The 288358-nt window shown below is 39.4% G+C and overlaps 2 protein-coding genes across 15 annotated transcripts in view; one reads left to right on the top strand and one right to left on the bottom strand.

Annotated features, from left to right (window-relative positions):
• The first annotated feature begins 59534 nt into the window (after positions 1 to 59534).
• Positions 59535 to 258046, top strand: KIF13B (kinesin family member 13B). The gene is made up of 40 exons (XM_055346192.1): positions 59535 to 59671; positions 76372 to 76465; positions 122903 to 122915; positions 130940 to 131000; positions 132852 to 132944; positions 134066 to 134246; positions 137695 to 137782; positions 140145 to 140279; positions 142410 to 142522; positions 143747 to 143858; positions 148746 to 148958; positions 151350 to 151460; positions 155228 to 155362; positions 164803 to 164933; positions 169060 to 169146; positions 170943 to 171133; positions 171788 to 171998; positions 172864 to 173026; positions 176551 to 176697; positions 177902 to 178051; positions 178344 to 178472; positions 183906 to 184079; positions 186154 to 186311; positions 187692 to 187824; positions 192658 to 192804; positions 193444 to 193473; positions 195005 to 195104; positions 195680 to 195806; positions 196561 to 196616; positions 198318 to 198442; positions 199944 to 200120; positions 202874 to 202966; positions 206512 to 206664; positions 207765 to 207842; positions 209374 to 209427; positions 222012 to 222123; positions 229311 to 229444; positions 247630 to 247692; positions 251340 to 252252; positions 254964 to 258046. Exons 1-40 carry the CDS (start codon positions 59617 to 59619, stop codon positions 255251 to 255253), a joined length of 5730 nt encoding a protein of 1909 aa, XP_055202167.1. The 5' UTR covers positions 59535 to 59616; the 3' UTR covers positions 255254 to 258046.
• A 2086-nt stretch (positions 258047 to 260132) lies between these two features.
• The window catches only part of HMBOX1 (homeobox containing 1), a 189620-nt gene continuing 161394 nt past the window's right edge, over positions 260133 to 288358 (bottom strand). Inside the window, exons 7-11 of one of the 14 annotated variants that reach the window (XM_055345998.1) lie at positions 278731 to 278813; positions 277074 to 277169; positions 276171 to 276265; positions 264360 to 264469; positions 260963 to 261072 (exon numbers count right to left, since the gene is read on the bottom strand). In XM_055345998.1, the coding sequence (XP_055201973.1) occupies positions 264404 to 264469; positions 276171 to 276265; positions 277074 to 277169; positions 278731 to 278813 (340 nt within the window). In that variant the 3' untranslated portion in view covers positions 260963 to 261072; positions 264360 to 264403. Of the gene's footprint in view, positions 261073 to 262070; positions 264470 to 269255; positions 275931 to 276170; positions 276266 to 277073; positions 277170 to 278730; positions 278814 to 288358 lie in introns of those variants that run through there. The other 13 variants (XM_055345996.1, XM_055345985.1, XM_055345986.1 and 10 more) reach the window with 13 other exon arrangements.

The following is a 288358-nucleotide window of genomic DNA, read 5'->3' as shown; positions in this document are numbered from 1 at the left end:
GGGTCAGCACACACATTGGCACATGAACTTACTGTTGCTGAATAGACATCTGCTGAGATGGACATGCTAATGTATTTGTGTGGACACATGTCAGCAAGGCTCTGAAGATGTGGCACAGTGATGGAGATACAGGCCACCAAAAAAGCCCTGCAACTTGTCCCCATATCCTTTACTCCATCCAGTGTTGACTTTCTGCACCCAACAAAATCCACTTTCTCTTTTGTGTTCTCATAAGGCCAAGGAATTGTCATTCAAAAGGCATCTTTGGCACAGAAAACAAGAGGAAAGAAACCCACCCCCATGCAGCCATCTGGGATTAGACAGGCTTTAGCATGCAGCCCCCATATATACCGAGGCAGGATTTCTCAAAGCATCTCCAAATGTCAAGTGAAGGAATGAACTACAGTTCATCAATAGATGCTTTTTTCATTGAAGAGACATTTTAGGCAGCAGAAAAGGTCACTGCCTGCCCCTATCCTTCCCTTCTCACTCTTTTTTCTAATGGACCTTATTTTTTAGAGCACTTTTAGGTTCATGGCAAAATTAAGGGGAAGGTACAGAGACTTCCCATAAACCCGTTACCCCACACATGCATGGTGCCTTAAGATTCTTCTTCTTGCAGAAATGTTTCTCCTTTCATTTAGCATTTTGGTTTTGGAGCTTTTAGCCCCTTGTCCTTAGCATGGAATCTCTGAGGCTTCTTCCTTAGATCTTCACTCCAACAACTAAGTTTTCTCTACCAAAAGTTTCCCTCATTATTCTCTGAGTTAACAATGCATTTTCTTCTTATTGTATTTTATTTTATTTTTTATTATAAGAGTAATAACATGGACCCAGGATATCCTGGTATTTAGCTATGACCAGATCCTCCATCCACCCAACCCACTTCCACTAACTACCCCCACCAATCATACACATTCACAAATATTTACCAGATTCCTCCTAGGTACTAGGGACCACACTAGGAATTGCATAAGACAAGAAGTAATGAGTTCAATTTGGAGCAGATAGGGGTTTTATTAAATATAATTGATGTAATAACTATTTATGGCTTAACCAATGTTTTTACAGGCAGCGCCCCGTTTACTTTGTCTGACAACCCTGTAAAGGGGCCCAGAACTACAAAGCCAATACCTACATGTGCCAGACACCTGCTCTTTGCCCCTCCACATCCACTTTTTCCACCCTGTCAGTGTCACAGCTGAATTTAATGTGACCAGCAGGGTTCTGTGCCCTGTGACTTTCATTGATTTTGGCCAGTGGGGAGTTTGGCAAGGGATCAGAAGAAGGCAAGGGACTGAGGTCAGGATATTTATTCCCCTGGTTTCTCTCCTTAAGAAGTTACCTCAGAGGGCTATGAATCTGGACCAAAGGTCATTGCTCTTTTCAAGGCAACCTTTCTACATAACTTTCCTTCCCAGTTCTGGTAACTTCTTCCCTTCAAGCTTAGAAGTGGTAACACCTCTAAATGCTACTAGCCTCATGTTCCTGAAACATTCTTGTGGTTCCTCTTTACCCAACCACACTTTTTAAATGAGTTCCTCTGTAAATAAAGCCTCTTAGATTGTTTTAATTTGATAGAAAGAGTGTAGATGTATCCAAAGGTGCTGAATGTTAGCAGGTGATGGGTTTATGGGTATCTCTTATACTATTCTTTCACTTTTAAATTATCTAAATTATTTGAAATATCTTTTTTAAGATTTATTTTTTATTTAAATAATCTCTACAGCCAATGTGGGGCTCAAACTCAACCCCAAAATCAAGTGTCTCATACTTTATTGACTGAGCCAGCCAAGCACCCCTTAGTTTTCTGAATTATCTTTTTTTTTAATATTCATTCATTCATGAGAGACATAGAGAGAGAGACAGAGACACAGGCAGAGGGAGAAGCAGGCTCCATGCAGGTAGCCGGACATGGGACTGGATCCCAGGTCCCCAGGATCACACCCTGGGCTGAAGGCAGCGCTAAACCGCTGAGCCACCAGGACTGCCCTTCTGAATTCTCTTAATTTGAGTGGTATAATTTGTTTATGTTGATCCCTGACTGATGTAGTAGCCAAGCCAGAATCCAAATCAGGAACTTTGTAACCAGACATAGGGTGACCAACTGTCCTGGTTTGCTGGGACTATCCCAGTGTTATCTCCCAAAATCCTGCATCCTGGGAAATCCCCCAATTCCAAGCACACTTTTCCACAACATCATGCATTTCTCCAAAAAAGAATCAAACTGATTGTGGTGCGGGAAAAGTCTAGACAAAATCCTGACAATCTCTTTCTGGTTAAATAATGAGCCTCCAGCCTAACTTCCCAGCCTGGACTGGAATGCGAAGAGAATAATTATTTACAAAATTCTTAGGTTGTTTTGATTGTATGTTAATAATACTAACTCAACCCTGAAAAAAATTATTGAACTATTAGAGACTTATGATTTCAAATTTAACATTTCACATTATACACACCGTTTTATAATAGTCAAGTAGGATAAGATAATCAACAAAGAACCTGCAAACATTAAAAAAAAGTCACATTAGGACAAAATTCTGTGCAGGAAGTTTAGGACAATTATAAATTCCAAGGAGAAATTGAATTATGCAAAACTTTCAACTATTAAAGAAATGTTTTAGTTTTAGGGTGCCAGTCAGTTAAGTGTCTGCTTTCAACTCAGATCATGATCCTAGACTCCCTGCTGAACCGGGAGTCTGCTTCTCCCTCACCCTCTGCTCCTCCCCTGCTCATGCTCTCTCTCTCACTCATTTTCTCAAATAAATAAATAAAACCTTTTTTTTAAAGAATGAAGTAAAATGTGTCAGAAAGAACATAGTTTTTTAAAAAATGCTTAAGAGCTACATAAGCAAGAACATTTGTATAGCCTGATGAAAATGTGATAATCAGAAGAATGACTTTTTGATCATCTGCTGCACATCAGACACAAATTTAAAATTTCAAAAATTTCCTTTTTCTCCCAACATTTTTTTAAATTTTTTTTAATTTATTTATGACAGTCACAGAGAGAGAGAGAGAGGCAGAGACACAGGCAGAGGGAGAAGGAGGCTCCATGCACCGGGAGCCCGACGTGGGATTCAATCCCGGGTCTCCAGGATCGCGCCCCGGGCCAAAGACCGGCGCTAAACCACTGCGCCACCCAGGGATCCCAACATTTTATTTTGAAATTTTCAAACATTCAAAAAAGTGGTAGACTAATACAAGAAACTCCACAAACCCTTCACCAGTTGATATTTGATTTGCCATTTTGCTCATTCTTTCCATATTGTGATATTTCTTCCCTAAATATTTCAATAATGCATTGCTTAAGAAAAGGACATCTTCTGTATAACCACAATAGCATTATCACATTTAAAAATTATCAATAATTTTACATCATCCAATATACGGTCCATATTCAAATTTCTCCAGTTGACCAAGAATACCTATGGTTGTGCTATTGTTGTTCTATTTTCATCCAAGTTTCAATTAAATGTCATGCATTGCATTTGTTATAATGATCTACTACTCTCTTAAGTTAAAACAGTATTATTGCCTTTTTAATATATTATATTAATTTATATTAATTTTTGACAAGTCTAGACGAGTTATCCAGTCGTCTTAGAGAATGCTTCATATTTTAGATTTGTCTTATTGCTTCCTCATAACTCAGTTTCAAGTCAGACATTTTTGGCAAGTGTACATCATAGACGATGTTGTGTACCCCTTGTTGCATCACATCAGAAGGTGCAGAATGTCAGGGTGTCCCATTATTAGTGATGCTAAATTTCATTTCTGAACTCAAGTGATGACCCACAGTTCTCTCCACTCTAAAGGTACATGTTGCCCTTGGTAATTAGTAAGATTCTGAGGGGCAATACTTGGAGACCATAGAAATATGTTATTCTTCAACAATTGTATTCATCCATTCATAATCCTTACCCAAATCAAGATTAAATATAATTGCTATCTATCATTTCTTCTATCATTAATTTTATTTTTATCTTCATTCTAGTTATTAGTATAGACTCATGGAAATTTAAAAAATCAATGTGTTACCTAAACATAAAACCCAAAATGATAAAACTATGAGAAGAAGCACAGATAATCACAAATACTTGTGATATTAGATTTGGTAATAATTTCTTGGATATAGCATCAAAAGGACAAACAAAAATAGACAAATAGGACTATATCAAACTTTACAACTTTTGTGCATCAAAAAATACAGTCAATAGAGTAAAGAGGAAACTTACAGAATGGAAGAAGATATTCTCAATCATGTATCTGATAAGGGATTAATACTCAGAATTCGCAGAGAACACCTATAACTAACAAAAAATTTCAAATTACCAATTAAAAATAAGGCAGAAGACTTAAATAGACATTTCTCCAAAGATAATTCTACAAATGGCCAACAAGTGCATGAAAAGATGCTCAGTGTTGCTAATCATCATAGAAATGTAAACCAGACTACAATGAGCTATCATCCTACACCCATTAGGATAACTACTATAAAAAGAGAGAGAGAGAGAGGTAGCCTGGTTTTCTCAGCCAGTAGAGCATGAGGCTCTTGATCTCAGGGTTGTGAGTTCAAGCCCTGCATTGGGCATGGAATCTGCTGAAAGAAAGAAAGAAAGAAAGAAAGAAAGAAAGAAAGAAAGAAAATAATAAGTATTGGCAAGAATTTGGAGAAATTGGAACCCTTGTGCACTGTTGATAGACTTATAAAATGGTGCAACTACTATGAAAAATAGTATGATACTTCCTCAAAATTTAAAAATAGAATTACCATAGGATCCAACAATTCCATTTCTGGTTATATATCCAAAAGAATTGAAAGCAAGGTCTCAAAGAGATATTTTCACATCTGTGTCCACAGCAGCATTGTTCACAACAGCCAAGAGGTAGAAGCAACAAAAATATCTATCAACAAATGAATGGATAAACAAAATGTAGTATATATATATAATGGAATATTGTTCAGCCTATAAAAAGAGAAATTTACTCATCTTTACACTATATTTTATACAAATAGATTGTTGTATATATCTAATTACCATGTGGCACAACAACAAACATACACTTCCCTAAGAGGGGTAGACCAACCTTATTGTGGATTTTATTCTCAAATTCTGCATGTATGCATTCAATCTTCATTGCTCAAATAGCGTTGCTGCCTATTCATAATTTAAAATACTTAGGAAGGGGCAGCCCTGGTGGCTCAGCGGTTTAGGGCTGCCTTCAGCCCAAGGTGTGATCCTGGAGACCTGGGATTGAGTCCCACATCGGGCTCCCTGTATGGAGCCTGCTTCTCCCTCTGCCTGTGTCTCTGCCTCTCTCTCTCACTGTATCTCTCATGAATAAATAAATAAATAAAATTTTAAAAATACCTAGGAAGAGTTTTGCTAATGAAGATCTAAAGTCCTACCCCCTACAATTTTATAACATAAATAACAATAACTATATGTATAAATATAGCAAATAACAATTAAGGATAATATGTATTGAGCATAAATATGTGTCAAACACTGTGCTAAGCTCCCTACACATCTTTGATCATTTAATTGCCATAAAAGCCTGATTCACAGGTGTTATTACCATGCCCATTTCACAGATAAGGAAAGTGAGGTATAGAGCAGTTGGGTCACTTACTCAAGATCGTAAGTGGCAAAGTCAGACAGTATGACTCCACAGTTCCACAGTGGCAATGTTGCATGATGAAAGTATTTTGATGGTGTTTGTTAAAAATGTTGCATGGCAGAGATTGCCAATAAAAGTGCATTAAACCAATAGTCAATAGAAGCCAATATTATTTTTCTTATCAACAAGATTGTAACCCTCTTTGGGGATAGGGACCATATTGTACATTTCTTGCATCCCAACACTTAGCATAGTCTGTATGCATAACGGCTTCTGCTGCTCTGAAAATAATACCAAATTCAGTTGATGTCTCTAACCCAGTGATGTGGAAATAACCCCCTTCCTCACCGCCTAGCCCCACCCACATCCCATGAATCACCTAAGTTGAGTCAATTCCACTACTGAAACAATTGGAATCCTTCATCTCCATCCTCCATCCTCATTGCTACTGCCCTAGACTGGATCTTGATCATCACTTGCCTGGCTCAGGGCAACATTCTCTTCACTGCCTGGGACACCCTTACAGATTCTTCAACATCCAGGTCTTCCTTGACTCTCTAGACAGTGTTAGTCACTCTTTACAAGCAGGGCTTACTCTGTTGTCCTATAATTACCTGTAAATACTTTTGTGGTCTGCAGTTAGACTGAGTTCTTCCAGCAAAGGTTTTATGCCTTTTCATGTCTCATCTCTTCTGCCTAGCACAGAGTCTGGAAGACAACAAATGTCAGTGTTTGCTGAATTAATGATCTTCTGAAGGACTTTATTAAAATGTTTTTTTTTACTATAATGTTTTAAAATAAAAATCATGCAAAATGTAAAATTTTCAAGAAATATAGAAACTGCAAAATAAAGATAAATAAATCTTCCTCCTCAATCCCAGTTCTTCCCAAAGATTTTTTTAATAAATTTATTTTTTATTGGTGTTCAATTTGTCAACATACAGAATAACACCCAGTGCTCATCCCGTCAAGTGCCCACCTCAGTGCCCGCCACCCAGTCACCCCCACCCCCCACAGTTAAGATTTTGTTTACACACACACACACACACAATGGAATTACCCTGTATGTATGTATATATAAGCTTGCTTTTGTTGCATACATCTGGGAGATGTTTTCTATAGAATTTATCTCACTGTTTTCAACCACTGCATAGTATTCCACCATATGTATATTTACTTAACCAGCCCCCTGCTGGTGGATATTTGGGCAATTTTCAATTCTTTGCTATAATCCTGTTCCATTGAACTTGTCTCGAGGTCCCGCGTTTAAGTCTTATTTTTTTTAAAAAAACAATAACACATTCACATGGTTCAAAATCCAAATGTACAAGAGAGTATAAAGTAAAAAGTCTCTTTTTCTTTCCTGTAATCCCCATTCCACACCCTTCCTGCACAACCACCAGGTCTCAGTTCCCCCTCCATAGAGGCAATTACTGTTACCACTTTCCTACCTATGTCTGCATTGGTCATACATTTAAGAGACTATCCAAGAGTTAACTTCCAACTACCCAAATTGTTGGGTCAAACAGTATGTGATTTTGTTAGGCTTTTCATTGGTACTGCCAACTTGTTCTTCAAAAATTTGTGCTTATATAATTTGTAAATATTAGTGATGAGTAAATATCAATCTGAGAATTAGTAATACTAATTAGGACTCAGTAAATACTAATTTACATTTCTGCCAGCAGCAAACAATATTTATTTCCCTACATCCTCACCAACACCAGCTATTTTCAAACCAGTAAATATTGGCCAATCTGATAGGTGATAAGGAATAGCTTTAGTATACAGTTCTTTAATTATGAGTGAAGATGAGGAGCTTTTCATATGCTTATTGCTGTTTGAATTTCTTTTCCTGTGAACTTCCTACTTGAGTCCTTTGCACATTTTTCTATTGGGTTGTTATATTTTTCTTAACAATTTGTACATTTTTCTGGCATAGTATCTATGTACAAATATTTTCCCTCTTAAACATTTATAATTAAAGCCATATAACTCAAAATTTAAGGTTTCTATTCAGGTGTCCATTTTGTCTTCCCAGTTAGATTGTAAATTCTTTGAAAACAAGGACCAAGAATCTCCTCTAGTCCTAGATTGTATGGAAAACGCTAGTTGATCAGCTGCAACCTTCATTCTGGGCACCTGACACAGGCTGAGATCCTCTGGGGAAGAATTGTATCTTCTGTAGTTACAGAAGAAGATGAGATTTGCCTTCCCGGGTCAGCCCCTCCATCGATCCAGTCTAGCTTTCTATCTGACAACAGCAACAAGAAACATGTTGAAGGGAATCCAATTACCCTCTTTGACATCTGCTTCAAAAGGTTAGGAATTTATCCTATGTATCACCATTTGAGATCTCTCTTTCATCAATTCATCTAAACCCTTCCTGAACCTCAGCATATAGTCACATTCCAGGTGCTACAGGCAATGAGTTCTTTTGTTTATAATGCAATATATCAACTTCTGGGTCAGGAGGGCTGTATTATATGTAAGCACATATCATTCTCCCACTTCACTCCAAATACCTATAAATAATAAATAAAAACAAGTGTAAAATATTAACACGATGCTCCCTGTATTCATTCCAAAACTTTCTTCAAACTTTTCTTTGACTCTTTTTTGTATTACTCTTACACACAAATAATACTCTTTGTGTATTATTGCATACAGAAAAAGACAAAAATATATAAATACACAGTTTAATGAACAATGTTAAAGGGAATAGTTATGTACTCAAACCAGGTCAAGGAAGAACATTACCAGCATCTCCAAATCCCCTATGTGTCTGTCCCTTCCCTCCAAAGGGAAACACTATCTGGACTTGAGATCATCACTATCTTGCATTTCTTTATGTTCTATCATCAATGGATATACTCCTATATGCTAAACTTCAGTTTGGGCTGGTTTTGAACTTTATGTAAGTGGACTCTCTGTTTTATTGTGCTTTTCATCAACATTAGGTTTTTTAGGATTTATCCATGTTTGCTAAGAACAGTTTTATTTTTATTGTATTTTATTTTTAAAATTTTTATTCTGAGAACAGTTTTAGATCATTTCTTTTCTTTCTTGATAGTCTTCCATTATATGACTAGACCTTAATTACACATTCTACTAATGATGGACATCTGGGTTGTTTATTACAAGCAATGCTGATTCTTGTAAATGTATCCTGGAACATGTGTGTACAAGTTTCCCTAGGGGTATACTCAGCAGTAAAATTGCTGAGTCATAGGGATGCATATCTTCAACTACATTGCCAAACATCTTTCCAAAGAGGTTATACTAATTGGCACCCCCAGCAACAGCACCTAAGAGTTCTCATTGCTCAATATGCTCCTAATACTTGGTATTGTCAGAGTTTTTATTTTTTTATTTTTATTTTTATCTTTTTTGTCAGAGTTTTTTTAAAAACAACTTTGTTAAGATATAATTCACATAACACAATTCACCCTTTCAAAATGTAATTTGATCAGTTTTAATATATTCACAAAAAGTTGTGCTTCCAATATCGCAATCAATTTTTGGAGCATTCTCTCTTTGTTTTAAAGACTTTATTTATTCATGAGAGACACACAGAGAGAGGCAGAGATATAGACAGAGGGAGAAGCAGATTCCCTGCAGGGAGCCCCATGTGAGACTCCATCCCAGGATCCCTGGATCATGACCTGAGTCAAAGGCAGACACTCAACCACTGAGCCATCCAGGCATCCCTGGAACATTTTCTAATGCATATGTCAAATCATTGAAATGTACTTTAAATATCTTACAATTTTATTTATCAGTTATAAAATAGCTCTCAACAAAACTGTAAAAAGAGAATCAATATTTTTTTATTTCTTTAATTTTTAAAAAAGATTTTATTTATTTATTCATGAGAGACACAGAGAGGCAGAGACATAGGCAGAGAGATGCAAACTTCATGCAGGGAGCCCGATGTGGGACTCGATCCCGGGACTCCAGGATCACGCCCTGGGCGAAGGCAGGTGTTAAACCGCTGAGCCACCCAGGAATCCCCAACCACAAGTGTTTTAAATGTAATGGCAAGTTTGCCTATATTTTCTGTATACTGTTTATGATTTTTTGTGTTGTACTTAAGAAACCATTCGGCCTAATCCAAGCCCATGAAGTTTTACTTCTAAATTTTCTTCTAAAATTTTTATAGTTTCAGCTCTTCCATTTAGATTTTTTATCTATTTTGAATTAATTTTTATATATGGTGTGAGATATTAGTCTAATTTTATTCCATGTGTATATCTATTTACATGTAGATATCCAGTTGTTCTAATACCACCACTTAAAATAATTCTTTTCCCATTGAGATGTCTTGACACTTGAGTCAAAAACAATTAACTGAAAATGTGAGAGCTTATTTGTAGAGTACTCTCAATTTGTTCCGTTAATCTATATGTCTATCCTTATATCAATATCACACTGTCTTAATTGCTTCAGCTTTGTAGTAAATTTTGTACTGGGAAGTATGAGTCCTCCAACTTTGTCCTTCTTATTCAAAATTGTTTTGGCTATCATGGATCTTTTGCATTTTCATATGAATTTTAGGATCAGCTTGCCAATCTCTGCAATGTCAACTGGAATTTTGATGGTGATTGCATTGACTATGTATATCAATTTGGGGAATAGTGCCATCTTAACAATACCAAATCTTTCCCATCATGAACATAGACTGTCTTCTCATTTATTTGGGTCTTTAATTTTTTTCAATAATTCTCTGTAATTTTTAGTTTACACATCTTGCACTGCATTTGTTAATTTAGTCTTAAGTATTTGTTCTTTTTTATTCTTTTGAAAATAGAATTGCTTTCTAAATTTCATTTTGTGTTTATTGCTGCCATATAGAAACATAAATAACCATTGTACATTGATCTTGTATCCTACAACATTGTAGAATGAATTTATTGGTGGATTCCCTAGGATTTTCTATATATGATCATATCATCTGCAAAAAATGATAGCTTTACTTCTTCCTTTCCAATCATATGCCTTTTACTTCATTTTCTTGCCTAATGTCCCTAGATAGAATCTCCCATTCAATGTTGAACGAAGTAGTGAGAGGAGACATCCTTGTTTTGTTCCTGATCTTAGGGGAAAAGCTTTTACATTAAATATGTTAGTGTGGGTTTTTATAGATGGCCTATACCATATTGAGGAAGTTCCCTTCTATTCTTGGTTTGTTGAGTGCTTTTATCATGATTGAATACTGCTTCTTCATGTATTCAGATGATTGTGTGTTTATTGACCTATGTTCTAATTATGCTGTGTATTGCACTAATTTTTTGCATGTTGCACTGATTTTTAAATGCTAAGCCAGGGATCCCTGGGTGGCGCAGCGGTTTGGCGCCTGCCTTTGGCCCAGGGCGCGATCCTGGAGACTCGGGATCGAATCCCACGTCGGGCTCCCGGTGCATGGAACCTGCTTCTCTCTCTCCCTCTGCCTGTGTCTCTGCCTCTCTCTCTCTCTCTCTCTCTCTCTGTGACTATCATAAATAAATAAAAAATTAAAAATAAATAAATAAATAAATAAATGCTAAGCCAATCTTGCATTCCTGGGATAAATCCCACTTGGTCACAAAGTAAAATCTTTCCATATATTGCTAGATTCAATTTCCTAAATTTTAGAAGATTTATTTACTTATTTAAGAGAGAGAGAGAATGAGTGGTAGGGGCAGAGACAGAGGGAAAGAGAATCTCAAGCAGACTCTGTGCTAAGCGTGGAGCCCAACACAGGGCTAGATTTCATGACCCTAACATTACTACCTGAGCCAAAACAAGAGTTGGTTATTCAATTGACTGTGCCACCCAGGCACCCCATAATTTCCTAATTTTTTGTTGAGGATTTTTGTGTCTACAGTTGACCCATGAATGATGTGGGGCCACTGACCCCACATGTGGTCCATGGAAGCCTTGCCAATAACATAAACAATTAACACATATTTGGCGTATGTATTATATTCTCTATATAAACAAAGTATAATAAATAATAAAACATTATTAGGAAAATCATAAAGAAAAGGGAATATGTTTATAGTATTATACTGTAAAAATCCACATATAGGCTGACCCGCAGTTCAAACCCATATTATTCAAGAGTCACCTGTATATTCATAAGAGATATTGATCTGTAGTTTTCTTTTCTTGAGATGTCTTTGCCTGGTTTTTGTATCAGGTTAATACTGACCTCATAAAATGAAGTGGTCCTTTCTTTTCTGTTTTTTGAAAGAGTTTGTGAAGAATTGGTATTAGTTTTTCTTTAAATGGTTGATAGTTGTCAGGTTTTTTTTTTTTTTAATTTCTCCTAGCTGGTGAATGTATATTGGTATGTCACCGTTATTTAAATTTCCAGGGAGGCCTGGGTGGCTCAGTGGTTGAGCGTCTGCCTTTGGCTCAGGGCGTGATCCTGGAGTCCTGGGATTGAGTCCCACATCAGGCTTTCTGCATGGAGCCTGCTTCTCCCTCTGCCTATGTCTCTGTCTCTCTCCCCCTGTGTCTCTCATGAATAAATAAATGTATTTTTTAAAATTTCCATTTTTCTGATTACCTAACATTAAATACTTTTTAATATATTCATTGGGCTTTTGAATTTCCTTTTATTTAAGTGTTTTGATCATTGGAGAAGGCTGTTTGTCTTTTTCTTACTGATTTACAGAGGTTCTTTTTATTTTCTAGATACCTATCCCCTGTAAAATGTATGTGCTGCAATAAATACCTGCTTTTCTGTCTTTTATTTTATTTTATTTTATTTTATTTTATTTTACCTTTATTTATTTATTTGAGAGAGACAGAGCATGAGCAGGAGGCGAGGGGCAGAGGAAGAGGGAGAAGCAGGCTCCCTGCTCAGCAGGGAGCCAGATAAAAGACTTGATCCCGGGACCCCGGGATCACAACCCAAGCTGAAGGCAAGAGTTTGACTAAGTCACCCAGGCACCCCCCCCCCGCCTTTTTTAAAGACTCTTTATAAAGTCTTGATAAATAGACATGTTTAATGTTTATGTAATCAAATATATGGTTTTTTCCTCACCATAAGGTCAAGAAATTTGTATGTCCTATGTAAAAAATCCGTTCCTACTCCCAGATTATTAAAATATTCGCCTACAGTATCTCCTAATTTTTTCCTTTCACTTTAAAAACTCTTTTCCACTTGGAATGTTTTATTGTAAATGACGTTAGATAGGAATCCACCTTATTTTTTCCCCAAATGGGTATGTATTCACCCCAATACTCTTTACCAAATACACCATTCTTCCTCCACTACTCTGCAGAGCCAACTCTAGAACACATAAAGTATCCTTCAATGTTTCTTAATATATATTCAGTTAATGATCCATCTGCCTATTTCTATTCCAATACTACACTGTTTTCATTATTACAGCTTTACAATTATTCTCAATAATTTGTAAAATAAATGCTTCATATTTCTTTTCATGAGCCCCTTGACTCTTCTTGGCTCTTGTATTAACATAGACATCGTGGAATTGGCTTATCAAGTTCTACTAACAATTTGTTTGGATTGCATTGAAGCTACCGATGAACTTGAGGAGAAATGACATTTTATAATATTGAGTTTTCCAAACTACAAGTATAGGATATTTCTCCACTTATTTAGGTATGCTTTAATATCTCACGCTAAAGATTTTTATTTTGGTAAAAGGATTGTTTAGATATTTTTATGTTCTTCATATTTTTTGATATTATAAAATTATTCTTAAATCTTTTTCGTTTTCTGTGTGACAAGCAGTATAAAAACATAACTGATTTTTGCATCCAGTCAACTGACTAAACATTCATTGATTCTAATCTTTGTTTTTTTTTTTTTTGCTCTTGTGTTTTTATTTATTTATTTTTTTATTCTAATCTTTGAACTGTAAATTCCTATGGAATTTTTATGTGCACAATCAGATCATGTAAAATGATGGAAATTTTGTTTCAACTAAATAAGTTGAAATAATAAGTTGAAAATAAATAATTTTGCTTTTCTTGAACTACTGTGCTGATTCAGACTTCTAGTATAATGTTGAATAAAGCAATGATAGTGGATTCTAGTTTCATTAAGTGTGTAGCTTGCTGAGGATTTGTTTTTTATTTGTTTATTTTGCTCCATTACTTTTGTTTTGTAGGTAGCTTTTTACAAAATTAAAAAAGATATATCCTTCTATTCCTATTTGGCTGTGAATTTTTTTTAAGATTTTATTATTTATTAATGAGAGAAGCAGAAAGAGACGTAGAGAGTTAGGCAGAGGGAGAAGCAGACTCTCTGCAGAGAGCCTGATGTGGGACTCCATCCCAGGACCCTGGAATCACGACCTGAGCCAAAGGTGACCACTCAACCACTGAGCCACCCAGGTGCCACTTTGACTATGGTTCTTATCATGAATGGACACTAAATTTAATAAAATGCCTTTTCTCCATCTCTTAAAATGATTACAAATGTTTCTCCTTTAATCTGTTCTTGTAGTAATTTACATTGTTTCTCTGATATTTCTCCAACCCTAGATTCCCAGAATAAAGCAATCTAGTGCTAATATATTATCCTTTTTGTACACTGCTAGATTCTATTAACATTTTGTTTAGAATTTTTGTACCTGTGTAAGATTGGCCTATAATTTTCTTTTTGCATACTTATCAGATTTTGATATTGAGATTATGACAGCTTCAGAAATGAATTAGAAGGAAACTCTTTTTCTGTTTTCTAAAAAGTTTGTGTAAGATTTCAATCATTTATTTTTTGAATATTGGATTGAACTTTCCAGTGAAGCCAGCAGGGCCTGGGATTATGCTTGTAGGAAGATTTTTAACTACTAATTCAATTGTTCCAGTCGTTTATACAAATTTTCAGGTTTGCTTTCTCTTCCAGAGTTAATGTTCATATTGAACATTATTGAGATATAGTTTACGTAGCATCAAATTCAAGCATCTTAAGTTTACAATTTAATAGTTTAGTACATTTGAGGAGTTGTGCAACTATAACCACAATCTTGTTTTAGAACCCAAACTCAGTTTTGGTAAAGCGTCTTTTTCCTAAGAATTCGTCCATTTGACCCAAGTGTTTTGGCATAAGGTTGTTCACGGTACCTTATTATATTGCTAGTTTTTATACTGTTATATCTCCTTTCTACTTCTGCGTTTTTTACTATGTTTCTTTATTCCTCAATCAGTCTCACCAAAGGTTTGTCAAATTTATTAATCTTTTTGGGGGGAACAGTAGTATCTGGGCTTATCAAACCTCTCTGCTGTGGATTCATTTTTCATTACACTAATCTTTACTTTCGTCATAATTAATTTGTTTTTTACCCTCTAAAGTTCATTTTATTATTATATTCTAATAGCTAAGATAGACGCTTAGCTCATTTATTTTCAGTCTTTTTTCTTTTATAGTGTAACTAACAAGTGTTGTAGGGGAGCCTGGCTGGCTCAGTTGGTGGAACATGCAACTCTTGATATCAGAGTTGTGAGTTCCAGCTCCAAGTTGGGGTAGAGATTATTTAAAAATAAAATCTACCAAAAAAAGAGTTGCAAAAAAAAAAAAAAAGAGTTGCAAATGTCCACTAAGTACAATTTTAGCTGTAACAATGAACTTCTAAATGTACTATTTTTATTACTGTTCAATTAAAAATATTTCAAAATTTCTGTTATGATTTCTTTTTATTTTTTTTTATTTTTTTTTTAAATTTGCATTTGAACCTTTTTTTTTTTTAAATCTTTTTTATTTTATTTATGATAGTCATACAGAGAGAGAGAGAGGCAGAGACACAGGCAGAGGGAGAAGCAGGCTCCACGCACCGGGAGCCCGATGTGGGACTCGATCCCGGGTCTCCAGGATCGCGCCCCGGGCCAAAGGCAGGCGCCAAACCACTGTGCCACCCAGGGATCCCTATGATTTCTTTTTAAATTCATGGTTATTTAATGGGACATTTCTTAATTTCCAAGTTTATGGAGATTATTTTGTTATATTTCTATTATTTCTTCCTAGCTTACTCATATTTTATTCAAATAATAAGAATTTCATATTCAGTACTTCAAAATTTTTTCACTTGTGGCCCAGAACATTGTCAACTCTAAAAGTATGTGCACTCAAAATATTTTTTTATTCTGAAGTTACCAGAAACATTGTTCTAAATATTTACATTAGTTCTCTTTCATTAATCATGATGTTCTAATCTTTATCATTAGTGATTCTTCTGCTGCTGCTTCTATAAATTATTGAGAGATAGGGTTTTTTTTTAACCATCCAGGATAATTGTAGGTTGATTATTTCTCTTATGATTCTGTCAAATGATCTTTCATTAAGTTTTATGAATGGTTATTAGGTAAATACAAATTTAGAAATTAATCAACCTTTCTGATAAATTGACCTTTTATCATTTTTTTAAATTTATTTATGATAGTCACAGAGAGAGAGAGAGAGAGAGGCAGAGACACAGGTAGAGGGAGAAGCAGGCTCCATGCACCGGGAGCCCGACGTGGGATTCGATCCCGGATCTCCAGGATCGCGCCCTGGGCCAAAGGCAGGCGCCAAACCGCTGCGCCACCCAGGGATCCCGACCTTTTATCATTTTGATGTGACCCTCTTTATGTCTAATATTCCGTTTTGCCTTAAAGTCCTTTTATAATTTATTTTTATTTTACAAATATTATTTTACAAATATTCTTTTTTGGTACACTTCTATGAATTTTGACAAATGCATGGGGTTGTGTAACCACCACCACAATTGAGGTATGAAACAATTCTTTCAGCCTCCAAAATGACTTTGTGCTGTTCCTCTGTATACACCTCCACTACTGATTCCTGGTAAAAAGATTTGTTTTCCATCACTATAGTTTTGCCTTTTTCAAAATATCACGTAAAAAGAACTGTGACGTATACAGCCTTTTATATCTGGCTTCTTTCAATGAGCATGCATTCAGTATCCATCCATATTATTGCATATATAAATAATTTATTTATTTTGTTGCTAGGTGGTATTCCATTGTATGCGTTTTTATTATTATTAAAGATTTTATTTATTTATTTATTTGTTTGTTTGTTTGTTTATGAGAGACACAGAGAGAAAGGCAGAGACCCATGAAGAGAGAGAAGCAGTCTCCCTATGGGGAGCCTGATGCGGTACTTGATCCCAGGGCCCCGGGATCACAACCTGAGCCAAAGGTAGACGCTCAACCACTGAGCCACCCAGGTACCCCTCCATTGTATACTTGTAGTGAAGTTTGTTTATCCAATCACCAATTGATAAACACCAGGGTTTATTACAGTTTTATTGATGGTTAAAAACAAAAAGGTATAAACATTCACATACAAATTTTCATGAAAACAAAATTTTTTCTTCCTCTAGGGGATGGACTTGCTAGGTGATATGGTACGTGTACATTGAACTCTGTAAGAAGCTGTCAAACTATTTTCCAAAGTGGCTGCACCTTTTTGCATTGCCACCAGCAATGAATGAGAGCTCTGATTGCTGTGTATTGTTGCCAGCTCTTGTATTATCAGGCTTTTGTTTGTTTTGTTTTAACCATTTTATTAAGTATGTAGTAGTATCTCATTGGGCTTTTAATTCAAATTTCTCTAATGATTAGTGCTGCTGAACAACTTTGCATGTGTGTCTACTTTGCATTATAAATATATATAATATATTTCATCTTTGGTGAAAGTGTTCAAACCTTTCCTCATTTAAAATTTTTGGTTAGTGTTTGTTGTTAGGTTTTCAGAGTTCCATGTATAGGTCTTTTGCCATATAAGGTTATTTGCAAGTATCTTCCACTTTGTGACTTGTCTTTTCATTCCTTTAACAATGTCTTTCACAGATCAATAGTTTTTAATTTTATTGAAGTCTCTTTCCTTTCTTTTTTTAAAGATTTTATTTATTTATTCATGAAAGACACAGAGAGAGAGGCAGAGACACAGGCAGAGGGAGAAGCAGGCTCCATTCCATGCAGGGAGCCTGATGCAGAACTCCATCCCAAGTCTCCAGGACCACACCCTGGGCTGAAGGCGGCGCTAAACCGCTGAGCCCCCTGGGCTGCCCTTTTTTTATCTTATAGATCATGCTTTTGGTGCCATGTCCTAAACTCTCTCAAACTCAAAGACACAAATTTTTTCTCATATGTTTTCTTTGGGAAGTTTTATAGTTTTATGCCTTACACTTAAGTCTATAATATATTTTGAATCAATTTTTATATAGTATCTAAGATATGGGCCAAGGGTTTTGGGGAGTTTGTTTGTTTGGGGCACAGGTTGCATATAACTGTCCAATTGCTCCAGTATCATTTGTTGAAAAGATTAGTCTTTCTTCCTTGAACTGCCTTTAACTTTGTTAAAAATCAATTGACTGTATTTGTGTGAGTCTATTTCATGAATGTATGGATACATAGTTTATTCTTTCACCTATACCATATTGTCTTCATTACTGTAGCTTTATAGTAATTTTTGAAGTCAAGCAATACAAATCCTCCAACTTGTTCTTCCTTTTCAAAATTGTTTTGACTATCCTATTTCCTACACTTTTCTATGTAAATTTTAGATCCAATTCGTCTATCTACAAAAACTCCAGCTAAGATTTTGATTGGGGTTGCACTGAATGTACAAATCAAACTGGGGGAAATCTTAATGAATTTAAGTCCTCCAATATATTTTTTAAGATTTTATTCATTTGAGGGATCCCTGGGTGGCGCAGCGGTTGGGCGCCTGCCTTTGGCCCAGGGCGCGATCCTGGAGACCCGGGATCGAGTCCCACGTCGGGCTCCCGGTGCATGGAGCCTGCTTCTCCCTCTGCCTGTGTCTCTGCCTCTCTCTCTCTCTCTCTCTCTGTGACTATCATAAATAAATAATAAAAAAAAATTTAAAAAAAAAAAAAAGATTTTATTCATTTGAGAGAAAGAGCATACAAGCATATGGGAGAGGAGGAGCAGACTCCCCACGGAGCAGGGAGCCCGATGTGGGCTCCATCCCAGGACCTCTGAATCATGACCCAAACTGAAGGTAGATGTTTAATTGACTGAAATAGAAAAGTAATACCCTGCCCCTTCTCTCATACTTTTATTATTTTATGCTTAGTCTCTTGTAAACACATATGATTTAATTTTGCTTAGTTTGACAATCTTTGTTTTGTAACTGGAGCATACAGTCCACTTATATTTAATGCAATTGCTTGTATACATTTGTGTTTTAATACACTACCTTATGCTATGCTTTCTAATTATGCCATTTATTCTCTATTTCTCTTTTTTTCCCATCTATTTTCTTTTTTCTTTAATTTTTTTTAAATTTTTATTCATTTATGATAGTCACACAGAGAGAGAGAGAGGCAGAGACACAGGCAGAGGGAGAAGCAGGCTCCATGCACCGGGAGCCCGACGTGGGATTCAATCCCGGGTCTCCAGGATCGCGCCCTGGGCCAAAGGCAGGCGCCAAACCGCTGCGCCACCCAGGGATCCCCCCCCCATCTATTTTCTTTTCCCTTTCCTTGCCTCTTTTCACTTGATTATGTTTTATCATTCTCTCTTTCCCTCTGTGGATTGTTATGTTATATATTCTGATTCTATTATTTTAATGAATACCTAAAAATTAAAACATACATAATTAACTTCCCAATGCTAAAATTAGTCAATATGTATTCTTTCTCTGGACAAAAAGCCTTTAGAACACTTTAACTCATTTATCCCTGTCCAACACATTTGTTCTTATTGTCATGTATTTTAATTTTATCTTAAATTTCACAAGGCATTATTATTGTTCTATCTTATTTGTGTTAATTAAGATTTTACCTAGATATTTACCACTTTTTCACTTATTCATTTCTTAATTTGGTATCACACTATTTCTGTTGAAAATGCATCTTTTGGAATTTGCTTTATTGAGCTTCTGACACAGCAAACTCTCTCACTTTGTGTTTTTCTCTATGAAAAACCTTTATTTCACCCTCATTCTTTTTTATTAAAGATTTTTTATTTATTTATTTGAGACAGAGAATGAGTAGGTAGAGGGGCAGAGAGAAAGAGAGAAGCAGACCCCTTGCTGAGCAGTGAGCCCAACACAGGGCTTGATCCCAGCACCCTTAATCATGACTTGAGCTTAACTGACTAAGCCATGCAGGCGCCCCTCATCCTCATTCTTGAAATATATCTTTATTGTATATAAAGTGGGAGTTTTCTTTTAATGACTCGACAATATCATTCCATCATCTTTTGGATTCCATTGTTACTATTGAGAAATTAGCTGTAAGTCTTGCTGTCATACTTTTGAAGATCCTTTTCTTGGGTTGTTTTTCAGATCTTTCTTAGTTTTTGGTCTTCTAATCTCAATATGAACTTTAAAAAAAGATTTAGTGATTTATTTTAGAGAGAGAGAGAGCACACGAGCAAGTAGGGGAAGGGGCAGTGGGAGAGGAAAAAAGAATTCCAAGCACACTCCCTGACAAGCATGGAGCTCATGTGAGGCTCAATCCCACTACTCTGAGACCATAACCTGAGCTGAAACCAAGAGTCGGCCACTTAACCAACCACTTAACCTAAGCATGTAGGTACCCCTAAACATGGACTTTTAAAAAAATTGAACCAGCTTGTGATTCTTAAGGCTTTACATCTCTGGGTTGCTATCTCTAAATCATTTCTAAAAATTTCTTTTTTTTTAAGATTTTATTTATTTATTCGTGAGAGACACACACAGAGAGAGAGAGAGAGAGAGGCAGAGACACAGGCAGAGGGAGAAGCGAGTTCCACACAGGGAGCCCCATGCAGAACTCGATCCCAGGATTCCAGGACCACACCCTGGGCCGAATGCAGATGGTAAACCACTGAGCCACCCAGGGATCCCCAATTTCTACAAATTTGTAGAAAATTCTTAGCCCTTCTCTCATCAAATATTGCTGTGGCTCTCTTTTCTCTTCTTCTGGAATTTTGATTAAATATATGTTAGACTTTTTTTACTCTTATCTTTTTTCTTCTTTTTAAAGATTTTATTTATTTGTTCATAAGAGACACACAGAGAGAGGCAGAGACATAGGCAGAGAGAGAAGCAGGCTCCTTACAGGGAGCCTAATGCAGGACTCAATCCCTGAAGTTGGGATCACACTTTGACCCAAAGGCAGACACTCAACTGCTGAGCCACCCAGGCATCCCTTAATATTTGTTTTTCTGTGTTTTTTATCCTTTTGTTTCTCTGTGCTACCTTTTGGAAAATTTATCAGACCTTTCTTCAAGATGATTTATTCTCTCTTCAGCTATGTGTAATCTGGTGGTGAAACCATCCACTGAACTTTTAATTTCAGTTATTATATATTTTACTTCCAGATGCTCTATTTTGTTTTTTTTTATCAAATTATCTTTGTTGTTGGCGTTTATTTTCATTTCCCTATATCTTTTATCAATTTAAATATAATAAGTACAGTTGTTCAATTGTGCTTGACAATTTCAATAGCTTATGCCTTTGTGAGGTTTGTCCTGTTGTTTCCTCTGGTTCTCAGTCACAGTTTTATTCTCCTTTTGCATTTGTTATCTATGTATGCTACTACTGTACTAGAAATAATTATTTATAAGAAGTATTTGAGGCCTCAGGTGAAGCTTCTTTTTCCAGAGAGGATTTGCATTTGCTCCTCTCTGGTGTAGAGACACTACCAGTTCCAACACTGCCCAAAGTTTCCTAAACCCCCCAGATGGTATGAACCTGAAGGGTAAATCCCTTTGAGGGTCAGATCACCCTTACCCTAAAGATATGGCACTTTGAATTTGAGATTATGACCATCATTCAAAATATCCTTCAGTAGGAACTTTTCTTCTTAAAGTACCAGACATGTCAGTATTCCATGTGGATAAATGTCTAGAAATGTCTAGCTTTAAACAAGGATTAAACAGTAATGTCTTTTTTTTTTAAATAACATTCCCTGTGATATTAAGAAGCTTGTCCCTCGAAGTCAAAGCAACATGTTATGTCAGTTTCCTTGGGAAACAGTTTATATATATATATATATATATATATATATATATATATATATATATATATATAAAAGCATATAAGTCAAGAGATATTTATTAAGTGTCTGCCATGAATCAGATGTTGTGGTGGTAGGAATACAATTGTGAGAAATACAGAAACCAGCCTTCTAATGACTACTTAATTTCTTTCCTGGATATAACTGGCAGGTTAAAGATTATTTTATTATTTTGATTGATAACTTTAAGATAAAATAAATCATTGTGTTTCCACTATTTTCCATTTGCTACTATTCCTCAGAGGCCTCAAAGTCTATGTGTGGAGAAAACACGAAAAAGTCTGTGTAATTCAATTCTTTTTTTTTTTTAAATTTTATTTAATTCAGTAATCTCTACATTCAATGTGGGGCTTGAACTCATGACCCTAAGATCAAAAATTGGATGCTCTTCCAACTGAGCCAACCAGGTGCCCCCTGAGTAATTCAATTCTACAGTTATTTATATGGAAATTATTCTACCAGGAATACATAGGAACTAATGGTCATTGAGATCTTAATTGCTAGGTGCCCAGTACTCTCCATTTATTTTTTCCCTCAAACCTATGAGACAGGCATTATTATCCCCACTTTACAACTGAAGAAACTGAAGTAGGAAGACATTCACTTTCCTGAAGTCACATTGTATAATAGGCAACTTCTAAAATGCTCCCAAAGATCCCTGCCTCCTGGTATCTGCACCATACTATGTATTATCCCCTCTCCTTGAAAGCAGGCTGAAACTAGTGACTCACTTTAATCAACAGAATAAAGCAAAAATGGGAGGATGTCCCTTCTGAGATTAGGTTATGAAAGATTAAACTTTCAACTCACTGTCTGTATTTCCCTCTAGCTCTTCTCACTTTTCAATCTAATGAAGAAAGCTACCATGTCATGAGTTCTCCTATGGAGAGGCCCATGTAAAGAAACAGGCCTTCAGTGCAACAGCCCATGAGGAACTGAGGTCTGCCAACAACAATGAACATGAGCCTAAGAGCAAGTCCTCCCCCAATCATGCTTTCAGATGAGATTGTAGTCCCAGCTGTCACCTTGAGTGCAGTGTCCTGAGAGACCCTGAGCCAGAAAGTCCAACGACATCATGGCCAGATTCCCGACCCATGGAAACTGCAAGATAATAAGTGTTGTTGTTTGGAGCCACTAAGCCTTGGAGTAAAGTGTTACACAATAGATAACAAATATATACTGTGAATAGGAGGCAGTCTGATATTTAATAGGTCTATCTGAGACCACACTGTCTTCCTGGGCATGTTTATATACTAACAGATAAATCAATTCTCAGAGGATTTGAAGAGAAATTTCAAGAGGAGGCCAGACAAAAGTAAAACTGAAGCTACAAAAGTAGAACTAAACTCTTTCTTAAAGTTCATTGAATTCAATGCTCTCATTTTACAGTTAAGGAAACTGAGGGACTGAGACTTGCCCAGTGCCCCATGGACATTTATGTAGGGCTGGAGCTAGAACCTAGTTCATTTCCTCATCCAAAAGACTTTACAGTACTTTATCTTCACTTCCCTTGCTATTTGAGGTAGGAAAAATGCCTTCTTGGGTTTTGCTCACTAATGTGTTTTGTATAAATTGCCTATATATGTTATGAAGTAATGGATACTTGCTGCAAGAGTATAAGACCAACAGCAATTGGCTGATCGCAATGAAAAGAAATTGCTTGAGTCCCCTTATTCCCTTTGTTTTCCATCTTTTGCCCAAGCAGAAAGAAATGGACATTGACTCTTCAACAAATGTTGGGCAAATTGGACAGCCACATGCAGAAGAATGAAACTGGACCAGGGTCTTACACTATACACACAAAAAAGCCTCAAATTGGATGAAAGATCTAAATGTGAGACAAGAATCCATCAAAATCGGGCAGCCCCGGTGGCGCAGCTGTTTAGCGCCGCCTGCAGCTCAGGGCATGATCCTGGAGACCCTGGATCAAGTCCCACGTCGGGCTCTCTGCATGGAGCCTGCTTCTCCCTCTGCCTGTGTCTCTGCCTCTCATTCTCTCTCTGTGTCTCTATGAAAAAATAAATAAAAAATCTTAAAAAGGAATCTATCAAAATCCTAGAGACGAATGCAGGCAGTAACCTCTTTGACCTCAGCCACAGCAACTTCTTGCTAGACATGTCTCTAAAGGAAAAAGAAACAAAAACAAATATGAACTATTAGGACTTCATCAAGATAACAAGCTTTTGCACAGCAAGGGAAACAGTCAATAAAGTTAAAAGGCAACCTACAGAATGAGAGAAGATATTTACAAATGTCTTATCAGATAAAGGGCTAGTATCCAAAATCTATAAAGAACTTTTCAAACTTAACACATTAAAAAAATTAAAAACCCAGTCAAGAAATGAGCAGAAGACATGAACAGACATTTCTCCAAAGAAGACATACAAATCGCCAACAGACATATGAAAAGATGCTCAACATCATCAGGGAAATATAAATCAAAATCACAATGAGATACCACCTCACACCGGTTAGAATGGCTAAAATGAACAACACAAGAAACAACAGATGTTGGTGAGGCTGCAGAGAAAGGGGAACCCTCTTACATTGTTGGAAGGAATGCAAACTGGTGCGGCCACTCTGGAAAACAGTGTGGAGGTTCCTCAAGAAGTTAAAAATAGAGCTACCCTACCACTCAGCAATTACACTATGAGGTATTTATCCAAAGGATACAAACACAGTGATTTAAAGGAGCTCATGCACCCCAACGTTTATAGCAGCAATGTCCACACAATAGCCAAACCATAGAAAGAGCCCAAATGTCCATCAACAGATGAATGGATAAAGAGATACACACACACACACACACACACACACACAATGGGATATTAGTCATCAACAAGAATGAAATCTTGCCACTTGCAACCACATGGATGGAACTAAAGGATATTATGCTGAGTGAAATAAGTCAGTCAGAGAAAGACAAACACCATGCGATTTCAGTTATATGTGAAATTTAAGAAATAAAACAAATGAGCATATGAGAAGGGAAGGAAAAATAAAATAAGATAAAAATAGAGTGGGAAGCAAACCATAAGACACACTGAACTCTAGGAAACAAACTGAGGATTGCTGGAAGGAAAGTGGGGGGATAGGGTAAGTGGGTGATGGGCATAAAGGAGGGCACTAAGAGGTGTTATATGCAACTGATGAATCACTAAACTCTACACTGGTAACTAATTATATAGTGTATGTTAACTAAATTGAATTTAAATAAACATTTTTTTTATTTTTTTTAATTTATTTATTTATGATAGTCACAGAGAGAGAGAGAGAGGCGGAGACATAGGCAGAGGGAGAAGCAGGCTCCATGCACCGGGAGCCCGATATGGGATTCGATCCCGGGTCTCCAGGATCGCGCCCTGAGCCAAAGGCAGGCGCCAAACCGCTGCGCCACCCAGGGATCCCTAAATAAACAATTTTTAAAAAGAAATGACATTGGATGGAATTAGGAGGAGCCCTGGATAATGGGTTATCTGGATGCTTTATGAATAAGAAAATTGTGATCAAGCCACACAGGCAAGAAGCAAGTTACTAGTTATAAGAGCTAGATGATTATGTAGCTTATCAGCCAGAGAATTGCAGATATTTTGTGTCTCCTGGGATGTGGAAGATAGTTCAGAAGATAAAGAACTTTTCAGAGTATCAAGGAACCCTCAAAAGAAGAAAACAGAGCACTCTGCAAAATGCATTCAATAGCCGCTTGTCAAGCAACTTCTTTCCTGCCCAGGAAAGAGCCTCGTTCATAGGCTGTAATGCTACATAGGTCCACTAGAGGTCAGCACTCACCCCTTTCTTAAAAGGAGAATTTCTACCTTTCTCCTCTAAACACTAACCACCCTGAGGTATTTTGTCTGCCAAACAGTTTATAAAGAAATAATCAACTTGGGTTTTGAATTTTTATTTATCAGAGATCCAAATAATAACCATTATACATTTCAGATCACTCTGAGATAACTGGTGTTATAAAATTCCACCCCTTCCCCCCAATTTTTTAGTTAGCTTTCTCATGGGGAAATGTACAACATCCAGTGAAGCTTTGAAATGCTTAAAACTAAAAATAAAGACAGAAGAAAGAGAGAGAAGAAGGAGTAGAGGATGGGAGGGAGAGAGAGATGAAATCTGAGACACATAGGACTTCCCAATTTCCTTGGAATCCAGAAACCCTGGTTTTGGGAAACACCAGTTTTAGCCAGAGAAATCCAACTATCTCCTCAGGTTAGGATACTTCTATTTTCCTTTTCAATGTAGGACAGGCACGTGTCCTTGGATAGAACTTCCTTGGGTTAGAGAAGAACTAAACATGCGTTGAGGAAATCTTCCAGCTCAAACAAACCCCTAATCATATATTCTTGGCCAATGATGAATGTTTAGGAGCTGAGTGGTGGTATGTGGAATCAGCTGAATTTCAGTACAAGCTTGCAGGGATTGAAGTCAGAGACTTATGATGTCATGTTATATGTCATGTTTTCTCCAATATCACTACAGAGCTTGGTATACAGTGTAAATGGGTTGATGATAACATATTAAATACCAAGAAGTGCTAATAAGCCACTCAATGAATAAATAGCATCAATTCTCCAGAGTCTACAACTTTCAAGGTACGTGTGGAAATGGGTAATATATTGTACTTCCATGGTTTGGATATGCGATCCATCCTAACTGCTCAAGTTAAGACTTCAACCATTGAGGGGGGCCTGGGTGGCTCAGTGGTTGAGGGCTGCCTTCAGCTCAGGGTCGTGATCCTGGAGTCCTGGGATCAAGTCCCAAATCCGGGGCCTTGAGAGGAGCCTCCTTCTCCCTCTGTCTATGTCCCTGCCTCTCCCCTTGTCTTTCATGAAAAAATAAATAAAATCTAAAAAAAAAAAGAAAAAGACTTCATCCGTTCACAAAACTCAGAGCATTTGAAAAGAAATACGGTATATATTCCTCAGGATCCAGAAGGTCTACTGCTGGGGCACTTGGCTGCAGTAAAAAATATTGGTCACAAGGTGGCAATGTTGCCTTAGCGTCATTCTCAGCCTCGGTCCTTGCTGGCACCCTCAGTGTCTCAACCCAGCCTGCTAACTGGCCTTCACAGTCCTTTAAATTACTAAATCTGGAAAAGTGGGGGGCGGGTGGGAACGATGGGCAGAACAATAAAACCACAGCCGGACTCTTCACCTTTTGGTCCATCTGAGACTCACCTTGATTTTATCAGAGGAGGAAAAGAGGGAAACAAATTTTGTAGAAGCTCATTTCCTACGTCTCACAGGGTTACTCAGCTAGGAGTCCTGGGCTGGAGTCTCCCTCTGTCTCTATTCTAGGGGGTCATTCAGTAAGACACTGCCAGGTCTTATTCCTTGTGGAGGAAAGAAGTGTGTACAGGAGGATGGAGGGAGCTTTCCAGAGGTGAGGTGAAAGGTCTTTCACTTGACCTTGACCCTGTTTCAATAACACAAAGGAGAGAAGGTTATCAAACACTTTTTTAAAAGATTTTTTAAATTTTTATTTAGTTGTGAGAGAGAGCGAGCACAGGAGTAGTGGGGGGTGGCGGCAGAGGGGGAAGGAGAAGCAGACACCCCTCCACCTCCTCCACCCCACCCCATGCTAAGCAGGAAGCCGGATGTGGGGCTCCACCTCAGGACCCCAGGATGAAGGCAGATGCTACCCAAGCGCCTCCATATACTTTTAATCACAACTCAGAACAACCAAAATAGGCAGTAACAATTAGCTAGATCTAAGAGGTGAAGCTGAACTGCAATAAATGTAAAAAGTCTCAAATTGGGGCATCTGGGTGGCTCTGTGGTTGAGCGTCTGCCTTTGGCTCAGGGCATGATCCTGGGGTCCTGGGATCGAGTCCTGCATCAGGCTCCCCACAGGGAGCCTGCTTCTTCCTCTGCCTAGGTCTCTGCCTCTCTCTGAGTGTCTCTCATGAATAAATAAACAAAATCTTTTTTAAAAAAATTTCAAATGTGAAAGCGAATAAATGAATGGCTCAATTCAGCCGAATGCCCCACCTGCCCACTGCTCTCCGAACACATTGAGTTCATTTCTATCTATTCTGGGCCATTCTTTCTTTAATCTTCATGAAGTCCTATGGGAAGGTATGATTAGCCCCATTTTTATGGAGGGAAAACTGAAGTTAACTATCTTGGCTGAAGGCGCTCTGCTGGTGGTGGCTCTGGAATTTGAATCCATCTTCCTCCCCGAATACTCATTCTGCTTTGCCTGTACAGCCTCTCCCACAGGTTTCAGTGAAGAAAGTGGGGTTGATGGGCCCTTCACTGGAAGGGGGGCTCTTGGTGAGAACCAGTGAAGGGGGGCAGCCCAGGTGGCTCAGTGGTTTAGTGCCGCCTTCAGCCCAGGGTGTGATCTTGGAGACCCGGGATCGAGTCCCATGTCGGGCTCCCTGTATGGAGCCTGCTTCTCCCTCTGCCTGTGTCTGTGTCTCTCATGAATAAATAAATAAAATCTTAAAAAAAAAAAAAAAAGAACCAGTGAAGGGTCTCCATAGTAATATGCTCATGGTTGGGATTTTTACTATAAGTTATTGGGATGCTAAGGCAGCAGGACACAGTGGTTAAAGAACACTCATCTCCACCTGGGGGCTGCCTGGTTTGAGGCTCAACTCTGTTACTCAGCCATATAAACTGGAACAAGTTACTTAACCTCTCTGTGCCTCAGTTTCCTCATAAGAGTTTTGGGGCACCTGGGTCATTTAGTCAGTTAAGCTTAAGACTCTTGGTTTTGGCTCAGGTCATGATCTCAGGGTCATCTGATTGAGCCCTGCCTCCAGCTCTGAGCTCAGTTTGGAGTCAGCTTGAGCTTCTCTCTTCTGCTCCTGCCCCCACTCTCTCTCCCTCTCTCAAATAAATAAATAAATCTTGAAGAAGAAGAAGGAGGAGGAGGAGGAGGAGGAAGGGAAGAGTGCCCACCATAGAGTTGTGTAAGAACTAAGGGAATTAAATATAGGTAAAGCACCTTACGTTACACGTTGTAAAAACTGTATTTTTGCTATTGTTTGGAAAGAAAAAAATTCCTGCATTGTTTTTATTACTGTAGTTAGACGGGTCACAGTAATCAAATTCCTAAGCAAAAAATGGAAGTCTGAAAAAGCTTTAAATCAGCCGAACATTCTTTTTTTAAATTTGGTCTCTCTGGTTTTCTCTGAACAAATCAAGGCTACTCTATCCTGTAAACCAGAGAGCCTAGGCTTTGATGTGACTTTCATGAAGATTGTTGGATTCCATCAATGAGACAGTGCGTACTTTGAGCTCCCACTGTGTACTAGGCTCTAGCTAGCTACCAAGGGACTCACAGATGAAGCCACTGGCTGCTGCCAGGCAGGTTTCCCAGCCCTGCAGGAGAGACAGGGAGAACAATGTGCTGGTGTGTGACATACATTAGATGAAGGCCCTTCAAAGGTGAAGGAAAGAGAAAGCACTTAATTCTGCCCAAAGCTGTCAGGGAAGGCTTCCCAGAGGAGGGGACATTTAGTAGAGTTCCCCGGTAAACAAGAAAGGGAAAATAATTTAGACCAGAGGGAACTCAAGAGCAGGTGTGCACGCTGAACAGTGAGCGAGTGTGGCAAACTGGCAGGACCCCAAGCTGGAAGCAAAGAAAAGCCCTTGAATGGACTTCTGACCCAATCTCCTGAGTATGGATTTCACCCTGTTCAAGATGAGCATCCTCTAAGAATGGAGCTCCTCAAACTTTAATTTGCAAATAGATCTCCCGGGGATGGCATTAAAATGCAGGACAGAGGAGAGCCCCACTTTAGCATCTTGAGCAAGTTGCCACTCTCACTTCCTGCACTGCTGGTCTTGGACCTCAGTGTACAATGGTCCCTAGCTTGGACAGCAGGTTGTCAGCAGGAGGGATTTCAAAATTTCCTTAATGCCCAGAGCACATCCTGAGCCAATTAAATCTGAATGTCTGAGATGAGACCCAGACATGAGTGCCTTTCACAGCTCCCCAGTGATTCCAGCATGCCACTGATAATCTACAGAAGAGATGGTAGGAATGTGGGAAGGGTGCACATATAAGGAATTTTAAGCAGTGCATAGCCCTGTAACACTGAAGGGATAGAAGAAGGTAGACTGAGGAAAGAATTCACCACATCATGAAGAATTAACTTGCTTTTGAAAAGCCTTTCCAGGGACACCTGGGTGACTCAGTGGGTAACCTGTCTGCCCTTAGCTCAAGGTCATGATCCCAGGGTCTTGGCTCCCTGTTCAGTGGAGAGTCTGCTTCTCCCTCTCCCTCAGCTGTTCCCCTGCTTGTGCTCTCTCTCTGCCAAATAAATAAAATCTTTAAAAAAAAGAAGAAGAAGAAAGAAAAGAAAAGCCTTTCCTGGCAGCCTTGGGCAGAATTAAGTGCTTCCTCCCTCCCACAACCACCCAAAGGGCCTGGATCACATGCCTGTTCCACACTAACACACTGATCTTGTTTTTAACTTGCCTGCCTCTCTCTCTCACTTTCTCAAACTGTGATAAAAGGGCACCTGGGTGGCTCAGCAGTTGAGCATCTGCCTTTGGCTCAGGTCCTGGGATCAATTCCCACATCGGGCTTCCCACAAGGAGCCTGCTTTTCCCTCTGCCTATGTCTCTGCCTCTCTCTGTGTGTCTCTCATGAATAAATTAATAAAATCTTTAAACATATTTTTTAAAATAATAAAACTGTGATAAAAAATAAGACAAAATTTACTCTTTTAGCCATTTTTAAGCATATAGTTCAGTAACATTAAGTACATTCACATTTTTGTGCAACCATCAGCACCACAGAAAATTTTCACTTCCCCAAATTGAAATTCTGTACCCATTTTTTAAGTAGACTACACACCCAGTATGGGGCTCGACCTCTGGACCCTAAGATCCAGAGTCAGATGCTCAGGGTGCCTGGGTATCTCAGTCGGTTAGGTGTCCAACTTTTGCTTTTGGCTAAGGTCATGATCTCAAGGTCGTGAGGAGGAGCCCCAGGTAGGGTTCCGCGCTCAGGAGAGACTCTGCTTCTCTCTCTCTCCCTCTGCCCCTACCCTTCCCTAAAATAAATAAATAAAAATCAATCAATCGATCGATCTTTAAAAAAAAAAAAAAAGTCTCATGCTCTACTGCCTGAGCCAGTCAGGTGCCTTGAAACCGTACCCATTAAGCAATGATTCCCCATTCCCCTCTTCCCTCACCCAGGTTTCCTACAATCACCATTCTACTCTCTGCCTCTAAATGGGGTCATTCAGTATTTGTCCTTTTGACAATGGCTTATTCCACTTAACATGATGGCCCTTGAGTTCCATCCATGCTGTAGCCTGTGACAGAATTTCCTTCTTAAGGCTGAATAATAAGCCACTGAACGTGTACAGCAGCGTTTTGTTTATCCATTCATCTCTCCGTGGACCTAGGTTGTTTCTTCCTTTTGACTATTGTGAATAATGCTGCTATGAACACGGGTATACAAATATCTGTTTGAGACCTTGCTTTCACTTCCTTTGGGTATATGCCCAGAAGTGGGATTGCTGGATCCCAGGGTAATTTTGCTTCATTTTATGAGGGGCCTTCCCTATCATTCTCAAAGTACTAGCAGAGCCCACAAGGCAGGGTCCAGTGGCTTCATCGGAGGACATTTCTACAGCTAGTCATTATCAGGATCCTTTCTGGCCTGTTTGTCTGGACCGGTGGGAATATGTGAAAAATTGAGTCACAGAAAGCAGACCATTCATGGAGTCATTTCTAGCAATTTTCACTTAGTGCTATAACCAGTAGGGACAACAACCAAAAAAACTGTAGTCAATACAGCCCACAGGATCATCAGGTAAAGGTGAGAGGTTAATAGGCAAGTAAGTCTCAACTGCAGAGGCCACAAGCAGGACGGCTACATGTATGAGAGAAGCCCCAGTGTGACATATATATGAGGAGGAGACATAGATATAGATCACGTGCCCATTAACAGACCTTCTTTAACATCCCCCCCCCCAAAAAAAACAAAAGCAAAAGCAAAAATATCAGAGTATTTTATGACATCAATTTCTGAGCTCTAGAATGAAGGGAAAAAATTAGGAGTGCTCTTCCCATCAGAAGACACAACTAATGTGGCTACAGAGGAGTCAGTAGAATCTATAGTGAAAAATGAGGGGTGGCAAAGGAAACACTTGTTTGAGTGGTTATTGCAGTGAAAGAAAGACAGTCTCTGAGTGTGTGCACTGGGCGCCTCTGAACCTGATGTGTGTGGAGTCCAAGACTTTCCTGATAACTTCCAGCAAGAGAAGGAGCAAACAAGAAAGAAGCAAAGAAGGAGAGAGAACACGGGGAGCCATGAGCCTGTCCCAACAGAAGGGGTGGGGGAAGGTATAAATAAACCTTTGAATACAGAAAAGCATTTAAAAAGACTCATAATACCATCACCCCAAAATATTAACCAAAAATAAAATAAAATATATGTATGTAGTTAAAAAAAGTACCTACAAGGGCATCTGGGTGGCTCAGTCAGTTAAATGTCTGACTCTTGGTTTTGGTTCAGGTCATGATCTCAGGGTCCTGGGATTGAGCCCTGCATCAGGCTCCCTGCTCAGTGGGGAGTCTGCTTCTTCCTCTCCCTCTGCCCGTTCTTTTGCTTGTGCTCTCTCTCTTTCTCTCTCAAATAAATAAAAAATAAATCTTTAAACAAACAAGAACCATACAAAAAAAACTATAAAATAAAAGCAAGAGTTTTTTCTCTGCCAAGCTCCTTCTGGCATACCTTTCTAGAAAACAGCATTTATGCATGCCAGTTTATGCACATGTATTATTTTTTATACTTGTATAGAAGTATTACTATACACACTGTTTTTATTTCATTTTGTTTTTTAACTCAAAAGAGGAAAGATTGCCAGCAAAGACTAAAAAATTAATGTCAGGAAAGGGCAGAGAGGTCCATCCCTACAAATACTTTTCATATGAATCTACTAAACTTTTTAAAAAGATTTTATTTATTTATTTGAAAGAGAGAGTGTGTGTACAGTCTAGAAGAGCACAAGCAGGGGAAGCGGCAGAAGGAGAGAGCGAAGCAGGCTTCTGGCTGAGCAGGGAGCCCCGTGCCAGACTCTATCTCAGGATCCTGGGATCCTGGGATCATGACCTGAGCAGAAGGCAGAGGTTAACCAACTGGGTCACCCAGGCATCCCACTAAAATTTTTTAATCTATTTTTCCCCAAAACATCCTTTGAGCAATTAAAAATGTCAGCACCTGTATTTGGAGTTGAAATGGCACAGATTAAGATCGCCACTGACTTCAACTTTCTCATTAACACATTCAACTTCACAGCAATATCAGAAATAACACATGTCTCATCCATTACACAGGATAAGAAAAGAGAAACTACTTGTTTAATGTACTTAAATGGGCCACTTGCCATGGTTCCCACTCTCTCCTGACTGTAAATGAAAGAAGAAAGTATCTTGGACCATTTTAATCATATCTTCATTGGCAATGTTTCTGGAAGAAAATTTTCACCCGTGCATTCACTTTTTTGTCCTTTGAAGCTCCCTGCAAGCAGCAGCAAATATTTCAATGAGGCCTTCATCAAGGCATCCCATCTTTTCACAGAGTAACATTGCTGACACAGAAGTTCTCTCAAAGTGGGAATGGAAACATTTATAGAAGAAAACCCTATAGAAAATTTATAGATCAAGTTTCCAGGCGTTTGCTTGAAGTGCCTCTCTGAGTCTATATTTTGTTTGTGTTTTATTTTTAAGATTTTATGTATTTATTCATGAGGGACACAGAGAGTGAGAGAGACATAGGCAGAGGGAGAAGCAGGTGAGGGAGATGCAGGGAGGCTGATGCGGGACTCCATCCAGGGACTCTGGGATCACGACCTGAGCCAAAGGCAGACACCCAACCACTGAGCCATCCAGGCAACCAACCCCATAGTTTTCTCTCTATTCTTATCTCCCTTCTCTATTCTTACCAAAAGTTTATAATTCTATTTTTATTCCTACTTTTTAGATCCGCACATTCAGGACCATATTTTTCTACTCAATTATAAAGGCTTAAAATATAATGAACAACTACATTTCTTTCAGTCTGGAGCACCTACCCTGTGCCTGGCATTCAGAACTACAGGGATGAGGTATCAGTCTCTGCCCTCAAGGAGGCGCTCACCGCCAAATGAGTAGAAAGATGTCTCCAAGTTGCCAAGCCGGAAACCCGGGAGAGCTACAAGGATAAACCATGAAGACATTATGCTGAGTGAAATAATCCGGTCCCAGAAGGACAAATCCTGTACGATTCCACTTGGTTTTTTAAAATATTTTATTTGTTCATGAGAGAGACACACAGAGAAATGCAGAGACATAAGCAGAGGGAGAAGCAGGCTCCCTGCAGGGAGAAGATGGGGGCCTCAATCCTAGGTCCCCAGGATCACCACCTGAGCCAAAGGAAGACGCTCAACCACTAAGCCACCCGGGTGCCCTTGTATGATTCCACTTATATCAGGTATCTAGGGGAGTCCGATTCATTGAGATGGAAAGTAGAATGGTGGTTACCAGGGACAGGGCGCTGTGGGAGAATGGTAAGTCATTGTTTAAAGGGTAGAGTTTCGGTTCACAAAGATGAAAAGAGTTCTGGAGACGGATGGTGGTGATGATTGCATGACAATGTGGATGTTCTTAAAGCCACTGAACTGTACACTTAAAGTTAGTAAAATGGTAAATTTATTACGCTTAACCCAATTAAAAAAATTTCTAAACAAGAACAGGATTCAACTTTGAAGTCTGTTTCTCTTTCATCCTCCATCTAATTCATCAAGTCCCGTTGACTTTCAGAATAGATAAAGAAGGCAACTACCTCCACCACAGCCCCCATCAGCCTCCAAGGCCAGGCACACCGTCTCTCACCTGGGTACCTGGGCTCTTGCACTGGTCTCCTAAATGGGCTCCCTGCTTCCTCCCATGGCCTCGGCTGGCCTCTCTTCCATATAGTAGAGGCAGACACCCTTCATAAGCAGCAATGACCACATTTCCCAATACTCTTGCCACCATGGCCTCTTGGCTGTTCCCTGAACATCCCAAGAACATTCTCTCTGGAGCGTCTGCATTTGCTCTTCTTTCTGCCTAGCATCCAGATGCCCCAGGTTTGTGCTGGCTCATTCCTTCACCTCATCCACATCCGTATTCCCAGGTCATCTCCCCTGAGTGGCCTATGCTGTCTACCACCTCTGGAAAGCACATCCCTCTCAGGCTATCCATGTACCTTGCTTTACTTATCTTCATACAGACATTACATTGTAAGTTGATTTGTTCATGGCCATATGTTCTTGTCCATAACATCAGCTCCAGGAAAGAACACACTGCTATATCCCCAGTATTTAAATAAAGCCTGGCACATAATAGGCACATTCAATATAGGATGGCTATTTGAGCAAGTGAATGAGACAGACTGCCTAATTTTCTAGCTATGAAGTCTTGGCTTTAAATGAGTAGCCCATATCACATTTGTGTAAGCCAAATAAGGCAGCTGGGCATTTTGTTGGTTAACAGGTCACTGTGAGTCCAAGTGAAGCACACTCTGGTCCTAAGAGCAAGAGGTAAATAGACAGTGGCTCTGGTCAAGGCCTTGCATAATTTTCCCTCAAAGAGAAAAATCACAGTTTTGAAAGGAGACGCATACCCTCTCTAGAGCTCTCAAATGACATCCTGCTTTTCCTCCCAAAATTCACATTTACAAAGTTCCAATTACCACAAGTGCTAAGATTATGGATCTAGGGTTTTCCCTCATTCTCATCCCCTGTAAAATGAGATCATCTGCCCTCCCAGCTTTAAAAAGCCATAAAAGGTAAGAGATTCTGGAAAGTAGCTTGCTTCCTTTGAGGAGTGTTGAAGACATTTCCAACTTAACATTACAGAGTTGAAAGGGAGTTGTGGATGAGTGACTTTTAAGGGGTAAAAACAAGCCGATTCATCTAGAACTGGCAGCCAGGTGACTGCTAACAAAGGAGCTCCATAACGAAGTGTTTCTGGAACTGGTGGAGATGTGTATGTAGACTAAAGGCTGAGGGAGAAACTAGTGCTAAGGGAATGAAGGGTGCTTTGGAAGTCAACATCACAGCTGAAAATGTAAGGAAGAGCGAGGGAACAACACCCAAGAAGAGTGGTACCTACGCTCATTCCTCTGAGATCTACAAAGCCTTGGGGAACTGCTGGAGGCACCAGTGCTCACAGCAAGGGCAGGGTAGAAGGACAGATGCATTATTTATTATTTAAAGAGAAAAAAAGAGGAAAAAAGGGAGAAAAAAGAAAAACAAAAAACCAAGAACAACAAAAAAAGAGAAGGAAAAGAAAAAAAAAGGAGAGAGGAAAAAATGAAGAGAAGAGACAGGGCGCCTGGGTGGCTCAATTGTTTGAGCATCTGCCTTCGGCTCAGGTCATGATCCTGGAGTTCTGAGATCAAGTCTCACACCTGGCTCCCCGCTCGATGGAGAGTCTGTTTCTCTTTCTGCCCCTCTGCTGCTCATGCTCTTTCTCAAATAAATCAATAAAATCTTTAAAACAAAATAAAAAGGAAAAGAGAGACTGAGGAGAGTAGATAAATGTCAGCAGATGAACCTGGAGTTGCTTTCGAACTAAGAATCTCTGAGAAGAGAGGTGGGGTAAGAACTGCAGATAGGTGATGACAAGGAAAGAGTGGGGAGAGCAAGGATTTTTTTCTGGAACCTTTATTGTGGGCCAGACACCTTGCAAGGTGTTATGCGGGTACACCTTATTGAACTCTCATACCAATATAATAGTTGGGTGTTATTTCCACTTGGCAGATGAGGAAACTAACGTTCAGTTTGTGTAACTTGCCCGAGATCGTGCAGCAAGCCAGAGGAGCAAGTAGGACTCAAACTCAGGACCAGCTGATTCCCAAGGAACACTCTAACTCTGACAAATGGATAACAAATTGTGGAACACTGTGTTTCTCCTTCTTAGCCTTATTCTGATCCCTAGTCCTCTTTGAGGACAGGGGACCCACAAACCTCCCCAAACTATGTATTTTTCTGAAGAGAAGATTCATAGCTTTTGTTCAGTTCTTTAAGGGTCTCTCCCCGCTCAAAGGATTTTGACTGTTGTTTTAGGAGGTACATGAACTCTTGTGACAGCGAGAGGAGTGGGGCAACAAAAATTCTTTTCTCAAGAAACAGGTTTGGACTATGCAAATGACAAATGAGAAATGGGATGCCAGATAAATTGATAAGGTCCACAGGGACATCATCTACCTAAATGTGATCAGCACCCCCACCATACTGGATGTTTGTGACATTTGTGGCCATCCAGCATCTTTTTAACACCTTTCCAATATCCTAGGAGTTTCTCGTGTTGTGAAATGCCTCCTTTTCCCATTGTCCCTTGCTACTGGGGCACAGACATATGACCAGCTCTGCCAGTCAGATGACCCTCTCCTAGTCTGGGGCGCAGACAGCCCTGAACCAAGAAGGGAGGGAAGAGGACTTGCTTTGTCTTGAGGTGGGGGGGGGGGGGGCAGCAGGAATATTGAGAAGGCAGCAGATACGATATAGTGTTTGGGGCCCAGAAATGGCAGTGGTACCAACTGTAGAGTCTGGTCATGGTGACCCCAGCAGGGGTTTCCTCATCAGACTAGTTCTGTAGTACAGTTTTGACTTTGCTTCTGGAGGCTGAGCCCCAGCTGGGTCCTCCAGCACCGCTCTCCATGAAGCTGCCCAATATGTTTGCAATAAACTTACTTTCTGCTGAATCATCTCAAGTCAGTGTCTACTTCTTATAATTAAGACCCCTAAGTGATATACCCGCATTTATGGAGTATGAAGAAAAATTTTAAATTACAAAGAGTCTGAGGCATGGACTCATACATGCAAACAACTGGGCACCCATTCATAAGAGACTAAGACTTATTTGAGGAAAAAAAGTGTCAGGAAGAAAACAAATGCAATCTTTTTTTTTCTTCTTCCAGATTTCATTTAATTTCTCATTAGTTAACATATATATATAGTGCAATATTGGTTTCAGTAGTTGAATTCAGTGGTTCATCACTTCATACAACACCTAGTGCTCCTCCTATCAAGTGCCCTCTTAAATCCCCACCATCTTTTTGGTCCATCCCTCACCCAGCTCTCTGCAGCAACCCTTAGTTTGTTCTCCATAGTTAAGAGTCTCTTATGGTTTGTTTCCCTCCTTCTTTTTCCTCCCTCCCATATATTCATCTGTTTTGTTTCTTAAATTCCACATATGAGTGAGATCATATGATATTTGTCTTTCTCTGACAGACTTATTTCACCTAGCTTAATACTCTCTAGCCCCATCCATGTCATTGCAAATGGCAAGATTTCATTATTTTTGATAGCTGAGTAATATTCCTATGCATATACCACATATTTAATCAATGGACAAAGAAGTGCAATCTATGCCTACCCATTGCTTACAATCTAATGCTATGATTGATATACATTATAGTTGTGTGTTTTAAAGAGATCAATGAAGGGAAAAAGGAAAATAGAGGTCAGTCCAGCAATTCATTTTTAATCAACATTCTGCAGGAAACGGTGATGTCTTTTAAATTGAAATACTCTGTGTCATGTCATCAGGGGAATTTAAAGTAAAACTATAATAAAGGACACCTGGGTGGCTCAGTGGTTGAGCATCTGCCTTTGGCTGAGGTCATGATCCCAGGGTCCTAGGATTGAGTCCTGCATTGGACTCCATGCAGGGAGCCTGCTTCTCCTTCTGCCTGAGTCTCTGCCTCCCTCTCTCTCTCTGTGTGTCTCTCATGAATAAATAAATAATATCTAAAAAAAAAACTATAATGAGATACTACTACACACCTATTAGAATGGCCAAAATCTAAACACTGATGACACAAGATGCTGATAATGATATTGAGAAGCAGAAAATCTCATTCATTGCTGGTAGGAATGCAGAACAGTTAACATCAGTTTGGAGGACAGTTTGTCAGTTTCTTACAAAACTAAATATACCATAAGATGCAGCAATCATCTTGTCCTTGGTGTTTATCCTAAGGAGTTAAAAGCTTATGTCTATTCAAAAACCTGCACACAGATGTTTATAGCAGCTTTATTTATCATTACCAAAACCGAGAAGCTACCAAGATGTCCTCAGAGATGAATGGATAAATAAACCGCAATAAATAAGCTGATGGAATATTATTCAGCAGTAAAAAGAAATGAACTGTCAAGAACAAGAAGACATGGAGGGAATGTTACTGCATATTACTCAGTGAAAGAAGGTAATCTGAAAGACTATGTACTGTAGGATTCCAACTATAGCACATTCTGGAAAAGACAAACTATGGAAAGAGTAAAGAGATCAGTGGTTGCCAGGGTTAGGGAGAGAAGAAATTAATCTGCAGAGCTCAGAGGATTTTGAGGGCAGTGAAAATACTCTGTGTGATACTGTGATGATGGATACATGTCATTCTACTGTTGTCCAAACCCGAGGGGGTGTAAAACATCAAAAGTGAACCCAAAGGGAGATTCCTGGGTGGCTGGTGCAGGGAGCCTGCTTCTCCCTCTGCCTGTGTCCCTGCCTCTGTGTGTCTCTCATGAATAAATAAAATCTTTAAAAAAAAAGTGAACCCAAAGGTAAATTATGGACTTTGGTAATTACAATGTGTTAATGTAGGTTCATCCTTAGTAAAAAATGTACCATTCTGGGGAGGGATGTTGATTGTGGGGGAAGCTATGCATAATAGGTGGCAGCACAGAGTATATGGACAATCTCTGTCCCTTCTCAATTTTGTGGCAGACCTAAAAGTGCTCTACAAAAAAATGAAGTCTTAAAAAGAAAACAAAACCGCAAAATAAAAAAAAATAAAAAATTATTTCATGAAAAATATTGGAATCATTTTAGAAAAACAATAAAACTGACGGTTGTTTCTGATAGTTGCTTTCTGTTAGGTTATGTATAGCTACAAGCAATAATATATATGATCCTGAAAATAAACAAAAAGACACAATTTTTAAAAATCTGTTTGGAATAACACCACCAACAAGAGTCATTCTGAGTGGTGTCCTCAATGCTTTTCAAAGTGCTTTCACATATATCATCCCATTTGATTTTTAACAATAGCCACTAGGCTGGCATAGCCTAAAACAGCCACAAAAGTGCCACTAGAAATGATAAAAGAGGAACCATTTTATAACTCAGCATTCTATTTTAGTCACAAAAACAAAGAAAACAGACATAGGGCATTCTTCTAAAATTCCTGCCTAGATAGAAATAAAAGTTTCAGATATCAGGAGGAGGCAACTTTCAAAAAGGGTATCTTGAAGAATGATTGGAAAATGATCAGAATGGCTAATTTCATTAGAGGAAGAGAAGTAAACGGTAGGTATGTTATATTCTTTAAAAATCACGGAGGGGTTTCTGGATGGCTTGGTAGGTTAAGTGTCTGACTCTTCTTTTCAGCTCAGTGCATGATTTCAGGGTTGTGAGATTGAGCCCCATGATGGGCTCTGCGCTAAGAGTGGAGTGTGCTTGAGATTCTCTCTCTCCTTCTCTGTCTGCCCCTCCCCCCCATTCTCTCTGTCTCTAAAAACAAATAAATCAAGAAATCAATAAATACAATTATTGACTAGTAATTAAGGACCAGATAAGAACCACATAATTTAAGTGGTTGTATGCGATGTGAAAATGGGGGCAGCCTCACCAACAAATACTACAGATACATGGGAATGTTATAGACCCTGTTATTGGTCCAAGTCATGGGTTATGGTTTCTTCTGCACTGGCCCAGAGAGTGGCTGACTCACAGACACAGAAGCTATGATGGTGAGTGGGGGTCTTTCCACCCCCACCTAGTCCATCCGTGTCATGGACTGACCTTCACCCCAACCCCCAATTTAGCACAAATATACCTGGAGAGCAGTGGCTCTCCCCTCAGCCAAATACAGAAAAAATTTAGAGAAAGAAGGTCAGTCAGGTCAACCCTGGAAAAGCTGGATTTCCTCTAACTAATCCTTGTTCTTTAGGGCCCAGGTCATGAGGGTGGAGCCCTTGTAAATGGGATTAGTGCCCTTAGAAAGAGACCCCAGAGAACTTCTTCTCGTCTGCCATGTGAGGACACAATGAGAAGGTGGCCAGCTATGAACCAGGAAGCAGTCTCTTGCCAGACGCTGAATCTGTAGTTACCATGATCTTGGGCCTCCAGCCTCCAGAACTGGGAGAAATAAATTTTTGTTGTTTATACATCATCCAGTCTATAGTATTTTTATTATTGCAGCCTGAAAGAACTAGGACGCTCGCCTTAGTTCCCCCTGTTGATCCCTCCTTCCCAACCCTAAAGCCACAATCCCAGCTCCTAAACTGATTATTGCAATGACTTTCCCAATTCCACTCTTTCTCTTCTTTAAGATCAAAGAAATGTCTGCTGTTGCTTTCTTCCAGCATCATTTCCCTAGGCAGACTTAATTGTGCCTTGTTTGTGTTCTCAGAACACCACTACTAGACACTTATCACCCAGCGTTGTGGTTATTTCTTGACATGTCTGCTCCTCTCTTGAAGGCAAGACATCCATCTTTGTGTCCCCAAAGAATACACGGGCACAGTCATTCATGGAACAGGAAGCCATGCAGCAAAGTGGTTATGAATGGAGTTTCGGAGTCTGACTGCCTAGATTCAAATCCTGACTCTGCTCTTCACTCATCCGTGACTTTGGGCAAGTCATCTCATCTTTCTAATCCTTTGATTCTCTATCTATAAAATGAGGCAACCAAAGTACCCACCTCGTGGGACTGTTGGCAGGATTAAGACTGTCTCAGAGTTTGTCTCAATAAACACTAGCTACCAATATGAACAAATGCTCATTGAACTAAACTGGCTCTACCCTATACATTAATGTCCAGTTACTCTCTCTACATTGTCACTTTTGTCATATCACTCTCCTGACAAAAATCCTCCAGGGGCTTTCTCAATTTGGATGAAGCCCCAACTTCTTAGCTTCAGTAGGTATTGATTTTTGGTTTAGACTTAAATAAACATGTTTATTATTGTTTATCTTTTTTAAAAAATTTTTATTTATTTATGATAGTCACACAGAGAGAGAGAGAGAGAGAGAGAGGCAGAGATACAGGCAGAGGGAGAAGCAGGCTCCATGCACCAGGAGCCCGACGTGGGATTTGATCCCGGGTCTCCAGGATCGTGCCCTGGGCCAAAGGCAGGCGCCAAACTGCTGCGCCACCCAGGGATCCCTATTGTTTAATTTTTTTAAAAGAATTTATTTATTTGAGAAAGAGGGAGACCACACATGAGAGAGACTAATCAGGGGGAGGGGCAGAAGGAGAGGGAGAAGCATATTCCCTGCTGAGCAGGGAGCCTGATGTGGGGCTCAATTCTAGGACTCTGGGATCATGACCTGAGCCCAAGGTAGACCAGATGCTTAACCAACTGAGCCACCCAGGTGCCCCGTTTAAATTTTGGGTTTTTTTTTTTTTTAACACTATTTTTGCAAAATTTGTTTTGTAATTAAGGCTGATCACAAGAAATCAATCTATCAGAATTAACCTTTCAGGGAGGCATTCTGAGAACCTACCTGTAACTCAGTGGTTCCCACCCTCAGGTGCACATTAAAATTGCTTAGGGAGCTTTTTAAAGCATACCAAAACATACCCAACCCCCAGAAATTCCAATCTAATTGGTGTGGGGTGTGGCTGGACCTTGAGATTTTTTTCAAGCTCCCAAGTGAGCCTAATATGTGGCCAGTGTTGAGTGGCACCCTTGTCACCTGTGCTTTATCATACCTGGTAGAACCATCGTGCCAACTCACCTGCAACCACATGGTTCTGTGGTTCTTGCTTTTTAGCTGGCTGTTCCTGTCCCAGTTGCCTGGTATAGGCCCAAGACACACCAGTTCCTACCCTGAAGGATTCATAAAGAAGTACCTTCTGAGGCTAACGAGACTTGTCTTCAATTCAGGCTGCAAATAATCTTGACTCACCCTCATAACTTCCTGGACTCTTGATCCAGTTTACACTTTACTGATAACATCCTGGCTGGAGAACCAGTTTCTGACCTGCAGTGACCTACTCACCCCTTGGCTGGGCCTGGAATCTCATGTTCTCTGAGCTCCTTCCTGGTCTCAAACTAGCAGAAGTTGATTACTGGTTTGGCTTGTAAGACTTTTTTGGATAGCCCTCAGCCTTCTGAGATTTTTCAAACCTTAGCTCCCATTTTACAGTTCTAATCCCATGCTAGCCCCCAGTCCCAGCCATGGGTGCATTTGGGGTCACCATATTCCACTTACTTTTCTAAAAGAGAACTGGGTGGTGTGCTGACCTTTGAACAGCAAGGAAAAGAGAGATCTGGGATAAGTTAATTCAGAGAGGGGGCCCAGGGGCCAGTTTTGGGGGTGGCCCAGCAATTTCCATTTGTGTGTGTCAGGAACCTTGAGAGTAGGCAACACATAGGATATTCCAGTGGACTGTGCAAAAATCACAAGCCTTCCTATCTAAACAGCATGCTTTCCACCCCTTGTATATTCCAGTATTGCTTTCCTCCCTTTTATCACACACAACACATGGCCCTAAGTAAGATCTCCAAATTTCTTTTAGAGTGCAGAGCAAAATCAGATTTCAGAATCAAATCGACCCACTGCAAAGTGGCCAAGAAAGTGACAGGTGATATTCATACAGGTCCTTCCTGGACTGTCTGTATTGTTAACCTGGAAGGGCCCTGCTCTTTAATTAAAGCCTGTGCAGTAGACTTGAGATCGTCATCTCTAACCTCCTCGCCTTGTGGTGTGCAGACCTAAGCCATAAGTCCCGTTTTAGGAGAAGGGGTGCTGCGTCTCTCATCAGCTCACTTCTGGCACCTGCATTCCTTCTGCAGTTGTCAGCTGAGGGTAACCTCGCTCACAAATCCATCTGAGATGACACCTCCAGGTTCTTTAGCTTAAGACTTGATAGGCACCTGGAAGATTTATTAAGAATAAGGGAATCCACACTATGGAATGAGAACTGTGTACAGTTTACTCTATAGTTGGCTTAAATGTAACTATTTAAATAATAACCATAAATAATATGGAGTAGTGTTTTGGTATTAATTTCTTCCCTAAATCTTGGTGAAAGCTCAGACAAATTTCCTCTCAGTCTCCTACTTTTTTTTATGGTTTACTTCATTATCAGAATCCCGTATTAGCCTGTAAAGAAAAAAGTCATTTCCTTCCATTATGACTCTTATGACCTATTTCAGAAAACTCACATTCATGGTTGGCAATTTTTCAGCCTTAAGACAGTATTAAAATGTTTTATCTGATTTTTGTTTTTAAATCATCAGGCAAATCTACAAGAGAGGGTCTGAAGGATAATCACATTAATTGTCTACCTCTTCTATGAAAGAAACAATGGTTCTGAACCTGAGGGGAAGCGTATGTGAATGAAGATCAGCTTGAATTTTATGCAAAATGTATCCCAAGTAGCTGAATGAAGTTACCTGATGGATAGGATATTGGTGTTATTCATTCACTCCTTGGATGATATCTATCAAAATTCTATTTTAACCTTTTCATCTTGAGAGTGGCTAATCAAGAAATCTGGTCATGCTTTGAACTGCTCTAGTTTCATTATAGTATGGAGAAGTTTGGTTTCTTATTTATTTTTTCTTTTAGAGAAAGAAAGAGAGAGAGCATGAGTTGGGGGGTCAGAGGGAGAGGAAAGAGAATCCTAAGCAGGCCCCATGCCTCGTGTGGAGCCCAACTCAGGGCTTGATCCCACAACCCCAAGATCATGACCTGAGCCAAAATCAAGAGTAGGGTAATTAACTGAGCCACCCAAGCACCCCTGTTTTCTTATTTTTATAGCACTTTATCATTAAAATATGTAATTAAAAATATGAAATAGTTGTGTTACAAAAGCAAAAAAGTCAAGAAAAATTTATTGATTACAGAAACTTGGGAAAATATGAGGGGCACCTACATGGCTCAGTGGTTGAGCATCTGCCTTTGGCTCAGGTCATGATCCCGGGGTCCTGGGATCGAGTCCCGTATCAGGCTCCCTAGAGGGAGCCTGCTTCTCCCTCTGCCTATGTCTCCACCTGTCCCATAAATAAATAAACAAAACCTTTAAAAAAAAAAAAGAAACTTGGGAAAATATGAAAAGTATAATAACCAGTTAAAATTAGCCATAATCCTTCCAACTAAAAACTAACATTCTGGGGTATATCTAGTTTTTCTTTTTCTTTTAATGTATAGGTATGTTTGTGGGTATAAATTCATATTTTAGGTAAAAATGGGATCATACTGTAAACTGCTTTTAAAAATTATTGTTTGAATGTCTTTCCATGCCATTAAACATTTCCCCAAAATGTGAATTTTAATGATTGCTTGTAATGACTGTATCCCATTGTGAAAAACACATCAGAGTTTATCTATCTTCCTACTGTTGAAAGTTTAAACTGTTTTCAGTTTTTGAATATTATGAATAAAATCCAGCTGATTATCCATAATCATAAATGTTTTTTATAACCTCTTCTAATTATTTCCTTAAGATAAACTTCCTAGAAGTAGAACAACCAGTTCAAAGGTATAAACATGTTTAAGACTCTTGAAATTCACATCTAAGTTGCTCTCCAGAAAAGTTGTGCCAGTGTACACTTTCCACCAGAAATATCTGAAAGTACTGTTTTCACAGGGACTACCACCTGTGGTTTTAACATTGAAAGTTCCACATTCCAGGAAACCCCTCTAAAGGTCCTAATTTTCAGATGGGTGTGGAAGGCTGGGGGAAATTTACAAAATGCATATGGTCGCTAAAACATAGGGTTTGAAAACAACACTCCCTTTAGTGTCAAATGGATATGGCATAGATTAGCTCTCCTCCATGGTCACCAATTGCAGATTTGGGGCGCCATGACTTTCAGTTCCTTGCCATCACCAGCATGATTCAATTTAAGTGTGTGACGCAGCATTCCTGTTAACCACAAAGCTTAACACTCTGCCTTTGTTTTTGTCCGTGGATCAACTGTTGTGCTTTGTTTGTACTGAGAATTTGTATTGACTGCTAGTTTAATTTTAATTTTTAACATTGTGAATGTCGTGATCATGTTTTCTAAGAACTCAGATTGTAATACCAACACCAGTATGACCCAGAAGTCACTGAAAACAAAGGCAAAACATTGGTGTCAGTTTACTAACAGGTGAAAGGTCACAAGGACGTGATTGGGGAGGTAAGTAACTAAAACAGAGCATGCTATGCAGGAGCTGAAAGCAATTTGGGATCAGGCATGGTGGAGAAGATGTAAAAGTATGAATCTCAAAAGTCTGGGATGAGATGGGCAAGTTCTAAATCAATCAACAGTCTGCTTGTTTGTTTCTCCAAAAGGCACCAATGCTTAGTGAATAGGAGTGGCCACTGAATTCCTGTGAACATACCACACTAAGGAACACGCATTTCCATATCATTTCTTTGATTGCTCTGTGTCCTTGTGAAGTCACATTTCCTGATTCAGAGGTTAAAACTAAAGTATCCCGGGGCACCTTGCTGGCTCAGTTGGTGGAGCATGCTACTCTTGATCTTGGGGTTGCAAGTTCAAGCCCCACATTGGGTGTAGAGTTTACTTGAATAAATTAATTAATTAAAAATAAAATGTCCTGTGGGAGAAGGAGAGAATGAAAGAGGAATTTTTAAAATTCATTTTATTGCATTTATCCTTGCTTTTATTTATTTATTATTTTACCCTTTTTTTAAATTTATTTTTTATTGGTGTTCAATTTGCCAACATATAGAATAACACCCAATGCTCATCCCATCAAGTGCCTCCCTCAGTGCCCTTCACCCAGTCACCCCTACCCCCCGCCCACCTCCCCTTCCACCACCCCTAGTTCATTTCCCAGAGTTAGGAGTCTCTCATGTTCTGTCTCCCTTTCTGATATTTCCCACTCATTTTTTCTGAAAGAGGAAATTTTGATAACAAATGTATTGGCCTCTTGCAATGTAGAGCTGATGCTGGCAGAGCTCGCCAGCCTTTATGCTCTCTACAGCATATCCAGTGATGAGTTAAATCATAGCAATAACAGTGGTAATAAAGGGGATAAGGATATGCCACTCCAACATATGCCATCTTGGCATATCATTTTGGGCTGAAGTCACTTGAGAAACAGCAGAGGCAAAAAATGCTCTTTGCCCTCTCCCATCTGCCTCAAAGCACTGTATAAGTTTTCCTTGGAGAAAGTTGTTCCCCCTCCCCTGAACCTCACCCGTTGCACCAGGAAGAGAAGAGCACTTGTCTCATCAGAAATAGTGTGTTGACCCTGAGATGGGTTTGCATAAACAAACCTTACTAAAATAACCATTATCTTCCATTAGTTCCCCTATATATTTCCTAGCTACTTCCCTATGATATTTCATCCCTTAAAACCCAAACCTCCTTTCCTTTTTTAAAATGGTATATAAGCTCACAAGTATAACTGCTTCTTTGAGGTTCACTTCTTTTCTATGAACTTCTGTGCACACAAATATGAAATAAAAATTGTGCCTTTTTCCTTATTAATTGGTCTTTTGTCTGTTTAATTTACAGCCCCCAGCTACTGAACTAAGAGGATATAGGAAAACTTTTCCTCCCTGAACAAAAAATGTTCTACTTCGGGGCACCTGGGTGTCTCAGTTGGTTAAGTGTCTGATCTGTGTTGGGCTTAAGCCGTGTATCAAGCTCCCTGTTCAGTGGAGCTCCCTTTGCTTGTGCAAACCCCTCTCTCTCTCTGTCAAGTAAATAAATAAGTATCTTTAAAAAAATAAAGAAAAAAGAAAAAATGTTCTACTTCTTAGGTACTTTGATAGGAAAAAAATGGAATTCCAATCCATCTTCTCGATTTCTATGAGACTTTAATGAACCTATAGAAAATATAAAAGAAAAGATTGTTAATGTATTATCCAACTGTAAACTGGACCACGCTTATCTATCTACATATTTGGCAGACAGTCCAAAATGTACATTTTGGCAAATTCCATTCAGCCCATACATTTCTTACCAAAGACAATGAAAAAAGATCTTTCTTGCTAAATGTTTTGCATACCTGATACACCACATTGTTAAAGAGGAATGTGATTTGTTCACCTATGAAATTAAGATTTTCGTTACAAAAGCTTTGGTTATATTTCAGTCTTCTGACAACTGCAGAATAACTTAATGAGAAATTTGACTTTATAAAAAATCTTCTTTTTATAGCCTTCTGAGACATGGGCCTGTAGAATGGTTTGCTTTGGTGTGTTTACAAATCATGAGCATTTTATTTATTTATTTTTAAGATTTTATTCACTTATTTGAGAGAGAGCGAGCGCACTTGCGCATGAAAGAGAGACAGCAAAAGCAGAGGAGGGGCAGGGGGAGAAGCAGCCTGCCCGCTGAGCAGGGAGCCCAATTCGATTTGGGGCTCGATCCCAGAACCCTGGGATCATGACCTAAGCCCAAGGCAGATGCTCAACCAACTGAGCCGACCAGGTGCCTCATAAGTGATGAGCACTTTATATGAATGTACAGCCCCAAAGGACATTATTGACAAATGGCTGTCTGACAAAACAAGCCTATAGATACAAAGGGGATGAACATTTTTGGAGAGCTGGATACAAATTCCTACATGTCTAAAACCCTATCTCCATAACATTGAGCTGACACCAGAAATTAGTCTAATGTGGGCTTGATAAGGGCAACTCTGTAAATCAAACTGATTTTTACGTTTGAATACATTCATTCTACTAGTACTTAGAGTCTCTAAGTTATTGTAAAAGGAAACAGAAAGGGTAAAAATATCCTATGGTACTATGGGAGTGAAAGAAACATCTGTGTTCTTTTTTTATTAAATACAGGTTAAGATTTATTTAATTAGTCCTATTGTATTTACACTCCCCTTTAGAAAAGTATTACATTTGTGTATCTTAAGCATACACAATAATATAGCATCCAAGATGTAAACAGCCAATAAAGAGTTTAAAAAGCTTAAAGTAAGTTGCTGTATCAAAGAATCAAAAGAAACATGATAAAAATACCATATTTTGGGGGGGTGCCTGGCTGGCTCAGTCGTTGGAGCGTGCAACTCTCAGTAACGGGATTGTGGGTTCAAGGTCCATGTTGGGTGTAGAGCTTACTTAAAAATAAAAAATCTTTAGGGGCACCTGGATAGCTCAGTCATTTGAGTACCTGACTCTTGATTTCGGCTCAGTGATCTCAGGATCACTGGGTCATGCCCCACGCTCAGCAGGGAGTCTACTTGTCTCCCTCTCTCTCTCCCTCTCCATATGCCCCCTCAATCATGCTCTATCTCAAAAATAAATAAACAATTTAAAAATATTTTAAAAAATCATATTTTTCTTGCACATCATTTTTTATTTTGTCTTGTTACTACTTATACAAGTTGCCATTGCTAACTACTCTCATTGTGGTTGTGTTTAAATAGCATTTATGTAACAGATAAGTAAACAATACAGAATAATACACAGCTTTAGATTAACACCTATTTTCATATTTTTATGTTAAAATAACCACATGCACGTCTAGTTATCCTTTTGTTAATTTTTTGTCTGGTATGATTGTGTCCTAGATTGGTTTTCTAAAAAGATGGTCACTTTACCAACCTTATGTCAACAAAAACTAGGCATTAACTTTTCGTTAGAATTTTGACAATTTGTTAGAAAGAAAAATGTCATGTCTTTGTCAAATGTGCATTTCTTTAATATGAAGAAGACTGAACATTTTTCACATGTTCATTATCTACATTTTTTCTCCTTTGGAAACTGCCTATTTCTTTTGTCAAAATGTCTATTGGTCTTAAATTTTTTTTTAAATTTCTATTGGAAAAAAAAATTTCTATTGGTCTCTTTCTGTCTTTTTCGTTTTGATTTATGAGACTCCTTTAGGACTATAATTCTATGTCTATAAAAATTGCCACACTTCCCAATTTGTGGCTCGGTGTTTCCATTTTTTGGAGAAGTTTTTGGGCATACTTTAGAAACCTTTGTTTCTTGAAATACTTGTTTTTCTTTTTCCTCACAGAAGCAGGTTTTTTTTAGAGGTTAAGAGTTAGGGATCTGGCATTGCACAGACCCACGTTTGAGTGCTGCCTCCACCTATAAAGACCTGGAACAAGTTTCTTGGTACTTGTACTATTATTGATGACTTCCTCGCTTGAGATCAACTAAATATTCACTTTCACTTTTCTCTATTTTTTCATACTTTTACACGTAAGCCTTTGATCTATATGGAATTTATATTGGTGAGTGATGGCTATATCGTTCTACATTTTGAAGGAGGTTTTGCTTTCCTCCCATAGATGGTGTGCCAGGGAGAGAAGACTGCAGCTGTCCCCGCTCTGTTCTGGGGCTTGTTCAGCTGCCTCTGAGTCATACTGTGGCACTGGGCGGGTTTGTAGCTCCTGACTTTCTAGTGGGTAGAATAGCTTCCAGATTGGGTCCCAGCTGAAAAAAGTCTCCCTTGGTGACAGAAAAATGAACTCTATGATACTTCCTATTACAGAGCCCCCAGGCAACAGCTGTCTTGGGTTTCTCTTTAACCACTTCATGCCTGCTGTGTGGAAGATTAAAACCGCATGTGGCATCCATGGAGCCTGGGACATTTCCCCCTGCTCTTGCCTTCCCTCTAGTATCAGGATTTGGGTGCCCCACCCTCATGCTTCCTGCCTGGGTGACACCTTCTAGATCTAAATCTCGGGTGACTCAGAATGGTCCTCTCTCCCCAGCAACACTTAGGCTTCCACCCCACCCACTCGCAGCTGCAATATGTGACAACCTCCCTGGGAAAACAGGATCTTAATTACCTGGCCAGTATCAAAGGTGGAAGCCTATGGATATTTCTTTCCATTGTAACAGCATATTTATCTCCAAACAAATTATAACCTTCTGGAAATATAGAGCATGTCATACTCATTTTTTGCTTTCTTATCAGGCAAGAACTTGATTATATATGCAATCAAATATTGGTTAGATTGAATTATATTTGATCAAAAAATATCAAGAATGAGTAAAGGGAGGAGTGTCTTTGATGGCAAAGATTCATCCCAAGATATATTCCTAGGAGATGAATTTTCTTCCAGCTTTATCCAGGATTTCCCAGAGATTTTTGCTCTTTCTCCAGATAGCCCTTTTTGTGAAATAAAAGTCAGTTGCTTCCCTTAGGCAAGGAGCCCAGGGCCAAAAAGTTTACCTACAGCTTGCCCTAAGCTTTCTTCTGTTGTTTCAAAAAATCCCTTTAAATTCTAAATCAGATTTGTTGATGAGCTGTGGAAACCTCTGAGTTTAAGAGAGCAGACCACTGCAACCGTGGATCTGACTAATCCCTTAGGCAGTACAGTGGGTCCCCCCAAGCAGTCAGGGCCTTTGTACTGCAGCCTATGAATATTTTATAGGTGTCCTTTTGTGCTCACTTATGGGGCCTGATCTGTACAATCTGCCTTGAATAATTTCAAAAGAATACCCTCTCCTGACCCCTGTTCCTAAATGATTTATGGAGATGAACTAGGCCTATCAGAGATTCATTATTGATGTCCTTAAGATATGCTTTTCAACAAAGGAAGAAGTAAGTTTATGTTTGTACACATAGCGAACACTTTGGGGGAGTTTAGCATAAAACCTGTATGTTTTGGAAGGGCATTTACGTCTGGATCTTCAGAGATCGGGAGGAATTGAAATGTCCTCAATAAATGAGGTTGCCTCAGTCAGTTAAGCATTTGCTTTCAGCTCAGGTCATGATCCCAGGGTCCTGGGATAGAGCCCCTAACCCTAACCCTAATGCTGAGCAGGGAGCCTGCTTCTCCCTCTCCCTCTGTCTTCAGCTCCCTTTGCTTATGCTTTCTCTCTGTGTGTCAAATAAATAAATAAATAAATAAGATCTTTAAAAAAGGGTCAAGTGATGTTCTAAAGATCTTCTATCCCCAAGTTTATTCACTCTAGAATATCAATCAAAATAATTAACATAGAGCCCTTCTCTTGTCTCGTGGCTCTCCACTTCTGTGCCTTTTAATTGGAACAATTCAGTTGCCTCGTATATGTTGTGTTGGCTGTGTGCTCCTGGCTTTGAGCAATACCAAGGAGGAGAGGACATCATTCCTGTTCTAAGTTCTCAATCTAATTGGAGAAGATAAGGCCTATATCCATTATTGACTTGGCTGGTAATCCGATGCTAATATACAGTGCTAGAGAAGTTTCCAAAAGGGAAATTGTAATGTGTGTAGGATTTAGTGAAGGATGACTTTATGGAGAAAACGGGACTTGAATGGTTAGAGTTCAACTGGGAGAGGGAGGGGATCATTGAGTGAGAGTAACCAAAGCAAGCGTGTGGGATAATAGAAACTGTACCAACCAGGAAGAGAGTAGTGAGCAGTGAGGGGAGATGAGGAATGCCACCTTACATGAAAAAAAGTAAAACCCAGGGCTGTGAGGCTAGCACAAAGAGAGGACTCTCCTGGAGCAGACCCCTGTGATCTCAAGTCTATACTTCTGATTTGACTCTTGTGGTCTTTTCCCAATTCCCATTGCTCTTACCACATTGGTCTCAGAGGTAGACTTCTTCCCTTTTAAAGATCTCTCAAAAAGCCCCTTCCTTTGCTTCCCCTTAGCATAGGTCAAATAAACACAGTTTGAGAAAAGTTTACTAAATGCAAAGAGAGAACAGAAAGGAAACTGGTACACAAATAGTTGAGTTTACAAGGTATACTTTGCTCTCTGGGTTCATAAATCATACATATCTCGTTCCAAATGAGATTCCAGGGAAAGAGGGCCTTTCCTGGGGCCACCCTACCTAGCACATTTCAGAAGACATCTTTAACTGCCAACACTCAAGAGGACCCTTCTAATCATCTAAATCTCTTGAAAGCCAAGCCAATTGCATTCAGCCTCCTAAGACCCAAGGTTGGGACTTTATCCTTTTAGGAGAAATTCAATTCTATGACCCAAAGAGATTCCCAAACATAGAATGGAGGGATACTTGCTGCCCAGGGGTATCTTTTGGGGAGTTGTCATACAGAGGCTTTGAAAGTAAGAACTGTCAAAGGCCTAGAATAGGAAAGTGGTAATAGGGAAAGAACTAACAGAGGCCAGAGCCATGGCTTTGATGTCAAGGAACCCACATAACCTTTTTTTTTTTTTTTTTAAAGATTTTATTTACTTATTCATGAGAGACAGAGAGAGAGAGGCAGAGACACAGGCAGAGAAGAAGCAGTCTCTATGCAGGGAGCCCTATGTGGGACTCTATCCCAGGACTTCAGGATCACGCCTTGAGCCCAAGGCAAATGCTCAACTGCTGAGCCACCCAGGCATCCCCCACATAAACATTTTGCAAGTTATGTCCTTGAGGTACTCTTTGATGCAGACCTGTTTCTTTTCTTTGTCTTCTTTCTTTCATGCCTACTTTCTCTACCTCTTAGCTGCCCATTCCATCTCTTGGCTTTTCCCACCACTCCCAAACCCTGGAACTGGCTGGGCTATCCTTAGGTTTGCCTTCTGTGTGATCTCCTAGGCCTGGCATACTGAACCTACCCCTTTTTGAGGACATTGTCTTTAAAGGGGGTTCCCACATGGCATTGAGAAGCAAAGGAAAGAGGCAGCAAAAGAAGTTGAAGAAGTTACAAATTTTCCAGAAAGCTAAGCAAAACTTTTAGTTTTTAAGAACAGTTACCATGTCTTTCTTATCCTTGTGTACCAGGCACCCCATAAAGTAGTGCCAAGTACATGGTGGGGAAATTTGTTGACTAGGACAATAAATTATTATTATAATTTTAAAAGATTTTATTTATTTTGTCATGAGAGACAGAGACGCAGAGACATAGGCAGAGAGAGAAGCAGGCTCCATGCAGGAAGCCCAACGTGGGACTCGATCCCGGGACTCCAGGATCATACCCTGGGCCGAAGGCAGATGCTCAACCACTGAGGCGTCCCATAGGACAATAAATTAATTAAAACAAGGAGAGCACAGTGATATCATAGAAAGCGAGGGAATCAAAGGCTTTGAGAAGAGGAACGGTGAATAACATCAAATATCACAGAGAAACCAAGTAAAATGAGGACCAAAAGACAGCCTACTGGATTTGCAATCGGAAAGGTGATAGTATACTTTGCCATGATGGTTTTATTAGAGGGGTGAGGGTGGGTGAAAGCATGATTAAATTAATAGTTGGTTGAGTAATGATAGGTAAGGAAAAACAGTGAGTGTAGATTATTATTTGAGGGGAGCTTGGCTATGAGGCAGAGACTGGTGACTACAAGTAGGCTAAGGGTTGATAGAAAGTTATCCTTGTTTTTTTAACCTTTTTGTTTTGGTTTTCACATGGGAAGTTTCCCATGCGAAGGGGAAGGGGCTAATGGAGAAGGGAAGGTTGATCTAGTTAGAGAATGACTAACCAAATAACTATGCCATGGAGGTAGGATGAAAGGTCATGGGACAGAGGCCTTAGCCTGGAGCTGAAGGCACACATCTACCTCTGTGACTGGAGGGGAAAAGTTGGTGCTAATGCAGTCATAGATGAAGTTGTGGGCATAGGAAATTTAGGGAATTTTTACCTGAGAGCCTTGAGTTTTTGCAGCAATGTACTCCCATGATTTGGGAGTGGCCCTGCTGGCCTTGGTAGCCATGTTGGGTTGGGGGCCTGAAGAAAGTGATGATGATGGTAATGGCCTCTGGAGGAACAGGAGAGGGGGGCTGAGGAGGAGAAAGGTTTTCCAGTGCTACTGAAGGCCACACTGAGATCAAAGACCACAGATTTGTGAGGGCACAGTGGTGCATGGATGTGTGATTTCCCGGCTGGGTTCCTGGGTACATGAGATAGAGGAAATTGATTACATAAGTTTAGGGATTCACAAGTCATGAGCGTTGTTGATGATATAGTCAAGAGGGAGATTTAGGTTAAGGCTGTAAGAAAACAAACCCCTGAAAGAGTTTGAGTATGAGAAAAGGCATAAATTGAGGGATTAGAGGCTTAAGAACAGTGTACTTGGTCCTTGGGAGTAGGAGAGGGAGTCAGGTTCGATGAGGTTGGGGTTATAGATGGGAGGTATTGAATTTCACAGGTGATACGGTCTTAGATCATGGCAAGATTCAGGTGTGGTCCTCTTAGTGGGTGGTTGATGAGGAGTGTCAGTAAACACTGGTAGACCCAGCAGAGCACCAGATACTACATGAAGAGACAGGGCAGGGGAGTGGTGATGGTTTGGCAGTTTAGGCAATGGCACACAGTGTTTGGGGACACCTAGGATTTGCATTCAGGAATTTCTTTCTCAGGCCACTGGGCAAGTTAATTTCCCTTATTAAGTCTCAGTTGCCCATGTGCCAAAGTCTATCATTCACAGGATTGTTGTGAAAGGTAAATGATATCACATAGGGGGAGTGCTGAGCACAATGCCTGGCACATAGCCACTCACAGATAACAGCTATGGCATGATAACTGCTGTCATTGAAACCAAGGCTCCCACTAAGGATTCACATGGTAGAAAAGGTGCTAACATGAGAATTGCATGAAAGGACATATGGGGATGGCTTCTTTGTGACAACAGCTTAGATATTTGGAATCAAACAAATTTATGTTTGCATTCCAACTTTGCCACTTAGTACCTATGTGACTTGAGGCATGTCATCTAATCTGTCTGAGGTTAATTGTGATGCTGTGTTGCTTATGTCTCCATTCCCCAAAATGTATTAGGTGCCTGCCTTCTATGTTCCAGGCATGATCCTACGTGTTGGAGACAAACAGATTTGCAGAAGACTCTCTCCTTGTGTTCACAGTATAGCTGGGGTGACAGCAAGGGATGACTCTAACTGGGAAGATTAAGTTCTGGCAAAGCTAAGTCTGAGACCGGAGTCCAGGTCAATTCTGATTTATTCTGGAAAGAAATCTTTTGCCTTGATTAACTTATTCCCTCCTTTTTAAAGGCAAAAATAGAACTTAAGACACAGTTCCCATTTTTTTCACAGTAATGGAGTTTTAGGAACTATTTTGGAAAGCAGAAATGGTGAAAACTGGATCTTTTCTAATTCCCACGAGCTGAGCAATCTGCCTATGACTCTCCCCATTGTGAAAGACTATAGAGTGGGAGGTCAGAACACAGTAGCAATGCAGGGGCTCCTTCAATAATTTGCTCAGGTCCTCAGTTTCCACATCTGTAATGTTGGGATAATACAGTAAGTACTTCAGAGAGTTAGTGTGGGTATTAAATGAATTAATTCATGTAAAACGCTTAGGACAGTGTCTGGCACATAGTGAGCATTCAATGTATGTTAGCCATTATTATTTTGTAAGTGATGAGCTTACAAAGACAAGGCAAAATGTATTCCTCAGTCTAGGTACGGACCACCAGAAACTGTTGAATGGGTGATTCAAAGCAACAAAAAGTAAACTAGAAGTCAGGTTTAGAACAAGTAGATTTGCAAAATGTTGGGGCAAAAAATGAGAAATTATTGACACAGTTAAAATTCAACATTAAACAGACCTATCACAATGCCTTGAATTTTTTTTTAATTTTTATTTATTTATGATAGTCACACACAGAGAGAGAGAGAGGCAGAGACATAGGCAGAGGGAGAGGCAGGCTCCATGCACCGGGAACCTGACGTGGGATTTGATCCCGGGTCTCCAGGATCGCGCCCTGGGCCAAAGGCAGGCACCAAACCGCTGTGCCACCCAGGGATCCCACAATGCCTTGAAATGTTGTATCTACCCCGTAGATGTCGGTTGACTTAAAAAAGTTTTTTAAATTTATTTTTAAATTATTTTTATTTTTAAAGATTCTATTTATTTATTCATGAGAGACACAGAGACATAGGCAGAGGGAGAAGCAGGCTTCCTGTGGGGAGCCCGATGTGGGACTCAGACTTGGAGACTTGATCCCAGACCCCAGGGATCATGACCTGAGCCAAAGGCCGATGTTCAACCACTGAGCCACCCAGGTGGCTCAATATTGGTTCATTTCTTAAGTACTTGCTTTACAAAACAAAGGTCCAAGGAAGTGCTTTATTAGCTAAGTTCTTTTCCTCTCTTTCCTCTGAGGATTTGAAAAGACAGAGAGCCCAGTGACTTTCCCTGTCTCCTGTTGGAGCTTGAGCCCACACCCCCCAGGTGGTGGTGAGGCAGCACGCCAGTTTCACCTGGTGAAACCCCTGAGCTCCTGGGCTGCAGGTTGTAACCTGCAGCTTAGTCCTTTCTCTCCGGCCTATCTTAGGAACACTTTCCACGGGAAGATGAAGGCATTTCTGGTCTTAGGTTTTCTGCTCTAAGAATCCTCTCTTCTTGTGTTTTTTGCAGAAGTCAAAAGAGAGAAGTTAGTGTGAATAGAAGTCAGAAGGGAGAATGGCCCACGAGGGGTTTTCTCTAGAGTCCCTTGGGAAGCTACTACCGAACAATCAAATGTTTCCAGGACAATTTGAATAATTTTGGAACTTTAGAGAAAGTCCTCACCTCTTCCCTGTTAATCTCTTCCCCCACCTCCACTTCAACTCCTTAGGGGCTTTCTTCTCTCTGAAATTTGAGCTTAAATTTAAACACAGTGTTCCCACAGAAACTGTTCAGCCTTCTCTTTTTTCTGCCTGTCTGGCCTCTGTTTAAAAAGCCAGATTCAAGCTATCATCACTCTGTGCCTTTTAAAACCAACAGTTGCCAGGTTATAAAAGAGATATAAAGGGAAGAATGGCTGCCTAGGACTTTGACACGTTGCATACCCTGATTTGTTATAATCTGACTATGGCAAGATGGTTATTAGAGTCAAGGGGACATGACAAAAGTTTTTTCAATGCTAAAAAAAAGCAAAAGGATGGTAGTGAGGTTTTTCACCAAGCAAACAATTTCGGTATAAAATATATCTTTGGAGACCTTTTTCTTTTGGTCTCAAAAGAATGATAGTGACTAGATAGTAATTGTGCGCATTTGTTTTTAAGAAATTTACTTGGCAAAAAGAAAATAAAAAAGCTGGAAATCCTAAGTTAATACTTTTATTTGTTTACTTTATTGGGCTGTGAAAATCAAAAGACTTATTGTACTAATATCTACTGCTTCTGCAGCTGAGAAAGCCCACTGAAACCTCAGAGAAAGTGCCCCTGTGAAATAAATTCCCTTCTTTTAAAGAGGGCATTCTGGCATAGCTCTATTTTTAACCTTTTTAAAAAAATTGTGGTAAAATATACATACCATAAATTTCCCATTTAAACCACTTTTAAGTGTACAGTGGCATCAAGTACATTCACACTGTTGTGCAACCATCACCACTATCCACCTCCAGAACTTTTTTTATCTTCCCAAACAGAAACTCTGTACCCATTAAACACTAACGCCCCATTTCCCCCTCCCCCCAGTCCCTGGCAACTACCATTCTACTTTATGTCTCTATGAATTTCATTATCCTAGGTATTGCATATACATGAAACAAGTGCTTTTTGCGTGTGATTTCTGGCTTATTTCAAAAAGTGCGATGTCTTCAATGTTCATTTATATGTGGTATGAGAATGACATTCCTCTTAACGTGCTTTCAACCTTTTTGACAATTCTACTTGGGTTGAAGCTCTGTCAACTAATAGGATGGTTGGTAAAACGGTGAGTCTTGCTGGCTTCGTGTATTTACTCATCTGTAAAATAGTTCTAAGTTTTGTGCTATCATTTAAACATATCCAAGTAGGCATCCCAAACCTATGGGATTCAGACACAGGAGTGGTAAAGCAGAGTGGAAGGAGGCGATGGTGAAATGGACAACCCTGCCTCTCATGAAGGTGGCCACAGGGACCCAGTTCCAATCCATTATTCCTAATATGTAATGTAGACCCAGAACTGAATGGGCAAGTCTCCTAATTTTCATGCGTTGGCCAGTACTGTTGTGCCAAATGGAACAGAGTTGCAAGCCAGATCTTGCCCTCAGGCCACCAGTTCACAGTCTCTGCTTGGGGTTAGTAAGGCGCTAATTTTAGTGCGGCCTCATTCACGCATTTATTCATTTATGCAATAAATGTTTACTAAGTGTCTAATACAGGCAAGGCTACACATACAAGACATGGCTTAAAAAATACATGATCCGAGGGATGCCTGGGTCAGTGGTTGGGTGGCTGCCTTGGCTCAGGGGATGATCCCAGGGTCCTGGGATGGAGTCCTGCATCAAGCTCCCCACAAATCAAGGAGCCCGCTTCTCCCTCTGACCATGTCTCTGCCTCTGTGTCTCTCATGAATAAATAAAATCTTTAAAAAAATGACATGATCCAAGAGCAAATAATGGCAGGATAAATGCTAAAACAAAGATCATTATGACTTACGTTTATCGAGCACTTCCAACGTGCCAGAGGTTTGTTTTTTTTTTAAGAACTTTACATGTATTAACTCATTTAAGCCTTGAAACAATCCTATGAAATAGGCATAAATGTTTTCATTTTAATTATGAAAAGACAAGCCTTAAGCGGTCAAATCACTTGTCCGTGGTCACACCGCTGGGAACTGCTGACGCAGGATTTGAATTCAGATTGGTTGCAGAGCCCAAGGTCTCAACTGGAAGGGGCTGAGGGCGGGGTCGTCTAGGCTTAACAAGTGGATCTATGAAGACTTCCAGAAGAGGTTAACTTTCGCTTTGTCTTGAAGGATGACTTCCAGCAAACAAGGCCAGGAGTGCAATCCCGGCCGAAGAAGTCGAGCCAGGGATCATGCTTCAAGGTTGGCAGGAAATGAGAGTCCTCATGAGGTCACTCTCAGGGTCTGCGATGCCGTCTATTCCACTCTTTGTCTTCAGGTGCGGTATCGGCTCATCGAGGGCTTCTGTTTCAGTGCTAGCTGTCAGAGCAGAACGGCGTAGAGGCAGAGGGGGCATGCACACGTTCCAGACAGCGCAGAGCCGAGTTCCTCCGCCGCTGTCAAGCCCTCGTCCACCTTCAGGAACTACAAGTCCCATCATGCCCCGCGGACGCGCGCCGGGCGCCCCGCGACCGGCCCCGCCCCGCCCCGGCTCCGCCCCCGCCCCGCCCCTCCCGCCCGCAGCCCCCTCCCGCCCGGCCAGTCCCGAAGAGTTGCCCGGTGGCCGCGGCAGACGGAAGCCGAGGGAGATCCTCGGCGGCAGCAGGATGGGGGACTCCAAAGTGAAAGTGGCCGTGCGGATCCGGCCCATGAACCGGAGAGGTGAGAGCCGAGCCTGCCGGGGCCGCCGCGGTGGAGGCGGCAGGTGCCTGGCGCGCCCTTCCCTCAGCCGCGGCCGCCGTGTGGGGTCCGGCCGGCCCCGCCCCTGCAGTCCGCGCGTCCAGGCGAGAGAGCGGCCAGCGCGTCCCGAAATCTCGTCCTGCGCGGGGACGCCCCTCCCCTCGCCCGCACCGCGTCCCGGGCGCCGCGGGGCCCACGTCCCGCTCCGCTGCCCCTTCCGCCGGCGCGCCCGGCCCGCCCCGCCCCGGCGCCCTTTCGCCCTCTCGCCTCCCCTGCCCTTGCGGGAGGGCGCTCTGGTCCCTCGCCCCGGGCTCGCTTCCTCCTCCCCCTCCCCACCCCTGCCCCTCGCTCGTGCCCCGCCGCGCCCCCCTCCCCCGCTTTCTCCCTGCCAGCTGTCAGAGGGTCCTCACCCCTCCAGCCTGGCCGGAGCAGCCGGGGACCCCGAGGCCCCCACGGGCCACCCCAAACCCTACACTTTTGTGTCCGCGGCAGGAAAAAAAAATGGCAGGGAATTTAGTTTACTCCCGAGAAAGCACTCAAGTGCAAAAAAATGCCTCTTTTTTTTTTTTTTTGAACTTTCTGTACATTTATCCTGGACGGTCATCAAGAATTGCAAGGACTTTAAAGTTGGGTAAAAGAGATGCCCTTCCACCTCCCTGCTTTTTTGCTTTTTTTTTTTTTTTTTGACTTGTTGAGATAGTTTTGTTTTTGCTTGCAGTCATATTCGTCATCTCTCCAACAATAAATAGTTTAAGTGCCAAGATTCTTGTGAAATTGTATCTTTCAGACATTCTCTCAATTCTGCAGGGAGGGTAGAGAAAGCAGATAAACCGAGTACATTTTAAATCATCTTTAGTCAAATGGAGGAAGAGAACCCCCCCCCGCCCCCCCAACGCCAAGTACCAAGAGGAGGTGGGCTGGGTCATGGCTTTCCTTACTTAAGTAGCAGCGTTGGTTGGGCAAGTAACTTTAAATGAGATAATGTATTTTTGCAGGCCCTTTCTATACGGTGGTGTGTTATTGAGGTCACTGTTAAAATCCCAGGAGATGACGCTTCAGTTGATAAGATTCTGAGCTAATCAAAATCTTGTGTCAGAGTCACTTCTAAGACGTTTTTGCAATTTCTTTGTTCATAATCAAGCGTTAAGTCTCTAGAAATTACGAGTTGTTTTCAGCTTTTCCTTTTCCTTGCTGTCTTTTGTATATATTGAGATACACAGATCAACCAGTTGACAGCATGTTTTGTTGGGTTGCCCTTTTGAAAGTTGGTTTATCTCTTGGAGTCGTATCTTCTATTAGAGTGGGTGATTCCTGGGGTGCCTGCTAGGTCTGTTTAAGGCTGTCACGTGACAGAAGCGTCCTTCCCCAGCACCCCCCCCCCCATACTTAAACTAGTGCAGTTTCGGGTTTTCAGGTCTTTCCTTTGACAAAATTAAAGGATATTAGATGAACTTCAAAATTTTCAGAAGCTTCTGTTCTTACGTGCGCAGGCATCTTTACTCAAGTTTATTACCGTCCTAATGATTAAGAAAAAACGAAGAAGCAAGCCACAAGAAACAACTTTATTTGGGTTTTGATTCTGAAAGGGTGATTTGAGCAAACTCTTAAAATTGCCTTTTCAGAAAAAACTGGGAAATGTCAGTGCTAAAAAGTTGCAGCTAACCAACCATCACAAAAGACCTATATCTCACATAATTAGAATCCTTCCCTCTCCCCGACCCCTCCCCCGCCGTGAATTTCATTTTTTGAGGGGAAGTACTGTTGTTATAAATTGTCATTAGATTGTGATAATTGGCAGTATCAGAGTTTCAGAGGACACACAGAATAATAATTTTAGCTGTGGATTGGATGTTCCTTTGAATTCATTTTCAAATGAAGATTTATACATGGATCCATTACTCTATAAATGGAAGTGCCTTATTGTGGCAAATTGCTTCCCCCTTCATTTAGTGCCATCTCTACCTAGCCTTGTATTTCCTGAATGCACATGGACTTCTTTTTGCTGTGATTACCACAGATAATTAAAGTTGATTCTATTTCTGTTTTGTCATGAAGTCGTCATTTACATATATCTCGAATGCAATGGAATACGTTGTAGTGGAATTCTAAAGCCAGTGGTTTTTTTTCTTTTCTTTCTTTTTCTTTCTTTTTTTTTTTTTAAGATTTCATTTTTCAGTAATCTCCACACCCAACGTGGAGTTTGAATTTACAACCCTGAGATTAAGAGTTGCATGCTCCACTGACTGAGCCAGCCAGGCTCCCCTAAAGCCAGTGATTTTTAAACTGCTATCTGGAATTTATTTAAAAAGACTAAAACAGAAGTACATTTCTTTCCAGTAATTTTGGAAAGAATCATATTACTTTGACTAATCATTACTTCTGGGAAAAATAGTGTAATAAGTAAGTAGTAGTGTATACTTACCACAAATAGTAAACTTCTAGTCAGGATTTTTTCTCGTATCAGTTCAGGATGCAAACTCAGAAATCACTCTTCACAAATAAGAATGAGTAGAGAATGGGTTATCAGGATGAGGAAGTTTTGGCGTATAGATTCTGATGTTTGGAATCATATTGGCTGCTCTTTGAGGTAATCTGAAATTTGCAATAAACTTCTAGTGTACCATTAAGTTCTTCATCTGATTCAGTTTCTCTGCTAAGGTATTAAGGTAGTTAGTTGGTTTATTATTTAACATTGATCATGGAAGTAAGAGTTTTGGTCTTTTATGCTAAATTATATGTGGTTTGGGAAACATAGTTGTTTTAACAACATTAAGCAGTATGCTCTAGTTCAATAATAGCAAGAATTATAATGGCTAATGAATATGCTTTTCTTTTCTTTTTTTTAATGTATTTTTTTAATTTTTATTTATTTATGATAGTCACAGAGAGAGAAAGAGAGAGAGAAAGAGACATAGGCAGAGGGAGAAGCAGGCTCCATGCACCGGGAGCCCGACGTGGGGTTCGATCCCGGGTCTCCAGGATCGCGCCCTGGGCCAAAGGCAGGCGCCAAACCGCTGCGCCACCCAGGGATCCCGAATATGCTTTTCTTAATAGTATTTTTCTTGTTATATATTTTAACATTGCACTAACGAAACATAAAAGGGAAAAAGTCTATGACATCCTTCCATTCTAACAATTCACACTGTCATTTTCTAATTTCCATTCTGGTTTGTATTCACATGCATGTAATTTTACCTACTTCTAATATTGCAACTTTTGTTTTTGCTTTTCTTCATTTGAAATAAGTACTTAAGCTGAAGAACAGCTGTAAAATTGTTTTGTCATGAGATCTTGAAGTTCTGCTTGCAGATATCGTTTGGTTTATCATGTTATTTTTCAGACTTGGACAACTCATCAGGTAACTCCGGTTGTGTTCTTCTATATACTGTAAGGAACACCCATTCATACATTATTAACCAGTCTAATTATTAAATGAACTGAAAGGCTTACAAGCATAATTGATAGTACTGGCTAGATCAGTGACACTCTCCTGTTTAGGAATTTGATGTTTTGTAACTCGGGTGGTTTAAAAAACATTTAATATTTACCGAATACCTGCCAGGTGTCTAGTTTATATTAGATATGATGGGATCTTATTGCCTTTCTGCCGGGGGCCTCCCATGTTTAAATGTGTATAAGATCAACTACCAAAATAAATACATTTACATCAAAAGTGTTTGGAAAATCTGTTTCTTACCTATCTAGCTTAAGGTAGTGAAACCAAAAATTACATTAGATATTTAGCTGGATAGTGAAAGGGGTTAATTCAGTTGTTAGGGAAGATGGATAATAAATATATTTCAACAGGCATTTCTCAAGGGTTTACTTTACATTTTATAGTACTTGATGCAGTGAAAGGCACAAAGAGACAGAAGAATGTGACTGTCTGATAAAAGTCAATGCTTAAGTAAATTGTAGCCTAGAATCTCAGTGCAAAGATTGCTATGGAGATATTAAAAATGTTGAAAATCAACATTATTTTAAAAAGAAGACAGTTTTCTATGTTAGCAGAAAAAGCAGAATGTAAAACAGTATGTGCATTATGATGATTATTACTCTGTAAAAATGTAAACAGGAATGGCAAGGGCTAGAAAGAAACATGAAAAAATGAAATTGCTTGTTCTTGTCGAGAGACCCTTAAGTCCTGAAAACTCTCTCTTCGTGTTGACTTCTCTTATAGTACTCAGCTTTTTAAAGTTGTGCTTTATGGTTCATGGTCATGAGGAAGTGGCTCACACATGAAAAGATAAAAGGTAAACAAACATCTATCGCAGATTGCCAGGTGAGTGATTGGCAAATACAGGAATTCAGAGGAGTGCAAGATCCCTGGAGGCCTGGTGATCAGGGAAGGCTTCTGTGGGGAGGAAGAACCTTGATTAGACGTGGAGGGAGGAATCTAATGATCGGAATGGGGTTCATGGTAGCAGGTGAAGAGAGAGCATTGGTTCTTTGGGGAGGAAGTATGGCCCAAGAGCAAAGGCACAGAGACAGGAATGAGCCAGGCAAGTTTAGATGGCAGAGGCAGGCTAAACCTGCCAGAAAGGAGGATTCTGTGAGCTTGAGTGGAGAAGGATGAGATTAGAAAGGTAGGGTGGGGGATCCCTGGATGGCTCAGCCGTTTAGCGACTGCCTTCAGCCCAGGGCGTGATCCCGGAGACCCGGGATCGGGTTCCACATCGGGCTCCCTGCATGGAGCCTGCTTTGCCCTCTGCCTGTGTCTCTGTCTCTCTCTCTCTCCTCTCTCTCTCTCTCTCTCTCTCTCTCTCTCTCTCTCTGTGTGTGTGTGTGTCTCTCATGAATAAAGAAAGTCTAAAAAAAAAAAAAGAAAGAAAGGTAGGGTGGAATTGCAGGGAGCCCTGAGTGCTAGCTAAGCCCAGAAGCCTGGGTTAGGGTGGCTAGTTCATGTGGTCTATTTAGCCCTGTAGAACTTCCATGGATCTTGGACACAAGGATGAAGGAGAAAGATTGCCAGGTCTCAGGGCAGGATGGAAAACCTGGGTAGATGCCTGATTCAGGGCATAGCTGGGTAACATTTAAGAGCAGGGTGGTGAAAATGAAGCCCTGTGAATAGGAAGAATCAGGAGGCTGATCAAAACTTAGGTAAACCATTGTGACTCAGAAGACAGGTGAAACTGAGGAAGCAAGAAGCTGAGAGAACACTCTGGCAGTCTGTAAAGACACCACAGGTGATCCTTAGGAAATGAAGGGGCTAGGTAGTGAGATTCTGAAACAGGAAGGTGGTTTTGACCTTGAGGCCATTGCTGGTCCCACAGAATAACTGGTAATGGAGTTGAGGTTGTCTATGGATGGAAATTTCTTACATACTTTCTAAAACAGAAGATCCTTGTTTTCTAGCATCTGCTTGATATGCTAATGGAGAATGAGACACACATCTATTACAACATTGTTTTGTTTCTGTTGTCCACTCAATGACTGAAATTGGGATTTATACATACAGGGTCAGAGCTTTTGGAGAAGAAAGTACAAATTTATATGATAAAATAAAAATTTGTTTGAGTTGGCATTTACTTTTACCCCCCTTACCTCCATAAAGCAATGACGAATATCTAACTTTTCCAATCCTTAAGATCTGAAGATGAAGGAAACCACTGACAAAACTATTCATTAAGCTGATGAATGGAGATGTTTATTGAGTAGAAATGGATTATTATTGATCTCTCAGCTTGCTGATCGTGTTCCCCTTGTGTTCAACAGAGCACATTAAAAAAAAAAACTTGGCAGAGATGAGCAGTGTAATTTATAGGGAAATGTGTGACACTCACTGGCCTCTGGGACACAAAACCATGACTTAATTGGTAACTGGGCTTGAGCTTTCAGGTGCTGTAGATATCTTTAAAAGGTGATATTAGCCCATTCAATATGTGTTGATTGAAGGAAAGAATAGCTACTTGTTTGTGAGAGTTTTCTGTTTGTGAGCTACAGAGCTCAGGACTTTTTTTTTTTTCTTAGATTTATTTATTTGAGAGAGAGAAAAAGAGCATAAGTGGGGTGAGGGACAGAAGGAGAAGCAGACTCCCTGCTGAGCAGAGAGCCCCATGTGGGGCTTGATCCCAGGACTCCAGGATCATGACCTGAGCCAAAGGCAGATGCTAACTGACTGAGCCACTCAGGTGCCCCAGAGTTTGGTACTTTTTAAGCGATACTCTTCAAACAAAACTTTGAAATGGAGTAATCATTTAACAGAATCTCAGAGAGGGGGCAAGTAAACTTCCCCAGAATTACAAGACAAATATTTTCAGCCTGAATTTCACCTACTGTGCCATTAAACCCTGTGCTTTCGCTACTGTTTTGGACATGATAATCTTTAAAGGGACCTTGCATTTTTGAGTTTACATAATTTTCAAAGATGTATAAGATACGTGAGAAGCATAAGTCGTGATCTTTGACTAAAGGAGCTCACTGTCTTCTTGGTAATAGAGATGCACAGGTGAGTCAATTATAAGAATATATGTACACAGTGATGCTAATGCATTATGAATTAAAGGAATGGGAGTGAGACTTGAGAGTGGTAAGGACTGTGTTGGAGACCATGGGCAGGTAGATGGGGTACACAAGTCGTTGGAATTAATCTGTTTTTACCCTGCTAAGCTTATAAGTTAGCTAGTTAACTGTTTCATGGTTGTTGGTAGGAGACATGGGACTTCTGGGCCAGAGGACTTACTCATGGCATGGCAAGCAATGTGAGCAGCTCCCCTTGCTTGCCAATCCCACAAGGGTGTGGAAAGTCCAGATAGATGCTGTGCAAGCAGTGAGTTTGTGCTGCATCTGAGGAACACTGGGCTTGGGGAATCCATTGTTTTAAGTGGTAAGCAAGCCTGCTCTTTGTCCAGAAGGAAGACTTTGTCCCTGAGGGTTGCTGGCTACAAACACAGTCCTGAGTGAGGGGTTGGATAAAGAACATCTATGGCCTAGCATTTTAGGTATACCCAGCAAGAATGTGTCAAGGTGACATGGAAGCAACTGAAATTTAGGAAATACAGGAAGACTGCAAAGTTTCTGGTTTAGATGATTTAGATGACTAAGTAAATAAATGTTGGGGTCATTGACATCAGAAATATAGGAGAAGCAGGTTTTAAGGTGGAGGTATAGGAAATGATGAGTTTTATTCTGGACATTCAACAATATTTAGTCAGTCCTTATCACAGGCTATATGCTACACCTACAAATATAAATAAGATATCGTGTATACTTGGAAGAAACTAAACAGACTTGTTGAGTTTTAGACGTCTGAAGTCTAGTCAAGTGGGTGGATCCAGTATGCTGTTGCATATGAGTCTGAACCTAAGGGACTGGAGATGTGTGTAGAGTCATACATTTGGGAGTCATTACTGTAGGTAGAAGATAGAGTACCAAATTAAGGTGTGTGTGAAGGAGGAGGTCATAGAGCCAAGAAGAGAGACATACGAGGAGAGGCAAGTTAAAGTAATATGAAAGCCCAGGAGGCCCCTGGGTGGCACAGTTGGCTAAGAGACCAACTCTTGGTTTCGGCTTAGATTGTGATCTCAGGGTTGTGAGATCAAGCTCCATGTCGAGCCCCATGTTGGGCTCTGTGCTCAGTGCAGAGTCTGCTTGGGATTCTCTCTCCCCCTCTGCCCCTCCCAATTGTTCACTCTCTCTCTCTCTCAAATAAATAAGCAAATAAGTCTTAAAAAAAAAAAAGTAATAGGGAAGCCCAGAGAGAAAATATGTCAAAGAATGAATAGTTGGTAGCCAGATAACACAGGAATGGCACGTAATAATTGTGTTCAGTAGATTTGGCATAATGGCAATCAGTGGTAATTTTCAGAATAATTTTGACTGGATAAATGAATTAGTGTTTGTTAATAATAGTGGGCTGATAAATAAGTGGGTTGCCAGTATGGTGGCAGTGAATACACAATTTTTTATTTTCAAAAAACTTCATTTAGAAGGGAAGGGTAAAGAGTCGTATCTGGAGTTGTATTAGGAACAGACCTTTTTTTATGAGATGTTCAAACTTCATTATGGACAGAAAGAGCCAATAGGGAAATTTTTGAAATACGGGAAGAAGAGGATAATTATGTAATGAGAAGGCCTGGAGAGCATAATTTGCTTGATGAGGTAGATTGTGAGATTATTTGAGAGTGAGAAGAATTGGTTTGACTGGGATCTTGAGAGTAGTGAGTGTTTAGAAATTGAAGAACTCTAACCATATTTTATATCTATTGAGGGTTGTGAGATCATTCTTTCTAATTTTTTTGAGATATAATTCATCAAAACTGTACAATTCAGTGGTTTTGGTGTATTTGCAGAGTTGTGCAACCATCACCAATATCTGGTTGCAGAACATGTTCATCATTCCAAGGAGAGACTCTGTCCCCACTCGCAGTCACTGTCTACTCCCCCACCCCAAACACACCCATCCTTCTTCCTTGCCCCTGGCAACCATTGCTCTACTTCTTGTCTCTATGGATTTGCCTATTCTGGGCATTTCATATAAATGGAATCATGCAGTATGTGGACTTTTGTATCTGACTTTTTCCCCGCTTGGTATAATGTATTCAGGGTTTATCTGTGTTGTAGCATGAGTCAGTACTCATTTCTTTTTAAAGTTGAATAATATTACGTGATAACAGATATGCTGCATTTGTTTACTCATTGATTACTTGATGGGCATTTGGCTTGTTTACACTTTTTGGCTATTATGAATGCTTCTGTGAACATTTGTGTATAACTTTTTGTGTAGATGTATATTTTTATTTCTTTTGGTTGTATATATACATAGAAGTGGAATTGCTGGGTCATCCAGTAACTCTAACTTTTGAGGAACTGCTATATTGTTTTCCAAAGTGACTGCACCATTTTATATTCTCACCAACAACATATGAAAGTTCTGATTTTTCCATGTCCTTACCAACACTTGATTTTTTTTTTAAAGATTTTATTTATTTATTCATGAGAGATACACAGAGAGGCAGGCAGAGGGAGAAGCAGGCTTCCTGTAGGGAGCCTGATGTGGGACTCAATCCCGAGACTCCAGGATCATACCCTGGGCCGAAGGCAGGTGCCAAACCACTGGGCCACCCAGGGATCCCCATGTTTTGTCTGTCTTTTTGATTATTGCCATCCTAGTGTATGTGAAGTAGTATCTCCTTGTGGTTTTGATTTTCATTTCTCCAGTGTCTAATGATGTTGAACATCTTTTCATATATTTATTGGCTATTTGTAGATCTTTGGAGAGATTTCTATTCAAATTATTGTTTTATTTTCTTTTTATTTTTATTTTAAGTAGACTCCAGACCCAGCGTGGAGCCCAACATAGGGCTTGAGCTCCTGACCCTGAAATCAAGACCTGAGTTGAGGGGCACCTGGGTGGCTCAGTTGGTTAAACATCCAACTCTTGATTTCAGTTCAGATCTCATGGTCCTGGGATCAAGCCCCACGTTGGGCTCCGTGCTCAACTCAGCTGGGAGTCCGCTTGAGGATTCTCTTTATCTCTCTCTCTCTCTCTCTCTCTCTCTCCTTCTGTCCCTCCCCTTGTTCTCTCTTTCTCTCTCAAGTAAATAAATAAATCTTAAAAAAAAAAGGCCTGAGCTGAGATAAAAAAGTTGGATGCTCAGCTGACATAGCCACCCAGGCACCCCCTCAAACTATCATTTTAAAAATTGTTTTGTCTTTTTATTATTGAGCTAGTAGAATTATTTATGTATTTTGAATGCTATTCCCTTAGCAGATAAATGACATCATATAAGGAATCATGACCTAGTTCAAGGTCATGTGGATTTATGCCTGTATTTTCTTCTAAGAGTTTTATAGTTTTAGACTTTATATTTATGTCTTCGATCCATTTGGAGTTAATTTTTGAATGTGATGTGAGGTAGAAGTTGAAATTCATCCTATTCCATGTGGATATCTAGTTGTCCCAGCACGATTTGTTGAAGTGACAGTACTTTTCCCATTGGATTGTCTTGGCACTCTTGTCGAAAATCAATTGACTTGAATTTAAGAGTAAGTTACAATTAGGTTTTTAGGAACATGACTGGTAGGAGGTAAAGGGAGGTACATTTATATTTCTGAGTAGTATATTTTGTTTGAAAATTATTATTTTCTGGAGAATTAGAAAACAGATTACTAAGTGGGCAATTCAGACTTACTTTATCCTCACTGAGAAAGATGCATTTCCTCAGATGGAGCATGAGTTATATAAAGGGAGTATCCCAGACCCCGCCCATCTTTCACTATGATGTCATTGAGGAATGAGCCATAGCTGATTTATACATTGAAGGAAGACTTGTTTCAAATTATTGTTCACTTTTACAGGGTGACTAATTTGCTGGCTGAGTAAGCTGAATTATCAGCTGTTAATATTTTAATACTCATCTTGAGGAACTTGACCTAGAAAAGGATCGTGTTTGGGAAATAATATGGGATCTTTAGTATTAGCGAAGGAAATTTCTTTCTTTTTTCTAAGGACTCATGCTTACATTGAAGCATTCGTGGTTCTAAGTACAGTAGAGCTTCAAAAGTCATGACGTAAACTTATAGTATTACTTAACTTTAAGATCACTCTGGTTTTTTATTGGTTTTTAGACATAGTACTAATTAAATCCCAATCTCATTATTACAGGATTACTAGGAATAAACTGTTGTGCATGTGTTACTTATTATAATAATGGTGAGCATTTAGTGCTATTTTTTTTATTGTGGTAAGGTATGTGTGTATATATATATATATATATATACACATATATACATATATAACATAAAATTTACCGTCTTAAACCATTTTTTACTTGTAAAGATTTTATTTATTCATGAGAGAGACAGACAGAGAAGCAGAGACATAGGCAGAGGGAGAAGCAGGCTCTCCACAGGAGCCCGAAGTGGAACTCCATCTGGGATCCCAGGATCATACCCTGAGCCACAGGCAGACGCTCAACCACTGAGCCACCCAGGTGTCCCATCTTAAACCATTTTTAAGTGTACAGCTTAGTGGCATTAAGTTGTTATGTAACCATCACCACTCTCTGTGTCTAGAACATTTTTAACTTCTAAAACTGAAACTCTGTATTTGTTGCCCCTTAAGCCCAGCCCCTGGCATCTACCATCTTACTTTCTATCTCTATGAATTTGACCACTCTAGGTACCTGATATAAGTGGAATCATATAGTATTTGTCTAGCTTATCTCACTTGGCATAATATCAAGGTTTATCTATGTTTTTTAGCAGAATTTCATTCCTTTTTAAGGTTGAATAACATTCCATTGAATTATACCATATTTTGTTTTTCTATTGATTCATCAATGGACACTTGGATTGTTTCCACCTTTTGGTTGTTGTGAATGCTACTATGAACCTGGAACTGCTTTAATGCTGTTTTTGCAAAGGCGCTTGTAGCAGCTAGGTCCTTATCTTTTTAATCTAAGAATTGTTCCAAACTAAGGAACCTATTTATCTTTTGGATTTTCAGTAAGCATTTAAAAACATTTTCTTTTTAGTTTTTAAAATTCAGATTAAATTTAAAGCCTAAGTTTGTTATTGTTAATTACTGCTTGCTTTCTCAACAGTGTAGAGCAAGAAGTTTTTTTTTTTAAAAAGGTTTTTTATTTATTAATGAGAGAGAGAGAGAGAGAGGCAGAGACACAGGCAGAGGGAGAAGTAGGCTCCATGCAGGGAGCCTGATGTGGGACTCGATCCAGGGTCTCCAGGATCACACTCCGGGCTGAAGGCGGCGCTAAACTGCTAAGCCACCCAGGCTGCCCTAGAGCAAGAAGTTTTAAATGGAGAAAGTTTCGTACTTAGAATCTTGTTGCAATGTAATTTTTTTTTTAAGATTTTATTTTTATGATATCTCTACACCCAGCGTGGGGCTTGAACTCACAATCCAGAGATCAAGAGTTGCATGCTCTATTGACTGAGCCAGCCAGGTGCCCCTTTTACTATAATTGAATTCAACCAACTAGTAACATGTGATGGTATTTTACCTATAACATTTATAATAAATGTTTTTCATTTCTGACCCTTAAACTCTCTTCAAATTTCACTGCTTTTATTTGCTTGGGTGTGTGTCCTACATGTTCCACCCATATTATAAGCAGCCTTGTCTTAATATCTATCCATCACTCAATAGAATCAGAGTGGGAATTTTGTTTGGTTAAAAATTGAGCTAATAAAGTGAAGATAGTGTTTATATCTTAAAGGCCACTTTTCATGGGTGTTAGATGTAGGGACATTTGTAACTGTTGCAGTCTTTAGGACAAAATGAATTTGGGTTGGGTATATTAGTTATAAGGTGATTCTATGTATTGTATAGGGTTTTCCAGGGATTGGTTCATCATGGCATTTAATGTTTCCAAATTATTAGTTCTATTTAATGAAGTCATGAGGCAGAGAATGGAGGAGCTGTGAGGAGGATAGGGGAAAAGCATACAAATATATTGAAGGAAAATGTTTGGATTCCCTCTCAATTCAAGATCATTTGAAATGAAGGCAGAGCAGTTAGAAAATATTTGAGTTACAGTTTTTCAGTCATGCATTCTAACTGCATGCAGAACTATACATGCAACGCCCTTGCTCAGGCCAAACATTCTTGCAAGACACTAATAACTAACTTTGTGGTGGGTGGTGAGATAGTAAGTAGATTCTGAGTCATACAGTATAATTTCCGGAGATTTGGTAATACATTTGTGTATGATATGGATTTGACTGTCAGGGACCAGCCAATACAATATGGTCAGAAACCATTAAGGAGGAGTATTAAGAAAGTGTGATGATCACAAACTTTCTTGAACTCTGGGCCTATAGACCTTAGTGCTAGTTAACCACAGTGGAACATTTATTTGCAGCTTTGGGATTAGTCTTCCACACCTAGGTAAAACCTAGTTCTGTAGTTTTTGTTTCAGTTTTCTTTGCCTGAAAGATGTGCTGGCTAAAAGAAAGACCACTACATTTTTTGTACTTCTAGAATGTATCTTTGAGAACAAATGCAGAAAAACCAATATAAGAAACATTGTGGCAGGTACAGGGAGGGAGATTTTTGTTTTTGCTTTTTTGTATTTACATAACTCAGTTATGTAAATTAAAATGAAAGAAATGACCTTCTCTAGCCGTGGAAATGCTCTTAAGTTATAATGAGTATGACATTGACATTTGGCCAAGGTTCTTTGGGAAATACAAAATAGCACTAATGTAGTGCAGCTCTTTTCCTTAGAGCTTATTTTTTGGTAATGGAGATAAGGCAAACAGTTTCATACTTTGCGTCAGAAAAATATAAGAATATAAAAATATGAGGGGCGCCTGGGTGGTTCAATTGGTTGAGTGTCCAACTGTTGATTTTGGCTTAGGTCATCATCTCAGGGTCATGAGCTCAAGACTTATGTCATTGGGCCCTGTGCTTAGCGTGGAGCCTGCTTGAGTGTTTCTTTTTTCCTCTCCCTCTGCCCTTCCCTCTGCTTATGTTCACTCTCTCTCTCAAGTAAAAAGTAAGTCTTAAAAAAAAGATTATAAAAATATGAGAACATAAACATGCCATGGCCATACTTAAAAAAATAGCTTTATTGGGAAAAAAAAGGAAAAATAGCTTTATTGAGATGTAATTCACATATCATACAATTCAACCATCTCAGTGGTTTTTATCATGCTCAAATAATTATGCAGTTATCAGCATAATCAATTTTAGTACATTGTCTTACCCTCAATAGAAAACTATACCCATGTAACCGCATGGTGACTATAGTTAGTGATACTGTATTGCATATTTGAAGGTTGCTAAGAGAATAGATGTTAAAAGTTCTCATAATGAAAATATTTTTTGTAATTATGTATGGTGACATGTTAATTATTAATCAGACTTGTGTCGTGAGAATTTTGCAATGTATACAAATAGGGAATCATGTTGTACACCCGAAACTAATATAATGTTATATGTCAATTATACCTCAATTAAAAATAAGCAAAACACCATACCTATTAGCAGTCACTCCCTAGCTGTAGGCAATAACTAGTCTATTTTCTGTCTCTATTTGCCTATTCTGGACATTTCAAAATGGGTAGAATCATATAACGTGGTATTTTGTAACTGGCTTCTTTCACTTTGCACAACCTTCATTCATGTTGTAATATGTATCAGTACCTTATTCCTTTTAATTGCCAAATAATGTTCCATTTTATAGATATACTAAATTTATCCATTCATTAGTTGATGGACATTTGGATTATTCCCCTTTCTGGCTGTTATGAATAGCCAAATACTAGTGTTATTTATGGATAAGCTTTTGTGTAGACCTAGGTTATAATTTCTATAATATCATATCATATCATATCATATCTCTTAGATAATATATACCTAGAAGTGGAATTGATGGGTCATAATATCAACTTTCTGTTTAACCTTTTGAAGAACTGCCAGACTGTTTTCCAAAGTAACTGCACCATTTTACATTCCCATCAGTAATGTGTGAGGGTTCCATTTTTCCGTATCATCACTAAACACTTGTTATTATCTGTCTTTTTTACTGTAATTATGTTAGTGAGTGTGAGTGGTATCTTATTGTATTTTTGATGTACATTTCCCAATGTGTAATGATTTTGGGCATCTTGTCTTCTGCTTATTGGCCAGTTTTGTATCCATTTTTTTTTAGAGATGTCTATTCAGTTTGATTGCCATTTAAAAATTGGATTATTTGCCTTTTTATTATTGAGTTGTAAGAATTCTTTATGTTTTATGATGCACCTTATGAGATATATAATTTACAAATTATTTACAAATTTGTTCGATTCTTTGGGTTGTCTTTTTACCCTCTTGACAGCATCCTTTGAAGTACAAAAGTTTTTTAAAAAATATTTTATTTATTCATGAAAGGGGTGGGGAGAGAGAGAGAGAGAGGGAGAGAGGGAGAGAGAGGCAGAGACACGGGCAGAGGGAGAAGCAGGCTCTATGCTGGGAGCCTGACGTGGGACTGGATCCCGGGTCTCCAGGATCATGCCCTGGGCTGAAGGCGGCACTAAACTGCTGAGCCACCTGGGCTGCCCTGAAGTACAAGAGTTTTTCATTTTAATGCTCTCCAAGTTACCTACTTTTCCTTTTATTGCTTGTGCTTTTAGTGTCTAAGAAACCTTTACCTAACCCAACATCATGTGAGTTTACCCTTATGTTTTCTTCTAAGAGTTTTTTAGTTTTAGCTTTTACACATTTATGTCTGATCTTTTGGAATTAATTTTTGTGTACGGTGTTCATTCTTTTCGCATGTGGATATCCAGTTGTCCCACCACTGTTTTCTGAAAAGACTGTAGTTTCCTCACTGGATTGTCTTGTTAAAGTCGCTGGTCACAAATATGACAGTATATTTCAGGACTGTCTGTTCCATTGATCTGTATGTCTGTCCTTCTGCCCTTATAGTAGTCCCTACCATCTTGATTACTGTAGCTTCTTAGTTAAATTTGACATTAGTGAGTGCAGTCTTTCTACTTTGTCCTTTTTCAAGAATATTTGGCTATTCTGGGTCTCACACATTTCTATATAGATTTAGGATGAGCTTGGCTTAAAAAAAAAAAAAACTAGCTGGGATTTTGATAGGGATTACCTTGAATTTTGTAGACCAATTTGGGGTGTATTGCCATCTTAATAATATTAAGTCTTTCAATTCATGAGTGTAAAATAACTTCCCATTTATTTCAGTCTTGAATTTCAATGTTTTGGAATTTTCATTGTATAAGTTTTGTACTTTTTTTTTTTAAGATTTTATTTATTTATTCATGAGACACACACACACACAGAGGCAGAGACACAGGCAGAGGGAGAAGCAGCCTCCATGCAGGGAGCCTGATGTGGGACTCAAACCCAGGACTCCAGGATCATGCCCTGGGCCAAGGGCGGGTGCTAAACTGCTGAGCCACCCAGGTGTCCCAAGTTTTATACTTCTTTTAAATTTATTCCTAAGTAGTTAAGTCTTTTTGATGCTATTATAAATTGTTTTCTTAACTCTGCTTCTGGGTTTTATATTGCTGGTATATAGAAACACAACTGATTTGGGTATGTTGATCATGTATCCTACGACTTTGCAAGACTTGTTTATTCTAATAGTTTTTAAATGGATTCCTTTGAGGGCAGCCCGGGTGGCTTAGCAGTTTAGCCCCGCCTTCAGCCCAGGCGTGATCCTGGAGACCCGGGATCCTGTTCCGCGTCTGGCTCCCTGCATGGAGCCTGCTTCTCCCTCTGCCCGTGTCTCTGCCTATCTCTCTCTCTCTCTCTCTCTCTCCTCTCTGTGTAGTCTCATGACTAAATAAATAAAATCTTTACAAAAGAATAAATGGATTTCTTTGAATTTTCTATGTACAAGATGACATCATTGCAAATAGAGATAATTTTACTTCTTTTTTTCAATCTGTATCCCTTTTATTTATCTTGCCTAACTGCCCTGACCAGAACTTCTAGAACAGTGTTGAGTAGAAGTTACTGTCATAGAACTTCCTTGTCTTATTCCTGATGTTTGAGGGTAAGCCATTCAGTCTCACCACTAAGCATGATGTTAGCTGCAGATTTTAGTAGATGTTCTTTATCAGGTTGAGAAGTTCTCTTCTATTCCTAGTTTGAGTGTTTTTATCATGAAAGAGTGTTGGATTTTTGTCAAATGATTTTTCTGGAATAATATTACTTTGAAAATGACTATTTTCTTTTTTTTTCTCTCTCTCTTTTTTATCTGCAGAAATTGACTTGCATACCAAATGTGTGGTGGATGTAGATGCAAACAAAGTTATACTTAGTCCTGTAAATACTAATCTTTCCAAAGGAGATGTCCGGTAAGTTAAGACACAATGTTCTGTTCGGTGGATTTTTTTAAATGACTGAGTGTGATGATGGCTCCTGAGCTGATTTCAGCTTAGCAAATAGCAAATGCTTAATTACAGTGTGACGACATAAAGCTGTCAGGTCTAAGAGTGAGGTCTATAGTATGGAATGACCAAGTGCTAGAATGAGTGTTGTAGATAGCAATTGTACCAGAAGCTCAGAAAAGAGGGCTTTAAGTCAGAAGGTGAAGTAACTGAGGAAGCCTTCTTGAAGGAGATGGTGGCAGCCAGAGGATCAGCAAGATGTAAATGGGAAGAAGTAGGGGTAGAACAGAAGGCCTTTACGTTGTTCCTCAGCTTAGGTTGCTTTAAATTCTGCTACTGTCAGAGCCCATTTCAAGTGCTCCTTCTTCCCCCAGGCTTTCCTGCATCTGCAGTGATTCCTCTCCTCCAAATCCCTGTAAGCTATCATTTGTACTACCCGACTGAATTATTATTATATGTTTTGGATTGCTGCTTGTAACTTAGAAAGTTAATTTAATCAAATAAGGTAGGGTCAGATTACAGAAGACCTTGAAAGACAGTAAGGGAATTTGGCCTGTATTTTGTTGGGTAAGATGTCATCTTTGACAGTTTTTTCATATTGTATTTAAAGAGGTGGATATGGAAAAAGTTGTCTGTTGGCCATGTAGAGAATGGTTGCCAAGTGGAGGAAGACTGGCTTCTCATAGAGATCAACTTGATTTCAGAGATGTTTTTCTAATAACCCTGGAAGTGAATGGCACAAATTAGACAGTGCCTTCCATGGTGCTTTGCATGAAGTAGATTAAACTTAAACTTCAGAGACAATGTTGTATATGGAAATACAGGAGGCACTCCATAAATGTTCTTTCAGGTTGAGTCATTGAGTTGAAAGGGCATTAGACTTGAAGTCAGAAAATCTTAAGTTGAACCCGTACTTAACTATGTTGTTTTTAACTAGTAGCTTCTAAACTAGTAGTTATTTTTAACTTTTTTGAGACATGATACACCATACATGTATGGTATTTGCTTTCCTTATAGCATAGAAGTGGTTTCTGAAGATGAAATTAATGATTGTTAAAGTGCTTTTTAAAGTGCTCTGTAATTGTGGGTGCCTCTGAACATAATTGAGGGCAGTATTTTACATAAAAAGAGGGTAGGCTTTATCTGTAGGCTGACTTGGATTCAGATTTTGGCTTTGCCACTTGGTAGCTTGGTTACCTACCTGTGTTCCTTATTTATAAAGTGTTTTAGTTTTCTATTGCTGCATGACCTACTATCTTAAAAAGCTTAGTGGCCGAAGGCAACAGTAATCATTTATTATCTGATGGTTTCTGTGGGTCAGGAATTCAGACAGGGCATGACAGGGATCGTTTGTCTTTGCCCCATGCTGTCTGAGGCATAGCTGGAAGACTTGAAAGGTTGGGATTGGGATCATTGGAGAAGGTTGTCACCCACATTTGGTGGTTTATGATGCCCATTGGCTGGAGATGTAGCTGGGGCAGTAGGCAGAACACAGAACACCTACTCATGATCTGGTGGTAGGTTCCAAGGACATGTGTCCTGAGAGAGCAAGACAGCCAGGTGGAAGGAGTATTGCTTTTTATGTCCTGATCTTGGGAGTCACACAGTATCTTTTTCACATTTTTTTACTCATGGCTGATATAAAGCTCTAAACAATTTCCAGAAGAGGAGTTCAGACTCATCTTTTATTGGAGGAACATCAATATCACATAAAAGCCTTTGGGATGGGACATGTATTACTGTGGCTATCTTTGGAAAACACAGTCTGCCCCAAGTATATAATAGTATCTACCCGATAAAGTTGTTGTGAGAATAAAATGATGACATAAAAGCTGAGAAAATATATTTTCTTTCCTTTTGAGATCTTTAAATCTCAGGGGCTTGTGAAAGAATTTAATAGCTCTTCTTGGTTCCATAGAGTATCTTTTTTTCCATATGCTGCATATACAAATTTAATATCACACAGTACTACAGAGGATTGTTTGATTAAAAAAAAACTTTAAAAAGTGATAACTTCCAGTAAGGTTGGTATGTAATGGTCTTTGATGAAGTAAAGTTAAGCACAGATTTTTAAAAAACAGCTTTCAGTCAATGTATGTAATACACAAAGAGTGAAGTATACATAGCTTGTTGAATTTCCATAAGTTGAACATAATTCCTATAACACCCAGGTAAAAACCAAGAACATTGCTAGAGCAGTTGCCTGGCTCATTTGGAAGAGCATGTGACTCTTCATCTCCAGGTCGTGAGTTCAAGCCTCATGTTTAGTGTAGAGATTACTAAAGAATATAAATAAACTTAAAAGAAAACAAAACAAAACCAACAAGAACCTTGTTAGTACAATAAAAGATTGCCTTTTGAGAAGTACTTTTTCTTTTAATATACTATCATGGAGAAAATAGAAATTTTGGAATGTAGCAGCCCAGTGGTACACGTTGACTTCATTAAATGTGAAGAAAAATTGGAAGAAAACATAAATTAAAAGCTATTTTATGTGATATGAAGTTAATTACATTCTAGTTTGTAGAATGACTAATCCATAAAACAAGTTATGGTTTTATAGGAGCTATATTTATAACTAGAGAGTTAGGAATTTGAAGTTAACATGTAAATGATTTGAGTCAGTTTAAATTAGTAGTGAGAAAAGCTCAAATTAGTATTTTTTCTTTAAAAGCTATAAAATCTGTGCTTTTAGGGTAGTATCCAATTCTATTAATCTAAAAATCATGACTAATTTTATATGTATACTTAACTCAAGTTAGTATACTTTGAAAGTGGACATATATACATTTTATAATGATTTGTATATTTTTCTGATTAACTTTGTATTAACTTCTGACAGCTTCATGATTTGCTGTTTGTGGTTATTAAAACTAATAGAAGCCATGGTTAAATGAATAGGTAAACCATTTCTACTTTAATAGCTTAATCATGGGGATTTGGGAAACATTTCTTGCTGTGCGATATGTGGAATTTCGAAACTGTTCTGAAAAATAAGATGCTTAAAATTCAGAAAACTGATAACACAGGCTAAGAGATTGAGAATGCTGACTTTGAAGCCAGAAATCCTGGATTGAATATCACCTTCACCACTTAGCATGTGTGCTGTGGAGCAGGCTACTTAATTACCCTTTGCCTCACTTTATTCATCTGTAAAGTGGAGATTATAATAGTACCTTCCTGTAGGTTGTTAGGACAATTAAAGCAAATTAAAATATGTAAGATAACAGTGCCTGGTATAAAATAAACCTTATATAAATGTTTAAATATTACTGTTATTAAGGGCTACATTTATGATCTGTTTGGTGAGCTAGAACTTCATCAAGGAAGTAAAATTTTTTAAACCAAAATGTATTAAGTTCAGGACTAGAGTATACATGCTAATCAAGAAATTATCTAGTTCTAGGGGCTCCTAAGTGGTTCAGTGGGTTGGGTGTCTAACTCTTGATTTCTTCAGCTCTGGTGGTGGTCTCAGGATTGGGCTTTTACACTGAGTGTGGAACCTGCTTAAGATTCTCTCCCTCTCCCCCTACCCCTTCCTCCCAATCCCCTCCCCCACTCATGCTCTCAAAAATAAAAAAAATTTAAAAATTAAAAAAATTATCTAGTTCTAGAAAGATTTCAGCTTTGCAAAGTCAGAAACTTAATTTGCCCCAAGTTGATGGGATTCTTAGGGAATAACCTGCCATCTGTTAGAGAGCTATGATCCCTGATTTGATGTTTACAGTGAATAAAACATCAACTAACTTGGGAAACCAGATCAAAACTTTGCCTCAAAACATTGGCTTAGCATAGGGTAAGGACAAAGGGACATTTTATCGAATATGGAAAAGATTAAGGACAAACTGTTTCTGTTTTACAACACTCTACTGAAATGCTAGAGACTGATGTACTTGCATCCACCAGATGTGGTACTCCACTCCTTACATGTGGAGTACCAGATACACACTCCGAGATTTGCCCTATGTATTTTCTCAGTGCAGCACCACACTGCTTAGACTACTAGTACAATTAAATGCCTTTTTAGAATTACTATTTTTGCCTTGAATCAGTTTAGTTTTCCAGATTGGTCCTTGGGATTTTTCGAATCTTCATCAGTGTCATGTTTCTAAATCATCTTTTAGGGCTAATAAGTGACCAATTCATGATCTATTTTTAGTAGATTTTTACAAGCATAATTCTCAATGTTTGAATCTTCGGATTTAAGAGCACTTTAAGTCCCTTCTGTAACTAGTTACAAATAATACCAAGGTGTACAACAGTCCCCATTTATTTTTTTAAGTTTATATATATAGTAATCTCTACCCCCAACATGGAACTTGAACTCATAACCTGGAGATCAAGAGTCCCACATTTGTCCCACTGAGCTAGCTAGGTGCCCCTGGAACAGTCCCCTTTTAAATAACTAAATAAATCTTTAAGCCTTATTTTGTTTGAATTAAAACAAAACTTAAACTCTTAAAACTTATTAAGCTTTTATCCTATAATAAGTGTTAATGCTAGTTAGCCTGTCACCATGATAGGGCATAAGTGTTTCTTAGGCTAAGGTTTATCTTCTGCCTTTTGCCTTATTCCCTCCATTCTCTACCCACCAAACAGGCCTTTCTCGCTAACTCTGGCCAAAGTTAATTGAAATACTAATATTGGGTTTTGGGTTTTGTGTGTTTTTTTTTTTTTTTTGTAATAATAATGTTTTAAAAAGGAGTAAGGTGTGATTTCCCGTGGAGAGTGCAGCATCCACTTTATGAAACAGTTGTGTTATAAAAGTTATGAAATGCGAATACATTTTCCCATAGGAATTGATAGTTGTTTTTGGTAAAAATGCTGTTCTATTAAAAAAGTGACTAGTTTGGCCCACGACTCATAGAATCACACATTTTATATTTTGGTATGCAGCAGAAGTGCTTCATAGCTACTTGCCATTTTGTCACATGTGGTTTTATTTATTTATTTTTTAGAAAGGTTTTATTTATTTTTAGAGAGAGCGAGAGGGAATGAGGGAGAGAGAGAATCCCAAGCAGACTCTGTGCTGAGAGCTAGAAGCCCATCATGAGGCTCAACCTCAGGACCCTGAAACTATGGCCTGAGCTGAAACCAAGAGTTGAATGCTTAACCAACTGAGCCATCCAGGCACCCCTGTCACATGTAATTTTAAAAAAGATGTGTACTCAGGAGTTGAGATTGAATAAAATTCATTTTTCCTCCTGATTCAGGAACATCCTGAAGTGAGAAAAGATTTTTTTTTTTTTTTTTTTTTTTTTTTTTTTTTTTTTTGGCTCTGGGTGTGTGGCAATGAAGAATGGAATGCTACCAGTAAGTAGTATATTTTGGTGTCACTGGGCCAAAAGTGCCAACCCTTTTACACGCCATTGTTTTTTTGCATCATGAGTACTAGGACAGTACAGTGAAAAAGGCAAATACTGGTATTATCTGAAAATAGTTCTTACCTCATGTGTTGTCTTACCACATGACAATTTAATAATCAAACTTAGGCATTAATTCATAAGCTCTAAACACTGGATGGGGGCAGCCTGAGTGGCTCAGCAGTTTAGCGCTGCCTTCAGCCAAAGGTGTGATCCTGGAGACCCGGAATCCGGTCCCACATCAGGCTCCCTGCATGGAGCCTGCTTCTCCCTCCGCCTGTGCCTCTGCCTCTCTCTCTCTCTGTGTCTCTCGTGATTAAATAAATAAAATCTTAAAAAAAAAAAAAACTGGATGGATGTCTTTGGTTTATTTATTTTTAAACTACTTTATTGAAATGTAATAAATATACCATATAATTCACTCCTTCAAAGTGAACAGTTCTATGGTTTTATATTATATTGAGTTGTGCAGCCAGCAGCATGATCCAATTTTATGACATTTTATCATTCTATCACTTTGCTTTCTGTCTCTATAGATTTGAGTTTTGCCAATTTTGTACATTTCACGTAAATGAAATAATACAGTCTTCTGTGATTGGCTCCTTTTAACTTAGCATGATGTTTGAGGTTTATCCAAGTAGCACTTATCAGTACTTCATTCCTTTTATGGTAGAATAATATTTCATTGTATTGTTTGGTTTATCCATTCATCAGTTGATGGATATTTAGATTTTTTTTTTCCACTTTTTGGCTATTATGAGTAATGCCGCTGTGAACATTTGCATATTAGTCTTTGTGTGGAGATATGTTTTCATTTCTCTTAGGTAGATCTCTCGAAGTGAAATTGCTGGGTCCTTAACATTTTGAGGAGCTGCCATACTTTCCCAAAGTGGCAGCACCATTTAACATTCCCACCAGCAGTAGGAATGAGGATTACAATTTCTTAAGCTTTTAAAGAACTCTCATTTACTGAAAGGAAAATGGTGGTGACTCCAGCTAATTGGAGAGTGCATACCCTGCCCGAAGGCATTCAAATTACAGTTAAAAAGCAAAACAAAACATTGTGCTGTCCAAACAAAACAGGTCTTGGCCAGATTCAGCCCTTGGCTGCTGATTTGGAATCCCAGATTCTAGTATACTTTTCTACTGAGCCATATTTCTTGACAGGTTTTTAAAAATTGAACAAATTTGAAGAAGTAACAGTATGCACGGAGGTTTCAAGAATAAAACACTTCTATGTTTTTTTGTTTTTTGTTTTTTTTTTTTTAAAAACCCTTGTTTTAACTTAAACACTTATGTTAACTGATTGGGTTATTTACCAATGCAATTTAAGCCTTCTGTGAACTTCAGTTTTAATCCCTTTCCTCTCTACCACCATTAACCACTTCCGGAAGTTGTCTTTTTTTAAAAAATCTTTCCCTTGTATTTCTTTATATTTTCAATATATATATTTGTAAATTGTTTGCGTACTATTATGTATATGTAAATGACTTTTTAAGTAGAAGTTCAGATATGTGACTCAAAGATTGACTATATAGTGCCTGATTGATGGTTGATTGATTTATAGCATGAGGCAAGACTCACAGAAAGAGCTGGCTAATGCCTGATTTTTAAAAGCAAAAAAAAAAAAAAAAAAAAAAAAAAAAGTTAATAGGAGCTAAGAAAAAATCATAAGTTCATTTTTTATCGAATACCCTATTCCTCCTTTATTCCTTCTGAAAAAAAACAAAACAAAAGCTTTTCCCTCTTCATCTGTTATTTGCAGGGACTTGAAAGCAAGAGTAGCAGTGAAATTGTTTTAGTGTACTTCCAGCTCTTTGAGGAGACTGGATCATTGAACTGTGCCTGTCAGAGGTGCTGCTCTAAACACCAGAACTGAAACCTAAGAGGGAAGGAAATTCTCAGGAAAAATTGCATTGTTCAGTACCTAGGTCCGTTAATCTGCTTTCCTCTTTAGCCCTGTGTTTTCTGGCCTGTGTGTGTGTGTGTGTGTAACACTACAAGAGTTAATACATCATTAACTTGGGAGTTTCTCTTACAATTCTTCTTTACCCTGCCCCATCAACTATAAGATTTTAAAATGAGAATTTTCTGAAGTAGAAAACATTTGTTAGACTTCAAGACCTTAATGAATCTGAACACTGATTTCTGTGGTATTTTGTGAGATGACCTGTTCTTTAATACATGTAGGAAAGTCTCTTCAACGTGGATGGAATTGGCCATAAATGGCATAGATATGCAGTTTTTCTGTTTTATAGTAAAGCTATGGTAGTTCCTTTTTCCCCCATTTGGTTATGTTTAACCTAAAGTTTAATTAATATGTGTGAAAGTGATAACTGTTACTCTATTGAGAATAATATCTTAGCTGTTGATCTCAACCAGTACTGGCCAGTAAGGTCATTAAAAATCTCTTTATTCCTTCTGATTTTATACTAGACATTAGTTTAGTTAAGTCATTATTGCTTAACATGAGCAAAGCACACTCAGTCCTTCTTTGGAGGTTTGTAGTACTCTGATCCTAGTAGAAGAATGACTATATGCATATATATTCAAATATATGCAGAAGCTAGTGAGGCTGACACGTGCACATACGTTTCTCTTGCAAATGTACTGGGTAATGCTGCCTCGGGGAGGTTTAATGCTGATAATTGCTTTGAAATATCAGAAGCCATTTTCAGAGTAATTCCTTGTTAGTGGAAGGCATCATTAGGTCATATTAGATAATGACTTTTAAAATTTCTCTACTGCTACATGGATACTAATTTAAAGCAAAGATTTTAATTGAAGGAAGTCATGCAAAATGTAATTATGGTATGTACAATAGACCTGTTTGTTCTCTCTGCTGTGAAATGACTTGAGTGAGGCTAATAATTCTGCCCAAATAGAATTTACTCCTCTGGAGAACAGTATGTGGTATGTTTTAATTTCATAAAGAGGCTCTTCCTTGGGGTGCCTGTCCACCCTGATTATGTCAGAGTATAGTGGGGAGAGCATTGTTTGGTATACTCAAATTTTAGATAATTTTTCCCTTTCTAAAAAAAAATACTATGACCATTGAGTGTACAAATCATGTGCTATTTTTGAATATAGTTGTGAAAATGGATCAGAGACACTCTTAAAAGCTAAAAAGATATTAAAAGATTGCATTCATATCTTTTCACAATTAATAGTAATAAATAGTAAATTACAACAAATGTAGATTTTTTGAAGTTTACCAGCAAAGGTTAGTAGATTGCCAAGATGAACTGACAGTAAACCTGTCTGAACAAAAATTAGACTATCATAGTAGAATTGGTGATATTTTAGCATTGTCCTTGGCTACATAAATATTATCTCATTTTTTTTGGTACAGCAATAAGAAATAAACTTAAAAAAAATAAGAACAGAGAATATCTATCACTGAGCCTGAAATACTACTTGTATTTACTTGTATGTGCATGATTAGTTACTAGATTAAGTTGTGGTTGATAGGAGGGGCACCTAGATGGCTCAGTCAGTTAAGTGTCTACCTTGGGCTCATATCATGATCCCAGGGGCCTGAGATAGACCCCCATATCTGGCTTCCTGCTTAGCAGGGAGTCTGCTCCCCTTCTCCTCCTGCTGGCACTCTCCCTCTCTCTCTTCTCTCTCTCAGATAAATAAATAAAATATTTTTTTTTTAAAAAGTTATGGTTCATAGGAATTAAATGTTTTGAAATTACTCAGAAAAGCATAAAATTATGAGATAATATATGGTATATTAGATAACTAATTACAAATAAAGTTTAGATAAAACTGTCAAGTTCCATTATTGAGGTTTTTAAAATTGTCTTTGTTCTTTGTTTGGCAGTGCTTTTTTTTTTTTTTAAGAGTTCTTTGTCTCAATCTCTAGTGTATAGTGTAGGAATTGTTGCTAATATAAACTAGATATAAGAATCTAGACTTATTTTTTAAAGATGGAAGTAGCAGTACTCCATGAAGAAGTGTTACATGAGAAACCAATATAACCCCAAAAATTGCTTATCATAGTACCTTAAGAATCTTTATGATCTCTTCAGCAGTTGAACATCAGCTCTTTGCCAAGTATCAGGCTGAGAGTTAGGATAATCTTTATTAATCCTTAGTTCCATTAAATTGTAGTCAAATCATTTTTAGCACAGAATGTCTATAAACATACTAGTAGAACAAAAAACAAAGCAAAACAGAAAACTGAGGAGTAGAGAAGTTGAATTTGTCTCTTGTGGACTTTGTAAGGTTAGAGTTTTGCAGAGTCAGATTTGAAGTGATTCTTTTGTTTAATTTTGAGCATTATGCATTTTTTTATGAGAGTGATATTTAGCTAACATGAAAAATGATTTTTTTTGAAAATTAGTAGTTTATGGTTCTGGAGCCCTTCTTCATAAGTTTGTTAAAGAAGTCTCTTGTATGATGGTGAATTTTACTTTTGCTTTCCTTTAATCAAATCTCATTTATATGTGTTTATAATGAAATAAAAACCTCTATAAAATAGATCACAATTAAGAGCAATAATGAGTTTTTGTCTTCCGGTTTTGACTCATATATGAAACAAGTCAGTAATCCTTTTGTTCTACTTTTAGGAAAACAGAAGTAGAATTTACAAAAGATCATTGGGTAGGTAAAAGTTGTATTTGACATTTAATTTTTTAAAAACTTTTGTTATGGAGATTTTAAAAGATACACCAAAGTAGACAGGATAGTCTAGTGAACCCCTATGTGCCTGTCACTCAGCCTCCAAAACCATTCATCCATGGCTAATAAAGTCCTAACCAATCTTCAACTCTTTCTTCTTTCCTATATTATTTTGAAGTAAATCCCATTTTAACCACAAATATTTTAATGTCTTTTATTATTTTTTATCTATTTATTTATTAAACATTTTTATTTATTTGAGAAAGAGAGAGCATGAGCAGAGGAGGAGAAAAGGGGAAGCGAGGGAGAAGCAGACTCTCCACTGAGCAGGGAGCCAGACGTGGGGCTCCATCCCAGGACCCTGAGATCATGACCTGAGCTGAAGGCAGATGCTTAACTGAATGAACAACCTAGGCATCCCATCTTTTATTATTTTTAATGTAACCTCAACACCATTAGTGATGTAATAGCACAATAGATATGTAATAGCATCAAATTTTCAGTGTTTACCTGTCTAATTATTTGATCAAATTTTTTTCCTGTACTTTGTTTTGAATAGCATGTAAATATGGTCTGTACATTGTGATTGGACTATTTATAGGTTTTGATTTATTGCTCCCTCAGTTGTTGAAGAAATTGGGTCACTTGTTCTCTAGATAGAGTAGGTGAGTTTATTACAGATGATGTGTTATCCTTAGTCAGATGCCAAATCATGCTGATTTTTCTGGTGAGTATTTTTATCCCAACATTCCTTTCCTCTCTCTAATATTACCCTAGTTAAGTACCGTGATTGCCTTATCTTTAGATTACAACATAGTTTTTAACTGATTTCTGGAACCCACTGATACCAGACTGATTTTCCTTCAAGATTGCTTCTCCATCCTGTAATCTAGAATCTTTTGAATTTAGAGCATTTATTATTTCTAGTAGTTAAGAAATGTCACTGTTTAGGTGACATCTTTTATGTTTGTCCTGCCCTATTTTCCAGTGCTTGTATTGTTTAGCCTTTTCTTGTGTGTTTTGAGTCTTCCTCCCCGTTTAGACTGGTAGTTTGAAAGCTGAAACCACTTCTTTTCTTTGTGCCACTTACAGGGCTTTCCAAGCAGAAGGTGCTCAGTGAGTGGCTCTTGATTGAGTATAGCTGTTGTATTAATGCTTGTTCTTGAAAGTCCCCCGCTCTGATACTACCCCCAATTAGTAGTTGGAAGGGTGTTTTGTAAGTGTAGGAGTTAGATTTTTTTGAAGAGTATTCTTCAAGACAATGGTAGAGCCTGATGAGCCATCTCCATCCACTCTACCATATGGATGGTGGTTTTCTAGCATGTTTGCCGACTAGATATAGTCACTTGTTTACTTCCATTGCACCATGGCTTTTGTTTCAGTTTTGTCATTTTGACAACAACCTTTTGTTTCAATTCTGTTTCATTATATTTGTTTACTCTCTCCTAGTGATCTAATATTAGGATCATACTGTAGGATAAATCTCCTTTGGGAAGAATTTCCTAAAGATTAAATAATTCTGTTTATAATAAATAGATTTTGCAAATTGGGGTGCCATGGGTTACATTTACCCATAGATGTGTTTTGTTTGATTTGCAGTTTCAGTATTCAAATAATCAGAAAGTTTCATATAGAAATTCAGATTTGCAGTTTTTCTTAAAACAGCCTGAAAATCTGGCGACATTGGACTTATTGCCTCCTTTGACAAGGTCACAAGCTCTCAGGCTCCCAAGCTGGTCAACCCCCTCACTTATGTTTTTTATCTGGCTCCTGTGGACCTTTCCATTACAACTCTTGGTGGAGATTCTTATTGGCTTCAGTCATAAAACACGTTCTTTCCTGATCTTGGCCCAGGGTTTTGGGGCTCACATTACTTTTGGAGACCATCAGTTTCTGTATTCTGAATATGTTTTTTTTTTTTGTTTTTGTATTCTGAATATGTTATGTTCTCAATTTTTCTTTAGTTTATTAAGTTTTGCCATGTGAATTCCATAATTGTTGACAGGACTTTATAAATTATTAAATGTTCAACTTAATACATTACATTAACTTGTAAAAATATGAAACAATACTATTTACTAAATATATATTTGCATATATATATTTTTGTTTTGAAGAAAAGTATTTTTCTTAAAAATATTAACATGTAATCTATTTTTAAATGAATTAATATTTTAGAAGTGTCTCAGCTTTAATTTGTCATTCAAAAATTTTTCCATGGGGTATAATTCATATAAAAAAACACTCTTCAGGATCCTCAGTAATATTTAAGAGTATAAAGGAGTTCTGATACCAAAAAGTTTGAGAGTCTCTGATCCTAAAGGATAATATGTTAGCCCAGGTAAATTAAAATTGTCTGAGGTTCTCACCAAACTTTTAGAACATTAAGCAATGTTGTGTAAATGGATAAATCTAGGTCCCCGCAAGAGCCTATTTAATAACCCATGGTATTTCTGAAGTGTATGGTACTTTTTAAGACATTTTAAGCAAATAATTCTTTGATTCAGAGTTCCAAGTTAAGAATGCCAAGAAGTCTAACCCTCTCTTGGGTTAAGGGGTCAGGGATTACCTGGTTATAAGCCTCTGATTGTTCTCTTGCCCTTGATAGAGTTTTCTGGTAAACAGCAGGAAGAGGATTTGAAGAACTGAGATGTAATATTTTGTGACGTGAGATTTTTTTGGGAGGGCTTTCAAATGAGATTCAGATGCTTAGAGAGGTAAGAGAATGGACAATTGTGGAGAAGAAAACTGGGGTTTCTTAAAAACTAGAGGGATTTGAGATACACCTACCTCCTTCCCTTTGAGGAATGAGCAGCCTGGAAAAAAAGGCGTGATGCCATGACTTCCCCACGTTTCTCCTTCTCCCTCTTCTTTCTATCAGTTCATCCATTACTTGTTCTCAGCAGAGGATCAAGGAGGGAATAATTTTTTTTTTCTCCTCTCTCTACTTTGGTATACTCTTTTCCATCAATATAGAGTCCTTGCCTTAAATTACTGGAGTACTAGAACCATTAAAGCAAGATATGGGTGTAGAAAAGGAATTCCTTTGCTTCTGCTATAGGGAGATAGACAGGAAAGTAGGCAGTACAGAGAGACCTTCCCACGACTGTTGGAGTGCAGGGGAATTCCCAGATCAGTTCAGTTGGGCAGCTGTCAAAGTAGAAGGACAGTATGTATACTCCTGACACAAGCATGTTTTTATTGTCTAGTTGCAAACCCTTATCTTGTCTGTCCAACTATGTTTTTAGATTCCTTTGGGTTAAGGATTGAAACTTATCCAATTGCCTTACAGTTCAAAGGATTTATAGGTATAGAGTTTCTCTATGTGTTAGTATCTAGCATAGGGCTGGGCACACAGATGCTGAAGCAATACTTTTGGATTGAAAAAAATGATGTGTATTGTCCTCTTACCCTAAGAGGAAAATGGAAAGTCCTCAGCCTAATCTCTTACAATCGCCTTCATGGGATGGGATTGGGTAGGCTCTAAAAGTCTTATGAGAGTAAATGTGGAGAAGACAAGCTTATATATATTTTAACTGTAGTGCTGATTATTGGAGGGACTTTGGCCTGCAGTTCTCGGTGCCGAAGGAGGGCTAGTTCTGATGACTCTCTTGATCTCTGTTGAACCTTTCAAGATGGAGCTCTACTGGGTATGAGAGATTCCCAGAGTAGGCCTGTTCTTCATGGTGAGTGATGGGAAGTTCTATGTCTACCAAAATATTAAGGAGGACAGAGAAGGCAAGAAAGGAGTGTATATCAAAAATGATCTAAGAAAGCAAGAAACCTTTGACAAAAATTCTGCTTATTTTCAGCATGATAGATTTGCTTATAAATTTATATGCTTAAAAATTTGTAGTAATTTAACAAAAAAACCTTAAAAATATTCCTAACTAGAAAGATTGATAACTGTAAATATTTCAGATGTCAGCAGAATGTAGTCACTGTGAGGGAGAAAAGGGTTTTTGTTTTTAGTTGGAAATATAGTAATTCAAGTTTCAGGATATGATATTGGTTAGCTTTTTGTTTTGTTTTTGTTTTTGAGAGGGAGGGGAGAAGGGTGGTGTGGCAGTGGGAGAGGGAGAAAGAGAATCTTAATCAGGCTTCATGTCCAGGCTGGAGCTGTTGCAGGGCTTGATCTCACAACCCAGAGATCATGACCTGAGCTGAAGTCAAGCATCAGACGTTTAACCAACTGATCCACCCAGGTGCCCCTTGGTTAGTTTTTATGTAGCTGGAACCTTACAGATTTTTTGGAAGTTGAATTTGTAATGCGTAAGCACTTTTTTTTAAATTTTTATTTATTTATGATAGCCACAGAGAGAGAGAGAGAGAAAGGCAGAGACACAGGCAGAGGGAGAAGCAGGCTCCATGCACCGGGAGTCCGATGTGGGATTCGATCCTGGGTCTACAGGATCGCGCCCTGGGCCAAAGGCAGGTGCCAAACCGCTGCGCCACCCAGGGATCCCCTGCGTAAGCACTTTTGATGGGAGTTCTTTCTTTTGCAGCATATGACTTTTATAGCAATTTTATGCAGTATTAGTTGTATATCTAAATCTCCAATAAGGCAAACCTTTCCTTTTTATTTTTTAGATGTTATAAACTTTAAAAAAATTATCAAGTGTTTTAAAAAAGTTTTGCCCTATGAAATGAAAACCACCATAAGAATCTGGAGTAGAGGGATGCCTGGGTGGCTCAGTGGTTGAGCATCTGCCTCGGCTTGGGGCGTGATCCTAGAGTCCCGGGATCGAGTCCCACATCAGGCTCCCTGCATGGAGCCTGCTTCTCCCTCTGCCTGTGTCTCTGCCTCTCTCTCTCTTTCTCTGTGTCTTTCATGAATAAATAAATAAAATATTTTTTAAAAAAGAATCTGGAGTAGAGACATCTGGGTGGCTTAGTGGTTGAGTGTCTGTCTTTGGCTCAGGTCGTGATCCTGGCGTTCTGGGATTGAGTCCTACATCAGGGACTCAATCAGTCTCACAGGGATCCTGCTTCTCCCTCTGCCTATGTCTCTGCCTCTCTCATGAATAAATAAATACAATCTTAAAAAAAAAAGAAAGTGAAAGAAAAGAAGAAGAATCTGCAGAATAGCTACTGTTCTTATACTTTGTAATTTTGTTTTACTTACATATTCTTCAGTGTAGAAAATTGGGTAACTTGATCTTTTGGTCATATGTCACAAACTTCCTTGCTCAGCTTTAGTCTCATCAGATATTACCACAACAGAAACCCTGTGTGGAAGCAGAATCTTTGCCTGCTCAGTTATTGTTCCCAGTTAGTCACTTGGCCACTTATGGCTACCCCTTGCAGTCTGCTCTCCTCTTTGGGGGATTGGAAACTGCAACAAGATGGAAGGAACCAGAGACCTGTCTACTCATCTGGTGCTATTTCACATTAGTCATTCTAATTAAGTTATGTAAGTAGTACAGGAAAACCCTATTGTGTGAAAATCCTTTCCCTGAAAGCTTGATTTATTAGGACTGAATCTATATGCTAGTCTTTATCCACTGGCATCTGGAAGGATGCCTAAAAGTAGCATACTGGGACAGAGCCTGGTTCAAGATTAGGTCATACCTTGGCCCTGAACTAAGGCCTTGTCATTTCCATGAGTTGAAGCTCTGAAGAGGTTTTCTGACTCCACTTTCTCCTTCGTCCTCTGTATCAGGCACCTCTGTGTACTGCTTCAGAACTTCCTGGCCTCGCTCTCCCCGGAGCCTTTGATCACATTGTAGCCCTGGCCGTTGCCAAGTCAAACTGGACCCTGACCAACTTCTGTGGACATAATCTGACACTTCATGCCTCCCTCTCCTTCCCTCTCTTCCTTGGGGCTGTGCTCTATGATAAGCCTTAGGTTTTGCTCCTGAGGGACCTCCACTGAGAACATTCTTTTTGTATGCCCTTGCTCTACGTACTAACAGGTTCTCTTGATCTCTTGATTATATATTAAAGTGACTGTCAGTTGGTCTGATGTATTTTGGCCTGACCTGGCACTAATAATAAAGACCTGAACTTAAAAGTTAGGAAGAGGATAAGTTTATTCTTTATAGAGTGGATTCATTTTGAAATTTATTAAGATGGTGAGAATTAGCAATGATCTAGGATTGAGGTGCTGCTGATAGAGTTTAACCATCATCATTGCCTACAAGGATAGGAGAAGGCAAGAGTTGTTTGAAGAGCATTTGAGAAGTGTGACTCAGACTATGGTTTGAGTTCTGTGTCTACCATGTGTAGTAGTGTGTTCTGTGTATGCTATGTATATTTGGAAGTTTCCTTCACCTCCCTTTTCTGTAAAATGGAGGTGGTAACACGATAACATGGATCTTTTAAGATTGCTGTAGGCATAAATGAGTTATTTATATAAAATGCCTAGCACAACAGCACCTGGGTGGCTCAGTTAGTTAAGCATCTGCCTTCGGCTCAGGTCATGATCCCTGGGGTCCTGGGATCGAGCCATACCTCGGGCTCCTGCTCAATGGGGAGTCTTTCCTTCTGTCCCCTCCTTTCCACTTGTGCTCTCTCAAATAAATAAAGAAAATCTTAAAAAAATAAAATAAAATAAAATGCCTGGCACATAGTAGGTTAGTAGATGGTAGTTGCTATTGTTATTCTTTGATTTGTTTTGATCAACTTTATAAAATATTTATTTATTGAAATATGTCATATCTTAAGTGATTTTTTTTCAAACACTGGCATATGCTAGATACTCAGTAGATATTTATTGGCTGGGTTAGACATGTAGTAAACTATCATATCATGTTCCTAATAACAAATAATGCACTTTTGCTTTTAATTGGCAATAATCAAATAATAATAATAATAATTGGCAATAATCTTAGGTGATTTAAGCTCCAGTTTTTAGTTTCTTAACCTTCCAAATAGCAACTACAGATGTTTATTTCAGGGATTGTGGGTTTCCTCTGAAGTGTAATTGATTTGCATACTATTTCTCAGAGTTGGTTTTCTTGTTTTGGGCAAAGAGCTATTATTATCATAGTAAGAGGAACTCAGTGGTCAAGGTCTTTGAACACATAGAACTCTTAGCGAGTACAGAGTTCTTGGAAATACAAGGAGTGAATAAAATTTAGTTTTTGAATCTTCTGATTGATGATACATAGTACTTACTTAGAGGCATTATTACTTATAGTGTGTTAAATCCTTTGCAAGTACCTGAAAGTACAACAAAGTACCTACAACAAAAGATACAGACACCATCTTTTCTCATAATTTTCAGGAGGGTAATGAGGCAGTAGGACTTTCCAAGATCACACAATTAGTAAGTGGCAGAGCTAGAATTTGAACTGAAGTCTGCCTGAGCTCATTTTTCCAAGGTCAGATGAGCTCACTGCTCCTCACTGCCTTCTAAGATTTTACAGAAGACTTTCTTCTTGATTTGTAAATATTTGAAAAAATTATAATTGGTTAATTCAGATTAGAGCAAAACTATAGACATTCAGCAATTATTGATTTAATATTTAACATATGCAACTCTGGCAAGGTGCCATATAAGAGAAAGATAAATATGACATGCTCATTTTATTAAATTAGTTCATTAATTTTTTTCTTTTCTTTCTTTTCTTTTTTTTTTTTTTTTTTAAGTAGGCTCTGTACCTAGCATGGAGCCCAGCACAGGTCTTGAACTCATGACCCAGAGAGCAAGACCTGAGCTGAAATCAAGAGTCGGATGCTTAACCAACTGAGCCACCTAGGTGCCCTGACCATGTTCTTTTTTTAAAAAAAGTTTTTTTTTTAAATAAACCTTTAATTTTAGAATAGTTTTATACTTACAGAAAAATTGCCAAGCTATTACGGAGAGTTCCTCTATGTACCCCTTACCCAATTTCTTTTATTGTTTATTTTTTATTTATTTATTTTTAAATTATTTATTTATGATAGTCATACAGAGAGAGAGAGGCAGAGACAAGGCAGAGGGAGAAGCAGGCTCCATGCACCGGAAGCCCGATGTGGGACTCGATCCCGGGTCTCCAGGATCGCGCCCTGGGCCAAAGGCAGGCGCCAAACCGCTGCGCCACCCAGGGATCCCTATTGTTTATTTTTTAAAATTTATTCAGCAAATATTTATTGAATGCCTACTATGGCCAAACATTGTTGTGTGCTAGGGATATACAGTGAATAAAACAAAGTACCCTGGTCTTGAAATTTACATTTTTGAGGATTGAATTCATTTGAGACTGAGGATTGGAATAACAAGGCACAAAAGAAAGACTTGTCTAAGATACAACCGGAACATACATACATACATACATACATTTATTTTATTTTATTATTTTTTTAAAAGATTCCAAGTATTTATTCATGAGACACACACACACACACACACACACACACAATGAGAGGCAAAGACACAGGCAGAGGGAGAAGCAGGCTCCACGCAGGGAGCCCGATGTAGAACTCGATCCTGGGACCCTAGAAACCCGCCCTGGACTGAAGGCAGGCACTAAACCGCTGAGCCCCCCAGGCATCCCCATACTGAACTTTTAATTTCAATGTTTAGGTAATCTGAGATTTGTTGAAAAATGTTTTACTCTATATCTGGCTTTAAGTTTTCTCTTTTTAAAGGGAATATTCTTAGTCTTTTATTTAGTTATTCCTTTGATAATCTAAAGAGCCTTTTTGCTTTTATTTTTTCAAATTTTATTATTTTTTGAAATATAGTTGACACACAACATTACATTAGTTTCAGATGTACAGCATAGTGATTCAGCAACTCTATAGGTTATGCTGTGCTCACCACAAGGGTAGCTGCCATCTGTCACCATGCAACACTGTTACAATACCGTTGATTGTATTCCCTATGCTGTACCTTTTATCTCTGTGATGTATTCATTCCATAACCAGAAGAAGCCTGTATCTTCCACTCCCTTTCACCCATCTTGTTCATTTCCCCACCCCTTACCATGTGGCAACCATCAGTATGTTCCCTGTATTTATGGGTCTGTTTCTGCTTTTTGTTTGTTTGTTCATTTGTTTTCTAGATTCCACATATAGTAAAATCATATCTTTCTCTGACATGCTCTTTTTTTTTGGAACTCACAGTTTGGAGTTAGGGAAACCCATTCACAGCTAAGAATATCACATTCATTAATTCATTCAGCAGCTATTTGTTGAGTGCCTTCTGTGTGTGTCAGGATGGTATTGACACTAAGAAAATAATGATGAACAAAAGAAGATTTAGTTCTAGATTTATGGAGCTTTTTAGTCTAGCAAGGGTATTATGAAATGCCATTTTGATTATTTATAATCAGATTATATATAAATTAGATATAATCACCTAGGATTAGAGCTAGGTGATTGCTTATAGGCATTCTCCCTGGCCGTCCGCCCCCACTACCAGGGGGTTTGTTACCAAGAAGTCCTGACTAAATTCTGCTACATATTTGCTAATAGGTAGGTACAACATTAGTCAGACAGACTGCTCCTATACACCTAGTGAAGTCACAGCTTTCAGATAAGCCATCTTGTTAGAAAATTTTCCCTGAGACAAATGTTACAGGATTTGGCACCCCTAGTTAGAATTATGTGACAGAATCTGAATTCAGGTTAGGCTAGAACCCTAGGCCAAGAACACATCTCACTGGCACAGGAGCTAGGTTTGTGAGAGTCCTATACTTTGTTCTCTTAAGAATGGAGGTACCTATATCATATTTCTAGTCAGTCTACATAGGTTTTTTTTTATTTTTTTATTTTTATTTTTTTATTTATTTATGATAGTCACACAGAAAGAAAGAGAGAGAGAGAGGCAGAGACATAGGCAGAGGGAGAAGCAGGCTCCATGCACCGGGAGCCTGACGTGGGATCCGATCCCGGGTCTCCAGAATCATGCCCTGGGCCAAAGGCAGGCGCCAAACCGCTGCACCACCCAGGGATCCCAGTCTACATAGTTTTGACACAGTGAAAACTGTATCAGATAAAACTGATAGTTTTATCAGTGAAAAATTATTTCTGATGTTACTTGTGTTGATTGACAAACCCTCCCATGCTGATCACAGAAAAAGTAGCTGAAGGCATGTTAAATCTGCCTCTAGAGCAGAAATTCTTAACCCTTCGTTGCCATAAACCCCTTTGGCAGCCTGACAAAGTCTGTGGGCTCTTCCCAGAATAATCTTTTTTTTTCCCTCAAAGATTTTATTTATTTATTTGAGAGAGAGAGAGAGAGAGAGAACTCAAGTGCACAAGTTGGGGGGGGCAGGGGAAAGAGAGAGAGGGAGAAGCAGACTTCCTTCCCTGAGCAGGAAGCTGAATGCAAGGCTCGGTCCCAGGACCCTGGGATCATGACCTGAGCTGAAGGCAGATGCTTAGCCATCTGAGCCACCCAGGTGCCTCTGAATAATCTTTCAAAAGCATAAAATGCAAAGATTACCAAAGAAACCAAATATGATGAGATATAGTTATTAGAAACTATTTTAAAATATATAAAATATATGTGATATAGTAACCTGTGCTCATTTATTACTGTATTTTAACTACCAAGATCTTGTATTGGGAGTAATTGCTGCTTTTAATTACACAGTTGTGACAAATATAAATGCAAGATATTTGTAACAATTGAAACGTGGCTGGTTCAGTCAGTGGAGCATGCAACTCTTGGTCTCGAGGTTTTGAGTTCGAGACCCACATTGGATATAGAGATTATTAAAAAAAAAAAAAAACCTTAAAAAAAGTTTTCATGTGACATGAAAATAGGTATGGTTTTTATTGGTGACAAAGTCACTGCTAATACTATAATTTATTATATCTACATTAAAAATTGAGGGTAATCACTACACTTCAGTTAGAAGCTCATCTGTTTTCATAGAAGCTCATTCATTCTATCCAGTTTAAGATTCCTTGCTCTAGGGTGTGCATTCTTGATTAGAATCTCTCATATGGGGCAGCTCCAGTGACTCAGCCAGGCTGAGTGCCCCCTTCAGCCAAGGGCCTGATCCTGGAGACCCGGGATTGAGTCCCATGTTGGGCTCCCTGCATGGAGCCTACTTCTCCCTCTGCCTGTGTCTCTGCCTATCTCTCTCTCTCTCTCTCTGTCTGTCTCTCATGAATAAATAAATAAATAAAATCTTAAAAAAAATCTCTCATATGCTACCTAGTCAACCCTGGAGTATATATTCATGATTAGGATATCCAATGTTAAATAATTATCCCTCCATGTGGATTAAAACTAACACTTGCATTTATCACTACTTTCCTTTTTTTGGGTATAATTCAGAAGGAATGATGCCATTGTACAAATAACGAAAACAGACTGTGTGATGAGAAAGCTGTGAAGTGCTATGGGATTGTGCTGAGTGTTTGAAGATAGATTGTTTAAAATAATTATTGTCCAAAATAGAGGCACTATGATAACATGATCTAGATAAACATGAATATAGTGATGTATGCTATGGATGTTGGAAAAAATATGACAGAATGAAAGTTGTAATCACTGCAGTTCTTTTTTTGAGGTTGAAAAAGACATCACAGAAAAATATATGATTAAAAAGTTTTGTTCTGTCTGGTTCAGAAGTGAAGGTATTTCAGATACAGAGAAGGGAATGATGGTGCAAGTGGAAGCTAGAAAGGCAGAATGGAGCCACACATGAAGTGGCGGGGGCACAGAAGATTCTTTTGCATGTCAGTGACAGTTATCCAGGCATAGCCATAAGCACTTTACATGTGTTAAATTATTTAATCCTCACAGCAGTCTTATTATTATTTGCATATTTTGGATGGAGAAGCAGGCATGGAGAGATTAAGTATCTTGCCCAGAGATAAAAACTAGGCCTATCTGGCTCTGCTGGACTCAGAACAACACAATACAAGATGACACTGATGACAGTGTGGAGTATAGGGTAGGCAGGAGTATGATTGGAGGTAGAAAAATTAGCTCAGAGACTGTTAAGGTGATACTGGCAAGAGGTCATAAATGTGGCTTGAACACTGAGCAGGGAGAGCAGGTGAAAAGAATTTTCCAGCTTGGAAATCTATATGTTTATGTTTTCAAGTTAGACAACATCCGCAAAATAGGAAATGAAAGTCCAGGGTTCTGAGTAGAGATTTTTACCAGCCTGTTTTAAAATACTTACTTGGTTGGATTAATTCTTATTTACAAGTATCTGTCTTACTAACTGAAGAATGTTCATCATGGGCAGGATTTTATTGTAATTACCAGTTAGTGTTTACAGTAAGCATCCCCTTAGCCATATGTCTAGATAGGAAACCAGTGGAAAGCTTTCCAGGTATTATATTGTATGGTGACTAAGCCCACAGTTGTAAGATATACATAACTAGGCCTTGTCACAGCAAAGGGAACATTCAAGATCTAGCTTACTTGCTAACAGTTGTTTTGAGAAAACTCTAGAGAAGTAGGAGGAAAGTCAAGGGCAAGGGGCAGACTAACAGTATATTCTGGATCTGGAGCAGGATTGGTTCATGCTTGATGTAAAATGAGGCAGATTCCTCAGTAAGTCCTCAGTAAGTCCTGATTTCCTAAGCCCAGGCAAAGTTCCTGGCAGTATAGTGAGTTCTCTAATAGATTCAAAAGGGCTCAAAAATGTGAACTTGCATGGCTGCCTGGGAGATAAATCACTAAGGTTCATGGTTCTCCACATTATAGATGATTGGCACTAACTGGAAGTTCATAGAACATATCTAATCCACATCCTGCATTTACAGGAATTAAGTAAATTGGTTCCTGATCATAAAGCTTTCTATTAGTTGACCCAGATTCAGTTCCAGGCCTCATTGGATGGACATTTCTTAGGACCCTGTGGCAGCGGGGTGGGGTGGGGTGGGTGGGCAGGAAGACCCATGGATGTCTTTTGCCAGCACGCTCACCCACATAGTCCTTTTAGCTCTTCCTTTTATCTCAGACTCCCTGATATCTCTCCTCAGAAGTATGGTAGTTTTGTTATTAATCCATCATAAAGCAATGAGGATTTTCAGGTCAGTCAATACTAAATGCTAATATTTTCACCCTCATAGTCATCCAAATAATGTTCTCCTCTGTACTCCCATTTTTACTTCCAGATTTTTATTTTTCACTTTGTGCTGACAGACTAATGGTCTTATTTAAATCATGGTTTCTTAATAAATTGCCTTTTTTCCTTTTTTTTAGATCTAGTTGTTAATTACCAAATTGTAGATTTCTAGGGTGGAAAATAGAAGTAAATCTTTTCTATTCTTAATATTCATCCTTGGGACAAACTGTTAATTGGAAGGCAAAGTACTTTCAGCTAAAGCAGGAAGACTGGAATTATTCCCTTAGGAATGCATTGGCTAAACGTCCAGATAAAATTTTTATACCTTCTCTTTCAGGTTTTCGATGTACCTTATTTAATAAGGATTCAGTAAGGTAGTTAAAAAGTACTTTTATTAAATCACATCATGAAGTATTTATTTCAATTATAGTCAGTCCTCATCTCATTTCAAGCTATAAAATATTTAATGTTTTCTGCTACCTGTTAACAAAAAACATTTTATGCCAACTGCTAGAGTAGTTTACAGCTCTATATACTCTTTCATTAAATATGTAGGAAAAGTCTACTGTCAATGTTTAATAAAGTTAACAGACTTCTTTCTCATTCCCATTTAATTATTTTCAAGAACTCAATATATTAGAGTTTGATATCCATGTTAACCCAAGGAATACTATATCTTTATCATACTCCTTGTTCTGTAAATAGCTTCTACTTTTAGTTATACATTAAATTTTATTGTTATAAATCAAATAATGAGAAACAACATATTGACATATTTAGGTCCCTATCTGATTATTTTTAGTAATCTATTTTACAAAATGGATTACATAATATAGTTCTTGAAATGAGTGTTAAAACTTATTTGAATTTAAATAAGAGGTCAGGTTATATTGTGTAGAAAAGATGTTTTATTTACCTGGTTAGTTTTGATAATAAGATAATCAAGATTTGATAAGATGCATAAGATAAAGATTTGCTAATGAAGCCACATTCCCATCAGATTATAAGACAAACTTTTCCATAAATTGAATCAGCTAAAAATGCAGCTTCAGTGTTTTGAGGAAGATATATTTAAAGCATGTCATAAGATGACATCTTTTCAAGTAGTAGTATTTTGTCAAAGGTGTAATGAAGTTAAAGTTTGATTTTTTTTTTCTGAGTTTCAGAGGTTAAGCAGAGTTCTACTAAGTAAAACTATAGCAAGTGTGATTAACTTGTTATGATGAAGTCTTTGGCATGTATCCAAGAAATTAAGAAAATGAGTACTTAGTGACCTGAGTAAAACTCCTCTTGCAAGTCAGATAGTTTCCAGTCCTTTCAGGAGGTTAATTGATTAGCTTATAGATTATTAAAAATAACATTTGATGTTAGATCACTATGTTATTTTTTTTGGACATGTACCATGGAAGACGTGCAAGGATTTGAGTGATGCTGCTATAACAAAACTCCTTCTAGTCTCGTACCTTATATATTTGAGCAAAGTTTTCAGTGCTTTGCTTCAGTACAGAAGAAAACAGGAATAGAATTAATGCTGAGTGAGCAAAGAAACTGAATCAATAATAAAAAAAAAAAAACAACCCAATAAACAAAGTTTAGGGCCATTTGGCTCCATAGGCAAATTCTACCATATATTTAAGGAAGAGTTAATACTTACTCTTCTCAAACTATTCCAAAAAATAGAAAAGGAAGGAAAAATTCCAGACTCATTCTATAAGGCCAGCAATACCCTGATGCTAAAAGCAGATAAAGATTCCCCTAGAAAAGAGAACTACAGGCCAATATCCCTGATGAACATGGATGCAGAAATTCTCAATAAAATATGAGCGAATAGAATCCAGCTATATGTAAAATCTTGCACCGTAATCAAGAAGGATTTACTCCTGGGTTTCAAGGGTGTTTCAATATTTTCAAGTCAATCAACGTGATACACCACATTAATAAAAGAAAGGATAAGAACCATGGATGTCCATGATCATTTCAATAGATGCAGAAAAAGCATTTGACAAAAGTACAATATCCATTTATAATAAAAACCCTCAACAAGTAGATTTAGAGGGAATATACCTCAACATAATAAAGGCTATATATGAAAAACCTACAGTTGATCTCATCCTCAAAGGGGAAAAATTGAGAACTTTTCCTTCACAGTCAGGAACAAGGCAGGGATATCCACTTTCATCACTGTTATTTTAGCAGTTAGACAACAGAAAGAAATAAAGGGGTCTCATTGGCAAGAAAGAAGTAAAACTTTCACTATTTGCAGATGACATGATATTCTATGTAGAAAACCTTAAAGGCTCCACCAAAAAATTGCTAGAACTGATACATAAATTTAGTAAAGTCACAGGATACAAAATCAATGTACAGAAATCTTGCATTTCTATACACCAATAATGAAGCAACAGAAAGAGAAATTAAGGAATCGATCCCATTTACAATTAATTACTCCAAAAACAGATACCTAGGAGTAAACTTTACCAAAGAGGTAAAAGACCTATACTCTGAAAACTATAAAGCACTGATGAAAGAAGTTGAAGATGACACAAAGAAATGGAAAGACATTCCACACTCATGGATTGGAAGAACAAATGTTACAGTGTCTATACTACCCAAAGCAATCTACACATTCAATGCAATTCCTATCAAAATACCACCAGCATTTTTCACAGAACTAGAACAAACAATCTGAAAATTGTATGGAACTACAAAAGACCCCAAATAGCCAAAGCAACCTTGACAAAGAAGAGGAAAGCCAGAGGCATCACAATTCTGGACTTCCAAAGCTGTAGTGATCAAAACACTATGGTACTGGGACGAAAAAGACACATAGATAAATGGAACAGAATAGAAAACCCAGAAATGGACTCACAACTATGTGGTCATCTATCTTGGACAAAGCAGGAAAGAATATTCAATGGGAAGAAGACAGTCTCTTGAACAAATGTGTTCACAAAAACTACACCACTTTTTTCTTTTTCTTTTTTGATAAATTTATTTTTTATTGGTGTTCAATTTGCCAACATATAGAATAACACCCAGTGCTCATCCCATCAACTGCCCCCCCTCAGTGCCCGTCACCCAGTCACCCCCACCCCCCACCCACCTCCCCTTCTACCACCCCTAGTTCGTTTCCCAGAGTTAGGAATCTCTTATGTTCTGTCTCCCTCCCTGATATTTCCCATTCATTTTTTCTCCTTTCCCCTTTATGCCCTTTCACTATTTTTTATATCCCCCAAATGAATGAGACCATATAATGTTTGTCCTTCTCCGATTGACTTATTTCACTCAGCATAATACCCTCCAATTCCATCCACGTCGAAGCAAATGGTGGGTATTTGTCGTTTCTAATGGCTGAGTAATATTCCATTGTATACATAAACCACATCTTCTTTATCCATTCATCTTTCCATGGACACCGAGGCTCCTTCCACAGTTTGGCTATTGTGGACATTGCTGCTATAAACATCAGGGTGCAGGTTAGACTACTTTTTTACACCATACACAAAAATAAATTCAAAATGGATTAAAGACCTAAATATGAAAACAAACCATAAAAATCCTAGAGAACACAACCAGTAACTGCTGTGACATCAGCTATAGCAACTTCTTTCTAGATATGTCTTTTGAAGCAAGGGAAACAAAAGCAAAAATAAATTACTGAAACTTCATCAAAATAAAAAGCTTCTGCACAGCAAGGAAAACCACACAACTAAAAGACAGCCTTTGGAATGGGAGAAGATATTTGCAAATGACATATCTGATAAAGTGTTAATATACAAAACATATAAAGAGCTTATAAAATTCAGTGCCCCCCAAATAAATAATCCAGTTAAAAAAGGAGAAGACACAAATACACATTTTTCCAAGGAAGAGCTACAGATGGTCAACAGACTCCTGAAAAGATGCTCAAAATCACTCATCATCAGGAAAATACAAATCATTACTACAATGAAATACCACCTCATACCTGTTAGAATGGCTCAAATCAACAATGCAAGAAACAGCAGGTGTTGGCAAAGATGCAGAGGAAGGGAAAACTTTTGCACTATTGATGGGAATGCAAACTGTTTCAGCCACTATGGAAGACAGTATGGAGGCCCCTCAAAAAGTTAAAAGTAGAATTAGCCTACAACCCAGCAATTGTACTACTGGGTATTTACTGAAAAAATGCAAAAATGCTAACTCATAGGAATATAAGCATCCTAATGTTTATAGCAGCATTATCTACAATAGCCAAATTAGGGAGAGAGCCCAAGTGTTCGTCAACTGATGGATAAAGAAGATATATACATCTATCTATCTATCTATCTATCTATCTATCCATCTATCTATCTATATATAATATCTGTATCTATCTATTTGTATATATGTATAGACACACACACACACCACACACACACACTGTACTGGAACCCTGAGATCACAACCTGAGCTGAAACCAAGAGTCTGACGCTCAACCAGCTGTGCCACCCAGGTGCACTACTTCTTTATCAAGCTAAGGACTCTGTCCTTCTCCCGTCTATCCCTTTCACAACCTACTTGCTTTATTTGTAAGTTGACATTATTTTATATGATGTGTGTATGTATCCATCTATCTACTTACCCACCTGCCAGCTTGCCTGCCCGCCTGTCCGTCTGTCCATCCATCCATCCATCCATTTATCTCTCAGTGCTTGTTTGTCACTGGGTTCAGTATCACAACCCATAGGTTGGTTATTTGATGGAGATTGTTCTAGCATAAAGTGTAACTAGTTCTCTCTTCTTAAATTCCATCAGTTATATTAGATTGTACCACATTTTTGTTTGCTTTGTATTTGGACCATGACTTATTTGAATAGCTTTTTATTCTTCCTGCAGTTTAAAAAATTTTTATTGTCTTTAGTATATTCTTAAATTTTTCCTTCCAAATTGTTAGCTGTACCATTTACTAATGTCCTCCAAAGATTTTTGCCTCAGAGCCTTCTGTCCTTGGTTGCTCTCTAGACCTGTTCCTATATAATTCCTTATCTGGAATTTAGTGAGGAATAATTAACATTTTGTGTCTCTTTTTAATTTTTAGATCATGGTTTCTTAAGGAAATTAGTAGTTTGGAGTCTAATGTGTAACAATTCAGGAAGGACAAGATGTTGACAAAGAATATACATAGGAAAAGTGGTGGCTGAAGATTTGAGGAGAGACTTACAGGGAAAGATTTTTTTTTAGACAGGGTGTAGTCATGGTTAACCTAACTCTTAGCTTCTCATTTCAATGAACATTCACTGCTGCCTACAATTTGGGAGGGACTGGGCTAAATTTAGGTGCTGAGATATAAGATGAAGGAGCTGGTATGGAAGCAGCAGGCTGCAGAAGCACCTGTAAGTAGTTATAAAGTAATCCATGTTATAAGGAAACATATTCAAGGAATTCTGGGAACTTTATAGTATTTTAATCCTTTACTGGTGTAACTCTTTTATCTTATCCAATAAGCATGATATAATTATGCTTATAATATCCGAAGACACAGTGGATGTTTCAGATAAGAAACAGGTTTAAGGGGTGCCTGGGTGGCGAAGTCGGTTAGGCGTCAGATTCTTGGTTTCAGCTCTGGTAGTGATCTTGGAGTTGTGAGATCACTTCACACAGTTTGCTTGGGTTTCTATTTTCCTCGCTCTCTGCCCTTCCCCTCTGTGTGCACTCATTCTCTATCAAATGAATAAGCAAATCTTAAAAAAAACACAACAAGTTTAAGAAGTTCCATTGATATTCAATTCATAAAAGAGAGAGAAGGGGTAGCTGGTATTAGGAAAAGTCACCCTACTTTAGTATTTACTATTAGTGAGTTATCCAATTAATACAGCAAAGCATTAATGGTCTTCAACAGTGTGCCCGGATAGCCCTCTGCCCTGGAAAAGACTATATTATTGCAAATGAATTTCCAGGTGGTGGAATATGACTGGGGAGATTTTAAACTAGGCACTTTAGTGCTTTGCCTCCTCTGGCCCAGCTCTTATTCTGGAGTTTCCTCCAAACTAGTTCACCAGAGAGTAAATGAAGACATTTACATTATCTTGTCATTGTAACTAAAAGACCTTCCTCAGCTCTTACTTTCTTTTCTTTCTTTTTTTTTTTTTAAATAGGCTCCATGCGCAATTTGGGGCTCGAACTTACAACCTTGAGATCAAGAGTCGCGTGCTCTGCTGACTGAGCCAGCCAGGCGCCCATCCCATCTTACTTTTGAAAGAGATTCTTTCTCTGTTGAGATTTTTCTCCACCCCAACTCTGAACTGAGGTAGTCATGGGGATTAGTAAGATAGAGGAAATATACAAACCAAAAATAAAAACATACACGTGGTGGTTCTTATGTGCCAGACACTGTTCTAATCTTCATAGCAATCCTATGAAATAGGTTCCCTTATTATCTGCATTTTACAGATTAGGGAAGCTGGAGCATGGAAAGTTTAGATTAGCTGCCCAAGGTCACATAGTAGGAGGCGGAACTGGGATTCAAAATCAGGCAAGTTGATTCTAGAGCCTGATCTCTTTACCACTATTTTCTGCATTTCATTTCACATCAGTTACTCATAGAGCTGATGGAGAAAATGGCTTTTGGACTGTTGGCCAAGTGGGATTCCTGATTCCTTACTCCTGAGTTGCAGACTTTCCCAGGCACAGGCAAACTTGACACCTGCAGGCCTCCCTTGTGGTGTGGAGGAACGATCTTGTATACACTTTTCCTTCTCTTGAAAACCATTCTCTCTCTTGAACACAATGATTTGATAATTCACCCTTCCTTTCCTTAGGAGGACAGAGTGAGGGGGCTTAGAGGCATCAGGAGTGTTACTTCCAGTTCTTCTGCATGGAAACATGAGGAATGAGGAATTAAATATCCTCTCCTTAGTACTCTTGTTTCATTAAAGGCCAGAGTTATACTAACTCTTTGGGGAGTTAGTATAGGTGGGTAAGAACTGGAGAAAGGGCAGTCTTCCCCCACAAACAAGACTTAAACTAAGCAACTGTAGCTCACATAACTTTAGTTTTGTGTCACTGTACATTCTTAACCATATAGCTTTCCCCAGTCTATAGCCCACTTTATTATGCAGCCCATTTCCATTTGAAGGCAAGAGAAAAAAAAAAAAAAACAACAAACTGATTAACTCCAAAGCAGGTCATTTTAAATAAACATCCTTCCCTAAGTTTCCTGAAACAAGCAAAGCTGTTTGTAACCTGTTCTCCCACATCATAGGCCGTAAAGAGAGAGAGGCAAGATGCTTAAGTGGAAAGAGCATAGTTTTAGAATGAAAAACTTAGGTTTGAATCCCATTTTGCCTCTAAGCAAATTATTTAATCTCTCTGTATTGTTCTTTCCTTATTACCCTATAAAATAGAGAGCCCAAGACCTACCATGCAGGGTTGGTGTGAGGATCAGAGCTAAAGTATGCCAGGTATTTGCCACACAGTAACAAAAGGTAGCTTCTTCTGTTAATAAAGATATGAAAAATACAGACTTAAACTTGTTGAATGCTTAAAAAATAATTTCATCTGTTTTACACAAGCAAGTTCCTTAGGCAGGTCTCCTTTCAACACTGCAGGGACAGGGGAATACTGATTAATATTTGGGTAATTTGTCTGGTTGTCTGTAGGCACACTTGTATCTGAAGGTGAGCGTGCGAAACTAATTTGCCAGTAAGCCTCCTCTGTGTAGTACTGGTTATCTCTATGTTGTACGCAAAATGAGCTTTAAATTTAAGAATTCATATCCTCATTTATTTTTTATTTCTAAGAGTCTAAATTTGCATTCAGAAACTCCCAGTGCTTTTTTGTCCTTCAAGCTAATGCATTCAAAGATTGCTGCTGCTTTCTCCAAAACATTTTAGCCCAGTTGAAGAATGCCATAAAATCTGAAGGCATGACTATTTAAGAGTTTGTTCGTTTTATCTTGGGTCTTACAATAAACAAAGGATGTAGGTGCTTTTTTTCTTTCCTAGGATATTTCCCTTGTTCTCTCTCCCCTGCCCCCAGCTCCCACTGCTGTGTTGCACAAAAAATGATGTATTTTGCTTTTTGTTAGGTAGGCTTGACAAATCTTTTGCACCTGTATCTCCCCCCCCCCCCCTCCACTCGCCATTCCCCACATATCACTTAGTCGGCTTGGGGGCTGGAACCTATTTCCTCAAGGTTTGTTTCCTCTTCAGGAAACCAGATTTTATGAGGGAGGGAAGGAGGACCAAAGCAAAACCATGAAAAACTAATGCAGGGAAGGAAGAGCCACTGCACAAAATTGCCTTTTTCAACCTGGTCCTGGAAAGAAAATGCAATGTTTATGATCTCACAAGACCTGTATGGTTTTGATTTTTATTCCTCCAGCTGAGTACTGCTGCTTTCTCCATCTGAATCCCCAGTCTGGTGTTTAATTGTTGACTTTGAGCAAGTTACTTAATCTTTCTAAGCCTTGGTTTCCTCACTTATAAAATGAAGACAATAATAGGATTTATCCTTTAGGGTTGTAGTGAGGATGAAAGAAAATAATACATGGAATGCACTTACAATAATGCTTGGGCTCAGGAAGATCACAAACCTTTATTGGATCTAGATTTGAACCCAAGTCTGCTTAGTTGCAAGCAGAGTTCTTTCTGCCACGCACACACACACACACACACACACACACACACGACATTGCACAGTAGTGTGAAGCTGGTTATGTAGGGAGTAGTGGTTCCATCAGATTACTGAAGTAGTAGAGAAGTTCGATGAGGTTAAGTGACCACTAGGATCATAAAGCTAGTGAAAGGCAGAAACAACCTGTAGAAGGGTATCTATTTAGTGCCTGTGTAGAGTACTTTTTCTTCCAGCAACATGCCATGAAGACAGTGTCTTTGATGTCTAACGTATTGTTATTTTATCCACTATCTTGTGCTACTTGAAGACTTAAGTGCATGGTACCATCTGATCATAGATGCTTAAATAGAAATTGGAGAGAAAGCAATAAAGACTTGTTCTAGCATAATGATTTAGTATATGTGTTGAGTCATCGTGTGGACATGAGAAATTAAATACAGTTTATTAAAATTAATGTATATATGTTGAGCTTGGTCCAAAAAAGGTTGGTCTAAATTTTGAGTGGGGAGTTGTGCACATATGGACCATAAAAAAGTATTAAAGGTGAAGTTAAATATATGCTGACGATGTGACCTAGCTATCCAAGGGAAATAAAAATGTCTACACAAAGACTGTGAAGTGGCTCAGAAGTGGTTTAAGAGAGAGAAGAAATGAATGAAATAATAGAAATAGTACAGAGAAATAAGTATGAAAGAGAATAAAGAAAAAAATGTGGATTTGACCAGCAGTTTGTCAATCCTTATAGTAGTCTTAAAGTAAGGATAGAAACTCAATTATGAGAATTTTTCTGTTCTCTACAGTGAAACATAAACACTTCTTAAAAGACTCAACCTCATTGGTCATTATGGAGATGTAAATTAAAACCTCAGTGAGAGGCCACTCTATGCCCCTTGAATGGCTATATATGAGACAGATAATACTCGGTGATGGTGAGGATGTAGAGCAGCAGTAACTCTCAATTGTTGCTGGCAGGAATGTAAAGCAGTACAAATACTTTGGAAAACAGTTTGATTGTCTCCTGGAAAGGTAGATACACACTCCCCTGTGACCTGACATTTCTTCTCTTAGGCATCTCTTCGAGAGAGATAAAAATAAGTGTCTACACAAAGACTCATTCTTGAATGTTCACAGCAGCACTATTCATAATAGCCCCAAGCCACAAACAATCCAAATTCTTATCAACTGATGAACAGATAAACAAAATACTATTCAGCAGCAATAAAAGGGAAATGAGAATCAATGACATGCTGCAACACGGATGAACCTCAAAAACATAGTAAGTGAAAGACACCAGATACAAAAGACCACACATTGTAGGCTTCCATTTATTTGAAATGTCTAGAAAAGATGAAAGACAAAAAGCAGATGAGCGGTTGCCTGGGGCTGGGAGTAGGTCCTGGAATTGGCTGCAGTCAGTCATGAGGGAACTTTTTGGAGTGACGGGAATGTTCTCAAAGCATGGATAATCTACTTGTGGATCAGCTGGATCTTGGCCTGTTTTTAAGCTCTGTTAGATTGGGGCTAGAGCAGCCTTTATTCTAGGGCAAGTTTAGCTGTACACCTAAATTGTGGCCTTTTTCGGCTATCAAATGCTCCTCTAGTGTTCAAAGAGATCTGTCCACTGTGGCTGGTTGGAACACATGTCTCTGAGTCCTGTGTGAACTCTGCAAATTGTTCAGTGTATACCTAATTCTCCAGCAGTAGTTCTTTACCATAGTTTTATGGCCTGTTGGCATCTCCCCTTCTGTGTATGCAATTTAGTGTTCAGTCAGAGACAGTGTTGGGCCCCCTGCACATTCCTGGAGTTCTTCCTCTGGACTGTTCCTTCTCTCTGGCCAGCAAATTCCAGCTGCCTCAGACGTACCCTCTCTGCCCAGGCCAACCTGTTCCTGGCTTGGCTCCCTCCCTCTTCCTGTACAAAGTATCTCTAGGTAGAAAGCCCGGGCAGTTGTAGGGTCCCCATTCACTTGTTTGCCTTCTCCCCAAGATCATAATCCCACACTGCCTGTTACCCATTTTATGAAAACATTGTTTCATATCTTTTGTGTAGTTTTCTTGTTTGTGATAGAGCTAGATAGAACCAGTTATTCTAAGTCTTGGCTAGAATTTCAAGATTTATATTAGCTTACCTTGTTGAATATCGAGGAGACACATTTCCTGTAGCTCCCATGGCAGACAATTATTGGAAGTCAGAGTACCCTGCAGGGCTTTCATAGCAAATAGTGCTTCTGTGCAAATTAAGAGAAGATAGCCCCTCTGACCAGGCCAGTAAGGAACAGGCATCCCTTCTGAGCTGTCTTAGCCTTAGGAAAAGCAAATAGTGCCTTTGTCTTTGAGCCCCTTGCTTTGCTATGACCTGTTTACTGCTTGGTCCTTATAGCAGGATCTGTGTTTTAGCTCCCACTGAACCTCTGGGCCAGCTGCCTTTGTGAAGTACGCAGACATGCAACTGTGTGGCATGGCCAGTAGTCTAGCTTCATGTGACATAAGTCTTCCTCAGCCTCTTCTTTCAGCTGCAGGTAGGATGTAAATTGCTGGAGCAAATGAAAATAATGGTGTTATTCTGAAACATTTGTACTCCAGTTGTACCTCATATGTTGATGAAGACTTGGTGGAAATTTTTTTATATCCCCCATTCAAAAAGGGGTCAAATAAATTTAATAAGAAAGGAAAAAGGCCCTTCATGTTATTTTGAATCACCATGGTAGGAAGTTGTCTCAGGAACTTGTATTAGTAAATATCTTAAGACCAGATATTTCCTTTGGGTTCTCATTATTTTGTTGAAACAAATGTTGTCTGCCACACACGTTTTGTTTCTGTCAAACTAAACAAAATAAATTTTCCTATAAATTTGGGGGGAATGAGGTGTTTCCTGGGGGTATTATCTTGGGCAGTGAGGCTAGCAGTGGTATTGAGTGTGTTTGGGTATGACCTCACCTGGAAAGGATCAGAAAAAACTCCTGTGTTGGTGTTCCTTACAGAAACATTTAGCCACACAGCCTTCTGTGTAGGGGGGATGGCTTATAGGACTGGCTTTGTGCTCTGAAAAGGTACCTGGAATTCATGCTTTTTGGCAATCAAAAAAAGGTATAATGAATAATATTTCTAAAAATTTTTATTTTAGAGCCCAGAAGGCTCTTTTTTTTAAGATATAACTGACATATATCAGTTTTATGTGTACAACATGATTTCATATTTGTATGTATTACTAACTTCACCACAATAAGTCTAGTTAACATCTATCATCAGTTATAATTTTTTTCCTCGTGATGAGAACTTTCAAGATCTAGCAAACTTTCAAATAAAACAATACTTTGTGTTTTAATTATACTTCTCATTCATTCCTTGATCCACTGTAGTCTGACTACCGATTCCACAGCTTCATGGCTCTCAGGGCTCACCATCTAGGTACTTGCCCAAAGCTTGTGCCACATCTTGGTGACTAGCTATAAAAGAAGAGAAGCAACATAAGTATCTTGCAGTTATATCCTACCTGGGGAGGAGACTCTGGGTGGGAAGTTGTCTCACAGAATCACAGGGGAAATGAGCTCTAGGAGTGTAATTAAAGCAGCTCTTTGGTCTTTAAAGTGGACTTTGAGAGTCCCAGTCCTGCTGTGTTAACCTGCCCCTTTGCAAGCCTTTGTGACATTTAACTAATGCCAATCTGGGATGCACCACAAGATGGGTGGAGCTTTTTCTTGAATTTCTGAGGCTTTGGTAGGTTGGTCCACTGTAAGCCACAGAAAATAAATGAGGAGTGGCTGAGTCCGCATCAAAATTGGGAGACAGGGGCATGTGGGTGGCTCAATCAGTTAAGTGTCTGCCTTTGGCTCAGGTCTGATCCCAGGGTCCTGGGATTGAGCCCCACAGGGCTCTCTGCTCAATGGAGAGCCTGCTTCTCTCTCTCCCTCTGCCTGCTGCTCCCCCTGCTTGTGCTCTTTCTTTCAAATAAATAAACAAGACCTTTAAAGAAAACAACTGGGAGACAGACCAAAAGGAGCCTTCTGCCCCTCCCTTCTTAATTTGCTTGCTCTCTCGATAGTGTTGGATACTGCTTATGCTCCTTCCTTCTTGAAACTTTCTTTTTCCTGTGATGCCTCTCTCACCTGGTTTTCCTCCTTCTATGGTCATTCCTTTTTGGTTTCTTTTCAGAGTATCTTATTACAGATAAATTTGCAAGGTAGTGTTATTGTTCTGGTGCCTTTCATTTATATTTGGACCTTTCTTATTTCTTATTTAAAATGTTAGCTAATCTGTGGATATTAAACTAAGACCATGCAAATGAGAACAAATAGAGGCTATTTGTTCAATGTTTACCATAGCAAGGGAGTCTGCTACTGTCACTTGGTTTTGGCAGAGACTCAAAGGCAGGCAGAGGAGCACAAAAGCTTTATACTAAAAAAAAGAAAAAGGAAAACAAAAAGGAGGACTTCAGGTGTGCTTCTGATGGAGCTTGCTGGCATGAGGAAGCCAGCGACAGGTTAACTAGAAGCAGGTGTCATATGTGTTTGGTTTGGGAGTATATTTGGCTTTTTTCTGGATGGTCCTGAGTTGCAATCAGGGGCAAAAAACAGGGGGGGAGGAGGGGAAGCTGGCAGTCATTGACCAATTCCTGACTGTTCTGGGTCAATTGCCACAGAAGTTGTGGGTTTTAGTATCATCCATTTGTATATTCCGTCTTTCAAGCCAGACATGGGTTAGGACATGCAGCTCCATAGCTTTTAGGGAAACAGTGCTCCTTCTTAACCTTTTTTGGGTTATAGACTATTTAGAGAATCTGAAAGTTACAGCTCCTCTGCCCAGAAAAACAATTTCAGGAATTGAGACCTACTGAGACCTACTAAGGCCCGTCCATGGACCAAAGATCTCAATTATTTTCATGCATATTTAACAATTTCCTTATTTTGTTACTATAATACAATATTTTGTTCCTGTGAATTTTTTACTATTACATTCTTCCTTATACTGTAGGAGTCACTGTTAACAAGTATATATGCAAATGTGTTTAAACACATAAATATGTTACCATTATTATGCAGTATCATGGGAGGTGATATGCTAGATGAGTCAACATTCTGTAATACTGAGGAATAAGCTCATTCAATAGCAAAAAAGATTGAACTTTTTATCATTTCAAAAGTTTTTTTTACAAAGCTTTCTAAAACACATCTTATTTCCCTAATAGGGTAAAAATCGTTGGAGGATAATAATGGCTTACAATGTTTTTCATGATGAACATGAAGAGCTTCTCAAGGGGAAAGACTTCTTCCTTATTTAATTTATTTTTTATTTTTAAAGACTTTATTTATTTGAGATAGAGAGAGTGTGTGCATGAGCAGGGGTGGGGAGGGGCAGGGGGAGAAGCAGGCTCCCCACTGAGCAGGGATCCTGATGCAGGGCTCCATTGCAGTACTCTGGGATCATGACCAGACCCGAAGGTAGATGCTCAACTGACTGAGCCACCCAGGTGCTTTCCGCCCCCACTCCCCGCCTGCTTTTTTTTAAAGGCATGGAGCCCAACACAGGGCTTGAACTCGCGACCCTGAGATCATGACCTGAACTGAGATTGAGAGTTGGGTATTTAACTGACTGAGCCACCCAGGTGGCCTAGTCCTGGTTTCCTCTATAGAGAAAAGTGTGGCATCTTTTTTTTTTTTTTTTTCCTGTTTCTGGAGGCATGTTTTGTTTCTGATTCAAATATATTTTGAATAGTTGATAAATGGTATTCTGATCTGGCTAAAAATTACTATATGTATCTAATAGCAATTTTTTTTGGTTGTGTATTGGGACACTAGAATAATTGTAGAGACCCTGGGGTTAGTGTAAATTGGGAGTTAATTTGAGACCTGAAAAATTTATACAAGCTCATCATCTCATGGTAGATTCCAGAAAGCATTGTTGAGTGCCTACCAAATGTCAGGCACTAGGAAAACGAAGGATGAAACGCTGCCCTGTGCTCTCAAGGAGCTCATAGTCAAGGGGAGGAAATACAGCTATAATACACTTTCTTAGGAAAGAAGAGCTCCCAAAAATGGATGGAGAAGATACTTTTTTGGTTTTCTGGACATGGAGGCCGTCACCAGGCGAGAAGTGGGAGAAGTACACAGGTCACTGAAAGTATAGAAGTAACCAAACCTGAAGGATGTGACATGTCCAAGTATGTGTAAAGTACAAGAGTACTGGGGTGGGGGGGGAGCAGTAGGAGACTGAGGCTTGGGAGGTAGGAAGAGGTTAAACCCTAAGTTAACATTGCATCCTGAATCAAATCACAATAATGATGATATTTAACATTTATGGAGTGGGCACAAATGTGCATCAGAGCCTTTTCTGCTTGAGGAGTGGATTTTATCTTCTAGGGGATAGGGAGCGAATGAAGGGTTTTGGGCAGAATTATGACCTGCTGAGACATGTAGTTTATCTACATAGTGGATGAGTAGAGTTGCAGAGAAGAGATAGGAGGCAGCATGAACACAGTTAGGAAGCTATGTAATAGGTAGACCTAGAGGTGGATGAAAAAGTAGGGCGTCGCTGTGTCTGCTGCCTCTCCATATGCTTTCTTACTTCCCACAGGCCTCTGTGCAAACACCACTCCACAAAGCCTCTCCTGACCATCCTGTTTAAAATGTCAACCCCAAGGATGCCTGGGTGGCTCAGTGGTTGAGCATCTGCCTTTGGCTCAGGGTGTGATCCTGGGTCTAGGGATTGAGTCCCGTATTGAGCTCCCATAGAGGAGCCTGCTTCTCCTTCTGTGTCTCTGCCTCTCTCACTGTCTCTCATGAATAAATAAATAAAATCTTTAAAAAAAAAACCACACCAACCTCAGCTTCACTCCATACTCCTCTTACCTGCTTTATTTTGTTTCTCGTAGCACTTACTGTGTTACATATTCCTCCTTCATTTATTCATTCATTATTCATTCATTCAATTGTAGTAGAATTTAAGCTCTTTAGAGAGCTGGGATTTTTGTCTGATTTGTTCAGTGCAGTTTGCCAGTACTGAGATTAGGACCTGGCTTATCGTAGATATTCAGTAAATGTTGCTGAAGGAAAGAGTGAATGTGACAAGGGAAGAGGGGATGAGTTTGAGAGAGATTTCAAAGATTAAAATCCTGTCTCAGGAGAAGGATAAACACAGCAATCTTCAGTTAGTTAGCTAAGCAGTTTTTACTCTTGTAAGCAGTGAAGTATTTAGTTGGGGAATGCTTGTAAATTGAGTTTCTACTTAAGGAAGCTAAGGAGATCTTTGCTAAGCAATGGATTTGGAGAGTAATTATAGTAATGAGCTAGAAATTACAGTTTTTCTCAACCTGCTTGCTGACATAAACCAAGTTAAGATTGCTTCATGAGTCAAAATTGAGCATGCAGGAATATATGGATACCAGGCATGATACATGTGTTCTTTTTTCCCTTGAAGCCCACAGCCTTTCCACTTCAAGTCTGAATTCTAGGCCTGTTCCTGCTCATAGTGAGATAAGCTTTAGTTTTAAATATTTTTTTAACTCTGATTTTCTTTATTTTTTTAAAATTTCACTCTATTTGAGAGAGGGAGAGTACAAAGGGAGAGGGAGGGGAAGAAGCAGACTCCCTGGTGAGCAGAGAGCCCGATGTGGGGCTGGATCCTAAGACCCTGAGATCATGACCTGAGTGGAAGGTAGATGCTTAACCAGCTGAGCCACTGAAGATTGTAAGCCATTTAATTCTTTTTTATAGCTACTAAACCTAATGACATGTGACATTTGAGTTTGGGATTCCTTGATAGCCAGGATTGTGTGTGGAGATATCAAAATCTTATTTAGTTGGGTGGGGAGAATCTGATAGAATTGTGAAGGCCCTCTGCTTTAGGTTCTTGGGATTGGATTTAGAAACATTCTCTTTATTTTTGTGAATTTGCAAGCCTTCATTTTCTTTGAGTACAAATAAAACCCTGTTCGACTTTCTTTCTGAATAGTAGGAATTTAAAACTGCTGCTACCTGGCAGATAGATACATGTGGAAGATGGCAGTAGTTGAGATGTAGCCACTGTTTATGTGTGGGAGTTCGGGCCTCGTGTTTCCAGATCCTCCGAATTTTAAGAGAATTCTTAATGTGGAATCTTAGCTATGGGCTGTATTTTGGCCTATGGAACCTTCAGTGTGTACTTCTGGTTTAGAGACTGAAGTCTGGATCTGCATAGAGAGAGTAAGGGGACAGGAGAGTTAATTTCATATTCAGCTAAAACTTTTTCCTGCTAAATCCAGTCCAATCAAGGAGAAATCCAACACAGTAAAACTGGAGAAATATGGGTTCATAAAATTAGAAATCAAAGATAATCACAAAAACTGAGAGAAGTAATTCTAAGAATTTTCCTTGCTTGGAGTCTAAGGTTAGTCTTTCAGTAATCTCTCCTAATCTATTGTGTACCTTGAAGTTATTTTAACATGTAATTATTAAAATGAATATGTATTATTTTATTAACATAGATATGAAATATATTTCACAACCCCCCATCCCCAGGTACATCTATATTCATTTAATTCTTTGGCCAGATTTAAAGTTTCTTAGAGCTCAAGTGGACAGTAGATTAAAACTTATTGTGTTTGTATGTTTGACAGACAGAAAGAAGTAGGTGATTTGCAAATGACTGAGTTAATAGTGAATATATTTTTTGAATTACACTATCCCAGTATTGGTAATGAAAGTGTGGAATTTATAAACAAGGATTTTCATACTTCTAAAGTTTTGTGATTGTGAAATATGCCAGTTGTGGTTCATTGGCCATATGTTTTGGATGTTCCTCTATTCTCAACCAGTTGTAGTTTGCGTGGGTGGAAGATTCTAATAGAAGGTAATCAAACTGTCTTTTCTCTTGATTTAAAGCAAGGACTGCATATCAGAGATAGTGACCCAAAAGCTCTTCTGTTTTTTAAGGGCCCCTCCCCGCTCAACTTCTGGGATACTCAGCGCTGCCAATTCTGATCTTCTTTTACATTCATTTCTGTCTTCATGTAATGTATTTCATTATAATTATCTCCTCACTTGATTGGAGTCTGTATTCGTTCTTTGCTTTATTGTTTGGGGGACGATTTTACAGAGCAGAGGTGGTGATGGGAATGGTTTTATTCTATCAGGAATAAGTGCGATTGAGAATAACATAAGGGATCTAATATAGATTGGATGCTTAAGAAAGATAGAGGTAGGGAAATAATAATTAAGCTGAGAAATGACGTATGGATAGGAGTTAGCCTCTTAAGATTTCAAGGCAGAAAGAAAATCTAGGAAACTGGGCACCTTGGGCCAATTAGAGGTGGTCAGTGTGGCCAAAAGGCAGACAGTGCCAGATTGCAGATAAAACAGAAGCAGGGGCCAGGCTATAGGAAGAGCTTAAAACAGTACTTGCTGAATAACAAAGAGCCTTGTGTTGGATACTGATATAGGCAGAGAGGTATACTATGTATACCTCTTATAGTCTAACTGAGGAGATGACCCATGTATTAAAAATGTGACCATGTGACCAAATGATAGGTGGTATGTGAGCACTAGAGATAGTTTTGACTCGAAGGAATTAGGGGAGGAAAAAACTCACTTTTTTCTGGGGTTTCTTGTGGAAGGTTTCTTAAAGGGAGCTAGAGTTTGATCTGAGTTTTTCTCATAGGGGGTAAGGCTTGGATAAACAGAGTTGTCAGAGGGAGTGGCATTATGAGTGTAGGTCTGTGGAATACAGAAAGTACATTAGCTTGCTGGAGAGGAGGGATCTTCTTGGGCTGTGATGTGGGAGATGATGCTTGACCAGTAACTTGGTTTACCTCTGATGTACCAGGGGTCCGCAAGTGTCAGTGCTAAAAATAACCAGAAATAGAACTTGCTGAATACTTGGTGTTCGTGTTCTTATTCTAGATGAAAAGAGTTCTACGAGTGGTCTGGTGTATAACTTCTCACTCCTTCTGCAACATCCTCATCAGCTACTTTTCTCTTGTTATATAGTTCCACTCATGGGGAGCTGGCTGTTTAACATAGTGCTAATTATTCTTGTATTAGAGAGATATTCCTCTTCTTTTAGCCTTCTCCAGTGGGTTCTATCAAATTCAGCCTCTCAGTTGACCTAGAATACTTCTCCTCCTGCTCCCAAGTGTGTGAGCCCCCTCCAATCTGAAGATGACATCATGTCTTCCTTGAGTCTTCCCTGCACCAGGCTACATATTTCCAGCTCTTTAATCTACCCTTTCAGTGGTAGTGTTTTCAAACCCTTCTACATCCTCAGTGCTGTTCTGCAAAATATTCTACTTTATCAATAATGCTTTTAAAATTTAATCTTCAAAAATGAACAGAGTACTCCAAGTGTCAAAATAATTAACAGGGCTTTTGGTGGTGTTTGTACTTATTAAAGCTGGTGAGATAAGCAAAGATTGACTCTTGTGAGTCTCTAGTCATTGCTGAAATTTGTAGTCTAGATTAGCTTTATTCCTTTTACAGAAAGCACATCGGGGATGGGTGACCAAGAAAAAATGATCATCAGACAGATTGTTGTTTGGTTGCTGGTACTGCCAGCTAAGTCTGAAACAGAAACAATATCAGTACGTAGTATGGCTGTATCAGAATAAGCTCTTTGTGATGTATACATCCGTTATGGAGTGGGTTGAAGAGAGAGCCTATTAAAACAGAGATTCCAAATATTTCTAATTTGAAGGTTTCAGAAACTTAAAGAAATCTTTAAAATTAAAGGAGGTGTTGATATTTAGATAGGATGTTCAATTTTGGTAGTTGGACAGCAGGAATTGATTTGTAACTTGTTGTTCTACTGATACTGCTTTGTGTTTTACACGTACAGAATACTGTGTGGTTTATTTTGGACCCAATATTGATTTTATTTTTGTATGGTCAAAAGTATCAATACAAATTTCCAGAGATCAGTAACTTATATAAAATCATCATTAGGGGTGCTTGGGTGGCTCAGTGGTTGAATGTCTGCTTTCATCTCAGCTTGTGATCCCAGGGTCCTGGGATTGAGTCCCACATCATGCATGGATGCTTCTCCCTCTGCCTGTGTCTCTGCCTCTCTCTCTCTCTCTGTGTGTCTTTCATGAATAAATAAATAAAATCTTTTTAAAAAAGAAACCTCTTTAAAAAATAATCATTAAATTCCTTCTTCATATTGTGGCATTTAAAAAATCAAAAGTGTAACTGGACTTAATTTTATGGTATAATGTATTATTTAAATGAGAAGTGAGCTGTACTCCTAAGCCAGGTCAGTAAAAAGAAGATGAGTAGCTCCTTCATAGATAACTGTTCTGCTCAAACTATGCAGCTAAATCATTTGTTTCTCAGGTTGACCTCTTCCTAAAAACCACATCTGTCCATGTCGGTCCACCTGCACTGTTAATATTTCCAGTAACTAAACGTTTCCAGTAACTAAACTAAACCATTTGGGAACAGTAATTGTTGTAGGGAAGATTTATCAATGGATGCTCAAATTCGTGAGTGAAAGTATGATAAGAAATGATATTTATATAGTTTCAAGGTCTCCCCCAACAAGAAAAGTGTATGAAGGGAAACTAGTAATATTACAGCAGAGAAACCTAGTAGATGAAGCCATAAGCAAGTGATCACAGAGTTACCATCATCAGTTTTGAGACATGGATGGACACTGTCATGTGCCTTCTGGTATGAGGCATTGAGAAGGGTGCAACATTACCTGTAGTGTTGTGCTTGTCAAAATGCATAACCTGAATTTAGTTACGAGGAAGCATTAGAGAAACCCACATTGAAAGACACTTACTCTTCAAGCATCAAGGTCATGGGAGAGAGATTGTCCCAGATGGGAGGAAACAGACAACTGCATGCAAGGTGTGATCCTGGACCAGAAAAGGGACATCAGTGGAAAACAATGGGCAAAATGTTTATATAAGTTTGGCTCTAGATTATTTAATAAGTTTTGTGTTGATGATAGTTTCCTGGTTTTGATTGTAATGACTGGTTATGTAAGACATCACATTTGGGGAAGCTGGGTGAAGGGTACACAGAAATTCTTTGTACTATTTTTGGAATGTTTTGTGAGCCTGAAGGTATTTAAAATGAAATTAAGCAACAACAACAAAAAGTAATTCAACTCAGCTGAGAGAAACTAAGACTTTCATGGTTTTACTTTGTGATGGCTCTCTTGATTGGTCAGGGGCTGCTCTTTGCTTCCTAAATCTCCACTGTGAGCTGAATAGCTGAGGTTTCTAAATAAGGGATTTGGGGAGAAGTTAGCCATTACCATATATTGGATTGCAACTATACTTTGGAAGGTTTTGTTTAATTAATTAATTTACGTATTTATTTTTGTACGGAGCTGTAATTACATCTTTGGGTTTCCAGTGGCTCTGTAGGTTATTTGAGCTTAACTGCTGTAGTCACTAGAATCCCTAGCTGGAAACTTAGCTCTGTAATTAATTTACTGGTTTGTTTTGTTTTTATTATTAGGTTCTGCATTCAGATTAGTCTCATGGATTCTTCTGTGATGTGTCCTGTATTACTGAATTTTGTATTTGTTGATTGTCTCTTAGGAAGAGCTGATTTTTGTATAAGATATTTTATTTAAGCTGGAAATATCATACTAAATATATTATTTTTTCTTCAGAAAAAGACCAGTCTGGAGTTTTGTAAATATGATGAATATGTAAACTTATACTGGCATAAGCACCAGGTGGTAACCTTTGATTGGTAATAATTAGAATGGAGGAAATTAATACATTGGGAAAGGTTTCTGTTAGCAAGAACAGTTGTTAATGTATGACTCATAGATTAAGTCTAGAAGAAACTTGATGAGGCTGTTTTGATCAGTGTGGATGGAAGAGGGAGGAACATGGACTTGGGAGTCAGAAGACCTAGTTTTCTATCCCATCACTGCTTATTATTGTGTCTTGGACAGGTCATTTAACTTTTCTGAGCCTTGAGTTTCTCCTCTGTAAAACTGGAAGTCAGACTGAAAAAGACAAATACCATATGATTTCACTCATATGTGGAATCTAAAAAAAACAAATTAAATGAATAAATAAACAAAAAGCAGAATCAGAGCTATAAATATAGAAAACAAATTGATGGTTGCCAAAGGGAAGGGGGGTGGTTGGGCAAAACGGGTGAAGGGAGATACAGGCTTCTTGTTACCAAATGAGTAAGTCATGGGGATGAAAGGCACAGCATAGGGGATATAGATAGTGTGGTGACAGATGGTAGGCACACTTGTGCAGAGCACGACTAGTGTATATATACACTTGCGCAGTCACTAGGTGTACACCTGAAATTAACGTAACATTGTGTTACATTAATTAACATTGTGCGTATTCAACAACACAACTGACAAAACTTGGAAAAACAAAAAAGAAAAGCACAAAGATGACAGCATATATCAGTGACCTGGAACAGCATCTTACAGGACCTTTTTGTTGGACAGTTTTTCTGTATCTTTTACTCCAGAGAAATTACTTGCTTTTATATGTCAGCCACATTGGCCATCACCTCAGGATCTATTAGGCAAGTGTCGTTTTTTGGTAGACTTTCTTTGGTGCTTTAGTGTTCTTATCTGAAATCATTCGATGCAAATATGTGCTAAATTTTTTTTAGAAGAAAATGTATTAGGAGACAGAGGGACAGGAAGTTGTATGGACAATTAGAAGGAAGCACTTCTGTGTTCAGTTTACTTTCAAGTTTTAGGTTTGAGTTGGCCTTTTGATCCTCGGGGAGAGAGCAGTGATTCCTAAAGCTTCAGTTATTGTTTTTGTCTCAAGTCCTTTCTTTTATTCTTAAATTTTCTGATTTTGACATTGTACCATGGTTACAAGAGTGAACATAATTGTTTTGAGGAATTAGACACTGAAGTGTTTAGCTCTAAGGGACATGTCTACAGCTTACTCTCAAATGATTAGGAGAAAACTAATATGTATGTGTACATATCTGTATATGGAGGAGGGGAGAATGATATAGTTGCTGTGGTGATGTTAACACTTGGTGAATTTGGGTGAAGGGAGTTCTTTGTGATTTTCTTGAAACTTTTCTCTAAGTTTAAAACTATCTCAAAAGTATACTGGGTTTAGTTATATCTCTGTACCCTGAGGAAGTTTGAGTCACAGTTTTGGGGTGAGGGAGGTTAGAAGCACCTGGATAAGCATAGATCAATAAGTGATAAGTGAGTAATTCAGTAAGTAGTAATTCACTGGCAAAAAATTAGTTGTTTCTTTAACTGTTTTTCCTTAGCCAGAGCAGAATTCGTTTTTTTTTTTTTTAAGATTCTATTCATTTATTCATGAGAGATGAGAGAGAGAGAGAGAGAGAGAGAGAGAGAGAGAGTCAGAGACACAGGCAGAGAGAAAAGCAGGCTCCATGCAGGGAGCCCAACGTGGGACTTGATCCCGGGTCTCCAGGATCAGGTCCTGGGGTGAAGGCAGCGCTAAACCGCTGAGCCACCCAGGCTGCCCAGAATTCATTTTTTTATAGAAGGGCCTATCTAGTGAGCTGCTGCTATATCAAAGGAGAGAAGACTACTTGGAAGTGAAATCAGATGATTTAAAAAGTAAAGACTTTAAATTGTGTATTTATAAGACTGATACAAGAATAAGCAGAATGCAGAAGGCAGAAATATTAGGACTTTAAAAATTATCCAGTGCTTAGATAATATTTCTTCTTCCTGAGAGGTACAAGTTTTCTATAATTAAGGACTTTACCCTACTAGTTAGTAGATATTAATTTTTCCTTTATTTTAAATTACTATTTGATTTCAAAGTTAATAAAAATTTACAAGATATTTATTATCATTTTAGCCTTAAAAATTGTTTTCTAACCAAAATTAACTCTCCCTCTTCTTTCATATCCACAATGACATCTCTTTTGGAAATGCAGAAGCCAGCCAAAGGTAAGAGATTTGGTTTATTATGCAATGCTTCTAAGGGTCTTATGTGCATATTTTTGAAATACTGGTAATTTTCTTCTCAAAAATATTTTCTCTCTGTCACTTTTGTAAAAGTAATGCAAAGTGTCAGCTTGTTCATAAATCAGAAATCACTTATTGGCATAGGAGGGACTGGAGGTTTATGGAAAAGCTGTATTTGTACTTTGACCAATTCTGGCTAGTTTCTTGGCAACTACAACACAGATTCCTTTTGTGCTCTGCTGTTCACCATGGATTGGCTTGAAACTGGTCGTTCCAGACTGTGGTCAGAACCGTGCTAGGCAGATTCATCCATGTTGTTCCCCAGGCAGCTGGGGACACATTCTTAGGCCAACAGAAAGCTGCCCTGGCCCACAGTTTCGTCAGACAAATGTGCTTTCATCTTAGATTTAAGCTCAGATTCTAAAGAAACTTCAGTGGAATCCATCAGTTCTTGTATCTCTTAAGGAATTTAGAGGTGTGCCAGAATGGGCACAAGGTCTGTATTTTTGAATTGACCATTTGCTGCCATTACTTGGAACTTGTCAGGAAATTCAGATTTTTATCTACATTCTTAGAATTTTGCTTTTGAGTCTATGGTTGAATTATAATTCCATTCTCTATTGCTAAAATATGTATAGACACAGCTCTTTGGGACTGAATAATTTTTTAAATAAATATGGCACTGGATTTCTTTATATATGTCAAATTAACTTTATTAGTTTTATCTCTTCCGTGAAAAGGTATTGGATTATTTCAGTTTTCTGATTTTTTTGTTGGAGCCAGAGACCAGAGATTGCAGTAAAGATGTGAGGAAATATTACATGACCATTTAAAAACTATTCATGTTTTATTTAATTCAGTTGTGTTTTGATATTTAGAGAAAATGTTGACTTGACATAAAAATTATGGAAGGACCAACACCAGATTACTAGCATAGTAGTTATTTCTAGGAAGAGGTATGCTTGGTGAATGGGAGATCTTTATTTTTTCCTTTTGTTTCTGTGTTGTTTGACTTTGTGCAATGAATATCTATTTCTTTACTGTTACTTGAAAAAAAATTTTTAATTTTAAAGGGATAATATTTAGAAAGAAAAGGGCTTATCTGCTTTAGGAAATCCTTGGCTGATGATTCCTAGAACAGTTTAAAGGTTCCTATAATTGCAAAATTACTAAAACTTAAAGAGGATCATTCAGCATTGTGAGAACTGAGTGTTCATTAGTTCCTAACTTTGTACCAGGTTGTGGTGCTTTCATATAATTTGGGGGAATGGAGCCAATCCAGCCTAGTGATGGAGAGCCTGGTGATAAACAGATCCCTGGTGGAAAGGCTGGTTTCTAATCCCAGCTTCCCCACCTGCCAGCCATCAGGGTCTCCACTTGTTGGTACCTCAGTGTTCTATGAACAGGGCCTAGCACCTGTACCGGCTATTCTGATGGTTATTTTAATGGTAGCTTCTCTACTGGAATTGAGAATTAGAAATGCAGTTGTTAAGGAAATTCCTAAATTTAAAAAAAGAAAAGAAAAACCCCATAATAATTGAGAGAGGAGTGCCACTTAGAGCCCACTCTCTGATAACTACACACCATGTGGTGATGGCACCTTTGAAGTGAGAGCTAAGCTTACAGAAAAAAAGAAGTAATATAGTGTCTACTTAACCTTGTTAAAAACAGAATTAAATAAAAGTTTAAGATATGAGAATTGAAAGCTAGAACAGGGGGCCACCTGGGTGTCTCAGTTGGTTAAGCATCTGCCTTTGGTTCAAGTCATAACCCTAGGGCCCTGGGATCGAGTCCTGAGTTGGGCTCCCTGCTCAGCAGGCGATATTATTTCTCCCTCTGCCCCTGCTCATGTGCTGTCTCTTACTCTGTCCCTCAAATAAATGAAAAAAATCTTAAAAAAAAAAAAAAAACGGAACAGAAGAAACTTAATTTGAGCTTTACATTTTATTTATCCTAACCATGGAGTAATGATTCTCACTATGGCTGACAAATTTTAGCTTGAAAAGCAGCCCCTACCGGGAATTGTGATCCACAGTCCTTTGGGACCACCTTCCATCTTCCTTTTTCTTTTCGTCCTAACCCTGTTGGAGTATTGCTAACACAGTGAGCCACCACTCTTTTTTTTTTTTTAATAAATTAATTTTATTGGTGTTCAATTTACCAACATACAGAATAACACCCAGTGCTCATCCCGTCAAGTGTACCCCTCAGTGCCCGTCACCCATTCACCCCCACCCCCCGCCCTCCTCCCCCTCCACCACCCCTAGTTCATTTCCCAGAGTTAGAAGTCTTTATGTTCTGTCTCCCTTTCTGATATTTCTCACACATTTCTTCTCCCTTCCCTTATATTCCCTTTCACTATTATTCATATTCCCCAAATGAATGAGAACATACACTGTTTGTCCTTCTCTGGTTACTGTGACCAAGTTCAAAAAGGGTGTTGCCTGAGTCCTCCTCTGGGATTTTGATGGAATCTTGTCTCACATTTAGATCTTTCATCTATTTTGAGTTTATCTTTGTGTATGGTGCAAGAGAGTGGTCCAGTTTCATTCTTCTGCATGTGGATGTCCAATTTTCCCAGCACCATTTATTGAAGAGACTGTCTTTCTTCCAGTGGATCGTCTTTCCTCCTTTATCGTATATTAGTTGACCATAAAGTTCAGGGTCCACTTCTGGGTTCTCTGTTCTGTTCCATTGATCTATATGTCTGTTTTTGTGCCAGTACCACACTGTCTTGATGAACACAGCTTTGTAGTACAACCTGAAATCTGGCATTGTGATGCCCCCAGATACGGTTTTCTTTTTTAAAATTCCCCTGGCTGTTCGGGGTCTTTTCTGATTCCACACAAATCTTAAAATAATTTGTTCTAAGTCTCTGAAGAAAGTCCATGGTATTTTGATAGGGATTGCATTATACGTGTAAATTGCCCTGGGTAACATTGACATTTTCACAATATTAATTCTGCCAATCCATGAGCATGGAATATTTTTCCATCTCTTTGTGTCTTCCTCAATTTCTTTCAGAAGTGTTCTATAGTTTTTAGGGTATATTTTGAGAACCATTTGAATGGTAAATGGTTCTCCAACCTTTTATTTTCAGGTTGTAGGTGTCCTTCTGTCTAAAATGAGTCTCTTGTAGACAGCAAATAGATGGGTCCTGCTTTTTTATCCAGTCTGAAACCCTGCGCCTTTTGATGGGGTCATTAAGCCCGTTCACGTTCAGAGTTACTATTGACAGATATGAGTTTAGTGTCATCATGATATCTATTTAGTCCTTGTTTTTGTGGATTGTTCCACTGAACTTCTTCTTAAAGGGGAGTTTTAAGAGTCCCCCTTAAAATTTCTTGCAGAGCTGGTTTGGAGGTCACATATTCTTTCAGTTCCTGCCTGTCTTGAAAGCTCTTTATCTCTCCTTCCATTTTGAATGAGAGCCTTGCTGGATAAAGTATTCTTGGTTGCATGTTCTTCTCATTTAGGACCCTGAATATATCCTGCCAGCCCTTTCTGGCCTGCCAGGTCTCTGTGGAGAGGTCTGCTGTTACCCTAATATTCCTCCCCATGAAAGTCAGGGACTTCTTGTCTCTTGCTGCTTTAAGGATCTTCTCTTTATCTTTGGAATTTGCAAACTTCACTATTAAATGTCGAGGTGTTGAACGGTTTTTATTGATTTTAGGGGGGATCTCTCTATCTCCTGGATCTGAATGCCTGTTTCCCTTCCCAGATTGGGAAAGTTTTCAGCTAGGATTTGTTCAAATACATATTCTGGCCCTCTGTCCCTTTCGGCGCCCTCGGGAACCCCAATTAAACGTAGGTTTTTCTTCCTTAGACTGTCATTTATTTCCCTTAATCTGTCTTCATGGTTCTTTAATTGTTTATCTCTTTTTTCCTCAGTTTCCCTCTTTGCCATTAACTTGTCTTCTATGTCACTCACTCGTTCTTCCACCTCGTTAACCCTCGTCGTTAGGACTTCTAGTTTGGATTGCATCTCATTCAATTGATTTTTAATTTCTGCCTGATTGGATCTAAATTCTGCAGTCATGAAGTCTCGTGAGTCCTTAATGCTTTTTTCTAGAGCCACCAGTAGCTGTAGAATAGTGCTTCTGAATTGGCTTTCTGACATTGAAGTGTAATCCAGATTTTGTAACTCTGTGGGAGAGAGGGCTGTTTCTGATTCTTTCTTTTGAGGTGAGGTTTTCCTTCTAGTCATTTTGCTCAGTGCAGAGTGGCCAGAAACAAGTTGTATTGGAACACGGGGGAGTATCACTGGTCCGTCTAGCTGGTCTTCTGGGGGAGGGGCCTGCTGTGCTGATTTTCAGGTGTTAGCACTTGGGGGAGCTGCTCTGCCCCTGCCTGCAGGGCTCAGCGGGGGTTGTTTACCCCGTGGGGCCCCAGGAGGAACAGCCGCAGTTGCTATGGCAACTCTGGAAGCCTGGATTCAGCCTCCGCAGGAACTACGGGGCTCTCCGTCCGCAGGGCCTGGAGGCTCCGGGGCGGGGCCGCTGATCTGCTCAGCTCCGGGCAGGAGCGTCTTCGCTGTCTCGGGCCCTCCCGGCCTCTGCCTGTCCCGGGGGAGGCCGGATCCTGGGCTGTGTCCCGGCGCCCTGTGCTCCGGGGCCTGCGCTGGTGGATTCGCGCTCCCGCCCCGCAGCCCCCTCCGCGGAGCCGCCGCCCGAGCCCCTCCGAGCTGCTCCGGTCGGTCCCCGCCGTGCGCGCTGCAGCCCTTAGGGGGCTCGGCGCACTCTCCTGGGGCGCAGGTGTCTGTTAGTGTCCCCGGGAGCCCGAGGGCATCCCCGCCCTCCTGGGTCCTGCTCCACCTCCCTGCGAGCCCCTTTCCGCCCGCCCGGGAAGGTTGGTGCAGCTCCTGCTCCTCCGGGACGGGGCTCTCCTGTCCTGGGGACACTCGCCCCGGCCTCAGCCCGGCTCCTCGCGGGGCCCCTCCCCCTCGGAGGCCTTTTGTTCCTTTATTTCTTTTTCCCCGTCTTCCTACCTTGATAGAAGCGCGGACTCTTCTCACTGTAGCGTTCCAGCTGGTCTCTCTTTACATCTCAGGCCGAATTCGTAGATTTTCAGGATGGTTTGAAGGTTGTCTAGGTAATTTGGTGGGGACAGGTGATTTGGGGACCCTGCTCTTCCGCCATCTTGCCCCTCCCCTGAGCCACCACTCTTGACAGCTATGTATTTCGCTTTGGAATCCGGTGGAGGATTAGTAATGGACAACATAGTGCTTTAGCCTGTGATAGCTTCTGGGCTCCAGGGCTCCTGCCCCTTCCTACATCTTGTCAACCATTGGCCTTCTCCTTGCCTCTTAGGCCCAGCTTTCTCATCACTGCCCCCTTCCAGGGAACAAATGCCTTCCTTGCTTGCTGCTTTGTGCACAGATATGAATGTTTTGACCATTTCCTGCCTTGAAGGCCTTTTTAACCAGTCATCCTGGGGGTTCCCCCCCGCCCGCCCCCTGCAGTCTTTATGTTGCTCATTTAGTTGTTCTTTGTGTGCCTTCCAGAACAGGTCTTACCTTTGCAGCCATCTTTTTCTGCAGTGTTTTGGCCTGTGGTATCCATGTGGCCCCTACTCCATCCTTCCTATCCCCCCCCCCCTTAGTCTCATTGTAACTATTTTTCAGGGAGTCTCAATTTCTTATCTAAATACAAGCAAGCAATCTAGCTTTCAAAAACTTAATTCTCCTTTTCTTTCTTCTTTCCACCTTTGGCCCTTTGCCTTCCTATATCCCTCCATCATTTTGAGTTAATTTCAGGCAGGAGATGGATATAAGTATGCGTACTTAATTTACCACCTTAATCCAATTTCCTTTCTTTAAAAAATTAACTTTTAGACTTTTGGTCCAGGTAACATTGTGAGTTCAGACAGGTGCAATCTCCTGCCAACTTCAAACTCACGGCAGCGACAGAGAAAATATTTTAAAATATTAAACTCATGTCATCATATTAAAAAACAACATAATGTAACTTCCGGGACCAGTAGCAAGCTGGGGCTGAAGCAGCATATTTACTGGGCCTTGGGATCAGAGGCCGATTCTCAGAAGTGATAGAAGTTCACCTCTTGCAGATTAGAGGGGGCCTGATGTATCGGGGAGGACCGGGGAACTCACCATGTGAAAACTGATTTGAGTGAGGCTCCAACATGAATGAAGGCTAAAGGAAAGGGTTTTGGCCAGCAACATTGAGCTGTGCAAATTGCAGGGTGTGGAGACATTGGACTTTGGGAAGACCAAAATCTGGGCTTCAATAGCTGGGAGTGGCAGTGTGACTAGTCATGTAAAGATGGCCAGAAGGAGAGGAAAAAAACAAGCAACCACGTAACCATGAAACAAACTCCCAATTCAGATGCACTTGCAAACTAACATATAAAGGCCCAAGAGGAAAACTGTCATCAGGAAGTAAGGCAACAGCAAATTGAACACCAATAAAAAATAAATTTATTAAAAAAAAAATGGAAGTAAGGCAACAGTGCCTGGCTGGCTCAGTCGGTTAAGTGTCTGCCTTCAGCTCAGGTCATGATCTTAAGGTCCTGGGATTAAGCCCCGTATTGGGCTCCCTGCTCAGTGGGGAGTCTGCTTCTCCCTCTCCCTCTGATCCTCATCCCTGCATGTGCTCTCTCTCTCTCTGTCTCAAGTAAATAAATAAAATCTTAAAAAAGAGAGAGAGGTAACAGACTCCAAAAATTATAGAGTTTGAACTACAAGCTGAAATGATTTTAAAAACAGTTACACTTGGGGCACCTGAGTAGCTCAGTTGGTTAAGCATCTAACTTCGGCTTAGGTCATGATCTCAGGGTCCTGGAATCAAGCACTGCCTTGGGCTCCACAGTCAGCGGGAAATCTGCTTACCCCTCCCCTGTCCTTCCCCCCACTTGTGCTCATTCTTGCTCTCAAATTAAAAAAAAAAATCTTTAAAAACAATTACACTTAAAATCCTTAGAGACTTGATTATAAAATATGAAATCCAAAAAAAAAAAAAGAAAATTCAACGAAAAAGCCTAAAGGATTTTTAAAAATCCCACAAAAAACCACCAAAAATGCATATTTTGGAAAGTAATAAATGTAAAAGATCCAAACAGAGATGATCTGTGATGTTCCACCAGGTGGCATTAACCACCATCCATATTCCAAGGTGTAGTCTTAGTACTTTTTATCTATATAGATTTTGGTTCAAACATGGGATCATGGTCCAGACTTTCATTACTTCCACATTAATACATGAACATTTTCTTTCTTTTTTCATTTTTCATTTTATTATTTTTTTATTGTTTTTAATACATTTATTTTTTATTGGTGTTCAATTTGCCAACATACAGAATAACATCCAGTGCTCATCCCGTCAAGTGCCCACCTCAGTGCCCGCCACCCAGTCACTCCCACTCCCTGACAACCTCCCCTTCCACCATCCCTAGTTCGTTTCCCAGAGTTAAGAGTCTTTCATGTTCTGTCTCCCTTACATGAACATTTTCTTATCAGTATTCTATAGTTTTGAGACTATGCAATATTGCACATGAGTGTTATGATTTTTTTGAATCTGCTGTTTTATAACTACTTTCAACATGCTGTAGTTATCTTTACATTTTATTCTTTTAAAAATATCTTTATTTTCTCTAAGAAAAGTAAAAATGAGAATACATCAAAACATAAAGAAGACAAAGATCACTAATCTTATGCAGAAATAAACTTTATATGTGTAACTGTGTGTGCATATATATGTATATATGATAGTCATCATATTATAAATATTGTTTTGTAACTTCTCCTTTTTTCACTTAACATTGTGAAGGATTTTCCATGTGAAATAAAGGTCTATATCATTTATAGGATGTTTAATTGCTCATTGTAAAACTGTGCCATAAATAATTTAACCAACTTCATTTTTTAAAGCAGGAAGGTACTTTTATTTCACTACTATGAACAGTATTATCTGTGTTGTAACACTGTTATAACATTATAAGTGAGTTAAGGTTTTGTACTTAGTATATACTGTATGTTTATTTTTCAACAGGTGTTTGCATATGATCACTGTTTCTGGTCTATGGATGAATCAGTCAGAGAAAAGTATGCAGGTAAGTACAGCATCCTGTTAACTACTATAGGAAAGGTGTTTTAATTTTTTTCCCATAAGTATTACCACATTATTTTGTATAACTTTAAAAACTATATAGAGAATTTCTTCCCATCTTTCCTGTTTTTACATTGATTGGGAAATAGGAAATTGACAATGTGCTGTTCATGTTATGAGACAGTAAAGGTAGATGAATAGGGTACACAGTTGAGATTATCGCACACATTCCCAGACTTTACATGGTACTTGCAGCACAAAGTAGCCACTCAGACTCCTTTAGATGTCTGTGATGTGGTCTAGAGAGCTTGGTACAGGAGAGTTGAGCAAGGAAAAAGGAAACCTGTAGTTTAGTTTCGGCTTTGCTTCTGCCTGCTGCTGTGACTAAGCAAATCACTTAAGTTTTCATTGTTTCATTTCTCTCTTTAATAGAGAGATTTTCTGGGGATCCCTGGGTGGCTCAGCAGTTTAGTGCCTGCCTTTGGCCCAGGGTGTGATCCTTGATCCTGGAGTTCTGGGATCGAGTCCCACATCAGGCTCCCTGCATGGAGTCTGCTCCTCCCTCTGCCTGTGTCTCTGCCTCTCTCATGAATAAATAAGTAAAATCTTTTTTTTTTTTAAAGAGATTTTCTAAATTTACTTAGAATTCTGTTAATTCTCTTACGCTCCTCAACAATGACTGTCTCAAGCTCCTTTACACCACAAATTTAAGATTGCAGGGACAGCCTTTTATTTTACTTTATTTGTAACTGCTTATGATACCTGTTTCTAAGCAGTATCTTTTAAATATTGAGTGTCACATTGTATTTACTTTTGTCATGAGACAAAGTAGTACTACAGCTGGTTAAAAAGTTAAGGTTAATTTGCTCTAGCTGGCCCAATGGATTGCTTACAGATTGCTTCTGTATGGGAAGTAAGATGATGATACACTAATCTGGGAAATTAACTAGGAAGTGGGGCATAATGGAATGCTATTTATAGAATTCAAAGTATAACAGACATAGCAACATCCAGTTCTTTCATATTATAATAAAGACTCAAAGAAAGATTGAATGATTTTGTTTTGATTATTGGCATATTTAATTTAGCTTGTGGAGGAGAAGTTGAACCTTTCATTTCATTTTTGTCCATGAATGAAAGCTAGAAGAAATTTCCAGGATATTTTTCCCTGCTCTAGCTAGTATGTATTGTAGGCCCTATAATTAAAAATTGTTATTGAGGAAAAGGAGAGGAGATTGGATGTATGATTATGTTGAATTCTAGTACCCAGTGAATAAAGCATTAGCTGGTGGTATGTAGTTGAATTCAGATCCATGGAGGTCCCTAGTATAAATTTTGGATATTTATAGCCATTGTTTATAAAATTAGCAGTTCATTAGCTTTTTGCATTGCAGATGATTTTTGGCCAGTGTTTATTAATTCAAGTTCATATATCAGGAACTTTTTACTCTTTTCCTATCATGTGCTAGCTAGAAAATACTCAAAAGCCATAAACTTTTGGAAGCATTCATTGAGTCTAAAAATCTTGTGTGGAGATACAGTTTGAAAAAGTGCATTTTGGGGGGATCCCAGGTGGCTCAGTGGTTTAGCGCTGTCTTCAGCCCAGGGCCTGATCCTGGAGTCCCAGGATCGAGTCCCACGTCCGGCTCCCTGCATGGAGCCTGCTTCTCCCTCTGTCTGTGTTTCTGCCTCTCTGTCTCTCTCTGTCTCTTGTGAATATATAAATAAAATCTTAAAAGAAAAAAAAAAAAGAAACAGTGCATTTGTGAGGCAGTTGTTTTTGGTTTTCAAAAAAACCAAATATGTTCATATGGCTTAAGGTATCCTTTCTTATTTTTTTTTCTCTCTTTTTCAGGTCAAGATGATGTTTTCAAGTGCCTTGGGGAGAATATCCTTCAGAATGCTTTTGATGGTTACAATGCATGTATTTTTGCCTACGGACAGACTGGTAATGTTAAATAATATACATACATATTTAAGCTTTAAAGATCATAACAGAGAAAGTATCAAAGAGAATACATATTGTTAGCATCTTATCAGTTAAAATTGATAAGGAGCATTTTGACTTCTGTACCTCTGTGGTTACCAAGAAAGAAAATCTATTTAAAGTGAAGGAGTCATTTTTATAAAAGTATATTGTATATAGTTTGTCCAGTTGAAAACTATTTTTTATGAAAGAATGCTTCTGATATTTTTAAGAGGCAGTATGTGGTATGATTAAAAGAGCATGGATTCTGAGCCAGGGTACAGGATAGCCCATCTCCAGCCCAGCTCCTTTAGTTTCCTTTTCTGTAAACTGTTGGTAAGTATAGGCCTTCCCTATAGGGTTGTCACAATGAGTTTATCATTGAAAACTTATAGAAACAGCCTGGTCCTTAAAAAGTGCTGTTTTACTTTTAGTTACTATGACATTGATAGAGTGTCAAGTGATAAAAGCAGCAATTTGTATGATTAAAAATACATTTATAAAAGCATTGCTTCTAAAGAAGGAAAAAGAGTTAGACTTAAGTTAGGACTATGCGTGATTTAAAATTTTCCTTTCTACTTTCCTGTGTTCTCTGAATTTTCTTTAATGAATATGTATTTTTGGTACAATGGAGAAAATAATATTATAGTGGAAAAAGAAGATTATTTTTTGGTTTCTACACTGTTGCCAAAGGGTAGCAAGTTAATTTGCTCTGAGGTCTATAGGGATAATGTGTATTTTTTTTGCTATGATTAGTGGCTTGGAGCAGTCAGAGTAGTATTCATCATATGGATCTCCCTAGTTAATTTTAGAAAGCTACTCAGGCCTCACTGGTTTTCAGTTATTTTAGGTTTTTTTTTTTTTTTTTTAAGTATGAAGATGGTTAAAGAAAATTTTAATTTTCTTCCTAAAAGATGTTTACTTCAGATTTTACATGTGTAGTAGGAAAGTTGCTATATTTATTAGTTTTGTCATTTTATTTGGGTATATTTCTTATTTTGGGCATTTTGCTAAGTGCTAGTAATTTATTATGAGCAATGGAAAGAGGGTTATGTATTTAAACTTCTCAGAGACAGTAATAACTGTGATTTCCACTTTTTTAGGATCTGGAAAATCTTATACCATGATGGGCACAGCTGACCAACCTGGATTAATTCCAAGACTTTGTAGTGGACTTTTTGAACGAACTCAGAAAGAGGAAAATGAAGAGCAGAGTTTTAAAGTAGAAGTGTCCTATATGGAAATTTATAATGAAAAAGTTAGAGATCTTCTTGATCCCAAAGGGTAAAGGACTTTGAAACTCTAATGTTACAGTGTTGTGGATTAATACAGACTTATAAATTGGTTCAAGTGAAATTTTTTATATTGAACTCTGGTAGAGTTATTTATCTAGTTACTGTCTCTGTGCTTTTATCTGTTTATCTAGTTATTGTCCTTGTGACTTTGTTTTTAGTCACATTGAGCAGCTTCCTGCAGCCAGTTCTGGCTTTTGCATTTAGGGCTGAGTTGGGGCAGGGAAGTGTTGTCACATGCATATATTTGCCTCATACTGCCTTCCTCAGATATATCCAGAATCACAAACAAAAAATTATGCAATGAAAAATAAGTTACTTAGTATCAGACTGGTATTCTTAATCAAGTAAGGCTTTCTTCTTCTTTTTTTAAAAAAGACCAAGAAATTTCAGGTGGAATTACCTGTTTTTTCTTTGCAGGCTATGAAGCAAGGGAGAGGCATAATCAGAGATTTGAAACCTGGACTTCAGGATAGTTAATTTAAAAAATTCCCAGAGAGAAAGTGTGTCTCCTTTTATGGCATAGACTTTGAAAGAGAAGTGGTTCAAAAGTATTAGAAAGCCTTAGAAAATGCTATTCTCACTCTGTAGTCATAACTGAACCTAATGAGGAAGATAAGACGTATCTGAGGAAATCTGTCCATTGCACAGAGTTTTCTGAGTCATATTTTAAGGAAGTACAACTATGATGAGAGAGAAACTGATAATAACCACAGCCTGTGGCTTATGGATGTAAAAATGGTGTTTGTAAGGTCAAAGAGCCAAGTGAGCTGAGGTTTTACAGGAAGTACAGAGTTACTTACCAGGGGACATTTAATTATATTTAGATGAAGAAGACGATCAAAGAAAGGTGGTCTTAGAAGCAGGGCGTTGTAGTGATGCTCAATCAAGAGAAAACATGTTAACCCCTCACTGATACCTGTTTTCTTTGACAAAGATCTTCAGGCCTTTCACAGTGACATTCAGTTAGCGCTTGAATGTTCCTCTGTAAAACTTAACATCTGTTGAATGATCATCATTATGTGCCAGGCAATATGCAGGTTGTAGAGGAAGATCTCATAGCATGGACAGAATGAAAGTTTTGGAAACAAAAAATCATAATACAATGTAATAATGCTTTTAAATTGTGAAAGAGCCTTATACAAAAGAGGTGAGAGCAAAGATGGAATGGGGAGAAGGGAATATTCCACAGAAGGTGCTTAATGATTTTTTGTGCTGAGTAGGAGTCTGTCCACTAAGAAGTTAGGTGAGAACCAGGCATAGAGGACAGATTGTGCTAAAGCATGGTGTAAGAAATCACTTGCTTGGAGAGTGACCTCGCTGTCCAGTGTGGCTGGAGGGCACCAAGCAGGAAAGTCAAATCAGAGAGCAAAAGGAGGCCAGAGGTGGGAAGGTCACAGCCTAGGTACCCACATCTTGCTGAATATTCTGTCCTTGTACTTTTCTTGACTCTGCCCATGAATACTTGTCCTTGTACCTTCACCTCTGTGAAGAGTATCACTTTTTTTCTGTCTTTCTTTTTTTTTTTTTTTTAAGATTTTATTTATTTGAGAGAGAGAAAAAAGTGAACGAGAGAGAGAGAGAGAGAAGGAGAGAGCACAAGCCTGGGGAGAAGGGGTAGAAGGAAAGGGAGAAGCAGTTCCCCACTGAGTAGGATGCCCAACTCGAGACTCCATCTCAGGATCCTGAGATCGTGACCTGAGCCAAAGGTAGACACTCAACTGACTAAGCCACCCAGGAACCCCAAGCTTCACTTTCTTTGAGATCCCAGGCCTACTCTTGCCAGAAATTCTTAGCTGACTTCATTCCTGTGTTTTGTATTCCACAGGGCTTGTGTGGAATTGCTTGAATTTTGTCTACAACTTGCCCAGAGCCTTTAGTAATTTCTTGTTATGCTTGTCTTGTGTATAGTTAGTAATTAACAGCATGGGATTGGGGTTCACGTAGCTCTGCGTCCAGGTCCTCTAATTGTTATCTATGGAGCAAGTTCCTTATACTTTCTAGGCCTCATTTATACCAAGGGGATGATAATATTACATAATACCACAATGGGCTGTTGTGGAGATTGGCTGGGATGATACATCTGAGGTCTTAGAACATTTACTCAATAAGTGCTAGCTGCCACTGTTGTCTCCTCCATGAGAGTTTCTTGAGGATTTTTGCAGTGTTTCTAAAGCGTCAAAGTGAATGGATTAAAAACTAAAGGTGATCCCTTTTCAGTGAAAGACTATTTGAGAGAACTTAGTTGTTTTTTTAAGACTTCTTTATGTATGTCAGAGAGAGAGTGCAAGTGAGAGAGGACGTGTGTACAAGTGGGGCAGAGGAAAAAAAAAGTGGGGCAGAGGGAGAAGGAGAGAAAGAGAACTTAATTTTTTAAATTAAATACAGATTTTATGAATTCCATATCCACTGTAAATAATGATGTAATTATGTTGTTTTGTCCAGAAGATAATACAATATACATTATCTTTAATAGAAAAGGAAAAATTAAAGGCTAAAGTTATAATACGGCATATCTTGAGATGAGACTTAAATCAAATATTTGTTCCATATTTACTTCATGTACAGTTTTATAGTAGTAAATGAAGTTTTTGGTGGCTGATCCTAGAGTACTAGAGGATTCCAGATCATTAGAAAATAAGCTCATAAAATAAGAATCACTCTCACTATCAACAAATATTCTTTTTTATTGTAATGTTACATTTTTACAGAGCTTTTTTGATATAGAATATATATTCCATGCAATCATCGATGAATTTTCTTAATGTTTTTTGGTTGATATAATTAAGCATACTGTATATTCTAGGCTTTTGACAGATGCTCCTTGCTGGGTTTATTAGTTCCTTGTTTCTAAGCGGTATTTGTTTTTTAACCACAAATAAGTATTGAACTCTATTGAATCCTTTTCACTGCATTTATTGAAATGATTATGTGCCCCCTCTCCCCCATTTAGTCTATTAGTATAGTATGGTAAAGGGCATGAATCTTTTTCCAATGTTAAAACAACCCAGTAGCCCTGGGATCAGCCTAATGTTATATTTTTAAATCATTATTAAATTCAGTCTGTCTTTATTTGTGATTGAAATTGGTCTGGGTTTTCTTTCTTGCACAGTTAACATTTCTTGAGTTTCTCTGTTCTTTGTACCACATTCTGTGAAATGACAAGTAGATTGATTGTATTTATTTGACTCTGCATTCTTTGTGGTAGTAAATAGACATCCCACAGTGTACCCTTTTGAGTGATGTGATATTTTATCACATTATGAAGTTTTTCTTACCAGTCAAGATTTTAAATTTTGGTTTATATTCTTCTTAGATCAAGTTAATTGGTTCTCTTTACTTGGGATCTTTGTTGAGTTCACTATATATTTTTATGGAGCACGATTGAGTCCTTTTAAAAACAGGTTATTGTTTTAAAATTCTTTCTTTTTAATGAGCAGAAGTCGTCAAACGTTAAAAGTCAGAGAGCACAATGTTTTGGGACCCTATGTCGATGGACTCTCTAAATTGGCTGTCACAAGCTACAAGGTAATAACATCCTTTATGTAAACTGTTTACATTCACTATAGCAAATTATTTCTTGTTTAATTTGTGATGATTATTTTTCTTGGAATTAAAAAATATTACAGTAGCATTACTTAATGAGCTACTTTATACAAAAGTCTTTCTTAAAAAACTATATACGGCTATTATGACAGTTTAATTTTGAGAAAAGGTGTACACATTTGGAAAACATACCTATTCATCTATTGTGAAATGCACATTTTTTCATATTTTATGAGCTCTAAAATTGTGATATTCCTTATAATTGCATCTTAAAATTATAAATGGCAGCATTTTTTGTCCCTAGAAGTGCATAAAACAATGAAGTTTATTATTTCATTGATATAATGAAATAAAATATATGAATTGGGTAGTTGGAATTCCAAGTCTGCTAACTTGAGAGTATCACTTATCGGCCTTTTATGCTCTTCATTTCCAAACTTAGAGTTCTGCTTTGTGTGGATCCATCAGGCTTTGCGTGTTGGGGAAGTGGGGGTGGAATGAGATGCTGTGATGTAATATACATTGAATTAAGACTCAGAGAATGTTGGTCTGGTGACACTTAATCCTCTTGTGTGACTGTTGTATGACTCTGGATCATCTATCTCGCTAAGCCTCTTTGTCCCAAAATTTTAAAATGGAAATTAGTTTTATAGTCTTGACCATGTTAACAGGTACGTCCATTTGTTTTTTTGTTCATTTATCATTTGTATCATTTGGTCAATGATACTTCATTTAGTAATAAACATTTGTTACTTTGTTTGGTAAACATCTGTTGAACACCTGTCATGTGCCAGACATTGTGTTAGGTGCTGAGAATATAAAAAGTGAATGAGATGGTCCATCTCCTCAAGATGCTTATAGATGTTATCCTGTTTAAACATTATTCTTTTTCATTGATACAGCAAAATAGAAGATTATGATTTTTTAAAAAAATTTATTTATTCATGAGAGACACAAGGAGAGAGAGAGGCAGAGACACAGGCAAAGGGAGAAGCAGGCTCCATGCAGGGAGCCTGATGTGGGACTCGATCCCAGGTCTCCAGGATCAAGCCCTGGGCTGAAGGTGGCGCTAAACCGCTGAGCCACCCGGACTGCCCTAGAAAATTATGATTTTTAAAGTTTTTCATATATGAGTCAGGATTGTGTTGGCTGCAAATAATAGGAAAATATGAAAAAAATAGAATCTAAGTTCTTTGCAACATGAATTATTATATATTTTGTTCATTATTCTCAGTATTCAAAATGTACCTGGCATGGTAATAGGTGACTTCAGTATATATTTAAGTGAACAAATGAGTGAATGAAAGAATGAATGGTGAGAGGGCTGATACAGTGACTCCAAAGATACTGTTGGGGACCTAGATTCCTTCCAGCTCTCTACATAGAGCCAGCTCTATGGTAAAGCCCTTGTTCTCATAGGTGAGGATCTTAGCTCTTAGAACCAAGGTGTGAGAGCATAACTATTTCCTTTAAGAAGTCCCAGTTTCGCTAAAACTTAGTCCTATGGCCAGACTGAGTTGCAAAGGCATCTGGGAAATGTAATCTAGTTCCATGGCAAGGTGCTCAGCTCTGGGTTCTTTTACTAGAAAGAAAATGAGACAGGGTAAGAGGAGGCAACTAGTCTACTCTTTCATACATACCATCTTTCTTGTTTCTCATTAAAATCCTTCTAAGGTAGATTATATTATAGCTCTGTACTGTTATTTTTGAAACTAAAATTCAATTTGGTTAAGTAACTATTTTTAGAGCTTATAACATTAAAAAAATGAAGATCCTATCTCATGATCTTTCAGGTGCATCATGCTATCTCTTTTTTACCAGTAATGGCCACGAAGTAGTAAATCTGTGTAGAAAATTAGTTTCTTGATATTCTCAGTTTTCAGAAACAGATCTGGTATAATACATACCAACGTGGTGACACAGTGCTATGCTTGCATGAAGGGGTTACAGTTACTTTTGTTTATTGTTTATTCGTATAATCTAACAGTTGTCGTCTATTGTCATTAAAGAAAATAAATATTTTGAAATTTTTATATTAGATAATGGTTGGCATGGTGTATTTGTCCATCTTATCAAATGTGGCTTCCAAACCTTCTAATTCTCTCTGATTCTGCTACTTTATTTGGCACCTACAGAAAATAAATGTGTTTTGAGTTTTCAGAGACAGTATTGGCTATCATATTCTGTGGGGCTTAATGTTCATTGAAAAACAAAGTGTAAATTTGTAAACTCCAAATGTGGTTGACTGAGTAGTGAAGCTTGTAATGCATTTGATAGGATAGCAGGGTTTTGATATTTATTTGACAGATAAAGAGATGTGTGTCTGTGACTCGTTTCTACTTAGGATATTGAGTCTTTGATGTCTGAGGGTAACAAGTCTCGTACAGTTGCTGCTACCAACATGAATGAGGAGAGCAGTCGATCCCATGCGGTCTTCAAAATCACCCTTACACATACTTTATACGATGTGAAGTCTGGGGTAGGTATTCACATGCTTGACCTTTTTTTTTTTTAATATTTCTAAAGTGGATCATGATTTATCATATTCCATTCCTTTCAAGTATTAGATGACTTAAAGTCCTAGCCAGACTGATTATCAGTTAGGACTCAGCAAGACACAGAAGCCACTGTAGGTTAAGAGAGGGGGATTTAATGGAGGGATTGGGTGATTACAGAGTTGTTACCTGAGGAGGAATGGATTCGAGGCTGAATCTCTAGGAATAACAATGTAGATTTCAACCAAGAATGGTACTACCTCTGAGGCCACCACTAGAGCTGTGAGTTCCAGGCCTGCCTAATAGCTGTGGTCTAGGACATAAGAGTCAGTAAAGCTGCCTCTTAGTGACCTGGAAGCTGGAGAATGTAAGCTGAGACATTTGTAGAAAACCCCATATTTTCATGATCCTGCTCTCCAGCAGAAAAAAGCCGAGATAGGCCAAAGGGATGACCTGTACTTTGTTTCTGCTTTCCAAATCTGAAGCAAGTATATCTGCTTGGTAGAACCCAAGTCACATCCTGAACTCTGGCTGCAAGGGAGTCTGAGAAATATAGTTTTCAGTTCCACCCTGTCCAACTAAAGGAAGGTGAAACAGAAGTTAAACATGCTGATGGTTCAGTCTTTGCCACAGCATTTTTTGAGCTTTAAACTTGGATGGCTAGCTGTATAAGCTAATGTTAACTCTAGCTGATTTATAGAGATTCTTTTTAAATGTTACCTTCTGCTAAATAGTTAAATATTAGAAGGAACAAACTATGCTGGGGAAATTGTATTATAAAATTAGTAGATTTGTAGAATTATTTTTTTGAGTATTTGGTTTTGAAAATTATGAAGAGTAAACAGAGCCAGAGATGTATATGCTCCTACCGCACTGAAAACCTCTCTTGTTTTTCTCCTACTTTTTATGTGAATATTTGCGTATTTTATTATGATGCCTACCCCCCAGCAAATTGGTTTCAAATACCAGAAGCTAAAATAATCATGCTGGCAAAATGCTATATTTTGGCAAGATTTTCATTTGCTGAAAGCATAGTTTTCTTTTTTTACCATCCCAGCAAGATTACTGCAACAACAAAAAGTTCTTTGTTTTCTATTTCCTTTTCAGCATAGAACAAAAAACATACTGATTTTTTTAACCAAAAATACTTTTGAGTTGGGAAGCTGAATATCCTTTTGTTAGCAACATGTTTATTTATGGAAATAAATATAAATATATATATTAAAGAAAAGTTTTAAGAAATGATCCAGTCTATAGATTTGGGCATTGCTTTCTCACATTTCTTGTATTGTTGCTGAAGTATAAAATATGTTATGTGTGTGATTACATTACAGAATACTGTTGATAAAAGGAAATAATAAGTATATATAATAACTAGAAAATATGTAAATTTAATACCTAAAACTATGAAATAAGGGAATTACTATATATAAATAATATGAAATATGCAAGAAAAGGTTGAGTTATAAAGAGGTCATATTTGTAAAATATTAATTTTTTTCTACCAATAAGAATTGCAAATATTTTCTCTCAGGGTTATTGGTAAATATTTTGAAATTTTAAGCAGTCTTATATTAAGATTTATATTTTGTAAGTGCTTTTATATAATTCTCCATGAAAATTTTACTGGGTTCCCTTCAAAATGTCCCATTTTGGAGGGCGCTGTTGTTCTGGGATAACTTTCACTCTTACCTGGATTAGTAGAGTTGTGTATAATTTGGGATGTATCTACCACTAGACCATACAGTTTTCTTATACTGCTTTTTTTTTTTTTTTAAAGATTTACTAATTTTGGAGAGAGAGTGCTCGCATGTGCGAACAGGGATAGGGCAGAGAGAGAGGGAAACAAGCAGACTCCTCGCTGAGTGTGGGCCTGACTCAGGGCTCGATCCCAGGACCCCAAGATAATGAGTCAAAACCAGGAGTTGGCTGCCTTCATCAACTGAGCCACCCAAGCGCCCCTTCTTAGACTGTTTTATAGCAGAATGAACTAGTTTTGAAATAACAGTAAATAATGTTTTAATTAAGGATTAGACAATAAGCTTATTCAGTAGAGATGTAGGACTTACTGTATTCTTTAACTGTTGATTTGTACTTGTTGATTTACTTTGCAGACATCTGGAGAGAAAGTGGGCAAACTGAGCTTGGTTGATTTAGCAGGCAGTGAGCGAGCAACAAAGACTGGAGCTGCGGGGGACAGGTTGAAGGAGGGCAGCAACATTAACAAGTAAGTTTTCCAGAAGCTTGCTTTTATTACTTTATGAATTTAAGAGCCAACTGGGGGAACTTCTGTGGTTATTAAAAGAATAAGATTCTGGAATGATTGAGGCTATAATGAAAAAATAATTGAGAATTTTTTCCATAAATAAATAAATATAAATAAATAAATAAATAAATATATATATATTTTATTTATTATTATTTTTAATGGACCAGAGCATGTTTTGTTTTTTTGAGATGCCTGATGGGGCTAATGAGCACAGTCAAGTCAGAGGTTTCTCAAGGGCAGCTCTATTGAGATCTGGGGCTAGGTAATTCCTTGTCCCAGGGGCTGTTGTTGTATACTATAGGATGTTTAGTGGGATCCCTGGGTCTTACCCACTAGATGGCGGTAGTACCTGCCCACCCCCAGTTGTGACTATGGAAACCTCTCTCGGGGCCTTGCCAGCTGTTCCAATTGAGAACCACTGGTCTAAACTGTGGAAAACAACCAAGGTAATAGTCTGTCACAGTCCAAATGTTGATCTCAACCTGGGTGTCACTGTCAAACCAACATCAATTTGTGTCCTAGCCACATTGGGCTTTCCCTTGTATGACTGTTGTGGTGCTTATTTACACCAAGAAGCTAGCGTTTTAGAAGGTAGTGTTTTGTGTACCAATTTCTTCATATAGTTACATTTTCTATCTCAAAGCTAAATTATTAGCTCCTTGTGGGCAGGAATCCAAAAAGACACATAACCAAAGTAACCAACTGGAGATCATAGATCATCATCCAGATGCTATGCTATTATTATTGAGTGGTGATATGCATATATGTATGATATTATATATGATACATGTATAGATATATATGATATATATAGATACCTCATACACACACATATATGCAAATGTTTTTGCCTTGTACTAAGTTTTAATTAATTGTATTATGTTTGTGGCTTCTCTTAAAGATATGTGATGTTTGTGTCTTTATCTTAACCTAAAGGTTTATAGCTCATGTTGCTGTTTACAAAAATGGAAAAAAGTAATTGAGCTAAGCAGTTTTACTGCTTGCAGTAGCATTTGAAGGATATCAGCTTTTAGAGCTTACGTGTTTTTAAACTGAGCAGTGAAATGCTGACAACAGTGCTGTTTTCATGCACGTACATCTCAGTGTTCAGTTTTTGTGTGAAAATGTGACATTTGATATACTCAGTTTTTTATGATTATTCCGGTTTGTTGCACCATGCAGGTCCCTCACAACCCTCGGTCTGGTTATCTCAGCCCTAGCAGATCAGAGTGCTGGCAAAAACAAGAATAAATTTGTTCCATATCGTGACTCAGTTCTCACTTGGCTGCTCAAAGTAAGCTTTCCACCCCCACCCTTTCTGGCATACTCTTGGTGGTTGGTAGAAAGGAAGAGAAGAGTAGATTTTTAATCCCTCCTGATTATCATTTCTTCTACCAATGTTCAAATTCAAAATCATCAGTCTCTCATAGGATAATCATAGTTTTAATAGATGAAGCATCTGATTCACCATAACCTGGAAGCAACAGGATTTTGGCACATGGAACCACACAGGTGCCTTTGAGATTTTGGGGTAGAAGGACCTTGTGCCAATCTGATAGCTGAGTGAGTCATAGGAAAGGATTTCCACTGTCTTACAGACTCAGCTGGACTACTCTGTCTTTCTCACAGACTCCTTTTGTTTGACTGACATTTTGGACCTGTTTTTCTGTTTAATGTCAAGGCTACTCATGATCATTTTAATTTACTTTCAGCTTCATAAGTTGTTTAAGGATACAGAGTAGAGCACATAGTCATTCACTTGTTAATTGATTCAATATGTATAGAGAAATACAAATGAGAAAGAACAAAAGCTATGAAGTGTGATGAAGAGAATGTACAGAAATGTCAGACCCTCCTTGCCCTCTGATTGCTCAGGGTCTGGTAAGGGAGATAAGTTGTGTCTTATGTAACACAAAATATTATAACAAGAGTCAGTGATTCCATTAGAGTGATAATAAGAACACAGGATAGGAGTCTGGTGAAGAGAGAAGCTATTTCCAGGTCACTTCCAGTCTTCAAGTTTCCCTTTAGTCTATAGAGGTGGCATGGTGAATTGGATATTGGACTGGGAGCTAGAAGATGGAAAATCCAGTGACAGTTTAACTTTGTATAGAGTTGCCAACCTGTAACAAAATATTTTTCTTAATATTCCTTTTGTTCCTTTTTTTTAAAAAGATTTTATGTATTTATTCATGAGAGACAGAGAGAGAGGCAGAAACACAGACAGAGGGAGAAGCAGGCTCCTCACAGGTAGCCCAATGCGGGACTCAATCCTGGAACCCTGGGATCACACCCTGAGCCAAAGACAGACAGACGCTCAACCCCTGAGCCACCCAGGTGTTCCTATTCCTATTTTTTTAAAATGTTTTATTTATTTATTTGAGAGAGAGAGAGAGAGAGAGAGAGAGAGAGAGAGAGAGAGAGGCAGAGACACAGGCAGAGGGAGAAGCAGGCTCCATGCAGGGAGCCCGACGTGGGACTCGATCCTGGGTCTCCAGGATCACACCCCAGGCTGTAGGCGGTACTAAACCGCTGCGCCACCAGGGCTGCCCCTTACTATTTTTTTTTAACGAAGAAATAATTTTATGAGTCCTGGGTAGTTTTGTAATATGTTATTCTGTCATTGATCAAGAATTTATTGTATGCCTGCTACTCACTGTGGTAGGGGTTGAGAATATAAAGATGAGCTAAGCACAGGTCGCTTAGTAGAAGACACAACTTTGGTGGTTTTTAGGGGAGGGGGCTAGTTTTAAATTTTAATTCCACTATCATTAACATACAGTGTACAATGTATGTTTGTACATACATACAAACATCTCCTTTGAGCTTTTCATTCCATTCTTTATAGTAAGTTATAATATCTTAAAATTAATACTCTTCTTAAACTTCACTCTCTTGAGTAACTCTCTTAGAGGCTGTTAGGATAAAGTCCAGATTCTTTAATGGCTTGTGACTTATGAGGCCTTCGGTAATCTGACCCCTTCCCATGTCTTATTGTTCGTCTTGCTCTTGCTAAGATCAGTTCTAGCTAAGTGATGAGTACTCTTCTAGGATTTTACTGTTACTCTATTTGGAACATCCTCCTCTCTTCAATCTCTCCTCCCACTCCCCTCCCCACTAACCTTTATCTGGACACTGCTTATTCATCTTTAGGTCTCAGATGTCACTTTCTCTGAAAGTCATCCCTAACCTTTCAAGACTGGGCTTTCTGCTTCTGTTTTCTATGACCATGCTGTGTTTATCCCTACTGTAGTTCTTGCCATATAGCATTTGCTCCCCAGTGTCACCCTGTAGATGGTAAACTCTATGAAGAGCTGAGTGAATAAGTACTTTCAGCTCTGCTCTGAACTAGCTTTATGATCTTTGGTCCGTCTGTCAATCTTCCTGAGTTCCTTCCTCATCTGTAAAATGAAGTAATTACATTAGATGACTTCAAAGAGTTCTTTCAGCTTTAAAAAATCCTGCCTTCCAAAATTCAATTTCTTTCCTATGTCCATTTAATTTGCAGTTGCTACATTGGAAACAAAGCTCATCTGATTTGCCTAATTAAATAATTAAAGAGTAACAAGAAGCTTTATACTTTCTCCTTGAATGAGTGCCAGTTCTTTTGTTGCTGTTTCTGTCTTGCTAATGGCACAAAGCCATTTTTGAATATAAGCATATTGTTCCTTATGCGCAAGGGCTTTTAAAATATCAAGTATTAAAAATATATATCAAGTATTTATCGTTTGCCAGGTTTCCTTTTCCCTGCACAAATTGAAGCACAATATAACTGCCTTTGGTAGTCATTGTCACAAATCCCCTTTTATCCCTTAACCTTTGCTGTCATGTGGGCTAACAGTGCAGTAGTTCTTGAAGGGCAGCACTCTACTATGGTGCTGTTAGTGACTGAATTGTAATCTGAGATGTAATTCCTGTGATCTTTATATATAACATTGGAATGTCATTAGTGTACATCTTGACACTCTTCTTAAAGTTGCCAAAGGTGGGCACCAACAGTGTAAGATCAGTGTCTAGAAGTGAAGAGGAAAGCAAGCAATCATACAGACTTAGTGGAAATTGCTTCTGCTTTCTAGAGCCGAAATTACTTACGTTTCCTTCCTTTTCATGCATTTGACTGTATTTCCTTCAAAGGTATAATTAAGCAGTGTTTTCAGTGCAAAACCCAATTTTCAGCAGTGGATTGGCACGTTGTCAGTCATACACACACATTGTCTGTGATTGTATCGAACTGTTAGCAACACCTAGAGAATTATTTTGTCTCTGACAGTAGGACAGAATAACTTGGAAGGCTGGTCCAGTCACGGTCATGGTCATGGTACTTGTTCCTCAGGTCTGAGCTCTCTCTACATTGCCAAGTGTTACTTTGTTACTCTGTAATTGAGGATAGCTGTGGGAGAGTAGAAATCATATTGGACTTGAAGGAAGAATACCATTGGATTAGAATATTGTTCAGTTTATGAGTTCTGGATCTTTAAGTAGAGTATTTGACCTCTGTTAGAACAAACCTCCAGGTTTTTTAATCAGTAAAATAATTGAGTTCACAAAAAGCTGCAAGGGCTGAGTCAAGTTTATGCGAAGATGGTATAAATCACAGATCACAGAAACAGATTGTAGATATATTGATATTGGAAAAACTTTATATCTTCAAAAGTAAGAATTTTACATCTGTTACTGTCGCCCGAAGTAGAGTTAGCTTTCTTATGACCTGTGATTCCCCATATCAGCCTGTTTGATTATCTTGAGAATCTATAATTCAGTGATAGTCTATGCTGAAAGAGGGTATTGAGTCACTTTTTTTGGGTAATATTTTTCATCTTGGAACCATATGTTAGTGTGTTATTAATTATTAGTGTGTTATTAATTATTATTGCTGTGTAACAGATTGCCCCTAAACCTTAATAGCTAGAAACAACGAGCATTTATTATCTCATAGTTTCCATGGGTCAGGATTCTGGGTGTGGCCTAATCAAGTGGTTCTGGCTGGCATCTTTCAACTGGCTGCAATCAAAGTGTTATCTGAGGTGGTCAGTGCAAGATTTGGGTAGGGTTAGATCTGTTTACCTAAGTGGTTGTTGGCAGGCTTCAGGAGATTGGTTTCCAAATTCCCTCTTGAGGTCTCTTCATAGGGCCACCTCACCTCATGACAGTGGTTTCCCAAGAATAAGAGAAAACACCCATAATAGAAGCCATGATCTTTTTGCAATCTCATCTCAGAAGTGACATGCCATCAGTTCTGCTGTATTCTGTTCCATAGAGGTAAATCAGGTAAACCCTGCCCACACTCGAGGGTAGGGAATGGGATACTGAGGTATGAATACCAAGAGGTAGGAATAATTGGGGGCTGTCTGAGAGGCTACTTGCCACAGGTGGATTACATACAGCCTTTGGATTGTAAAGTAGAGTCAGGATGGACTGGATTTCTAGTTTTGTAATTCTGAGTTATGTCTAGTTATTTTTTAATGTCCTCAAGTGGAAGTAGTGTTTTGAATTTGTTGGGGCCCATTCTAATGCCCATTTCACCATACTTATCAGTTTTAGCATAATGAAGATGACTGTCTTTTTTTTTAGCACCCTTGTCTGAACAGGGGTGGTCTAAGTGGTTGTGTAGAAGATAAGCCTGTTATAGTAGTTTTTGAAGTGCTATCAGAGGGAATAAAATCAGGTACCTTCAATATACTTTTGTTTTATAACAAATTATACCTTATGTTTGAAAAATTTATAAGGTTCTTGATAGCTTGTAACAGCCAACACTTTCCGAGCCTTTATTTAGGCTTCCAAGTATATGGCATTATGGAGTAGATTATTGGTAATCACTCTTTGATCACATAACAAATAATATTGTTCAGTTTCTCTAAGGAAGATTTTTAGGCATTTAAGAAAATCATTGGTTTTTGAGTAGTCTGCTTAGAACCAATTGTTATTAAACTGAAATAAATGTAGGTTTCTCTGTATTTCCCTGTCTTTTCTTAAAAACCAGATCTTCCTTCTGCAGAAAAGTAGCTTGGCAGAGAAGAAAGAGCATGGGACATGAGTCAGTATATCTGTAGTTTAGTCCTAGCTTTGTCTTTTAAATATGTATTTGACCTTGGAACACTCTTTTACCCTTTCTGACTTCAACTTTCTCATATGATGTTTTCTTCCAATTTAAAAATCCTACTCAATTTCTTTCTTCATCTAGGACAGTCTTGGGGGTAACAGCAAGACAGCCATGGTGGCCACTGTCAGTCCAGCAGCCGATAACTACGATGAAACCCTTTCAACTCTGCGGTATGCAGATCGTGCCAAGAACATCGTGAACCATGCTGTGGTGAATGAAGATCCTAATGCACGAATTATTCGGGATCTCCGGGAAGAAGTAGAAAAGCTCCGAGAGCAACTAACCAAAGCAGAGGTATAAGGCTCAGCCAAGCCACACTTTCTGGGTCTAGGAAAAGCTAGAATTTGAATTTTCTTCCCTTACTAGCTGTTAAGTGATAAGTACTCTACTTAGAATTTTTGAGTTTCCTATAGGAAGAGAAATTTGAGATGGTTGATAATAAAGACACATAGATTGTCATAGTTGAAATTTAGAGAGTTTTTAACAGTGAAAGGATTGAACAGGAGGAGAGAATAAAGAGAATGGAGAAAATGTTTCTTTCCATAGTAAAGGCTGCAGCCAAGAAGAGGTATAACAGAATAAAGGAGGGAGATGCTTGAAACAAAATGTATGCAATTTTAGTGCAGGAAATGGTAGAGAGTTACTGGAAGAGGACTCAAGCATATATTTGTTGTATTATTTGTTCACTGGTTGAAGGCAGAATGGATATCTTAAGGAAGTCTGAGATATCTTAATAATTAGTTTTTCCATGTTGTGGCTTAATTAGGTTTGTAGAAAAAAAATTTTCTTTTTGCTTTTTTGTTATATATCTTCAATTTTATTTTTTCTGTGGGGTTACAGTTGAGGGGAAACAGAAGTTTGGGTTGAGGAATAAACTGTTTTCCCAAAATTATATCCTGAAAGTTTTAAATAAGTAGCAGAAGAAGGGGAAGATAGGTAGTTGGTAAACTGGGGCTAAGGTTGCTCTCATATTTCTGCCACTAGGACGTCTGTACCAAACCAAATTATAACAGAGAAGAAAACTATTCTATATTTTGCTGATTAATGATCTAGACAAGAGACAGAGAAGGCAGTGCCACCACAAGTTCCCAAGAAGGAGGGGCACAAGTTTGTTCATTCTACTGTCTGTGTCTGAGATACAATCCCTTAGAGCCCATCAAAGAGTGGGAGGTAGCTATGTGGACTTGATTTGCTTCTGGACCTTTTCCAGAGCTTTCTGTCCAGCCATCGCTGATGAATGGCGACAAGGAAAGCGAGACCAGGGCCACACCCACCATGGCCCCTTCAGATTTCCAGAATAAGTGTTGTTCCATCAGAATTAAACTGTAGCTTTTGAATTCGTTCCTCTTAGAGGAGCTGCATGTGATTTTTCTCCACCTACCCTGTAAAGCCACACTCAGGTGGTTTTGGCGTGAAAAGTAGAACACGGAGCACATTCCCCTGCCACCACAAACTCTTCCACTCGCCAACACAGTAGATTTGAGGTGCTCACTGACCGCTTCTCTGCCTGCATAGGAGCCTCTGCTCAGCTGACTGGCTACGTGCCTCCGTCAGGATGCGTACACTGCAGTCCAGGTCAGGGCTGCAAAATGCTGGGACTCCTTGTCAGGGCCAAGACATTGCTGGGATGGCCCCACAGCCACCTGTGGACTGGGCTATGAGCTCACGTCCTTGGACCACATGGCCTTTGGGAAAGGCTGCGGTGTGTCTGGTCTAGTGCCCCATCCCCTCCGGGGCAGGGTCATCCCTGTCGTGGCCATCTTGCCCTGTGGATGATGCCAGGCCCTAGAAAAAATAAAGCAAAATTACCTATCTATTTAGGGGTGCCTGGCTGGCACAGTTAGGTAAGTGGCTGACTCTTGGTTTCAGCTCAGGTCATGATCTCAGGGTCATGGGATTGAGCACTGCCTTGTAGAGGTCTGTGCTCAGTGAGGAGTCTGCTTGAGATTCTCTGCGCCTCATGCTTATGCTCTCTTTCTCTCAAATAAATAAATCTTTAAAAAAAAAAGAAATACCCATTTATTGAGAGGTACCCTATTTCCACTACCCTTTGTACATTCTGTAATGTAAGGTGTTTATGTTCCATTATTGAATTTGAAACCTATACAGTTCTAACCTACAACAGAATTCTCATTCTCTTTTCAAAGGTGAAATATCAGTTTCAGGATTTCTAGTTTAATTAATATTCTTTACTCACGATTTCACAACACCATGGAACTGTTTCTTGGGGTCAGGACCATAGTCCTTTTCTTTCTTATAACCTGTTTTCTGGTAGTAAGTTGGTAAACCAGAATCAATACCTGAAGTCATCAGTAAAGATTAGAATGAATCCCACATCTGAGTCTAGATATACGACCTTTTGAGATTTAAAAATAAGCCCTTGAGAACTTGAACTTTCTGTTCAAGCTAAATGAAATTAGATCTTCACAGTAACAGTAGGTTGGAGGAAAGCAGTGAAGTCTTCCTTTCAAGCCCACCATAGGTAACTGAATGAGCTCATGGGATGAATCCAGTCTGGATGCTGTGCACCAGTGGCATTCATTGTTCTGTGTTAGGTAGATCGGAGATCTCAGTGAACTGTAGAGCTGCGAGGAGGCAGATTGTTACTTTTTCGTTCTGGATTTAGTTAATGCTTTCTTCAGGGTCTGGTACAGACATTTCATGTAACATATTTTTTGCTTGTAGGCAATGAAATCTCCAGAACTAAAGGACCGGCTGGAAGAATCAGAGAAACTAATCCAGGAAATGACTGTGACCTGGGAGGAGAAACTAAGGAAAACCGAGGAGATTGCACAGGTTCGTGCCTCCTGATTAAAGCGAGAGAAAGCTCATGGCAGTTTGTGCAATGCAACTCAGGTGGCATTTCTGGGTCCTTTTTTGATTTTTAGCCATGAAGATGGCAAATTTAGCACCATTAATAAGAACCTAGATCCAAGAGTCTGTACTTTTACAAAGGTAATTTGGAGGATAAAGAAGACATAATTACAATTAATAGTTCATTATGTAAGAAATAGTTTCAAGGTCATCAACATTTTTTAAAGGAAGTAACTACTTTGTAGCCTCTGACTCTGAACCCCCCAATTCTATTAAGTGCTTTGCAGACTTAAGGAACTTACCCAAACTACAAAATTGGTAGTGGTAATTAAGATATTAGCCTCTGGCTTTGTTATGACAACTCAGTAAAAGTAATATGAAATACCTAAATCTGAGCTGTGTCTCATGTTAAAAATACTTAATACAGGGGCACCTGGGTGGCTCAGTTGTTAAGTGTCTGCCTTTGGCTGAGGTCATGATCCCAGGATCCTGGGATGGAGTCCTGCATTGGGCTCCCTGCTCAACGGGGAGTCTGCTTCTCCCTCTCACTCTGCCTGCCACTCCTCCTGCTTGTGCACTTTCTCCCTCTATCAAAGAAATAAATAAAATCTTAAAAATAAGAATACTTAAAACAGGTAGAGTTGTGAAATTTTAGGGTGGGAACATTAGCATTTGAAAAGAATCCTAAATGTCCAGTTGTATACTTAGTGAAAGACTTTACTCCGTGCTTTCCTGTTAGATGAGTATTCAGCCTCTGTTTTAGAAATATATGTAGCAATGTGGAAGCAGTACCCCCTCAAGCAGCCTTTTCATGATTGGACAGCTCTGACGACTAATACTAGCTACTTAATCAAAATCTTTTATTCTTTCATTTCTGCTCATGGTCCTTAGTTTGATCTTCCAAAGCTGAGAGAATGAGTGCCCCACATATATAGAGTAACTAAGAGTAATAATAATAATAGCAAATATTTATTGAGTATACTGTGTTGGGCCCTATGTGAAGCCCTTTTAAATTACAATATTTTATTTAATCCCCCCCCATCAACCCTACAATACAGGGACAGTTATTACCTGGATATTTAAGGTAACTTCTGCTTCTTCCCCTCCTTTTCTAAAGTTAAAAATCTCTAGGAGGCACCTCCGTGGCTCAGATGGTTAAGTGTCTGCCTTCGGCTCAGGTCGTGATCTCATGGTCCTGAGATCAAGCCCCATGTTGGGCTCTCAGCTTAGTTGGGAGCCTGCTTCTGCCTCTGCCCTTCTGCCTGCTTGTGCTCTCTCTCTCTCTCAAGTTAATAAATAAAAAAATTTTTTTAAGATTTTTTTTTTATTATTTATGATATATATAGAGAGAGAGGCAGAGACACAGGCAGAGGGATAAGCAGGCTCCATGCCGGGACCCCGACGCGGGACTCGATCCGGGGACTCCAGGATCACACCCTGTACCAAAGGCAGGCGCTAAACTGCTGAGCCACCCAGGGATCCCCCTAAGTAAAAAAATCTTATTTTTTTCAAAATAGTGTTTTCAACTGTTCCTCATATTAGTAAATACATAGAACATACAAAATACATACAAAATAGTGTTTTCAACTGTTCCTCATATTAGTAAATACACAGAACTTGCTACTTCTTTTGTCACCCAGAAGGTTCCATCCTCAAATGTGCTGTCCAGAATCGACCTATACATCAAGTGTTGTAGGATGTTACTACTATTAAGTAGCTTAAAGTAGGTGTTATATTATATTAGTGCAGGCTAATTTTTAAATATTTTTTATTATGATCCTTTTCTTTCTTTCTTTCTCTTTTTTTTTTTTTTTTTTACAGATTTTATTTATTCATGAGAGACACAGAGACAGAGGCAGAGACATAGGCAGAGGGAGAAGCAGGCTCCCTGCAGGGAGCCCAATGTGGGACTGGATCCCGGGTCTCCAGGATCACGCCCTGGGCTGAAGGTGGCACTAAACCACTGAGCTACCTAGGCTGCCCTATTATGATCATTTTCAAAATAGATAAAAACAAGAGGAGAGTATAATGAATCCACATGTACCATCACCCAGTTTCATTGAAAATCAGGATATGATCCAATCTTGCCTTATCTGTATCCGTAAACTAGGTTATTTTAATCCATATCCTTCAAATCTCAAGAGAATATCCCAGTACATGAATTTTATTTCTTATTTTATATCTCACTTTTTGTTTTTCTTAGATTATAAGTCATTTTACTAATTATCCAGTGTAGAGCTAATTTGTGTGAGCCTTTTTGAGCTACTCCAAAAAAAAAAAAAAAAACATTGACTTTGAAGTGCTATTGTATTTGAGTTGCTGTGCTGATACAAGCAGGGTAGGTTTAAGTGAAATTGGAGTGCTCATGCTGGTGAATCTTTTCTTACCTAACTTCTCTTCCTCTGTCAGATGTCCCTTTTGAGGACTGGGCCTGATTTTATCCAACACTTCATTTAACACCTTATCTTTCCAAGCCCCCAGGCTTTCCTGGTACTGAACTTGCTTCTCTCTCTTGGGAAAAGACCTGGTCTCTTGGTCATTGACCTTTTTTTTTTTTTTTTTTTTTTTTTAAAGAGACTAGCATTTCCTAAAATGTATTTCTGGCAATATAGCCACCACTTGTTAATAAGTCTTTGGGGAAGAAAAATGGTCCATGGTCAGATAGCTTTGGAATGGTGTCCCTAAAAATAGAAAAATCCTCAGGCTGTGATTTAATTATACTGCAAACTTACTATGTGGCTCCAGTTAAATGACTTAGTTTGTCTTGTCTTTCCTCACATCAAAGGCTTTTGGTGCCTGTGACTCATTACCACTTGCTATTTATATATAGTCAAAGATACCCTGCTCTTCCCCAATTCACATACCTTATTGCAGGAATCAAGAGTATCCCCTTTTATGCATACATTTGTATGTTGTGTGGATTCAGAGACAGGTAGGCACAAAAAGGAAAGGTTCATATTCTTATGAAAATAGTACTTGAATGCGTATGCAAGTTTTATTTTGGAACAATCAAAAGACTGATGTTTTGAGCGCTCACTGTGTGTTATGTACTGTGCTAGGTGCTAGGAATTCATGGTGGATAGATAGGATCCATGCCCTCATTGAGAAATGATCAAGTAAACAAGTATGAGTTACCAAGTATGAGAACAAGTAGGCTTCAGATAGAAGAAACAGGTGTAAAATCTCTTAAGCTAAGGAGAACATTCTTTCAGGGACCTGGAAGAGTTCCATATAACTATAGCACAGACTCTGAGAGTAGGAGTGATAAAACATGAAGACAGAGGAAACAGATCAAAGGGCCTTGTGGACTTTGTTGAGGGAGTTTGGCCTTTATCCTGGTTGGGGAGTCACTGAGGCTAGCAAGAGATTGTATTGAAAATTTGGCCTTTTGGAAAGATTCACAGTTGGTAAAATGTGTATGTACAGAATTAAATGAGAAAGATGAATTCAAGATGTTAGATATTTTCAAGTTTGAAAATTAAGAACTCCGTGGTATACTTGGTTGCTATTGGTAATGGCTTTATTTCTCTAAATAAAGTTTTAATTAACAAAATAAAATAACATATTTATTACATATTTATTTAGAAAGAGAAGTTTAGGAAGAGAAGAAGTGCTATAATTTATAATACTATGTCCTAAGATTATATATTTGAATCATAAAGTTATTTAGTAATTATTCCAATATAAGATCTTTTATATCTTGCTGTGTCAATAGCTATAGAATTAATACTTCTCTAATACATTTATAGGAGCGACAGAAACAGCTTGAGAGTCTTGGAATATCTCTTCAATCTTCTGGGATTAAAGTTGGGGATGATAAATGCTTCCTTGTTAATCTGAATGCTGATCCTGCTCTGAATGAACTTCTGGTTTACTATTTAAAGGTGAGGTGCTTTGCTACTATTTCCTGCCATAATACAGAACAATTTTTCATAGTATTTTTTTTAAACTTGGAGAACCATGCTTGTTCCAAAATAATGAATTAGCAAATTGTTATTATTTGAATAAGCTGGAGTATAGAAAAATCTTGAGTTTCTGGGATTAGTTTCCCTTTTTAGTCTTTGAGTGATTTAATTCAACCTAGTAATATAAAAAATAATATTCTGATATTATTTCCAAGAAATTAAGTAGTTTAGCTACTATTATCGACTATGAATTATACTGGGGAGTTAAAGAGATGACTTTAAAACTTAAAGAATGGCTTTTAAAACTAAATGATTTATTAGTAGACTAAAGCTTTCATGGTATATATGAAGCACATTTTTTGTAAATGGTTAGATTGCAAGAGGAATGTTTAAAGAAAGTTATGTTGTGAGGCCACTTATTATGAATTTTATGTTTCCAGTAATTTAGGAAAATTTAAAAGTTTGGATTATCAACTTATAAAAAAATCAGTCACTAAAAGATTGAGGGGATCAGAGTATGAAACAGAAAAAACCCCAAGTAGTGATGGATGTTGAATCTGTAAATTGTGAGATATCTCAGGGAGACAAGAGACAACTTCAGAATAAGTGGGAATCCTGAAACACTACATAAATTATTAGGAGCTCATAAAATTGCTTTGTCATGGCCAGAGCATAAGTGAATTAAATAAGGGACTACGTGATTCTGGCATGTGGTTAGTAAACACGGGGAGGAAGTCCCCCCCCCCCTTACAAAATAGTCACTATATATGTAAGTTTAACTAAGGTGACTAGGAAGTTAAAGATAATGAGCTTGTGAACTTAGAAACTGCTTTAAAATAAAAAATAAAACAAAACTGTGGCTTCATTTCTAAAGAGACTAAAGAATTCACAACACATTGGCTAGTTCCCAGTTTTTATCAAAGATACCGTGTCATAATTAGGTTTGTGTTATTTTGCTGAAGCCCCATTATTAATGAGCGTCTGATACCATGTTTTATTACGCTATGAATTAAATTGTGTTTTTGATACATACAGCATGTGTGCACTTTCAGGTATTGTGCTCGAATGGGAGCAACATTAGAGTAGCTGGGAGATGACTGATGTTTTTGTCTGGGGTACTGCTTAACAAATGTGTAATCTCAAGTCTTTTGCCCCCTTCAGTCTATACATTCCTCCTGTATAAATGGATGCTTTGTCTGGCTACCTCAAAGGTTCCTGTGAGGGTTAAATGAGATTTGATATATACAAGTACTTTATAAACAGAAGCACTATATAAATATTCCATATTTCATATTTGATACTCTGTGTGGCACCATATATTATCCTTGTCTATTGAAAAAAGGGTAAATGATTACATCACATTCTGTGTTTCTTAATGATGATGGTAGCATTTTGTGTTAGAGTTTCAGCTATAGATATCCAAATGCTTTAGGAGAGGTGCTGTATATAGTTAAGACTCAAATAGTCTGCCCTGTTTATTTCCCAGGACTCTGAATTCTTTTTCATTCTGATGTGATGAAGTTCAAATTAGAGCACACAAACACATACGCCCAACAAGAGAAAAACCTGATTCATATCTGTTCCTTAACTAAAAAAATCAAACAAAGAAACTATTTAAAGACTTTTGGAAAGTAGTCAGAATATTTCTGGTCATCTTGTGTGGAGGTGTCGGGATTCTGTTTCAGACTGTGTGGTCAACCCTGTTTTGGCAGAGTTTGAGGCAGTGTTGATTTCTTCACTGCGCAAGCTAACCCCACGACAAAAGCATATTCATGACCAAGCACATTCAGAAGGATGATCTCAGTCCAAGAACAGTTTTTTGCTTCAGTAAAGTGATACCATGATGTGGGAAGGAGGAATTTGGAGGCTGAGCATTTTTTTTTTTATTTCTTGCCTTCGAATTCTGAAATCAATTTAGATGCTGGGCAGATGACTTCACATCCCTGGGTGATTTTCAGCACCCCATCTATAAAATGAGGGCACTGGATTAAATCACCTCTAATGTTCTTTCTAGTTCCAAGTGGTAAGATTCTCTTCCAGAATCCTCTATTTATTTATTTAGTCTGGAACTGGCAGCCACAGAGTATGGTGGCCAAACCATAGATGGAACATAACTCACAAGATAATTTTGCATATAATTTGCATGCATGGGCAGTCCTCGTGTTGCATGGTTCCAACACACACAAATTCCAGTTACCACAATTTAGTAAATAATGTTGATGCCAGTGCTGTTCGTGAAATTCTATGTATGCAGCCAGAGAAATTTAGTGAGGGTGAGTTTATCGATGTAAATTGTGAAAGTGTGATGAGAAGGATGAAGATATGCCAAAGGGAGTGACACCAGAGAACACTTCACATTAAAGGAGCTCTTGGAAATATTTTGAAGCATCAGGAGCACAGAGGTTAAAATGGTAGACACTTAAAAAGGAGTATCACAGTTTGCCACAGCACAGAAAATATGCTCACTCTATATTGTATTTTATATATATATATATATATTGAGAAGAAGGCAAGTACTGTTCAACTACTCTGGATAAGTTTTACACAAAGGAAATGCTTTAAATTTCAATGTGTCTGATATTCTAAATTACAGTATTCTAAATAGTTTTACTACTTCTTCATTTCTCTGTATGTTGTAACAGTAAGATAATTCTTAATGATGTTTTTACAGACTTTTAAAATTTATTAATTAGCTTATTTTATTATTATTATTTTTACAGACACTTTAAAAAGTCACAGAATAATTGTGGTTTTCCCCATTGATGATGATGATGATGATGATGATGATTTTTAAAGATCTTATGTATTTATTCATGAGATATACACAGAGGGAGAAGAAGCAGGCTCCCTGTGGAGAGCCCGATGCAGGACTCCATCCCAGGACCCCGGGATCACGTCCTGAGCCAAAGGCAGAATGCTCAACCACTGAGCCATTCAGGCATCCTTTCCCCGTTGAATATTAAGATCTCCTTGCAAAGTTATTTTTTTAAGTTATTTTTATAATCCTGTGTTCTTATGCAAAGCAAGGACTGCCTATGATTCTGAGATAGCCTTGGAGACTTATACCAGCACTGGCTGGGCTTCTAGAGGGAAGAACTGCTTCCCCTACCTTAAAAACATTATGCTCGTAATACACTTTGTTTTCTAAAGAGTTTTATAAACACATATTAGAAAAAGAGGGGGGATTCATGCCCAGATTCCAACATGCAGAGATGACCACAGTTAATATTTAATAGTTTTATCCATATCCTCTGGATCTTTTCTGTATCTATAGACTTATACTGCTACATATTTTTTTGTTACAGAAATAGGATCAAAGTAGGATTGATTTTAAGCATGCCTCAGAATTATCCACCAAATCTTTCATGAGGGCTCTTTGGTTATGCAATTCTGAATCTGCTCTTTTCATGAGTCAGCTATTAATGGCCTGGGAAACTAGGCTGATTCTGAAGGATTTGAGGCAAATTATACATGTACATACTCAAGAAGGATTCATACCTTAAAAAAAAAAAGATTTTATTTATTCATGAGTAAACAGAGAGAGAGAGAGAGAGAGAGGCAGAGGCATAGGCAGAGGGAGAAGTAGGCTCCTCACGGGGACTCAATCCCAGGACTCCAGGATCACGACCTGAGCCAAAGGCAGATGTTCAAACACTGAGCCACCAGGAGTCCCAGGATTCATACCTTGATAAGTGATTCAGCAGTAGCTTTAAAACACATGTTGATCCAATAGCATATCTCTCATTGAAGGTAAACTGCCTGGTGTCATCCTTGTTAGTATTCAGTCACTGATTGAGGTGATCCTGGCAATGGCACCAGCCATTCAGTGTTTGTGGAGCTACGCGTAGGTTTTGAGGACCCCAAGAGAAGCAAGACACAGTTATGCCACATTAAGAGTTTTTGGGTTGGCAACTTGAATTTATAAGAGATGGAAAGATACCTTCTTGCCTTTTTCACCACCATTCCAGAAAAGCTGTCCTCAGAGTCTTGGTTCTGTTAAGCCAGTGTGATTTCTTTATTAAAGAATTTTGAGGGGATCCCTGGGTGGCACAGCGGTTTGGAGCCTGCCTTTGGCCCAGGGCGCGGTCCTGGAGACCTGGGATCGAGTCCCGCGTCGGGCTCCCGGTGCATGGAGCCTGCTTCTCCCTCTGCCTGTGTTTCTGCCTCTCTCTCTCTTTCTGTGTGACTGTCATGAATTTTAAAAAAAAATTATTATTTAGATATGTGAAGAATAACAAGTACTTTTCTGCTTAGTGTCCCTGGTACTCGCTTACCTTTTCCTTCAGAAATTATCTGAGAATACTGATAAGGCTGAGGGACCTCACTGGCTTTACTGACATGCACCTTTTCCTTCTTGCAGGCTTGGAAAAGCTTGCCCTGTGAAATATGTCACTGTGGACCAGTCCTATCTCTTTATTTTCCTTTCTTTCCTCCCTCCTTTCCCTTCCCCGTGCCCCTCTCTCTGTCTTTCTTTCTTTTAGGACTTAGTTGATCAGAGGGAGATTCTCAAAAGAGCAACATAAATGGTTGATTTATAAAAGTATAAAAGTACTTAGTAAATTGATAGAAGAGTTCATCATCTCCAATGAAATTAAATTTAAGTGGATTAAAGAAAGGTTAAAAAGCCATTTCTAGCTTTTCATTATTTCTGAGATTTTTAAATCTGGTGTTTTATATTTGTTAAAGTTTTCTCTAAAATTAGTATACTTTAAGAATTATCATATCCAGGGATGCCTGGGTGGTGCAGTTGGTTGGGCCTCCAGCTCTTGGTTTTGGTGTAGGTCATGATCTCAGGGCTGTGGGATCAAGCTGTACATCGGGCTCTGTGCTTGGCTCAGAGTCCACTTGGGACTCTTTCTCTCTAAAGTAAACAAATCTTAAAAAAAAAAAAAAAGAATCCTTATATCCATATATCACATAGAGACCAAAAAGCCACCCTTGATTAACTTTATCTTATTTTTGATTACCTTGTACTTTCATAACATTTATTCATTAGATAAACTCCTGTGCCAATCCATGATAAGTTTATTTTTTCCCTCATTAGTATTTTTATTGCAGGGTTTAGAGCACAATAGGAGGAACTTATCAAAAAGCTTTTTGTCTAACTTGTTTAAATATTAAACTGTAAGGCTTTGGCAGATTGAGCTTTTAGAGCTTAATGTTTGAGATTCCAGTGAATCATCATCCAAATTAGAATAGATTATAACCTCAAATGAGAGATTTGTCACCGAGATTGTAAGCACCACAAAATTGGGACTTTGTCTCTCTTTTGTTTCCAGTGACTCAGTGCCCAGCTCATAATAGGTGTTCAGAATAATATTTGTTGAGAAAATGAAGTTTTCCTTCTAGAATTTCGATTAGACCTTTGCATGTTTGTGTTAATACTTGTCTCTAATAAGTTTTAATTCAGTCTATCAACAAATACTTAGCATCTACCATGTATCATGTACTGTGCTTATTTTTGGAGAAGATACAGGAGTCCTGTAAAAGGTTGCTGTCTAAATAAAGGGAAAAGAAAACATTTGTGCAAGAGGTCATAATGTGGTACCCACTCTGAGTGTAATCAGGTTCAGAGAAGGGAGAAGTCAGTGCTGCCCAGGGATGAAACTTTCAAGTAGAAGATGACACTAGACCTAGTTATTGAAAGACATTTCTATTTAGATGAGGTGAAGAGGGAGTATTTCAGGCAAAGAAAACAAGAGCACGGGCACAGACATGGGTCTGAACCTGTATGTGGATGAAGTATGGTAGTAGGGATTATTTCTATACTCAGACTCCAACCTAGGGCATATAGCCCAAGGATTACCTCCACCTCCACTTCCACCAAAGTCACTGTTAAGATGCCTAGAATTTCTTACAGGAGGACAAATGGGATTATACATGGAAATGGCCTATGCCAAGTGCTTTGGGGATGTTTCTTCTTTTTTAGGAGACCTTGGGCCCCTTTTCTCTTTAGACTTTTTCTTTTTTTAAGATTTTATTATTTTTAGGTAATCTCTACATCCATTGTGGGACTTGAATTCACAACCCTGAGATACAGAGTCACATGTTCCTCCAGCTGAACCAGACAGTCACCCTTCTCTTTAGACTTTCCCCCCTCCTTTTGGAACTTCTCTCCACCATAGGGTTGGTTTTGTAAAGACAGGGAGGGAAGAACCAAAGTGGGGAATGGAGACAGGCATGGAATAGATTCTTTAACCCTGCTACCAAACATCATAAGCATTACTTGGCAGTTTCCACGTAGTCAGGTCTTGTTCTCCAGATTAAGAAAGTGTGGGGATTGGCCAGGAAATCTTAGCCAATAGTGAGGAATAAAGGTTATGTGTGGAATGTCCTCTGTATTATATACACTCCTTGGGGATTGAGAAAGATACCATGGGGCAGCTCTGGATCCCAAATCTTTGTTTCCTTAGAAATTCCACTGCACTATAGTTGAGTAAAGAAACCCCTGGAGAAGGGGAAATGAAAATACTAGTGGGGAAGGGCCCCTTTTATGAGATTGAGGTCCCAGAAGAGATGGGAGGCACTGGGATCCACAACATAATTAATAGAGTTATTAGCAAAGAAGGGGAGTGAATCATCTTCCACGGAGTCTGAAGGGAAATGATTATTCATTTATTTTTCATTTATATTTATTTAATACTTAACTGTGGTAGGCTTGTGTTATATGCTTGGATTACAATAGAGAGCGGGTCAGGCTGTTCTCCTCTTTTGTGGCATTTCCAGGCTAGCTGTGGAGATAGGCACTGAACCTGACAGTCAATTCTATGTAAGGAAATGAAATAGAACGATGGGGTGGTTATTTCTGATTATCGGTTCAGGGTATATCTCTCTGTGAATGTGCCCTTTAACAGTGAGATAGAAATGATAAGAAACTATCAATATCAAGGTGGGGGGGGGGTTCAGACCAAGGAGACCTCCAGTATGCTCAAAGGACAGATAAAAGGTCAGTGTGGCCTTATTTTCCTCTAGAAGAAGGGGAAGTGGTAGGAGCTAGGATAGGAGAAGTAGGTGGGGCCAGATCACTGAGTGTTTTTTTGTAAGCCTGAATAAGAATATGGACTTCATTAGAAGTTCAAAGGGAAACCACTAGAGGGTTTTAAATAGGGAGATCATATGATCTGCTGTTGTCCTAGTAGTAGATGGGGTTGGAGGATTGATTAGGAGTGGAGAAATCGTAGAAGGTTCATATATTCACCCCAGAAAAAGAGCAGGGTATGATAGTAGAGGTGGGAGAGAATGAGCTGATTCTCAATGTTTTGGAGGAACAGTCTGTAGGGATGTTCTGATTGACATGGGCCCAGTGATAGGCTAGTAAGGGAAAGAGAGGACTCTGTAGCATCTAAGCTTTTTAGCTGACTATCAGGAGAAGAGAATAGATTCTTCATTGGGTTGGGGTTGGGGGAGCAAAAGTTCTGCTTTGGCCCTTTCACTTTAAAATGTCTTTAGACACTCACCTGCCTCTCTCACTCACATACATACATACATACCTACATAAAATGCTAAAAAAAAAAAAAAAAAGAAAAGGAAGAAATATCTTTAAGCAGCCACGTAGGCAAGAAATAATGGTTAGTGAGACTGGAATAGTGATAGTGGAGGCAGGAAAATAATGGTACTGAAGTCTCTAGTTCCCAGCTGGTGATTTAATTTATATAGAGACAGTGTTGTAGACAGGTGGAATCTAAGGACCTATATGGGGTCCTGCAGGACCAGCCAAGAAGGTACTTGCCTTCACACAGGGTAGAAATCAAACGAAAGCCAAGAAGAAGAGAGGGCAGAGTTTATTGAAGACAGAGAAAGCGTTCTGGGAGATTCGGAAAGGAAAGGAGAGTCCTTCTCCTTTTTGCTTGGGGCCTGAGGTGTTTTATTGAGGATTATGTCTTCTCAGGCATCCAGGAACAAAGAGCAGGGCTTAGGTGGCCTCCATAAGCTACTTATGCCCTAGAGCCAGAGGTCTTGGTGAGTCAGTGGTCTTGGTCATTCCTTGGATGATATCTGTTGTGCTGCAAGACTCCAAAGAAAGCATTAACTACTTGGCCTTTACAAGGAGAACATACATTAGCAGTTCTATAAGGTGTGTGTTGGGGAGAGAGGAGGTTATAGGTCCTTGCAAGAATAGGAGCAGGAAAAGGAGCAGGAAAGCAGTTTTTCGGGGGTCTCTGGGTGGCTCAGTGGTTTAGTGCCTGCCTTTGGTGTGATCCTGGAGCCCCAGGATCGAATCCCACATCAGGCTCCCAGCATGGAACCTGCTTCTCCCTCCGCCTGTGTCTCTGTCCCTCTCTCTCTCTCTCTTTCTATGTCTACCATGAATAAATAAATAAAAACTCTTAAAAAAAAAAAGCAGTTTTTCATGGGGTCTCTGTTTCAGCAGTATTTAAAATTCATGGGACTAGATAAAGTCCTCATGATCAGGGGTCAGCAACTAGCTATTCCACTGGCCAAATCTAGCCAGTGGCTTCTCTATGGCATGGGAGCTAAGAATGGTTTTTTACATCTTTTTTTAAATGGTTGAAAAAAATTAGAAGAAACACAGTATTTCAGACACATGAAAACTATATGCAGTTCAGATTTCAGTGTTCATAAATAAAGTTTTATTGGAAAGTAACCTCACTTGTTCATTTGTGCATTGTCTGTTTTTGCATTACTACGCAGAGTTCAGTGGCTGCATATGACTTGCAAAGCCTAAAGTATTTTGTATCTGACTCCTGATTTAGGTGTATGGAAGGAGAAGGTGGCCTAAGGACACAGTCAGGTGTTATCAATGTTTAATTATGTACGGGTAGCCAAATGTTGAGGTGCGTAAGAGGGAGCTTGATTTTTATGTCCGCTTTCTCAGTTGCCAGCCAAAAAGCAAGGCTATAACTGGGGCTTCAAAAAATGAGTAATTGCGGCTCTACAGCAAGAAGAACATATCCATCATATCTTCTATGAGGATTAGGGAGACTGGGTTTATGAAATAGTTTTAATCTTTCCACACTCCTTAGATTTGGATAGCTTTTTATCTTTCTAGTTGACTCATCTTGATTGACACCAGGTATATGATGTACAACTTAAATAACTATAGTTTTCAGACCCATATTATGGTACCTTATTGACGTGTGGCTCATGCTCTTAGAGTAATATAAAATATTTGGAATCAAAATTGCAATGGAAAATAATATATAGTATGGACATTAATATAAAACTGTAGTTTTGGTTTCAAAGGTATAACTCAATTCAATTCGTTATCCTTTATAAGCAAATATAACTTGTAGAATATATTTCAGAGGAAGCCAGAAATTCTCCCTACCCCATTCCATTTACTTCAGAAGTCTTTTAGCTGAGATAATGGGTCAATATAAGAGGGCTCAGAGGAGGTGATTTTAATTTCTGTACATGTAAGAATACAATATAAATCAGTGACTTTGATTCTTTTGTAGGAACATACATTGATAGGTTCAGCAAATTCCCAAGATATCCAACTATGTGGAATGGGAATTCTTCCTGAACATTGTATTATAGACATCACAGCAGAAGGCCAGGTTATGCTGACTCCTCAGAAGAACACCAGGTAATGTACCTTAATTAGTATTAATGTCACAATAATTTTTAAGAAAAAGTGTACTAGTTGTGGGTGTTACGTAGCATGTTCGGCCTTTGTTTTTAAGTTTACTTAATGAAGCTATCCAGTTAGTCCTTTACATTTCACTTTTTAATATCTCTTAAACCCATCTCTTTTCTCTGTACTCAACTACCATGGCCTTACTTAAATAAGATCTTGATGGGAACCATGCCAGTGCTCTAATCTTTTTCCTAGGTCACTCACCATACAGCCAGATGGCTTTCTACTATTTTTGATACAAAATCCCTTATATCCCTATTATTTGTCTCCTGTTCCTCTAGGCAGCTAACTCCTGTTTGACCTTGAAGACTAAGCTCTGTCATTATCCACTTTGGGTGAATTCCCTGTTTGGTCTACACGAAGGGGCCCTAGTATATATTCCCTGTACATATTATGCTTCCTATTATGTTAACACTTCATATTTTATTCTTTTTTTTTTTTACTTTATTTATTTATTTATTTTTAAGTAGTCTCCATGCCCAGTGTGGAGCCCAGTGCGGGGCTTAAACTTATGACCCTGATATCAAGACCTGAGCTAAGATCAAGAGCCAGACGCTTAACTAACTGAGATACCCAGGTGTCCTATCATATTGTGTTCTTGTGGGCTCTTAACCTTTATTACCCCAGGGGACTGAGCTCATTTAGGACAAAGGCCTTTCTTTTTTGTTTTTTTGTTTTTTTTTTTTTTTGTCATTAGTATGTAATAGAAGACTAGTATATAAGTGCTCAATGAGTAATGAATGAATGAAGAGGCATAACATATAAAGTAAATGTTTGTTAGTTTGCTTCCTTGAGCTGTGAAGCTGTTGTTGCCTTGTTATATAATGGCATATATAACCTGTTAACTGACTTATATTGAGTTTTCAAATGTTGATCCATTTCATTATATGATACTGAATAATCAATATCATTACTAATTTTGGGGTACCTGGAAGGCTCAAGTGGTTGAACATCTGACTTGGTTTTAGCTCAGAGCACCATCTTAAGGTTGTGAGAGAGAGAGCCCCACATTGGGCTCCACTCAGTGAGGAGTTGGCTTGAGATCCTTTCTCTCCTTCTCCCTCTGCCCCTCCCCCTGCTTGAGCACGTGCACTTGCTCTCTTTCTCTCTCTCTCTAAAAATAAATAAATCATGGGGCATCTGGGTGGCTCAGTTAAGCATTTGACTATTGATTTTGGCTCAAGTCATGAGCTTGCAGTTGTGGGATCAAGCCCCATGTCTGGCTCTGTGCAGAGTCTACTTCAGATTCTGTCTCTCTCTCCCCCTCCCACACACACACACTCTCTCTCTCTCTCTCAAATAAATAAAGTCTTTAAAAATAAATAGATCTTTAAAACATATCAGTACTAATTTTATCCAAAAAGTCTTTAAATATTGGGAAGCTGTGAAACTCACGGTGAAGGATGCGAATGAGGAAGGGGAAAAAACAGAGTAGAAGCTGGGCCTGTCACTCCCAGCCTGGGTATGCTATTCTCCTATTAAATAATCTCACAGAATACCAGCCTCAGGCAAGGTTACTCTGAGGCTGTCATAAAATATGACAAAGCAGGCCACGTAAGAATTTTGTTTCGGTGCAGGCAGAAACCAAGGTTGTTCTGCCACACACCAAATAGCAAACACCTTCTCTTCGCTAAGATGAGTGATTACTTCTTTACCAGTCACAACTTTTATCTTTATTCTAGTCTCCCCTCTATTGATAGGATTTTTTTGAAATGTCCAATTGTAAAAGTATGCCTGCTTTCTGACAGTATCCAACATATACATAACCTCTGTCTCTCAGAGCCTTTGCCAGGTTGTCTAGCTAAAGCCCAAATCCTGTAACAGTCCTTCCAAGCATGCTATCACTAGGACACCCCATGGTTCCTGCAGCTGTGTCTTCTCCCTGTGCGTGCATAACTAGCCCACCTTGTTCAGCTACAGGAATGCTCCTAGGGGGCCTTTGGGTAGAGGACATTGACACAGGTCTCCAAACTCCCAATTCTCACTTGAAATTTACAGTTAGCATTAGATACAATCTATCAGCTGTTTTCCTCACTTTGTCCATTTTCAAGAAAATACCACTCTCTGTATTTTGTTCAGGACACCATAATACTCTGGTATGAATGAACACAGTGCTTTTTATGTACTTCTCATTTTGTCACTTGAAATGTTTAAAAGGTTGTGCATTCAGGTCAAGATTTTTAAAAAGTAGTAATTTTTACTGCTTCATCAAGGATATCCTCAAAAGAAACATTTTTTTTTTTTTAAATTGTGAGTGCATGGCAGTGAGTAGTCCAGTGACTACTAGTAATGTTTGGGGCCACTGCTTTGGTTTGTGCTAAAACACTAGCAGTTTTACTCTCTGCTGGTATAAATGTCGACACAGTGAAAAAGGGCAGGTTAGCATTATTATAAAAATAGCTTTGATCTTGAGGACCCCACAGAGACCACACTTTGAAAACTGTTATTATAATCATGCTTTTATTTACTAATTATGGCTTAACTGCTGTAGCTTTTAAAAATTAGCATCTGTATATGTTTGCCTTTAATTGAACTCCTCATGGTATTTAAGGAATTTGTGTCATAAAAGCTAAAATCTGCTAATTTTACTAGGTTCCCTTTTGTTATAATTTTTGAGCTCGTGCTTTGAATAATCAGAGTATAGAAGGACCAATTACTTTTACTGTTTAAAAATCCACATGCTAAGTGAAATCCAGGTATAGAGAGTAGAATTTTGTGTGAGTGTGTGTGTGTGTGTATGTGTGTGTGTGTGTGTGTGTATATCTATATATATATACACACACACACACATATAGAGTAACTAGCAATATAGCTATGGTGTATTGTGTAGAATTTTGTGTATATGTGTGTACACACACACACACACACACACACACACACACACATAATAGAGTAACTAGCAATATAAAGCCAGTTAAGTGCTTTAGGAAGGTAAAGAAACTAGGATAGTGTAGCCTGGAGTGATGAGCAACTTTTACAGAGGAAGTAGAACCAACTGGCCTTTGAAAGCTGAGTAGGAATTGGAGAGTTGGATGGTGAGGGACGGGAACTCTATTCCAGGTTGCACGACTAATATAAGCCTGGCTTTGAAAGAAAATCAATCATGTTTAGTGATTAGAACATAAATCTTTTTTTTTTTTTGACTGGAGTTGAGAATTCACTAGAACGGGTAAAGAAAGAAAGAGATAAACAGGGTTTCCTTTTGTAAGGGCCTTGAGGGCCAAACTAAAGAACTTGACCTATATCCTATATCTAAGCAAATGAGTCCTTTAGTAGGAGAGAGGCTTGATAAAACTGGTATTTTCTGAATATCAGTCTTATAGTGGGATGCATAATTTTTTTTTTAGATTTTATTTATTTATTCGTGAGAGACACACAGAGAGAGGCAGAGACACAGGCAGAGGGAGAAGTAGGCTCCATGCAGGGAGCCTGATGTGGGACTCGATTCTGGAACTCCAGGATCATACCCTGGGCCAAAGGCAGGTGCTAAACTGCTGAGCCACCCAGATGTCCCGGATGCATAATTTTTGTTTATTTCTTGCCCCTGCAAATTCTTCCCTTTATATCCTTCTGTTCACCTTTCTGTTGAACCATTGTCAAGATAAGCAGTCAAGTGGACCTTATAAATCTTTTATATATTGATAGGATATGAATGTCTTTCTGTGCTCTAGGAAGTTACAGAAGAATTTAGCACTGGTCTTGTTTCTTGTATTTCTAGAGTGTAATTGGTTAATTGGCTATTATTCATGTAGATTGGACATAGTCATTTGAGTCATAATATATGCCACTACCAGCTTTTTAGTATATGACTCCATATTTACTTATTAATATGCTATATGACAAATTTGGAACTTTGAAAAGTAGAGGATAATAATTCATTATATTTAGCACCTTAAGCATTTTAAATAAATCAGCAGAGAAGTAAATACAAATAATAAAACTCACGGAGGGCAGGTTTTATTTTGGGGAATTGGTTATTTTGTTTTTCCTAGTACGTAGATCTCTATAGTATTGGATAATTAAAGGAGAATACATGATAATCATTGTTTGCATGTTTGATCTCTTCTTCCTGCAGAACATTTGTAAATGGCTCTTCCGTATCTAGCCCTATACAGCTACACCACGGGGATAGGATATTATGGGGAAACAACCACTTCTTCAGGTATGACATTACTCATGGCTCTTAAAGAGAGATTATTGAAGATTATACCCTGAAACAGAAGAATGTATATTAGAAGGTAAACTTAACTCCAATGAAAGTTGTGGACTTTCAACTTTGTTGTGGATATATATATTTACTGACTGTATATGGTTTGTTCACTATATGCTTTGAGCCTGAGAGACATTAGAACAATATACTCAGGAAAAATAAGGAGTTTACTTACTTATTTTTTCCTTTTTATTTCCCCGTGGAAGATTATTGTTTTGCCGTCTGGTAAAAGAATTCATTAATTTTTTTTTTCTGACATGCTTATCTTTTGACTTGTTTATTTTTTTTTTATGGGAAAAGTAGTAGTTTTAGTTTCCTAATTTGTAAGATAAAATTCGGAAAAACAATAAAGCAAAATAAGGTTCAAAGTTTCTGGGTGGCTCAGTTGGTTAGATGCCTGCTTTCAGCTCAGGTCATGTCCTGGGGTCCTGGGATTGAGCACCATGTCAGGCTTCCTGCTCAGTGAGTGGGTCTGCTTGTCCCTCTCCCCCTGCCCCTCCCCCCTGCTTGTTCTCTTTCTCTCTCTCTCCCTCTCTCTCCCAAATAAATAAATGAAATCTTTAAAAAATATAAAGTTTGTATTTCATTTAGGAATGTTTTCAGCTATATATAATGGCAAACTTGACTATAATAGCTTAAACAGTTTGTTTCACTGACCAAATAAGAAATCCCAAGGTGGATGTTTGTTGGCATTGGCTAATAAGCCTCTCAAAACTGTCATAGCAGAAGGCTTGTCACTATCTCATTGTCTTGGCATTTCCCTGTGGTCTAAAGATGGCTATGCCACTCCAGGTATCAAAGCAGCATCCAGGCACATACGAAGAAAATGAGGGAGAAGGCCCTATCTGCTTGATCAGAAAAAGCGGAAGTCTTCCCAGAGTCTCTAGCAACCTTCCATTTTTTGTCTCATTTGCTAGACTATGCCTCTTAACTACAAGGGAGGCTGAGAAAGTACCTGTTCTGGGACTGCACACATTGTTTCCCATAGAAAATTGGTGTTGTGTTGCCAGGGAAGGATGGGCTAGACATTGTATAGAACTGAAATCCTGGTCTGGTTCTCTTCCTGTCACTGGTCACCATGCTTGGGATATCAGACTGGCTTTTCTTATAGCTAATGGAGATCAGTTGCTTGTAGGCCAGTTGATATTTTGATTACTGGGGAAAAGGTAGAGGGGTACAAAGAATGCAGAAAGTATTTTTCCTTTTTTTTCCTTCTCAAACTAAATCAAGTGTAAACTGCTTGGCTTAGTATTCAAGGCCTTCATAATTTGGGATAAGTTGATCTTTCCAGTATTATCTCCCATAACCTCTACTGTACAAACTTCACATACCACTATGTTGTTTTATTCATAATTTCTCCAGAGACAATGAAAGTTTCCAGCTCTACATCTCTTCTCATGCTGTTCCCATTGCCCTAACTGCCCTGCTTTCTCCTTATTTTCTAAGACTTGGCTCAGATGACTTCCTACTCTGTCATCTCTTCTGTTGTTACTCTTCAGTGGTCCTCAGCTTTTCTTCAGCACCTAGCTTGTCACAGTCATGTGGCCCCAAGTCACATGGTCTGTTGTACCTATTTGCTCATGCATGTGTGTTTATTTCTACTACTAGAGGATAAAATTCCTGAGTATAGTAATTAATTGCCTTACCCTTACATTGTACCCCCTTGGCATCTAGCAAATACCAGTATTTAATGAATGGAATAAATGCATATCTTTATTTTAAAAATAATACTCTTTTTTTCCACCAAGACTGAATTTGCCCAAAAAGAAAAAGAAAGCAGATCGAGAGGATGATGAACATGACATCTCCATGAAGAATGAAACCAGTTCAGAGCAGCTGGATGTAGATGGAGACTCCTCCAGTGAGGTGTCCAGTGAAATCAACTTCAATTATGAATATGCACAAATGGAGGTCACCATGAAGGCCCTGGGTAATAATGGTGAGCAGATCTGTTGTGCATTTTAAAATATATATTTTATATTATATTATATTATATTATATTATATTATATTATATTATATTATATTATATATTATATATATATTATATTATATCCAGGACCCTGGGATTACGACCTGAGCCAAAGGCAGATGCTCAACTACTGAGCCACCCAGGTGCCTCTAGAATCTTTTAAAGTTGATGGAAAGCTAAAAATGTTTATGACTGAGACTTTTTAAATGTTAAAAAAGGGAAATCTTAGTTATTCTCTATATTCTTTTAATTTATAACATTTATAAAAACTTTTCATTCTTTCAGCCTTGATTACAAATCACTGCAAAGTTTGTTCTCATTGATAGAATTTTTCAGGTTTGAAACTTGACTGCCACTGCCACTCTTAGGTTATGTGTAGAACATGCAGTAGGCCTGCTTTTCCTGTATGGAAGACAGTTTGGCATGTATCTGACAGTATAGATGTATGATGAGTGGTTGGGAGTAAGGAAAATTGAATTTATTCCACACTCTCTCCAAGAATATTCGCTTACTAATTAGGATGACAAACAGCATAGCAATATAGAACAACATTTGAAATCTATTGTGTTATACTGTTACTTTTTGTTCATTATTTACCTTAAAGAAAAAACCTCTTGTTTAGATCCAATGCAGTCCATATTGAACAGCCTAGAACAACAGCATGAAGAAGAAAAACGATCTGCATTAGAACGCCAGAGGCTTATGTATGAACATGAATTGGAGCAATTACGAAGAAGGCTGTCTCCTGAGAAACAAAACTGTCGTAGTGGGGACAGGTTTTCTTTCCACTCACCCAGTGCTCAACAGCGATTGAGACAGTGGGCTGAGGAGAGGTAGGTGCATAGGGCCTTTATTACGTGTGCATAGCATATGCTCAACACTTTAACCTACCTAGGTAAGACACAGTACGGAGAAATCTAGACATTACTTGAAATAGAATTATATTAAGAAAGAATGTTGCAGCTTAATTAATAAGAACTTTTTGGCATTATCTTTTTTTCATTTTTGAGAAAAATGAGAATTACCAATTTAGATTGATTTATTTAAAGTTGTCCATGTGAAGTGCTGCCCCATTTTAGTTTGTATGGCTTTTGGATTTGAATAAGCAAGTATTTGTACTTAGAAGTTATACTTTATCATTGTATTATACTCTAGGTTCTGAAGCTTGGGTAGATGCTTTTTAAAAAAAGGAAAAAAAAAGAAAGGTGGTTATCTGGACTGATTAGCTCAGGTAGGTAAAGCATGGTGCTAATGAGATGCAGATTGCAAGTTTGAACTCTATATGGGCTAATTAGCATTGCACTCAAATGTCTCATCCATGGTTACCAACTGTACTTAACTAACCTCTTGCTATCCAAAGTTTAGTCTGCAGACAGGCAGCATCTCTGTCAGGTAGAGATTGTTAGATGTGTAGTGTGTCAGGCCCCACCTCAGACCTGCTGAATCAAAATCTTTAGTTTCTCAAGATCCCCTGGGGGAGGTTTGTAGACACCGTCAAATTTTTGAAACACTGTCCTAATCAATGGCCAGCTTATTACACGAGCGTGCATGGGTCGGTGTCAGTAATATATTCCCTGTATGCAAAAGGCGGTTGTAGAGCTTGGTTCGCAGTTTGGTATTAACATATTGCGTACTACCTAATACTCTGATGTGCTGCTTGATGGTTATCCTTCACCTCCCCTCCCCCTTTTTTAAAAGAGAGGCAACACTGAATAACAGTCTGCTAAGGCTGAGAGAACAAATTGTGAAAGCCAATCTGTTGGTGAGAGAAGCGAGTTACATTGCAGAGGAACTGGATAAAAGAACAGAGTACAAAGTAACCCTGCAGATTCCAGCCTCCAGCCTTGATGCCAACAGGAAGGTGAGGTTGCTGTCAATGGGAGACAAACTGCTGTCTGTTTCACCCATGTTATTTCAACACCCATGGTTGCCCTCATCCTTACCTACACTCTCTGCAGTCTACATCCTTCTGTACATGTTCTCCACTCTTCAGTAGAATTCATTTGCTTTTAATTCTCTGCCTTTGTGCATATGTGTTCTTTGTCCACTAGAACCATCCTTTCCACCTTTTCCCACCACACCCCACCAATTTATTTCACTCAGCTCCCTTTTCTTCCAGTCTGTTTATATGATTTCTGAAAAGTCTTTTCCTGATGGATCTTTGGAAAGTGGTTTTTGCCCTCCATTCTGTTACCACTCTACAGCCACTTAAGTTGTGTTTATTTTGTGTATATCATGTTATTTTTACTTGCTAATTGATTACTTTGCAAAACTGTTTATTCTTTTATGCGTATATTCACGATTACAATTTTTTTTCATGTAATGTAGTAACCTTAATAAAATGTAGGGAAGGCGGAAATCCCATCAAAAATGTCTATCTTTGCCATCCAGTTGTTTTCTTTGATTTTAAGGCTCTTTTCTAGCTCTTGATCATATTCATATATAATTTTTGATAGTATGTAGAATTTGGTATTCAGATAAATATTTTGAGGGTCCATGTGCTTTGTTTCTCCCACAGTATTTGACACAGCAAAGCTTTAATGAATCCTTTGGGTGTTCTATTCTGATTTGGTAGCCATGACCACATCTCTCTTCTTGTGACATCACAACCTCAAGGTCGATGTTTTCACAAAATAGATACTTGGCAAATATGATGCTTAATGTTTTGAGTAATATAGGTATTGTGAATGTGATGCACTCATTGCTTTATGGAGATGTGTCTTTTGATACCTATTCTGTGTATAATTTGAACCTAGAACTTTATTTTGCTTGTTGGTATTTATAGGGCAAACCATGGGTGCAGTGAAACTCAGACAAAAAGCAGTAGAGGAAAACCACTCATGGGCAGAAGGTATAGGGCTTAGATTCTTCTAGCATACTGAGCAGAGCAAGGTCTTCTTCCATTCTGTAGTGTTTCAGTTGGAAAAACAGAAACATAACCATTTTTTCCCCATTAAGCATGACTGTCTGTAGCTTTTTCCTGTGTATCCTGGCTCGGGCTTTGTTGAAAGAAGCAACCTTGCCTCCAGGCAGTCAAGTCAATACCTAGAAGTGATGTGTCATTTGCATCTCTCTCTCCTATACCCCTGATGTTGTGTTCCTTGAGCTGTTTCCAAGGCTGATGGAGATGCTGTACATTACTGGAGTGAGGGCAGCCTTTGCTAACATGTTAATAGCTTCTAATCTTTGCTTATATTACTGATTTAATAGATTAGTATTTTCAGATTTCCCTCAGAGAGAGGAGAGGAGCTGGACAAGGAAGTTATTTCTTATGGAGAGAGTCTCCTGAACTCAGGCCAGGCCAACAAAACCTTTTGTCCAACAAAATCTTTTGTTTTTGGTACTTGCAAGCTTCTTTTCACTTAATGTCTTGGCCATGCTGTGAGCACTGTTGTTTGTTTTGGTCTTATTCTTCTTGGTCTTGTATTCGACTCTCTCTCATGATTTTGGTAAGAGGCAGAAATTTCTTTTGTCTTTTTCCCAGTTCTTGTTATAGTTGCAGGAGGGCCAAATCATGATGATGTGCAGCATATTGCTGGTTGCCATTTTCTTCCCATTCTAGCATTCTCTGCCTATAATACCACTCCTTGTGGATCATTGATGAGCTCTTTGTATTTATTCCCTAGCTGGCTGAGTATAAGGTAGAAGGGCCTTTATAGTATATGAGAAGGTGGTAATTTTTGAGCTCTGAACTGAGAATCTACCGTTATGTAAATTTGGTTTCTTGGAAAGGATTATAGTAAGTAAGATGTTAAAGTAACATTGGTGTATTTCAAAATTTCCTAAAGTTCTGAGTACACCTATCTAAATAGTTGACAAATGATCCAGTAAATCTAAATTGATTAGATAATTGATGGATAACTTCGCTCTGGGGGAGATACACAAGGGCATTTTTATTTTCTACTTTGTAGTTTTAAGAGTTTAAAAACTGTTTCTATATGAAAAACACATTGCTCTGGGGTGCCTAGGTGGCGCAGTTGGTTGAGCTTCTGATTTTTGGTTTCAGCTTAGGTCATGATTTCAGGGTCCTGGGATGGAGCCCCACATGGCGGAGGGGGGGGGAAGGGGGAGTCCGTGCTCAGCAGGGAGTCTGCTTGAGATTCTTTCTCTGCCTCTCCCTCTGCTCCTCTCACTCATGGTCTCTCTCTCAAATAAAATCTTAAAAAAATCTCAAACCCTTATTGCTTTTACAAACCAGAAAAACTTCATTAAATTCTAGGAGTTTTTTTTCCCTGGGAAAATTCACATAACATAAAATAAACCATTTTAAAGTGAGCAGTTTAGGGATACCTGGGTGGCTCAGTCGGTTAAGAGTCCTGACTCTTGATTTTGGCTCAGGTCATGATCTTTTTTTTTTTTTTTTTTTTTTTTAAGAATTTTATTTATTTATTCACAGAGACAGAGAGAGAGAGAGGCAGAGACACAGGCAGAGGGAGAAGCAGGCTCCATGCAAGGAGCCCGATATGGGACTCAATCCCGTGTCTCCAGGATCACGCCCTAGGCTGCAGGCGGCGCTAAACCGCTGTGCCACCGGGGCTGCCCCTCAGGTCATGATCTTAAGGGTCTGTGCTGGGTTTTGGACCCTGCTTAAGATTCTCTCTATCCCCATCTCTCAGCCCCTCTCCCATCTTTCAAAAAAAAAAAGATGAAGTCAACAGTTCAGTGGTATTTAGTCCATTCACTGTGGTGTGTGACCAACATCTCTATCTAGTTCCATACTGTTTTTTTTTTTAAATTTTAAACTGTATATATTTACAAATTGTTATAATTTGTTGCCTCGAAATGGGTAAATGGGATTCTTTTCACAGTTGCTCTTTTAAATGTTTTGTGTTTTGTACCACACATTAAGAAACTACCCATTAAAAATTTTTTTTAAATTAAAACTTTTGAAAAGTAAGAGATCATTTCTAAGGTATGCATCCCAGCAAACTTTCCCTTGCTATTCAATGCTTATGACTCTTTTTTCTACCCACTGATACTCTGATCATATGATGGACAAATAACGATTTCCTATTAATGTTTAAATCCCAAATGTTTAAAATCCAAAAGACTAAATCATGTTGATTTACTAATGTTTAAAACCCAAAAGAATAAATAAATATGATTTAAATTTATATCCAATTTACTAGATGAATAACTTACTATATGAATTTACTTTATAAAATTACATCTAATTTACATAATTTAAATTTTGATCACAGTTCGATATAATGGCATTATATTAAGTTTGTAAGATTTCTGAGAAGGTTTGTACTGAACTGGATAGAGAAGGATAGCAATTTCAATTTTGGTTGATGACATTTGACTGGTATGTATAGAATGTTCAGGGTTGACTTCCATGAGGATATCTTTGTGTGTCACATGATCACTCTTTCTGTTTTATAGAGAGGCTCTCTTCTTAGTGAACCTGCAATCCAGGTGAGAAGAAAAGGAAAAGGAAAACAGATTTGGTCTCTAGAAAAACTGGACAACAGGTTACTGGATATGAGAGACCTTTATCAGGAGTGGAAGGAGTGTGAAGAAGATACCCCAGTAAGTTATCTGAGAAAAATAACTGGTAGTTATAGAAGGAATCAAGCAAGAAGGAGCCTACCCATTTTTTTAGGGAAGAATTATTCATTCTTCTAAAATAGTAATCCTGAATCTAGAATAATACTTATTTTAATCCTCTAAATTATTTGGCTAATCAAGAAACTTAATAGCCTATTTTTTTTGGCATCTCCTTTCTTTTCCTCATTTTGTGTTCTCTGGATTTCTAGTAGAATCTTCTACATTCCATTCTGACATCTATTGGTGTCACAAGTGTCTGCTTCTGTACTGGACTGTGAATTTACTCAGGACAGAGACCACACCTTATTCACTCTCTCCCCACTTCTCCACATTTGCTAACAGAAACCTACAATACCTCTTTTTTGAATAGAACATCAGTGGTATCTTAATATTTATATTACTAAGAGCAGATTTTAAAGGAGTTTTGATCCTGAGATGGGTGCCGTACAGCTGTACTTGTCGAACTTTCTCAAGTTGCAGCTTTTCCCATTTAGGTCAGCCACGTACTTGTGCATATTTTAAAACAGAAATACATACCATGTATGTTTTTATAATTTTCAACACTGGTCTTGTTTCCACATAGAGTTGTTTATTTCCCTCTTGTTTGTTATTTTTATTTTTAGCCTCTTGTTTTTTAAAAACATGTTTATTTTTTTCCAGATTGTCATCAATAAAAATGATATTTTATAGTTAGATGACATTTTTTTCTTCAAAATTTTTTCCCTTTTCTTTTTTCTTCCATACTCTTCTTATATTTTAGCCTAGAAATAAAACATTAACAAGTTACAAAAAAGCAAAGCACTCTCATGTAAGGGGGTCAGCTCTCCTTGGTGGCACTGTATCTTATGATTTGGCAGGAACAAGTGGAATAGACATGAATGAAAACTGAAGAGTGCTTTTGTATACTCGACTCACTTTTTTAGTCAATTGGTTTTCTCTGTTTTTATGGCAAGATTTCCACATAACGAAGAAGAAGTGATAAATGTAATGACATATTACTGAGATTGCTGTCATGGTGAAGGATGCTGACCATTATTCTAAAAGAGGGAGTGAGGAATAGTGTGTGTAATCCAGTGCTATGCTTAACCTAAGTTTAATGACTTTATTAGAGGCCATCAAAAAGTGGTAGTAGGTTGAATTAATTTAAGTGATTTCTGAAGTTGCAATGTCTAAAATCTCTTTAAAGGTCATACGATCTTACTTTAAGCGTGCTGATCCATTCTATGATGAGCAGGAAAATCACAGTCTTATTGGGGTGGCGAATGTTTTCCTCGAGTCACTCTTCTACGATGTGAAGTTACAGTATGCTGTTCCAATTGTCAACCAGAAAGGAGAGGTTAGTTGTCTTTTCATGCCTTGTACTCTTCAGAGAAAAGTTTAAGAAACAGTAGAGTGTTGATAGTATATTGTTGTGACTCTTTGTCATTAATAACAAATGCTATTTATGTGTATTATTAATACATGTTTTTCCATCTTCTTGATGGTGATTATTCCAGTACTTTGAGGAGAAGTAACTGTTAGAACCTAGGCTTCTAAATTGTCATTTACTTTTAACCCAACCATTTGATTCTAAAGCTGAAGAAAGAACAAATCTGAAAAGAATACCTGCTTTTCCTCTGTTGTTATAGGTGGCAGGTCGGCTGCATGTAGAGGTGATGCGAATCAGTGGTGACATTGGGGAAAGAATTGCTGGAGGTGATGACAGCATAGATCTTTCCTGTGAAAAGGAAACCCAAGAAAACAGACTTGTGTGCATGGTAAGTCCCAGTTTCATTTCGAAGCAGTGGAAGTGTAGCTGATTTGAGGGTTGTAGGTAGTTAGACAATAAATGCTGTTCTTTTTCAAATTTTGAAAGTATCTGTTCCTAAATAAATCTTTAGTATTGGTATTCTAGAGACCATAGTTCATTGTATATACTGTTTTTTTAATATTTAATTTATTTATTCATGAGAGACACACAGAGAGAGGCAGAGAGATAGAGGGAGAAGCAGGCTCCTCCTAGGGAGCCTGATGCGGGACTCGATCCCCAGACCAGGATCACGCCTTGAGCCAAAGGCAGATGCTCAACTGTTGAGCCCTCAGGTGTCCCTGTATATACTGATTTACCACTCAGCTAGGTACTTCCATTGTCTTCCTCTATAAAGCCTGTAGGATAAGTCACTTCTTTTTTCTGGACCATTCTGCTCCAAAGTTAATATGGATGTTTGTTTGTCTGAACTTCTCTGCAGAGAAACAGTTTTTTTTTTCACATAAATTTCCTCCTCCTATTAGACCTCTTGACTTCTGCTATGCTTGAGATTTATCCTAGCCCGATTCTGTTCACACTGTTTTTCCACGTTTTTTTTTGTTGTTGTTGTTTCTCGTTACCAATGTGCGTTTGCGTATGCTATTCCAGCATGTGCTGACCTCAAATCCTACTCTTTCTAACCTTCCAAGGTGTGCCATTCATGAATACTGTTGAGTATTATGTGTCAGACATCGTGCTGGGAATATAACGATGAAAAAGGCAGGACTTCTTTTCTTAAGGAACAACCTATGTAGTTTGTGTGTATGTGTAAGGGGGACACACAAGTGAACAGAAGACTCCCAATATCATGTGACCCAAGTGCTCTGAGAGAGGTAGACAAGATATGTTTTGGGACATAGAGGAGAGATAATTAACTCAGAGTAAAGTCTGAGGAAAAATTCTGGAAACAAGACTCAGAGTGAACCTGAAGGAGAGCATGTTCTGTAACTCTTTCTCCATGAGGTGCTTTATTTTTTTCATGGATAATTGCTAGGTAAATTTTAAGTAGGTCATTATATTCCTGAACTCCTATCCAATTGGTGTAGTCAGTGCCACCTCTGTTACTCATTATGACAATGAAAAAAAAATCCTCTCATACATTTCTAAATATACCCTAGCTGGGCCTTTGTGCCATTGGTTGAGAATCACTGGAGGAACCAGTTAAAAGGTTTTTGAGGAAGAGAAATCCATGAGGGTCATAGGAACAGTGTACAAGTGAGAAGAGGGCGATTAAAAAGTACAGTGAAAAAAATCCTAAACTTAACTCTAATTTCATAATCCATCTCAGTCCAGTCCTGTGTCTCAGTAAATATTTCTAGAATGGAGTTAATACCAAAAGGAGTGAGGCAAGCTATGCGCAAGCTGTAGCTATTAGAGATGGCTTCCTTTCTATGGGTCTTTGCTTGCATATATTAAGGCCTCAGATGTTTAAGGCAGATACTTCAGAATGGGGGGGGGAATTCTTAATTCATTAAAAGGTGAATCCTTCATTGTGTTATCCATGATTCTAGAACATTTTTTTCTGAGATGATATGATTCGCAATGTTGGAACATAGACTTGATGACATTCCATAACAGCCCATTTAAAAGATGTTAGACTAGTAAATGCAGCTGTGTGAAAGTTTACATTAGTACAAGGATACTGTCTCACTTGGAAAAATCATCGCTGAAAAAAGTAGTAGTATATCCTGGATAACATAAGCTTAAAAAAAAAAAAGTTAGGGATATGTGGGTGGCTTAGCAGTTGAGCATCTGCCTTTAGCTCAGGGTGTGATCCCAGAGTCCGGGGATTAAGTCCCATGTCATGCTTCCTCCATGGAGCATCCTTATCCCTCTGCCTGTGTTTCTGCCTCTCTCTTTCATGAATAAATGAATAAAATCTTTAAAAAATAAAAATAAAAAAGATGACAAAAAATAAAGTTAAATATCTTTAAGTTTTTTTAATGGAAGATATCAAACATAGACAAAGTAGTGAGAAAAGTGTTATTAATCCCCACCCACCTTCCCTCAGAATTATCAACTCATGGTCAGTCTTATTTCACTCATCCACTTAAGCCACTCTGTACTATCCCCTTCCCATGAATTATTTTGAAGCTATTCCAGACATCATATTTCATCTATACTAGTTTAGTATGTATCTCCAAAAGAAGAGTACTTTAAAAAAGCCATTATATCATAATCAAAAATTAATACTTTCTTGAGATACCCAGTTTCCTTGATTGTCTTGTTTGAGGTGTCTGTTAAATCTATCTTAATCTTTAGGTGCTGGCACTTGTGCTTGCTTGCTTCCTTTCTCTCATTCTCTCTTTTTCTCTTACCCTACAGTTTATCTATGGTAGAAATTGGATTGTTGTCTTGTATTTTCTCATAATCTGGATTTTGCTGATTGGTATTATTTAATGGGTTAAGATGTATTTGCTGTAAATTGGTAATTAGACATGAAGATGTTAAATGGGGAAGGAGAATAGCAAGGACATTTTATAGGTGGTGGGGTGTTCTTCCATCAGAAGGCTTTCTTTTGGGGATGTTAGCAATTACTGGTGATTATTACCTAGATATTTCATTAGGAGTTAGAAAAGAATGATACTATAATTCTGTCACCCCTCATTTATTAGCTAGAATTCTTTTCTAGAGAGAATTTTCCTATTAAATCAAGTATTTTGCTCTTCAGAGATATGTATAGGAAAGGCAGGGTAAATACTCCATTCTATTCTCCTTTTAAAAAAATCTCATTTTCAGAAAAATTAATTGGTTTTCCTTCTAATATACAAAAGTAACCAGTGAGATTTTACTTTATTTTTAGTCCAAATATCATTATGAGCTCTTCAATTTAGATATATTTGCTATGTTTCAATCCATTGTATTTATTACCTATATTGAACCTCAGATGATCCCATCTTTGACCCATGTGCTTCTCTTCAGTTGTCTTGGAGTCCTTTTGACACAACCCTAACCCATGGTCATAGACTATGCTAGCTTTCTTGCTTTTTGGTATGATGATATTCTAGTCCCATCATGGGCATTTCCTATTCCAGACCTGGAATCAGCCATTTCTCTAAGGAATCTGGTTCCTTTCAGTGGGGAGTGCTTTTTAGAGACTATATTCTAACCATGTAATAGTCTTCGTGTAAAAGGAAGAAGATAGACTATATGACAAAAATATTGATGGAAAAAATGAAATCAGTCTGGGACACTTAACAATAATAGGTGATAATTTATCACCAGCTTATAAAAGCAGTCTGGATTGTTTTTTTTTTGTGATGAAAAATAAGTATGTGCATATTAAATATTGATATCTTTAAATATCTTTACATTAAATTAAATTAGTATGTTTTAAAACCCCAAACAGCATGTCTTCTGACATTCTTGGGCTTTATATTGAGCAGTGGCAAGTCAAAGTCTATGGTATTCTGACACCTTGTGGTGATTTTGATTTCTGTATGCAGAAACTTAAAAAACAAAAAACAAAAACTATGTTCTGGGTATGAGGCTATTCCTCATTCCTGATATTCTTCATTCCTGGCAGTCTTATTCCTGATAAGTTGCCTGTAGAATATAGGTCAGCATATAAAATCTTATAATGTATTTCGATCTTAAAATTGAGATTGATTTTTAAGAAAAAATATTGGCTTTCTGATGGAATTTAATCACAGAGAAGTATGTATCAAACATCTGTCCATTCAGTACTTGGATGTGATTTTGTTCATTTCATTTTACTTGTACAGTCATTCCTCACACCAGCATCATTCCTCACACTACATCATCATTAGGTAGGTAGCTATCCTGTTTCACATAGGCGAAATCTCAGCCTAAGAAAACTAAGAATTTAATCTGCTCAAAAACAGAAGCTAATATGTGACAGAGAGTTTTATTTAGATCTTTGTTCTACAAAAATCTTGTAATCTTCTCAAATATCACATTGTCTCACCTTGAAGAATATACTAAAAAATTTTAAAAACTTAATGAAAAAAAGTGGTGGTTTTTAAAATTTAACAAAAAATTAATTGTCAAACACTGATTGCTCACTCTTTTGGGTTTGGACAAATAATTGCATTAGTCAATCTGTCGTTTTGTAGCCTTTCAGAGAATTGATATCTAAATGTTTCAAACTCTTGTTGCCATTGTAGGGAAAAATGAACAGTAATAGGATTTCTCAACAATTGCCTACCCATTATATAAGTGCCTGGTATAGAAGAAAATAGTCATCTGCTTTGCACGATATTCTGTGTTATTATTAATGCACCCTAAAACGTTAAGACAATTATATTTGTGGTTGTTGAACTACATCAGCTTTGGCCACATATTCAAGTTTATTTTTGTTAAATTTATTTACTGGATGCATAGCACATCATGCAACATGCAGGAAGTGACCAAGTGAAAAACATAATAAATGATCAGTGCTCAATCATATGAAAATCAGCCCAGTCAATTCTAAAATTAGAATTTAGTTTTGCTTAATTAATTTTAGAATTTAGTTTCCTTTATAGTTGGAGGAGTTTTAGAATGTCACAACTTATCACAAAAATCCCAACTTAAAAATCAACCTATCACTGCTGACCAAAAGAAATATTTAGAATATTTGACTGCTTTAAATCCATTATGGGCATTTATTCCTGGTGCATTTGGGTCTGATTAGACATATATTTCTAACTGCATGTTGTTATCACAAAATTCTACACTCCTGAAGCCCAGGATGCATTTTCTTTGATTCATCTCCCCTAAGTCCACATAGAAAAGGCATTCAGTAAGAGTTGGTACAGAGATCATCAACATTCACTATCTTTAATCTCCTCCTTTTGTCCCTCCATATCTTCAAAGTATACCTTCCTAATGCCTTTAAAATTTTCCAAAAAATTCTCTAGTACCATGTAATATTCTACTCAAGAACCTTGTTATTTTTTTATCCTTCAAAACATCAAATAAATGTTTTTTGCCCTTTACTGAATGTTCCTTATTGGCACCTATGCTGATTTCATTCTTCATTTATCATTCCTAACAATCTTATGTTGTTGGGACCTGTCCATAGTTAGCTGAATTCATATCATTGAATGGTGTTGATGGTTGAGAACTTTTATTTTTTTGAGCCAATTATTACTATTATTATTATTATTATTATTATATGATGATCATAATGATGTTGTAAGAAACTAGAATTGGCCTCTAAATGCTTGAAAATATCCCGAGTTTATATAGTCAAGGTCATTGTTACCCTGTGTCAACCTCTTACTAAACACGACAGTTCTTGTCAGCATTGCGCAGTTGAGGAAATACTGCCCCAGAGTGAAGGGGATTTGGTCAACAAAAACCAGTAGTAACACAGCCAAGACTGGGACCCATATCTGATTCAAGGTACTTATTATTGCACCTTTTCTGAGTTAAAAACAGAGCCTCACTTTTCCTTCAGGTTAAAATACTCCAGGCCACTGGGTTGCCACAGCATCTGTCCCACTTTGTGTTCTGCAAATACAGCTTCTGGGATCAGCAGGAGCCAGTAACTGTTGCACCTGAAGTGGATACCTCCTCCTCCTCTCCTGTCAGCAAGGAGCCTCAGTGCATGGTTGTCTTTGATCACTGCAATGTAAGTTGGTTTTCCAGACATGGTTAACATTTGATTACTTAGGTAAAAACAGGACTGACTGTAAAATGAGCATTATTTTGTTGAGTAATATGGTATCAACATAGATCTTGAATCAGAATTTCTTAGAGTGTGGTTGGAGTCAAAAACTGAAATGTCATCAATACACTAGTGGTACACCTTAAATTAGCACAGTGTTATATGTCATCTGTATCTCAGTAAAGCTGGGTGGGGGGGTGGAACACTAAAGTGTCAGTGCTCCTTAACTCCTCCACAATAAAAATTTACTTTTATGTCAATATATATACAGCTGACCCTTGCACAACACAGGTTGTAAATGCATTTTCTTTTCCTTTTGGTTTCCTTTAAAAAAAATATTTTACTTATTTTTAATTGACTAGTTTTTTAGGGAGGGAGGGGCAGAGGGTGAGAGAATCAAGCAGGTTCCATGAGGAGCCCAGAACCTGATGTGAGGCTCAGTCTCACAACTTTGAGATCATGACCTGAGCCAAAATGAAGGGTCAGATGCTTAATCTACTAAGCCACATAGGTGCCCCCCTTTTGGTTTTCTTTTTTTTTTCTTTTTCTTTTTCTTTTTTTTTTTGGTTTTCTTAATAATGTTTCCTTTTCCCTAGCTTACTTTATTGTAAGAATACAGTACATAATATACATGACATATAAAATATGTGTTAATCAACTGTTTATGTTATTGGAAAGACTTTCTGGTCAATATAGGCTATTAGTAGTTAAGTTTTTAGGGAGTCAAAGTTAGTGTGTGGATTTTTGACTCCGTGGGGGTTTGGTACCTGTTATCCCCATGTTGTTCAAGGGTCAACTATATATATGTGTGTGTGTGTGTGTGTGTGTGTATACACACACTCAAAGGAATCCATGTTTTGTATAAGATTATTGGAGAAATTGTCATCTAAAAAGTTTAGGAAACTAGTGTTTTAGAGAAAGTGAAGATAGGAAAGAGACAAAAAATGAACTTTATTGAACACTTAATGCTCTACTAAGGACTTTGTTATTCTTTCACTTAATCTTTACCACAGTTGTATTCAATGATAGTATTTTTTTATTTTTAGCAGAAGCAGCTAGTTCAGAGAGGTCCATTTTCCCATGACTAGTAATTAAAAGAGTCAGGATGGTCAGACTCTAGATTTTTTGTTTCTACTATACCATAGTTGATCCATCTCAAGTTTTTTGAGGGAGAGGTCTCTTTATAATCTCTTTTAAACGTAGAAATACCTTTAGTGTGTTAAAGATTGAGAGAGAGAAAGAAAGTGTATATTCTATGACTTTTTACAATAAACTGTTTTGGAGCTTAATGATTACTATAAAATGCTGTCATGTGTATCTTGTAAAGATGGACAGATTAAGAGAATTTTTAAAAATTAGATTTTTTTGTATTGATGATCATTATTTATTTCCTTACTCTATTAACGGAGATAATTAGCTTCCTAAAAGCTAGAAAAAATTGTTGTTCTAACACACTGCTCCCTTATTGCTTCTAATAACTTTTATATCAAGACATTGTAGATCATTGTTGGAATTCTTTTTTTTTAAGATTTTATTTATTTATTCATGAGAGAGAGAGAGAGAGAGAGAGAGAGAGAGAGAGAATGGCAGAGACACAGGCAGAGGGAGAAGCAGGCTCCATGCAGGGAGCCCGACATGGGACTTGATCCTGGGTCTTCAAGATCAGGCCCTGGGCCGAAGGCAGCGCTAAACTGCTGAGCCACCCAGGCTGCCCTGGAATTCTTAATATAATTATTTATGCCTTAAAAATGGCTTCCCAAATATTGCTAACAAAATAAAACACAATACTGGTTTTTCATAATAGATTTTCAAGGCGAAAAGTATTTTAAAAAATCAGAGTTAGACTTATGTTTAAAGTCAAGAACCTTAGACCATCTGAGCATTCATTATGCATGTTAGATGATAGTTCTGTTCTATAATTAAAACATTTTTTTTCATTTCTCTTCTCCATGATGAAGTAGCTATATGATGGTGGATATAAGTAATCATAAAGTTACCAGAAAGTATTTCCTTTCTATAATTACTTTTTTTTTTTCAGGAGTTTTCTGTTAACATTACCGAAGACTTCATTGAGCATCTTTCAGAAGGAGCATTGGCAATTGAAGTATATGGCCATAAGATGAATGATCCTCGGAAAAACCCAGCCCTGTGGGATTTGGGGATTATTCAAGCAAAAACACGTAGTCTTCGGGATAGGTGAATTTTAGATATCCTTCTGGTTCCATATATTATTTTATTTATTTATTTTTTAAAAAGATTTTATTTATTTATTCATCACACACACACACACACACACACACACACACACACACACACACACACACAGAGGCAGAGACACAGGCAGAGAGAGAAGCAGGCTCCACACAGGGAGCCCGATATGGGACTCAATATGGGACTCGATCCCGGATTCCAGGATCAGACCCTGGGCTGAAGGTGGCGCTAAACCGCTGAGCCACCCGGGCTGCCTATTTTATTTTATTTTATTTTTAAAGATTTTATTTATGTATTTGAGAGAGAGACAGAGATAGAGAGAGCATGAGCTGAGAAGGAGAGGGAAAAGCAGGCTGCTTAGTAGGGAATCTGACATGAGGCTTGATCCCAGCACCCTGGGATCATGACCTGAGCTAAAGACAGATGCTTAACCAACTGAGCCACCCCAATCCCCCTTCCATTTGTAATTTTAAAGAATTGCTAGAGATTAATACTGCCATTTATAAAGATAACCCTTTCCTGTGCATTATCAGTATCCCAGGGATAGATACTATTGTTTCCAGGGTATTTATAGCACATTTAAACTTCTTGGAGGAGTGAACTTTGAAGAGTGATGGAAGAGAAGTTAGTTAAGAATGAAGAATGAATGAATTTTTGGAGAATAGTTGCTTATTATTCTGAATTCTAATTAATCAACTGTAGGGAGGATGGATCAAGATATACTCTAGAATTCAGGTTTTACTTATTTTGACTTTAGCACAAAGTTCTTTTGAAATGCCATCAATCATGGAAGGAGGCAGGCTTATTTGTTGACCAGGATTATAAAAAGAAGAGTTAAAAGGGAATGACTGAAAGAGCATGGTTTGTGCTTTCCATCTTATTATAGAAGAGAACCAGATGTTCTTTTTTTTGCATTTAGAATGTTTCAGTAGATCCTAAACTAGACATTGAGTTTTTTTCTTGATTCTGTTATTAATCTGAGTAAAGATGTTTGTCAAGTTACAAAATCAAGCGTATATATCACTACCTTTATCTATGAAAAGATAATCACTGTACTTGCTTTTGGGCCTCTGATTACCATATTTGAACCACTTTGAATAGATTGGTGAATAGATTGGTGATTATCATACCTTTTTAAATGAGATGAAGGAACCATTTCAGTTCTGATGTTAAATTTGTTTTGTTTTGCTTTTAATTATATTTGCTAGTATGTATTTGTATATTAACTCACTGAACTATAGGTCATTCTATTGAATTATTCTGTTTTGACCTCATTATCATTGTTAGTTCTCATGTGAAGGATCCTAAGCTGCCTGTATTGAAATAGAAATGTATGATTTTCCAAGAACTTCAACTATTTCCTAGATGGAGTGAAGTTACCAGAAAAGTGGAATTCTGGGTCCAGATCTTGGAACAGAATGAGAATGGCGAATACTGCCCTGTGGAAGTAATTTCTGCAAAGGATGTGCCAACAGGAGGAATCTTTCAACTCCGGCAGGTAACAAGATTGTGAAAGTTATCATTTTGAATGTTAACATTAAATTCTTTGGCACTGTAAAGCTTAATATTGGATTCCTATTAGCAGAAATGTCGGATTGGTGATAATGAAATCTAGACTAGCCAAGTCCATATTTTGTATTAAAATTGCCTCCTATTTCATGTCTGTTTTCTTTCATTTTAAAAAATATTACTAATTATATTATTTTAAAACCAACTTCTTTTAGGTTTAAGTAAACAAAAAGATAAGCTTTAAAAGATGACTCAGTATTCAATTGCAGGAAACAATGGAAACATATCAAGCAGCATTAGAATATTTCTAAAGATTCTCTAAGGAGAAACAATGTGACATGGCAGAAGGAACAACACTTCACAGTCTAGTAACATGCTAGGGTTCAGTTTTGATCTCCCCTGGCTTAGCCCTAAATCTGCGACCAAATTCGGTAACCTCTCAGAACCTTTCCTTAGAAATAAAGTGGAGGTGTGATGATAACATCAACTTTGTATGACTAGTATGAGGTTAGAGGTACCATATATGAAGCACAGTGCTTGGTACTTGGGAGGTGAAAGGGCTCTTTTCCTCCTAATACCAGTCAGTTCTCTGATTCTCTGCAGGCATCAACTGAGTGTCCTGCAGTTCAATTTGGTTTAGACCCTAGCCACCCGAAGTTAGTGTCAGATACCACAGGTGTAAGGGCTCAGATTTAAGCATAAGGTTGCCCTTACTTCAGATGCCAGTTCCAAGTATTGGGTTCTCAGTTCTTTCCAACTTGGCTGCAAAGTTAGGAGTTTGCCCAACTCTTCTCCCCTTTACTTACTATTTCTAGTTTTTTTAAAAATAAAGGATACGACTCAAGAATAATAGACCAATGGAGGAGATTTGTGGGACAAAGTATAGTAGGAGGGATAAAGAGCTTGCATGTCCTCTCTGGATGTTCATTGGATGTTTATTATGTTTCATAACTGTTGAAAGCATTGGCCATGGGTGAGTAACTCAATCTCCATCCCTTCTCTGTACAGAGGTTTTGGGATGGGGCTGACAGTTCGAAACCTCTTCTTTTTCTTCTTCTTCTTCTTCTTCTTCTTCTTCTTCTTCTTCTTCTTCTTCTTCTTCTTCTTCTTTTTTTAAGGATTTTATTTATTTGAGAGAGAGACAGAGAGAGCTTGAGCAAGGGGAGTGGCAGAGGGAGAAGGAAAAGCAGCTTCTTGCTGAGCCCGACATGGAGATTGATCCCAGGACCCTGAGATATTGTGACCTGAGCCAAAGGCAGATGCTTACCCAGCTGAGCCACTCAGGCACCTCCCCACCCCCCGCCCTGTTCCAAACTTCTAATCAAGGCTTGTTTTTGTTTTGTTTTGTTTTGTTTCTGGCTACCAGCTCCCTTCCTGAAGCTATCTAGGGGCCTACCAAGAATTGCCAGGTTAAAAGTTCCATCATTAAAAGACGCACCTATAATCATTATCACATAAGAAGTTTTGAGTTTTAGGAGCTCTCTGTCAGGATCTGAAGACAAAGACCAAATGTCTTCTATAATACTATGGGAGGTGTTAAATAAATGCAGCTGAGGGGGTGTGCATAGGTGGCTCAGCGGTTGAGCATCTGCCTTTGGCTCAGGGTGTGATCCCAAGGTCCTGGGATCAAGTCCTATATCAGGCTTCCTGCAGGGAACCTGCTTCTCCCTCTGCCTGTATCTCTGCCTCTCTCTCTCTGTGTCTCTCATGAATAAATAGATAAAATCTTAAAAAAAAATAAATGCAGCTGAGTAGATATGAATACCTGCCAGAAATCAATGTAGCAGAGAAATATGTGGGAATTGTCACTTAACCCTAGGCAGATTATAATCTGTAAAGTTTCTATGCCACCAGCTAAAGAGAAATTATCTTAATAGAATTTACATAGAAGATTTGGAAAAACTCTTTTTTTGCTATACTTTACATTAATTCGACATTTAGTAGAATATTGTCTCCTATGATAGTTTCTATAATTTAGAACAATGGTAAACTATTAGAATAGTTCTTAAAAATGAATGTTGAGGGAATCCCTGGGTGGCGCAGTGGTTTGGCGCCTGCCTTTGGCCCAGGGCGCGATCTTGGAGACCCGGGATCGAATCCCACATCGGGCTCCCGGTGCATGGAGCCTGCTTCTCCCTCTGCCTGTGTCTCTGCCTCTCTCTCTCTCTCTCTGTGACTATCATAAATAAATAAATAAATAAATAAATTAAAAAAAAATGAATGTTGAAATCATTCAAAGCAGAATGTGAGAAAAGATTAAAGGGAAAAGAAATTTTGCTTAAAAAGTTTGCTCAAATATTTAAGTTTCTGAATGTTTTAGTAGGAAGGTGATAAGCACTTGTTCTCTGACCCCAGCAAATAAATTCTAGCAAATTCATTCATGTATGGGCAAAGAACTAAAATCAAAAGGAAATTAGCTTAAATTATAGCATCAGATATATACATAAAATAGGACTCTTAAGGGTGTGAAGAACATCTTTTTCTGAACATCTGTTGAAGCTATATATATAATATATCTATCTATCTGTCTTCTTTGGATGCCTCAGAAATTCGTTGCCTGGAAGGCAAGACCAGATAATTTTCTGTGGTTAGTATAAATAGAATATATAAGTATTTGTCATATTTCTGACAGCCTTTACTACTCAAAGTGTTCAAAGATGCATTGAGTTCATCAGGAAAGGTTTTTTGAAAGATGTGAGTCTTAATCTGGGTGCTGAAGCAATAATGCAAAAGCTTTTTTTCATACATAAACAGCAACAATAAAGTTATAGTAGTTGGAATTAGGTAAGTTTGGGGAGAAAATAACATGTAGCAGTAATCTGGAAAGCAGTAACAGGTTATAGAAGCATATGTGGCTAGTTCATAGAATGACTTGGATGGTAGGCTCATTTGAATTTAATGTATTTCAAAACCAGAACCTACTGTTCTTGAACAGGAAAACAGCAGAGGAGAACTGATTATGTTAACCATCTGAAATTGCTGGTTTTGTGGTTAACAAATGCTCAAATATTAGTAGTTACAGGAAGTTCAGTTCATTAGTTTAAAGTGTACTGTTTAAAGCTTTTTCTGTGGCACAGTGAGCTGTTCCTGGATCTTGCCTACCTTGAACCCCCAACCCCCCAGTGCCTGTACTTCCCCCTTCCAGTGTGGATGCACACAGGGAGTAGGCTACTTTCTGTTTTAGGCAAAGTAAACAAACAAAATGTAGCTAATTGAAATGACTAAACCGTTTTAGACAATTAAAATGTTTCCTGAGGTACTCTTTCCACAAAATATCTGATGCATAGTCCTTGGAAAATATTAAATCAAAAGACATCTGTAACCCATCTCTTCAAATCTAGCCTTCTGATTAATGATTGCCTAAATTGATTTCCCTGATAACGCAGAGCTCTTGGGAATTAAAATCTGATGGGAGAAGGGAAGAGTAACTGACTTGAAATTGTATATTCAAATTCCATTGTTCAAATTCTGTTTTACATTCCTAAAATTTATAAACCAACTTTGAAGTCAGTGATTTAGGAACATGGGGTATCTTCTTTTAAAATACTTCTTCATTGTAAACATACAGGGTGGCATAAATATTATGAAAATGTGTGTGAGAAGGAACAGTTTCTCTCTGTTCAGTTCTTCATTTTACTGCATGGTTTTAAATTATTTGGTATTAGAGCAGTGAACCCAGGATAGTTGTTATCATTCTTATTTCTGACTATGCTTATTTTTAAAAGTAGATAATACTATGTATATTGGGTTTGGTAATCCACTTAAAAAAAGTCGGGATGCCTGGGTGGCTCAGTGGTTGAGCGTCAGCCTTTAGCTCAGGGCGTGATCCTGGGGTCCTGGGATCGAGTCCCACATCAGACTCCCCGCAGGGAGCCTGCTTATCCCTCTGCCTGTGTCTCTGCTTCTCTCTCTCTGTCTCTCATGAATAAATAAAATCTTAATTTTTTTTTTCTGAGAGAGACAGGAGGCGGCAGGGGGAGAGGGAGAGAGAATCTTAAGCAGGCTCCACACCTAGTCCAGATACGAATGCAGGAGTCAATCTCATGACCCCGAGATCATGACCTGAGGTGAAATCAAGAGTTGAATGCTTAACCGACTGAGCCACTCAGGTGCCCCAATCTCTTTAACTTAGTATATCACGTATATTTTTCTATAGCAATATTTTAATGACAATGTAATATTTTATTATATACACCATAGTTTAAACAATTGTTAATATTATACATTTATTTGTATCTAGTTTTTTATTCTTAACATTGCTTTAAGATTCCTTATATACATATATGATTATTTATTAAGAACAGATTCTTAGAAAGTTGAATTGCTGGGTGAAGGGTTAGTTATACTTTTAAGGCAAAGTGCCTTGCAGAAAGCTTTTACCAGTCTGTTTTCCCACCAACAATGTATATAATTGCCTGATTCGTAAACTTTGGGCAGTATCAGAAATTGCCTTTTTAAAAGATAATTCTTAGTTTAGTAAGTGAAAATAAAGGTGTATTGTGCTTATTTTATTTTGTATTTATTTGATTGTGAGTTGGACAGTTTTATTGTCCCTTGCTTTTTTGCATTTCCTTTGTTAGAATGTTTCCTCTTAATGTTTCTTTTTATTGAAAAAATATGTAAGCCATATAGTCCATGTCTTTCTACTTGCTTAAAAGGTAAAATTTTTTTCCTGATTAGTTTTTCAATTTGTAGTTTACTACTTTTAAAGCTGAGACAGTGTCTCCAAAGTTAAACACTTTTTCAACATCAGCCTGTAGGGGTCTCTCTAAACCAAATTTTTGGAAATTACACTGATTTTAAGAATTGTGTATTGATACAGGGACAGTCCCGGCGAGTCCAAGTGGAAGTAAAGTCTGTGCAGGAATCTGGGACTTTACCACTGATGGAAGAATGTATATTGTCTGTTGGCATTGGATGTGTAAAAGTTAGAACGCTCAAATCCCCCAAGACTCATGAGACTTTTCATGTAAGTTTCTGTGCCAGGTATGTTCTTGTTGAAAGACCTGATGAGATGAAAGAGTCTTTTGGAACCTGCCAGAAAACTACCTTCCGTGAACAATTCTTCTTTCACTTTTCTTTAATGTTTTATTGTTTTGTTTTTGTTTTTGTTTTTTTACACTACATTACATTTGCATAGAGTCACTGCACCCATACCAGACTGTTGGTTTTGCCCTGGTATATAGCAAACTGAGGGTTAAGACATCACAGTCTCTAGAAATTCCTCAGTTGCCTACTAGTGATTAACTTCCCCTACTACCGACCCTCTCTGCAAAAACCCCCTACTGGCTTCTAAAGACTGTTTGCCAGCAGGTGTTTGATTTCTCCTGGGGAGTGGGACTATAAACCCAGCAGGGAAAGTATTGTACTGGTTCCTGAAAAGGTCAAATGAGTGTTCTTCACTTTCCTATGAGAAGCTTAAGATTTTACTCCAACTTCCTGAAAATGATAAAACTGAGAATGAGGGTGAGCATGGGTGGGAGATGAAATAGTATTTATTTATTAAATTAGAAAATAGAAGGTATGGGAAGAGGTTGGTTGTTATGGGTAGCTTGATTCTTGGAAAAAAACAATTGTTTTAGTTATCTGTAATATATTTTTCTTCTAGGAGGACGAGGAGGACATGGACAGCTACCAGGTAAGGAAGCACCTTACCATCATGAGCTAGATTACACATTCCTGAGTCCAGTCATACTGTTACTTAAGAATTAGACAATTAATTTTGAATCAAATACTGCTTTTTTTCCAAATTAAAACAGAGTTTTGCAGACTTTAGTGTAAAAATCATTTGTGACTGTTATCCTTTTCCAAACGTGGAGCTCCTCATCCAAGTTTCCCACAGATCTATGTCCCCAGATCCTTTTCCTTGCACTTTCTTTCCTTGAATGGAGTCATCCACCCTTTTCCCTGTAATAGCTGTCTCATATTGAGCTTCTGTCAAACCACACTGCTTAGGTATTTTCCATCTTTTAAACCAGGTCTCCCTTCCCCACTTCAAACAGCCACACAACTTTGGTTTTGTCCACCTCCCCTCTTCCTAATCTCCTGCAAGATTTTGTTTATGTCTGTCAAGTTCTATCTTGTTAGTCTTGCTAGTCATTGTTTAGGACTGTCAGAGCTCTTTGGATCCTGATTATGTCATCCAGCGTAGTCACTCTCCTGGTTTTGCATCATTCTAATTTGATAAAAATGTCTGCCTTCCTATAAGTGACTGATAAAAATATTGGATCAGATAGGGTTAAATACAGGCTCCTATGGCACAACAATAGAGATTTCTTTTAAGCTGACATTATTCCATTAATCCCTCTTCTTTGGATGTGATATTTCAGTCATTTATGATTTCATTCAAGTAGATTCATTGCACATTTCTCCATCTTGTCTACAAGAATGTCATGAGCTATTTGGTTAAGTGCCTTAGTGAAATCCAGATACACACTATATCCTCAGCATTCCACTGATCTACCCAGTTTTGTTAACTTTATTATAAAAGGAAATGAGGCAAGATTGGTGTACAGTCAAGTGTTGGCTGGTAGACTTCTTAGTCTGTTGATAATGCCCCCTCTCTCCTCCAAAAATGCCCCCACAAGAAACAAGGGAGAGAAGCATTTATATTTTACTAGTGAAACATGTGGAAGGCTAAAACAAGTTAAGAAATTGAAGGAATTCTTATGATGGTTCACAAAGGTATAGAGTTGAAGATTATTGAGTAGTATTTGTGATTTTTTTTAAATTGTACTAATTTATTAATTTTTAAAAGTAATACCAATGTTCAGTGTGGGGCTCAAACTCACAACTCCAAGATCAAGAGTTGCATGCTCTTCTGACAGCCAGCCAAGTGCCCCAGTATTTGTGATTTTTATCCAGCAAAGGAGCATCACAGATCTTAGTTACTTGGAGTTCTATCCCTTGAACCAATAGAAATAAAACTGGTTCTGGATATCAGAGAATGCCCTTTCAGAAGCTGTCTTGTTCCAGAATAACAGTGCTTTGGTTTCTGGAACTTTCTGTTCTGAATAATGATTGGAGTTAACTAGTAGTGGTCATAAAGATCTTGATTGATGTATAATACTTGAAATTTTTGAAACCTTAGAGTGAGGTAAATGGAGCATTGGTTTCAAATGTCTTGTCTTGAGGTTATATTTGCCATAATTTCCCTTGTTTCCTTTTAGGATCGGGATTTAGAGAGACTGCGAAGAAAATGGCTAAATGCGTTAACAAAACGTCAGGAGTACTTAGACCAACAACTGCAGAAACTTGTCAGTAAACATGGTAGGAAAAGCAAGTTGAATATTTCCTCCCCCTGCCTAAATCTGTGCAGAATTAATCTCCATTTGCAGCCACATAAATTAGAAGTACATGAACACATCAATAATGAGGATGGCAAGAACATAGGAGTGTTGCTTATTTTTATCATATCCTTTCAGAGTAACATTTATTTAACTGTAATGATGTCTTTCTATAGGTCTCCCCCCACCCCTAACAAAGAGAGAAAATACAGTATATAAACATTGTCCTTCAAAAATAAATTAAGGAGGATGCTAATGTTCTTGATTTCTTACCCAAAGGCACTTGAATCTTCTAACTCTGGAAGAAATTATTCATGTGCTGGCCCATGTTGGCCTTCCATGAACCTAAGATGGCCTTTCTGTAAAAGTACATCAACCTTTTCAGCTTATCATTCATTTTTTATTGTGATTTTTTTATCACTAATTAGGCAAGTAATAAATTTTCGGTGAACCATTATCAACCAGTAACTGAAGTACAGGCAAATCCTATTGATACGCAGGATGAAAGTGTAAATCAGGTGAGAAATCTGTATTTGATCCTCATTCCTGATGTTCTAGATAAAACAGAGGATGATGCTGACCGAGAAGCTCAACTTTTAGAGATGAGGCTAACTCTGACGGAGGAGCGGAATGCAGTAATGGTGCCCTCTGCTGGCAGTGGCATTCCAGGGGCCCCAGCAGAATGGTATGAATGCTGTCACAAGCCTTCTGATGTTCCACATACTCACTGAGCTGCCTGCTTTCTGTGTGAATTTTGCCTATGTTTCAATATATGAAAGACTCATCATAGTACTGGGGAAACAAGTTTGAATTAGAGGAAGTGTTAAATTATTTTCATGAGTCTGAATAACTATGGCCTAAAACTGTGTTTTATTAAATAATATTGTTATTGGCCCAAGTAATTAAGATTTCTGAGAATCTAAATCAATATTTAATACCACTGCACTTAGCATTAAAAAAAAGTTAATATGTTAATTACTTGGGTCATTCCCTTAAAAGACCATTTGGTCATAATAAAATTGCATCTCCAGGAGTTTTTGGTTTTGGTGCTGGCTTAAACTGTACTGTCAGCAAATGTTCTGTGCCAGTTTATAGAAATTAAAAATAGTAAATTCAGGCATATGGGGTCCTTAGGTATATAATTTTTTAAGAAAGTAACTTTAAACAAGGGAGTTTCAATATAAATAGGCACATGTATCTTATAACACTGAATTCTAGTATCAGAACATACAATAATTATACACGAGAGCACCAGTGAAAAGAAGCAGCAGTTACAGGTAGGTCTTTGGGAGCATCTCTAATGTGAAAATATAATAAAAACATGATATCATTGGCTTAACTTATAATACTTCTCAGTGTGGGTTAGCGCTGCATCTCGAAGTACATGTTGCTGAGAAAGTCTGCTTTATTTAAGATGCGATTTGTTCATTATGTTTTAGGACCCCAGTTCCTGGGATGGAAACACACATTCCTGTTATATTCCTTGACTTAAATGGTAAGTTAGGAGGTGCTTTCTGAAGTCCTGCCTCTGACGAATTAGTGTTCAAGTAATACTTAGATTCCAACAAAGTTTGCAGTTAGGCAATTCTGTAAGCCCAAGGTTAGAGTCCATTTTGTGTACACTGAGGGACATTAACCCTTGACAAAGAATGAATTTTCTGTAAGAATAATAATTTTTTTACCGTACTAGGTATGTTTATCCTGTCGCATTCTCACATTTCATTCTATAATCCGTACTTATGTGTATGCTTTGTTCTTACCATGTTAGGATGGAGTAGTCATGTTTTCCTGCACTTAGAGTATTGTCTTTGTTAATTCTTAGGAAAAGACTTCTCTCTGAAAAAGACTAGTTTAACTAGTGATGCTTACGTAGCATGCTTTCTTTTATGTGGTATTTTCTTAGCATTGTCTAACAAATTTCTCACTTTTTCTGTGAGTTCTTATACCCTTCACTCCTGCATTGCTTGTTTATGAGAAACTGTCATTTTTTTCTGACTTTTTTCTCCTTCACGTAAAATATTTTGGATGTGGCTACATTTTACATTTGCTCTGTTCAAGGAAGGAAAATAAAGCTGAAAAGATAGATTAAAGAGCTAAAAATAAGGTAAAAGTCAGCAGTTAAATTCCTAAAACATTTGCAGAAAAAACGTGTGGTACAATGAACTATCCTAAATGGATAAGCTTGGGTATCCTCAGTGGTTTTCTTCTATCTAGCTGAAAGTAAGTTATGATATCTGAGGTATTTATTTAGCATCTTGTACTATTTAGCTTATTTAGACATATGGAAAATTATATATAAAATTATAGATTTATTTTATAAATAAATAAAATAAAATTATTTTATTATAAAATTATATAAAATTATTATATGCAAACAGCATTAACAAATTCTGCTGTCTCTCCACCTGAGAGGGTTTCAGATAGAGTGTTTTGCCTCTATCCTCCCTTGTTGTTCTCTGGCACTTTGGAAGCTGAGGGTTACTCCAGATTATTCTCATATTAGGTTCCTAGGCAGGTGAGGTGCTCATGTGTGTGCATGTGTGTGCATGTGTTTAGAAGGGTAAGAGTGGAAAACAATAATAGCTTATAAAAGACCTGTTTTGTACGGATATCCCAACACATGATGAAGAGCTTTTTCAGCCTTATGCCCATTCTTGCACGAGCTCATGTACTAGAAAGATACTTTTGATCCCTACTCACAAGCTTAAGATAGATAGGGGATTGGGAGGGCCAGACTTAGAACTAAATAACTAAAGGGCCAAGGGGCAACCCTCCAAGTTTCTGGCTCATGTAGCCAATTGATTCTTTTGTTGAACTTAACTGTCAGATAATTGGAATCACCCTCGCTTCTCATTTCTTCAATGCACTAAAAGATAGGGAATTTGGGTTATAATCCTATCATTAACATTTATGGGCTGACCTTGAATAACCTCTTGGGTATCTTGGCTTCGTTTGCCTTCCATGTAAAATAAGGCATAAAGGTAGGAGATTGGATAAGATAATTTCTTGAGAGTCTATCCATCTCTAAGAACTGTGAACTGTTTAATGGTCCTCTTCCGTGTCATGTAAGATTTTAGAGTCAAAAGCAAATGAAATTTGAGGCAGTAGAATTTTAATACTAAGCACATTGAAATTTAGCTGGTAGGGGTTATCCTTTAAAATGATCTCTGATTTAATGGAACTTCTTTGCTTTTAGCTGATGATTTCAGCTCCCAAGATAATCTTGATGACCCAGAAGCTGGTGGATGGGATGCTACCCTTGCTGGGGAAGAAGAGGATGAGTTCTTTGAACTGCAGATTGTAAAACAGCATGATGGAGAGGTAAACAAATATAACTAGGAGAAATCAGCTGAAAAGTAGTTTCTTTAACCTTTCCATGCAGCTTTTGAAACAATCAACAGTGTCATAATTTTAATGCTTATATTTCTCAAGAAATAGATATGAAAGCCTTTCATTATGACTTCCAGAAAGAGCAGAATCCCTTCCAGAAGGAGTAGACAGCCAGATTATGTCCCTTGACCATTTTAGTTCACCTCCTGGTAAAGGATCTCTGTTAGTATTCATAGTTCAGGTCAGTAGTGGTCCCCTGTCCTGGGAAATGCTACTGAAGTACATGCAAATAAAACAATACAATGTTGGGTATTTGCTTTGAGATTCTTTAGTAAAGACTTCTTAAGAAGAGAAAAAGAAGAATAAATAAAGGCAGTGTGGCAAAATCTTGATAATGTTTGAATCTGGGTGATGGGTGTATAGTGGGGGCTTATTTTCTAGTTTTGAGTATATTGGAAAAATGAGAAAATAGTTTAAATAAGGAAAGCTGATGTGATGCTCTGAAGGGCCCATCATACCTTAGTAGTATTCCTAAGATGCAAAACTTTGTAGTAGGGAAGAAACCCAACACACCCAACTGTGATGTGTTCTGTACAACAGACATCTAGGCCTGTCTCCTTCTTTAATAAGTCAGTGTCCTGAGTGACAAAGGGCTGGGGAACCATTTCAGATTAAAGTAGACTAAAGGGGCATGACATCTAAATGCAATTAGTGATCCTGGATTGAAACTTTTGAAATACTTGAATATGGACTATGTATCATATGATCGTTTTGCATCAATGGGAAATTTCCTGAATATAATTGTCGTATGGTTAAGTCAGAGGATGTTCTTGCTGTTAGAAGGTTCTTGCTAATGAATTTAGACATGTAGAGTTACAGCTCTGTAACTTACTCTGAAGTGGTTCACCAAAAAAATAATCCTGCCTGTGCCTGTGTGTTATGAGTTGTGAGAAAGAGGAAGGAAAAGTGGCAAAATATTAACAGCTAATGATTTCAGGTGGAAGATAACACAGGACTTCATTGTCCTGAATTCACATCTTTTATGTTTGAGCATTTTTCAGAATAAAAACATTTTATTTTTTTAAAGATTTTATTTATTTGAGAGAGAAAGAGAAAGCACACAAACAGGGGGAGGGGCAGAGAGAGAGGGAGAAGCAGACTCCCCACTAAGCATGGAGCCTGATGTGGGGCTTGATCCTGGGGCCTTGGGATCATGACCTAAGCCCAAGACAGACACTTAATCGACAGAGCCACCCAGACGCCCCAAAATGAAAACATTTTAAAAGCCAGCCAGCCAGCCAGAAACATTATCGTCTATACTTCCCAGACTAAAGAAATGGAGACCACATGCTCATATTCCGTAGTCCCTCAGGGCAGTTCTAGTAGATCTGCACTCATGACCAGTATGTATAACTTTAGCCAAGCCAAGATGTTTCCTTGTGAAGTTTTTTCAAGGAGGAGAGGGAAAAATATGATGTGTCTTTCTTCTCAGGTGAGAGCAGAAGCCTCTTGGGACTCTGCAGTGCACAGCTGTCCTCAGCTCAGTAAAGGCACCCCAGCGGATGAGCGAGTGTATCTGATTGTGCGGGTGACAGTCCAGCTCAGCCATCCTGCTGACATGCAGTTGGTATTACGGAAACGAATTTGTGTCAATGTTCACGGCCGGCAGGTGAGTCGTTAATCCTAGTTGAAGAAATGACTTTAATCACAGGTCCAGCATGAGGGCAGAGCCAAGAATGATTGCTCTGGCCTCCTGTCCAAACAGCCTCTGTGCAGCATTGAGCTTTTCTCTTCGACACAACTGCTGCTGTCCTGTACCCATGCCTGCCTCATTCCCGGCACCTGCCATCCTGACTTCCTCCCAGACAGTATTCAGTTGTTACAATGAGTCTTTCGTATTCCATAGTCACAAATTAAATACATTCTTTTGGGTGCCACATAGCTCTGTCAAAGCCAATTCTCTGGTTTTGTTTTTGACTTTTCATTTGCATTGTACAAGATGTGATGGTTCTCTGCAGATTGGCCGTTGTTTGGACTTAACCTCTGCTTTGCACATCTTTGTTGCCTCTCAGTCATCTCGCTAATTCGTGGATTCATATATTTGGAGAGTATACTCTGTGGAGCTTTTGTATAACAAGATGAGTTAAGAAATAGTCTGCATCTTGAGACGGCCAGTGTCTGTCAGCATACGTAGCTGAATAAACAGGTGGCGTTTCTGTCGGGATAGCACTGCAGGTGCTCCCCAAGTGCTGGAAGATGGCAGGTAGAGGAATGGAGAATGCCCAGCGAGCAACTCCGAGAAGGTGTCAGAGAGGGGTGGGATAGCACGCCAGCCACTCCTCTGCAGGTGGGGATGTTTGGCAGGCAGAGGGAGAGGAATGGGCTGTTTTGTGCGGAGGTGTGCAGAGGCTGTGGGGAGAAGGACAGGGTGTGACAGGCTCAGACCCCGAGCAGCAGAATGTGACGACAGGCAGTATGACAGCAATGTGACGGAGTCGTGCTGCAGAGGCCAAGGCCATTGCTGTCCACATAGTTGCAGCTGGATTATGAAGGTCCTGGTGCCAGATGATTGGGTTTAGTAGGACACTTCTAGGGAAGAACATAAACTATTTCTGTCATTGACTTTGCAAATACAGGATTTGGGAGGCTCATTCTAGGGATTCTTTTAACTGTCTGTGCTCACTTTTTTTGAGGCCTTCTCAATACACTGACTAAAACCAGGACAGATGAAAAGAAATCTTTTCATTTAAAAGAGCACAGTCACGGTTGATAGAGTCCTAGATGTAATCTCCACCCCTAAAAATTAATCTTTAGTTCTAAATGTCACACTGATATCAATCTTTGAAATGAAGACTGGCGGTAATGCTGTTAAAATTGCAGCTCTTTAGCTCGGCAATCCAGCATCAATAAAATCCAGGTCATCAGGGTAGCTATAGACGTATATGGTATGCCTCCTGTTCACTCTTTTCTCCAGCTCTCTTTTCTCGGAAGTGTTTAAGGGATTGAAAAAGACGCGTTGCTCTTGAGGAGCATTTTGAAGAGTTATTTGCCATTCCTGAGCTAGAGATTCTGGTTGCCAGGCACTGAGACTGACCTGGTACAACCACCAGCCCCATGGAATCCTTAATAGAAAAGATGCATCATGGAGTCACCAAGCTTCTTCTGGCATTTTTTTTTCTTTTGGTGTGTTTTTAAGTAATTTTTAATTTTTTATTATAATGATAAGAAGTTGCCACATTTTTTCCCCTGGTTGAAATGACTTGATATTATCAAATTGATACTGAATGACATGATTGTATTTTAGGGCATGCCAGTTTCCCTTCCAATTTCAGGTATTTCAATCCTGAAAATTGCTTTTTGATAGCAAGAATAGGTACTTTCTTATGACGCTAATATATGCATATCAGCTTCTGTAGTTCCATACAGAAAGAAAATAAAAAGTAAAGTAACAACAGCACCGACACCTCCCCATTCCACCTGTTAAAAACAAAAGCGGTAGCTGTGCCCTGACCCAGCTCAGCATTGCAGTGCTCGAGTTGAGAGAGTGAAGGGCTGAAATCAGTGGTCTCTTTGCATTCTAAGAGCTACAGTTTTTTTAAAAAGTAACTAAAGATCACTGAAGAGAAATTATTATTAAGTAGGTTTATGATAATATGTACTTATAAGGCCAAATGACTTGATTTTTCTATTTTCTTTGGGGATTTTTCACATATTTCATACTTCCCGTTTGCACAAGGAAAAAAGGTTGGGTGTTGGTTTAATATTCTCTCTTCTTATCTTTATTCACCAATTGTATTCTGCCCTCATCCGTGCTCTCTTCAACCTCTACAGGATGTTCAGTCTTAGCAGCATCTTCAAATGAGTCATCTATGCATTAATTCAACAGTTCAATTCTTAACTGTGCGAAGAGCACAGTCAGCATAAACAATGACCATGCACTCTTAAATCATTCTTCATAACGATCCTGCTTTGGTCAAGAATTTAATGTCTGAACTTGTCAATATTCATGCTGTAAGATGTCCATTGTACTGGAAAAAAAAAAAAAGCGTAAGAGTCACCAGTCCTCACTTACATCTTAGAAGGGCATTTATTGTGCCGAATTCAACAGTCTTATTTCTGTAGCTTTAAGCAGAGCTGAACCAGATGCCCAGAATCAGTTTCCAGAATTTTGGGTTCACATTCTTCATATATTGGGAATAGGACCTGTCACATGGCAGAAACCTAATAAATTGGTTTTGTGTGCTGAAACAAAGTTGAAAAGCCTATATTTAGTGATTTGGATTTCAACTTGTTCATCTTGGAAATATGCTCTTCTGTTTCTTTTTGATTAGAATGAATGTAGTATTCTTTGTGCTGTCTCTGTTAATGAAAACTCAGTTTTTGAGGTAGGAAACCATATTTTTCTGTTTTGTTTTTCTCTAGGGTTTTGCTCAGAGTCTCCTAAAAAAGATGTCACATCGAAGTTCTATTCCTGGCTGTGGAGTGACTTTTGAAATTGTCTCCAATATTCCAGAGGTGAAGGATTGTATGAAGTTTGAGTTTACTAAAAATAAACATGTAAAAAGAGCTAACTCCCTGAAAGTCACCTACCTAAGAAATATATAGTCAATGAAAATGTGTATTTGGTCAAATGCTATAGATTTGTAGGGGAAATTTCCTAGTCTTAATGTGATACATAGTAAAATATATTTGTGGCTTTAAGGGTTCTGGTTTTAGCATTTTGTTAAAGAACTTCCTTTTGAAAAGCAAATCAACACTCCTAGAAGACAGCACTCCTTTTCACTCCCAGTAGACCTAGTGAAACACTATTGTAACCCTTAAAGGGAGGCAACATAGCACAAAAGAGAGATTCAGGCTTTCATTTTGGGATCACACAGTAATTTATCACTTCTTAGTGCGATGAACTTGGTAAGTTACTTGGAGCCTAATTTTTTTATTTTTTAGTTGGGTTAATGATAGCTTCTGTACAGTTTTGTTTTTAAGGATTAAATGAGATGATGTCACAAGTCATTGTGCACACACTAAACAGTCAATTGTAATTGCCATCATTATAGCTCCTATTATTATTTTCTTCTCCTTATTTCTCTTTCTGAACTGAGAAAGTCATAGGAATCAAACACATGGAGTTTGAAATAGCCCCTGACGGAAGCTGGCTGCACGGTGTAGTTTATATATGCTTCCTAATATTTAATCCCAAGTTTATTCACCTGGGCTTTGGCACAGCTGGTAATGGAGGCCTTCCTTCCTTACTGGGGGTGGGGGGGGTGGGTAAGGAGGATTCTATTAGGAGGATATTGGAAAAGAGAGAGAAGAGCACTTCCTTCTGTTATACTCACTATCTGAAATCGAGGAGTAAGTGAGGAGGTGCAGATTGTACTTTCCTTGGGAGTGGAGATGTGGAAATGTGCACTGGAAGTGGACACTCCCTGCTAACCACACTGTCCACATCATCAGTCTCTTCATTTTTGAGGGCTGGAAGTTGTTGATTCTGTTGAGCATTTGAGCAATAGGTGGACAAAATATATTTCAACAGAGAGATTAGTTTTTGGAAGACTGAAAAGATTACCTAGGATATGGGCTTTGTTTTAGATTTCTTGTACTATAAGAAATCTTATACTGGATCTTCAAAGTGTTAGACTTCCACAGTAAATATTAGCTGCTTAACTATTTAATTTGGAGTCAGCTAACCATTTAAAAGCCAAGTCTGTCTTCTGTCTGTTAGACTGGCTGCAAAACCGTATGTCTGTAGTAGATTACTCTTTGTATACTTAGGTGCTCAGCTAGAGACTTACAATTTATTCTCTGTGTCTGAATGTTTTATGTGTCTTTCTGGCTGTTTCATATCTTAACTCTATAAATGGTTTGAATGCAGTTAAAGAACCCCTGTAGTAGACTCCCTTACATTTTTCCATTTCTCTCATCTTCCTTACCCTCCTGTCTCATCCCTTACTGATTATAGATTCTTTATCCCCTTTAAAAATGCTTTTGTTCTCTGGGTGATACAGTTTTCAAAGGGAGGAAATGTTGAGGGGGAATCAGCTGGGAGATAAGCAGATAGCCTCTCTCGTTGAGCTACCTGTTAATAATTAGCTACACATCTAAGTTAACAAGTTTTTTTTTTTTTCTTCACAATATCAAATCCTGAAGATAAAGAAAAAGGCACAGTGAGACTTAAAACTTACAGGGAAAGGACCACACTTAGTTTATTTTTTATTTAAAAGCAAAATAAACAGATTCCTTAAGGAGCGAGATTTACCATGAAAAATCCTTGAGAAGTTCTTTATGTTCCCTGTTAGAGTAGCTCTGAAAGCTTGGTGGTAGAAAGAACTGATGATGGGCCAGACTCCAGGAGATGGTTCCACCATTCTACCCCAGGGCCCAGTCACTCCCACCTCTGGGTGCTTACCCAAGAGAAGTGACCATGTGTGTCCATAAAGATATGTACAAGAACACTCATAGCAGCCTAATGCAGAGTCACCTAAAACTGCAAACAACACAACCATCCATCGGGGGTGGATGGATAAGGAAGTTGTGGTATATCCATATCCACTTAGCTACACAAAGAAATGAACTTCTTGTGTGAATCTCAGAATCATTATGCCATGTGCAAGAAGCTAGATACAAAAGAGTATGGTTCCATTTATGTGAAATGCTAAGACAAGTGAATCTAATCTGTGGGGAAAGAAATGACCCCTGCCTTGGGGGAAGGGGATTGACTGTGAAAGCTGTCAGTGAACTTTCTAAGGTAATGGAAATGTTTTGTATACTGATAGGGATGTGGGTAACAGTGTATACATTTCCCTAAAATTCAAGTTTCCCTTTTCTTACAAAATCAGAGTAATATTTATTCCCTTCAGAGACCAAAAAGTATTCTGTGTTAAGAGGTAAAAGGATTACTCTTATCAGGAATCAGGAGACCTAAGTTCTAGTCTTGCTTCTTTTGCCAATTATGTGGCCTTCTTTCCTCATCTATAAAATAAGGATGATTGCTTCTTTTCAGGATTATTAAAAGGCTCAAATGAACCATAGTAGGTTCAAGATAGAAGTTTTATAAACTTAAGCCACCTTCCAAATTCTTCCACATTTTATCTGTTCTAAAGCTCATTAAAATTTTTAAGAATACTTTTGACATTAGAACACATCTTAAAATTGATATCTTAAAACTAATTGGCAGATTTTTTTCTCCTTATTGGTATATAATTTTTTTTTCCTTGAAGTTGATGGCATCTTCAGATGCATAGCTTATGGCTATATATTTTGTAGTTTTTGGCATTATTATAACAAATTCACAAGTAAATAAAGTATCAGTTTTTTGTCTGAGAAGAGTAATTTGTTATGAACCAAGCTTGCCTGACATGATTAAATGCACTAGCAAGGACCCTTCCTGACTTGAACACCCCATTTATACGCAAAGGCCATCACTCTAGAGGAGTGGGGTGGGGGTGGGGGTGGGCTCCGTGGGAAAGCACAGTGAGGGAGTATTTACCTAGATACTTTGCTTTTGGTCCCTGTTATTCCAGAGTTGCGGACTGAGACCAATTTTACAAGCTGCCACATGTTGAATATGTAGGCCATGGTGGGCTGCTGAGCAAAAGGGGTTGAAAGCCAAACCTACTTTTCATTCTTACTCTCCATACCTGTGTCTGCTTCCTGCTAGAGTTGTTTGGACCCCAGCTTCTCATTCCTGTCTTTTGCCCCTTGTGATGTATTTCTGAAGTGTGGTGGTGGTTATATTTCCAGCTTTTTCCACCAAATCCTTTCTAGCCAGTAATGTTTTCATTTACAATAGAAATATAGAAGAGAACGGTGTTATTGAGAATATGCTGTGTTTCAGTGGCACTGTGGTTAACCGTTCAAGTTAACCTAACCACCACTGATACCATGATTTCTGTGGGAAAATGAGTTTTGAGTTCCAAAAGCTAGTGTTAAAATGGAATTTTGGAATACCATCCCATTTGTTAGTTCAGTACTCTTTTTGTGTGTATTTGTATAGATCAAGAAGCTTTTATGTTTTCTTCTACAAAGTATTTCATTTTAATACCCAACTTTCTGTTCTCCAGGATGCCCAGGGAGTAGAGGAACGCGAAACATTAGCAAGAATGGCAGCTAATGTTGAAAACACGGCTTCTGCTGACTCAGAGGCTTATATTGAAAAATACCTCAGAAGTGTGCTGGCTGTGGAGAACCTTCTCACTTTAGATCGTCTCCGCCAGGTTAGTCAACATAGCTGGTAGCAGTGGTGCTGACCCAGCCTTATTCTCTTTACCTCTCTGCAATTCACAGTGTTGATACAACTAAAATTTTGTGTTTTTTTTGTTTTGTTTTGTTTTTACATCTAAACCTTTGAAGCCTCTCTCTCTCTCTCTCTCTCTCTCTGTGTGTGTGTGTGTGTGTCTTTCATGAATAAATAAATAAAATCTTTAAAAAAGGGGGGGGGGCAGCCCAGGTGGCTCAGCGGTTTAGCGCCGCCTTCAGCCCAGGGTGTGATCCTGGAGACCCGGGATTGAGTCCCACGCCAGGCTCCCTGCATGGAGCCTGCTTCTCCCTCTGCCTGTGTCTCTGCCTCTCTCTCTGTCTCTTTCTCTCTCTCTGTGTGTCTCTGTCTTTCATGAATAAATAAACAAAATCTTTAAAAAAAAACTTTTGAAGCATCTCTTTAAGTGGAGCATATTAATTTAGGTTAAACTTGTTAATTAAGTCTGTGAACATACAAAAGCTCCACTTGGAAAGTTACTTTCACCAAGATGCTAAATGATATATAGTTGCCTTGAGGTAATGGGGGGAAATATTTAATGCTTGATGGCTAAAGAATTATTTTAAAAATCCTTTAACGGTGGACAATAATGTTGCTAAAGAAGTATGTAGGAATGTGGCAGATTGGGCCCTTTTTCGCCCACCACAGCCCTGGAGTGGGTCTCTAGAAGGGGTAATAGAGATGCCAGCAGTACACTTAATACTTGGTGGAACTCTCTACCTCATTTTATGTAGCAATATTGAGACTTTTGGTTTTTACCAAAGATCCTTATGAAAAATAAAAGTGACCTAATTTTCATATCTGTCTCCTGGGACTAACTTCTGGCCAGCTTCAAGGGAGCCATCAGTAGATAAAGAATCATCTAGGTAACCCATCAGCTGAATAATTAACTTTGAATGTTCCACAGTGATTGGAATAAGGTCATTCCACGGTGTTAAGTAACAGCCATGATTTAAAGAACTAGGAATATATATGTAGTGATGGTAGCTGAAAGACTGCTGTACATGGTATTGCTTTGGAGGTGCATCTCTGATCTGTATTCTTCCTCTGTACTGACAGGAGGTTACAGTGAAAGAGCAGTTGACAGGAAAGGGGAAGCTGAGTAGGAGGAGTATAAGCTCTCCAAACGTGAACAGAGTAAGTACATGGACTCCCCATTCTGCTCTGCATGGGCTCTCCTTCCCTGTTCCTCTTTCCTTGGATAACTCTTTTCTATCCTATAACTCTCCTCTCAGATATCATTTCCTTCTCTGAACTGATTTAGGCACCCGTAGCGTCAGTGCAGACCTCTGTCATTGTCCTCACCAATATGATAGGGAAAGTGTCTGTTTAATCACATCTTTAATGTTTCTCTCTAATTTTTGTATGAGCAGTGCCTGGCACAATGACTGGGTGTTCAGTGTTTGTTGAACTAAATAAAGCAAAACTAGCCGAGTGCCTTGGGCAAACGATTTGAATTTTCTGGGCCTAACTTAATTACTTTTAAATTGAGGAGAAATCTGGACTAGTTTACAAACTCAATTGCTTAAAGGCAATCCAGGATAGTATAAATGAGTAAAAATAAGTTAGGTATGTTTCATAACAGTGTCTTAAGTTTGTTATTCTCTTTTAAAACATAGGTATAATATATGTGCATATTAAGCATACAAATAATTCTTCACAAAGAAATATCATTGTGGCCCTGTGATTTATCTCTCCTTTCCTTACTTTTGACAAAGATGTGGATATGAGAAATATTACCTTGGTCTAACTTTACACCAAGAAAAACCACAATACAAGCATTGTTATAAAGAGCAGCTGAACCTTAGTCTTAATGCTTGAGAGACCATAGTGAGTGGTAGGGAGAGTATCAACCGGGAAGGTACATGTGGCCCCAGAGTAAGTGAATGATGTCACTAATCATCTCAGATGAAAGATTGGGAACTTCCGCAGACATTAAGAAATATCACTTTCTTTCAACTTAAATCTTCTCATTTCCTCGGAAAACGGTACATTAAAATACAGAGATTTGGTATTTAGAATTCTATGGTTTAAAATAAATGGTCTATGTCTATACGTCTGCTACAAATACCAGAGAAGGAAGTTGTAAGATCAGGGCATGGTAAAATAATCAATAACCTCGTATCCTTTAAATAGAAGGGGATACACAGACGAAGTATCCCTTACCCAGGCCTAGGTGATTGTTGCCTCAGTGTAAACTGGGTATCTGATCTTATACAAACCTCCCACCTTAAAGTTCAGTTCAGTTAAAAAAAAAAAAGATTTGTGAGTGGTGCCTGGGTGGCTTAGTTGGTTAAGCTGCCAACTCTTGACTTCAGCTCAGGTCATGATCTTGGGGTCCTGGCATTGAGCCCCACGTCAGGGCTCTGTGTTCAGCAAGGAGTCTGCTTGAGGATTCTCTCTCCTTTCCCTTTGCCCCTCCCCCCCAGCTTGTGTGTGCCCAGTCTTCCTCTCTCTCAAAATAAATAAATAAATCTTTCGGAAAAATTGTGATAATGCGTCAAAGTATAAGCTAGCCCAATTTACAAATTTGGTCTCGACAGTGTCTCTGGTCCCATCTGACTTTCGCATTCTGTTGATGTGGTTTTCAAATTCCTGTATTTCCAGGACTGTAGATTTCTGCACTTTCACACTTAAAGGACTAATCCCCTCTTTATTTCTTCTTCAGTTGTCTGGGAGCCGACAAGATCTTATTCCATTCTACAGTCTAGGCAGCAACAAGGTAAGTTTTTATAACTATTTTTCCATTGGCCTTAGACTAATTTCCCATTCACCTTTCCTCTTTTCACTCAAATATCACACACTTGTTTTGCATGCCAAAATTTCTCCTACTCTTCTGTGCTATGTGAAATTTATTGGAAAGTGTTTACAGTTCATTTTTTTTATCTGCCAGTTAAATTAAGGCTATGAGACCTCATTACTCTACTTTTTAAGGGTTAAAAACCAATTTTGTTGCTGAAGTTCATATTTCTATGTAAAATATTCTTCCTGTTTCGTCAAGAAAAAACTTTAAATCAGAGTTTTAATAGTAAAATAATCATGTAATGTTGCAAATGTGTGAGGAATAAGATTTTATCTTTAAGTTAATCTTATTTGCCAGAAGAAATTAAAATACAAGAACAAAACTTGTTTTAGCTGGGATTTATTTTTAATGTTAGTGTTCCCCAATTTAATAGTTTTAAGCATTGAGAATTCTTTATCTGTTACTTAAAGGGATCACATTTGTAATTATCGTAACTGTATGTCCTATATCATAGTTTTATGCCTGATGTTTTTTGAGGGACCTAGTTAGATGTTGGTACTGTTAACTGTAGGCAACACACTCTGTATTGAAATCTTAACCCTTGAGGAGTTTAAAAGTGAACAATGTCTTATAAAATGGCCTGATAGGGATTTGTTTCAAAATAATCTTGGGGGGAAGATAGGGGTATAAATAAAAGAAGATTGGCTATTTAATGATAATGGTTATAGCTGCATGGAATTTGTTATGCTTCCTTTTTTTTTTTTAAGATTTTACTTTTTTATATATTTGAGAGAGAGTGCAGAAACAAGGGGAGAGTGCAGAGGGAGAGACAGAAGCAAGCTCCCTGATGAGTGGGGAGCTCGACACAGGGATCAGTCCCAAGACCCTGGCATGGTGACCTGAGCAGAAGGCAGATGCTTAACTGACTGAGCCACCCAGGCACCCTATACTACCCTTTCTACTATTATTATTTATTCTGTACTCTGTTTTTCTTTGTTTGAAATTTTCTTATAAAAACTTAAGAAAAAGAACAATTGATCAATAATTAGACTTATTCTTAAGGTCTAGATTACTAGGGGTTTGCCTGAAATAATGAGATATATATATCTCATCAATATGTGTGTTATAGGTAAACTCCTAGTAACCGGGCAGCCCTGGTGGTGCAGCGGTTTAGCGCCGCCTGCAGCCTGGGGTGTGATCCTGGAAACCCAGGATCGAGTCCCACATCGGGCTTCCTGCTTCTCCCTCTGCCTGTGTCTCTGCCTCTCTCTTCGCTCTCTCTGAATGAATAAATAAATAAATCTTTAAAAAAAAAAAAAACTAGTAACCTAGATCTTTAAAATGAGCTACATGTATATATATCCAAGTTTATGGACATATAAATTCCTCTCCAACTCATTAATTTACTGATTACCTATCATGTCTCTGAAAGTGTTATAAGCACTACTACTTTATACTGATCCAGTGATAGGTTTGATTAGTTATTGATAAGCACAGCACAGGTTATGATTACGAGAACAAAGTTGAGTTTTGGGGAAATTGATGGTTTCTTTATTTTTAAATGTACATAAATGAAAACTTCTAAGGAAAATATAAGAAAAAATGAATTTTTGTTTTTTTAAATTACATCTAATCCAAATTCTCAATTATATTATAAATTCCTTGAAAGAAGTGGCCAGAATTTTCTATATACCCCCAGCTTCCTTATGTTTAAATAGAGCAAATAATAGTATCACTTAAAAGAAAGTTATTGTGCTTCATCTACACCAAATAAATAGAATAAAGAAACATAGATGCTATTACTAGAAGTATGATAGAGTAGGAGAGTGAAGGAGGGAGTGGACACTTTTATAGGCATTATTCACAGATCAGGAGAAACTGCAGAGAGGTGGTAATCCCCCTAAACTGAAAGATGATGAGGTCCATCTGAGGCAGGGAAGGAGTGAATGCAACAGTGTGAACAAAAGCATGGAGGGATGAACAGACTTGCTGTGTTTATGACACTGCATGCGGTGTGACTAAAGGAGGGGGAAATAGTGACTACTATTGTGGGGTAGAACCCAGAGAAAAGAGACCTGATTGTAGAAGTGTACCAAGGAGTAATGGAGGAGACAAGGAGCCCCTGAAGGAGTAATGGCCATAACATGGTTAAAGTTGAATTAGAAAGTGTTTTTTAACAGTCCACCTAACCCCCACTCAGGTTCCTGGTTGGTCCATAAAGTCACTTTAAAGTATACAATATAAGTATATACAGTTACTAATGCAAAAATATGAAAAAAAATTTAATTTGCGGATGGAGAGATCAGGTCAGGGTGAGATTCAGCAGTGGGAGGGAGAGGGAGAGTGATTCAGGTTAAATTAAGGAGATAGAATCTCTATAACTCCAGGGACAGGAAGGTTGGGGGAGGGGAGAGATGAGGGTGACTTGTGGACTTCTGGATGACTGAATAGAGAGATGAACTGTAGGAGGGGCGGTTTTGGGGTAGAAAATGAAATAGTTCAATTTTTGACATAAGGTATCTGCCAATTGAAGGGTCTTGAAGCCTAGGCTGAGGAGCTGAGGGCATAATTGAAACTGAGTGAAGCATCAGATCTAAAATGGGAGCTAGAGGGCATGATAATACTCATGGGTACTTGCCAGAGGAGAAGCTGGATGGGGCATGGAGAGGGAGTCCCCAAAGAAGAAAAAAGACTCAGCAGAGAATGGCTTGGAAACTTGGCCAGAAGGGACTTTTTAAGTTGTTCAGGTTTTTTTCCCAAAATATTTTATTTATTTACTTATTTTAGAGAGAGAGGGTATGTGCACACATGAGAAGGGGGAGGGGCATAGGAGAGGGAGAAAGAAAGAATCTCAAGCTGGCTTCCCTGCTCAGTGGGGAGCCTAACATGTGGCTCAGTCTCACAACCCTGAACCGAAATCAAGAGTCGGATGCTCAACCAATTGGGCCACCTAGGTGCCCTGGCTTTTTAAGTTTTAAGAAAGACTCCTTCCAGTTTCCTCAGAGACTATAAGATGAGGACCGAAAAGCTGTTTCAGATGTGACGGTAAAGAGTTTCTTAGAGACTGTTCCCAGGGCAATTTCTGTGGATGGTTGGGGACATGTCATATTAAATGTGTAAATGTAACATTACACATTTTTGTTACTCTACCAGAAGCTTCCCTTTTTTTATCCTCTCAATTTCTTGGGATATCCTAGGGAAGATGAGGAAAAATCTGATTTTTTACCCTCTCAGGTTCTACTGATATCGTGGTGCCATCACAGCAACAAGGATATGAATCTACTGTATTTCAGGGTATATTTTGAGATGTCATATATTTCAAACAAATAACTTTTCCCCCCATTGCAGCAGTTCCCAGTTTTCCTCAAAATATGACCTTGCTTGCCACTCCCCAATCATACCAGTCCTCACTCTCTGGAAGTATGTCAGGGAAAACAGAAGGTGCCAGTTTGCCGCTACTTACTTTGCTCCCAATTCAGCTGTGAACTATTATTTTTATCTCCTTTTGAACTCCTGGTATCCATGGGCCTTGAAGGTTAGTAGGTGTAGCTTTCTCAACATCTCATCGGTATGAGCATGCCTTGACTTCTTGCTAGGTTGAATGAATATCCACATATCATAATTAGAGACCTTTAGGTATTCAGTAGGAGAAAGGTAGAGGAAAACTGTTCTAAGATTTTTATGGGATGGGCCTGTTTAATGAGTAAGGAAATTCAGACAATAGAAGATTATACCTATGATGCTAGAAAACAAAGTGAAAACAATATGAAGGAAAGAGGATTTGATTCCAGGCTTACTTCAGAAGGGAGTATAGAGTAGCTCTCCCATTTTCAGAGGAGGGCTTCCCTCAGTAATTTTATCGTCTAAAGCAGATCATCTTAAAAGATTTTCAGGAAAAATAAATATTTTTAAAATTATACTTTCTTACTAGGGAGAAAAAAAAAAACATTCCCCTGCTAATAGCAGCAAGGAACAGAGGTCCTCCCTGTGGCCTTTAAATGAAACAATGGAAAACAATTTCAAATGCAGCATTGCCTTGTATTCAAGATGTTTTTAATACTATTCATAATAGAATTCCTCAAGATTAGATAGTGCTTAAACTAATTGACCTACAAATTATTAAAATCCTGTTAAACCCCTTTACATAGCAGCAATGCTTATGTACCTGTGAAATGACATATGTACAAGAGTATTGAAACATTGTTTATAATGGCAGAAGATAGGAAACAAACTAAATGTCCATTGGTTTGGTCTGTATTTAACCTATTTAATTAATGCAAGCCAAACCAATGGGCACATGCCATACACACACACCCTCACACACATACATGGAAATAAATAAATGGAATACTATGCAGCTATAAAAATGATTAGGAACCCTTCCAGATAACATGGAAAAATTACTGGGATATACTTAATAATTAAAAATGAAGTGCAGAGTGGTGTCCAGCTCTTGGTTTCTGCTCAGGTCATGATCTCCTTGGTAGTGGGATTAAACCCAGACCTGGGCTCCCTGTTCTGCTGGGGAGTCCATTTGAAGATTCTCTCCTTCTGCCCCTCCCCTGGCCCTCATTAAAAAATAAATCTTAAAAAACAAACAAACAAAAAAAAAGGTGAAGTGCAGAGGGGCTCCTAGGTGGCTCAGTCAGTTAAATGTCCGACTCTTGATCTCAGCTCAGGTCTTGATCCCAGGGTTTTGAGCTCAAGTCCCATGTTGGGCTCCACATTGGGCATGGAGCCTACTTAAAAAAAATAAATAAAAATGAAGTGCAGAATAGTATACTGCCATTTATATTACAAAAGGAGGGAGACAGGAGAGAAGTGTGTGTGATTATTTATAGATTTGCTTACATATACATAAGAATCCCTAGAAGGATATATAAGAAGCTAATACCATTACTTATCTGCCTGGGAAGAGGGTGGAAATATGTGGGGAACTGAACAGGTAGGGGTAGAGGTAGGAGATTTTTCACTATGCCTTTTTATATTATTTGGTTTTTGGATCGTGTGAACATATTACCTATTTTTTTAAAAATCAGATTTAAAAACATATACATGTGTGAAAATCTCAATAGAAGCAGAAAAAAACATTTCTCAAAGTACAACAGTTTTTCAAAAAATAATATTAGGATTGAAAATTTTTATTCCCCCCCCCAAAAAAAAGAATTAAAAAAAAAAGAAAATTTTTATTCCCTGCTCTCTTAAGTAGCTAGAAGTTTTTGTTCTCTTGTGTATAATGGCTTGATAAGGTCTTGAATTGCTTTATCTATGATAATTTGTACACAAAATCCTAAAAGAAATTATTTTGAAAAATCTCAAAGGCTCTTTTTTTTTTTTTTCTCTTTGGGGGACTGCCTGAATTCTTCAAGTTTTCAGAGATCCAAGGAGAGATAATTAATCCATTAGGTTTTCCTAATGAGTAGGATATAAGTACCATCCTACTACCTAAAACTTGCATCATACTTGTTTTTACCTTGAGAATAAGAATGAATTTCTAAATGTGGTTTTTATAAGATGACTAAATTTGGCACTATACTAATTTTTTGGCTCTTACTCCTTTGTAAAAATAACTTTGGTAGTCAGTATATAGGATTCTTTTCACATGCTTCTTGTTCTAAGACTGCAAAAGTATCTGTCAAAAGAGCCCAGGAACTAAGGCATGTTAGTGAATTTTGAAGGCTCTGGGATGTGAGGAGTTGGAGTTAATTCACATTAAACAAATAATACAAGTACATATTTGAGAACTTGTAAGATGTCCTTTTCTCAAGTATGGGGCAGGCAAAGAAGAGTAAAATGGCAAATGTGCTTTGGGCATTCTTTTTGACTTACAGAACTTTCTCAGCAGCCCCATCTTGGTTTCTTTGCATGAAAGTATTTAATGCATGAGAGAGTTGAGTCAGAAATGTAATTTTAACCTAGTGTTGATGATGCTTATGGTGCTAGAAAATGTGTTTTGAAAGAATTGATTGTTAGTTACACCTACCTTGCAAACTTAGATGGTCCTATTTCTAGGTTCTGTATCTATTAATGTATGTGTCTGTTCCTCTGATCTTGATTATGAAAGCAGGATTATAGGCCACAGAATTTGATGTGCTGTCTTCCCCTGTGTAAGACAGGAACATTTCAGGTTAGTTGAAACAATATTCAGAAGCCAGGAGAGGCCACAGAAGAGGTTCACATCTCCCTTTCCCCTCCTGATTTTCACTTGATATCATGGCAAAGATGAGGCATTTAAGACACAGTGACATTAAAAGTCATGGAAAGGAGGCAGCGATGGAGAATTTCATAGGATTAGGGCTCTTGAGGAGGTGAGAGGAAGTGGTGAACTACTAAAAACAGTCTCCTCGTTTGGCCCATGACACTTGGAGTTTGCCCAGCCATATTTTACACATCCTTATTATTGATGCTCACTACATATTAGAATTGTAATCGCTTTACTGAGCTCCACCAAGATTGAATTGATGGACCAGTTAATCTTAAAAAGATAAATTGAATTTGATGAATGACTCCCAACTTTTAAATACACCTTAAGGCCTAAAAGAAGTCATTATTTTTCTTTCCCCCTCAAGTTTTTACTTAAATTCCAGTTAGTTAACATACAATGTAATATTAGTTTCAGGTGTACCAGATCGTGATTCATCACTTACATACAACACCCAGTGCTCATCACAACAAATGCCCTCCTTATTCCCCATCACTCTTTTGGCCTATCGCCTGCCCACCTCCCCTCCAGCGATCCTCAGTTTGTTCTTTATAGTTAAGAGTCTGCTTTATAGTTAGCTTCTCTTCTTTTCCCCTCTGTGTTCATCTGTTTTGTTTCTTAAATTCCACATATGAGTGAAATCATATAGTTCTTGTCTTTATATGACTTCTTTCACTTAGCATAATGCTCTCTAGCTCTGTGTCGTTGCAAATGGCAAGATTTCATCTTTTTGATAGCTGAGTAATATTCCATTTTATATATATAAAAACAGTATATACACTGTAATATATACTATTATACAGTATATATATTAATATACAGTAATATTCCATATATATACACATACATACATACTATATCTTCTTTATCCATTCATCAATTGATGGACATTTGGGGTCTTTCCATAATTTGGCTATTGTTGATTATGCTACTTTATTTTTTTTAAGATTTTATTTATTTATTAGAGACACAGAGAGAGAGAGAGAGACAGGCAAAGGGAGAAGCAGGCTCCATGCAGGGAGCCCGATGTGGGACTCGATCCCAGGTCTCCAGGATCATGCCCTGGGCCAAAGGCAGAGCTAAACTGCTAAACCACCGGGGCTGCCCTGATTATGCTACTTTAAACATTGGGGTGCATGTATCCCTTTGAATTAGTATTTTTAAAAAGTCATTCTCGATAGGCTTTTCAATTAAAAATATATCCCTAATAAACTATTGGCCCTACACCAAAATAAAAAGGCACAGCTTTTGCACAGCAAAGCAGACCATCAAAAAATCCCAAAAAGGCAGCCTACCAAATGGGAGGAGATATATATATATATATATATATATATATATATATATATATTTTTTTTTTTAAATTTTATTTATTTTAGAGAGTGAGAACATGAGCAGGGGGTAGGGCAGAGGGAAAGGGAGAAAGAGAATCTTTTTTTTTTTAAAGATTTTATTTATTTATTCACAGACACAGAGAGAGGCAGAGACCCAGGCAGAGGGAGAGGGAGAAGCAGGCTCCATGCAGGGAGCCTGATGTGGGACTTGATCCCAGGTCTCCAGGATCACACCCCAGGCTGCAGGCGGCGCCAAACCGCTGCGCCACTGGGACTGCCCCGAGAAAGAGAATCTTAAGCATACGCTACACTGAGCATGGAGCCTGATGTAGAACTCAAACTCATGACCCTGAGGTTATGATCTGAGCTGAAACCAAGAGTTAGTTGGACGCTTAAATGAGCTATGCAGGTGCCCCCAAATGGGAGAAGATATTTGCAAATCAAATACCCATTAAGGGGTTAATACCCAAAATATATAAAGAACTTATACAACTCAACACTAAAACCCCCAAATAATCTGATTAAAAATGAGCAGAGAATAGACATTTTCCCAAAGAATATAGATAGATGGCCAATAGACTCATGAAAAGATATTCAGCATCACTCATCATTGGGGAAATGCAAATTAAAACACTTTATACCTGTCAGAATGGCTCAAATAAAAAAGACAAGAAATAACAAGTGTTGATGAGGATGTGAAGAAAAGGAACCCTCATGCACTGTTGTGGGAATGGAAATTTGTGCAGCCACTATGGAAAACAATATGGAAGTTCCTCAGAAACTTAAAAATAGATTTACAATATGATCCAGTAATTCTGTTACTGGATATTAAAAGAGAACAAAAACATTAATTGAAAAAGATATATATACCCCTATGTTTATTGCATTATTTACAATAGCTGAAGTATGGAAGCAACCCAACTGGCTGTTAATAGATGAAAGGTTAAAGAAGAGGTAGGGTGTGTGTATAACACACACACACACACACACACACACACACACACAAAGACGTATACACACATAAGCACATACATAATATACAATGAAATATTACTCAGCTATAAAAAATAATGAAATCTTACCATTGTGACAACATGGATGGACTGAGAGGTTATAGTGCTAAGTGAACGAAGTCAGAGAAAGACAGATACCATAGGATTTTACTCATATGTGGAACTTAAGAAACAAACAAAAAAAGACACCCCCCCCCCCACTACAAAACCCAGACTCTTAATATAGAGAATACATTGGTGGTTGCCAAAGGGGAGGTAGGTTGGGGGAATGGGTGAAATAGATAAAGAGAATTGAGAGTACACTTATCTTGATGAGCACTGAGAAATGAAAAAAAAATGTGTATAATTGCAGTGATGTTGCTATTTACTGTTATTGGATATTTATTTCATCATTATTATAAAGCAGTTTTTAGATAGATATAATGAAAACTTAGCAAGCTTTTTATGACCAGTCTACCAAGATGGACATAGCTGCAGAATTAATTTCAGCAGATTGTTTATTTTTCCATTTAAAAATTGGCTGTTCCAAAAAAAAAAAATTGGCTGTTCCTTTTGCAGTACAAGGAACACTGTCAACTTAAAAATGTTATTTCTAAAACCATTTTAATGGAATTATACTTCTTAGTAAGTTAGTAAGATACTGTGTTTATCATCTTCTCATTGGAGTTTTTGATGCAGTTAAAAGTATCCAAAAGCCTAAATGAATATTCAGTTAACAAAACTGATTTTTGTGTGTTTTGGCTGCATCACATTCCTGAAAACTGCAATTATTTAGTGTGGCGCAAGTAAAGGCTGGAACCAAATATGAGTCACTTTAGTTGCATTAGAAACCACCTTTGGACCTGGGATTTAACTGGCACCTCTCTTTCTTTACCTCTTTGGCACTTTTCTGATCAAAAGCAGACCTTTTTTTAAAAAAAATTTTTTTTAATTAAAAGATTAAAAAAAATTTTTTTTTTTTTAATTTGGAAAACCCGGGATCCCTGGGTGGCGCAGCGGTTTGGCGCCTGCCTTTGGCCCAGGGCGTGATCCTGGAGTCCCAGGATCGAATCCCACGTCGGGCTCCCGGTGCATGGAGCCTGCTTCTCCCTCTGCCTGTGTCTCTGCTTCTCTCTCTATCTGTGTAACTATCATAAATAAATAAAAATTTAAAAAAAAAAAGCTTTAAAAAAAAAAAAAAGAAAACCCAAAGAATTTGTGTCTGGGAAGAATAGTAACAGGAGAACTATAGGTACCTGGGGAAGACCAAAGCATCTTTTCAAGTCAGCTGAGAGCCTCTCATGCTTCTCCCTGTTCTATTTTGTCTTTATATATGATGCCAGCTACAAATAATTGCTATCTCGAATAGGGCTTTATTTTTTGGAATTCAGCCTGTTAGCACAAATAATCCCTAATAAGTATGAAGCTAGTTTAAGGCTTTAAAACAAAGCCAGACTTTTCCCTCTTGTATTTCCTCATCTTGGCTGCTTCTGAAGTTTGGTAGACATGCAGAATGTTAGAAAGAAATCACAGATTTATCTTTTCAGATTCCAGACATTATATGTATATATACCATATTCTTCTCAGTTTGAGAACTGAGCTCATAAGAGCAGAAAGATCCAGTGTTTGGCCAAGTCCTTTTTATTCACTGCCCTGAGTTCATCTCCCTTTGAAGTTTAACTGGAATGCATCCTTCCCCCGCCACCTCCAACTTTCAGTAAAGGGAAAATAACTCTGGAACAGCCAGGGATGTAAAATTTATTGGAAAGGCACTAATTGCCTTGTCTCCGAGGGGCAGTGTGTGTGTAGTTAGACACTGAACCACAGGTTTCATTTCTGACGAGAGAATGGACATGTACTGTAGGAAAAAAAGCATAAGTGAATGATTTCAGTAAAATGTTTCCCCAGAGATCTGTGGGTGTCAGAAGGAAGAGGGAGGAGCATCGTACCCAGTTTATCATCCAAATTTGTTGTTCCCTCTGAAGCAGTCTGTCTTTTCAAGATCAATTTGAGACACTCTGTGTCCCGGTCTTTGGTTGGCGAGACCTGGGAACAGTTAGCATGTGAAATTCCTCAAGGTTAAGATGACGGTTAAGGTAGGACGGATGAAGTGAAACGTGTTTCCATTTTTCATCATCCAACAGGGCTAGCAGTCTGGCTAAGGAGGGATGATGTGTAACTGCGTGCATCCTTTCAATTCTCACTTGAGATATTTGTATATTTGAGACAGTAAAAGTTATGGCTTCCATTCTGATTTGTTAGTCACATTATGTTTAGGAGTGCCAACTGGGAAATATTACCCAAAAAGCTAGTGGAGCCCCGAGTGCGCCTTGGGAAGAGATGACACCTACATTATTTGTCACTGGACCATTATACACCAAATGGCTAGGGTGCTGACTTCAAATCAGCTACTTAGCTTGCCTAAGGAACAGAGTGCCACAGCTGCCAAACAAGAAAGAAAAATCTAAAAAAGAAAAATGGATTTATTCTCAAATTAAGTAAGTTGTCTTCAAAACAACCTTGTATGAGTTTAACGCTGTAAGCAAAGCATGAAGTTCTTCCTCTGAGAAGCTCCAAAGAGTATTGACCTTAGCGTTTAGCTTACCTGATTGTGACCTCCCAGAGAACACAAGGCTACGCCTTCCCAGACAATTACATTTAAATGCAAAAGACATTAACGAAACATTAACGTATGGAAATCAGTGTGTGATTCATAGTAACACAAATGTTCCTACAGTGAAGTATTTCGGAGTTCATGCTTCCCAAATCATCTCTTCATGTCTGTTTTGTTTCCTGGCTTCCTAATGCTAAGACATCATAGTTTTGTTTTGTTTTGTCTTGTTTTAATATATCAAGTGCCGAGAGAGTTCCTAGGGAAAAGTGGCATTCTCGGAGGTAAACAGGATCCAGATCACTTAAGGTTTATTGATTTTATGATCAGTACTTAGGTTGCTGCTAAAAGTGGATAGGTTTCCAATACATATCTGAAACTGTAGAGGCCTTTCTTTCCACCTCCATCCATCATTAGGAGCACTGAATCGCTTTGCAGGCGATTACTAAGGAAAACTCAAATGTTGTTAGGGTCACTCATCTGTGGAATACCAGCTTAAACTAATATAAAATACTGTTATTTAACTCTGATGAAAAGGAAGTCAGAGTGATTATCAAAGGATCAAAGAGGGAAGCTTTTAGAAGATTTGCATCTCATCTCCATTACCTCGGTTTTGTTTGTAACATTTGGTTGGGGTTTATTTCTTTACCTGATGGGACTGATGTTAAAAGTGCTTTGATGATATCACCATTTTTGTGGCTCACCACCCGTTCTAGATTGGTCGATGAATCCATCACCCAGCTGGCATTGTTCTTGTATTATGCAGTGAAATCTCTTTAATGGGACTTTATAAAATAAGTTGAGGGTACCTTAAAACTTGTTAGTCCAGAGACTTCCATTATTGGGAACTGTGATTACTTGATTTGTGCTTAACTGGAACTTCCCTTTAATATAATCTGTTGAAAATAAGAGCCTTGGTAATATACTGTTCTAGAATTTTTACTTTCATGAGCAGTACTTGAATGGGACAGAAAGACCCTGGAGAAAGGAAAAGAGGCCCACAGTGTTAGTTAGGATTGTTCCTCAGTTTCAGTTGAGAATCTGAAGTGAGACAGTATCTTGAGGTAGACGAGCAGCAACAGCCTATGAGGCAGAACGTAAGGGAGGATTTTAAAAGGAATGTCTTCATATATCCATATTTTGTGAGAAGCAACATGATGTATAGAAAGAATGTTAGGACAGAACTGAGGAGACTGGAAATTGAACTGGAGGGACTATCCCAGTGTGATGTATTCTTAGTATTTGGGAAATTGATACTCTGATGATGAAAAGTATAAGAAGATAGGTACTTAAACAGTCAAACCTGTCATATCCTGTGAAGGGAGTAAAGCTTTCATAATGGATGACAGGTTTTTCTTAAATATCTTTAGGTTTTTCTGTTAACTGCTCTATTTGAATAAAAACACTGCTTTTGTCCTATTTAACAGGGTCGATGGGAAAGTCAACAGGATGTATCACAAACTGTAGTTTCCAGAGGAATAGCTCCGGCTGCCCCATCCCTCCCTGACAGTCCCCCAAATAATCATTCCCCAGACCCAGGTAAGTTATATTTTCACTTGTCAACCACTGTCATGAAGTTTGGGCATCTTCCAGAAATAGTTTAAATCAGGATTTCCTATCACATAACCACTGACCTGCTAGTTACAGTCATCTGACTCTTTTTCCCTTTTTTGTCTTAACATGTTGAGTTGCATTGATTTTTGAAAGTTGAATTTATATTGCATCCTTCTGATAAATATCACTTTATCACAGTGTCTTATCCTTAACATGTGCTTGATTCTTTTTTTTTTTATTTTTTTTTTAATTTTTATTTACTTATGATAGAGAGAGAGAGAGAGAGGCAGAGACACAGGCAGAGGGAGAAGCAGGCTCCATGCACCGGCAGCCCGATGTGGGATTCGATCCCGGGTCTCCAGGATCGCGCCCTGGGCCAAAGGCAGGCGCCAAACTGCTGCGCCACCCAGGGATCCCCATGTGCTTGATTCTATTTGCTAGTATTTCGTAAAGGATTTTGGTGTGTGTGTGTGTGTTCTATGATGAATATCTACTTGTCTTTTCTCATAATAATGCCTTTGATTGGTTTTGGTGTCATGGTTATGTTGGCATCATGAAATGACTTGGGAAATATTTCCTTATTATCTTTCTTCCTGAAAGATTTTATATACTTTGTATTACTTCTTCCTTAAATGTTTGACAGGATTCACCACTGACACTTTCTGGTTCTGAAATTTTCTCCTTGGGAAGCTTTTAAATTATGGCTTCAATTTCTTTAAGATAGGGTTATTTAACTCATTGTATTTTCTTATGAGTCAGTTTTTGTAAGTTACATTTTTCAGGAAATTTTGTTTCATCTAAATTTTTATGTTTATTTCAATAAATGTTATAATGCTCCCTATTGCCCTTTTAATGTTTATAGGCTCTGTTGTGATGTTCCTTTTTAAAAATTTTTTGATAATTTTTGTTTTCTTTCTGGTTTTCATGAATACTTTTGAGATATGTTTTCATTCTCTCAGTCTTCTCCCAGAGCCAAATCTGGTCTTCCTTTCTTTATTGTTTATTTTGTTTCATTGATTTCTATTTCTGTCTGCATTTCACAAATTTTAGAATGTGGTTCTTTCGTTTTTATTCAGAATATTTTCTAATTTCCTTCTGATTTATTCTTTGACCCATGGGTTATTGGGTAGCATGTTAATTTATTTTCATATGTCTAAAGGGGGAGGAACTTCTTTTTATTAATTGATTGCTTATTTAATTTCATCACGATCTGAAAGACTTCAATATTTCAGTCTTTTGGAATGTTTTTGAGACTATGTTCTATCTTGGTAAATATTCTATGCATGCTTGAAAAGAAACTATTCTGTTTGGGGCATAGTGTTCTGTATATATCAATTAGGTCAAGGTGGTTGATAACCTTGTTCAAATCTGTTCTTCAGATATTCTGTTCTACTGATATTTTTTCTGTTTGTTCCATCAATCAGTGAGCCAGAAGGCGTTAAATCTCCAAATATGATCATGAAAATTACCTATTTTTCCCTTTATTATATCTGTTTTTGTATCATTCTTTTAGTAACTCTGTTGGGTATATACATATTTAGGATTGTTATTTTTTTCCTGATAAAGTGATATTCATTTCATTAAGTGATTTCATTATGAACTGCCTCTTTGTAGCTCTGAAATCCTGTTTGAAATCTGTCTCTTCTAATCAGCTGTCTTTTGCTTATTGTTTGAATAGTGTATATTTTTCTCAGCCTTTTAAATTTTGGCCTATATTTTTTCTTTAAATTAAAGTGATTGTCTTGTAGACAGCATATAGTTAGGTCTAACTTTTCTTTTTTATCTAGTCTATCAATTTCTGTCTTTCAACTGGCATGTTCTTTTACATGTAATATCATTATTGTTATGTCTGCCTCATCAGTGTTGGTTTCTCTTTGGCCTTTCTATTTTTTCCCCTACTGTAACTTCTTTTTTGCTTTCTTTTGGGTTAATTGAAAAATATTTTTTAGTATTTAATTTTATTTACATTTCTGGCTCTTTGATATTTCTGTATTTGTTTATTCAAGTCTTTGCTCAAGGACTGTAGTATGAGTTCTTAACTTACATAATCGACTTAGAATTAATAATATATCACCTCCCACTGCACAAATAAAAGAATCTTGTAAGAGTATAATTCTATTTGCCTGTTCCCAGACCCCCCTTATTTTATATTATTGTTGTTATATCTTTTACAGACATTATGTACCCATTTTACAATGTTACTCTTTTTGCTTTAATTTTTTTTTAAAGATTTTATTTATTTATTTATTCATGAAAGACACACAGAGAGAGAAGCAGAGACATAGGCAGAGAGAGAAGCAGGCTCCATGCAGGGAGCCCGATATGGAACTCAATCCCGGAACTCCAGGATCATGCCCTGAGCTGAAGGCAGACGCTCAACCGCTGAGCCACTCAGGTGTCCCCTCTTTTTGCTTTAAAACAGCCACAGTCTTTTAAGGAAATTAAGAAACTATAGATAATCTTTTATGTTTTTCTTCATATTTATTATTTCTGGCACTATCCAGTCCTTCCTGAAGTCTTATATTTATTGGATATCATTTCTCTTTAGCCCAAAGAATATCCTGTAGTATTTCTTATTGTGCAGTTATCTTGGAGAAGAATGCTCTCCCCTTTTGAGATTATGATTTCACTTTTTTTGGAAGGATTTTTCCACTAGTAGCACTTCAAAGATGTTATGTTATCTTTTAGATTCCTTTTCTGCTGAGACTCAGTCATCATTTGTGTCTCTTTTCCCTACATGTAATATGTCTCTGTTTACTCTGCTATGTTGTTTGCTTTCATAGTTTTCTCTAGTTCGTTTTTTTTCTTCTAATTTTGTTTTTATTTATTTATTTATATTTACTTATTTATTTTTAAAGATTTTGCTTATTTATTCATGAGAGACACACAGAGAGAGAGAGGCAGAGACGTAGGCAGAGGGAGAAGCAGGCTCCCTCCAGGGAGCTTGAGGTGGGACTTGATCCCAGGACCCTGGGATTGCAACTTGAGCCAAAGGCGGATGCTCAACCAGTGAGGCACCCAAGTGCTCCTCTATTTTTGTTTTCAGCAGTTGGATTATGATATACTTAGGTATGGTTTTCTTTGTATTTATCTTGCTTGCGTTTCATTGATGTTCTTGGATCTGTAAGTTGAGGTTTTCAACAAATTTAGGAAAATGTTCAGCTATTACTTCATTAAATTATTCCCCCTAACCATTTCTTCTTTCTCCACTTTCTCCATTTGAGAATCAAATTACACATATGTTAGATTGCTTAATATTACCCTACTGGTCACAGAAGCGCTATTTTTTAAAGAAATGTATTTTTCATCTTTTAATCTTACTCTTATTTCTTCTGGTTATGTAATTTACCTGCCATTTCCAACCTTCTTTTAAGCACATCCAGAAAATATTTTATTTCATTGATTATTCTTTTCAGTTCTAGAATTTCCACTTTTTTTTTTTTAAGTTTCAATTTCTCTGCTGATATTCTCTACCTGTACGTTTGTTAAGATCAGATTCTTCTTTACTTCCTTGGACCTGTGTACAAAAGCTGCTTTAAGGTTTTCTAGTATCTAGGCCATTTCATGGTCTGTTTTTCTTGACTATGGGTCCAATTTAATGAGTTTTGACCATTGTATTTTCCTGTGTAACTTATACCCCAATTAAGATATACAAGATTTATATGACTCTAGTTACTCTCCACAATCAACCAATATTCTGATTTTTATCCTTTCAGGTTAGTTTTGCCTGTTTTACAATTTCACATAAATGGAATCATAACATTATATACTCTTTTTATGTTTAGCTTCTTTTATTCATCACTTCTGTTCATGTCTCCATACTGTTGCATCCTTTAGTAATTTATTTTTTATTGTTGAGAATAACTTCATTTTCACAGTTGAATTTATCATAATTTTTGATTAGTTCTTCTGTTTGTGGACATTTGGTTTGTTTCCCAGTTTTTGGCTACTGTGAATAAAGTTTGTTCTTGTACAAGTCATTTTTGTGAACATTTCTCTTGAGTTAATACTTAGGAGTAAAATTACTAGGTCATAGAGTACCATCTTGTTTTAAAGTTCTGTATTTTTTTTTTTTTTTGAGAGAGAGCATGCATGTGTGTGTGCCAGTGGACAGGAGGAGGGGCAGAGGGCAAGAGAGAATCTTAAGCAGACTCCATGCCTAGCATGGAGCCCTATGTAGGGCTCCCTCTCACCACCCTGAGATCATGAACTAAGCCAAGATCATGGTCAGAAGCTTAACCAACTATCTACCCAGATGCCTCAAATTTGTTGTAAAAAAAAAAAAATTGTGGGGTGCCTGGATGGCTCAGTCAGTTAAGTATCTGACTCTTGGTTTTGGCCTGGCTCATGATCTTATGGTCATGGGATTGACCCCATGTAGGGCTCTGTACTTAGCATGAAGTCTGCTTCAGATTCTCTTTCCTTCTCACTCTTCTTTTGTTCAAATAAATAAATAAATAAAATCTTAAAAAAAATTGTAATGGGGTGCCTGGATAGGGCTCATTCAGTTAAGCATCTGACTCTTAATCTCAGCTCAGGTCTTGATCTTAGGGTTGTGAGTTCAGGTCCCATGTTGGGCTCCACACTAGACATGGAGCCTACTTAAAAAATAATAATAATTTTTAAAGATTAAAAATTTTTAGTTAATGCTTACTTGATTTACATATTTATGACTTTGCTCACATCGTTGCTTCTTGCATCTTACTTTGTTCTAAGTTTAGTTTCTTTTTTGTGAATTATACCCATTATCAGTGCATTTAGCAGTTGTCTATTAGTGACAGACCCTTTCTTTCATATGTTGAAGTTTTTATTTTGCTCTCACTTTGGAGAATCCTTTTACTATGGTATTTATGGTATATATATCAAACATAACAAGAGTAGAAGAGTAATACAATGTGCCCTTATGTACCCCCTCCAGCTTCAGAATGATCTGTTCATCACCAATCTGATTTATCTCTATTCCTGATACTTCTCTACATTCTCTAATGATTAATTTGAAGCAAATCTCAGATATCATTTCATCTGTAAATATTTGTACATGTATCTCTAAAGCAATACCCCCAATAACATTTCACTCTTAAGAAAACTTGAAGGGATCCCTGGGTGGCGCAGCAGTTTGGCGCCTGCCTTTGGCCCGGGGCGCGATCCTGGAGACCCGGGATCGAATCCCACGTCGGGCTCCCGGTGCATGGAGCCTGCTTCTCCCTCTGCCTGTGTCTCTGCCTCTCTCTCTCTATCTGTGTGTGACTATCATAAATAAAAAAAAAAAAAGAAAAAAGAAAAAAGAAAACTTGAAAAAAGTCCTAGATATCATCAAATATCTAGTCAGTGTTTATATTTCTCTAGTTGGATCAAAAATATTTTGTTATTTTGAATGAAAAATCTAAGTGTAAGGTTCATATATTGTGATGAGTTGATATGTATCTTGAGTTAAAGTTTAATATTTATGTTCTTCTCTTTTTCCCCCCATGCATTATATATATATTGAAGAGACCAAGTCTTTGTACAGTAGTCCCTCTGTGTTCTTACTTTTGCTGGTTCCTTCCCAATGAGGTTTTTAAAACATGGTTTTCTGTCTACCTTATTTCCTGTGAATTGGTAGTTAGCTCTGTGGTCTTGAACAGATTCAGGCCAGTTTGAGGGAGGGCTGGGAAGTAGAATAAATGAAAGGGTAGTTTTGTGTATTTATCTCAGGAGACACATCATATCTGATTGTCTCTCTTTGTGATATATGCAGCATTTGATTGATTACTGGCTAGATCTTTATTTAATTAGGGGTCATCCTCAGTGTAGAATGTTAATTTATTCTATAGAGAACTCTAGATTGTCCCTATTTTTTTCTTTTAGCATTTAGATGATTATGTTCTTCTGGCTCTTTATTCATCTCAAACTTATTTTCTCTGTTTTGTTTTTCTCTTTCCTATTTTTGCCTTGTAGATTATTTGACTTTTTGACTCAGTTTTAACATATCTCTTGGCATTTATCTCTTTGCCTTAAGTTTTTAGTGATGGCTCTCATGATTATAAAATACTTTCATCCTTTCACTGTCTACTTAGAGTTAATATTATACTACCTTATATAAAATGTACAAACCTTGGAACTGTATGGGTCCATATACCAAGTGTATTACCAATAAGCTTGGAGTCATTTCAGGGGTCATTGTGGGATAGAGGCATGTATGTGGGTGCTTATGTGCTTCTGTTCAGGCAGTATCACATACAAATTCCTCAGGCTGACTTGCTTGTTCTTTTAAAAGTGTTATGTGGATATAGTGTTTTATCATTTATGAGTTAGATTACATTCTCCTAAAAATTTAGTTTTATTCACTAAGGGGAAACAAATCTTATATCATAGGCATTGTCTGCATGTCTGCTCCTAGCCTTTGGTAATTTAGAGTAGGTAAGAACATGGTTGGTTCAGGACTTTGATCTCTTTCTTGTGAAAACAGCCCAGACACCACCCTCTTTTCAAAAGGTCCATTTCAGGGCTCCTGGGTGGCACAGTTGGGTAAGCATCTGCCTTCGGCTCAGGTCATGATCCCAAGGTCTTGGGATGGAGACCACATTAGGCTCCCTGCTTAGTGAGGAGCCTGCTTCTCCCTCTCCCTTTGCCCCTCCCCCTGCTTCTGCACTCTCTCCCTCTCTCTGTCAAATAGATAAATCTTAAAAAAAAGAGAAAAATATAAAAACAAAACAACAAAAGGTCCATTTCATCATCTTTATTCAATAAGTAGATATGAGAAGCTAAAGTTGGAGAAGACATAGTCCCTGACTTCAAAGAGGTTAAAGTCTAGATAAAGAACAATACATGTGTGTCATTAGCTATATGATGTAAAAATGAAAAAAACCTGTCTTATTCTAGGGCAGAAATTAGCACATGAACCAATTAGTGACAAGGACTGGGATTGGATTACCCTTCAGATACTAATAGAAACATTGGATATTGGATGTTTTAGAAATACCCTCATTGCTGTTATTTAATTGGAAAAAGGAAACAACATTGTGGTTGGGGGTAGCTATAATAATATGTTTTTCTAATATTTTTTTAAGGATACTTTTTAAGAATTGATGTTATTAGGTTCACTACAAATGAAACTTCTCAAATTTGTAGGAAAGAAAATGTCTACATTGTTGTTTACCCTTTACTTCTTTCCCTTTCTGTATTATTGACAGGACTTAGTAGCCTAGCGGCCTCCTACTTGAATCCAGTAAAATCCTTTGTGCCACAGATGCCAAAGCTCTTGAAGTCTCTCTTTCCTGTCCGCGATGAGAAAAGGGGCAAACAGCCTTCTCCTCTTGCACATCAGGTAAAAGCATCAGGAAAGGAACCGTGAACATTTTCTACTTCCTGGTGGAAGGATGCTCTCTAGTGCACAGATGCTAGAGGGAGATGGATGGCATGGATGGGGGCCTTGGAACTGGGCTTTTAGGCCTAGTAAAAGCTTGTGATCATTTCTCCTCTACTCTTCTCTGAGGTAACAGAGCTGTTGAAACTTATTGACAATCTCAATCCTTTTTGCTTTTAAAAAATGCCGAGCACACTGCTAATGTGATTTATGGTAATATTACTTAGAGCAACAATAGTAAAATTTATGAAGTGCACTTAGGGTTGTTTGTGTATTGCCAAACAGAAAATGTAATTCTATTTTTAATTCTTGATTTCATTTCTTATTTCAAACAATTTTATATCATCACTGTCCTTCCCTCTCCACCTCTTTTCCCTCTGCCGTGGTTTACCTGTTCCTTCATTTAAAATATTAAATGTGATCACTTGTCTTATTTCTCCTTTTTCTTGAAACTCTCTACCCAACCTTCAAATAAGTTTTAGAGAAAATCTTAAGAGTTTTCCACATAATCAGGAAACTGCTCTTATGCAAGGGTGAATGGGAAGCCTGTTGGAAATGTAATTTCCAGCCTTATATAGGTGTGAATTCAGCAGAAAATGATAAATGAGGATTTATTTATACTCCTTCAAAAACACATACAGTGCAAGTTCAGTTGTTGAAGTAGGTCTTTTGACATCAGCTTATCCACATTCACTTAAAACATTCAAGTTGCAGAAATGCAGGTGAGCCCTTGTCCTAGACCTTAACTATTTAAAAGAATTTTCTGAGTTTATGAAGGCATATTCAAGGATAGTGGTATTAGTTTTGTAAGGCTGCTGTACAGATATATAATTTTTTATATCTAGCATTGTATAAATATGTACTTAAGCAGATGTGTACACATAGTGTATGAAAAAAATAAACGTCATGAATTTGGATGTTTGAACTAACTTTAAGCACATAGGGATGCTTGACAGTTACCAAAGAATCTATGACCACGAGAGCTAAAAGAAATAACTAGTCTAATACTCAGTTGGGGTTTAGGTAAAAATGATTTTTCCAAGGATTTGCTGTTGTATATGCTATTTTGTCCTAAACTTCTATGTCATTGTTTTATAATGTATGATGCATGGACTCTCTGTGTCAGAATTTCCATGGTAGCTTTTTAAGAAAGGTAACTTTTAAAACAACAATAACAGCCTGACCTTATAACCCAGACTCCCTGTAGGGGTGCCTTTGTAATCTGTATTTATAAGCACCCAAAGTGATTTTTACCAAGATGTAAAGTTTAATAAGTACTCTTTCAGTCACTCTTTGGTGAAGACAGAGTTGTAGAAGTTAAAGGAAGTTGGTATGGCATTAGAAGTACTGAATCAGACTACTATAGTTATAGTTAGTTTGTAAAAGCTGCATTGAATTTTTGATATGGCAAGTCAGATCACCTGCTACAGTAAATTATTTTTACTGTTTGCGAGTAAATGATTGGTTCTTCTGGATATGAGAGGTACAGTCATGTGTTAGAAACGTAGTGATGGCAAATAGCTGCATTTTGTAATGTCCAGTTTAAGAAAGGTGATCATGAGATATTTTGAAGATCTCTTGCACAATATTTGTCCAGTTTACTTTGAGCATATGTGAGCAAAAATATTAGAAAGTTACCCCAAATATTTCATATTTCATAAATAAATGAAAATATAGATACAAAACTGGTCCTAATGAAGACACCAGTGGTGGAGCTAAATGGTCCAGTTGGTTGTGAAACCCCCACTCCACTCCACTGATGGGCCTTTTCTGAAGGGCACCAGGGAGCTGCATCTTGCCTGCACCGTTCCAGTGTCCTCTGACATGGCATCATACTTGAAACACTCATCTCTAGGCTTCAGCGTGGTGACATTTGCCTGGTTTCTCTCCTGCTGACCGCTCAGTCTTTCTCAGTTGCCTTTTTGGGGACCGTTTATTCCATCAGGCCGGTAACATTCAGGGGCCCAGAGCTCCATCCTGGACCTTCTCTCCATGGGTCATCTCTTTCAGTTCCATGGCTTTAACTATTTATGTATTGACAATGTTCATATTTCTATCTACAGCCCTGACTTTGCCCCTGAGTTCTGGCCTCATGGAGCTAACTGCCCATTAAGCTTTCCCACTTGTAAATCAATTAGGCATTCACATTTTACCAGTCCAGAAGATTACTCTTGGTTTCAGCTCACAAGTCTGTTTACTCTCAACACACAAAAGACTTAAAAATACATGCCCATCTCAGTATATAGCACAGATGTCCACCTAGGTGCTCATACCTCACAAAGAGTCCATCAGTAAGATTTCGTAGGTACTGATTCCAATCCAGCAACTCCTGGTCATCTCCATTTCTCATCAGTCATTCATGCCACCATAGTCTCTTGCCCAGATGATTGCAGCAGCCTACATACAGGTCTGTCTGACACTTTTTGCCTCATGAAGTCTTTTATTCACAAAGTAGCCTAAGTGGCCTTCCAAAGTCTTACTTTAGTTCATGGCTTGAAATCTTCCACTGCTTCTCACTAAAAGTGAATAAAATCGGAACACCTGGATGGCTCAGTGGTTGAGCATCTGCCTTCAGCTCAGGGCGTGATCCCCGTTTGGGGATCGAGTCCCACCACTCCCTGTGAGGAGCCTGCTTCTCTCTCTGCCTGTGTCTCTGCCTCTCTCGTTGTGTCTCTCATGAATAAATGAACAAAATCTTTAAAAAAAAAAAAGAAAGTGAATAAAATCTAAATTCCTTGCTGTGCCTTCCATTGTCTTATATGATCTGATCCCCTGACCTTTCATCTTTATGCCCTTTATTTCTTCTTTGTTCACCATACTAAGCCATGTTGGCCTTTTCTTTCTTTGTTTTTCTTTCCTTCCTTCCTGCCTTCCTTTCAGCAGGGGACAGGGAGGAGGGCCAGAGGGACAGGGAGAAGCCAACTCCCCATTAAGCAGAGAGGCTGAGGTGAGGCTTGATCCTAGGATGCTAAGATTATGACCTGAGCTGAAGGCAGTTGCCTAATTGACTGCGCCACCCAGGCACCCCTCTTTCTTATCTCATGAACACATGAAGTTCATTTTGGTCTGAAGAATTTTTTGCATTTGCCTTTCCTTCTACTTGGAATACTCTTTGCCAGAGTCATTGCATGATTGCTAGGTCTCTAGTAGAGTGGTCTACTATTTAGAATGGTCAGGATAGGCCAGTTTAAGGAAGTACATTTCATTTAGAGTGGTCTCCACCAATTAAATTAAAACAACAGCTTCCATCACATCAGTACACTACTACCATATTTAGTCTTTTCATCGGATGTTATTATGTTATATGTTTATTGCTTAGCTCCTCTCTAGAATGTAATCCTTGAGGGCAGGGGCATAGTTGATATGAAATGTGTATTGGTTGACCATTGACATATATTCAGATTATAATATTAGATAGTTTATTTGTATCAGTGTCATCCAGTGGTATAAAGAATGTTTACAGGTGAGAGAATCATATCTGAGGGGGCACTTGCGATATCAAGACATAATTATGAACTTTCTTTCCTGGATTGATAGAAGTTCCTTTATAAAGAACTATTCCTTTTTTTTTTTTTAAGGAAATTCCTCATATGGAGCTTCCTTTTTTTTTTAATTTATTTATTTATGATAGTCACAGAGAGAGAGACAGAGGCAGAGACATAGGCAGAGGGAGAAGCAGGCTCCATGCACCGGGAGCCCGATGTGGGACTTGATCTTGGGTCTCCAGGATCGCGCCCCAGGCCAAAGGCAGGCGCCAAACCGCTGCGCCACCCAGGGATCCCTAAAGAACTATTCCTAAAGGAGAGGACAACTTAAGCTTATCATGAGGATTTAGTTGATCAAAGATGCTTGTGTTCATCTAACTTATATTTACTATTTCTGGTAAAGCTCTAAGAGCAGTAAATTATAATTTTAAATGACATTGTTAAATAGAAGTTTCCCTTACTAGAGCCACTTTAAATATACTTTAAAGTCATTGCCATCTGAATGGTGTTTCATCCTTGGAAATGGAGCATTGTAGTGCCCATGGGATTTCAAAATAACAGCAATAAGAACAATGCTGTATTAGTTAGATTTTTTAGTGCCCCCTCCAATTTTTTTTTAAATAGTAGTCTTTACTATAATGCCATCCCATTTAGTTGGAAATCAGATTTGATACCTAAGCCTGAGATACCTGAGCCTAACACTTTTTTTTGATGATCTACCCTGCCCCTTCTTGTGGAACCTCCAACTCCTCCAGGAAAAAGATCAGCTTATTTCCAACCGGTCTTTGCCTCAGAGTTTCCTCTGCTATTACCCAGGAGTTAGGAGGAGGGAAGAGGAGGTTTTCTCCAGACTTAACAGCTATAGATTAGCCCACTGTATCTCAGATAATAAATGCTTCATCATTCTTCAGTTGACTTGTCTGGGTCTTACTTCAAGTGGGAAGCGCAGAAGTATATTCAAGCCCACACTTGAAAATGGTGCAATTATGATCTTTCTTTTCTAAATGATGTACTTCTACCAAAGTAGCATATAAATTGTACTTTCTTTTACAGGCCAGTATTAGCTTGTGCTTCTGGACAGTTAGCATTCCCTTTTTTGTTTGCTTGTTTATTTGTTTACACTCTTGGCAATGCAGTTCTCCTTTTTTATTATGTTGTTTAATCAGTGTGTAAAAATACTTAAATAAGAAACTTTAGATCCATTTTTAAAATTTTTCATCTTAATTTTGTTCTAATGTTCTTAGAATGTCAAGATATTTCTTGAGTAATTATTTTAAAAAATACATGTGTTCTAGCTATCATCTGTGAACTTTTTAAGGGCATAGTCTGTCTGCACTTGGGTCATACACAGAATATTGAACAATAGAGGGCATGAGAGAGGAGGACCTTGTCATAGGCAACTCAGGATCACTCCTCAAGTCACAGGATGACAGATCAGTGTTTTAGTTCTGTATTTTCAGTAACTGCCACCTCCAATCCACAGTTCTTTCTCTTTCTACCAGAGATCATGGGAGACTCTGTTAGATACATTATGGAAATAAAGGAACACCATGTCTTGGCCTTTCTCTGTATCACCAGTCTTGTAAGCCTAAAGCACATTCAGACTGACCAACATTCCTAGACTATATGTTCACTACCTGGCTTTGCCATAGCTCTGTGTGAGGTATCTAATGGTATGACTTACCAGTAGTGTAAAGAAATACACAAATATTGTGAAGTTTGCTTTCTATTTTAATTCCATGTTTTGTTTGCTGCTAGTGCTTTGTTAATGCACTCATTTCAGTGGCCTATATGAATAGTCATTAAATAATCAATACCAGACTAAAAAAACTATGTGTTATAGAATAACATTAAAGACAGAACCCAGGAAAAATAGAAATCAGGGCATATGCCTAAAAGGAATCTGGATCAATTTTACAGTATGGGAAAGAATAAATATGAGATTAATATTCCATAAGACTCAGATAATAAATGGATAGTAACCTTGCTGAAGATATGTAATGTTTAACAGCACAAAAAACAAAAACAAACCCCCCCAAATGGTTTGAGGATCAACAGAAACAATACATGGTAACCAAATAGACCATGTATGGTCTTTTATTTCTACCCCACCCTCAACTTTCTCTTTTTATCATTTGGAAAGCTATTTCTCTCTCCATTTCCCATCGAACTATGATGAAAGATATTAAAACTTCTTCCTTTTCTGTATTTCTGTTCCAGTTTAGTTTGGAGGCTTAAAGTCCTCTGAAATAGTCACACTATTGAAGAAACCCCCATGGACTCACCTGAATGCCACCCTTGGCATTATTAGACCACACTTAGATTACTGCACTTGGTTCGGGATATGTTACTACGGGAAATCCATTGACCAATTGGAATTATTTCAGGGGATAACGTCAGAAATGATTTATGAGGAAGGATTAAAAAAGGAGTTATTTATAGCTTGACCAAACAATGACTAAGAGAGCTGACTGTATAAGCATTCAAGGGACGGCAGCACCAAGTCGGGGAGAACTGTGTAAGGGTGGCTTGCTACAGCAGGGGGTGGAAGGCGTAGAATGACAGAGATGAAATTAACAAAGAGAATGGTAGCAGCTGTGAATAAGTAGGGTGATTTAGAGATAGCAGGGTGCTCTCTTAAAAAAAAAGAACACTGTGGAATTTCTGTCACTTATGTTTTTTAAAAAATAAGATTTTGAGGAAATAAAAATAGTTCAGGTAAGAACTGAGGAATGGGATAGGACCTCTTTCTACCAGTCATTGCTATGTTTCCACTGTTAGGTAGAAGAGAAGCAGCAGTTGTGTAATGAAGGGGGGATTATTCTCAAAAAAGTACTTTTAATCAGTGTGTCCTTGACATTTTCAAACAAGAGTGTTCGATACCCTCCCCTCATGGAAAGATACAAACATATATCCATGGTGAAACTCTAACGAAAAGATTAATGTTTATTAACTTGTTCTTTGGAGTCAGCAGCTTTTCAGAACAAGATGCTATTATTTTTTGGCATTCTATTTCAATATTTGAAAAGATCTGTGGATCTTTCTGCATAGGGTAGAAATTAGTTTATTCTGAAGATTTAAAAACAAAGATTCATATATTTTATAAAACGTCTTGGTTTGAACATCTTCATAAAGACTTATGTTTCTCATTTTTATGGGAATTTGTTTTTGCTTGTAATCGATTTCTAAATTCCAGAAATGCAAAGACTGCACTGAAAGAGGTGGCAGCTGACAAAATTGCAGTCTTTGACCTTCTGATGCAAGTTTAGTAACTAATCTGGAAAATAATGAACTGCAATTAATGAAATCTCTACTCATATTCAAGTGTGTTTCTCAGACAGCACATAAAATAATTGAAAGAACTTCCTGCTCTCTAATTAGTTAGATTGAATTAATTTGGCATAATAGCTTTTTTCATGTATCTAGAAGTTTGTGTTCAGATGAAGCTATTTATGTACTTCAAACCGTAGGACTCCAAATGGCATCTTTGGTTCATCTAGAGAATTAAAGAGTTAATAATATTCAGTTTAACTTCCACCATCAAGAGCACGGTCACATTTCTGGCCTATGTTTGTGTTACGGCCTATCCCTTTTCAGTGTCCTGCACTTCACTGGGGACTGTCTTGTCAACCACAGGGATATTTTTCTCCATTTTCAACACTGCTTCCACTGTAGAGGATGGACAAAGACTTGAGGGGCGAGAGCAGCACTCTGCACTTCTCTGATGCTGATTGAGAAGATGCCTATGTAGTTAGTGATATCGTCTTTCATGTTTGTGACCCTTCTATATATAAAATGGGAAAAAATAAACCAACTACTAGTTCTTCCCTTGTGCACAAAGATGGTGTTTTAGGGCTACTCATACTTGGACGCCTTTGATAAAACAAACCATATAAATGGTTATCCTTATGTCATCATCACCAATGGTTCGTCATCATAACTAATTAAAATAAGAAAGAAGGATTTATGCCTTGTTTTCTAGTCTTCAGTGTTCCTTAATTGTTCAGTTATTTTAAAAATAATGTATATGGGGGGTGCCTGGGTGGTTCAGTGGGTTAAGCCCCTGCCTTTGGCTCAGGTCATGGTCTCAGGGTCCTGGAATCAAGCCCAGCATTGGGTTTCTTGCTCAGAGGGGAATCTGCTTCTCCTCTCCCTCTGCTCCTCCACCTTGCATATGTGCACTCACTCTGCTTCAAATAAATAAATCTTTAAATAAATAAACCTTTAAAAAATTTAAAAGGAGCTCCTGGATTGCTCAGTGGTTGAGCGTCTGCCTCTGGCTCAGGTCGTGATCCAAGGGTCCTGGGATGGAGTCCTGCGTTGGGCTCCCCGTGGGGAGCCTGCTTCTCCCTCTGCCTGTGTCTCTGCCTCTCTCTTTGTGTCTCTCATGAATAAATAAATAAAATCTTTTAAAAATATATTTAAAAAAATAATAATGTATATGAGCATTTCCCCCCTGTAATTTTGTAAGTACCACACATAATAAGTATATTTGGATGTGTTATGCTACATTTACTTGTTCTTGAGTTAACAGGCAAGTTTGCACAGGCTTTCTTGAGTACAAAATTTTTTTTTTAAATTTTTTAATTCAAGGCAAATGATTTCCATTCAGTTGCTTTAGGGATGAATTCTTAGGCACTTTTACTACTGATAGTTTCCTCAAATCATAACATTTTGCTCTCTTCACGCCAGAAATGTATGGATACTGTTTTGACAGGTAGTGAGTTGACAGGGTTGTCTTCACAATCAGATATAGGAGTTTAAATAGTGAAAATAAGAGTTTCTCAGGCAGTACAGAAGTTGGTTGAAGAGAGCTTAGTCTCTCTCTCTCTTTTTTTTTTAAACATTTTATTTATTTATTCATGAGAAACTCAGGGAGAGAGAGAGGCAGAGACACAGACAGAGGAAAAAGCAGGCTCCATGCAGGGAGCCCAACATGGGACTCGATCCCGGGACTCCAGGATCATGCCCCGGGCCAAAGGCAGGCGCTAAATCGCTGAGCCACCCAGGGATCCCCTGACCTTAGTCTCTTTATTCAGAAATTGTTGTTGTGGACTTTTGTATGAGTCTCTAGATTAGAGATTGGCTCACTTTTTTTTGTGAAGGGCCATATAGTATTATTTGAGGCTTTACAGTCCTGTCAAAACTAGCCATAGATAGTACTTGTAATAAGTGAGTCTGAATGTATTTTAAGAAAATTTTATTTATAACCCCCAAATTTGAATTTAATATAGTGTTTTCATATCACAAGTATTCTTTTATTTCAGTAATTTGAAAATGTAAAAACTATTCTTCACTTACTAGATATGCCATACAGGTAATAGTCTAGATTTAGACCCTATTTAATTTTTTTTTTTCTTAAGAGAATGTGTGAAAGGGGGATGGTGTGGGGGAGATGGGGAGAGAGAGAGAAGATTACAAGTAGGCTGCATGATCAGCATGGAGCCCCACGGACATGGTCAGGACATCATGACCTGAGCCAAAACCAAGAGTTGGACACTTAACTGACCCTCAGGCGCCCCAAAGATTTTTAAGATTCACAAATATTCTGTCTTCTGAGTAGATATCCTTCATAGATACTTGGAAAACTATTAACCACTATTTTGAATAAAGTGAAATTACATTCTTTTTTTAAAAAAAATGTTTGTTTTTTGAAATTTTATTTGCTTGAGGAATGCCTGCGTGGCTTAGTGGTTGAGTGTCTACCTTTGTCTCAGGTCATAGTCCTGGGGTTCTGGAATTGAGTTCCTACAGGAAGCTTGCTTCTCCCTCTGCCTATGTCTCTGCCTCTCTCTGTGTGTCTCTCATGAATAAACAAACAAACAAAAAGCTTTAAAAAAAGATTTTCTTGAGAAAGAGTAAGCAAGAAGAGTGAGAGCATGCGTGCACTGGAGGGGAGGCAGAGGGACAGGGAGAAGCAGACTCCCCGCTGAGCAGGGAGCCCATAGGACTCAATTCCAGGACCTGAGCCAAAGGCAGAGGCTTAACTGACTGAGCCTCCCAGGTGCCCCATAAGTTGTTCTTTTCACATCAGTGTTTAAGTGACTGTTAACAATTCTCATGTGGAAGTTTAAAAAGTAAACTGGATTTCATAAAAATCAGAATCCTTTCTGACAACTCCAGAAATATTCATATTTTCTATATGTAGTACCTCAAATAAGTTGAACTAACACATATATAAGTAATATGGTGAAATAAAAAGTCTGTTTTGACGGTCTTACTCACTTTTACCCACTGATAAAATAGTTTACGTATTGATCAAAGAAATAGGCCTCTTAGTTGTTTTTTATAATTAAATTTAAATGGGAATATCAGATATTAGGCTCTGAGTGCCTATTTCTGAGGAGCATAGGAACTCTGTGTGAGGTTTTGTTCATACTGTATTCCCCCCAGCTGTTAGCACAGTCTTTGGAATATAGCAGCACCTGATACATGTTTGTGAATGAGTAAATTTACAATATCTAAGGTTCTTTATTTGAAAGAAAATGGAATCAGTATTGTATCCTGACTGGTTTGGGGACTGATAACACAAGTAAAATCTTTTGATTTATATCTTACATCAGGTATAATTGTTGATTGTTTAAAACTGGGCTTATATAGTAAGCAAAACTAGAAGTATCTTGGAAAACACCACAACATTCCAGTGATTAGGAAAACCATAGTATTTTACAAATGTGCTGAATGTTTACTGTGCGCTGAGGATTTTACATGCATTAGCTCAACAGTGGTGCTGAATTAGATCAGTGCTGTCCAGTAGAAATTTGTGAACCACACGTGATATTTTAAATTTTCTGGTAAGCGCCTTTAAAAAAGTAAAAAGAAATAACTCAAATTAATTTTAGTAATATAATTTACTTAGTTATAATCATAATATTGTCATTTCAATCTGTAATCAATATAAAAATTTACTGAGATATTTTCCCTTTTTTCCCTGTAAAGTTCTTGAAATTAAGTGTGTAGTTTTACATTTCTAGCACATCTTAATTTGCATACTAAATTTTTGTTGCAAAAACTTCACTTCCTCAGTCAAATAGGCTGCATTTCAAGTGGTCAGTAAGCACATAGAGCTGGTGGCCACCATGGCACAGAGTTAGAGGGTGATATTAGATACTCAGATATTGAGGAAACTGAGACTCAGGTAGATTAAGCACCTTGTCTCAGGTTACAGAGCCTAGTGAGTGGCATACTGAGATTTATATTCAAGAAGCAAAGTTGCATGCACAGTTGTGATATTAAGAGATTTCACTGGATCTGATTAGAAATATGCGAGTGATTATATTGTAGAATGAATGAGTCTAAAGTATTTGAGGAAGGAACTGGTCAAGACATGGAAATACAGAATAGGGCCTATTTGTTGTGTTTTTTTTAAGATTTTATTTATTTGACAGAGAGAGAAAGAGAACAAGCAGGTGGAACAGCAGAGGGAGAGGGAGAAGCAGGCTCTCTGCCAAGCAGGGAGCCCGATGTGGGGCTCCATCCCAGGATCCTGAGATCATGGCCTGAGCCAAAGGCAGATGTTTAACCGACTGAGCCACCCAGGCATCCCTGTATTTTCTTTTCTTGCCCATTCCTTTCTTTAAAAAATTATCTGTAGGGGTGCCTGGGTGGCTCAATTGGTTTAGCGTCTGACTTCTGCTTGGGTCATGATCCTGGGGACCTGGGACTCAGCCCATGTTTGGCTCTGCACTCAATGGGAAGTCTGCTTCCCATTTCCCTCTCCCTCTGCCCCTCCCCCTGCTCATCCCCTCTCTCTGTCTGTCTGTCTCTCAAATAAATAAATCAATAAAATCTTTTAAAAATATTATCTGTGGGCAATGGGGAATCATTGACTGCTTTATAGCAGGAGAGTGATGTGATCAAATTTGCATTTCAGGAAGCTCTTCTGACTGCAATTTGGAGGGCAATTTGGAGGGCAGACTTGAAGACTGAATCTCTTCAAGTCTATTTAGAAAACCTCATGAGGCATTGTAATATTGGGCAGAAAAATTAAGTCACCTTCCCATGCCTGGCACATTGATACTTTCATGTCACTGATTGAAAGGGGCATGTGGCAGGTAGGGTAAAAGTGTGTCTGGCAGGGACCAGCTGGCAGCCACCTGTCATCCTCCCTGGGAGGCATTGCTTAGAGAATGCATGTGGGCTGGATTACCACCTTCCAGATGTGCAACCCCAGAGGTGACCAGGTTTGCATGAACAAATGACTGATGGGTCAGGTAAAATGCTGAGTTACTTATTTAAAATAAGAAATATAATTTCCAGATGGACAAAAGTGCTGGTGTCATCATAAAAACATGCTCTTCACCAGATCACCTGTAAAGCCAGAGTGTGAATCCTGAGGCTGCTTGGTGAGTGGGGAGCTGCTCGTGTGAGCCAGATCCCGCAGGCAACTGAAGTGTCAGTCTCTGGACCAGTGCCGGGTGTTTCCTACAGCTTTCCTCCTGTGACTTTGCAGTGCCCCTTCTTCCAGTCTAACCACCCTGCCTCTGATTAACATAACCTTTAAAAAGTATGTTTATATTGATTAGGTTATTGCTGAGTCTTGATCTTTAGGTAATTGTACGTGTCTGTTTTTATCCATTGTTTGTAACTTTTATCAGAACATATTCAAAGATTAGGAAGTATTTTGTTTATATGGACTCCCCTTTCTTGGTTTTGTTTATTTTTCTCACATTAGCACCATGAAAATCCCAGGTTGTCTACTGGTTATTTGTAGGCAAGGTAAATTGTATATCTTATATTCTTATGCTTGGATTTAAATGATTGGTTAGAATTGTACAAAAAGGGGGTGCCTGGCTGGTTCAGTCAGTAGAATGTGTGATGCTTGCTTTTGGGGTTGTAAGTTTGAGCTCCAGGTTCAGTGTAGAAATTACATAAAGAAACATAATCTTTAAAAAAAGACATAGAGGATTATACTTGCTTAGACCCCATTGGAAGATGACATTTAAGAATTTATCCGATTCAGGGTAAGGGGTGATTATGAGGAGAGGTTCATTTTCAAACAAGAAAAAAATGCATCAGAAAATTCAGTAGTCTTGGAACAAAGTGATTATTTTTTGCTTTAAAATATTTCTCCCCTCTACCTACCCAAATGCCCAAATTTCAGAATGTCTTATCTTTCCCAAATTATCTGTAACTGTACAATTTGGCCTTCTTCATGTCACTTAAGTAATTGATTTGTTCACTTAATGTATGTATTTATTCGTTCAACAAACATGAAGTTATTCATTTATGTACAGGAATACAGAGATGAATGAACCCTAACTCTACCCTTGGGAATGCTAAATAGGGTGATGTTCTGGATGCTGTAATACACGTATGTCTGGGGCTGGCACGGTGAAGGCAATTTCAGGAAGTGGATCACACTCGAGCTAAGACAGATATGAATAGGAGCTCACCAGGTAGAACATGATTCCCTAGGGAAAAGAAAGAGCTCGAGGAATGCTCTGGCAAAGCAGTGTAATCAGTTCAGAGTGGGGTTAGCATAACAAGCCAAGGAGAGGGTCCAGCCTCTAGAGAGGTGAGGGTCTATGTATTGCCAAGGTGTTAAAACTTTGTTTTAGGCAGGGGGATCTCCCAATGACTCATATGCCTAGTTGAAATTCTGAGCTGATCTGCCCTGTTTTCTTCATTCATGTGACATATGAAAACCAGAGTTTAAAAATGACAGGCTGTGGGGCACCTGGGTGGCTCTGTGGTTGACTGCCTGCCTTTGGCTCAGGTCATGATCCTGGGGTCCTGGGATCGAGTCCTGTATCAGGCTCCCTGCATGGAGCCTGCTTCTCCCTCTGCCTGTGTCTCTGCCTCTCTCTCTGTGTCTCTCATGAATAAGTAAATAAAATCTTAAAAAAAAAATGACAGGCTGTGATACAAGAATGACCCTCATCTTCTCCCTGAAATACTTCTAAGCAGTTCTCTTCTTGTAACCTACTCATCTGCCTAGCTCTAGTGATGCTCGGCAGACAGCATGATTGCAGGTTCAGCTGATGCTTGAGAAGTTGGTCCTTTTCCATCTCTGTCACTGACTCACTGGGCAGCCTGGATGCCTGTAACCATTAGGTGACTGTCTCTGAGCCTTGCTTTCTGTAGTGTGAGATGTGGATAATTACACTTATATTCGCTTGCCTCGTGGGACTTCTCCTTAATATTTATAGCTGCAAAATACTTTGCAGTCATTTTTATTAATAGTTGCCAGATGTGTCGTAAGGATTAATGAACTTATGATCTGAAATGTTTTGAGCTCCTGAAATAGGAGGCAACTGCCTGCACAGGGGATATGTAAAAGAGCATTAAAATGCAAACAATACACATTTGGAAATTTGAGTTCTTAGGTGTGAAGGACAAATGGCACACTTAAGATTTCAGTACACTTTGTAGGTATTTTTGGTCTCCTTAATGAAATTCCTGAATTCATCACAGGCCATTGGTAAACACAGAAGGCAGGGTCCCCACACCCTGGCGCATAGGCACATGCACAGGTGCACACACACACATGCATCCGGGTTCTCCTGATACCACTGTGACCCTCCCTCTGGTCACTCATCCTTCCTGGGCATCATCTTTGTTTCCCCAGCCTCCCCAGCCAGTTGTTTCCAAGTGTTCAGTCATCTTCTCATATCTAGGTTTTCATTTCCTTTTCCTTTTATCATCTAAGTTCAGGCTCTAATTAGCTCTCCACCAAACCACTGAAGCAACTTCTTAATTGATCTTTCCCTGTTTCGTTCATATCTCCCCCATTTTTAGGGGTGAATCTCCTCTAAGCACAACCCTTATCACCGCTCATTCATTTACCTTTGATAGCTCATTACTGAGGGTGAAAACCATAAAAGCTCATGAGGTCTCCTGCACGTGGCCCTAACCTGCTTCCCTCCGCCCTGTGCAGGTCGCTCTAGATCATTCTCTCTTCCCCAAGACCTCCTGGAAGATTGAGTAGCCTTTCTTGGGGCAGAGGTGGCGGTAGACGGAACGCATCAGGCCCACAAAACACCCTGCCTCCGCCGTGTCATTACTCATGTTCGAAGTGGCCTTCTGCCCCTGGAAAAGCCGTTCAGTCTTCAGGGCCTGTCTCAAAGTGAAATCGCCCCCATGAGGGTATTCTAGGCCTGCTTCATTTATCATCCCTTCCTCCTCTGAAACTTCTCTGCGTTTGAAGCTGTCACTCTAATATCTATCAGTTTCCTCAGTGTTTCAGTTATTTTCATATGTGTCCTTGCCAGTCTGCTGAGAGCTAGGCCTGTGATTTTGTGATCTTTGTGTTCTTCACAGCACTTGTTGGAATGCCTTGTACCCTGTGGGACCTGAGTCTTTGTTGAACTGAATTTGTACATTGATTCAGAGTCCCAGTTATCTTCTTCATGTAGGACAGTCTTTTTTTTTTTTTTAAAGATTTTATTTATTGATTAATGAGAGACACACACAGAGAGAGCAGAGACATAGGCAGAGGGAGAAGCAGGCTTCCTGTGGGGAGACTGATGTGGCACTCAGTCCCAGCACTCCGGGATCACCACCTGAGCCAAAGGCAGAGGCTCAACCACTGAGCCACCCAGGTACCCCCACGTAGGACAGTCTTATGGACAAATTTGAAATGCATAGAATACTAGTGAAGCCATCTGTGCTTGTCACCTAGCTTCAGTAAAAATCAAAAGCCAATTTTATATGCCTGTACCCCATCCTTTTCAGCATGAACCTTTCATTCAAAGTCCTCCATTGGAGAAGTATCTATATGATGCTTATTTGGCCAGTGCTGGTTTGGTAGCCACCATCACTTTGCTTCCCACAGAGGGAGCCCCACGAAGTTACCAGCAGGTGAACCAGAGAAGTAGGTGTGCTCAAAGTACTTGACAGTACACTCAGGATCCACTCAGACACCATCCCATCTTATTTTTGGCACTATTTTTAGCCACTTCACACATGTGTCATCATCCTGTGTCCTGCTTCTCCCTTCCTCTGAATAGTAGGCTTGGGGTGGGCCTGTTGATGAGGCAGATGGTGAAGTTGTGTTGGTGAAGAAGTGCTTGGTGAAGAAGTGATCATTGGGGGTGACTGATGGTGTTGGGAAATGTAAGGGCAGATGTGATGTCTCAGCATGGTGGCCTGGAGCCATGACATGGGGTCCTGGGTACCAGGAAGCCTGTGTGTCCGTGGATGATATGGTGTCACAGGCAGGCTTGTCCCTTCATTCATGTCAGATTTTTTTTTTTTAACCATTTAGTGGAGTTTTCTAATTCCCCTGAGTCCTAGAGAAAAGCGTAAGTTATGTTTCTACGCTCTGTTCAGGAGGGTAGGAGCCATATCATCTTAGAAGAGGCTTCATCCTGGGTGGTTATGTTCCACCTTTGGTGGGATTTTACATATTTATGCTTTAAGGAGGAATGTTTTATTGCAGTCTTGTCCGCCTTAATGAAGTCTAACTGAAGAGTGTAAAGTATTTTGGAGTTTGAGCTTACGAAATGTTTTTTCTGCCTTTACGAGGAAATATGCTGTGAACACTTTTGCATTTGTGGGGGACTTCAGATACGATGAGAGAAAGTAAATATAAAAAGAAACATGGTGGCCCCTGTATTCAAGGACTTTGTAAGGTGGAGTGAAGGATACTTGCTTGAAAATAACTCCACTGTCGCTGCCTACCAGGTTGCCAGCAGAGTGGAGAAGCAGAGCTTCCTGTAGGTTCTGTGAGAGAGGGGAGGAGCGATGCGTCATGGGAGTTGAAAGGAGGGATTTTCCTGGTCCAGGGATCCAGGGAGAGGCTGGAAGGTCATGTGCTTCAGGCCCTCGTCATGTGCAGTGGCCTTGCCCCCACCTCAGTTCTCTTCCATTGGCCCCTCACATTGTGTTTCTTAACCCTACCTCTTACCTTACCTCTCCCTTGTCCTCAGCCCCTAGTAACTCCCCAGTGTTTGCAGGCTATAGCATACATTGCTTTAGTCTATCCCTAGGTCTTTCCATCTCTTTAGTCATATCTCTTACCATTTCCTACTTGATTGCCTGTCCTCTGTGCCTTTTTTCACATCCCAGTGCCGTTCCCAATTCAGCAGAATTAATTTCTTCTAGCTCTTTTCTCCCAAAGGCAGTCACAAGGCATCATTGGTGGTAGTGGTGCCCTTTGCTAATAAAACTCAGTTATTTGGTGGTGTGAACTCAGATTAACCTCCTAAGTGAACCATCTTGTTCCAGGTGGGCTCTTGTCCCTTCAGGTAAGAGTCTGGGCTGCTCAGTAGGACACCGGACTCTGGCCTTCCAGCCTTAGTGCCTGCAGACCGTCCAGAGCATCTTCATGGCATAGAAGCCTCAGGCACCCGGATACATCATGGGAACTGGGAGGACCTGGAGTACTGAGGGCCAGGAGAAGGGAAATGCAAGGATATGAAATCTTCTTTAGGCAGTTTAGGTTAGGTAAGAGATGAGTGGTTAGGTGGTTAGCTACTCTTTTACCTTTGGATCCAACAAGAGAAAAGACGCTCCCGCTGCATGGAAACAAACTGCGACACCTAAGTTTGCCAGGATGGAGCTCTCTGGGAGCTGAGCATTCTGAGGCGAGATCCAGACTCTGGTGCTGGAACGGGGAGATCTGGTTGATGGAATAAAGGCAGAAGTAGTGGACTCCTGGTTTCTTTGAGAGAATCATGTCTCTTTCTGTGTCCCTATGCCATTGTAAACCCAGCAGCTCTAAAAGAATGTCTGATTTCTTCTCCTTCGAAGATACCAGCTGTTTCTTCTGACATGTCCTTATCCTGGTGCTATTTATTTTTTTACTTTTTTTTTTTTTGTCGTTGTTGTTGTTCCTTGAACCACATGTCCGTAAGTACTGAAGCCCTTTCTTGTACTGCTGCTTACACACCCAGTAATTCAGGCCCTTATCCCCTCACATCTGCTCTGTTGCTGGAATCTTATCAGTGATCTGCCTACCTTGGCCTTTAAATATTTCTCCAGTTTGCCCTCTACCAGCAGATCCATCTTCTTAAGCTCCTGCTTTCTTCATTCAGGCATCTCTGGTGGTCCTCATTGTTACCTGATTAGAATACCAAAGCCTCCATCAATATATCCTGCTCTGTATTATGCCCCAAAAGTAGGCTGTAGCCAGACTGGCAGATATGAGGCAGATATGTTGCTTGGTGAAGAAGTGGTCATTGGGGGTGACTGATGGTGTTGGGAAATGTAAGGGGAGATGTGAAGTCTCAGCATGGTGGGACTCCTCACTTCCTGTGACTACACTCACCGGTCTGCTTGGGCACCAGCTCTCCCTGGCCATCAGGGCTTGGTTTCTGTTCTACTTCCTGCCTGAAGCCTTTCCCGATCTTCCCTGTTCCAGTCATTTCTCTCTAGCATCCTGTGACACTTATATGTGCAGAACAGCCCTTGATGAACGTGCGCTGTGAGTGGAGAGAGCCTGTGCGTGTGTGAGAATGTCATGCCATGAGTGTTATTGTTTGCAGCACGTGCCCTGTGTTGCTCACTGGGGGTAAGCTGCTTACCTGTGGCACCCCTAGCCCTTGGCATGCCTACTTGGCAGCGACATGTGAGAATTCCCGAAAGTTGTAAAAGTTCACTTCAAGTGGGTCCTCCTGACAGGTTCTCCAGTCTGTCTATTCAGTGAAAACCTTCTCTGGTTATTTCGGTTCTCCTTCTCTTGATCCCTCACACCCGTCTATTCACTTGTTTTCTCAGCCCGTGCCCCGAATCATGGTGCAGTCTGCCTTCTCGGATGCCGGGACAACCAGAGTGGTGGAGGTGAGTCTGGCGGGTGGGGGGGTGACGCCTTTGCTGGCGGCCGCCCCACATGTGGTGGGTGGCCCCGATGCCGTAACTATTGAGTCCACACCCGTGGGTTTTTCATTTTAGCGTTCCCGTTTTGATAATTAGTTATAATATAGGTCACTGTCTTCTCCCTCTATATTTTCCTTGTTCCACTTTTCTATTTTCAACTTGTTAATCATATGATTGCTAAACTTTTAGGTGCTTGACTGCTAATGTAGTCTGCTGCTTTAATAGCCCACTGCTAGGCAAAGGCGATTTCTATAAACAGAACAATCTCCTTATTCCAAGTGTTTGCTTAATTCTCAGTTTTACATTTCATTCTGATTCATGATATCAGCGTGAAAAGACTAATGCTAAGCTGGGGAGAAAATAGTCTCTTATGATCTCCCACAGATGAACAGCACTTCTCATCTTATGAATAGCAAATCTATTTTCTCCCACTGTGTGTTCATTCTCTTAGGAAATGCTGTATCTTCATCGGAAAATTTTATTTATTAAAACAACGGCAAAAAAAAGTGCAAATAATTTGGAAGGGAATTCAGACCTCCACAGATTCAGCCCTTTCTAAAAGGCCCTTTTCAATCTAGGACATATTAGGTGTTCCTGTGGCCTCCCTTCTTCCCCCACGAGTGGTGTTTATTAGTGTGCTGAGGCAAGACTGGGGCCCCAAGGCCAATGGGACAGAGGGAGACCAAGTCTCTTGCTGGCGAGGGCGCCAGACCTACCAGGGCCTCTGCAGCTCAGGGCAGCTCTGCTGTTTGTCTTGGTTTTCGCAAGGCTGGGCTTTCATGGCAGTCTCCAGAAGTGTCAGTGGTAAGGGAATAACCCAAAGATGGGGAATAAGTTTCCACTCACATATCAACTCCAGTCAAGTGGGAGCGGTTTCCCGCCGTGCTTTCACGGAAGGAATCTGAGGCTGCACTTGGGCTCAGCAGGAAAGAATGGTGCAATCAGGGCTGCCTTCTGCCACCTTTGGTCTCTGTTGTCACTGTGGATCTGACCTCTGATCCCTGGTTGTCACTTACTGGAAGCTTTGGATAAATCCTTTAACCTGTCTGGGCCATGTTATAAAATGCATACGGTAATGCTTCCTGGCCTACATTAAAGGATTCATGTGGAAGCAAATGGGATAATGACCAGGGACATCTAAGGCACTGTTGCTAGACTGTCAGATCCTCAGGACAGGACGTAGCTGGCCCTTAGCAGACAGCTGTCCATGTGGTACTGATGGGGTATTACCCACCAGGGGAAGAGGGAACACTCACGATTCCAGAACCAAAGTTCCTGTTCTGAATCTAGGCTCTTGTGATTTTGTTTGTATAGTCTTCCCTGCCTGGTCAGTGATATTAAAAATAAAATAGAAAAGAATAAATAAAACATGTACAAGTTGCAAAAGAAAAATGATTGAAGGATTGCCTAATCTTTTAGAGTATTTATGCTGGTGACAGTTATTGATCTATTGGATTTAGTAAATTTTGCAGCCTAGAGATCCATCACAAAAATGGGCTGTTAATCTCAAGAGGTGCCGTTAATTTTGTACCCTCAAAGTGTGCCTTGTGGGGAAAGGAGAGCCTCTGGAGACAGGAATATAAATGACAATTCACGTGAAAATGCATGATTTATCAAACTGCTGAGTTAAGCCAAGTAACTGTAAGAGACTTATAGATCTCAGCTGTTTCCCAGTTCAAATAAATCCTGTATTTCAAATGGAAAATGGCCATTCCTGTAATATAAATAATCTTTCCGTAAATATTGGAAAACATATTTCTTTTTCTGAACAGCACCCTTCTCCAGTACACCAACCCTGTTCCCGGTTCCTGCCTTCCTCTCCCTTGCCCCTGTCATTGTGAATTGGGAATAGAAAGATAATCTGCTCCGTTCTTCAAATGGCTTCAATTATCAACGAAGGAACACCTTAGCAGTACCTCAGAAACAGTGGTGGACAAGCAGTGGCTCCCATCATTCCCCATGAGATGGGCTGTGCATGTGTTTCTGCTAGAGTGACTCAGATGAATGGTACAGAGGCCGGCCTCTGCGGCTCCACCATACTCAGCCCCTCTTTACTGTGGGGCAGGCTGCTGCTTGGCCTGTGTCTCCCTGGAGGAGGAGGGAGGGTCCCCACCCCATGCCATGGGACTGGCCTGCAGGCAGTCTGTCTCCTCTTTTTCCACCTGACTCCCAGCCAGGAGCTGTGAGTCAGGCTGTGCTGGTAAAGCTGTGCTAAGTCACTTGTACATCCTCCAAGGAGATCCTCATTCCAGCTTCACAGGAGAAAGTGCTCTTCTGGCCTTTAGTGATTCTCTCAGTTTTCTGGGCAGCCCATGGTGGGCAGGGGTCTGTTTCCACTCCTTGCTGAGTGCAGCAAGGCTGGGAGTGCTTGGTGGGTAAGGAGGGACTTGAAGATTTAGTGTACACCTACTGTGCACTGCGCCCTGTGGCCAGGGCCTTTTCATGCCTTGTCAGGCCCCACTGACCCTACGTGGCCATTGAGTGTGCATTCTTCCCACCTCCAAGTCCTTGTCCCACACCAGCTGAGTGTTCTATGATTCAACTCAATTTGGACACTGTCTACCCAGAGATAGGGTCAGATCCCATGGATGAAGGCCTCAGGCCCACAAGACTGCCCCCACTTTTTATACTAGTCACAATTCCAGGTTGTCATCTATGCTTCTGACCAACCAGCCCTGGATAAGAGGTTCCAGTGATCTCCACTTGGGTTTGATTAACTTGGTAGGATGCTTCACAGAGTTCAAGAGAGATATTTTACTTACTGGATGTAAAACTGGATCATCAGTTTATTACAAGGGATACAGCTCGGGAACAGCCAGATGAAAGAGAGGCATAGGGCAGGGTGTAGGGGGAAAGTGTGGACTTTTAGTGCCTCTCTGGGTGCCATGCTCTACCCACACTTCCTCCAGTTCAACAGAAGTCTGTCCTTACGGGTTTCTATGGAGGCCTTATTACATAGGCATGATTGATTCAATCATTGGCAATTAGTGATTAAATCACTGCCAGCCCCTCCCGCCACCCACCCCCCCCCCATGGAGGCTGTGGGGCTGAAGCTCTAATCACTAGGTTGGTTCCCCTGGCAACCAGCCTCCATCCTTAGGTGCAGTGCCAGAGTCACCTCATTAACAGGAACTCAGGTGGTGTTGGAAGGGGCTTGTTAGGAATATCAAGACACCTTTATTGCTCTTACCACTTAGGAAACTCCAAGGGTTTCAGGAGCTCTGTGCCGGAAACAGGGTGAAGGCCACCTGTGGGTTTCTTAGTTTAAGTCAGGCCATCACAGGCAGCGGTTAGACTGTTCAGTGTATATAAAGGGTGAAGAGGTGGAAGGGGCAGGCCCACGGCGGTGGGCAGTGCTTGCTCTCAGCGCCGAGCGCGTGCAGGGTGCGGAGCGCGGGGCGCCCCTGCCTCGCGGGCCTGAAGCGGGGGTCACAGGGACCGAGGCGGCGGGACGGGGCAGGCCTGCTCCGCCCTGCACCGCCGCCGTCTCTGTCTCTTTCACCCTCAACGCCGGAATGTGTCAGCTGACAGAAATCTGTGGCACTTGTTTTGGAAACGGGCCGCAAACTCGGAATCCTAACCAGTTCTTCCTGCGCCCTTTCTTGCGCCAGGCTCCCCGGGAGAGCGAGCGCGCGGGGACAGGCGCGGCGCCCCTGAAGCTCTGGGACCGACCGACCCCGCAGGGCGCCCCGCAGGCCCCCGCGCAGGCCCCCGAGGCGCAGGACGGGCCGCCCAGCCCCCTGAGCGAGGCCTCCAGCGGGTACTTTTCCCACAGCGTCTCCTCCGCCACCCTGTCGGACGCCTGCGCCGCCGGCCTGGATGGCGCGCAGACCCCGGGCTCGCCGCCCCCTGCCCTGCGCCGGGCCACCCCGGACACCGAGCCGCCGGGCCCCGCGGAGCAGGGTGGTCGGGGCGGCGGCGGCGGCGGCGGCGGCGCGGGCGAGGCCACGGAGCCGGTGACCCCGGGGGAGCGGGAGGAGGAGGCGAGCGCCCCCCCGGCTCCTCTCCCCGCCGCGGCCCCCCCGAAGCGGTCGCGCGGCCCGCACGGCGCGGGCCAGGCGTCCCCGGCCGCCCCCGAGCGCCTCGGGGGGCCCCAGGACCCCGCGGAGCCCGAGGCCTGCAAACCGCAGGGGCCCCCCGCCCTCCTGTGGGCGCCCGCTGCCCCCGCGTCCCCGTTCCGCATCCAGAAGGTGCGGACCTCGGAGCTCAAGTCGTTCACGCGCATGCTGGGCGGAGACCCCGGCTGCCCCCCAGCCCCAGCCCCAGCCGCAGCCGCAGCCGCAGCCGCAGCCGCGGAGGAGGACCTGCCGGCCGCAGGGGCGCCGGGCGCCGGGCCGGGGGCTGCAGCGCTGGGCAGGCTGGAGGTGTGCTCGGATTCCGAGGAGGCCGGCGACGTCCCCGAGTGGCTCAGAGAGGGAGAGTACGTCACCGTGGGCACCAACAAGGTGGGCATCGTGAGATACGTCGGGCCCACCGACTTCCAGGAGGGGACGTGGATCGGAGTGGAGCTGGACTTACCTTCAGGTGAGCGGTGCTTGTCAGGGCCGGCCCAGCACCGCCGGGCTGCTGTGCGCCCTGCCTGGGCCATGTCCTTTGACCTCCCCGAGCCTCCAGGTCACTGCTTTTCAAAATCAGGAATAAGAGTTTCCACTGTGTTCTCTTTGTTTATTAATCTCCTGACGTTTTTCAGAGACCTAAGTCATTAATTGAAAGCTACTATCAATACAGTAATGAATGTAAGGCTCTTTTTTTTCCCCCGCTTTTAAGTCTCAGAGGCATCTGCTTTTGAACTCTAACAATCTTAACAGTAGCTCTGTGTGCTGTGTGTGCTCAGGTTGCAAACACTGATGCCTGTGGGGGTACTCGGATGCCTGGGCTGGAGAACAGAAGGTGGGGTGATCTGAGGTGCCCAGGCTCACCAGTCTCTTAAGTCTCATTACAGAACCACACATCTTACAATCCCCATTTTCTGGAAAGCCAGAGCCACAACTTAAGGAAATACTTGGTCCTTCAGATGTATGTTTGTTTGTTTGTATGTATGTATGTATCTGAGAGAGACAGGAAGCTTGAACGGGGGAGGGGCATAGGGATAAGGAGAAGCAGACTCCCTCCTGAGTGGGGGGCCCCACAGGGAGCTGGATCTCAGGACCCTGAGATCATGATTTGAGCCAAAATGAGACAATCAACTGAACGACCCAGGCACCCACAGGTGTTTTTTGAAAAAAAAAAACAAAAAAAAAAACAAAAAAAACAGCTTTATTACCTCAGGCTCCCTGCATGGAGCCTGCTTCTCTCTCTGCCTTTGTCTCTGCCTCTCTCTCTCTCTGTCTCTCATGAATAAATAAATCTTAAAAATAAATGAATAAATAAAAAGAGGGGATCCCTGAGTGGCTCAGGAGTTGAGCGCCTGCCTTTGGCCCGGGGCCTGATCCTGGAGCCTTGGGAGCGATGCCCACATCAGGCTCCCTGCATGGAGCCTGCTCTTCCCTCTGCCTGTGTCTCTGCCTCTCTCTCTCTCTCTCTCTCTCTCTCTCTCTCTCTCTATGTCTCTCATGAATAAATAAATAAAATCTTTAAAAAAACAGCTTTATTATGATACCTATTCACATACTGTAAAGTCTGCTTGTTAAAAGTGTACAGGCTAATGGTTCTGAGTATAGAGTTGTGCAACCATTACCACAGTCTAATTTTAGAACAGGTTCATCAACAACACCCCCAAAAGCCATAAGTCCATTTGCAAGGCACTCCCTTTCCTAAACCCTGGGTAACCAATAATCTGTTTCTGATCCCTCTAAATTTACATGAAACGTCTTAATCTGGACTTTCACGTAAAGGGGATTGTATAGTATGTGGGTTTTTTTTTGTTTTTTTGTTTTTTTTGTTTTTTCACTTGGCATGACTCCTCAAGGTTTATCTGGTTACAACCTGGGTCAGCACTTCATTCCTTTTTGTGGCCAAATAATATTTTGTTGTGTGGATGGCCCACCTTTTGTTCATCCATTTGTCAGTGGGTGGATGTGTGGGTTGTTTCTAATTTTTGGCTATTGTGAATAATGCTGTAAGTTGGAAGTGCTGTCAGAAGAAGAGTCATGTAGCACAGACTAGATATTTTTTTAAAGAAGAGTCTGCTAAGATGTGCAGGGGAATTAGGAGAGAAGTTTATATCTACAGGTGAACTCAAGAATTAAAGAGGGATTAACAAATAGATAATTCATCTAGCAAATGCGTTTTGAGCACCTACCATGTTGTGGTCACCATCTTGGATCCCAAGGATACCTTGAGGGACAAAACACAGCCCCTGGTTTCACTGAATTTCCACTGGAGAAAATTGCCAAGTAGACAACCAAATAAATAATTAAATTTTGATAGTAATAAGTGCTGTGAAGAAAATGAAATGGGGTGAGCAAGCAGGATGGTGGGGAGCCCGGAAGCAGGGAGCCAGTGGGCAGGGGTGGGGGATGTGCCCTGAGAGCCAAGTGATAGTGGTGGCCAGATAGTGAGATAGGTGGTCTGTTAGGTGCATTGAGAGGTGCACTGAGGGGACCCTCGTTGTTGGAGAGAGGAGGTTTTGTGGGGGAAGGGCAGGTCAGGGTGTGCAGGGAGGTTTTGTGGGGGAAGGGCAGGTCAGGGTGTGCAGAAAATTCATGATTGTTTTTGCTGCAGAGATCATGTTTTCCACCAACCCATCCCTGTAGCATGTTGACATTTAGGGGTCGGGGGCCTCTTTCTTCAGGGATCCTCTCCGTCTACTGACTTGAGCGCTGCGTTCTCATTCTTCACCTTAATGCATTTTCTGTTGCTCTTACAGAGGAAACTTCTCCACCGCATCTTGATTTATCAAGCATGACATCTACTAGCTACAATTTGGTCATTTGCCAGTTTCCATTTAATAGATTCAGGAAAAATAATCATTCCACCAACGATATCCATCCTAGGTTTACATGTTGACCAGTCAGGTTGAAAAAGGTCCGTACCCTAGGGTGGGGTAGGGTTGGTGCCAGCTCCATGTTCATGACTTGCCTGCACCTGGGCATAGGAAATGGCAGGTCTGGCACATGGACCTGGCACCTGAGGCTGCCTGGGGGCGCATGTCCTTGGGGACCACCAGGCGCTGCCTGGAGATGGTCACCCCAGCCTCCTGTGTTCAGCAGTGCAGGGAGCCATCAGGCACACAGAGGCCTGGAGTGAGGGGCCATGGGAAGGCATCTCTATGTCGTCTTCTCTTTTCCCTTCAGGTAAAAATGACGGCTCCATCGGAGGGAGGCAGTACTTCAAGTGCAACCCTGGCTACGGGCTGCTGGTGAGGCCAGGCCGGGTGCGCAGAGCGGCGGGTGCGGGGCGGCGGCGCAGCGCGGGGCTCCGGCTGCAGGGCGCCCCCGAGCCCCGCAGGAGCAGCACCCTCTCCGGCTCCGCCAACAACCTGGCCTCCCTGACGGCGGCTCTGGCCAAGGCAGAGGGCGCCACAGCGCTTAGGGCGGACAGGAGCCATAAGAACCCTGAGAACCGAAAATCCTGGGCCAGCTAAGCACCCCCCTCCCGGCCCGGGTTGCATCCTCCTGGACTGTCGGCCTGCTTCCCTCTGCTTCCCAGGCAAAGGCTGACAGAGGGGGGCAGCCAGTGCCAGCCCTGGGGTGGAGCTGGGAACCAAGTGGGCAGGGATACCTCAAACCCCCCTTCCAGGGGAGCATGGCAAGGAGTCCTTTCTGCATAACATGGGGCTAGTGACCTCTCCCTGCCCCTCCCGTGACTCTGGAAGCTTCATTTCTTCCTCTATGCAGAGAATGGGGAGGCATCCCAGCAAGGTAGAGGGGTTGAAGATCCCAGGAGCCCAAAGCAGTGCTGGATTGGGGGAGCGAGGCCCTTCTTGCCCCGGGCCTGGGTTTTCCACCCCTGGGGCTGCTATTCCTTTCTTCTGTTTCGATGACCCCATTAACCTCTTAACCGTACCAGTGCCTTTCTTTCCCACAGAGGCAGGGCATCCTCCCTGTGCCTCCAGAGCCAGCATCTCCACCAACCCCCCTGGTCCTGGCTTGCTCCTTAGGCTCACTACATCCTTCTGGACCCCAAGGTCCCCACACCACATAACAAGCTCTCAGAAGTGCCTCTGGCTGGCCTCTTGGGGCTTCTGGCACAAGGTCCTGGGCACCCCAGCAAGGGGCACTGGGCCTGATCCCTCCCAGGGCCTTGCCCTCTGCCTTCCTACAAGGTTTCTTAGGGGTTTCTTTGTGGATGCGTTAGTGTCTTTATACCTGGGAAGTGTTTTCTCTTTGCCATTTATTCCCGTAACAGAGTGCTTGGAATATATTTATTTCTATTTATTTTTTGCAAATCTGAAATCACTCGCGAGCCACAATCGTCTGCCCGGGCTCTAGTGTCCAGCCTCTGAGGTCACTCGGGAGCTGCCAGCCTCCTGCCTCTGGTGGGGGGAATCCCAGAGGGGCCCTTCCTTATGTCCTTATTGACACAGATACACAAGTGGCCTTACCCTAAACTGACCATGACAACTTGGAGAATTAGGTTATTGTGCTTCTGCAATGACGAAGTCAGAAGCATTGTGACCTTATTTGGTGCAATTTTGGTTTCTTGGAAGGGCCTTAGACTGGTTTAACTTCTTGGCAATTTTCTACCCTGATTCCCTGCCTGAGCCTGGGGGCTGTGGCTCCGCAGAGCTCCCCATGGTCCCTGCTGAGCCACAGACCTGGCCCAAACGGCATGAAACCTCCAGGATCATTGCCTGCCTCCTGCTGGGGTATCTCTGGCTCACTGGGAAGGGGGCTGGTGCCTCCCCGACCACGGTGGGGGTGGCTCTGTGGGGGGACAGGAGCTGGGCGGGTGGCAGGGCCGGGGGAGCCTGCACGGCAGAGCCAGTGCCTCAGGCTCTTGTCCAGCAGTAGCCGGGTGACCCGGTGCCAGCATTAAGCCACCTGCCTGCGTGTCATCACGAGCGCCTGGTGGTCCCAAGCTGTGAGCAGGAGCCGAGAGGACACTGGGAGCGGGGGGGCAGGGCCCTGGGACAGGACTGGTGCCCAGCACTCTTGGGGGCCTGTTTTTAGTTCTCACATTCGGACTTTTAAAAACGAAAAATCTCCAAGTCTCTAGGGATTTGAAGCCCCCCCCCCCCCCCCCCCGAAAGTCCTGCCAGGTTCCCCCCCCCCCGGTAGGGCCGTGTGGGGCCGTGGACACCCCCAGGTGTGCGGCCGCCCTGCCACGTCCCCCGGAGGAGCCCGACGTTAATTAGCTTCCGTTCATTACACGTGGCGGCGCCCGCAGCCCGGCGGCTCCCGGACCGGCCTCCGGGTGAGGCCGCCCCCGCCCAGGGCCCGAGCTTCATCTCCTCGAATGGTCACAGGTTCAGGGCTGGACGCCTCCCCCCCCCCCCGGGAACGGGCTGAAGCCAAGGGGCGCTCCGTGCCCTCCGGTTGAGGCCTGGGGCTCTGCGGCTCCCCGACGCCCGGTGCCCCCTCGGGCCTGCCCTCCCCCCCCCCGGCCCGGGACGTGGGTGTCCGCTCCCCGGCCATGTGCTACCCACCCCGGCCCGCCAGGAGCCCCGGGCGAGGGCACCCCAGGGGCAGCCGCTGCCCGGTGTGCCCGCGTGGCCGGGTCTGGGGCACCTGCCGGGCCGCGGCCTGCAGCCGTGAAGGGCCCTGCGTGTTTGCGGAGACGCCTGAGCCTCCCCTGGGCCGAGATTGGGACCCTGGGAGAGTTTGACAGGTCCCGGGCGCCCCGCCACGGGAGCCCCGCCACTTCCCTTCCCCTTTCTCCTCTGGGCTCCAGGTCCCTGTAGGAGACCCACAGGAGTTAAGGGTGTTCATTTCCCTGGCCCGGATTAGCCGCGCCTGCCTGAGGCCTGCCTCGAGGCCTGCATCTGGGACAGGTGGTGCCCCAAGGTGGCCCCCGTCTGTCGTGCCTGCCCCGGGGACTGCGAGCGCAGCCTGCCCTTCACGCCCAACACCCTGGCTCGATTATCTCCACGCGTCTCTTTCTCAGAAAAGCCCATCGTGCCTTCAGCCCGGCTGCTGACACAAATTTTGTTGGGGGGTAGGGGTCTTGGAAGATCTCCATGTGCCGAGTTCTGTAAATATGAGGGTTCACGCATAAAGAAGTGGTTTTGATTGGGTGACTCTTTGATTTGCTGCACATGAAATGGGAGTTTAAAAAAATCCAAAGACTCTGTAATGAATTGTAAAGACTGAATGATTTGTATTATATAATGAACTAAACCTCTGTAATTTTGTACCATACATGCCTTTCCATCACATGACCAGCAGCCTCTAAATAAAACGAGATGAAAAAAATAAAAAATAAAAAAATAAAACGAGATGATTTCTTGCCTATGTCTGAGGTTGGTCTCTTTGCTTTTCTCTCGCTCACCCAGACACGGGGGTGTTTGGGCTCATTCTAGACTGTCCCACAGGGTGAGGGGTGCCCCGGGGCCGAGGCTTTTCCAGGTGAGACCAGAAGAGGGGTGGAGGGAAGCCGCAGGCCCCGAGCACAGCCTCCTCCAGCCCTTCTGCTCTGTGTGGTTTGGACTAAAGAACCAGGGAGGCCGCACAGGTTCTGTGGCCAGTCTTACTCCCCTTGGCTGAGACCTCCTACAGGAGACTTCCTGATGGCCTCAGACCCAGGTGTGAACGGAGACAGCTGGCCCAGAGGGGGTGGCGTGGCGGGGCCGGCTGCTGCTCTGGAGCAAGGATGTCCCCGTTCTCAGGCCATGGCTCCACTATCCGCCTTGATCTACAAGATCCACCCCACACCAGACTTGCAGCGCCGCACAGGGCGCCTGACCCTTCATGGTTCGCTGACAAGGCATTTTGGGGAGGAGACAGTGGTTGTGGGCACTTGGGGGGGCTGGGTGACACCCTGCTGGCTGTGGACGCGGCTCCCAGCTGTAGCCCAGCACTAGGGGTGGCCCCAGCCCACCTCCCTTCAGGTGGCCAGTGGGGTCCTCCTCGAGGTCCCTGAGCACAGCTCAGCCCCGGAGCGGCCCGAGACCTGCCCGGTGTGCAGTTTCCACAGGGAAGCCCTGCGTCAGTGAACCACTTGGCCCTCATCTGACGTAAGACGTCCTTGAAGACGGAGGGATGATTGGAGGCAGCCACCACGCAGGGCGCATCTACACAAGACTTGTTTATACTCGTAAGTGCCAAAGAGTTGTTCTCAGGGGTAAGCACTGCCAAATTATGACAGAAATTTGGCAGCCAGGAGCCGCCCTGCTCTGAGGCAGGAGTCTGAATGTAGAAGTGATCTAGCTCCTAGGATAAAGACTAATTTTTCAAGTTGCTACTTGCAACTCGAGACTGCCTTTGTCTGCCTGAGGCTGTGCAGTTATTACAGTTGCTCGGACCCGAAAATGGGCCTCCGTGGGCATGTTTCATGTAGGTCACTCAGTGAACACTTGCGCCCTCGTCCTGCGCCTGGGCCTCGTGTGGTGGGCAGTGCAGACAAGCAATGCCGAGTCCCACAGCCGGGTCTAGAGGGCACAGGAGGGGCCCCAGAGGCTCTAGGGGTTGAGGAAGTTGCCTCTGGGCTGGTGTGTCTGTAGGACTCGGAGGACAGGAGGTGGAGGGGGTTCTGCTGGGCAGGCGGGGAAGAGCTCAGCCGGGCGTGAAGGGAGCAGGAAGCAGTTTGGGCCTACATGGGGGAGCATGAGGTGAGGATGGTTCTTGGTACCCCCCCACCCCCATCTCCTGTCCACCTCCACCTTGGTGGCACCTTAGTGTTTGGGGACAACTTAAAAGCATAGCTGCTTCTATGTATGGTAAGGAGAGAAGACCATTCATTCGCTCCTCAGGCTTTCTCTGAGGAGGAGTAAAGCGAGTCAGTCGGAATCTGTTGGGGGAGCGGGGGCTTGGGCACTTTGTCCTCAAGTTCTGGATGAGAATGTGACCCCAGCTGTTGGAGGTCTTTAAAGAACCACAAAGAGGCTTCAGCTTTCTTTCATGTTTCACTGCTAAAGGTGAAGGCCCAGTGGTTTCACTGCTCAGCACGAGGAAGTAAAAGGCCCTGGTCCCAGCAGTGCCGAAGCCGCTAGGACCGCAGGGGCTGGGGGGGGGGGGGCGGAGATGGTGGGAAGGAAGGAGGAAGGCGAGGGAGGCCGGGGTTCCCCCTGCGTGAGGGCACCACTGGGCAGGAAAGGAACGGCCACTTCTGGGGTGGGAGGGACCCACGCAGAGCACCAATGCAGTCTGGTCAGAGGTGGACGCTTTCCTGAGCGACTGGCATTCCCTCTCAACCACATAGTGTGTAATGGTCCCCCACCCCTGCCCAGGCCCCCTCGGGTCCCCGGGGAAGACCAAGGGGACTGATGTCTGAAACAGAACCCCCCCCCCCCCCCCCGTTGGTGTCAGGGCACTTCCCAAATGACTGTTCTTACCCAAAGAAATCCCGGCCAGGCTTTGTTCAGTTATACGTTTTATTCTCTAATAGGTACAATACTAAAATAAACACAAATTAAAAAAAAGTTTTATTAAAACAAAACTGTACAAAAAAGCAGTATACTACATTTTAATTACAGAACAGTCTACTGTCCAAAAGGCACTAATCCAGAATAGGAGATACAATGATACAGGACTCATTTGAACTATTTTAATCAATACAATAGAGCACTTGTTTCTTTGACCATTTACATCTAGAAACAAGGGCTTTTTGCTACAGTCATTACACATTGTTATAAATATGAGTCCCACAGGTGAAGGTGCAGTATCGCTCTCCCCAGAGAAGGTTCATGCCAAGAGGGACTGCGGGGGGCTGAGAGGTGGGTGGGCAGCAGGGGTGGGGCCCGGGCCCGGGGCCACCCTGGGCACACAGAGCTTGTCTTCCGGCCTGGCCTCTCAGACGTTGGTTTCTGGCCACGACTGGCAGCCACTTTACCCCCCTCTTGTGTGTTAGCACCGGGAAAGTGGGTTCTGAGATGCTCCAGGGAACTGGGGCTGGAGGTCTGGGTGATGAAGCGCCAGCAGCTCAGCAGAGGGGAGGCATTTTGGTAACCTGATCCGAAAAAGGCAGCGACTACTCGGAAGAAGGATGTGCGCCCGGGGACAGCCAGTGAGCTGGGCGCTACAGCCAGGCAGGGCCCCTGCTGCTTCCTGGGCGGACTTCTGGCCCAGGAATAAGAGGTCCTGCATCTCCTCCTGATGGGCCCGGTGGAGTCTTATGTTCGAGAGATCTGACCATCTTTTATTTTGGAAGTTGCTTTCTAGAAGCGGGATTCTGCTTCCCAGAGGCCGTGCCCTGCCTCACTGCTGCCTCAGGACCGCGAGCGGCCAAGCTCTGTCCACTTCTCCATGTTTGGTGGCCTGGACAACTCTCTAAACCCCAGATTTCATTCTCTAACGGACTCTGGACCTAAGGAAGAGAGATACTGCAGCTTTCCAAACAGTGTCATACACATAGAAGACAAAGACAGGCATCTGATGTTAACAAAAATAAGTAACAAAGAAATAGGATTAAACCAAATCTCTTCTCACAGCATCCTATACTACATCCTCCTTCTGCTTAGCAGAAAATTGTACGTACACAAAAATACAAATACACAATTTTGTAGAACAGTCTGATTTTAATAGATTTATATATATTTATATTTATACGAGTGGCAGGTTAGTTCATTATATAGAGCTTTTTGCACTTTTGGCTCATATGCAACAAGGCTTATAAATTCAGCTTTAGCTTTCATTCAGGTTTTATAGCTTTTGAACAATTGTTTTCACATTTAAAGCAGCATCCAATTTGCACTAGGAGTTTGTGGTGATTACAGGAAAGTTGGGGTCAGGGGGTTACTGACAGGGAAGGCAGGGCCGGGGCCAGGGGCAGATATACATTCCAGTGTGTGTGGCGATGGCAGAAGGATTGCTATGGGACAGAGTTGACCATGATGACCCCTTGAGGTAGACTGAACACCTTACAGCAGACTCAGACACAGGTGCGACTCCCCTCAGGGATACATGGTGTACAAGATGGGGACAGAGACCAGGAGACGCCAAAGGGAAACACAAAGACTAAGTAAGACACACGACGGCCAAGGCAGGGAAGGGCGCTCTGCCCCAAAGCCATCCGGCAGGGACCCCACACAGCCCGTCGCAGATACTCAAGTATTTGGTGGACGCTAAAGACTTTCAGGCAGTCCCAAGGCATCTGGTCCATGGTATCTGATCAGATCATGACTCTCAAACTCATTTTCCATTTTATCAGCTGCTGTGCCAGCCCATCCCCCCCAACCTCCCCACCCCCCGCAACAAACAGCAAGACAAAGCTGCAGTCCCTGGCACTCGGCGCCACCGGGGCGTTGGGTGCGATTCACGGAGAAGCGAGTGGGCCTCTTCTGCCCCGCCCCCCCCCGCTGCTCCCCCTGCACCCGCACTGCCGGCTCTGTGACCTCCCGCCACGTGCCCAGGGGCAGCGACCAGCACCAGTAGAACCTGTAAACACGCGTCTGCACAGCCTGGCCACCCGCGCTGCCCGGACCCGGGTGGGCGGGACGGGCCTCCGTTCGTGGCCACCACGGCGGTGTTCTCTCCCGTTTGATCGCTTTCATCAACCCGCCTCCCTTCTCTATCCAAATCCAAAGAATTCCTCTGGCAAATTTGCCCATACCTGTTAAAATGTGAATGCCCACCATTTGGGTTATTACATTGTCTGAACAAAAACGCTGGATTATTAATGAAAATAAAGTGCCTGGGTATGGATTTGTCCATTTTGCAAAAACTTTCAATGCACCAACAAATCATCTGAGCGCTGCTTAGTGCCGTGATGTGAACAGAGTGCAGTCACAAAATAATCCGTCGTACACCCACCACATAATGAAGGCCCCAAATTCAGGTCAGACTTAAATTACCTTTAAAAAAAAGCAAACGAATAAGCTCACACTTATTTTCAAAGACACACTTTTGATCTTGCTTCACCCCCAGCGATGATGGGCCTTTCTGAGCCCTTGTGAGCAGACACCCTGATCCCTCAAATCTAGGAAGAGACGACGGGGAGAGGCAGCCAGGGTTCCAGTGATTAATGATGGCAAATGAATCATTACGTTTTTAGCTATGATTATCTGACTCTTTGCCCTCTTGGATCTGGATGCACTTTCCAGCTGCGGACAAAGGCAGACGGGACTCTGTTCTGCGGCTGTCTTGCTCTCCCCATCTTCCCCACTCAGTAGCTGTACACCTCACTAAGCAGGCTCCTTAACATTCTCTATGAATCAAGACTGTAACCCTATCAACAGAGAAATCCCTAAAAAAGCACAGGAAAGAGCGACAAAGCCAGCCTGACACGGCGACGACGACATCGCCCTGCCCAGGAGCTTGTCCTTGCAGTGGTTCCGCCTGCAGAACCCTGGGGAATCTGGAGATGGGTGGCTGTCTGCGCCCGCCCCTGGGGGCTAAGTGCAGGGTTGGGAAAGGACGGGGCAGGGGGGTCAGGGGGCTGACTCTCTGGCAGGTTCCAGAGGTCTGTAACTTGCTTAGGCACTTAAAAAACAGAACTAGAAATGTATCCTTGGAAGGTACTGCATACCCAACGGTGACTATGGCCGTGGAAGGGAGGGAGGGGAGCCCAGGGGGAATCAGAGAAGGCTGTGGGCTCTTCCAGGGGAGGCAACTATGATGTTCTTGGTATCTTCTGGCAGAGGAACATCCCTTGCAGCCTGGGTGAATCTGAAGAAAGCAGGGCTAGGCCCAGCAGGGGCTTTTCTCTCCCGTTTCTGGAGACCAGGCCAAACGCACAGGGGAGCGCAGGTGTGTGGGAAGTTGGGACAGCCTGCTCTAGACTCACACCACAGGCTTGCTTTCTATTATCTGTGTGAGAGAAACTACTAGGAAAAGAAGAGGCCCTTTCGAAAGCAGTGTTCTGGCAAAACCAGGGAGCAGTAAAGAAAAGCCTTGCCAGAGATGCCAATGCTTGAAGGGAGAAGCTTGCTCCCCCCAACCCCTGCCCCCAAGAACTTTGGTTTTGGTTTCGTGGTGCCCGTTTTCAGAGATGCAGGATTAAGGGGCTCACTAACATATTGAAATGTGGTTTTCAAGGCAAATCACTAACAATAATGCTCTTGAAAGGAGCCCACAGCTGAGCTCTCACCTTCCTTCAATCCACTCTGCTAATGTATGCACTGCCTACCCCCACCCATGAATCTGGCATAAAAACAAAAGAGTTCAATGTAATATCACTAGAGTGGCTGCTGTTTACATTAATACAGCACTAATGTCGTTTTGTTTCCAGTTTAATAGCTTCAATGAATGATGAAGTGGAAAAATGACCCTCATAAGTTTATACTGGGCTCTTAGTTCCAGTAAAGCAACAGAAGGGGAGCGGTTTCTGGACTTAGAGGAAGCCAGAAAACAAGACTGAAATTTTGGCTTGATCTGGAAGTGATGGGAAGCTGGAAAAGTTATAAAGGCAACACAGATCTTGTGACTCATCTCTGCCATGTATACTGGTTGGTAAGAGTCACGTGCTCTTTCCAAGGACAGAGTCAATGTCTCCATTCCAAAATGTCAGTGGCACCCAGATGCCACCAGAGATGCCAAATCTGGATCAATAGCTAAACAGAAGGCACACATACCTTGTTCCCTTCACATTTTTTTTTTTTGGTGGGGGTAATAGATAATCAAAGACCCCATTAGCCAGCTAATGAAACAAGGTACCTATTACAGAGGCCAATTCCAAGGAGTCAAGCTGGTGGATCCGCTCACCAGGTCACGCCAACTGGGGCCTTCCTCCTGGGTGGACTCCACTCTCTTGGGCTCCTAGGATGCTGAGGACACAATAGAATGGATGAGAAGAGTGAGAGGAACAGCCAACCCCTGAGGACCACTTACTTGCAAGAGGAAAAGAACTAGAGAAGCGAGGAAGAGAAACATGGGATTTCAGTCCCATCCTCAGGTCAGCTTGAAGCCTGTGCCCAACAGTAGTCACTGAGCTGCCACCTGAACCCTGAGGCAGCTCATCCCTGTGCCAGACTGGGGTTATTAGAAAGTTCTTATGCTGAGTCCGAATCGGCACCTGTCTCCATGCAGGGCAGACAAGAATACAAGTTCCAGAATCTCCACAAGTACTGCCTCAACCCCGCTGCCTTTCATGACTGTGATGGACATGACAGCAGAATGAGTTGGGATGGCTTAGCTAAACACTTCTATACAGAAGCAGGATGTTAAAAGTAATAGGCACTACGAAAATGCTTGAAGTGCTGGAGAGAGAGAAAAACAGGAAGTGTGTGAGATTTTTAACATTCTCTGCCTCATCTAACTGGAACTACACCCAAGAAGTGCCAGTAAATTCTTCTTCTCAAAACACAGATGAGACAGTCATGGTTTCTTCCCCCCAGAAAGGCAGGACCTCATATTTGGCTTCTGGAGACAGGATGCTTGAAATGAGGTTTCACATCACAGCTGTGGAGCCTCCTTGAGGTCCCTGCCTTTCTATCCCTATCACTAGGCAAGGAGAAGGGCCAAGGGGAATGCTCTTGTGTCTAGATCATCATGGTAACACCAGTTCAGTGTCAGATGGAATGAAGGGCACGGAGAGATGACAGCACTGGGACAGTGTGTGGGTGGGAATCAACTAGTGTGGTTGTGTGAGAAAACAAACAGGTTAAAAGAAGTGATTTCATTCAGAGCAATGCCAGGCAGACTCTGTGGCCCGTTCTCCAATTAACATCCTACTAAGATGAAAGAAGCGACTGGATATTTCACTTGAATCCATTAAGGTGGTACTGCTGTGTAGGGTCTGTGTATCTTCAAGAAAACAAGACAGTAGTAAGAGCGCTCAGCACAGTTCCTGGCACACAGTACATGCTCAATAAATGTCAGCTGCTATTATCATGACTTTTGAATGCCTCAAGAGGTCTGAAGGTTTGTCTCTTGTTGCATTATGATTTAGAATGACATCTTTACTCTTGTGTTCTTGGAAGAGTAACTTCTGGTGTTTTCTTCCAAAAAAATAGGTATTTAATGGGGAGGTACTACCTATGTTTTCATGGATTTTGGTGAGTTGGCTTTCTTTTTTCTATTTAGTGGGAGATGCTGGTGGTACTGGCATTTATGGTGGAGGGGGTTTTGAATCACCGAGGTGGCCTCTGGAAACACCTGCAGAGGGAGACATCTTGCCAACTCCAGTTTTTTTTTATTAGCATCATTCCCTAAGCTGCACATCTAATACTTTGATCCTTAAAATGGTAGATTGTGTTAGAAGGTTTTAACTGTAGTGATAATTCTATTTTCTTTGAATGTAAGCAGATAATCAGAATGTTCTGCTGGCTGTTTTAATGCATGTCTCACAAAACACAGAATTATACTCATCTAGTCAGTTCTCAGAATTGCAAATCTAAACACAGATTCTCAATTGTAATGGAGATAGTTATCTTTCAGCAGCCGGGAAAATAAGGGATGGGATACTCTGCTCTTTGGGGTCATAAATCCACAATCATTCCAAATGTCATCAAACTGCAGGGTCCCACAGAAAAGTCTCAATGACAGCACATGTATCTTGAAAGCGGGTGTTTGGGGGTAGGGCTGAAAGTTGCTTTTAGATCATATAGGAAGAGAAGCACTGGGTAAGACCTTTTGATGGTATTTTTCCTCATTTAGTCCGACTATAACACATTTGGAGGTATTTTTGAGGGGAACAAGAATGAAGAACCCCAAGATAGAACTTTTTCCCAAATTCTGTGTGTTTGTGGACAGGTGGAGAGAACAGTCAGAGAGAAGCAGCCTACCTCAGAATTTTCATCAAACTAAAGTTTAGCATTTGGTTAGGATCCTTTCTGATACATACTGAGGAGGAAAGGGCTGTATGAGGATAAGCAGCAAAACATGAACAAAAGTAAGAGCCACATTTTCTCAGTGGTTACTAACTAATCCTGAAGTGTCCAGCCCTGAACAAAGAAAGGGCTCACAGGCCAGGCTCACGAGCAAAGGTAGGAGGAGTCACACAGGAATGAAGCAGCTGGAGGGGCCATGTGGCATTATGTGGGTGCTGGTATTTGCGCAGACTTACTCTTGATATAACTGAATGAAGGCCTCTACAAGTGATGGAAAAAGCAAAGCATGTTCTAGAGAAAGGCTAGATCAAGACACAATAGCTCCCATCTGGTGGGAGGCCCTGGTGGGGAGAAGAACAGACATTCTGGGCAGGAGACCGTGTAAGGCAAGGTGTCAAGACCACCTGATGCTCAGTTGGTGAGACACTGGTAGATGAAAAGAAAGGAAGAAAAGTGTTAGGGAGAAAAGACTTGGAATAGCTAGGGAGATAATCCCACCGACTCAGAACAGAGGAACTCTGGATAACAAAAGGCTGCATACAAAAAAGTTGTAGTTGCCCATGTAAGAGTGGTGTGGGGGACTCATGTGCACCTAGTTACTTCAGGACACTGCAAATATCAGCACTCCAATTATGCCACGTGGTTGAAAGCCCTTATGTGTTTGTGTCGTGTCTGCCACACATCATACGATCCAATGAAGAAAATGTGTAAGATCCCATTTGACACTTGCTGATGGTGACAACAGTGGAGATATCAAGTAACCAGGGAAAGAATTATTAAAACCCCGGGGAGCTTGTTAAGTAGTCAACATCCTCAAGTTAGGCCACATAATACACTGGCTGTCTAAGGAGTGGGACAGAGTCGCGGAGGCCTTGTCAGGCAGGGGCTGACTCGGTTTGGGATTCTGACTGTAGTTTCTGCCAAAGGTGCAGCAGGTTGAATTGGATGTGAGACAGAGGTTTCAAATAATGTAGAAGTCAAATGGGGACCAATAGCAAAGGCTTCCATTTTGAGGTTGAAATAACTCCAAATCGTTCTCTTTCACTAAGGAGAGGACATGAACACCATGTCATTATTTTAGTTTACTGAGTTGCTGTTCCAAATGTTCTTGGGAGCATTAAGTGCTAAAAGGGAACAGGGAATGGGAGATCTGCCATTTTCAATCACATAAAGGACAGAAATCCTTTTAATTATGACCATGCCAATCTACATCTTGCTAAAACAGCTAATTACATGTCAGGAGGACACTCAGTCATTCAGAACAATTGTCATTATATTTTTATATATTCATTCTGTGCCACCCCCCTCAATTACCATGGTTACAATTTGAAAGGATTCAGCCAAACCTTCATTTGATCACAGCACACCAATGTGAATTTGAGAGTTAATTATGGCTGTACAGAGCCACTTTCATTAAAAGAGAGAGAAAATGCAAATGGAATTAAGGGAGCGGCACCCCGAGATGTCTGAACTGGGAGCTAGCTGTGTGCACACCCTCCTCAGGTCAGTGTCCGGCAGCCCTGGGACCACACATGCTCAACAGCTGCCCCATGCCACTGCACCATGGGGCTCAGACACCCATGGACAGGAGGGCACAGTACTGTTGTCCAAATCAATCCCCAAACTTGCCAAGTAAAAAGGACGTCAGGAGAGCACGGCAAAGCCTCCTATAGATGCATCCTTGTTTGCTGTTAGGGCCCTGTGCTAGCTAATGAGCTAATGGGTGTGGAATGTGGGTGGTTAGTGGTCAGTAGGGTAAAATGCTACTTAGACTTCACTTGAATGGAACTGACTAGATTTAGTTCTGCTCACTGCTTGGCCCCAGGTGTTATGTAAAGCATGCTAAAAAAGAAGTCCAGTGATCTGCATATTTGTTAGCCATGTCAAAGTCCTTGGGTGATGATAAAAACAGGGTGTAAGATCATCTGCTGTGGCCAGAGTTTCTCTCTCCTCTCTACTATATTAACTCCCCTCTTAATTACAAAGGAAAACTAATGTCATAGGAAACTGGATTCCTCAGATCATTAGCCTTCTCTTTGCTGGTGCTTCTCCTCTCCACCAAGAAAGAATAATGAAGCTGATGTAGAAACCTCGCAGTTTATGAACTTCCAGCTTTTGAATGTCCACAGGTAGGAACAAAGTTGCCCTTCAGAGTGAGTGAGTCAACCATCAATGGCAAAAGAAGTAGCTTAATCACTTTTAGCTTGTAAGTAAAGAGAATTAAGAGCAGCCTTTCTGAACATAACCTGTCTGTGAGATGAGTTTCTGTAATCAGAAAAGGGAGTTGTAGGCTCAATGTATTTAAAAAGCCTTTCTCACAACCTCAGTATGGTAGTTCTCCTGAGAGTGGTAAAGAAATCTTCCCTCTTAAGTGGTAGTCATCATTTGAAAAGAAGAGCATATACTGAAGCAGACAGCAATGCCAGAAAAGAAAGGGCCTCTGCTTTGACAACAAGCTTCGGTCAGGGAAATCCTTATAGGATAACCTGGCCACTTATAGTTGCCTCCCTGGGAAAACCTAGTGTTCTCATTATGGTGCAATACCTTCAAACTGGAAAACTTAGGTGTCACTAAGTAATGTAAATTAGACAGTCCAGAAATTAAGAAACAGGAAGAGAGTTTTCAGGGCATGCAGCTCAGCCAAATTCGGTATGGCTGAAAACTGATCCCCGAATCCTGAGTAAACATCCTTGCTATTTAGAGGGCATGCAAAAAGGAATGTTTTAAATGTGTAATTCACACCCCTGCCCCAGCGCAGCCCCCACCCCACCCCTATGCCCCATAGAGACGCCACCAGCAGAGCTGGTCAGCGTGCCCAACTTTTGCTTGGGAAATCTTGATAAACAAATCCGGCTCAGTAAAGCTATAAATGGATTTGGCTGGTCTCACTGCAGCCCCAACAAATACAGTAGTAAAACATTACTAATAATCACAACAACAAAATGACAAAATCTATCACCACTCTGACCTAAGATTTAAATCACAGACAGAGATTAACACAGAAAACCAACGCACAATGTGAAGGGTCAGGACTATTCAGTGTAGAGTGCTACTGAGCACAAGATCATCAGTAACAAGAAAAATTATTGCCTAAGAATCTGTTGAGACTCATTGGGGAAAAAATACTCTGGTTGTTCTCTAAACGAGAAAAGACAAAAAGCAATTTTAAAAGACAGAGCCACAAGTTAAATGGGAAGACTGTTTCTACCCAAACCCTTAAGACCAAGAGAGTAAGGACTTGAAGTTCACATTTTTAGGACAGGGGTGGGAGGATCGTGTATGAAAAGGGATGATTTCCACTGTTATGGGCAGAGACAATGCAGCTGGTCAGTGGAATATGTAGCTGGTCAAAATGATGGCCTGCAAGACAGAAAGGAGTGTTTGTGTGAAGAGATGGACCACACCCACCTACTCTGCCTACTGTGGAAGGTAAAAATCCCAGCAAAAATGTCAGCTCCTGATGAGGCCTTAGTATTGGAGACCAGAGGCAAATGGAAGAGGAGCTATTCACAGACGGAGAGGATGCAACTGGAGATGCCAAATGAAATAAGCCTATTTACACTTCATGCCTGATGGTTGGAATCCAGGAGGGAAGTGTGAAGACAAAGGCCAAACAGGGAGAACTGAAAGTATATGGAGGAGCTCTTCATGAGTTGTCCCCTTTGAGGTAAAAATATATGCGGACAGCTGGCTCCAACAGTGGTACTGTTGGTCACTGGACTGCTTGCCATCCTAAATCTGCCAGGAACTCAGGTATTGGATTTGTACACTTCAGTGGTGACGAGCTGCTGCTTCCTCACTCACATTTTTTTTAAGTGGTCACCTCTAATGACTGAGCTAGAGTGAAAAGTACCTTAAAGGGATCTTCCTGTTCCAGGAATTTTCTTCCTGTTAAGGAATAACAGGAGGATGTGGTGCCAGGGGTGGGGGGTGTCTGTCCCACCCAAGGCCAATGTATGGGAACTAGACAGATTCCATAGGTAGGTGGAAGGTGACCACACTGACCAACCACTTAAAGGATTCAGACTGTGAAGAAAATTGCCCTAAGGGGTACTCAACAATTAATTACAAGCTTTGCTGAAATAAACCAAAATGTCTATTTAGTACTGACTGGTACCAGAAGGTCTCAGCTAAGAGTGTACCCTACTGCCCTCCTTGGCCTTCAATCTATGTTAGAGTTATCAAAAGCAAGGTAGAAATCTCACTTGGATGGTCCATCTTTCGAAGGTCCCTTTGTAAGGCTGTATTGTAAGAAGAGTAGGAAGTTTACCCACATGACTACAGTAATTCAATGAAAGTGACCTTGAAAAATAACAGACAAGTTACAAGAACTGCTGACAAGGTTCCCCATCCCCACTTTCAGTCTTCCTCACTATGGAAGAGCAGTCCTGAAAGTCCTCTGGGGCCTGAGGGAGGTACACTATGGGGCCAGAGAAGAGGGACACAACAACCAGAGAGCACACAACAGGATTTTTTCAGAGCCTGGCTCTTTCCCTTCAGTAAGAGAGCAGTTTAGGGTTCCTATTTAAAGACCACCAAACCTGAAAAAGCTTAAGAAAACAAATTCACTATCCAAAGACATCACAAATTAGACAGTGGCAACTGTATACACCATTATAAGAACTAAGGTAACCTGGACAAGACAGCTGAATTCAACCTGGTGGCAAAAAAAACCCCAAAACCAAAAAAACCCAAAAAAACAAATCAACAATGGTAGATTTAAATCTAGGCCCCAAAGAACTATATCTTTGCTCTTGGTGAAAAAGCAAAAGTTATATGTAAGGCAGTGGGTCTTAAGAGCAGGCCAGCGGTCTTCTTCAATTAAAAGAAGATTTCTGGATGAAAGATTCCTTCTTCCTGTTCCTACTGAACCCAGTATGAAGCCATCTTGCATCAGTAGACATGTTCTTTCACTTTTTTCCAGGTTGCCAGATAGGGCCCTGTACTGCTTTCATGGATACCGACTCTCCTTTATTCTCTGAAGCTTTTCCCCATCCCTAAGGCCTTAAAACAATGAAACCTTTTAGCTCGTCTCTGGCAATCACTGTATTTCTTTAGAAACTGCAGCTGTCCTAACAGTTTGAGTCTGTTTCTTTAAAAAGACCAGCAAGAACAAATGATACTGACAATCCCATCATAAAGAAGCTATCAATTATAATAATCTCCTTACAATAAATCATGGATGTGGCTTGTCAGACAGTATAGTTTTCTCACTTCTTTTCTTTGAGTCAACTGAGAATAAGCAGACAAAATTCCACCGAAATGGAAAGATACAACATGTTATATTTCTTCTACGTAATATAAAAGGAAAGAAAGATAACATAATCTCCTAATTGAAATAAAAAGTCTAACACACTAGGAAAGAAAATGAGCAGGGGGATCATTCCTGAGAATAACAAATGCTACTCTTGAATTGGTTGGTTCAAGTAATACAGTAAAACAGAAAAGACTACCCCATTTTTCTTCAGTTCTTGGAAGCTGGAAGAAGCACATACACTTTCTGCCTGAAATCCACAGACAAGAGCAGGCCCAGTCCCTGCCTACAGCTCTTTAAAGTCACAGACCCATATAAGGCAGCATCTTTGTACCCTCTTGAAGGCTTCCACGCACTGGCCTAAGGAGGATGAACAGATACAGAGAAGCACTTGTCAGCACGTGCCTTAAGTGGAGTCAGACCAGCTAAAAACTGGTGGGTATTTAATTTAATATCTCACTAATGAGGAAGGGCAAAACAAAGGTCAGTCAGTTTCTCTCCCTCAATGATTTTAGGCTGAATACATTTGGTGGGGGAGGAGGGGGGAAGAGGTAAGGAAATGGCACCTTCCTTCCATCTTAGAAATCGTTCTCAGGTAATGGATGACAGGACAGAAGCCCTGTTGAATAGCCAGCCCCGCAAGGCTTCACCGTGCGTAGGAAGGAGAGATGGAATGAAGCAGAAAGTATACAGCAGTCATGCCTCCTTCAGACGCACCCTACGCCGCTACATCGAAGGTGGTTTCCTCTTCCCCACAGTGACAGTGTGTCATTTAATCGGGATGCCAAGAGATCATTTTCATACAAGGCCAGCAGATGTAATTTTCTTTGATGCATGAATAGTTCATCATTTTGCTACTAGATGACAAGGTGATCACAGGGTGACTTTATAACGCAAGTTCACTGTTTGGTATTTTGAGTTCTCAAAATGAAAAAAAGATTTATCAAATATAAATATCTTTAAAAAGTAACAAAAGTGCTACATATGTGATCAAGGAAAAAAATTCCATTAGTTACTGCCGCTTAAAGTAGATTAAACTTTACAAATATTACCACATCCATTATCAATATGGCTTCCAATTATTAAATAAATTGCCTGTAGCAATATAGCTTTTCACACCTCTACAAGGACAGAGTAAAGAGAACACCAAAGCAGTCACATCACGTTGTATCTTGAAGACCCGCCACGTAAGTGGCAATTGTCCCCTGCTTTTTCTGCTCCTGTTTAGGAAAGTATTTGCATTTGTGATAGTCAGTCAGCATAATCCCACTATAAAGTCCTCTATCAACCTCTCATATTGAGGGGGCTTCAGTAAATGGATACAAAGACTGGAAGTTCATTCAGTCATTTGTGACCTTAGCTCCATCCTTGACTTTTTTTGGTAGCAGGGAAAGGGGACATAAACAGGAGGCAGAGCAGCTTCCATGATGGCCTCCAGCACTTTTCCAGGCAGGCACACACCTGTGCCACGTAATGTACAGTGGTTCTGAGAACTGGACTTAACATCCATTAGACATTCAGCTCATGTTTTTTTCCAATGCTCTCAAGCTGGGTTTTTTTTTTTTTTAATGACTTTTGTTTTTTGTCTTTTTTTTGTTTGAATCATGGTCCCAAAGGCAGAAGGCAGTATTTTATCTACTAAGTCACACAGCTTGTGAGAGGAAAGGATGTCTGTGTCAGGCATGTTAACATCAACCAAAATTTGAGATCAAGTTTTTCCATGGACATTCTTAGCACAGCACCCAAAGAAGTATAATCTAGCCACAGTGTGACTATTATGAGGCACGGCTTATTGCAGCTGGAAATCAATTACTCCCACCCTGAGTGGGAATTCTAGTGTTCCTTTTACTCTGTGGACACTCCCCAAATGGTGTCTGTCAATCCTGGGCCACACTACCTCAGCTTGCATCCTATCAGTCTTGGGGAAGGAAAAAGGTACAGACTAGTGTTACAGGAATCTAAAGGTACCCAAGGTTTTACACGTAGCCTAATATTGGAGAACTGAGGGCTATCTAAATACCTGGAAGCACTTTCTTGGAATGCTAAGACAGAGCAGCAAGATATTCTAGCCTTGGGGGCTGGGAGAGGGAAGTTTGGTTGGTTGGTTGGTTATTATTTACTGGGAATTAATACTGAGAGAGTATATGCAAAGGCTGAGGGCACCATGCCATCTTCACAGAACAAGACCCTAACGGCTAACTGACATACAAGAAACTGCAAGTTATACTGTAAGAACACATGTTAAGGACCGAGGAAAGTCTGCTAAGGTGCTACGTCTAAACTAAGTTAACTTCTCCTGTTCAACCCTCCCTGCTCAGTCGTCATCCAGGGCCTCTGTCTTGATTTCGTTGGCTCCTTGTCGGGCCAATGCCAAGATAGTGTGGTTGACTGCTGCCATTTCCACAGCTAATGAGATGGGGTCTTGGTGGTCACTATGGCTAGTGCTGTCATCCTAGATGTGCAGAAATAAGAAACAAATGTTATTAGTGGACTGGTAAAATTCTCCAACTCACAGAGAGGCATGCTGAAGGCAAGGGGGGCAGAACATTCGTGGGAGGAAACAGTGGGGGAGGGGCTCATGACATAGTAGAGGTGAATGTATTTAAGTAGCCACTGAATGGAAATAGGTCCAGATTTCCAACTGACATTTTTATGATTCAACAAATAAAAAGTACCAAAATGTTTTTTCTGAGAATTTTATTCCTTCTATCCGAAGGGCTGCTGGTGATGATAATCAAACCTGATCATTCTAGGTTTGCAATGAACATAGCACTAGTCATTGAAGGCCGAATTAGTGAGCTATTAAATTCTGGATTGGTACTCTTACAAAGAGATTACCAGACCTCATGGCATCTCTCTACTGAGCCGAAAAAATTAGACTAAACTACAGACACCAATATCTAATGGGTAAAAATGCATTTTTATAAAAGAACAAACCCAAAAAACTCTCAATTACAACAGGACAAAAGTATAAGAGCCAGAAATGGCTCTGGGAGAAAATGTGTGGTGCTCTCCTGCTGTAAGGCTGCTGTGCCAGGGAAATGGCAGGTGTCGTATTTTAGCGAGAGTGTGAAGTGCTCCTTCCCTGCACAGCTCAATGTGTTAAACAATAAAGCTGTGAAGGAAACTGGCATTGCAGGATGTTTGTCAGGCACTGAAGATGGTGTTACAAATGAGGGGTAAGTTTCTCACCTGTCACATCTTCAGGGGAACTCTGCATTAAAAAGCTTTGGAAAGGGTAAGCCCCTTTAGAAAAAAAATCATGGGATGTGCTACCCTTAGGGCATCTGGAAAACGCAGTGGAAATGATCCACCTACATTGGTAGATCGAAAAATAACAGGAATGTTTCTGATTAGAAGGACAGAGTATTTTCTTGAGTAAAATGTGGAGCTATGATTTGGAATCCTACCAAGAGAAAAGGTAATTCCCAGGGGAATTATGGACATCATTGTTGCATTCCCATTTTCACAGACAGGTCTTCGGGGTTTAAAAAGGGCTCAGCATGGGGTTGTGTGCACTCTTGCGGCATTTGCAATCAAGCTGGTAAGCAGAGATTGTAAAATGGCTGGCCGAAGGAAGAACACAGTGGACTACATTTAAGAGTTGGCTGAGGGTCGAGGAAGAGGTATATATACATGGTAGGAAAGAACAAGTTTTCCTGCTGGCGTCCAGTAGAGATCATACATTCTTTTCACATTCCAAACAGAAATGAATTTTAAGTCCTATGACAATATTAATGAAATTTGTCACGAGATATGCGGGGTGGGGAGGTGGGTGGAATTCCCATGTTCTTAGTTACTGAATTATTCCATCCAGTGGCTACAATTAAATATATTTTTCCCCTCAAGCAATGAAGACTAAGTCAGGGTGAGTTGAGAAGACATGCATTTATGAAAGGATGTGTGTGTCAATGTGCCAGAGACTCTGGAAGAACCACTCATCTGGGCATGAGGGTTCTCCCTGCAATGGGGCCGTGGTGGGTGGGACCTTCCACTGTGTGCTGCATTGATACATGTTTAGGCATGGATTACAGCTACCCAGTAGCCCCTAGTATTTCTCAAACATTGAGTGTGTGTGTGGTGGATGGTGTAACTTGCTTGTTTGGATCAGATCCTCCTCTCTTCTTCTACCTTCTCTGCTTCTCTGCCTCCCTCTGAACTTCTTCCCTCCTCCTCCTCCCCATTGCGTACTTGCCAAGTATCCTGTTGTATGACAATAAATCCATGTGGGTGAATAACAGTTTCTCACAAATTTAACAGGACAACTGAATCTTAGCACATTCCTTTCAAATTACATGAAAATCTAACTACACACATGAGCAGAGTAGAGGGACATTGGATTGTCTCCTTTCCCCCACCCCGTACAAAACACACCCACAGAATTGACTTGTCATACTGTCCCACCCGCTCTATAACCAAGAACCTCTGCTCTTGGCTGCTCACCTGCTCTGAGTAGTCATTTCCGTCAACATCATCACTGTTGGAATGGCCTCCTGGACTCTGTACATCTATCCCATGACTCTCCAGGATTGCTGCTTCTTCGAAAAAAGCAAATAGATCCCTAAATTATCTGTTACATTATTGTAATAGCCTAAACACTGAATTAATCTTTGTGCTGAGGAAATTAGGATGTAATTAAACAAGAACCAAGATTCTTTTATGTTTTGTTTCTTTTAACTTGCAAACATAGAATTCAACTGCACACAGGCCAGGGGAGGAACCCCTAATTCTATGTGAGCCACATGTGAGTGGTTGACTGTTAGGCACTTCATAAATACTTACCAACTAATTCAACAGCCCTTCTGTCTCGGGGTTCTATAAAGTATTTGAGAATTGTATTCATGGAGAGGGAGTAAGTTTAGAAATGAAAGACAATTTTAGAAGCTCAAAACCAACCCCCCCACCCCAATCTTATCAAGTCACATTTCTTAAATGCTTTTTAAAAGTCTGTGTTTTTGCTGTGTTCCTTATTAAGACTTTTTCATTCCAATTCTATTAAGCATATGTTTCTTAATATCTAAGTCACAGTCCAATAACAACAAGGCAGCTCAGGGTCTCATTCCCTTGCTCAAGACCTTAGCAAGTATCTTTAATATGCAGTACAGGAGTCACGTTGTCAGGGGCCATGTCTAATTCTAGGTTGTACAACACTGAGAACAATGTCATTATTAGTATAATACAAATAGTGCAAATAATACTCTTAAAAATACAAAGAAAAAAGTAAGGCTTGTTAGGCTTAAAAGTTAGGATCATTAAGAGCTGCAGTTCTAAACTGAAGGTACAGTGCTCTCAAACACAATGTCTATGACTGCTTCAAAAGTAAAAGCAGCCTCTCTGATACATTACCAATATTGGCTCTCCTCTTGATCTCCTTCCGTCTGTTAGCAAACCAATTATATACTTTGAGGGAGGTAACTCGTTCCAGATCAGACAGTTTTTTGCCTGTGAATATATGCAATAAAATTCAGATAGTCTGCATCTGAGACCAGTTTTAAGGAATAATACTTTTCTTTTTGAAAAGTTCTTTTGATTGCATTTATTGCCAGAATAACAGATATAGGGGGAGGTGGGTTGTTTTTTATTTATTAGTACTCTGTATATACTGAAATTATTATTGAATGAATAAAAACTAAATACAAAAATAGCAAATAATAACATAAAATATTTCAGAAAGCCACACAATACTAAAGAATTCCAATACTAAACACAAAATTATCGAATTCCACAAAGTCAGGCTGCCAGGGTTCAAAGGTCATTGGATAGTCCATGGAAGCTTCATTTCATTAGCACCATTGTAGATGAGTATGTTAATCTTCATCAAGTTTCCAGGTAGCTCAAGTTTATTTACATCCTTAAGGCCTTACATAAACATTATTATCCATGTTTTCTTGAAGACTAAAGGAACTCTGACCATCCATTACTGTAACTATGCTAGACGCATAGCCCAATTCAGATTGCATTTTAGATTTATTATCTTCTTTTCTGTCAAATGTGACTTCTTATGGATTACCACCATGCTGACCAACAAGAACCCATCTGTACCTTTCTCTCCTCCATTTTCCTTTTGTTTTAAGGTTTTAATCCACAGTGGGTAGAAAAGCCAGAAACCAGGCAAGACATTGATGATATAGGATGAAGTGTTTTCCAGGGAGGTTTTGAGTTCCTGCACAGCTTCAGGGGTGGACTTTGGCTAGTGTGAAGTAAGGGTATAGGTGTCATTGGAGGTAATGTCTGCAGGGCTTAGATTGCTAGAAGTCTGGCTTCTGGATAAGGAAGAATAAATTACAGTTTAATTATGATAAAATATTGATACTTTTGTATATAACCTTTAAGCCAATCAAATTAACTGGCCAAATGATGATCAACTGATCATCTTGACTGAGAATGGTTTCTGGCAACAAAAACTGTGAAATGTGGAATAATATTTTAACACATGGAAGAAAAGTCATGTGTGTTTAAGTGGCTCGGCTAACTTGCATAGGAACAACAGGACTTCAGGATGGAACTATCCTAAATTTTTCCTAGCTATATGCAGAAGTCATCCCAATGTGGGAAGGAAAAAGATGCCAACTCCAATAAGAATTCTTTCTTCAAACAGAAATACAGAATTATAAAACACTTGTTAAAAAAAAACTAAATCTTTTCATTTACAAGCCTTCCTTAAATATTCTAAACTTAAAAATTATTTTGGAATTGACATAGTTATGCTGTATTTTTGGAGAAAGAAACCTATGTAGTCTTTAAAAATATAAATTCAAGGTCTAGTATCTCAAAGCAGGGCCAGTCCCTGGAAACTTTTCATGTGAACATTTGATCTGGAGTACCATAATTACATCTCTAAGAAGTACTGCTTGAACAGGACAGGGCAGTGACTAGACAAGAAGGTGATGAGGATGGAGCTAAAGGTATCCAAACAGAACGAGTAAAAGAAGATTTTTCATCCCAAATGATGATCTGAAGCTGAGAGCTCCACCACTGAGGAAAATGGCAGCTTGCTCCTCACCTGGCTTCTGTATAACCGCATTGCAAGCATTGGCAATTTCTTCTCTCTTTGCTTCATCTGGGTATTGATTCTCGTTGAAGTAACTGCAGAGGCAACCAATTAAGACACAAAGTTTATACTTTAAAAAATGTGCTCTCTTTAAAACACTAACCCACTGAAAAATATGTTCTTCTTTAGGATGTAACATGAGTGTCTAGGCCAGGCCGTCCAATGGAATTCTCTGTAAGGATGGAAATGGTCTGGCCTTTACTTTCCAGAAGGGGAGCCACTACTCACATGTGGTTGCTGAGCAGTTGAAATGAGGCTGATGTGACTGAGGAAATGAATTTTTTGATTTAATTTTAGCAAATTTAAATTTAAATTGCTAAATGTGACTAGTGGCTACTATATTAGTGCAGGCCTAGTTACTGCTTTACTTCACTGGAAGATGTCCTTGATATAAAAGTTGCTTGTGATACACATATAGGTGGTTGAGATCACAGAGTTCTGTTATGAGGCACTGGTCACAATAGGACTTTTTTTTTTTTTTTGGTGTGTCATATTTTGTAGCGGCAAAAGTTTTAAATGACCAAATTGTGCATCAATGAGAGAATGGCAGAACAAATCACGGGACATCTATATTTATACACAGCTATTTAAAAATGACTAGGAAAAAAAATAAGTTAGAGCTCTATCCATTGACCTGGAGGGATGTTTACAACATTCCTAAGTGAGAAAAACAATTTGCAGAATAATGTGCATGGAAAATACCATTATGAAATTTGAAAAATTCCTATCTGTGTGTTCACAAATCTCATGGATAAAAGCTGGAAGAGTACTCATCAGGCTGTAAAAATCAATTACTTCATTGTGGGGGAAGGGGATTAGTGGGAGGAGATATAAATATTTTTGCCTTTTTCCATATGTTAAAAAAGCACACATTCTATACAATAGTATTTACAAGAAATCAGAGTTACTGAACTCCTCCTTAGCATTATCAGACCTACGAGACTCTATGTGGGAACAGAGTGTTTATTAGGGCTACTTTTTCTGTCAACTATGATTTGAAGAAAAAGATCTTCATGCTTTGAACCTATATGCTTATGGATCAGGAAATGATCCCTTGTCAGATTCTAGACCTCCCGTTTCTTCAGGGGCTTCCCTTCTCTTAGAATGCAGCTTTTCTTTTCTCTTACCCTCTGGGTCTGTGATGGTGTAAATGCCATTCCACCAGGAATAAAAAATAAAAAACTGGAGGCTGCAAACCTTTCTTGTGAATCCCCCAAATCTGGATTTCTGACACTACCACCCCTGCCCCCACTGTCCTGCCCCACCATCTCCATGGAGCACATCCTTTGCTGCAGTCCCAACACAGCAGCTGCTATCACTGGAAAGCCTTTCCTTTGCTAAAACATTAGGTCCTAAAACTAGATCATAACCAGGCCGGTCACCCACCATCCTCCACAGTGGTCTCCTGCTTGATTCCACAATATAAGCATCTCTTCCTACATGATTTTCTGTTACCATTTTTAGGGGTCTAGTGTTCATATGGAGTGTTCAATTGACTGTCCCCATAACTGCTCTAGTTCCACATTCCTACTGACCTTTACTCCACTTGTGCTATTTACTTGGGCAAAGACACTTATAATTAGTTTCATGAGCCTACAGCACCGGCATCAACTGGGGGCTTGTTAGAAAGGTAGAATCCCAGACCCCACCTCAGACTGAATCATAATCTAAATTTTACAAGATTTCTAGGTGATTCAAATGCACATTGTTTGAGAAGCACTGTATTAGCTCATTTATTTAAAATTCAACAAAAACAATAAAAGAAGATATTAAGTACCTAACACTGCATTCTTGCACTGTGGGTACAGAGAATTAGATAGTTTCTGACTTCAAGGAGTTTACAATCTATTGAAGAGAGAGACATATAAATCTATATGCTTGTGGTAAAATTCCCTAAGATGTCTGAAGAGAGTACTGCTGGAGCACAGATAAAAGTGATAAAAACTTGGTGTTGTTCGCAGGGACCCAGAATGATGTGGCAGAGAAGTGCCATCTTGAGTTGGGTCTTGAAAATGGGCAGGAGTTTGCAAGGCAAAGAAAAGGAAGAGCATTTCATGCAAGGGGAACAGCATGTGCAAAGGCCAAAGGTAGATAAAAGCCTGAGGATTCTGGCCACAGAAAATTCAGTGTGGTTAGAATATGGTTAGAATATGCATTTCACAGGAAGAAATGAGGCGATATTAGCCTGGAAACATAGGATGGGGCCAGCTTGTGATAAGTCTTGTCTGTTCTTGTCAGTAATAAAGATGTCACCTTGAAACTGGATTTTCAAGCCACATGGGAGATAGATATACACCTATCTGTGTTTTAGAAAGATCACATCTTCAAGACTCAACCTTCTAAATTCTACCTCCATGATCTTAATTCTGAAATTCTCCCAATCAACTTTCTACTTACCTACTCCTCCTCTTCAAAATAATATTTTCTTCGACTTCTTTATAATCTTGAATCCCTTTAAAATGCTCCCCCCAACTTAAAAAAAAATCTGTTTATCTATTCTTCTGGCCTCACCTTTCATTCTTAGCCTGAACTTCATGGTGAGCCAAATCAACAATATTCCTTTAGAGAAACTTATTTAGCTTCTCTGTCCTTCCACCATACCTGTCCAGCCAATCTCCTACCCTGCAGAAAGCACCTTCCACATGTTCTCTTCCATCCTTCTCTCAGGGTACCAAGTGTTCCTGGACAAAGTCATAAAATAGGGCCAGTTGGTTTCTTTATAAATCTGTGCTTTTCAACCTTAACTGGGCTCCTCATTTTGGATGGGAACTCTTTCTGTCCTTTCTAACTGCTTTTAATACTCCATCTTTCACACCCACTTACCTGAAACTTTTTCACTCTTACGTCCTGAGCCCTCATACCCATCAGTCATTCTTTTTACAGATTACCTTGCCTCCTCTTTTACCAAGACAGAGGTTAGTTTGCTTGATGTTTTTAGCTTCTCAATGTCTCAACTTCTCTGAGTCATTGCTCATTCATTTCTTCATCTCCTGGTTGAGGAAGATGCACTCTCCTCAAGGTCTACTTCTCTACTTGTAACTGATCTCATCTTCCCTTCTTTAACAGCTCTCTTCTCTCCTGTTTTTCTTGCATGCCCCATCTTTTCCCTGTACCTATGCAATTACACTGTTTCACTGATTTTATGATGTACATTTCTTTAGTATTATAATCTCTAAAATCAGGATATATATTAAAATTAGTGGTGCCTGAAAATTAAGTGTTTTGTGTGTTGTTTTTTTTTTGTCCCTCACTGGTACATAAAATAAAGGTATGTCTTCAATCAAGGCCTTTTCAGATGTGATGGAATATGGCTGTTGTTAAGACCTACAGGTCCTATTTCAGCAGCAGCTCTAGGGCCATTATACCTCATTATAGCAACACTTCTTCCAAATTAACAGCAAAGTCAGTGACACCCCATCCACCCCCTCCAATATCTACTTAATATTCCTAGTGTATATCTCTCTAGTCATGGGCACTATTCTGTTAAAAAATTTTAAAGGTTTATTATAGAGATATTCAGAGTTCTCCCCTAAACTATCTTTGATCTTTATCTGTTGCTACTACCATATATGGATGATATAGTCTAGGAAAACAGAATAACCTTATAAACTCCTGGAAATCTCTGTGTCCTTCTCCTGCTAGTATAACTGCTTTTTGCCTCCCTACAACACAAAGCTTGTCTTTCAGGATATGGAATGAGTATCAGCTCTTGGCCAGTCAAAGGTAAGTATTACCCCATGAATCCCATAGCACTCCATCTGTTCCTCTCTCACATTTTTTCATCTTGTATTACAGTTATCACTATATATATCTCTCCCCCACTATACTGAAAGCCACCTGAGGTACAGGTCTGATTCATCCTTATATGTACTCCCCATTGATGGCAGTGCTGACAAGTCAATAATGATAAAGTCTCTACCAACCCAGTGTAGGGATCTCCAAAAGAAATAAATACCATTGTAAATGAACTGTTGAAAATCAGAAATATAGAGTTATTGTAAGGTCTCAAAAGATACATACTAACATACTAAAGAAATGATTATCTCTTGAGGGCAAGAAAGCTGCAGCTGGATGGAAGACAGGGAAGTATTTGTGGTAATTAAGACTGGTGTTCACATTGTTTTATATACTTCTCTGTCGAGTTTTTGAAATGAACATATGCTACTTTCCTAATTTTTTAAAAAAAGATTTTATTTATTTATTCATGAGAGACACACAGAGATAGGCAGAGACACAGGCAGAGGGAGAAGCAGGCTCCTTTAGGGGAGCCCAATGTGGGACTCAATCCTGGGACCCTGGGACCATGCCCTGAGCCAAAGGTGTAACACTCAACCACTGAGCCTCCCAGGCATTACTCATTTTCATAAATTTTTAATTTTTAATAATAATTTGGGGGACGTCTGGGTGGCTCAGTGGTTGAGCGTCTGCCTTCAGCTCAGGGTGTGATCCCTGTAGACAGGACAGAGTCCCACATCAGGCTCCCTGTGAGAAGCTGGTTTCTCCCTCTGCCTATGTCTCTGTCTGTCTCTCTGTGTCTGTCTCTTATGAGTAAATAAATAAAATCTTTTTTTAAAAAATAGAACTTTGGGAAAACATTGAAACAAACACTTAATTAATGATTAATACCCCATAAACAATTTATGTTTGGGAAGTGTATTTGGATCAGCTAAAAAAAATACTAGGATTGTGACTGCCATTCTAATGATTATTAGCAGAAAGCCACAGTACTTTTGGAAGCTAAGTTAGAATTTGCAATTATTCATGGTATATATGACTTTATGTGTTAAAATGTCTTAAAAATCATTTTTACTATGTATTTTTGGGATCTAATGATAACAAATCAAGATGATCAGAGTAAAAATGAAATCAATAACTTCTTCCAAATCAAAGAATATAAGAATTCACTATAGGTTTATATCTCTAGCCCTGACAATTAGTCCTTTCTTCTCTGTTAAGGGCCTGCTATTTTTATAATTAAGAAATGTAGGCCTATTCAAAATGTAAATTTTCAGTAAAATGTACTATTACAGCTGGAGGTGTATATGCTAGGCTATTGAGTACTGCTTTCATATCTTTTAGTTTTTCTGTAGTGATTCAATGTTTGCAAAATATGAATTCAAGAGAGACAGTATAATTTAAAATGATAAAATATATTTTATCAAATGGTAAATATATAAGATGTAGTAATTAAAAACATTCACTGCAAAGCTCTTAAAGCCTTTTTCTTTTATTTCTTTTCTTTTCTTTTCTTTTTTTTTTTTGCAGTGGGAACAGACACACAATACTGACAAAGTGTAAGGGTTTTTAGGAAAGACATAGGTAGGTGAGGAAATAAAATATTCAACAAAATGTATAACATGAGTGTGAGTAAGGCACTGTACTTGAGGAGTGGATATAAGCTCAAATATAAGCCCTGACCTTAAGAAACATGTGGTTCAGCTGAGGAAGAATACATAAAATAAACAGTTGAAGGAGTCAAAACAACAGTCAAAACAGTGACATAACTAGAATATGTAAACTAGAATACACCTAGGCTGTTAGTTAAGGATATAAATGATAAGTTAACTAAATTCAGAATAGAAAGATATTTCTATGGATGAGGCTGATCTGGGAAAGCTCACTGAATTGGGCAGGCTTCCGAGGGATGCAGACACTCCTGGAACTGGAGGAAAGGGCAAAGTCAATAGTAAAGACAAAGATACAAAGGCATAAAAAACTAAAATGTGCTTGAAAAACAAGGCAGCTAGTAATGCAATCTGATTAGGCTATAGGGATTATATATAGGGTGATCTTGGTTTGCCTGAGAAAGTGCTGTTATAGGATTATTAACAAATTCACTTCCCCAAAGTCTCCTACTTTAGACAATACACTATATGGTGACCCAGTAACCATATCACATCATTGACTTATCTGAATTTAGTGTCGAAATCCCTTGAGTCTTTTTCATATGTGCTCTGTGAAAGAGGGCATGTTAATTGCTCAGAAAAAGGAGGCATCAAAGAAGATGGTTAACTATAGTTTCTATCTAAAAAGAATTCTTTCTATCTCAAAGAATCTGCTTGGCATATAATAGACATTCAATAAGCAACTGTTTGACCAACAGATGTTTGAATAAATAAACAGTGATTGCAGTTAAGTAAGGCATTTAGTAAAACCATTAATATCTTTCAGGAGAAAGCCAGTTGAGATCTCACCATACTGTACACTATTTTCTCTAGGTATACTCGGAGGTTGTAGACTAAGATGCAGCTGAATACAATTACATTACTATACTGTTTATTTCTGAACTATACATAACCAATAGACTATCAATGAAGTTGGGAAGTAAGTCTCATGACTTTGATCTTGGAAATAATAATTTAGTCTCTGAAAAAATATTGATTAAGTCCTAATTTATACCAGGCAATTGGCTAAATGGTGGCAAAGATGAATCAGACAAAGCTTTCCAGTGTAGTCACTGAAGGCTGTATGTATGTAATGAAACGTATTATAAATATCACAGAATGGACTGTATCAGAGGTCTGAATATAATATGTGGGAGCAGAGAGGAACCAACATTTGTGCAGGATCTTGAAGAAAGAGCAGGGAGGGTAGGTAAAGTGAATTAATACAAGGCAGAGGAAGTAACATATACAAAGAAAGAGAGTTATGAAAGCTTAGAATATTTTTGAGAATGAGAAGTTCAGTGTGAGTGGAATACATTGTACATAAGATGGGGTACTTGGGGATCAAACTGAAAAGAAAAAAAAAACCCTGGGCCCATTTTTAGGCAATTGGGAATGAAGGTTTTTAAGCCGGGGTATTATATGCTCAGAATTATTTTTGTAGGGAAAGATCTCTGGTGATATTAGAGGCAGGAGCCAGTTAGGCAGAGTAGCAATAGCTGAGGAGAGGGTCTGCAGCGGGCTGAGGCACAGAAATAGAGAGGAAAGGAGATTCAAGAGACATTATAGAATGGTAACAATTCAAGATGGCCTCACCTCCTGGGCTTAGGCACCTCTCTCTATCCTCATACCAAAAACAAAACAAAACAAAACAAGATAGCTTTAGGAGTAATACACACAATTTATCATTTACCTTCAAGTATTTTAATCTTTAGATTATATCTAAGAAATAGATATTTCTACTGTTACCAGACAAATTGTAGGAGAATTTCACTTTAAGATTTTAAGAGATCTGTTTCTGGAACTCTGGAGTTCAAAACATACTTGTCCCATATAAGAATATTTTATAGCCCTAGTCATTTTCCAAGACAAAAAAACGGGAAAGAAATATAAACAGAAATCTACAGGTAGTAATAAAAACGTAATAAAATAAATCCTAAGGGCACTACACTTTTATAGACAAAGGACATTGTCAGCTGAGTAATCAGTGAATATCTTCACAGACAGAAATCAAATGATCGTTTTGCCAGACAATGACAGCAAAGAATTAAAATGAAAAGTGGCAAAATAATTTACATGAGATGAGAAACCATAAGCTAGTAACAAATGGAAATGTCCTTGAAGCACTTTCATTTCAATAACACTGAAGTCTATAAAAATTGCAGCCAGAAAATTCCTCCTTTTGTGTCTTGGTGAGCATATAGAAAAGATGGGGGCTAACTCTTTAAGCAAGGGATAATGGCATGTAAATGAACTTTCTTTTCTTTGTGCCTTTATGTGCATATCTCCTGAAGAAATATTTAAACCTCACCATTTTAGTAATTCAAAATAAGGTTTCAGGACTGTCAGACATTGCCCACTACCTACCATCTAGTGTGCATTTTCTCATCACTAAGTAAAATTACTGGGCAGTAGGCAGGAAAGAGAACATGAAACTGGAGCACTTTGGAATCTGTGGTCTCCTACCTGAGATCTATGTGTTAAATCATCCTTGGCAACAAAAAATTCTAAATTTTCTTATTTTTGTTTTTAAAGAACAGAGTGAAGGCCAAGAAAATGGGAAAATCTCCAAGTGCAGCAACTATCTTTTGTTAATCCACAAAGGCCTAAGGACTAAGGAACCCCCTTCATTCATATTCATTTTTTTTAATTATAAATTAATTTTTATTGGTGTTCAATTTACCAACATACAGAATAACACCCAGTGCTCATCCCGTCAAGTGTCCCCCCTCCGTGCCCGTCACCCATTCACCCCACCGTGCCCTCCTCCCCTTCCACCACCCCTAGTTCATTTCCCAGAGTTAGAAGTCTTTATGTTCTGTGTCCCTTTCTGATATCTCCCACACATTTCTTCTCCCTTCCCTTATATTCCCCTTCACTATTATTCATATTCCCCAAATGAGTGAGAACATACACTGTTTGTCCTTCTCCGATTGACTTACTTCACTCAGCATAATACCCTCCAGTTCCATCCACGTTGAAGCAAATGGTGGGTATTTGTTGTTTCTAATGGCTGAGTAATATTCCATTGTATACATAAACCACATCTTCTTTATCCATTCATCTTTCGATGGGCACCGAGGCTCCTTCCACAGTTTGGCTATTGTGGACATGGCTGCTAGAAACATCGGGGTGCAGGTGCCCCGGCGTTTCATTGCATCTGAATCTTCGGGGTAAATCCCTAACAGTGCAATTGCTGGGTCGTAGGGCAGGTCTATTTTTAATTCTTTGAGGAACCTCCACACAGTTTTCCAGAGTGGCTGCACCAGTTCACATTCCCACCAACAGTGTAAGAGGGTTCCCTTTTCTCCACATCCTCTCCAACATTTGTTGTTTCCTGCCTTATTAATTTTCCCCATTCTCACTGGTGTGAGGTGGTATCTCATTGTGGTTTTGATTTGTATTTCCCTGATGGCAAGTGATGCAGAGCATTTTCTCATGTGCATGTTGGCCATGTCTATGTCTTCCTCTGTGAGATTTCTCTTCATGTCTTTTGCCCATTTCATGATTGGATTGTTTGTTTCTTTGGTGTTGAGTTTAAGAAGTGCTTTATAGATTTTGGAAACTAGCCCTTTATCTGATATGTTATTTGCAAATATCTTCTCCCATTCTGTAGGTTGTCTTTTAGTTTTGTTGACTGTATCCTTTGCTGTGCAAAAGCTTCTTATCTTGATGAAGTCCCAATAGTTCATTTTTGCTTTTGTTTCTTTTGTTTTCGTGGATGTATCTTGCAAGAAGTTACTGTGGCCAAGTTCAAAAAGGGTGTTGCCTGTGTTCTCCTCTAGGATTTTGATGGAGTCTTGTCTCACATTTAAATCTTTCATCCATTTTGAGTTTATCTTTGTGTATGGTGCAAGAGAGTGGTCTAGTTTCATTCTTCTGCATGTGGATGACCAATTTTCCCAGCACCATTTATTGAAGAGACTGTCTTTCTTCCAGTGGATCGTCTTTCCTCCTTTGTCGAATATTAGTTGACCATAAAGTTCAGGGTCCATTTCTGGATTCTCTATTCTGTTCCATTGGTCTATGTGTCTGTTTTTGTGCCAGTACCACACTGTCTTGATGACCACAGCTTTGTAGTACAACCTGAAATCTGGCATTGTGATGCCCCCAGCTATGGTTTTCTTTTTTAAAATTCCCCTGGCTATTCGGGGTCTTTTCTGATTCCACACAAATCTTAAAATAATTTGTTCTAA

The sequence above is a fragment of the Nyctereutes procyonoides genome, unplaced genomic scaffold (assembly GCF_905146905.1).
Source record: "Nyctereutes procyonoides isolate TBG_1078 unplaced genomic scaffold, NYPRO_anot_genome, whole genome shotgun sequence".
NCBI classification, from domain to species: domain Eukaryota; kingdom Metazoa; phylum Chordata; class Mammalia; order Carnivora; family Canidae; genus Nyctereutes; species Nyctereutes procyonoides.
This window is presented reverse-complemented; position numbering and strand designations above follow the sequence as displayed.

Bases quoted from the DNA above. Each gene is read 5' to 3' on its own strand.
- KIF13B (XM_055346192.1), top strand. From the start codon at position 59,617: ATGGGGGACTCCAAAGTGAAAGTGGCCGTGCGGATCCGGCCCATGAAC. The intron at 171,999-172,863 runs GTAGGTGCATAG...CTTTTTTAAAAG, and splicing joins AGACAGTGGGCTGAGGAGAG to AGAGGCAACACTGAATAACA. The intron at 196,617-198,317 runs GTAAGTTAGGAG...CTTTGCTTTTAG, and splicing joins TATATTCCTTGACTTAAATG to CTGATGATTTCAGCTCCCAA.